Source organism: Girardinichthys multiradiatus, chromosome 19 (assembly GCF_021462225.1).
Source record: "Girardinichthys multiradiatus isolate DD_20200921_A chromosome 19, DD_fGirMul_XY1, whole genome shotgun sequence".
In the NCBI taxonomy this organism is placed as follows: Eukaryota; Metazoa; Chordata; class Actinopteri; order Cyprinodontiformes; family Goodeidae; genus Girardinichthys; species Girardinichthys multiradiatus.
The window spans coordinates 2,119,295-2,407,652 of NC_061811.1; the positions used below are offsets into that span (position 1 = coordinate 2,119,295).

General features: G+C 40.1%; 1 protein-coding gene across 3 annotated transcripts; it reads right to left on the reverse strand.

The window, feature by feature from the left end:
- Positions 1-43,761: 43,761 nt before the first annotated feature.
- Positions 43,762-230,271, reverse strand: lrfn5a (leucine rich repeat and fibronectin type III domain containing 5a). Of its 3 annotated transcripts, XM_047345796.1 has the most exons (11): positions 229,338-230,271; positions 144,916-145,029; positions 135,600-135,694; positions 83,505-83,728; positions 80,919-81,047; positions 80,644-80,824; positions 80,205-80,360; positions 79,346-79,605; positions 70,947-71,414; positions 50,397-50,670; positions 43,762-45,723 (listed from the first exon to the last, which is right to left on the reverse strand). In XM_047345796.1, exons 4-11 carry the CDS (start codon positions 83,708-83,710, stop codon positions 44,791-44,793), a joined length of 2,607 nt encoding a protein of 868 aa, XP_047201752.1. In that variant the 5' UTR covers positions 83,711-83,728; positions 135,600-135,694; positions 144,916-145,029; positions 229,338-230,271; the 3' UTR covers positions 43,762-44,790. The 3 variants fall into 3 exon arrangements, with proteins under 3 accessions (XP_047201752.1, XP_047201751.1, XP_047201753.1); XM_047345795.1 differs by lacking the exon at positions 135,600-135,694; XM_047345797.1 differs by lacking the exons at positions 135,600-135,694; positions 144,916-145,029.
- Between the last annotated feature and the right edge of the window lie 58,087 nt (positions 230,272-288,358).

Consider the following 288,358-nt stretch of genomic DNA (forward strand, 5'->3'; position numbering starts at 1 on the left):
CTGCGGAAGCAGTGGACTGAGTCTGGAGTAGAAACATCCAGAGCCACCGTGCACAGGCGTGTGCAGGAAATGGGCTACAGGTGCCGCATACCCCAGGTCAAGCCACTTTTGAACCAGAAACAGCGGAAGAATTGCCAGACCTGGGCTACAGAGAAGCAGCACTGGACTGTTGCTCAGTGGTCAAAAGTACTTTTTTCGGATGAAAGCAAATTCTGCATGTCATTCGGAAATCAAGGTGCCAGAGTCTGGAGGAAGACTGGGGAGAAGGAAATGCCAAAATGCCAGAAGTCCAGTGTCAAGTACCCACAGTCAGTGATGGTCTGGGGTGCCGTGTCAGCTGCTGGTGTTGGTCCACTGTGTTTTATCAAGGGCAGGGTCAATGCAGCTAGCTATCAGGAGATTTTGGAGCACGTCATGCTTCCATCTGCTGAAAAGCTTTATGGAGATGAAGATTTCATTTTTCAGCACGACCTGGCACCTGCTCACAGTGCCAAAACCACTGGTAAATGGTTTACTGACCATGGTATCATTGTGCTCAATTGGCCTGCCAACTCTCCTGACCTGAACCCCATAGAGAATCTGTGGGATATTGTGAAGAGAACGTTGAGAGACTCAAGACCCAACACTCTGGATGAGCTAAAGGCCGCTATCGAAGCATCCTGGGCCTCCATAAGACCTCAGCAGTGCCACAGGCTGATTGCCTCCATGCCACGCCGCATTGAAGCAGTCATTTCTGCCAAAGGATTCCCGACCAAGTATTGAGTGCATAACTGTACATGATTATTTAAAGGTTGTCGTTTTTTGTATTAAAAACACTTTTCTTCTATTGGTCGGATGAAATATGCTAATTTTGTGAGATAGGAATTTTGGATTTTCATGAGCTGTATGCCAAAATCATCCGTATTAAGACAATAAAAGACCTGAAATATTTCAATTAGTGTGCAATGAATCTAAAATATATGAATGTTAAATTTTCATCATGACATTATGGAAAATAATGAACTTTATCACAATATGCTAATATTTTGAGAAGGACCTGTATTTAGGAGAAAGTTAGAGATGTAGGTAGATAATCATTTGCAAACCTCCATGAAGAACACTTTTTGAGACTTGTCATATCCAACATTTTATTTTCACTGTTGTTTAATTGTTTTTAAAACAGTCCCACTCCACAACAAATGTGATCCCAAGGCACTTTCAAGACAAAACAGATGCATTATGTTCAATTTAGTTTTTTGTATATAGTGCCAAATCACAACAAATGTCTCAAGGGACTTTACAAAGTCAATTCAATCCAATCATACAGATTTCAAGTCAGGTATATCATTCCAATTAATCCTAACTGTCAAACAGTCAGATTCAGTTGTTTATTCAAACTGGTTAAACGTTTTTCTGTCTAAGGAAACCCAGCAGATTGCATCCAGTCAGTGACTTGCAGCATTCACTCCTCCTGGATGAACATGTAGAGACAGTGGACAGTCACTGGCGTTGACTTTGCAGCAATCCCTCATACTGAGCATGCATGTAGTGAGAGTGGAAAGGAAAAACTCCCTTTTAACAGTAAGAAACCTCCAGCAGAACCAGAACCAGGCTCAGTGTGAGCAGCCATCTGCCACAACCGACTGGAGTTTTGAGAGAACAGAGCAGAGACAGAAAAGGAACACAGAAGCACTGATCCAGCAGTACTTTCTATGGGAAAGAAAAGTGAATCATTAATGGTTGACAGCTAAGCAGATGAACTCTGAGCCAGTTTTCAAGTCTAGAGGATGAAAGAGAGCACATAGAGTTATTCACAGTAGAATCTCAGCTAGTAGCTATGTCTAGGAGAGACAGGGTTAAACACTGAAAGACAGGGTCAAGTGTATCAATTGTAGAAGGTGAGCATTAAGTTGTTGGCAGCAGCAGCTCAGTCGATGTCCCCCTCCAGGAAGGTGCGAGAGCTAAAGACAGAGCTAGGCCAGGTGTAGCTTCTAGGAAGAGAAAGAACAGAAAACATAAAGTTAAAAGCTGAAATAACAGCAAATAATGCAATAATGGAGAGTGGTATGAGAATGTAGCAGATAGGGTGAAAGTGTTCATTATGTCCTCCAGCAGCCTAAGTCTATAGCAGCATAACTACAGAGATAACTCAGGATAACCTAAGCCACTCTAACAATACGCTTTATCAGAAAGGAAAGTTTTAAGCCTAGTCTTAAAAGTAGACAGGGTGTCTGCCTCACGGACTAAAACTGGGAGCTGGTTCCACAGGAGAGGAGCCTGATAACTAAAGGATCTGCCTCCCATTCTACTTCTAGAGACTCTAGGAACCACCAGTATACCTGCAGTCCAAAGATGACAATAAATCCAGTAAAATCCAGAGAGCCAATGAAGGGAAGCTAAAATAGAAGAAATATGATCTATCTTTTTAATTTTCATCAGAACTCTTGCTGCAGCATTTTGAATCAGCTGAAGGCGTTTAACTGCATTTTGTGGACATCCTGATAGTAAAGAATTACAATAGTCCAGCCTTGAAGTAACAACGAAGTGCTCAGTTAGGAACACATGGAACAATTGGTTCTTTGATGTATGATGGAGCTAAATCATTAAGGGCTTTATATGTGAGAAGGATAATTTTAAATTCTATTCTGAACAACTTCTGTCTTGTCTGAATTTAGAAGCATAAAATTTAAAGTCATCCAAGTTTTTATGTCTTCAAGACATGCTTGTAGTCTATCTAACTGGTTGGGCCCATCAGGATTTATGGATGCATATAGCTGAGTATCATCAGCACAACAGTTGAAATTGTTGAAATAATTGAATATAGATTTATTTTATATATTTCTCCTATTCTTTAACATGACTATTTGATTTTATAACCTTTCATGATGTTTGTGTGAGTAAAGGATGTGATGAGTTTGTCTGCAGGCAAAGATCATAAATGGAGCTGAGGAGGAAGCAGTCCGCAGTTGAGGAGGTCATAAAAGATGAAGGCTGATCGTGCTGAACGGACAAAACACTGATCTTAGAATTGGAGGAGACTGTGGAAGTGTGTTGTTAAAAGATAATGGTGTTTATGACCTGTTTACGATGCAGCTGTTTTTCCCATCCTTAGAGAGCAACGTTCTTTGTAATTAGGGACCCCCGAAAGATAATAAAAAGAGAGGAACGGACAGATGTTTTTCAGAGCGGTGGAGAGATTGTAACTGAAAACACATCTTTGTCCGTCCTCCTCGCTGCGAGAGATATAACTAATTCTTTGTTTTTCTCTTCTTTTTGTGATGTTATAAGTATTTTAGGTTGTTTAAACCTGACATTAATTTGGTCCTTCGGAGCCGGATTCCAAATACGCCTGATGATTCCAGCGGGTTGGTAGATACCAGTAAAGACCGTGCGCACGTCAGTCTTTATCAGACTCACAGACCCTTTCCCGGACCGGATCTCGGCCCGCCCGCTGGGGTCTGACAGCTGACGGAACTCGGAGAGAGAGGAGAAGACAAAGTGGTGAGTTGAATTTGTATTAAAAAGTGTGAGGAATGACTGGAGGTCATTGCGTCAAATAAAACCCTGTGAATCCTAGGCCCTAACAGGTAAAAGTAGGATGGCAGAACAAACAGAGTGAGGGGATTAATCGATGGGTTTACAGTTAGATACAGACGCAGAGCTGACTACGCAGAAATAGCCAGAGTGAAACAAAAAGAGGAAGAACCTTTTGAAGAATATAGGATTAGACTGACAAAAGTGTTTAAAATACATAGTGGTCTACAAGAAGATGAAGACGAGCAAGGAGCTTATCGACAGCAGTTAAAAAATGCACTACATGCTGGTTCCAGGGATGCAATTAATACCTGGATAAGGAGACATTTTATAGGGTTCCCCACAGCAAATCTAGAAGACTATGTTAATCATGCCCTCCATGCAGAAAAAGGAATGAAGGATTAAAAACAAAAAAAGATAGTCAACACCTTTTTTCAGCAAGAAGAAGAATAGATTTATTATTAAAACAACAGAGGAAGAAGAAGATTTAGAGGCAGAGGACAAAACCGCAGGTGTCAGAGAGGAGGAGTGAGCAGAGGAAATTACAGACAATACACCTCAGGGTGTTGGTGTTGTGGAAAAGAAGGACATCTGATCAGAGACTGTCCTGAGAGGAGAAATAATGATTCAGCATGACTAGGACAGAAAATAAGTGAAATTGTTCCTAGTACCTCAGACATTGATGAAAACAAAAAACACAGGGGCAGGATATCCTCCTAAATTTCTAGGACCTTCTCTCCCTAGATAGCATAAAACCTGAAGTTACCTTACTGTTGAATGGAAAATAAATTACTTTTCTTTGTGATACTGGAGCATGCAGGACCACCTGTTGAGAAACAATCCCAAATTCCAGACTTAGTGATCAGCAAATAACAGTAAGGTCAGCTAGTGGGAAATTGACACAAGTCTGTGAGTCTGAACCAGTTTGGATAAGAGATCCCAATGGACAGTCATGTCAGCTATCTATTCTAATGTTCCCTGAGTGTCCGGTGAATCTATTGGGACGAGATGGATTATTACATCTGGGGTTAGCATTAATTCCAACCTCAGAAGGACATATTGTAGTAAAGAGAACAGCAGAACTCAGCCAAGGAGATTATTTCATGTTAAAAGGAGTGGGACCACCTTATTACCATTATTCACTGGATGTTCCAAATAAGCCACCCCTAGACATAGGGACAGCTTTACTAACAGAAGGAAGAAATGTCATTACTCGACTACAAGATCAGATGACACCAGATGATCTACATATTACCATGTGGTATAAAAATACTCCTGGACCAGATAAAACTTATGAAGAAGCATTAACTAAAGTAACCCCTACCAAAGTCATGGTAACTTATGTTTATACAGATGGGAACCGTACTTCAGTTGCTGAAGTAGTGTTAGCGGAAGACACTAGGAAGCTTTGCAAAATGTGGTCACCTCCACAAATATCTTTATTCAAGGATAAAGAACTCAAGTGGCATAATATGGGAAGAAGAGTGCAGAGGGGAAAAGATGCCACAGACTGGTTTGCAACATCAATGAATACAGAAACTAGTGCATCCACAAGATTAACTAGAAAATTATTATTCTGGACAGTGACAGTACAGGAAGTGATACATTTGCATACAAAGCAACAATGAGAAATATACCTTACTGAACAGGAGGAACAGTTCTTGAGTGAAGTCCCTGATAAGTTATGGTCAAAAGACCCTACTGACGTAGGCCTAGTAAAAGGAGCAGTACCTGTCCAAATCAGAGTAAAAACAGAATATAGGCCCAGTGTAAAACAATACCCTTTGAAACATGATGCTCGTGAAGGAATAAAACCAGTAATAAAGGATTTAATAACTGCAGGGGTGATAATAAAATGCGAGGACTCACCATTTAACACCCCCATTTTTCCAGTTAAAAAACAAGCTCCATCAACAGGATGGCGCATGGTACAAGACTTACAGGCAGTTAATAATGCAGTTGTTCAGAGAGCACCGTGTGTTTCTGATCCTTATACATTATTAAATTCCCTAAGACCAGATGCTAGAATATTTACTGTAGTTGATATAAGCAATGCATTTTTCTCTGAACCTATAGATAAAGATAGTTAGTTCTGGTTTGCATTCACCTTTGAGGGACAAAGATATACTTATACCAGACTACCTCAAGGCTACTGTGAAAGTCCAACTATATACTCTCAGGTAATGAGTGCAAGTATGGCCAAGTTTGACCCTCCAGGAGGTAGACAGGTTTTACTATATGTTGATGATGTGCTATTAGCCTTTCCTGATGAGGAGACTTGTAAAAATGATACAATAGCATTATTAAAATATTTAGCAGAAGGACACAAAGTCAGTAAAAAGAAACTTCAGTTGTGTAATAATGAGGTTAAATACCTAGGCCACAATCTTAGCGCAGGGGGACGCACAATTGTAGAAGAAAGAAAGACTGTAATATTACAAGCTCCAAAACCAGTAACAAAAAAGCAAATGATGTCCTTCCTTGGACTAACTAATTATTGTAGAAACTGGGTGCCAAATTATGCAGAAATAGTAGCTCCATTACACAAACTAATGTATGAGGAAGAGCTGAAAATGACATCTGAAGTAAGATGGAGTGTAGAAGCTGAAGATGAAATTAACATGATTGTCAAGAATTAGTAGAAAAAGAAGCAAAAACTAGAAGTGATTTGCAGGATCACGAAATAGTTTATGTGAATGATTTCCCCAAAAAAGATGAGAGAGGGAAGATACAAACAGGATATGAATTGGTGACAAAAGATACAGTGTTAAAAGAAATGCAACAACAAAGCTCACTACAGGAGAAGAAATGTGGAAAAAACATGGAGCTGCATTAAAAGATGAAATCTATATTTGACCAGATAATAAACCTGTCCTACCAAAGAACCTTTATAAATGGGTGGCAATATTGAGCCATCGTGTTTCACAATGTCTCAACAGGAAGGAATGGTAGGACAGATATATGTTAATATTATAAAACATATGGATTTAATTCTTATTCAAAAAAATTTGTAGAACATGTTTAACATGTGCAAAACATAATCCACAAGGGAATTTAAGACCACGAAGGGGACAATTTCCAAAACCAAAATACCCTTTCCAAACAATTCATATGGATTTTATTGAGTTAAATCACAGTGAAGGGAAAAAGTTCTGTTTAGTCATTATAGATGCATTTTCTAAACGGATAGAACTATTTCCAACTAAACATCCAGATGCCTTGACTGTCCCAAAAGCACTGTGTAAAGATATCATTCCCAGATATGGGATTCCAGAGAAAATATATAGTGATAATGGAGCCCATTTTGTAAATCAAATAATAAAGAAAATAGGAATTATGTTTCACATAAATCTGAGAAACGATTGCGTTTACCACACTCAAAGTGCTGGATTAGTGGAAAGGATTAATGGGACTATAAAGAACCGCCTGAAAAAGTGTATTGAAGAGACAGGAAGACCATGGACACAGTGTCTGGATCTAGTAAAACTATATATAAACATTACAAGCACCTCAGGGCTAACACCCTATGAAACGTTATTTGGAAGACCATACAGATTACCACAGTTAAAAAATCAGTGGGAGTTAGATGAAGAAGCCAACCTAGCTGATTATATGAGGAGTATGTTAGAAAAGCAACAGAAACAAAATCAAACTAATGAGGAATGTTCTATTTCCCAGCAGGAAAACCAACTAGTGAAACCAGGAGACTGGGTGTTAATAAGGAATGTAGAGAAGAAACATTGGTATTCACCTAAATGGGAAGGCCCATATCAGGTATTATTAACCACTCCTACAGCAGTAAAAATAGCTGAACGGTCAACCTGGATTCACCTTACACATTGTAAAAAGGTCATTTCGGTTGAAAGCTCCGTCAGGGGAAGTGATTTACAGACTGATAATAGGGTGGACCCAGACATTTAGAGGCTGGAGAGATCCGAAAGTTAGTGAAGAAAATTAAGACACTGGAACCATTTAGAGGAGTCAAAAGTTCAGCCAAAATGACTTTTAGATGGATGAACAATGTTTTCCGTTGCTGGGCATTTATATTTTTCCTCATATTGATTTTTTTATTTTTCTGGTATTTCTGGAAACCAGTCAAGATTAATTAGAATGTAACAACACCTGCTATGAGTCATATGAAACAAGTAGTGCTAAACCAAGGAAGGCAAGATAACCTAACTATGTGTACTAAACAAACTTCTTATACTTATGGCATTCAAGTGTGCGTGAAATCTAAAACCACAGCTATGGTGCTGATCCCACTCATTAGTTTGACCAAACGAGGAAGAAAAGGACAGGATTATAGAAGTTATAAATGGTACTTAACTAATGACAGAAGAGACACCTCATGGTCCATGATGGTAGCTGATGAAGGAAACAATTGGACACCAGAGTGGGGCACCACTGCTTATGCTAGTCATCAAAATAAGTTGTTTAAGCTCCATAAAGCTGATAATATAATCCAGGTAACAAAGCGAAGAGAGTAAAATTATGTTAGGAAAGTTAACCACAGATGACTAGTTCCAGGTTATTACTGGAGTATCAGGAACAAATAATAACTGGTTATTGATGGTAGAGCAAGCGGCTAACATGACTAAAAGAGATTGTGTTGTGTGTTTGGGTTCCAGGTTTTTGTTACAAATAATTCCAGCTGTGATACCACAACTCTGTGTGATGGAAGAAATGAATCAAACTAATTTTAATGAAATGTGTCAGCACTGGGATTCTGTTTTTCCTGTAACTACAGCAGATAAGAACAAACCAGTATTCCATAAACGGGTCACCACTGGAAACTACACATGTATAAATAAGACAGAGAGAGGCAATAAATTAGGAAATCTCACTGCAGTATGGTGTATTGCTACTGTATAAGTAAATAAGTGTTTTAAACCAGTCTCTAGAGGAGACATTAGGTGGTGGTGTCATGAAGACAGGTTGTTTGATTGATTACTTTCAAAACGTAACGGGACTCTGTGCTCTAATTACTTTATTGTTACCAGTTTCAGTATATTCTATGTAGATGAAGTAGCAGATGGACTATCTAGTGTAAACCACATGATTGGCGTAATAGAAAGTGTAGAGCAGTAGCTTGGCAGACTGAGGGAGACTCTACGTACATAGATGCTATAGATGAAGATAAATTAGCTGATCAAGTAGCTGCAAGATTTGAATCAAGTATCTGTTGGTGGTGTACGATGAACAAAAACGTAGACAGGATCAACTATATTCACTACAATGTTCAAAAACTAGGAAATTGGACAGAAAGCAGGTTTGAAACTGTCCATGACTAATTGGCTTCAACTTCCCTGATGGCATTCAAGAATAGAATTGCTTTGGAAATGTTGTTAGCTGAAAAAGGAGGAGTTTATGCCATTTTTGGAGAAAAATGTTGCACATTCATACCTAACAACACTGCTGCTGATGGTAGCCTCACTAAAGCCATAGAAGGTTTGAGATCTCTAAATGGCAAAATGAAGGAGCATTCTGGAGTAGACACCTCGATGTGGGACTCCTGGCTGGATGTGTTTGGGAAGTATAACATTTTAGTATCATCAGTAATAATTTATTTTGCAGTGTTTGCTGCAATTTTGACATTGTGTGGATGTTGTTGTATTCCCTGCCTTCGTTCTCTGCTTAACCGTCTCATCACCACAGCTATTTCTTCTATGGAAGACAGAGTTACCCAACTCTATCTGTTACTTAAACATCAGGATGATGAAGATGATGAGGATGCGACTGACCACTTTTCTGACCTGTACCCAGATCCATCTCTATATGAATCTGTGATTTAAATGTCAGTAAGTACCTCTGAGTATAATTGTCTTTGTACTCATGAAAATAATCTTACAGTTAAAAAATCTAAAAGAAGTGGCTGTTAAGTGATATGAGAATATGAGCAAATATAAGACAAACAGGGAGGAAATTCTGGAACAATTGAATATAGATTTATCTTATATATTTCTCCTATTCTTTAACTTGACTATTTGACTTTATAACCTTTCATGATGTTTGTGTGAGTAAAGGATGTGATGAGTTTGTCTGCAGGCAAAGATCATAAATGGAGCTGAGTTGAGGAGGTCATAAAAGATGAAGGCTGATTGTGTTGAACGGACAACGCACTGATCTTAAGATTGGAGGAGACTGTGGAAGTGTGTTGTTAAAAGATAATGGTGTTTATGACCTGTTTACGATGCAGCTGTTTTTCCCATCCTTAGAAAGTAACGTTCTTTGTAATTAGGGACCCCCGAATGATAATAAAAAGAGAGGAACGGACAGATGTTTTTCAGAGCGGTGGAGAGATTGTAACTGAAAACACATCTTTGTCCATCCTCCTCGCTGCGAGAGATATAACTAATTCTTTGTTTTTCTCTTCTTTTTGTGATGTTATAAGTAATTTAGGTTGTTTAAACCTTACAGAAATACATCCCATGCTGCATGATAATTTTGCTTAATGGAAGAATATATACAGTATATTGAATAGAATTGGCCCAAGTACTGAACCTTGTGGTACTCCACAATTAACCCTGGAGTTTAAAGATGATTTATCATTTACATGAACAAACTGGAGTCTGTCAGACAGATAAGATTTAAACCAGCCTAGCGCTGTTCCCCTGATCCCTACAGCATATTCCAGCCTTTCTAAGAGAATATTATGGTCGACTGGATCAAATGCAGCACTGAGATTTAACAGAACCAGAACAGACACAAGTCCATTATCTGAGGCCATAAGAATATCATTAGTGACTTTCAGCAGAGCTGTTTCAGTGCCATGATGAGCTCTAAAACATGACTGAAACTCTTCAAACAGGTCATTGCTGTATAAATGTTCACACATTTGATTAGCAACTATTTTCTCAAGAATTTTAGATAAGAATGGAAGATTGGATATAGGTCTGTAATTTATTAAATCATCTCGATCAAGCGAAGGTTTCTTTGTTAAAGATTTAATTACAGCTACCTTAAAAGCCTGTGGTTCTGATCCATCTACTAAAGATAGATTAATCATGTCTAAAATGGGGCTGGTAATCAGAGGGAACACTTCCTTAAATAATTTGGTTGGGATTGGGTCTAACATACAAGTTGAAGGTTTAGATGAAGCTAATATTTCTGATAACTCAGGAAGCTTCACAGGATCAAAACAGTCCAAACACAAATCAGGTTCTGCAGTCATTTCCAATGTTTTCTCGGTTGTTGAGGATGAAGTAATCATCTTCGGGAGTGTGTCAAAGATTTTATTTTTAATAGAATGAATTTTATTTAAGAAGAATCCCATAAAGTCATGGCTACTAAGAGCTAAGGGAATGGATGGCTCAACAGAGCTATGACTCTGTGTAAGTTTAGCAACTGTACTAAAGAGAAACATTTTCTGAAACATTGTGTCACCCTTCTGTTCTGAATAATGCATCATTAGTCAAAATGATCAGAAAGTAAGTCATGTTGCCATTTTCCATTTCAGTGTGAAGCATCCAGCATTTGAGGGGGGTAAAGCACCTGCATTGTGTGGCGTGAGAGCATATTGGGTTCTTGTTGCTACATTTGAGTTACAACTGTGCTGATGTTGTAACAGCTGCGCATGTGTCCCAAATGTAACCAGTAGCCCAGCTTAACTGGTGATTAAATCGGATGTACTACAGCATCTAATGTATTACTAAGCAGTTCTGGAGCAATGTTATCCAACTGCATTATGTCTTCCTTCCCCATTGAAACAAAAAGGCAGATACGTGGTGGGACTGAGTCTAAATGTACTGTTTCACTGCCACAGTCAAACAATGAAGTGAGTTTTGGAAAAAATTATCAAACAGCATAAATCTTGCAACACAGAAACTGTTAGCATTCCACATGAAGGACACTTCACACAAATTAACTCCCTTCTTTTGTGGATTTAATTTTTTTATTTAAAATCTCCTTTGGTGGTATTTCTGATTCTAGTAAAGTTTCTACCATCAACTTAGCATGCAGTGAAAGCATCAAAAAGCAGGCACAGTTGGATGAGAGCCACATGCTGTACACAGAGTGGAAACACTGCAGTCCCACAGTTCACAGCTACATATTCAGCACCAGTTGCTGCTGCTGGAGCTAAAGTTATAACAGTTATCAGTCATTCAGCATGCTGTCACAGGAACAGAATCAACTGCTGGGTTTTCTTTGCCACAGTGGGTTAAATGTCATTCTGCCACAGCTAATTTCACAACTGTTCCAAAAATTTGATTTGCTGCCAAATGAGGTTATGAGACTGCAACAACACACAAACAATCATTATTTTAAACATAATGAACAGTTATTGTTGTTGGCACATGTAAATTAGCTGCATTTCCTGAGCAAGAGACACAAGGCACCACAGCTGTGTGGGATATTGCTATCCCAGTAAAATCAACTAAGCAAGATTTTAGTCAGCATAAAAGAGAGCACTGCAAAACGCACTGATATACTGACTGGCTTGGTGTACCTCCTTCTAGTTTATACATCAATATTACCATGTGTCATGGGGGTGATATACAGTCACAGCAGGAATATAGTTTCCATTACTGCAAATTTGGACAATAATGCAATGCTCAAAGAAGTGACAAAAAGCAAGAGCTCCTTCTCAGATGCCTTATGGCTCAATTAGCACATAAGATGTTAAAGTTCCCAACAGGACAACAAAGGACTGGCATGTTTGGAATGACTGGGGGAGAAGTCTCTTTAAAAATCATATGGCTGCACAGCAGGCACATCAAGATGCCTGGAACAATGTCACTTGGACAGAAATGACCAAAGCTGAGCTGTTTGGTCACAATGCACAGCGTCATGTTTGCAGAAAAAACAAAAACCACATCAAAATAAACACCTGGAGTTTAGCTTGTATTTCATTTTAGAAACCTCACCTTTGGCAGTACATATTTCTGTAAATAGGTTCTAAAGTCAGTTGCAGAGATCAAAAGGGTAAACTCACGGTCAAGTAAAAGAACATTTCTAATGTAAAAAAGACTGCTTAGTGGAACACATTGTGTGCAGAAAGTAAGAACAGTGAAGCTAAGAATAGCTAAATCTAATATAGGATTTGTATGAAGTTTTTTTTTTTTTTTTTTTGCTTCATTTTCTTGTCTGGGGAGTTTTCAGGTGTTTCCAGTAAGGTTAGCAGCAACAGCAGAGACGGGCAAAAGTTATGAAGCTGCAGCTTAATGCATTCAGTCACTTTGCTCTCAGACCACCAAACAGGTAAGTAGCCAAAATAACAGAATTGATTATATATTTAATTTACTTGAGTGATGAGTTTGTTTGCTGTTGTGCTTAAACAGAACCATGGTGGAACAGCAACCTCACTTCGGTTTAAAATAATTATTGGACAAATTATTTTCAATTTCAGACTCAATTTTCTTTCTGTTACTGTTATGATTCTAGCCCGTCTGCCTGCTCTGCTCTCACTCATGCAATCAGCTGATCTGCTTCACCTTACTGCTGCTGCACAATCACCTTCATGCCACACACCTGTGGAGCCGCAGTTATATACAGGCCTCTGACAGGCAGACGGTGCCAGATTTTCGAAAACATTTGTGAGTAGTTATCCAGTGTTCATTCCTGACTGATTTCGTTCTCTGACCTTGCCTTGCCTCGCCTCACGGATTTTGCCTTCCTCCCTGCCCTTTGTCTGATGGATTGGATTTCTGGATTTCGACTCTGTTTTCTGCCTCTGGTTTCATGCCTCTGCCTGCCCCTTGTCTGATGCCTCTAGCCCTGGAACTCGACTTTGTTTCTGTCCCTGGATTTACGCCCCAGCCAAACCACTGGTTTCTTCAGCCTGAGCCCGCCTAGCTCTCAAGTCCGCCTGGAATTATTGTCAAGAGGACAATCGCAGCTCTCTGTGTTTCAGCTGATTCCCCTGAGGATTTGGATCAGTCAGCAATCCGACTTCAGTCTGTTGGATTCTTCCTCATTTACTGTTTGGATCACATCCTCTTCTGGAATCTGCTCCTCATTCCCAGACTGAGAAGGTTAGTGGCTTTATCCAACTCTTTTCAAGTCCTGAGTTTTATTCAGCCACTAACTCGTCTCTCTGTCCTCAGTGACTCGTGGAAGCTGACTGCTGCTCTCCTGCTTCCTGATCCTGAGTTACCGAATAAACCTTTTAACTGCGCACATTATTTTAACTGTTAGACTATGATAAACTAAACCTATTCACTAATTAGACCAAATCTGGCTACACTGTAGCTCTTCCCAAAAGCCTCCTTCAGCAACACATCTCATCAACTCACCCATGGAAAAATATCCATGTCAGTCATATTCACAAACTACATGTCGATGAAGGGAACCTCCAGTCGAAAAACCTACCCATCCTAAAAGGCAGAAGAAACGTCTGGAGGCCTCAGAGAAATCTCATTCTCAGCCAATCTGAACAAGAGATCTCTTTTGAATCAAATACGTATCATTATTATCCATTTTAAGGACCTTTCATGCCAAACAGGTCCTGGTTCATCATTCCTATTCACCACAATATTTGTAACAAAAAACATGTTGAAACTCTGAAGCTGAATATCACAAATATGGATGCTCCCATTCTATCAGAGTGCATAAACAGCTTGAATCATTTCAGGACATTAAAATGACATAAAGACAATCTTAAAGTTATAACAGAAATTGAAAAAACGTTAAATTCTCAGCAGCAAACCAATGTAGTTCAGTCTCTGTCCTTGGTCTTCCTGGAACATTCTGTAGTGTCTTTGATTCTTTTCAGCTTTATTGTTCTGGCATTGCATTTATCCTGGTTTAGGATCCCACAAAGTCTTTATGTGTCCATAGGTCTCTGAGTCCAATGCCCCAAAAAGGTTACTTGTACAGCCAGTCTCTGGATTGGTGTCATCCTGAGAAGACAGAGAATACTGACCAGTATCTTGCTAAGCCATGACATTAAATTACCACGTCTAATTAGACATCCTTCGTCCGTATATGATTGCATTCTTGATGTCTCCATAGTCCGATTAACTGTTCGACATATTTCCTTCTAAAGAATTAAAGAATATGAAAACAACTAGTTTAAAAAAATTTAAGAATATGAAAATAACTAGTTTATCTAGTATCAAAACTTAAGTTGTGCAAAAATGAGATTGTTGTAACTTCAGGGTTAACCCAGGCCAAAATAACAACCAAACAGATCTGCCTTTTATTGATAAAACTTACCTGCTGAAAGAAATTGAAACTAAATACATTCATCTTACCTTCCTAAGTTAACAGAAACAGGAGAAAACGTTGTTCAACAAAAATGGCAGTTAAACCCTTACTAATCTCCTCTTAGTCACTACATCATACATGTTATCTAAGCATCAGACGTCAGGGGCCTTGTTCAGATCATAGTCGTAACAGAAGTCTCACATGTAAATTGGGTGTTGTATCGGTAGCATCACCTTTTGTGTATTTTCTTAGTGTCCTTTTTCCTGTATTTCCTCAACGTCCTCCTTTATCATAGTCCATTGCGATGATGATATGAACAGGGGTGTGATGACTTTCACCACCGTGCTCAAACTCCAGCCCCGAGTACATAGGAATCTCAGAAAACAAAATAATTATGAGCAGAAATGAAACTTTGAAACCAAATTTAACAAAGTAAATCTTTTAAATTAGGATTGTGCTGCAGGAAAAAAAAAAAAAAATCGTCAAACCATTTTCTATTCAAAAAGAACATTCTTCTAAAAGATTATTTGAGGGAAAATGAAATGCATTTATTGAATATAGGGTGAAGTGGCTTGTAGTGGATTGTTTCGGCATATTTGTGCATATTTCCTGTGTGCGAGTGTCTGTCACAGACAGTTGTGTTGAATTGAGGCAGTACGAGCTGGAATGTGTTTGTGTGACTGACGCTGGATGATTATTTGTGGTAAAATAAAAGACAAAGCACTACATATAAATATATGTGGTGCGGATTATACAAGAAATGTGAATGTTAAGTGTTTTTGCTGATATTAAACGGGAATGACTGTGACAAGCGCTGACTGACTGACTGTGTGTGTGTGTGTATCTGGGTGACGCCCGCACAGAGCGGGCTTACCATGGCTGTTTATGAAATGCACTGTATTGTCCGGTAACCTGGCGTGTTGACAAGGACAAGACAGTGATAAGCAGATTTTATATGCATATTGTGAAGCGTTAATTGAACATTAATTTCACAGGATTTTAAACAACACGGAACAGGAATTTCTGGAAAAACCAATATGGTTAGATTTAAACACACAAGTAAATAATATGCAAGCACTGGTTCTCCAAACGAGAGGTAAGGACGACGGGAAAAAAATCAATAACAAGATCGAAAAAAAGGTAAGACAAGCAATGAAGGCGGATGGAATTAATTTGACGGACAAGTGCAATTTAGGTGATTGGTTTAGAAACAAACTGAACACAGCGAAGAAAAACAGACTGGATGCACAAGGTAAGTTGAATGACGCTTCTGTCTGGTCCAAAAGTAAGTACAACACAAACATGCATAAATATGAAAAAGAAGAGCACTTCTGGAGAGACATACTTTTGATTTACCAAAGAGGAATTCACACAATGCAGCGGAAAAAACCCAGGGGAGGAGACAAGAAGGAGGGGTCAAAATCAGCTCAGGGGATGGGGCTGGACACACCTCCTCCGTATGCACCCTCCTCCAAGTACAGCTCCCTCACTGGTGCGCCCACACCGCCCCCTGGTGGATTGTACCCCATATTGGAAGTAGAAAATGGAACACTTGTACTGCATGGCTTGAACATTCCAGAAGGGGAGAATGAATCTGTCAGTGGAACTTCCGGATTATCTATGTCAGCATCTGATGGATCATGTCTGGACATAGAAAAAGCAGCCTTTCAGGACAGAGAGGTAAGAAAAAGACAGGAACAACATCAAAGAAGCCTGAGCAAAACAAATCCCTTTCGCTCACCCCCACAAGAATCCTCCCAACCAGCTTCTCTAATTCCTGAGTCTGGGCACAGGGGCCAGGCTCTGGCTTACAAGGAGCAGGGACTGATCCGGAGGGATCAGTGGCTTTACTGCTAAGTGGATCCTGGAGGCCAGATAGGGTTTTGTGTCCCAATCCTTTTCTCAAAACCACACATTGTTACACCTCTACCCCAGCTGTAGAGCTGCAGGTAAGCAGGCACAGCATGCCACAGGAAAATGGAGAAGACAGAGCAGATTCACAGCAAAACCCTCCTGAGGACGGATCCCCAATACGCAGTCAGACAGTTGGACAATTAAGGGAACATTTAACCCGCAAAGCAGCAACTAAACCAGAAGGCTTTAGTTATGCCCCAAAAGCTAATTATCCCCTTTTACAGCAACAAGGCTCTGGAGCCCCCCCTAGGTATAAACCTTTCTCTCTGGGCGACATTACGTCTCTCTGTGACAAACTGCCCCCCATAACTGAAGGAGTAGCAGTGTGGCTCCAGACTTTAGACACCCTGACGGCAGGCACCACGCTAGCATTGGGAGATTATAGAGCAGTGGCAGGACGGCGCATGCCACACTACACATGTAGAGAGATCGAGACTGCTGCTTACACCTCAGGAGCCCCGGATTCTGACCTCTTCACCCAGCATGTCCACTGGCTAGGTGATGCATTGAGAACAGCATACCCTGTAACCAGGGGGCGCACCATTCCTAAGTTTGAATGGGACCCTAAAATTAACCCCAGGGAATACCTGGACCAGTGCAAATCTATGTGGCAAACTCAGACAGGAACTAACCCAGCTAATGAGGGGGCACAGCGAGACTGGTTCAGAGATGCTGTCCTTAAGGGACTGCCCCTACAGGTGAAGGCCAGTATGGACAACAATCCTGACATGCTTGGAGCAGACACTGGAACTTGGGATCGCCATCTGATTCACCACCTGTCCAAAATAAGAGAGGACCATAAGGAAGATGAGGAGGAACTTAAGACCCTGCAGACCCAATTGCTAAAAATGGAGTTAGCCGAAACAAAGCAGGAGAAAAGAAGAAAGACAACAAAACTCCCAAAACAATGTATGAAGGTGGGGTGTCTCAGGTCCCCCAGACTCCTCCCTTTCCTGGCCATCAGGACACGATTGCACCAAGGTCTGCAACCTCTGGTCCTTATCATACCCAACCAGGCCGTACCGTACAACCTTGAGGCATATGGCCGTGGGTATGGACCCAGAGGAGGCCCAGGGCGACGACCGCATCGAGGACGGGGTGGTCCACCACGTGGAGGTCAACAGCAGCAACCTTCACTTCAGCTGCCAGCCTGGGATGAACCCAGCCTTGGCCCGGACCACTACTGAGGGCCCCACAGAACCCAACGGACAGAGGGACTGAGGACCCTTTACTGTCCATGACAGTGTATGGACAAAATCTTCCTTTTTTGGTGGACACTGGGGCCACATGCTCAACTATTCAAAGAGCCCCTCCTACCACCTTCTCCACAAGGACTACCACTGTCATGGGGTTTTCTGGGGCTAAAAAAGTCCTACCTTACACCACACCCCTAAAAACCGAGATAGGGGGACAGACTTTGAACCACAGCTATTTGGTGTCAGCGGACACCCCCGTCAACTTATTGGGCAGAGACATGTTGATTAAAATGGGTGCCACCATTTTATGTGGACCTGATGGACTGTCTGTGCATCTGCCCAATGGAACTCAACTAGCCTGTGGCAACAATTCCCGCCTCTCTCACGGACAGTATCTCATACAACCCCTGGCTGACCCTATGGCTGACATATATTGGGCCCTCCTGCATCCAGAAACCACAGCGGGCGGAGGCATCCTCTCATCCTTCCTTCGGTGGAAATTCCTGGATCTCAACCCTGACGCCTTACGTCTCTCCCCCTGACCCGCCACATGTCACCCTCTTTTATGACAGGAATAACTGTGAGTGTTATCAGGAAAGCTTTGCTGAGGAGCTGGAGGGGACTTCCTGGGAGATTGCCACTGCAGACATTTATATAGCCCCTGAAGGTGTCGTAGCCTCCGTGCAGCTGTCTACAGAACAGGAGAACTGGTTTAAAATGTGGTCTGATGGTGTACCCCATGTTTCATTAGTGATGGGACATCCACTACACATTTTAACATCACATGGAGTAGTGGCATTCGTCAATTCCAAAACTTTCACACTCTCACCATTGAGACAACAGAGATTGAGTAAGGTGCTGGAGGTGCCAAACATCATCTACAGCCATGAAGGGATCAACATGGCAGACAGAATGACAGAAGGAGAGCCCCATGTATGCGCCGAAAAAGTTGAGGTAAGTGAGAAAATCAGACCAGACCTACAAGGAGAACCACTGACAGAGGCAAGAAACCTGTACACAGATGGCTGCTGTTTTAGACATGACACAGAGGGTCTGAAAGCAGCCTATGCAGTGGTGGAAGACACAAGAACGAACTTTGTGACTCTTAAGGCAGAAGGGCTGACAGACACCCAATCAGCACAGAGAGCAGAGGTGCTAGCAGTAATAGCAGCCCTAGAACTAGGGGAAGGACAAAAAGTGAACATCTACACAGACTCAGCTTACAGGTCCTTCTCAAAATATTACCATATTGTGATAAAGTTCATTATTTTCCATCATGTCATGATGAAAATTTAACATTCATATATTTTAGATTCATTGCACACTAACTGAAATATTTCAGGTCTTTTATTGTCTTAATACGGATGATTTTGGCATACGGCTGATGAAAACCCAAAATTCCTATCTCACAAAATTAGCATATTTCATCCGACCAATAAAAGAAAAGTGTTTTTAATACAAAAAACGTCAACCTTCAAATAATCATGTACAGTTATGCACTCAATACTTGGTTGAGAATCCTTTTGCAGAAATGACTGCTTCAATGTGGCGTGGCATGGAGGCAATCAGCCTGTGGCACTGCTGAGGTCTTAAGGAGGCCCAGGATGCTTCGATAGCGGCCTTTAGCTCATCCGGAGTGTTGGGTCTTGAGTCTCTCAACGTTCTCTTCACAATATCCCACAGATTCTCTATGGGGTTCAGGTCAGGAGAGTTTGGAGGCCAATTGAGCACAGTGATACCATGGTCAGTAAACCATTTACCAGTGGTTTTGGCACTGTGAGCAGGTGCCAGGTCGTGCTGAAAAATGAAATCTTCATTTCCATAAAGCTTTTCAGCAGATGGAAGCATGAAGTTCTCCAAAATCTCCTGATAGCTAGCTGCATTGACCCTGCCCTTGATAAAACACAGTGGACCAACACCAGCAGCTGACACGGCACCCGAGACCATCACTGACTGTGGGTACTTGACACTGGACTTCTGGCATTTTGGCATTTCCTTCTCCCCAGTCTTTCTCCAGACTTTGGCACCTTGATTTCCGAATGACATGCAGAATTTGCTTTCATCCAAAAAAAGTACTTTTGACCACTGAGCAACAGTCCAGTGCTGCTTCTCTGTAGCCCAGGTCAGGGGAATGCGGCACCTTTAGCCCATTTCCTGCACACGCCTGTGCACGGTGGCTCTGGATGTTTCTACTCCAGACTCAGTCCACTGCTTCCGCAGGTCCCCCAAGGTCTGGAATCGGCCCTTCTCCACAATCTTCCTCAGGGTCCAGTCACCTCTTCTCGTTGTGCAGCATTTTCTGCCACACTTTTTCCTTCCCACAGACTTCCCACTGAGTTGCCTTGATACAGCACTCTGGGAACAGCCTATTCGTTCAGAAATTTCTTTCTGTGTCTTACCCTCTTGCTTGAGGGTGTCAATAGTGGCCTTCTGGACAGCAGTCAGGTCGGCAGTCTTACCCATGATTGGGGTTTTGAGTGATGAACCAGGCTGGGAGTTTTAAAGGCCTCAGGAATCTTTTGCAGGTGTTTAGAGTTAACTCGTTGATTCAGATGATTAGGTTCATAGCTCGTTTAGAGACCCTTTTAATGATATGCTAATTTTGTGAGATAGGAATTTTGGGTTTTCATGAGCTGTATGCCAAAATCATCCGTATTAAGACAATAAAAGACCTGAAATATTTCAGTTAGTGTGCAATGAATCTAAAATATATGAATGTTAAATTTTCATCATGACATTATGGAAAATAATGAACTTTATCACAATATTCTAATTTTTTGAGAAGGACCTGTATGTCACGGGAGCAGCACACGTGGAACTAAAGCAATGGATGAGAACAGGGTTTAGAACAGCAGGACAGAAACCCATTAAACATGAGCAAGAAATGAGAAGATTAGCTGAGGCCCTACTACTTCCCCAAGAAGTAGTGGTCATAAAATGCAAAGGACATGATAACAGCTACACTAGGGTGGCTCAAGGAAATCAAGCTGCAGACCAAGCAGCGAAAACCAAAGCTGGATATCTGCCCATACACATCTTGATGAACTCTGAAGTTGAATGGACACCAGAACCGACTCTGGAGGAGGTGAGTAGACTGCAAAAGGGGGCCTCACCGGAAGATAAATCAGTCTGGAAGGCAAGAGGGGGAAGAAAAGACCAGGATGAACTATGGAGAAGTCCAGATGGACGTCCCATCCTACCCCCAGGGTTGACCACAGCAGCGCTGGAAGAAGCATATGGACCCGGACATGCAGGAACTGCACAAATGATGAAGAGTCTTGAGCACTGGTGGCATCCATACCTGAAACAGACGGTAGGTCATTGGATAAGCTTGTGTAGCACCTGCCAACAATTCAATGTGAGACCCACTCTGAAGCCTGCACCAGGTAAGTTCCCTGTGGACCCGGTAGCAGGTAAGGAAATCATCATAGACTACACAGACATGACTGAGAGAGTGAATGGGTTCAGATATCTTTTGGTGTGTGTGGATGCATTCACCGGTTGGCCAGAGGCCTGGCCAGCAAAAAAAGGAAGACAGCAAAACAGTGGTGAAGTGTCTGATTAATCACTACATCCCCAGGGACGGTTTTCCTGCGAAAATCAGGTCAGATAACGGCGCACACTTCAAAAATGAAGAACTTAAGATAGGTTGAAAAGTTCCTGGGACTGAGACATTCCTTTGGAACAGTGTACCATCCCCAATCCCAAGGGAAGGTGGAAAGGATGAACCAGACAATCAAAACCAAATTGGCTAAAATCTGTGCACAGACCAAAATGAATTGGGTCACAGCATTACCTTTAGCTTTGATGTCAGTAAGAAGCTCAGTGAGCCAGAGACATGGGTTGATGCCCCATGAACTACAGACTGGAAGACCTTTTCCAGGCCCAAAAACCAGGTTGCCATTTCTAACTGAATGTGAACAATCTATGTCTCACCGTGATTACTATAGATCTCTCCACAGCTTGGTTGCAGCATTCTCAAAACAGGTGGCCGCCCAACCATCCGAGGTTCAAGCCACCACCTCAGACGCGGAGTGGATCCTTCTGAAAGTCATCAAACGGAAGTGGTCAGAGCCCAGGTGGACCGGTCCATTCCAGGTCACAGAGAGAACCTCACATGCGGTGAGGGTCAAGGGCAAATGAGACACGTGGTATCATTGGAGCCAGTGTGCAGCAGCAGAGGCACCACAGAGATCGCTGCCAGAGGCCCAGCAGAACCTGAGGGACAACACCAGCACACCAGAAGACCCTTCTCACCCAATTCAAGGGGCAGAATAATCCCCTAGGGTGAGAAAGCCTTCATTTACACTTAAAGGGTAGTCTACACCTTAGGTGCACCGTCAGATCAGTGGTCCCACCAATAGGGGCAGAATAATCCCCTGGTGAGACCACTTAGCTCCAGGTCAGTCTACACCTGTGAGTGAAGACCAGGACATCACACAGAAGAGGCGGATGTGATTGAGCTTTCCTCTCTTTCACTGGTGGTCGTAGCTGCTCTCCCACCGAAGAACTGAACTGAACACTCTGAACTTTAAAAAAAAAAAAAAAAAGAGGTCTTTTGTGTTTCACCATATTGTTAATCCTTATCTTCCTTTACAGGTACTGTGGAAATATAAATGCCTTATCATTAGTAGCTAAAGCTAATATATATTTGGGATTTGCTGCTTATAGATTGATTATTATTAGGAGTTTTTAGTTATGCTTTTGAGAGTTAGAAAGATCCTTAAACAGTAGCTTCTAATGTGGTCACACAATGAGTGTTTATTATTCAAGGTTAAAGCTTGCAGGTGTTTTCTGTCTGTATCGTGAGAAGCTGGCAGTGGATTAGGGAGGCATGGTACTCCTCTCACTGAAGATTCCTGAAGACGTGTGGGAAACAATTCCTTAATTAAATGATGAAATATATCTCTGTTTCTTTGATACTGTTGCTGGGGAGACATCAACAGACAGAATGATTGTGTATGTGTACTGCATAGCAGCGTGGGGTATAAAATGTAATGTGGCGCACCCCCAGTGAGACAGCACACAGACGTTTTCAGGTACCAGTGTAAGTGTGTGTCTCCCTCTCTGAATTCAGACTGGTTTTAATAAACTTGTGGAAACGTACAACTGATCTCTGACTGAGGATTGTCCTTTGGGGTGCCAAATAAAAAGAGTCGGGGAGAGGTGAGGAGTAATGTAAGAATTAACTGACGGCCAGTAACGTTTTCCTACCTCAACAATACCTTTGAAAAGAATGGGAGATCAAAAGTTAGGACCCAGGCCCTTTAAGGGTTGGGTCATGGGAGGTATAGGTGCTGTATCATTTTTCACTGTTACATTGATTCTAGGATTGTTGTGTGAACTTCCTTTCCAGACATGCTCCAGTCATCCCAGGATCAATAAAAGACAATCCAAACCCTAGGGCCCAGATAAATCTCTCCAGGCATTTGGGGGAATAGAATGAAATTACACTCTTGGTGCGACCACGACTTTCCAATTTGATCTCTGCGACGTTATCAATTGTAGCTCTTACCAAATCTCAGGCAGCACATGGTTGACGAGGCTCCACTATTACCTATGCGCTAATGTTGAACTCTCCACACACTGTGAGTCCACAAGTGCAGACACACCCACCCCTTTGTGCGGTAGGGGGTGGAGAAATACTATATATTACACCAGACCATGGAATACCAATATTTTTAACCCTGACCCGACACCTAAACTTGAAGCGCTAAACATATCCCTGATACACGGTAGTTTACTGAATACCGCCTCAAACGGGGAACAGCCATTTCTTTTAACCCTTAAAGCCTTGACACACAACCTCCTAGGAACACACAACGCCCATTTCATGTTTGGTCTTCGACGAGGATGGAACACACAGAATCCGGAAGGCATCATCAAGATAAATTTCGGAAATCACTCCAATCTGGCAGAGTCAGACAAGGGGAGGATAAAGATAGAATACAACACCTTAAAACCCATAGAAATTATCCAGATGGCCACGGGATATAATGAAGATAACCTCTGGCTCCAATGGATAGCTCAGATTGCCAAAGAACAAAGTAAATCAGATTGTGTGGCATGCGCAGCTGCAAGACCACATTTAACTACTGATCCTGCTCCTCTGTATCCAGAGGACCAGTGGGGTTATAGCTGTATGCTACAGCTGACTAAAGTGGCTACTCCCACAAACTGTACCACTTTGGCCAGTCTGTTCCCACCCATTGCCAATAACACCAGAGCAGGCCCTTTCACCCCTCAACGAAGAAATGGCACATACACTTGCTTTAACTTCACTTCCACAACACCAAAGGCAAATGTAGGACAAATTCCTCACGATTGGTGTAACATCACGGTGCCAGGCTCATTGATAGGTCCCTGGGCAAGATCAGGACTCTACTATTATTGTGGAGGACATCGGCTATTAACTAGGATTCAAAATAATACTATTGGAATGTGTGCCATGGTTAGGTTGCAGGCACCTCTCCTTCTGTTAGGTAAAGACTAAGTATCTTCCCTCGAAACATGCACAAAGCATGGCTCTCACTAGGCGACGGCATAGACATGTCATGAAGCGGAGCACAACGCATTTGACCTGACCGAAGGTTCGCCCACCTACATTGACGCAATTGGAGTCCCCCGAGGCGTACCCAATGAGTATAAATTGGCGGACCAAGTCTCAGCAGGCTTCGAAAACATTCCCATTATTGCAGCCTTTTTTCCGGTAACTCCCAATAAAAATGTGGACCGCATTAATTACATACATTACAATGTTCTTCGAATGGCCAACCTCACTACAGATGCTGTGGAGGGCCTAGCTGAACAAACTGGCCCCACATCCCTTATAGCAGTACAAAATAGGATGGCCCTGGACATGGTGTTAGCTGAAAAAGGGGGCGTATGTGCTATGTTTGGAGACGTGTTGTACTTTCATACCCAATAATACCGCCCCTGATGGTTCCGTCTCAAAAGCTTTAGAAGAATCAAAAACACTTTCCGCGACCATGCATGAGCACTCAGGAATAGACAATCCGTTCGAAGACTGGATGACGGGCATGTTTGGAGACTGGAAAGGGTTGATTATGTCATGTGGATGTTGCTGTGTACCATGTATAAGATCTTTGATTGTTCGCTTTATTACTACAACCATTGAAGGGAAAACCGCACCTCCTCCTTCCCATATGATGCCCTTGCTTGCGGTGGATGCTAACGAGGAGGAGGACGAAGATTAACCCATAAGAGTAAGTTACAGGGCGTCTGATATGTATTACTGTCTAGGGAACAGAAGGATGGTAGAATATTATATTGGCATATTTGGACAGACTATGGAATAAAGCACGGATAGACACCCTCCAGTTAGAGGGGTCAATACTCCCTGTCAAGACTTAGAAGGTTGTAAGCATCCTTGGGACTACAAAGGCCCGACAGGCAATAGTCCCTGGGCACATGGCATAGCATTGGAGGCAGGGTCAAAAAGCATGATGACAAACAGTTCCTTCTGCTCCACAGGTTGTAATGATTGTTAAAATCTTTTATGAAGCATCTTCAAGTAAGTGGTGAAGTCTTAGGAGACTTCAAAAGGGGGAAATTGTGGAGATATATTATGTGTGTGCATCATTATTATTACTATGTTCATAACCAGTGTGGGAAATACAATGTGTAACATGTGTTAGTATAAAGACATTGTGTATTGTGTGGTCTGCAAAAGTATTTCTCACAGGGAGGTGAAGTGGAAAATTACTGGGAACTGCAGGAGTGTGTGAAAAGTAGAGACTGACTTACTCCCTTCTCATATCAGTAGAAAACATGGTGCAGGTGCAGGACAATGACTGTCTAAATATGGTAAAGCCGGAAAAGTGTGTATGTGACTACATGTGAGAAAAAACTGTAAACAGGGCGCTGCCCATTTTAATGTGTGTTTTAATAAAAACAATCTGCCCAGTGGGAAGTCGTCTCGGTGTGTGTCCTGATCACATGAGAGCTTCCCCTGGTCCAGGTACTTTGAATGACATACATCTGTCTCCGTGTGATTTATTCTAATGTGTTGTGAATTCCTCCAGGTTACGGTGAATAAACGTATGCACAGAAGGCCTCTTTAAAGGGGTACTTGAACACTATCTACCAGGCCATGCTGTGGAATTAGAGGCAAACCAATTTTTAAAATAGAAGCAAGCCTCATACCTGACACACCCTGGACCTCTGAATCATTATAATTTATGAATCAGGTCATGTGTGTGTGTGCAAACAGCCATCAACACCCAACATACATGATCCAAACAGTTATTAGAAATACTCAGCACATTCATGTAATGTGTAATGTGTGTAATTGTGAGCTAACCAACACCAAACATATATAAGAAAGTAACCACACTGCTGTGTCAATCATTGGATATTTTTAGAGATGGCTGGTTTGCTCTGCATCAGCATGCATTACCCGATGAGCCAAAAAGCAGCAGGATGTGAAAAATAATGAACAAATAATTTAAGTGGTGGAGAGAATGCATACAGAAACAGAGGAATGACAATTTGCTTGTTTAGGAATATGTAAAAATAATTTAAAACTGAAAATTATAAAAGAAACACAAAAGGACATTGTGAGGATGCAAAACAGTTTTCTTGGTCTTTTATACTTGTAGGAAAAAGGGAGTACTCATCCATTCCAGGTATAGGGATTTAAGGAGATATAAGAAATTATCTGGTTTTAAAGCTGGTTCTAAAATTATGTAAATCTAAACTCTAGAGCACAAAAACAAACAGATTTCAAACTATGATCAAAATTTCAGCCAAAATGGAAAGGCAAAAACTAAATACTTCCTCAGGGTCCAATGGTTTGAAGAATGTCTGGCAGTTTTCTGTCTGAGTTTAATTGTCTCTCACATCAATGTGGATAAGTTGTTGTTCCGCTCTTCTTTCTAGTGCTTTTCAGTTGAGGTTTGCAGACATTAGTTTCTGCACAGGTCTCTGAAGGTCCCACCAAACCACTGTAATCTGATGCTTGTCTGGACGTGACTTGTTTTTTGTCTTTTTCATTCTGTTGTGGATTTGTCGTTCTGAGAATTCACGCTCTGACCTTGGGCTGAATTTGCTGTGACGTCTATAGCTGGGAAGATTGGCAGCTGTCTGAAATGATTTTCACTTGTGAATAACCTGTCTGGCAAATGATGTAGTTTAGATAGTCTGGGAATGATTTTAGAACCATTCCCAGATTGATGAATCAGAATCAGCTTTATTGCCAAGTTCGTACATACAAACAAGGAATTTGACTCCGGTACACTTTGCTCTTTGGTTTTGTTTCTGCATTACAGATGCTGTTGTTCTGTACTCTATTGAATATTCAACAGAGAAACAGCCTGGGGGAAGAAACTGTCTCTGTGGCGGCTGGTTTTAGTAAACAGTGCTCTGCAGCGGCGGCCTGAAGGTAAAGCTCTGAACAGTTTATGTGCAGGATGTGTGGGGTCTGCAGATATTTTAGCAGCTCTTTTCCTGACCCTAGACCTGTATAAGTCCTGGATGGAGGGATGGTCAGCTCTGATTATTCTCTCTGCATTCCTGATTATTCGTTGCAGTCTGGACCTGTCCTGTTTTGTGGATGAACCAAACCACACTGAGATGGATGAAGACAGGACAGATTGAATGATGGCAGTGTAGAAGATGACCAGCAGCTCCTGTGGAAGGTTGAATTTCTTGAATTGCCTCAGGAAGTACAGTCTCTGCTGGGCCTTATTTCGAACAGTGTCTATGTGTGAAGACCATCCCAGGTCCTCAGAGTTGGTGGTGCCTAAGAACCTGAAGTGGTCCACGGCCGATACAGTGTTGTTGAGGATGGTGAGGGGGGTGTATGGGGGTGGTGGAGCTCTCCGAAAGTCCACCACCATTGAGTTCAAGGTAGTTCTGACCGCACCAGTGTACCAGCCGATCCACCTGGTGTCTGTATGCCGACTCATCACCGTCCTGGATCAGTCCAATGATGGTGTCATCTGCAAACTTAAGGAGTTTCACGGACGGGTCCGCTGAGGTGCAGTCATTTGTGTACAGGGAGAAGAGGAGTGGGGATAGAACACATCCCTGGGGGGCACCAGTACTTATTGATCTGGTTCGGGAGAAGAAGATGCTCCCCAGTCTCACCTGCTGCTGTCGGTCCGTCAGGAAGCTGTTGATCCACTGACAGGTGGAGGCTGGGACGTTGAGCTGGGTGAACGTCTGGTGGAGGATGTATGGTATGATGGTGTTGAAGGCCGAGCTGAAGTCTACCAACAGGATCCTGGCGTATGTCCCTGGATGGTTCAGGTGTTGCAGGATGAAGTGTAGACCTAAGTTAACAGCATCATCTGCCGACCTGTTTGCTCGGTAAGCAAACTGCAGGAGGTCCAGCAGGGGGCCTGTGATGTCTTTCAGGTGCTTCAACACCAGCCGCTCAAAGGATTTCATGACCACAGACGTCAGGGCTACAGGCCTGTAGTCATTTAATCCTAGGATGGTGGGTTTCTTGGGAACCGGGATGATGGTGGATTGTTTGAGGCAGGAGGGAACCTCACATTTCTCCAGTGATTTGTTGAAGATCCTTGTGAAGATCGGAGTGAGTTGATTTGCGCAGGCTTTCAGGCATGATGGGGAGACGTTATCAGGTCCTCCAGCTTTCTTTGTTTTCATGCGCTGAAAGAGCCTATTTACATCTTCCTCGGAGATCTTTAGTGCAGGCAGAGGATCTGAAGGTAAGGGGTTGGTTACTTTATGGGAGGAATTTGTTCCTGAATGGGATGTGGAGGAGATGGTTTGAGTTGTGAATGGCTTCTTGTCATGTCTGCAGTGGAAGCCATTCAGACGGTTCGCCAGGCGAAGACTCTGTTCAGGAAGGGTGGGGGGGGCTCCTATAGGCAGTCAGGTTTCTCAGACCGGTCCATACAGCTGAAGTGTCACCAGTAGAAAGGCTGTGAGCAGTAGAGGTTGTGTTTCCAAGGTGATCTCTTATTTCTTTCCATCTTGGTATCTTGTTATCATGACCTTCCCTCATAAATCCTTCCATAAGGAGTGTGCTTAATAATATACACATGGAAAATGTTGTAAGTTTTTGTACACCTCAGGTTAGCTTTACAAAGTTTTATTAAAATTTAGATGTTTTTGGTGTAAAGGAGGGCTCAAATGTAGAAATAAGTGACTGGGCCAATAAATAATAATACTAGGTGGTATGATTACTGAGTACTGCGTAAATGAACAGATGAGTAACAGCTGTGAGAGACAAAGTAGCAGAGGCACTGAGGAAAAAGAGTAACACCACTAAAACAAAGAAACAAAAACACAGAAATTCATTGAAATCACTGAAATGTCCCAGGGGAACTCAAAATCCTACAGATTATCACATTTAGTGTGTTAGATAGCTTCAGTCACATCTGTGGTGCCAGCTTTTGTTGCGCATTTGTAAAGTAATGTTATTTAGGCTTTGCTTTAAAAGTGTCAATCATTAATGTAAAAATGCAAAACAGATTTTTTTCTTTTTCCTCACAGGAGGGACTTGGCTGTCTCTTGTTTTCATTCTGAAGAGTTTAGAATCAACAAGCATATCTGGAAGAGAAATGATGCCCTTAAAAATGTTTGCAGACATTTCAATAGATAACCACCAACCACTAAAGATAACCATGAACCACTACTGAAGAGCAGACAACAGAGAAGACTGTGGGTCGTCAGAAGCCTCAAAAATTTTCCAGACAGCTTCAAAACTTTGCTCTCGAGAAGACACGAATGTACAAATCTGTCTGACAAACACTCACGTACACACACACACACACACGCACACACACACACACACACACAGACGTCTTCTCAGGAGCTGATTTATTATCACTTCTTCTCCAGGGTCACAGCTTCTCTTTGATTGGTTGGCACACTGTAATTTATAGGAAGTGCAATGTTGCTATGCCGTCACCAGTCAGGGCCGGAGACAGAGAGGTTGAAAAAGAGAGTGATGTGTGGCAGACATTGATTCCTTTACAGTAACTTTCAGCCAGTCAGTGCTTCCTGGTGAAATTAAAAGGTGATATAGCGCTGAGGACTGCAAACAAAATGGTCAGTTAGTGTAACCTTCTTGATAGAAAACAAACAGGGAGCAGGAGAGACCTTCTGAGCCATGTTTCGGCATGCTTGACAACTTTCCTGCTATAACCTGGGCATCTTATTTTTAATCATTCTTCTGAAAACATACGGTTAGATGCTCAAACCTGTTCTATCCATTAATATGTTGAACTGCACAGATGAAAAAAAAAAACTATTTGGAGAACATGGATCCCTGGCCCTGGTAATGGCAATCCTGGACTGTATGAGCAGTTTCAAAACACAGGTATTAACAACAACATCAGACAGGTGTGCAGTGAGTTCTTTAAACAGATCTAGCAAAGCTCATGGTCATCTTTTTTGTCTCTCTGTCTGGGTAAAAAACGTAATTTCATTTCATTTAATTCTAGCAAGGTACAGAGTCAAAACTCTATTTACTTTCATTTCTAGTCTTTGTAACTGGCAAAGGTGGGTAGGGTAGTCAAAAATTGCCTCCAGGCAAATGTAGCTCGTACTCGTACTCGTACTCGTCGTCTTCCGCTTTATCCGGAACCGGGGGCAGCAGACTCAGCAGAGTCGCCCAGACGTCCATCTCCCCAGACACCTCCTCCAGCTCCTCCAGGGGGAGCCCAAGGCATTCCCAGGCCACCCGAGAGACATAGTCCCTCCAGCGTGTCCTGGGTCGTCCCCTGGGCCTCCTCCTGGTGGGACGTGCCTGGAACACCTCCCGAGGAAGGCGTCCAGGAGGCATCCGGTATAGAGCCACCTCAACTGCCCCCTCTCGATGTGGAGGAGCAGCGGCTCTACTCCAACCCCCTTCCAGATGGCTGAGCTCCTCACCCAATCTCTAAGGGAGCGCCCAGCCACCCTATGGAGGAAGTTCATTTCAGCCGCTTGTATCCGGGATCTCGTTCTTTCGGTCATGACCCAAAGTTCATGGCCATAGGTGAGGGTAGGAACGTAGACCGACCGGTAAATCGAGAGCTCCGCTTTTTGGCTCAGCTATCTCTTCACCACAACGGACCGGCACAGCGCCCCCATTACTGCAGCTGCTGCACCAATCCGTCCGTTGATCTCCCGCTCCATTCTCCCCCCACTTGTGAACAAGACCCCAAGATACTTAAACTTCTCCACTTGAGGCAGGAATTCCCCTCCAACCTGAAGAGGACAAGCCACCCTTTTCCGGTCGAGAACCATTGGCTCGGGCTTGGAGGAGCTGATCTTCATCCCAGCCGCTTCACACTCGGCTGCGAACCACCCCAGCGCATGCTGTAGGTCTTGGCTAGAGGGGGCCAGCAGGACCAAGTCATCTGCAAAAAGAAGAGACAAAGTCCTCTGGTCCCCAGACCCCACCAGCCCTTGGCTGCATCTGGAAATCCTGTTCATAAAAGTTATGAACAGGACTGGTGACAAGGGGCAGCCCTGCTGGAGTCCAACATGCACTGGGAACAGGTCCGACTTAGTGCCGGCAATGCAGACCAAACTCTTGCTCCGCTTGTACAGGGACCAGATGGCCCCTAGTAAAGGGCCCCCGATTCCATACTCCTGGAGCACCCCCCACAGGACATCACGAGGGACACAGTCAAATGCTTTCTCCATTATCCACAGTGGTAAAAGAGCGGCTCTGTATTTCCTAAAAAAATAACATCCCTGTTGTTTCTCTTCTGCTGCTCATTATTTGAAAAGTTTGAAGCCTAGCCTTAAAAGTAGACAGGGTGTCTGCCTCACGGACTAAAACTGGGAGCTGGTTCCACAGGAGAGGAGCCTGATAACTAAAGGATCTGCCTCCCATTCTACTTCTAGAGACTCTAGGAACCACCAGTAAACCTGCAGTCTGAGAACAAAGTGCTCTGTTAGGAACATATGGACCAATCAGATCTCTGATGTATGATGGAGCTAGATCATTAAGGGCTTTATATGTGAGAAGGAGAATTTTAAATTCTATTCTGGATTTAACAGGGAGCCAATGAAGGGAAGCTAAAATAGGAGAAATATGATCTCTCTTTTTAATTTTCATCAGAACCCTTGCTGCAGCATTTTGAATCAGCTGAAGGCTTTTAACTGCATTTTGTGGACATCCTGATAGTAGAGAATTACAATAGTCCAGCCTTGAAGTAACAAATGCATGGATTAGTTTTTCAGCGTCACTCCTGGACAGGATATTTCTAATTTTGGCAATGTTCCGGAGATGAAAGAAGGAAATCCTAGAAACATGTTTAATATGGGATTTAAATGACATGTCCTGGTCAAAAATAACACCAAGGTTTTTTACTTTATTATCGGAGGTCAATTTAATGTCATCCAGGTTAAGTGATTGACTAAGCAGTTTCTTTTTTAAAGACTCCTGTCCAAAGATGACAACTTCTGTCTTGTCTGAATTTAGAAGCAAAAAATTTAACGTCAACCAAGTTTTTATATCTTCAAGACATGCTTGTAGTCTATCTAACTGGTTGGGCTCATCAGGATTTATGGATAAGTAAAGCTGAGTATCATCAGTGTAACAGTAAAAATGTATCCCATGCTTCCTGATAATTTGACCTATTGGAAGCATATATATAGTAAAGAGAATTGGCCCAAGTACTGAACCCTGTGGTACTCCACAATTAACCCTGGAGTTTAAAGATGATTTATCATTTACATGAACAAACTGGAATCTGTCAGACAGATAAGATTTAAACCAGCCTAGCGCTGTTCCCCTGATCGTTGTAGGACCAAACTTTGTCAGTTGAAGGCTAACCACCACTGATGATGTGTTCTGAGGTATGTAGACATACATTTCCACCTCTACAAAGTGAAGAGGTTTATTCTGTGATCTTCCATGTTCTTGAAATAGTTCTATCACTTTAAATTTATAGTTACAGCCATATTGATTGCAATACTAGATGTATGTGAACATTCCTTTGTCTTGTCATAAATACAACTTGATATTTTTAGAAATTGAACTGATGAAACTTTTGTTTATTTTTCACATTATTTGCATACTTTTTTCTATTTATCACTTTGTCTTAACCAGAAACCAAAACTGTAAAAAAGGACCCTTTCATTGTTTTTATATGTTGTCTTTTCCTCTTGGAATGTCATACATTGCTTTTATTCCAAACATTTCTATGTCAGTGTAGCACAGTGGGGCATATAACTATTCTCTATTCCTCAGTCAAAGCAAGTCATTGAGACGGTTAACGTGATGAAAGTAGAGAAATTGAGATGGTCTTGTTTTGACTTGAAACTCAAGGTTTCATGATCCTTTGTTTCTTTCTAATTCAGTCCACACCTTAGTTTCATCTACGTTTTCCTTTTTTTGGTTCACTGGTCTTTTATGCTAATGTGAAGGCCTTGTCATAGCTATGCTGCAGCAAAGTCCTTCATAATAAATTATCCTGTATCCTGTAAACAACCATGTTTGTATGGAGCCCAAAGTAGACTCGGCGGAGTTTGATGTATTTGGATTATTATTAAGTTTTCTCTTCTTTGTGTCTTGGAATGTTTTTTAAATAATTTAGATCTGAGTGAGAGAGAAATAAGTTTCACACTTTGTTCTTATTTAATAAGATGCTATTAAAATTTTTTATTATTTTCTCGTTTGGTGATGTGGCCTGTGTTCGCTCCTTGCACATATGCTTTCCATCAATAATACATTTCATTTATCGCATGCTGGCCTTCTTCTTTACCTGGTCAGCAAATGCTGACATGCTCATTGTACTTCTTAGAGCTCATAACCAAAAGCAAAGAGGCAAAAAGTGATCACAAATCATAATGAGTGCAGATGGGAATGTCTGCTACTATGATTGGAATGCTAAATTAAAAAACACATGACACAACCATTTTTTTTTTGTATTGACTACAGCAGTCTTCTAGGATTAGCAATAATTTACTTAAAGCTGCTAAAAAGCAGACCTCCTAATAATTAACAGGCTGAAAAGTATCAGTCGCTCAGGTTGCTTCCTGCAGCTACAGCACTGACTATAAAAATATGAAACTGGTTATCTACCCGTACTCGTACTCGTTGTCTTCCGCTTTATCCGGGACCGGGTCGCAGGGGCAGTAGACTCAGCAGAGACGCCCAGACGTCCCTCTCCCCAGACACCTCCTCCAGCTCCTCCGGGGGGAGCCCAAGGCGTTCCCAGGCCACCCGAGAGACATAGTCCCTCTAGCGTGTCCTGGGTCGTCCCCTGGGTCTCCTCCTGGTGGGACGTGCCTGGAACACCTCCCGAGGAAGGCGTCCAGGAGGCATCCGGTATAGATGCCCGAGCCACCTCAACTGGCTCCTCTCGATGTGGAGGAGCAGCAGCTCTACTCCCGGATGGCCGAGCTCCTCACCCTATCTCTAAGGGAGTGCCCGGCCACCCTACGGAGGAAGCTCATTTTAGCCACTTGTATTCGGGATCTCGTTCATTCAGTCATGACCCAAAGTTCATGGCCATAGGTGAGGGTAGGAACGTAGACCGACCGGTAAATCGAGAGCTTCGCTTTTCGGCTCAGCTCTCTCTTCGCCACAACGTAACGGCACAGCACCCCCATTACTGTGGCAGCCGCACCGATCCGTCTGTCAATCTCCCGCTCCATTCTTCCCTCACTTGTGAACAAGACCCCAAGATACTTCAACTCCTCCACTTGAGGCAGGAACTCCCCTCCAACCTGAAGAGGAAAAGCCACCCTTTTCCGGTCGAGTACCATGGCCTTGGACTTGGAGGAGCAGACATTCATCCCAGCCACTTCACATTCAGCTGCGAACCACCCCAGTGCATGCTGTAGGTCTTGGCTAGAGGGGGCCAGCAGGACCACGTCATCTGCAAAAAGAAGAGATGAAATCCTCTGGTCCCCAAACCAGACCCCCTCTGGCCCTTGGCTGCGCCTAGAAATCCTGTCCATAAAAGTTATGAACAGGACTGGTGACAAAGGGCAGCCCTGCCGGAGTCCAACATGCACTGGGAACAGGTCCGACTTAGTGCCGGCAATGCGAACCAAACTCCTGCTCCGCTTGTACAGGATGGCCCCTAGTAAAGGCCCCCCGATTCCATACTCCTGGAGCACCCCCCACAGGGCACCATGAGGGACACAGTCGAATGCTTTCTCCAGGTCCACAAAACACATGTGGACCGGTTGGGCAAACTCCCATGAACCCCCGAGTACCCTGTAGAGGGTATGAGCTGGTCCAGTCTTCCACAGCTGGGACGAAAACCACACTGCTCCCCCTGAAGCCGGGGTTTGACTATCGGCCGGACTCTCTTCTCCAATACCCTGGCGTAGGCCTTACCAGGGAGGCTGAGGAGTGTGATCCCCCTGTAGTTGGAACACACCCTCTGGTCACCCTTCATGTATGGGGACCACCACCCCAGTCTGCCAATCCAAAGGCACTGTCCCCGTCCACCACGCAATGTTGAAGAGGCGTGTCAACCATGACAGCCCCACAACATCCAAAGACTTGAGGTACTCAGGGCAGATTTCATCCAACCCCGAAGCCCTTCCTCCGCGGAGCTTTTTAACCACCTCGGTGACTTCAGCCCGGGTGATGAAAGAGTCCAATCCCGAGTCCCCAGCCTCTGTTTCCACCACGGAATGCGTGATGGCAGGATTAAGGAGATCCTCAAAGTACTCCTTCCACCGCCCGATAATGTCCCCAGTCAAGGTCAGCAGCTCCCCACCCCCACTGTAAACAGTGTTGGCGAAGCACTGCTTCCCCCTCCTGAGCCGCCGGACGGTTTGCCAGAATCGCTTCGGGGCCAACCGGTAGTCCTTCTCCATGGCCTCAACAAACTCCTCCCAGGTCCGAGTTTTTGCCTCTGCCACTGCTCAGGCCGCGGCACGCTTGGCCCCACGGTACCGTCAGCCGCCTCAGGAGTCCCACAAGCCAACCACAGCCGATAGGACTCCTTCTTCAGCTTGACAGCGTCCCTTACTGTCGGTGTCCACCAAAGGGTTCGGGGATTGCCGCCATGACAGGCACCGCAGACCTTACGGCCGCAGCTACGGGCGGCAGAATCGACAATAGATGCGGAGAACATGGTCCACTCGGACTCTATGTCTCCAACATCCCTCGGAATCTGGTCAAAGCTCTCCCGGAAGTGAGAGTTGAATACATCCCTCGCCAAGGGGTCTGCCAGACGTTCCCAGCAGACCCCCACTATGCGCTTGGGCCTGCCAAGTCTTTCCGGCTTTCTCCTCCTCCAGCAGATCCAACTCACCACCAGGTGGTGATCAGGTGACAGCTCAGCCCCTCTCTTCACCCGAGTGTCCAAAACATGCGGCCGAAGGTGATGATAAGGTCTGATGATACGACAACAAAGTTGATCATTGACCTCCTGCCTAGGGTATCCTGGTGCCAAGTGCACTGATGGACACCCTTGTGTTTGAACATGGTGTTCATTATGGACAATCCGTGACTAGCACAGAAGTCCAATAACAAAACACAGCTCGGATTCAGATCGGGGATGCCATTCCTCCTGATCACGCCTCTCCAGGTGTCACTGTCGTTTCCCACGTGGGCGTTGAAGTCCCCCAGCAGAATAATGGAGTCCCCGGGAGGGACACTAACCAGCACCCCCTACAGGGACGCCAAGAAGGCCGGGTACTCTGCACTACCACTTGGCCCGTAGGCTGAAATGATAGTCAGAGACCTCTCCCCAACCTGAAGGCGCAGGGATGTGATCCTCTCATCCACTGGGGTAAACCCCGACACTAGACGGCTGAGCTGGGTGGCGACAAGCAAACCCACCCCAGCCCGCCGCCTCTCCCCGTGGGCCACTCCAGAGTAGAAGAGAGTCCAGCCCCTCTCGAGGAGATGTGTTCCAGAGCCCACGCTGTGCGTGGAGGCGAGCCCGACTATTTCTAGTTGATATCTCTCGACCTCCCGCACAATCTCAGGCTCCTTCCCCCCCCAACGAGGTGACATTCCACGTCCCTAGAGCCAGCCTAAGCATCCAGGGATTGTGCCGCCGAGGTCTCCACCTTCGTCCGCCGCCCTATCCTCTTTGCATCAATCTACTCAGCTGAAATATTAAAGATAAATCAGTTAACTTAAAATTGTGTCTGTGCTGAGTTACTGAATAATGATTTGTCGTAAAAGTTCACCTTCAGTCGGATTCGGTCTACTTTCATGTCACACTGTTTAAATGGAAATACTTCTTAATTCATTCTAAGCTAAACTCCAACTTCATTGTTATGAGATAAAGTCTTCTACAACAAGTTATAAAATGTTTACAGGTAAGGCCATCAGCTAGCATATTAACTATGACATCCTTAGTATTTAGAATCCGAACTGGTTAAGTTTGTTTACTTTGTTGCTTTTTAAATTTTCTATGTAGATGGATCCCAAATTTAATGTTTTGCCAAAACTGCAACAAAGCTGCTCCAAGACCAGTTTTTAAAGTTGTAGTGAAAAGACATGAAAATCATAAATGTTGGATTGGATGATGCTGATGCTGTACTTTAGCAATGTTCAGATCATTTTTAATTAATCCTTGTCCTATTTAAGTTAATGACTACTTCAGCAGGATAACTGGGCTGTTAAAAAGGTTAGTCATGGCAGAATGAAGCTGGTGTATGCAGATGTCTATACAAGTGAATGGGTGCTTTGCAGGTAGAAATCAAAGTACTAGAATGTATGTATCTTTGGTCATAACAAAAAAAAAAAAAAAAGAATTTTTGCAAAAGATTAACATAGTTCTACTTAACAGAACATCCATGTAAGGAGACTATCTGCACTCTTGGTCAGGGCAGCATTTGCATGGTCCACTTAAGCTCAAGGACATACTCCATCAGGATTTTCTGTTACAGAGCAGAATAAATGGTTGCAGTAACAATGTTGGTTCTGGGGTCTCTCATCTTCCTCTTGACAACAGTATCTGTAATACAGTGTGGACCAACACTATCTTTGTATTAATAGTGCTTTAAACCTGCCAAATTATCATCTTGAACTGACCATTTATTTCTGAATGATGCTTTACAGAAATAATACCTTTATAATGGTCTGATGTAATGCTCTGGAATTTTCCGACAGACTAAAGTTTGAGTTTTTATTAGTCGCAAGTCAGAATCCTCAAAAGTAACAGAAAGAAACTGAAATAATTTATATTGGATGTAATGAATTACTGGAAGAAATGAACTTTTCTATGACATTCTTCCGATGCAGCTTTAAAGTGTGTTTAAGAGGTTTCAGTTTACAGCAGCGTTTCAGTTCAGAACCAAACTTTTCACCTCAGTTATTGAGGTAAAAACAGCATCACTAAACTCCAAATTCTCTAAAATGACTGAAAACATTCATACTTTTAATGTGGTGAAAAAATAGGATAAATGTAACCCTTATAATGAATCTGAGGAACTCCTCCATGACTGTCATGAGTAAACTCAAAGCCCTTTTTTAGATGTAGTGGGGTTTTTTTTGTGTCCATTTGGCTTGTTGACACTAAATGACAATAGCAAGGTTACCTTGAAGTTAATTCAGTGAATTACATTGGCTGTTTGGTTGTACCTGAACCACAGGATCTGGGTTTAGGCAGTCTAGCAGTTAGCTGTGTTGTTAGTGCCTTCATTTCCTCCATTGGTTGACTAAGGTAAAAACAGTGCTGTGATAAAGTAATGCCTTTTGCAGATTTATCCTACATTTGTGTTTTCTCAAGCTTAAATGTTTCAAATCATCAAGGTAACCTGAGTTCAATCAGAAATCTCACAAATAGCTAAATTTTTAAATACATCCTTATTAGCCAATATAGAATGAGTTTTGAGTTTGGCATCTAGTCGTCTGTGGCCATACTGCTCTGATGAACGCATCTCTACCCCCTGAGCATGTCTTCCCCCATATCAGGAAGTAAGGAGAGCATGGTGGGTGGGGAGGTTAAGGACAACAGAGAAAACACTGGCAGCAGCAGACATCAGGAAGGCTGATAGGTACAGGGTATGAAATGCAGGAAGCAGCAGGAGGTGTTGCAGTTTAAATAGACCGGCCAAATTGTTTTGGTATGCTTGATATGTTCTACCCATTTTAAGAAAGTCACGTGTAAGGCAGCACAACTCGAGCCAACTGCCTGAACTAGCTTTTACAACAGGCATTTTCCAAATAATGATTTTATTTATTAGGAGAAACAAGCCATCCAAACACCTCTGGCACATGTACAAAAGTAATTCCTCTGCTTGTTAAAAAATAAATTGACTCTAATTAACTACATTATTTGGAAAAATGGGTTCTGGTGGAGCTCTGCTTCTGACTCAACACTCAGCACAGTGAGCATTTGTAGATTTTACCTAAATTTGTGACCTTCAGATTGGACTTTGCCTGCAACATTATCTGGATTTTTCCAATTAGATACCTTAGAGTTTTCAGAGTTGACTCCATTTTTAGGTTTAAGGATTGCATTTTTTTCTTTCTCTCCAGAACCATCAACCCTCTCCTGCTTCCAGTCAATGATGCTCCTGGTTTGGTTTACATTTATTCTAACTCTGTCATGTTGAACTCATAACTGTGGGTCATTTTTTGTCAATGCTGTACTGACTGTTATTTTTCAGAATTGTGGCCTTTATTAGCATAAATTATGTGCAAATATACCAGATTATTATTTCTAAGCTTCTTCTATTACTGCAAAGTCTCAGTGTACTAAAGTTGCTAAATCCCCAATTGTGAAAGAAATTGAGAAATGCAGTGAGGCAGAAGGATGAAAAAAAAGGTGTAATGGGACGGGAAATGAGGAGGAAGGATATGTGGAGGGATATTGTGCCATAAAGCTTCTTACCATGAAGCATTTACAGCTTAAGAAAGGCATTTGAAGGTCGATGAGGAGGTGTCGACCATGAAGCAATAGAGGAAGGACGCTTGTGGATGTGTTTGCTCCTTCTATGGCTAAATGGGACAGCTGTGTAGTTCAGACTGGAGCCTTAACACAAATTAAACAAGGAGCATTGTGGGAGGGTGTTGTGTTTCCCCTCTAATCTTCTCGCATGCCTCCGCAGCGGCTCAGGTTCCTGTTTTCACATTCACAGAATGACTGCTAGTATCATCAGCTATTGAAATGTAAAACCCAGGTGCGATACCAATATGGCACAGGTGGCAGCAGTGGGGACATATTTGGGTGTTGGGTTTGATTCTTACTCTTTTTAAGAAACATTCTCCTTAGGGTAAAACACTTTACAGATACATTGACCCAATAAATGTTACATAAATACAGAATAAACACTTTAATTTGCTCAGAAGTCAGTTATTGTCCACCATCATTTCTGTCAATTCAATTTACTTCATTAAATCTGCACTTGGCTGATAATTAAAGTGAGGGCATCCATTTGGAATTGACTGTCAGAACTGTTTCATGTCAAACCATTTGCAGAGATTTAATTGCACAGTGAATACATTTTCTGTGCTGATGTTAAGCGATAGTGACTTCATCCATACTGGACTGTGCCCACCCGTCACCTTCTAACAGGATGTGCTGGAATAACATGATAGATTCCTATTGGCTCTGATGCCTGAACATATGAGCAACATATTGTTCTATTAACTGTAATTGTTGTTCAGAATCAACAAACAAACTCTAATCGTCTGCATTAAGACACATGTTTCTGAAGAGGAGAGATGCTAATTTTGTGAAGTCCTGATCCAGGTTCTGCAGGGTCTCTGTGTTTCTTTCTGCTGAAAAAGAGTTGTTCCTTTCCACTGTTGCAACATGCTTGCTCACTATGAGGGATTATAACCTGAACTTCACTGCAATATTTTAAAATTAGGGATTGGATTGGTTTATATATACACTGCTCAAAAAAATTAAAGGGAAAACTCAAATAACACATCCTAGATCTGAATGAATGAAATATTGTCATTAAATACTTTGTTCTGTACAAAGTTGTATGTGCTGACAACAAAATCACATAAAAATCATCAATGGAAATCAAATTTATTAACCAATGGAGGCCTGGATTTCGAGTCACACACACAATTAAAGTGGAAAAACACACTAGAGGCTGTAAGGACATTACATCAAAGTTGGATCAACTTTGATGTAATGTCCTTAAAACAAGTCAAAATGAGGCTCGGTATTGTGTGTGGCCTCCAGGTGCCTGTATGACCTCCCTACAATGCCTGGGCCATGCGGCCCTCCAAAGAAATGCCACCCCACACCATTACTGACCCACTGCCAAACCAGCCATACTGAAGGATGTTGTAGGCAGCAGATCACTCTCTACAGTGTCTCCAGACTCTGTCATGTCTGTCACGTTGTTGCCCTCCTACGGCCTCCTCCACGTCTCCTGGTGTACTGGCCTGTCTCCTGGTTGCGCCTCCAGGCTCTGGACTCTATGCTCTATGCAGCATACCTTCTTGACACAGCTCGCATTGATGTGCCATCCTGGATGAGCTGCACTACCTGAGCCACTTGTGTGGGTTGTAGAGTCCGTCTCATGCTACCACGAGTGTGAAAGCACCACCAACATTCAAAAGTGACCAAAACATCAGCCAGAAAGCATCGGTACTGAGAAGTGGTCTGTGGTCCCCACCTGCAGAACCATTCCTTTATTGAATGTGTCTTGCTAATCACCAAAGATTTCCTCCTGTTGTCTTTTCCATTTGAACAACAACTGTGAAATTGATTGTCAATCAGTGTTGCTTCCTAAGTGGACAGTTTGATTTCACAGAAGTATCTTTTACTTATACAAGTCCTGCGCAGTGGTCAGAGGGATTTTAAGCCACTCGTCTTGCAGGATAGTGGCCAGGTCACTACGTGATACTGGTGGAGGAAAACGTTTCCTGACTCGCTCCTCCAAAACATCCCAAAGTGGCTCAATAATATTTAGATCTGGTGACTGTGCAGGCCATGGGAGATGTTCAACTTCACTTTCATGTTCATCAAACCAATCTTTCACCAGCCTTGCTGTGTGTATTGGTGCATTGTCATCCTGATACACGGCACCGCCTTCAGGATACAATGTTGGATGAACCATTGGATGCATATGGTCCTCAAGAATGGTTCGATAGTCCTTGGCAGTGACGTGCCCATCTAGCACAAGTATTGGGCCAAGGGAATGCCAAGATATGGCAGCCCAAACTATCACTGATCCACCCCCATGCTTCACTCTGGGCATGCAACAGTCTGGGTGGTACGCTTCTTTGGGGCTTCTCCACACTGTAACTCTCTCGGATGTGGGGAAAACAGTAAAGGTGGACTCATCAGAGAACAATACATGTTTCACATTGTCCACAGCCCAAGATTTGCGCTCTTTGCACCATTGAAACCGACGTTTGGCATTGGCATGAGTGACCAAAGGTTTGGCTATAGCAGCCCGGCCATGTATATTGACCCTGTGGAGCTCCCGACGGACAGTTCTGGTGGAAACAGGAGAGTTGAGGTGCACATTTAATTCTGCCGTGATTTGGGAAGCCGTGGTTTTATGTTTGTTGGATACAATCCAGGTTAACACCCGAACATCCCTTTCAGACAGCTTCCTCTTGCGTCCACAGTTAATCCTGTTGGATGTGGTTGGTCCTTCTTGGTGGTATGCTGACATTACCCTGGAAACCGTGGCTCTTGATACATCACAAAGACTTGCTGTCTTGGTCACAGATGCGCCAGCAAGACGTGCACCAACAATTTGTCCTCTTTTGAACTGTGGTATACAGGGGTTGGACAATGAAACTGAAACACCTGTCATTTTAGTGTGGGAGGTTTCATGGCTAAATTGGACCAGCCTGGTAGCCAGTCTTCATTGATTACACATTGCACCAGTAAGAGCAGAGTGTGAAGGTTCAATTAGCAGGGTAAGAGCACAGTTTTGCTCAGAATATTGAAATGCACACAACATTATGGGTGACATACCAGAGTTCAAAAGAGGACAAATTGTTGGTGCACGTCTTGCTGGCACATCTGTGACCAAGACAGCAAGTCTTTGTGATGTATCAAGAGCCACAGTATCCAGGGTAATGTCAGCACACCACCAAGAAGGATGAACCACATCCAACAGGATTAACTGTGGACGCAAGAGGAAGCTGTCTGAAAGGGATGTTCAGGTGCTAACCCGGATTGTATCCAAAAAACATAAAATCAGGCTGCCCAAATCACGGCAAAATTAAATGTGCACCTCAAGTCTCCTGTTTCCACCAGAACTGTCCGTCAGGAGCTCCACAGGGTCAATATACACGGCCGGGTTGCTATAGCCAAACCTTTGGTCACTCATGCCAATGCCAGCCGTCTGTTTCAATGGTGCAAGGAGCGCAAATCTTGGGCTGTGGACAATGTGAAACATGTATTGTTCTCTGATGAGTCCACTTTTACTGTTTTCCCCACATCCGGGAGAGTTACGGTGTGGAGAAGCCCCAAAGAAGCGTACCACCCAGACTGTTGCATGCCCAGAGTGAAGCATGGGGGTGGATCAGTGATGGTTTGTGATGCCATATCATGGCATTCCCTTGGCCCAATACTTGTGCTAGATGGGCGCGTCACTGGCAAGGACTACCTAACCATTCTTGAGGACCATATGCATCCAATGGTTCATCCAACATTGTATCCTGAAGGTGGTGTATCAGGATGACAATGCACCAATACACACAGCAAGACTGGTGAAAGATTGGTTTGATGAACATGAAAGTGAAGTTGAACATCTCCCATGGCCTGCACAGTCACCAGATCTAAATATTATTGAGCCACTTTGGGGTGTTTTGGAGGAGCGAGTCAGGAAACGTTTTCCTCCACCAGTATCACGTAGTGACCTGGCCACTATCCTGCAAGAAAAATGGCTTAAAATCCCTCTGACCACTGTGTCATTCCCAAGATGAAATGATGCTGTATTGGCCGCAAAAGGAGGCCCTACACCATACCAATAATTTATTGTGGTCTAAAACCAGGTGTTTCAGTTTCATTGTCCAACCCCTGTATATAGATAGATATATATATATATATATATATATATATATATATATATATATATAAACTGGACAAATGGACTACTAGTATGATACCAAAATCTAAACAGATTAAATTAGCGCAGATGAAAAACATTACATTTAGTTTTAGCTGTTTTTATTTTACACAACATAACAACACAGTACATGTTGTCTTTTTCTGTACAGTAGCTTTCTGGGAGCTTGTGACCAACATAGGCTTAAGTATACCAATGTCAGTGAAAAGCTCAAAAGATAATCATGTTTTCTTTTTTGTCTTCCCTTTAAAAATAACAATTTAATAAGAGTTGCATTAAACTGTTTTTCTGTTTGTTGCGTCTTTTCTTTATACGTCAAGAAAATGTCTGTACTCCCCATTAGGTAAGAAAGGCTATGTGTGAAATCCGTCTCTTCTTTAGTTATATCCAATTCTTCGTAAGCCCTCGATTGTGGAGCTGTGGTAAAGTCATAAATCCAGTTAAAGTATCTGTTAGGGAGGGTCTGTTAGTGCAAAAGAAGGCACCGACTGCTGTTCTCTTGCCACAAAATGACTGCATATCATGTGCGAGTGTGTGACTGTTAAAAATGGTGTGCTTTTCTTCTTGTATGATTCTTCTTCGTCTTCATTTATATATTCCCTTTTGTGGTATTTTCAGATAAGGTGAATGTGAATTCAAAAATGACGTGGCAAGCTCATCATCTTGTTTTTTCTTTTGTGCTATAAAGTGGATCCAGTAAGACAACTCGAACGCTACGAGACAAGGCATGTTATCCATTTACCACAGGATAATGTCGAAGTGGAGAACGAAAATGTAAACTGAATGCCAAAAAAACATGTGGAGAAACATGATAATAGGAACAATAAAAAGAAAAATAGGTAAAAATCAAAGAGATTGCACAATAAAACACAAACTTTCATCCAGAAAACATTTCCAGTCACCCCAAACATACCTAAAAAGAGAATTAAAACATGAAAACTAACGACCTAAACAGTCAGAATTCACACACTGATTCAGACACCAACAGGCTCTTATCATGGCCTGTACAAGTAAAACCAAATCCAAACGCACCGCAAACACTTACACAAACAGTTAAACAATTATGAGTAAACCAAAGTTTATTTGATGGTTGCTGCCTTGTTTTAGTTCAAACTGTGCTTTCTAAGATCCAGTCAGACTCACACCGCCCTCTCTTTGAATCTCCGTCCTCTTCTTTTGAGAGCAACATCCCACTCATGGATTGGCTCCGTTTGTTCTGCATTATGCGCCCCAACTTTGGTGCCCCTCCTGCTCTCTGAAGGGGTGAGTGAGTTTTTGAGCCTTCTTCACTGAGCGAGTACCTCCTTCTCGCCCTGCTCCTGCCTCCCTCTTCGGTGGGAAGAGTCTGGTACTTTGCAGAAGAAGAGATGGCACGAGGAGCCCGGCGCAGGATGGGTGTTTCTCTGAATCGCATGGAAGAAACCGGGCTGGGAGTGGGAAGGGAGGTGGAGTACGTGGAAGGAACAAAGGGAGGCGGTGGGGTTTTGTTGAGACTGGTGGAGTTGTTGCGGTTAGTGTTGAGGTTCTCCAGTGCGGTGGAGGAGGTGGGTGTAGAAGAAGGTGGCCTAGGAGAAGAGGCAGGGGGGCCGTTTTCAGGCATTGCTGAGGCGTTAGAGCAAGCAGACCTGGGCTTCCTTGGAGCAGGCTTCCGCTTTGACTTGTGCAGGGAACCGGTGGCAGTGGTAGGTGACTCAATGCCAGTTAGAGGTTTTTGTTCACAAATTTTTTCATGGTCTTCACCCCCGGCTGTTGGACTTTGGGCACCCCAGCTCTGGCTGAGAACCGATGTGGCTGTAGAGCAATCAGGTAGGGAGCACTCAAATGACTGAGTTATGGTGTCCTTTTCCCCATGTCCTCCTCCTGCAGCTGCCACTCCACTTCTTTTGGTTGAGCCTGCAGAGAGGTCGTCCAATCCGATTGATCCATGTTTAGAAGAGCTTGGAGTCACGGCGCATCCCTGTGATTGCTGCCCATTGGTTTGTGAGTGAACATTGGTCATTGACATTGAAATGCCTTTGCCGCCTTCACCAGGGTTACAAACCTTAGGATAAAAACAAGAACAGACAAAAGTTTTTTTTTTCTATTGTTTCATAATAACATACATCTAAAATGTGTTCCAGCATCAAGATTAAACTGGTATTAAAACACAACCAAGGTATGTTTCATAACATTTCAATGCTTATTGTTGATTAGGTCTTAGTTTTTTTTTAACAGATTAAAAATATTTATATTTATTAATTTTGTTTAATCAATGCTGAGCATTGGGCAAGTGAATAGACACTTTAGAGACCATCCATAAGTCTCCAAAGCCTTGTGCCATAAGCCTTTAGGTAAACAAAATCTAAGTGAGCAATCTCTCCCAGCAAATCAGGAGTGGAGTCCCTGAGATGGTCTGAATGGAATGTCTTGCCAGCAGCTTGCATCCATGCGTATTTTAGATCAATATTGGGCCTCGCTTAAACACTGTTGGGACCCACAGCCATGAGTTACAACAGGAAATGCGGTACGGACTTTTCTGGAACTTTCAAAATAAATTGCATTAACCTACTTCCGGCACAACTTAGGAATTGGGGGTAACAGCAAACTTCCCATGGTGCCAATGGCTGTATAAAACCACCACCTTTCCAAGGAATCAATCACTTCTACACGGGTTCCTCCAAGGGGGTCCGGACAGAGAGACACAGCATGCTAATGTCTCTTTGCAGGCAAACAGACATAAACTCTTGAAACTGGATCCAAGAGTGTCATACAATCATTGATTATATGCAGTAAGTTAAGTAAAAATTAATTACTTTTTGTGTATCCAGTATTCATTCATAAAAGGGGATAATTAAGGTACAAGTGTTGCTTGAGTTTTCTCTCTGAGGTTTACAGAGATTAACTGTTTCCAGAGAGTTCCCAGCACGACGCCAAGTGAAGCAGTTTCCCAAGCAAGGACAACGGCACCGCATCACCGTGGTTACGGCAGTTAACGTACAGTGTGGTCAGCAGACAGAGCGAGCCGCCCAGCCACAGCTATGGAGGTTAGCTGTAGCTAACCTTTTGTTCACAGAGTTTCTTCAAACTTCGTCGTCGCCCGGAGATGTTTCCTCAGCATGGTTCACATACGATGTTAGGGTTTGGGCAGAGTTATAGAAGAGATTTAGAGTGAAGTAATCTACACGTTTTTCATTTCTGAAGTTTGTTTTTGTTTGTGTTGAACTCAGCTATCTTGGTCCTAGCAGGCTATCTACTCAGTACGTGCTCAGTTTTGTGTTCTGTGTTTGTGTGTTTTTAAAGTTAAGACAAACTTTATTTAAAGGGTGATTTTAAACACAGAAGATTGATCATAATGCGCCGTCCGCGCTTATGCATTTTAACCCTTTTATTGACGGTATTTTATAGGTGTGTGTTTGATTCTGGTGCTAAGCTATCAGCTTCTTTGTTAGCTTTAACTGCTAACAGCTAAGAACACTTGCTTGCCTGCAAAAGAATATTTACCCAGAAAGGTTGTTAGTTTTCAATCCAGTAAACAATATTTACCTAAACATTATTTTACTAAACTTGATAACTAAGTAAACACCATTAATATCGAAGCAAATAGTTGGCATATTTCAAATGAAAAAGCATTTTCAGAAATGCTTTTTCATTTTAAAAATGTGGCTGCATTGTTTGACTCATAAATTAAATTAATAATCAATAATCCTATTTGCATTTTAATTTTCTTCTTCAAGACTGCTCATTCTTTCACTTACTTAAAATGAAAAAGAAAAAGACATTTGAGATTTATTTTTCAAAATGTACCCCAGCAAATAGATACCAAAATTCAATTTGAAATGTAAAATTTGAAAATGAAAAAGCATGTGGCTGCATTATTTGACCCATAAATAAAATTAATAATCAATCATCCTATTTGCATTTTCTTCTTCACAACTGCACATTTTATGCCATAATCAAAAAGAAAACAAAGCAGACATTGCGTTTTTGTTTTTGTGGTCTGCCCGCAAAGTACTGCCCAGAACTCAAAAACGAAAAAGCATTCCGAGCGGAGGACGCAGCAGAGTGACGTCAGCAGCCGCTCTTCCTCAGCTCCCTGCTGACCGAGCTACCCATCTTGTCCGGTAGGGGGCACTGTGCACGTCTGCATTGCATTACATTGCCAACGTGCCAAGAAATTGATTGAATTGCAGCGGGCCCGAGCTCAATTTGTGGCAGCGGCAGGCAGAACTGGCAGTTCCGATTCTAGAACTGAGAAACTGGAGGGGCCTGTGTACAGTCACATATTAACTGTCTTATCTTTTGCAGAAGTATAACCAAGAAGTGTAACCAAGGGAATAATGTATGATGATTTTCCATTTTCAACAAGTATTAAATGAAATTAGTAATCTTTGATTTTCTAGTTAAAACACATATGACTGAAATATGATTGAGAACTGATAATTATTAAGGTTTAGAAATTCTCAATCAGCTATATATGAAAGAAATAATGTTGTGTGATGTATGAATAAAAAGGATGAAGTTTAAGTAATGGGTTTAAACTGTAAATGAAGTAAACGCTGTAACTAAAAGTTTGAGCAGCACCGTAAGAATTAAAGCCTCTGTTTAAGAGGAAGTGTAATGTTGAGTGAGACAGGAATAGAGCAGATGTTCAGGAATTGGGGAAGTGAGAGCTGTAGCTTACAGCACAAGGCTGATGACTGAGGTGGGGCGCAGGTCAAAGAAGAGGCCAGCAGACATCTCAGGACTGAGGTGATGATGGCATGTCTGATATGGACACGACTCGGGAAATGCCAGAAAAAAAGATCACCTTATGTCACGGGTGACCAATGGGACAGCCATGGCAACAACCACTGGCCAATGAGCACAAAGAGTTTGGTGGAAATGCTCTATAAAATGGCCAAGAATAGAGGAACTAGTTGGTTGTTTCCTTGCAGAAGACCAGCGAACAAGATCAGAGAGATATTACAGATGAATCAGAGAACCAGAGACACAGCCCAGCTGATTGACTGCATTAGAAAGAGGATCAACCCGTTTGCCTTAGAAGGACTGTGCCTCAAGATTAAGAATCTGATTTCATCTAAAGCCTTTTTATCCAGACAACAGAAGTGAACTTGATCGGTGAACAGCTGATTGCTCTAAGTTTCAGGCTTCTGAAAGGCTTCTTTTAATAATTTATTTGTGTGTTACTGCTGCAAATAAGTATTTGAACACCTGTGAAAATCAATGTTAACATTTGGTACAGTAGCCTTTGTTTGCAATTAAAGAGGTCAAACGTTGCCTGTAGTTTTTCACCAGGTATGCACAAACTGCAGCAGGGATTTTGGCTCATTCCTCCATACAGATCTTCTCCAGAACAGCCAGGTTTCTAGGCTGTCACTGAAACACAAGGAGTATGAGCTCCCTCCAAAGATTTTCTATAGGGTTTAGGTCTGGAGAATTGCTAGGCCACTCAAGAACCTTGATGTGCTTCTTACGGAGCCACTCCTTGGTTATCCTGGCTGTGTGCTTCGGGTCATTGTCATGTTGGAAGACCCAGCCACGACCCATCTTCAATGCTCTAACTGAGGGAAGGAGGTTGTTCCCCAAAATCTTGCAATACAGGGGCCCAGTTATCCTCTCCTTAATACAGTGCAGTCGTCCTGTCCCATGTGCAGAAAAACACCCCCAAAGCGTGATGCTTCCACCCCCATGTTTCATAGTAGGGATGGTGTTTTTGGGATGGTACTCATCATTCTTCGTCCTGCAAACACAGCGAGTGGAATTAAGACCAAAAAGTTCTATTTTGGTCTCATCTGACCACAGAACTTTCTCCCATGATGCCTCTGGATCATCCAAATGGTCATGGGCAAACTTAAGACGGGCCTGGATGTGTGCTGATTTAAGCAGGGGAACCTTCCGTGCCATGCATGACTTTAAACTATGACGTCTTAGTCTATTACCCACAGTAACCTTGGAAACAGTGGTTCCAGCTCTCTTCAGGTCATTTAGCAGCCCTCCCGTGTAGTTCTGGGCTGATTCCTCAGCTTTCTTAGGATCATTGATACGCCACGAGGTGAGATCTTGCATGGAGCCCTAGTCCGAGGGAGATTGACAGTCATGTTTAGCTTCTTCCATTTTCTAATAATTGCTCCAAAAGTTTATCTTTTTTCACCAAGCTGCTTGGCAATTGCTCCGTAGCCCTTTCCAGCCTTGTGGAGATCTACAATTTTGTCTCTGGTGTCTCTGGTGACAGCTCTTTGGTGTTAGCCATGTTAGTAGTTAAAGTCTTACCCATTGTGTGGGGTGGACAGGTGTCTTTATGCAGCTAACGACTTCAAACAGGTGCTTCTAATTTATGTTAATAAGTTGAGTGGAGGTGGACTTTTTAGCGGCAGACTAACAGGTCTTTGAGGGCCAGAATTTTTGCTGATGTTGAAGTACTTATTTGCAGCAGTAACACACAAATAAATTATTAAAAAAATTATACATTGTGATTTCTGGATTTTGTTTTTTTAGATTATGTCTCTCAGAGTGGACATGCACCTAAGATGAAAATTTCAGACCCCTCCATGATTTCTGAGTGGAGGAACTTGCAAAGTCGTAGGGTGATCAAATATAAGTGATAACTAGTGTCCAGTGTAGGCTCCATGTATATACATTTAATCATTTTCATCTTTGAATATATCATGATTTAATTTCTTGTCATGTTTCAAATGAAGTTTTTATTTTCTTAGAAAAGGAGCGAAAGACACCCACCTTGTAACGTATCATCAGGATTATGATGAAAATGAGCACCGAGGCCACTATTATCCCTCCGATGATGATGATCATTGTTCCACCGAGGAACTGGGACTGCATAAAGTGACACCTCATGTACTCTGACTCGGTGGTGAACTGCACACAGCCCACCACTCGTGTTGCTGTCAGGGACGTAATGACATCATCATAGATTGCCAGTACACAAAGGTCATACGGAGTCCCCGCTGCCAGGTTATTGACCAAAAAGTTCTTGCTTGACGGAGGAATCATTCTGTAGCAAAGAGAGTTTGGGCAGAGAAGGCGAAAAACACAGTTCATTTCAACACATCCAGAAATGCATTTTAAAATCTTTTTTTTATTAAAATCAAGAGTGACACCTATACTTCACAATGATTTTCAATGTTTACTAAGAGGGAACTAACTGTCCACCTATACAAATATCATAAATATGAGCACATCAATACATTTACAGAAGGAAGACCTTTGTTAAAAGCCAACCAAAAATTCACTTGATCATCCACGGGTGTTTGTGCTTGCTTCTGAACCACACCAGTCAGAAATATGTTTTTTCAATTTGTGCTACACTACATAAATAAACTGGAATGCCCCCTAAAGTCTAAAATCTGACTTAGAAAGTCAAATGTTTCTTATATCCCCATCACAAAGAGTATCTGGCTTTTGTTTTATTGTTTTAGGAAGACAGGAGTCCATAGGAAAATAACTGTTCCAGATCATCTTACTATGCATTTACCAATATATCGTACACAAGCTGACCACTTCATGAACCAGCAATGTTTCACTACATCAGGATCTAGGACAGGGGTCTTTCAGTCTGGGACCCACAAGAGGTGTTGCCTCATCATTGAAGACCTATGATCCAGAATGATTGAAACTAAAACTAAAAGTAAAACTTGTCATTTCACTTTCTGTCTGTTTAATTTGGCAAGTAATTTCTAACTTTTTAAGTGACACTGCATTAAAATTGTTTTAATTAATATTAAAAACAAGATGTTACATCACAAAAGGTAATACAGGTCCTTCTCAAAATATTAGCATATTGTGATAAAGTTAATTATTTTCCATAATGTCATGATGAAAATTTAACATTCATATATTTTAGATTCATTGCACACTAACTGAAATATTTCACATCTTTTATTGTCTTAATATGGATGATTTTGGCATACAGCTCATGAAAACCCAAAATTCCTATCTCACAAAATTAGCATATTTCATCCGACCAATAAAAGAAAAGTGTTTTTAATATAAAAAACGTCAACCTTCAAATAATCATGTACAGTTATGCACTCAATACTTGGTCAGGAATCCTTTTGCAGAAATGACTGCTTCAGTGCGGCGTGGCATGGAGGCAATCAGCCTGTGGCACTGCTGAGGTCTTATGGAGGCCCAGGATGCTTCGATAGCGGCCTTTAGCTCATCCAGAGTGTTGGGTCTTGAGTCTCTCAACGTTCTCTTCACAATATCCCACAGATTCTCTATGGGGTTCAGGTCAGGAGAGTTGGCAGGCCAATTGAGCACAGTGATACCATGGTCAGTAAACCATTTACCAGTGGTTTTGGCACTGTGAGCAGGTGCCAGGTCGTGCTGAAAAATGAAATATTCATCTCCATAAAGCTTTTCAGCAGATGGAAGCATGAAGTGCTCCAAAATCTCCTGATAGCTAGCTGCATTGACCCTGCCCTTGATAAAACACAGTGGACCAACACCAGCAGCTGACACGGCACCCCAGACCATCACTGACTGTGGGTACTTGACACTGGACTTCTGGCATTTTGGCATTTCCTTCTCCCCAGTCTTCCTCCAGACTCTGGCACCTTGATTTCCGAATGAAATGCAGAATTTGCTTTCATCCGAAAAAAGTACTTTGGACCACTGAGCAACAGTCCAGTGCTGCTTCTCTGTAGCCCAGGTCAGGCACTTCTGCCGCTGTTTCTAGTTCAAAAGTGGCTTGACCTGGGGAATGCGGCACATGTAGCCCATTTCCTGCACACGCCTGTGCAGTGGTGGCTCTGGATGTTTCTACTCCAGACTCAGTCCACTGCTTCCGCAGGTCCCCCAAGGACTGGAATCGGCCCTTCTCCACAATCTTCCTCAGGGTCCGGTCACCTCTTCTTGTTGTGCAGCGTTTTCTGCCACACTTTTTCCTTCCCACAGACTTCCCACTGAGGTGCCTTGATACAGCACTCTGGGAACAGCCTATTCGTTCAGAAATGTCTTTCTGTGTCTTACCCTCTTGCTTGAGGGTGTCAATAGTGGCCTTCTGGACAGCAGTCACGTCGGCAGTCTTACCCATGATTGGGGTTTTGAGTGATGAACCAGGCTGGGAGTTTTAAAGGCCTCAGGAATCTTTTGCAGGTGTTTAGAGTTAACTCGTTGATTCAGATGATTAGGTTCATAGCTCGTTTAGAGACCCTTTTAATGATATGCTAATTTTGTGAGATAGGAATTTTGGGTTTTCATGAGCTGTATGCCAAAATCATCCGTATTAAGACAATAAAAGACCTGAAATATTTCAGTTAGTGTGCAATGAATCTAAAATATATGAATGTTAAATTTTCATCATGACATTATGTAAAATAATGAACTTTATCACAATATGCTAATATTTTGAGAAGGACCTGTATACTCAGTCATGATGCAACAGAACATTGTGAATTCCACCCCATTGATCCCAGTATACAAGCACTATTTAAAGTAGCATATCAAAAGCTACATGCATACTTTGAAGATGTGACAAGACTCTGTGTTTCAGAGATTCTAATTCATTTTCTCATGTGCGTAATACTACAGATGACTGATCGAAGTTCCCCATTATATATGTATCTCTATAACGATACAGTGTGTTGCATTGTATTTGCAGTATCACAGTTAACCAGTAGGTAAAACACGATAACGGTTCATGAGACTGCAAAACAAAGCTAATTTCAAAAAACTCAAGCAAAATCAAATTTAAGCAATCTATGTTTTTTAAAGACATAATTTAGCCAGTTATTTTATTTTTTATTTTTCTTGCAAAAACTCTTTACACAACTTAAAAATCTACAAAAACAGTGCACTCACATGTGTGCTATTTTGTAAAAACTGTTATTAATTATAGCAGTCTGAGTTTAAGTTGGGTATTGTTTGTCACAATGACTTGAGGTCTCACTTTTATGTCCTTCATTCTTTCTGACCTGGCCTGTCAGCTTTCTGAAACTTCCTCATTAAATTGCTAATCAAATTCCTCATTAAATCCAAACAGGGCAGCTAGTTCACAGCTCCTGGCCTCAGTGTGTCCTGAGAGGAGCAGAGGGCTCCCACGGCCAGGGTAAAGCATCTGGTTTAGAGTTTGAGCTAAACGAAGGTTAGGAGACATGTTAGGGTTTAATGGTTAGTATTAAGAGCTCCAGGATAAATATAGCAGTAGGTCACTGTGCCCTCAACTGAACAGCATAATCCTGGAAGTATGTGTGTGTGTGTGTGTGTGTGTGTGTGTGTTTGTGTGTGTGTGTGTTCCTGTCTTGGCATCACAGTGAGAACCATTTTCCCAATTTCACCATCAAATTATAGTGAGAAGCTTAAGAACAGCCTTTCTACTGGTGACACTTCAGCTGTATGGACTGGTCTGAGAAACCTGACTGCCTACAAGAGCCCCTCCACCCATTCTGAACAGAGTTGTCTCCTGGCCAACCGTCTGAATGGCTTCTACTGCAGACATGACAAGAAGCCATTCACACCTCAAATCATCCCCTCTACATCCCATTCAGGAACAAATTCCTCCCATAAAGCAACCAACCCCCCACCATCAGATCCTCTGCCTGCACTAAAGATCTCCGAGGAAGAGGTAAACAGGCTCTTTCAGCGCATGAAAACAAAGAAAGCTGGAGGACCTGATAACATCTCCCCATCATGTCTGAAAGCCTGCACACATCAACTTGCTCCGATCTTCACAAGGATCTTCAACAAGTCACTGGAGAAATGTGAGGTCCCCTCCTGCCTCAAACGATCCACCATCATCCCGCTTCCCAAGAAACCCACCATCGTAGGATTAAATAACTACAGGCCTGTAGCCATGACGTCTGTGGTCATGAAATCCTTTGAGCGGCTGGTGTTGAAGCACCTGAAAGACTTCACAGGCCCCCTGCTGGACCTCCTGCAGTTTGCTTACCGAGCAAACAGGTCGGCAGATGATGCTGTTAACTTAGGTCTACACTTCATCCTGCAACACCTCAACCACCCAGAGACGTACACCAGGATCCTGTTTGTAGACTTCAGCTCGGCCTTCAACACCATCATACCAGACATCCTCCACCAGAAGCTCACACAGCTCAACGTCCCAGCCTCCACCTGTCAGTGGATCAACAGCTTCCTGACAGACCGACAGCAGCAAGTGAGACTGGGGAGCATCTTCTCACGATCCAGATCAATAAGTACTGGTGCCCCCCAGGGGTGTGTTCTATCCCCACTCCTCTTCTCCCTGTACACAAATAACTGCACCTCATCGGACTCGTCCGTGAAACTCCTTAAGTTTGCAGATGACACCACTGTCATTGGACTGATCCAGGACGGTGATGGGTCTGCATACAGACAGCAGGTGGATCGGCTGGTCCACTGGTGCAGTCAGAACTGCCTTGAACTGAACCCACTCAAGACTGTGGAAATGGTGGTGGACTTTCGGAGAACACCACCCCCATACACCCCCCTCACCATCCTCAACAACACTGTATCGGCTGTGGACCACTTCAGGTTCTTAGGAACCACCATCTCTGAGGACCTGAGATGGTCTTCACACATAGACACTGTTCGAAAGAAGGCCCAGCAGAGACTGTACTTCCTGAGGCAACTCAAGAAGTTCAACCTTCCACTGGAGCTGTTGGTTATCTTCTACACTGCCATCATTCAGTCTGTCCTGTCCTCACGACCTATTTTGCTAACGGTTAGGTTTAGGACTAAGGTGTGCATTGAGTTTAGGTTAAGGTTAGGGTTAGGCATGCACTGGTAATAGTTAGGTTTAGGGTTATTGTCAGGGTTAGAGCATAGAAAGGGTTGAAAATGACTGAAAATCAATGGAAGTCAATGGGAGTCAACAGATGGTCCTCACTACATGTAGCAAAACAAGATAGTGTGTGTGTGTGTGTGTGTGTGTGTGCATGTGTGTGTGTCCACACAACCACATGAATGCTAATAGGACCATGTAAATGTTAGATGACCATGAGTCTTCTGTTGTCTTCCTTACTTGATGTTTTAATCACCATAACAAGAAACCTGAGCTAAACATACACACGGATTTAACTTGGCACATTTAAAGTGACATTGAAGACTGCAGGTTAATGGCAGGAGCCTATGTTACTAACTCCTACAAGCTTATACTCAAGTGGTCACATTTGTATACAACTTGCATGTACAGACAGAGATTAATCTCGCCAATACTGCTCTGGCTCTGGGCTTCATTTGGGTGTAATTATGAGTGTGGTATTGTCACATTAGTCAGGATTAAGTAATGTGAAGCATTTTTCTCTTTGCGGATTTATACCTCTGTGAGGCCTGCACACTCCAGGTTCATCTTTTCAGGCACCAGTGTTTACTGGCTCATTAAAATGTCAAATCTCTTGGATATGCATCAAAAAGTATACAAAAAAAAATAACTTGTGAATATTATGTTGATGGATACATTGAATCTAAAATCTTTTTTTCTGCTTTGCTTCTATAGGCTTTAAAAAAAGCATAGGGAAACAGAGACATACAGGGGTTGGACAATGAAACTGAAACACCTGGTTTTAGACCACAATAATATTAATATGGTGTAGGGCCTCCTTTTGCGGCCAATACAGCCTCAATTTGTCAATTTAAGCCATTCTTCTTGCAGGATAGTGGCCAGGTCACTACGTGATAATGGTGGAGGAAAACGTTTCCTGACTCGCTCCTCCAAAACACCCCAAAGTGGCTCACTAATATTTAGATCTGGTGACTGTGCAGGCCATGGGAGATGTTCAACTTCACTTTCATGTTCATCAAACCAATCTTTCACCAGTCTTGCTGTGTGTATTGGTGCACCGCCTTCAGGATACAATGTTTGAACCATTGGATGCACATGGTCCTCAAGAATGGTTCGGTAGTCCTTGGCAGTGACACGCCCATCTAGCACAAGTATTGGGCCAAGGGAATGCCATGATATGGCAGCCCAAATCATCACTGATCCACCTCCATGCTTCACTCTGGGCATGCAACAGTCTGGGTGGTACGCTTCTTTGGGGCTTCTCCACACCGTAACTCTCCCGGATGTGGGGAAAACAGTAAAGGTGGACTCATCAGAGAACAATACATGTTTCACATTGTCCACAGCCCAAGATTTGCACTCCTTGCACCATTGAAACCGACGTTTGGCATTGGCATGAGTGACCAAAGGTTTGGCTATAGCAGCCCGGCCGTGTATATTGACCCTGTGGAGATCCCGACGGACAGTTCTGGTGGAAACAGGAGAGTTGAGGTGCACATTTAATTCTGCTGTGATTTGGGCAGCCGTGGTTTTATGTTTTTTGGATACAATCCGGGTTAGCACCCGAACATCCCTTTCAGACAGCTTCCTCTTGCATCCACAGTTAATCCTGTTGGATGTGGTTGGTCCTTCTTGGTGGTATGCTGACATTACCCTGGATACCGTGGCTCTTGATACATCACAAAGACTTGCTGTCTTGGTCACAGATGCGCCAGCAAGAGGTGCACCAACAATTTGTCCTCTTTTGAACTCTGGTATGTCACCCATAATGTTGTGTGCATTTCAATATTTTGAGCAAAACTGTGCTCTTACCCTGCTAATTGAACCTTCACACTCTGCTCTTACTGGTGCAATGTGCAATCAATGAAGACTGGCTACCAGGCTGGTCATATTTAGCCATAAAACCTCCCACACTAAAATGACAGGTGTTTCAGTTTCATTTTCCAACCCCTGTAAATATAAGTTGTTAAGCAAAGCTCTGTGCTATCATGTTGCAAAATAAAACATGTTAAAAACGAACATATTTGTCTAGTTATCAGAACAAGACAAAAACAAATATTAAGTGTTGGTTTCAATTAACTTGGGTTTAAAATTGTGCAAATAAAAGGCAGCACAGAGTTGAATAACCTCTCCTGATGTCACACTAGATGTAACTCTGTTTAAAAGTGGTGCTTGTTGGAGAACCTAGTGGCTTTTTAGTGTCTGTTGGTGCAGTTAATGGGTTTATTAAACTCTATCCGGTATTGTAGATTATGTGTATTGAATAGTGAAATTGCAGATTAACTGCAACTCCAACTACCCTCAGTTAGGCTTTCAAGATGGCTGCTCATCACATCAACAGTGAATAACATTTTCTATGACCATCAGTTCTTCATTATCTATGTAACATTTAGTCAGTAGTACACATACTACTTTTTAGTGTTTATAAGACGAGATGTTTTAACGCTGTTCCATGCCCAAAATACCATGTAGAACAGAGTTACTGTCATTGTCAGTGTTGTAATAGTGCCCATATGTCCGACTTTCAAACAGGCAGGAAACTGGAATGCTATCAACTCCAGATAAACCTGGACTGAATTATTCTACAATGATCTCTGATTGTATAAAACACAGTTTGGAATTGTGCAACCTATGGAGAAACCTAGTTTTCTCAAAAAAAAAAGGAAGATAAATAATCATATCTTAAATTTTTGGGAGCAGAAGGACGGGATTGCCATGGACATAAATCATAGCAGTGTCACCACAGCTGTGATTAGAGTAGTGAAAGGTTTTTGTTTATTGCTATGTTACAGATTCCCTGAAAGGCAAGTGAAAAATAAAATCTTTACAGACTCGTTTTCAAAGTCTGACCAAATTATGTTTTTCTCATGACTTTAGAAGTTGACTTGTTGTAATAAGTTGATTTTATGCTGAATAATGTTTCTTGTTTTTAACTTTTTAAATAAATGTCATTCTTACTCTAAAATGATTTTTTTTTTTTTGCTGTGCTGTCCATAAATGACTTAACCTGGTGACAAATAATACCAATGCTTAAAAGAGATTAGGTTTGAGTTCATAAAACATTTTTAACTTGCCTTTCAGGGCTGAACAAAATAAAAGAACCTAAGAAACATCTTATTTTTCTTCTCCACTAGCAGGTCAGGGCATCGGTCCCATCTAAACTAGCAATTACTGTAATATTTTCCAGAAATAAATCTCATACAAGTCCAGGTTGACAAATAGTTTGCATTCTCTTAGTAAATGTATCCGGGGTAAAATGTGGGCTTCTTAAAAAACAAATATTAAAAGAAGTGTTTTTAAACAGACCTTGAAAGGAATGAATCCACAATATCTGGCTCTCTGTTCTCTTAATGTGATTCAACTTCTGACTTGAACTGCTAAGCTGGAATATGCATTATTTAAAAGAAATCTCGACTAAAATTGAACATTTACAATGTTGTGGCCAACAAAGTACAAAAACTGTATTTATTTTAAAAGTTACAGGAACCTGATGCCTGTTGTAGGGGTCTTCAAGTATCAAAGGGTTAACCCTATCTATCACATCCAAGCACATTTTGAAGTCAAAGGAAACTTGTGTCTTTGAGTGTAGGAGGAAACCAGAGTACCCAGAGATTCCCCCACTGGCTTGGGGGAAATCATGAATGCCTCCTGCAATTCAAACCAAATCAGCACATGTTTAAGCTGGAGAACAAATGAGAAATTACTAAAATGTATCTCATCAAACATAAATAGCCTATTGCATGGGATTATTTTTACAACTAACAACTACAGAGAAAATGAGCAGTGATGACATAGAAACCAGACACTAGAACAGCACCTTTTCCAGCCATCGTTCATCCAGACAGATTATAAATGCTCAACAACCCTCTTAAACAACAGCATGTTGTTTCATGTAAAATGGAGACAAAAGGAGGCCAATTTCAGATGGTCACAGGAAATGTTGCTACAGTCATGGATCACAAAGGTGAAGCTGGAAATCTAGACAGGCAGCAGTTATGCACAGCTCTTCATGGTTTGCTTTAGCTGCTTTCTCCAATACATTCACATGAATAAATTCCAATATTTCAGAAATGTTTCCCTCCAAGAAACTATTAGCTGCATGAGTCTGCCTGTCGCACACAGACCAAATTAGACTGTTTCCAATCTATACAAAAGTCTGACCAGTGAAAGTCATTGCATAATGGCTGGCTTCATCAGTGTGTGACCTAAGCATCATTATTCACAACAATAAATGGAGCAAACAAGATACTGACAATAAGTCTGGACTTTGCTTCCCTGCCTGCTGAATGTTTAAAATACATTTTTATGTCAAAACATTTCCTTTTTTTATTTGTAAGTTCTTTATTTCCTTGTTTTCATTTCTTGTTGATAGTGTGAGCTGTAAGCTTTGTGAACTCATCCAAACTGACTCATTCATTGTGCCTAATTCTTTGTGTCTGAGCCGGATCTTGCTGCCAGTATTTCAAACCCTACAGTGGGCAGATGATTGCCTTGGTCGAGACTATTACACTAATCTATCTGCTGTGCTCTGCCAAGCCCTCAGCCCAAAGCAGCCATGTGTGAGTGTGTGTTTCCAATTTCTTTTCACAACAGAGAAAATGTCTGCTTGTGTGTTGCGAGGTATGCATAATGGTTTCTGTTTCCGTCTGAAGCAAACATTATATGTGAGTGTATATGCATCTAAGCATGCGTCAAATCCATTATAGCAATCATCCCCTTTCATGACAGCCCCATCTTCCAAGTGGCTGTCAATGCATCAGGCATTCTGCCAGCATTCATCATTGATGCAGCTTCATACTGTAGTAAACCAAAACCCTCACTCATCCCTGCGTGTAAGGCTTGCATTTGTGTCTTCACGGGTGCGGTAATCAACCTGCCTCACTGCAGCATGGGACAAAACCAGACTCTCAGTTTAGTCCTTCTCAGCTTTTTGTTTCAAGACAAATGAATGGCTCCATTCAGTGAACAGTGAACTATTTTGCCGGCTTCTTCTGTTTCGGGGTTTTTCACTTGATTAAACATGGGACAAAGCCTGCAGGCCACAAACACATTACTCCAGATGAGGAAAGAAAAAAACAAAAAAACATTCAAGTCAGTGATTCAACAAAACTAAGTTTTCTGGTTGAGCTGAAGCTGTGTGATAAGGCATCAGAGGTTCTAATACCTAAGCTGTGGTCTCTCACCCATAGCAGCACAGCCAAGTTAGAAGATGTCTGGCAAACCGGGTGGAAGCTCATGGAAATTCAGAGACATTTTATTAAATATTTCACCACCCTCAGGCTGGTTGCAAAGGAAAATATTTTTTAAGAAAGGAAGTTTTCACTTCTTGAACAAAATCGGGATAAAGCTGGATGTTACATGGGTTCCTTTAATGATGTATGTGGTGCACCTTTTTTATGATTATTTGATTATTTCAAACTAAACAAACCTTTCAGACTTTTAGTTTCAATGTCTAATGACCAATAGACATTTTTCCTTTTTTAAAAGTGTCTACAGTTTGCCTAAAAAAAAGGAATTATACAATCAAGCTTAAAGGAACTGAAATTCATTAGACTTTGAAAGAAAAGTTCTAAAATTACACCAAAAACAAAACAAACAAAAAAAATAAAAACTTATATGAAAGTCTATTCTATGACTCACTAGTTAAACAAAAACACCTAGCAGAAATTTCCTGACCGGAGCAAACCAGCCAGAACCTAAAGATTTAATATTTTCCCCATCAGTTAACAATACGTAATAAGTACAATAAGTAATCAACACATACAGACACATAAATGCATATACTGTATACATGCATGCGTGTTTTTAAGGTTGTTTGTTTTGTTTCTGTTTTTTCATTATCATTGTTATTCATTACTAATTGATTTATATTACTTTTTTCTTAATTTTAGTGCAATAAGGGAGTAGCACCTGAATTTCGCTGGGTATGACATGACAATGAAAGCTAATACTCTTATCTGTCTGTCCATCCGGCTGTTATTATCTATACTTCTAATATAAACAGTTAATGAGTGTGCTGGTCAGGAAGGCTGAAAGAAGTATTTTTAGTGCTGTTCTTCTGTGTTTCATATCGCTCTAAAAGTGAAATTTATTGATAGGTGTTGTTAGGTTAAAGCTTTACAGAATTCTGATCAGGTTTTATTGATAATAATTTTAATAATAAGTTTTTATTTAAACTATTCCTTTTTTAAACTTCCATAGACGTAGAAATACATGGGCTTCCTTTATCCACAGCTTGTTGAAGTTTGATCCAAAGCTGCTTATCCAGGTTGAGGTCAGGTCAATGTCAAACCTAAAGTCAATTTCAGTGACTTTATTGTGTATTTTATGACTTTACAAGATGACCTTTGAAATCACTGAGTTTTTGCCTAGGTTTAGCTGCCTGACAACTGGTCTGAGTCTGGTACTGCAGGATGCCCAGGTCCAGTGACTGTGAAGCAAGCCCAAATCCAAACGATTTCACCACTTAGCTTTACAGTTAGGATGAGATGTTTGTGCTGGTATGCAGTTTGGCTTTGTATGATGGCCAAAAATCTCAACTCTGATGTTTTCTGCTCAAAATTACCATATTTTTGAGGTCTTTTGGTTGATTTTGTAGACCTAAATGGGATAAATGAGCTGAAACTGCACACAGTCATTGACTTTAGCTGTGGAAGAGTTTATTAGAAACAGCAATACTTACAAATAGGAGCTTAAACAAAATCTGTGGCAAAACTGATCGCTAGTTGGTGTGCTGTGGAGCGGTGGGTTGCAGCCAGATGCTGAAGGTGTGAACTGCTGCGAATGAAATTATATAGTCATATATTTTTTGGTATCAGATGTCATTGGTGTGTGATACTGCCATTTTAATTTGGTGAGAAAGAGGTTGTCAAAAGGACTTCCTTCCAAATAAACCTTACTTGATGTTCTTCCTGTCGATGTGATGTAGCTTTTGTGTTATCTGGGCCAAAACACAATCTATGAATATTTTATTTTCTTACTATAGAAAGTTATTTAAAGATGCCCTATAATCCTTACTGGATGCATAAATAACAGCATTTTTAAGAATACTGCTGATGTCTTGCCTTCTTGTCATTGTGTTCACACAGATCAATTTTAGAGGAGTACATTGTTGGACTTTAATAGAGCTGCTTACAGTGATAATGAACAGTTAAATTCATTTTAGAGGAAGCTCCCAGCTCTATTTAATCTCATAATTCATATGATAGTAGTAAGACTATTCAAAGATTTACATATCAACAGTGACACAGTTTGAGTTACTGATTGTCTGACGTTTTATTTACTTAACTTTAGGATCAGTATGGACCAACTGTATTTTCTTGTAAGTTTCATGTTAAAAATTTAAAATTAAATCACAGATATAAAAAAAACTGTATTAGCAGATGAAAATCGTTTTACCTCAACATGAACTAGGAGCTTTTTTCATAACCTTATTACCTTTAATTCTTATTGTCTACTTTCTTTGACTAAATAAAAAAAAAAAGAAAACTTTCTCCAGTACTACTCCATTGGAAAAGAAACAAAAATTACACTCACATATTTTTAAAAGTAGCTTGTCCAATTTTGGGTGAAAAAACTGTATTCACTGCTTCTGCCACAGTGTAAGCTCTTCTAAATTAAATAGCCTCAAACATGAAGAAACTTTCTAGCTAATCCAAAGAAATCACTTTAACAATCTGTTATTGGTTTAAAAAACAAAAAACTCTTCCTTGCACTGTACCTTTTACATATGCTAAATTTAGCTTTATAAACACATCATAAAAACGCTTTTATAGAGAGTGAGTTTTACTATAACAATCCCATGAGCCATTTCACACAGTGACTTTTGAATCTAATTATCTTCAATTTAATTTCTCTAAACATGTAAGTAATTAAATAATTACACAAGATATTTATGCTAGAAGCAAATATAATCAGCCTAGTTTTCTAATAATTGATTTGTAAGCCCAAAGTCAGGAGGATTAATGCTTTCTCATCGCTTGCCCCATTACTGCTGACCTCATAGCTAATGCGGCTTACACAGCAGATGGCACAGTGCCACGCTAATAAGTCAGAGTTTCCCAGCTGGGCTGAAAACATCGCAGGAGATATCATCCCATCTTTGATTTAGCCTTCATAATCCCCCCTAATGGCAGAACTAATGGTTAACAAGCACCTACAGGTGAGCTCCAACTAACCCTTAACTACCCTGCTTCCCTCATTGGTCAGTTCAAACAGGTCAAACTTTTTACCTAATGCCAACACCATTAACATCAATTAATTTAGCAAAAACTAGAAAAGAAATTTAGATAATGATGTGTTTAATACAGTGACATAACAAAGTACTTTTATTGACATCCATAGCTATTAATTTAAGATGTTTGCATAATCTCAAACATTTTACCATTCCTACTATATTTATATATATATATTTTCTTGACGTATAAAGAAAAGACGCAACAAACAGAAAAACAGTTTAATGCGACTCTTATTAAATTGTTATTTTTAAAGGGAAGACAAAAAAGAAAACATGATTATCTTTTGAGCTTTTCACTGACATTGGTATACTTAAGCCTATGTTGGTCACAAGCTCCCAGAAAGCTACTGTACAGAAAAAGACAACATGTACTGTGTTGTTATGTTGTGTAAAATAAAAACAGCTAAAACTAAATGTAATGTTTTTCATCTGCGCTAATTTAATCTGTTTAGATTTTGGTATCATACTATTAGTCCATTTGTCCAGTTTATATATATATATATATATATATATATATACATATATATATATATATATATATATATATATATACACACACACACACACTTGTAAAATATTTTTGTGAAAATGTTTTTGAAACAGATCTATTGACAGAAATTAAGAGGAAAAGAGTCACTGCTTGGTAAGGAAAATTAGAAGCATTATGTTTTTATAGTTTTATCCCCAAAGGGGTATAAATCCTTTAAGCTGAATTAACATTATATCTTAGAACTAGCAATTTTTTAAATTTCCAATATTATAAAATATAAATGACAGCCGCACTTTACATTGTTTGTTAATGCATTTAAATATTTCCAAAAGGATTTTGTAACACAAAAAGCGCCTTGCGGGCCACTTCCTTTAAAACAGCAAGGCACTACCATATAAGGATGAAGCCTCTGGAAGCCTTTCATTCTGACTGTAAACAGAAATGGATTGTTTTCTTGACAAAAAGGATCTTTGTACAGGGAATATGTTTAATGGACCTGTAGCCACTTACAGGCAACACGCAAGAGGGGCAAAGTGAAAAGACAGATTTATCCTCACCCATCTCTGATAGAAAAATGTTTTACACCAGGATCATTTAACCCTTTACTGTCTGAATTTATTTAAAGCTGTAAAAAAATGAATTTGTATTGTTGTTGTCAAAGATTTAAAATAAGTTGAAATTGGTATGGCATATAGACTGTATTTGTATAGAGATTTTCCTGTCATACCAACTACTTAAAGCTCTGTAAACTAAAGCCACATTCACCCAATCACACTCACAAACGCACTCACCAATACATAGATTGGTTGGCAATTTGAGGGGAAGTGCCTGGCCTAGGGACATGTGGTAGGAGGCTTTCAATATGATCCTTGGTATGTGTGGAAATTGTTTCAACAGGCATCACTCCGCCTTGTGGTGGTTTGAAGTGAATTCAGGTAAGTATTCTGTAAGGGGTTAACATTTAGAAACTTTAATTTAGGGAAGGAACAAGCCTTGGCAACTACGGAAAGGTCAAGCAGGAGGAGAGTCAACAGCCAGACCACTGAGTGTGGGTGTTATAATAGCTGAAGTGTAACTTGTAATAAAATGTTTTCTTTCACCATGTTTTTAAGTACAAGAAAAGTCGCTCAATGGATCCTTTTAAATAAATCAAGAAACTCTCCTTTTAGAACTACCTACTTTATGTTAAGCCATTATAACTAGTTGTAGCAGCATCATTTATCTCCATATTTGAGACAAAATGAGGGAGAGAACATTTGACTGCAGATGCTATTGGAGCATTTTAAGTTCCCTTCCATCAATGGCATACATAGCATTATTTTCAAGTGGGTTTTTAAGGACAAACAACAAGTTTTGTTAGGGAAACTTATTAGATGCGAACCGGTAGAGTATGACTGTGATTGATGTCGTCCTAAGAATCATGTTTGGACGGCATTCCAACACTGTAGTGAATTACAAGCACTGGACTGGCCTCACTATAGAGAACCTTTAAATCACTCAGTAGGGTGTTGGTTTGTTGGGTCTCTAAACCACTGCTCTCTGATTACTTCATTGTCACTCTGGTTATTTTTAAACAGCTGTGAGATGGATTGAGCCAGAAGTATCAAGCTTGGTTTAACTACTGGAAAGTATGTCGGCATGTCTTGTAGTTGTTTTTTGGATGGTTCTAAAATTGTTTAAGTAAAACTTTAAATGTAAAACACGATTATTAAAAGGAGTAGAAATTGATAAATATTGATTGATTTATACATAAAAAATATTTTATGCATGGACAAGCAGGTATAGATGATGGATGGATGGATGGATGGATGGATGGATGGATGGATGGAATGTTTATGTCCAACCAAAGCTAACAATTACATTCCCATTCTTCAAAACATGGACTTAAGCAATAAATGCACATTTTTTAATATGAAGAAATGTTGTGCCTTTGGTCACATGATTAATGCACATCACTACCCACAAAGGTTGCTCACCTAGAGTGTCTTCCAAAAGCAGGTGAGATATAACTTAAATTAACTATGATGGATGTAAATTCAGAAAACATGTGGCAGCGAGGCAACTTTTAATCTATTGGTTTTCAAATCAAGAGGGAAAGTGGGTCTAAATTTAGATTGGTCTCATTAATACGGTGTGCTGCAGCACAGATGCCAGAATACCAAACTACTAAAGCTTTCCCAGATAGTGGGAGGTGTTTCTTCATCAGCTGCTGAACTCCATCTGCCGAGCTCAGCACCAACACAGTTTAGCTACCTGATCTTTCTGTGATGCAGTGGTCTTTCATTTATTACCTCTGCAAACTGTCGCACCTTTACATTTACCTAATTGCTGCACATTTTTTGGGTACTTCTTCCTGTAAATTATATTAGAAACCTTAAATAAAATATATTTCTTGTTTGCCTATAGACTTACATTGTTTGTGAACCTTTTTTTGACTGACTAAAGAAGCATATGAATTTTTCTTTCTATTCATTTCTTTGTTCTGTGATACCACAACCATTTCATCCTTGCTGTGGGATCTTTCGTTTTTGCTCCTAGTCTGCATTTAAAACCTGCAAACTAGCTGTAAAAATAATGCTGAGTTGTTAGGTCTGCTATATGCTTATTGTACAATAAAATAAAAATTAGAACATTGCAAAATAATAAATGGGGGATGATTTTTCATGCTTTAAGCATTGTTGGATTGGGTGTTATATCTGGGCCCCAGGGACCACTGGCAGGGATAAACACCATAAAACAAAACAATCACACAATTTCCCTTTTGTGTAACTTTTTCTTTCATTTTTTGTTTTACTTAGCAAATGGAAACCAGCTGCTGTGGCTTGACGGTTCTGCTTGAGTGGAAAACCGCCACACAAGGAACATTTCGGGGAAAAACAAAGACTCAACAATCACAACAGATGAAAACGAAGATAGAGGGTGGCGAAGGAAATCTGTGACATTACTCTGCAGGAAATTAGAGGAAATCAAAGTTGAGATGATTGCCTCTGGAAAAATTTGCAACCTTGGATTTGTGTATTTTTGTTTCAAATCCAAAAGAGTGTGATGGGCTATCAGCTATTGGTATAAACACAAAAAGCAAATGTTTTCAGAGAAAATATGCCATCATATTACCTTAGAACTTGTCCACATTAACAGAATATTTAACAAAAACTACATTTCTGCTGCTTGTGGATTTCCTGTTAACATGTGTTCACATCTGTTTAAAAATATGCGGACAAAAGGTGTTTACAGCCTAAAACACTCATTTAAGATTAAAAAAGGACGTCAAAAGAACATGACAAAGATCCAACTTTTAATGAGCAAGAGTTGGTTTTCTCTGTAATTTACGGTGCCTGACAAAAGTATTCATTCTGCTTGAACTTTTTCACATTTTCTAATGTTACACTAACAAACTTTACAAACATGTATTTTAATAGAATTTTATGTGATTGACCAAAACAAAGGACCACCTGACCCTGATGAAAACAGCATTCCCACAGCATGATGCTGACATCACCTTGTGGGGATGGGGATGGTGTGTTGTGTGTAGGTGGCCTCATCTAAGTAAAGCACTTTCTACCACATATTTGCTGGGTTTTCTACATGGCTTGTGGCTTTCTTAGCTCCTTAAAGTTGGTATTCTTCAACTAATTGTGTAATTCTGTCTAAATTCATCTGAATGTTCTAAATGTGGGGATAGATATATATAGGGATAAATGGTATAAACATGTGATCCTTATTTTAAGCATTATGAAAGGTTGAAACATGTCACATACATTTTTGCATTTATATAGAGCAGATTAATCCATTTCTCACCTAAATGTAATCAAACAGTTGTGAAATATCATAATGCCCCTAATTACCTAATGTCATAATTTACATGCTGATGAAATAAAGTCAGACATCTTCTATTATAGCTGTAAAGCTGAAAATTAGTTGAAAGGTATTATCTCAAACAAAAGGGCAAAGTGTCATGAGAACAGCTGGGACATCATCCTTTCGTTTTTCATTGGAACAGCCATTGGTACCACTGGTCCTGGTAGCACTGATCGGACTTGCCACACCGGTTTAAGGACACTGCTAGTTTATTAGTGCTGTAAAGATGGACATGCTATAGGCTATTACCCTGAGCTTCTGAGCAGATTAACTCTCCTTTTAATGGCAATTTAATGAGCAAAACTTTAATGAGGAAAACTCTTTGAGCAAAACCCTGCTTCCCAGTGAGTTCATGGAGCACTGTTCTGAAGCCGACCCTGACTCTTCTGAGGACGGAGGGCTGGATGATGTCGTCATGTTTCAATGAACAATTAACTATTACAAACAATGTATCAAAGCTATTTTGCAGATCAGAGGTCCAGAGGGTTTGCATAACCAGGACAGTATTCTTGTAAGACTTTGAGCAAACGTATTGAATTCATAGTTAGATGAGAACATATTGAACTCCTCCTCCCACTCATAGCAGAATTATGGTGAGGAGGTAGAGAGCGGAGAGGAAAAATGTCAATGTGTAGCAAATCAATAAACTCTCACTGAACCTGAAAAATAAATGCCTTGTTGGCAACAACAGGGCCATATTTCCTTCATCTATCAGTCTCTTTCCCTCTGTGTTTCAGCACTTGCCCTCTTATATTCCAATTTACTGTTTTTCCTCTGTGGCAGTTTTCCTGTTCTGTCCCTCTTCTCTGTGTTTGTGTAGTGAAATAGAGAGTAATCAATACGATGATTGTTTGTGGTTTACCCTTGTTCTTCAACCTCAAAAATGGGTGGTTTAATTTTAATATTGTAGAGATATGAGAATTTATATTAGGTTATATTTATGTATAAAAACATCCATCACAGGTCAACACACAAACAACCAAGCACACACTCATACACCTAAGGGCAATTTAGAGTTACCAATTAACCTAACAGGCATGTCTTTGGACTGTGGGAGGAAGCCAGAGTACCCGGTGAGAACCCACACATGCACGGGGAGAACATGCAAACTCCATGCAGAAAGACCCCAGGTCGGGAATTGAACCCAGGACCTTCTTGCTGCAAGGCAACAGTGCTACCAACTGCGCCACCATGCAGCCTCTAAATAAAACAATGAACCAATAAATTATAAATATATATTTATTCTCAAATTCAGTTGAAACAGCATTCTTATATTTGTTCCTAGTTACTTATAGCATAAATAATTAGCCTGGTAGTAATCACAGCTATACCAATGAACATTTACTTAACTACAGACAAGTTCTGTCCAAACAGCAGGAGAATGAAAGCACAAGCAACCAAGCTTGCTAGAACTTTACAGATTAGCTGGTGAACTGAAGCAGTTCTGCAGCTAAATCATAAAGCACCCCTCTTGGTGCTCGTTCTGTATTTTTTTAAATCTCACTCGGCATGGAGCGCTAAACAACCTCATCTCATTAGATAGTTGTAGAAAATCAGATTCCACTGTCCTTTCAAAGCGTAATGTGTACATTGTCAGAGGAGAGGCTGTTCCAACACAAATGATAATACCACCAGCTGCAGGAAAAAAAACAGAAAAAACAAAATCTATCCTAAGGTTAAAAACACATGCATTAAAAAATAAAGGTTTCATTCAGTCAAATGTATTAAAGGTTATCAATTAACCGCAGTTCATCTTAAAAGCTTTCTAAACTTGCAGAATAACATCAATCACATCAAAAAGGTACTTACACATGCATACACAAGCATTCTTTTTTGTTTATCAAGACAACATAATAAGGCCAAAAAGCTTTCGATCCTACAGGTTTCCAGAGCCAAAGCCAAAATCTAAATTCCCAAAACAAATTGCCAACTCATTTGAGGTCCAAGACAATAACAGAGAAAGAGACAGGAGGAGGCGGCTCTCCTAATATAAGAGACAATATCTTTACCAACAGACAGCTATAAATCCCATTGGCACCATCTCCATAAAGCATTCTCTAAAAAGGGGCTAGGAGCTGATGAATTATGAGCACAGATTAAAAATAACATGCATGGCAGATAATAGCTGTCGATTCATCAGTAAATGATTTCTGCTTGTTAACTGGATGGTGCTCAGCATTATCAGCTTGCAGTATCGGATTTGGTCTTTGGTTAATATCTCCCTTACGTCACATCATTATTTTGACCCAGACAGTCAAACATTTGCTTCTTCTTGCTGATGATGCATACAGAAAACACGTGTGCCCATGGTTCAGCCTTGAGATGGAAAGCAGATCATTTCTGGACCATTTCTGGCTCTTTGTGCTTGGTAATCTCCACTCCCCATTTTACCCGAGTAAATATTTAACTCAAGTAATCATTTTCCTATGAGACTGATTCAGTCTCTTTTCATTTCTTTGCATTCTTCCGAAACTTTGAATTCTAAAATTTGTCTCTTTGTATTAGATGTTATAGTGTGCTTTTATTGACTCTTAGTAGATTTTGGAACAAAAAAGGAAATTTGTTTTGGTTGATTGTTTCTTTGTTATAACGTTTCTTCTTTATAATGTAATTGATTTTTGGAAAGCCTGTTTATTTCCCTTTAAATGGTGGCACATCTGTAAGGACAATATGTTTGTGTGGTGGAACAGCAGTGTTGAGTATCTGGGTTGTGCACCTAACGGATCATGTTTTAGCACATTTAAAACTCATCCTTTCTATTTTCTGTTTTTCAGGGTCTTTATTTCTTGTGATCACACTTTCCAGCAAGTGCACTGAAATCACATCTAATCTAATGTAATCTAATCCACATTGCTCAGACATTGGTAATTCTCTACCACTGCTCGGCCATATCATGGGTCAGTTTCCACTGTGTAAAGCTTCTTGCTCTCCTTCTCCCAGAATGAGAGAACATCACACCAGTCCTACCTGTAAACCAATGAGTCATCCTGGCTTCCGTTGTACTGTATCTGGAACATCCTGATGCCGGGTATATTCCTCTGGAAGTTGAACTTGATCAGGGCGGTCGACGATGTGGCCTCAGCTGTCACCACCCTCTTATCAACCCCGCCCTTCACGTCACCCGTCACATTGCTGCCATTTGCGCCACCTCGAGTTGACGTGGAAATGTCTGATGAACCCGGATCTGGTTCTTGGATGTTGTTTGTGTTGTTGGAGATGTGAGGCAGTTTTATTATAAGCAGGTCCACAGTTTGGTGGGCTTCACCGGCAGGGTTGGACGAGATGCAGGTGAAGGTGCCCATGTCTTTCACAGTGCTGATGAGGATGTCCAGAGTCCCATTGCTGTACACCAAGGTTCTGGAGGAGTTAGACATCAATTTACCTTCAGGAGACATCCAATGAATGGCTGGCTCTGGATCACCTCTTGCCTTACACCTTTAATGACAGAAAACCAGAGCAAATGACCTTATAAGAAAAGAAGCAGAATGAGGTTGAAAAGAAAAGCGGTGTGGGATATTTTCTGGAACGCATCACATTTTCCCTGAAACTTTCCCTGATTGAGAAAACAGTAATAATCTTCTACTCTGTCAGAAGAGAAATATAGTTTTGAAACACTTTAGAAATAACTTGTTTTTCAGAGGTTACTTGGATGAAGGTAATCCATATTGTCGGATGAGCAATTAAACAAGCAGGTATTTACATGCTCTAAACCTACGTATCAAATTTTAAATGTTAGCATCCTTTTTGACATGAAAACAAAAAGCTAGTTCAAGATATCAAGTCTTAATCAGGTAATAACCACAGTTAGGCCTAAAATTATTCATACCCTTTGGGCCACTCACCAACTTCAATATGCTATATATCGATTCTGTACTTTAAGCCTCACACCATGGGAATGTTCCCATGATTACAGCTCAATAAACAAAATGTGGAAAACCTGAATGCCTGTTGAGAAAAACAAAGTTTCAGGCTTATTATCACATTAATAAAGAGAGTCCTTATACCTATAATTAGAAATAAAAAACAGTGAGACAGTTATATTTTTCTGATATTATCTGAGTTAACTCTAATAGGCCACAACTTTATATAGTGCTGCCAGGCCGACAAACGTCTCACCACCTGTACTTCATGAACTCTAATAGAGCAAACATCTGTTAACCTGTTTATGTCTCCCCCATAAATATCACAGCATCTAAAAGTGTTTAACCACTGAAATTATGTATCTTTCACAGACAAAGTTCATAACCTGGAATCCACAACTTGCTTTCTTGATTTATTGGCCTGCAGGTTTTTAAAAAACAGTATACTTACAAATACTTACAATCAGGTAATTTTCCACAGGCCCATAAAATTGCAGTGACCAAGCCACTTTAAAAGAAAACAAATATAGATGCAACAGTTTATCCAAAACAGATATCCAATCCAACATTTTTGGCAAAAATCATTGAAAGGCAGTTTATGAACAAATTAACCCCTTTATGATGAAAACTAATCTTTTCTGTGGTTTCTAGTTATGCTTTAGACCAGTTGTTCCTAACCCTGGTCCTCAGGGCCCAGTGTCCTCCATCTTTTAGGTGTTTCCCTGCTGCCACACACCTGACTTAAATGCATGGGTGATTAACAGACTTCTGCAGCACTTGATGTCATGCAGGAGGTAGTGCTATTATTTGAATCAGGTGTGCTGGAGCAGAGGCACATCTAATACATTTAGGACAGTGGGCCCTGAGAACCAGGGTTTAGAAACCCTGCTTTAGACCAGACCACAGCACTAAGACATTATTTAAATTCAATTCAGTTTTATTTATATAGCGCCAATTCACAACACATGTCGTCTCAAGGCACTTCACAGCAGTCAGGTTCATACATTCCAATTAATACTAACCATTGAACAGTTCAGTCAGATTCAGTTATTTATTCAAATTGGATAAAACGTTTTTCTATCTAAGGAAACCCAGCAGATTGCACCCAGTCAGTGACTTGCAGCATTCACTCCTCCTGGATGAACATGTAGAGACAGTGGACAGTCACTGGCATTGACTTTGCAGCAATCCCTCATACTGAGCATGCATGTAGCGACAGTGGAGAGGAAAAACTCCCTTTTAACAGGAAGAAACCTCCAGCAGAACCAGAACCAGGCTCAGTGTGAGCGGCCATCTGCCACGACCGACTGGGGGTTTGAGAAAACAGAGCAGAGACACAAAGAGAACAAAGAAGCACTGATCCAGGAGTACTTTCTATGGGAAAGAAAAGTAAATGTTAATGGATGTAGTTCCTTTAGTTGTTTCACCTAGAAAGAAAGAACAGATAAACTCTGAGCCAGTTTTCAAGGTTAGAGTCTGAAAGAGAGCACATAGAGTTAGTCACAGTAGAAGCTCAGTCAATTTCCATGTCTAGGAGAGAGAAAGGGTTAAACACTAAAAGACAGGCCCAAGTGGATCATCTGTAGAAGGTGAGCATTAAGTTGTTGCCAGCAGAAGCTCGGACGATTCCCCTCTCCAGGAAGGTGTCACAGGTAGACACAGAGCCAGGCCAGGTGTAGCTTCTAGGAAGAGAATAGAGAGAGAACATAAAGTTAAAAGCCGAAATAACAGCAAATAATGCAAAATTGGAGGGTAGTGTGAGAATGTAGTGAAGAGGGTGAAAGTGGTTGTTATGTCCTCCAGCAGCCTAAGCCTATAGCAGCATAACTACAGAGATAGTTTCAGTTCAGATTATTTAGTTAAATGGCGCTTATTTACAACAATGTCGTCTCAAGGAACCCCACAAAGGGTCCCACTGATGGTCATTGTTATACTAAAAACCACAAGGATTCGGATTCCTCTCTCTGTCAGACTGATTATAACCATTGGAAAAGAGAAGGGGCCATACAGGTACTTTACTGGTACATCTTAGCACTGATGGGTCTCCAACTTCTTTCTTTGTATTACTCAAACTCAGTGCTACTGAGTGACTTATGTTTGACTGGGGAATAGGTGGGATAGTCTATACAATGTTCACATCTTATTAAGTAGACAGGAAAGACTATGTGTCATTTGGTAAATGTACGTCTAGGCAAGAAAAGTCAGTTATAGGTTTTTTAAGCTCCATTCTTGGTCCACTTTTAAGTAACATCTAAATAATCCCCATAGCTCAGATTTTAAATTACTACAGCGTTCCCTACCATATGTATGCTAACAACACATAACTGTTTAACACTGTCTCACCACAGGACCACAGCCTAGTACATTCAGTGTGTCCATAATATTAATTAGCACATGGGACAGAATTATTACCAGCTTAACACAGATAGGACAAAAATCATAGTTTCTTCAAGGAGAGAGATCAGCATTCATCCAGACTGAATGAGGCTAAAGACCATTGCAAAAACCCCTGGAGTTGTTTTGAAATCTGACCTACATCTCAGCAATCATACAAAGTCTCCTAAAATTAGTTTAGTACCATCTTAAAAAATTGCCAGGGTAAAGGGTTTCCTCTCAAACCAAGACACAGAAAAACGTGTCTGTTAAGTTATGCAACAGTGTCTTGACTAGTCTCTGTAAAAAATATAAAAAATAAAAAATCAGGCAGCGGCAGCTCCTTCAAAAATGCTGTTGCAACACAAGGAAAATGCATCATACCACACCAGTTGAAATATCAATACACTGGCTCCTGTTTGTGAGATGGATTTTAAAATTTTGCTTTTGGCCAATAAAGCATAAATCGGTCTTTAGCAGAAATATATTTCAAGGTAACGCGTCAAGTACGAACTATGGAGACCAAGTCTTCAGAGATCTGATAACTCAGCTTTCCAAGGACCAGAAGTAAATAAGATGAGGTAGTATTTTTAAAGTTTATGTTTATTGCAGTTTTCAGTCAAAGAGCTTCACTAATGAGCTGTTTGTCTGATCATTGATGAAGCATTAAAGCATGAGATTGAAATAAAAAAAAAAAAACTGAGCTTTGTTTCAAAGTAAAGCTGAAAGGTTTTTGTTATTTTAATATATTTCCTTTGAGTCTCGGTCAAATTTACAGCTTGGCATGAGCACACAGATATGGACAAGCTTGGCAAATAGTACTCTCCAGCAAGGAGTAGACAGAAGAGTATATATGGAGCACAGGTGAAAGCAGTGAGACCGATGAAGCAGGTGGACCAAATAAAGCTGATTAAGCTGGCTGAGAGTGGAAGTAAAACATGATAAGAACTAAACACAAAGACACAATAAAATCAAAAGGAAAAGTCTTACAGAAGTAACAGAACTAAAATGTCCCATAAACAGAAAGAATAAGAAACTAAACCAAAAAGAAAACTGGAAAATGAAATCAATCACGAGCAAGATCCAAAACAAAACTCAAATACCTACAAATCACGACTAAAACACTGAATTTCTTTTATATGAATGGTGCTATACATTTGTCTTGCCAGAGGTGTGAACAATTTTGTGGCTAACTGTACCTATAATGTAGAATCATATTACATGTGTACACCTGACTGAGAAAACGTTTCTTTTCAATATGTGTAAAAGCACCAGTAAGGCTTACCGAATCTTAGTTTGTCTTCTTCTCCTCAAATACTTTAAAAATATAACTGAAGCAGTTGTTGTCAGAAGTTGTCACTTCATAATTTGCTGTTTCCCTGGGACATAAATATGATGTGACACATGGGCCCACTTAATTTAGCCACACAAAATGGAAAGACATTTAACTAAGACATATGTGTGTTGCTCTTTACAACACAGGACATGGCTACAGAACAGTGTGACAGTGTGGTATAAGAGCTGCATGACACAGGAGAGAAAGAACGTAGCATGGGTGGTGAGGACAGCATAGGGGGGATTGTGACATGTTGTCTACCGGATCTGGACTATGCTGCACAAGTCTAGAAAAGGGTCAGATACATTGCTACTGACCAAACAAATCCGGGCAATGCACTGTTTGTCCCACTTCCATCAGGAAAACGATTCAGGAACATCACATCGAAAACAAATAGACTCAGAAATAGTTTATTTCCCACAGCTGTGAAGGCAATTGTCCCCCTGCAGGCAGACACTAAACATCCCTGCTGACAATCAAACAGACAACTAGCCCGTCTCAGACTGTTTCAGCACAAGCTGCACTTTATGTAAATACTAAATACACATTCCATGTTGTCTTTTTCTAGAAGTGTTTTAACATTTTGTAAGTGCCTATAACCTACATGTGTGTCTTTTGAACCAGGTCTCAGCTAAATTTCATTATGGTGACATAATGACAATAAAGAATATTGAATCTTGAACAAATACTTGCCAAGGTTTGTCTATACCTACAGTCGCAGTATTATTTTAAAGGACCAAAACAACTGAAACTGGGACAAACAAGGCTGGTATGGGAGATAAATAAATCTCTAAGCTCACTTTTAGAAATCTGCAGCAAAGAGTGGTAACTTGGAGCCACCATGTATTAATAGCAACGATTGGATGCTATCTAAATGTTAGCTAGCTTTTTAGGAGGCATTCCAGCAAAACCCCTTTCACCGCCAGAAGTGATAGCAGTGAAATAGCAGTGGAAGCCAACACTTGGTGCTATTCCAGCATGAACTGCTGTCGGTCAGCAACATCTGCAGAAGTAAGTGTTCGCAGGCGGGTTGCGTTTTTCCTCCACACTGACCATTCCTGCAAGAGCTTGAAGAAGCTGGAAATCTGTCTGATATAAGAAGATCAATAAGAAGATACATATTCCGATCGAAATCACTATCTAGGTGAAGGTGAAAACCCACAGAGGTTTTCCAAGGAGATGAGTTTCCTCCTTGTTTGTTCATTGCAACGGTTCATCCCATTTGGACAAGTTGACCCCAACCCAGTTTTTCTACAGGCCTACAATCCACCCTCCGATTCCGCTGAAGAGAAAGAAGCCGACATCAAAGTAATTTTGTTCTTTTTTGTATTAATCAGATAGGTTCATAAGGTTCTGGGCAGGGTGACATGTAGGTCAAAAGGTGACTTAGGATCACCATTAGTTAATCCAATGTATTAATTTGCTAAATGCAATGTTGATTGTTGTTTGAATACTTCTGAACTCTGAAGCGCGGCTGCACAGCAAAGTTTGGATATGTGTTCACTGTGTTTTATTCAACTGAGTGTTGACTCAGTTGAAGTTAAAGATGTACTACTGAAGTTTTAATTCGAAGCAGACTAAAGTTGCGGTCTGAGCCTCGTGGAGATATCTGTCCACTTCAGTGTCCCACCATTTATGGCCCTCTGTGTTTTTCCGCTGGGTTCCCGCTTTTCCTGTTTTATTAATCTATGTCTGAAGGCTATCAGCTGTTAGTGGCTAAGGGGCCGGCTGCTAGGTGATTTACTGCGTCTGAGCTGACCTGGTCCTACCATTCTAACAGTTGACCACCGTTATCGAGATGCATCAACGGATCATAGAAGGCATAACTGTTTAATAATTTTGTTATGCAATAGCATTCATTAACAAAGTGGATGGACATGGAGTACTGTAAGCTAACTTGGCAAACAGAAGAAGACTTAGCTAATGTTTCCATCGTGGGAGCTTGCAGAGTTGAGCTTAATGCAAAGAGATGAGCTTACACTTATAGTCTATAGGACTGTGCTGGAAAACTTCACTGGACTTCTTCACTGGGCTTTCCTGCTGCCTGCTGATTCCTGTGGACCAAGAGGCTGGTAAAGGAGCGGACAACATCCCGCACCATGATCTTCTTTCTGACTGGGACTAAGGACAGGTGAAATTCCAAGAGGGTTCAAGATTTTCTTTTTCGAGCAAGGTATCACATTTCACGATTCAGCATCATATCAGGCCTGCAACGTGGGGTTTATTTTGTTGGACTATATTTTAGTTAATTATTTGCTGGCTTAGGTGGACATTGAAGTGTGGGCCCACTTTAGTTTACATAGGTTTTGGGAAACCGCAAGACTGAAACATTGTTACAATTCTGTGAAATTATTATTGTGTTTAATATATGTTCCAGAAGTTTAAACTCTATTCCTGTGGGTGTTTGATTATTTCTGATAGAATAGTATTTGAATAAGGAATAGAGTTTGGATATTTCATTGCATGTATTTTGCTTTACAGTATATTCAGTTATTATTCTTTCTCAGAGCCATATTATTAGGAGAAAGGAACATAAAGGGCTAGTGTCTTGTTACTCTAAGGTGAGTGAAACTCAACATAGGTCTAAAACACGAGAGTGTATAAAGAAGTTGTAGGATATGTTTATTAGAGTTCTGAGTTGTAAGTCAAGTTAATTGGTTTAACGAACTCAGGGGCCCTTACCTATGGTTATAGGTGGGCTACATCCATAAACTGCTGGTTTGATTTTCATACACTCTCACATATTTTGTTTTTGGTTAGTCATTTACCCACTTTTGTAGAATAGTCATGCTTAATCAGGTGAAAGTTGTTGGATCAGGAAAGTGGATTATAATAGTGGACTATCGGTTTAAAAAGTACTCACATAGATAAAGAGACAGCGTTTGTGTTTATTTTGTGCAAGAGTGATTATCGGTCAAAATAAGGTTAGTATCCCCACCATTCAGTAAAACGGTTAATAACACTGACATTTAGCATTGTTTTGGTTAATAATTACTAATTAAATGACAATTAACTCATTGTAATTATTCAGTACTGTGAGCCCAATAATCACACCACCAGAGTGTGTCTGATCACTATTTGCAAGAAACAATTTTTGATTTGAATGTATTCCTTCTGAATTATGATTTTTAATTATAATTTTGCTAAATATTTATAATCAATAATCATAAATCCTTACACCTCGTCATGATGAGACCGTTTATGTAATTTATTTGAGTTTCAATGCAGGGTTGTAGATGCTGGGAAGCTAAAACTGCAGCCCTCCCACTCAGTTCTGTGTTGGTTTCTCTCTGTTGACAAAAATGGGTTCCTTCACCCGTCTGAAATCTGAACATCATATTTGATCAGGATGATGATCCAAAACGCATGTCCACGTCAACACACAAATGGCTCAGTGGACTCAAAATCATGGTCAACTCAGTCCTCAGACCAAAATCTTTGTCCTGGTGGCCAAGCTGAAGAGAAGACATCTTTAGAGACCCAGGACTGTGGACCATCTGGAGAGATTGGTCAAAGATTCCTTAATGCTCCAACTTGCTGAAATGGTATAGAAGAACACGAGGTGCTGTTCAATCAGCAGTTCCTTCCTAGCATAGCATTGCTTTTCGCTAATGAATAAATCTGCCCAAATTAAAGACTTGGTCTTTCTAAATTTTTCAGCATGAGAATATCCCAATTTTTCTGCAATAAAAGGATGTTTTATCTTAAGGTTCTTTTGACTTTTTTTTTTAACTAGGATTACGAAAGGTCTTGGGGTACTGTACTTATTTCTAATGGTTTCAGACAGAAGCTCATACCTGAGTGCAACTCTTTGTCCTTCAAGGACCCTCATCTCGTGGGAGAATCTGGTGATCAGGGGAGGCTCACAGAGAAACTCCTCCTCAGAGATGGACCAGAAGTATCGTCCAGACAGGTGCTCAGGTGTGGCACATGTCTCCAGGTCGTCCTCTCTCTTCAGCCTCCTCAGCCAGAGTAACTCACAGTTACAGTGGAGAGGATTTCCACCAAACGACAGCGCAAAGGATGACGGAGTCATTTCCCCAGATGTAGCTAGGACCTGGAAGATGTACAGATGGTCAGACACAACTTTTGTTCAGTGGCATGACCTTACACAGGTCATTGGTCCCACCAAATCCTGAAGTGCTGCTAAATCAAACAATTCTGCAAAGCAGAGTGGGCCAAAATTCCTCCACAGAAATGTAAAAGGCACATTGCCAGTTATTGTCATCTTGCTGCCATTATTTGGGCTTACTTTGTCTGATATTAAAATTACTTTGATAATCCACAACATTTAAATGACATAAAAGCAAAAACAAAAGAACATTTTAAGGAGGAAAACATTTTTAACAGCACTTCAAATTTTTCAAATAAAGCATTGCGAAATGAGCGATGTTCTTCTGACAGCATTAGGTTTGCTACCCTGCTTCTGCAAAGAGAAGACCTGTGGATAAAACAAGTCTCTTATACATGAGAACTCATGTCTCAATGTAAACCGTATAAATAAGGTATAAATAAGGTTTAATACTGATAAAAAATTAAGCTGTTCAGAAATTTAAGAACACTCATTTGCAATGTATAACCTATGCTTTCTGGCTCTTGGCAGGTTTTGGATTTGAACCTGTTGTCTTTGATATCAGAAATAATGCAAGACAGTACCTGCGCCCGCTGAAAAAGTGGGTCTGGTGGGAGCTTTTGAAGTTTATTGGAGGTGACATCCAGGCGGTTGAGTTTCTGCAGAAGGGAAAAGGTTCCCTCTGGAATGTAATCCAGCATGTTATGGTCTAAGCTCAGTGTGTGGAGGCTTGTCATTTTCTGTACAAATAGGAGAGTAACACACCTTTTTAAAATTCCTTTGTCTGTACAAAGAATGTTTTCTTGCTGCTTGAAACTATAAGGATGAAAAGGTTAGAGATATAGGGAGATGAAGAAATAAAACAGTTTCTTTTGTTTATTGCAGGCATACATAAAAACCCAAGTTTTCACAGTAAAACTAAATATCTTTATTTCAATACAAGATAAAAGTACTTTTATTATTGTTGTAGTTGAATTTTATTTCTTAGCCTGAAAATGAGGTAGCACTTTAAAAATAGCTGACCTGAATGGCTTCCCACGGAATAGAGTCCAAGTTATTGTAACTAAGGTCCAGTTCCTCCAGCGCCAGCAGGTCGTTGAACGCTCCCTGATGGATCAGCACTAGCTGGTTGTTGTTGAGTATCAGGTGGTGAAGCTTTGACATCCCACTGAATGTGTCATTGCCTATTCTCGTCAGCCGGTTACTACAGCATGATGCAAAAAATACAAAAGCTAAATAATCCAGAACAGCAAAACTTTTCATTGCAAATGCTCCACCTGCCCCTTGGGAATTTGTACCTGTTGAGGTGTAGTGCACGGAGATTTTCCAAATCTGCAAAGGCATGGGGTGTGATGTAGGAGATGGTATTTCTGGATAATGTCAGGTCCACCAGCCGCGTCATGTTTGAAAAGTCTTTCCTTTTAATACTGTTTACACACATCAGTTCGGTGTAATTAAACATGAGACACATATACAGTTCATCAGATAATATCCACCTCAGCAGAGAAGCTTAACAAATATTTTGTCAGTCCAAAACAATTCTACTGTTGCATAGTTGTAATTTGTCAATAAGGTTGAAATGCACAGAAGATTTTAAAGAGGAAAAGATGGAAATCTGTTAAAAAGTGATGTCACATATGTCACATGTCCTTCACAGCTCATTGAAATGTTTGTAAGCCGAAGAGCTCTGAGGTTCTGTCATCAGAAGACAGCATTGAGCTGCTCCAGTGACCCATCATGAGTTACACTAGGGCCTGGAGGAACATTTTTTTCCTCAAATTAGTTTTTTCCATCCTGAGGCAGCAAGGTTTTCACCTATAATAAACCCTTCGCTCTGATTACAATCTGTCTTATATTCCATTATTGATTTATCTCCACCAGAAGATTCTGATATTCATGATATTACAGATTAAAGTCTCTGTGCCCAGTTTTGTTCATCCTCACACAATAGGACTCCATCTATCAGGGATTTTTTTTGTGTTTTGGGAATTATTCATACAAATGTCAAATGAATATATCTTTAAGAGGACAAAAAATCTACCGTATTTTTCGCACTATAAGGCGCACTTAAAAACCTTTAATTTTTTCAAAAAATGACAGTGCGCCTTGTAATCCGGAGCGCCTTATATATGGATCAATTGGTTAATTGGTTGATCCATACTGGTTGTACACGGCGCTCTGTCAAAATGTTTCAGTACGACTGGTAAACTACAAAGCCGCACCGCTTGCAGCATTACGGCTACCGTAGTCAGGGGTGTCGCCGAAGTAATAGCGGTAAACACCTGTACTGTGCTTACTCCTAGTCCAACACCACTTGTGTGTGTATAACGTTTGAATGTACTGTTGCAGGAATTGCCTGAACTATATGTGATTAGAAGCTCAGTGTGTGGGGTGTATGTTTTGTGTGTGTGTATGGAAGATGTTGACATTACTCCTCCGGACAGAGGTGGCGCTGTGTGCTGCCGTAGCTGAGAATCAAGAGTGAAGGAGTGACGTCGGTATTATTGTGTGTGTGGGGTGGGTAGAGACGGCGACCGGAGCAGCGGTGTATGAGTCTGTAAGCCCTGTGTTTTTACGTGCTGCAAAGTCATTAAAAAGAACCCCGAATCTCGTCAACAACTCAGTGTTTTGATGCTGTTTCTTCATGCTCAACTCAGCAACGTATGAGTGAGGGAGTTAACCCCGAGGAAACTAGTAACTTCGGCCCTGGAGAAAGCGTCTCCCCTGTGTCATCAGACTACGATCAGGGGACAGAAACAGGAAAGGTTAACAGTACTAACGTTTGATTTAATGCATCAAACTGTTTCTTTTACGTGTTTACTGAATCAGGGAAAAGTTCCCTTTCACGTTTTAACTAACGTTTGATTTCAACTTCAACTTCATAGACTCCAATGCATTCCTAACGTGCGGTTGGCTCTATTCAATAGAATTCTATGTAGAGGAGACCTTACCATGAGAGTGAATGGAGTTATCAGAACGCTGGTTTGTAGTGTATTAATAAAGTTTGACTGACTGACTTATCTGTTTTGTTGACATTCTCTTTAGCACAGCTCCATCTAGTGGATGCATAACGCAACCCCAGTCAAACGTTTGACTGCAGTAGCTTCTATTCTATGCGCCTTATAATCTGGTGCGCCCTATATATGAAAACAGTTCTAAAATAGGCCATTCATTGAAGGTGCGCCTTATAATCCGGTGCGTCTTATAGTGCGGAAAATACGGTAAGTGGTCTAATTGACAGACATGCAGTGGGCAAAGTAAATGAGCCACTATTCTGGAAATATGAAGCCACATTTCTTGAATATGCATTGATCTAAGCCATTCCATTGCAAACCTGATGTTCACAGTCTCCAACCAATCAGACTGAGCTTGAGTCATGTTGCAAATAAAAATGGGAAAGATTTTCAGTCTAAATGTGCAAAGCTAGTAGAATTATACACCAAAAGAGCTGCAGCTGTAACTGCAGTGAAAGTTTTGACATAGGAGGCTGAATACAAATGCATGCAATACCTTTGCACATTATTGAAATAAGTATACAGTATAATCGACCTCCCAATTCATAAGAAAAATGGAAAGAGTTATAGAAATACTTTTGCAAGAACACACATGTTATACTCATGGGTCATCACCAGACTCCTGCAGAATTTGAATTTTTATTTCATTACTTTCAATCAGGTGTGTTGGGACAGGTACAAATCTAAAACTTGCACAACACCATGCTTCGAATCCCAAAGGGCCCTCTTCTGATCCATTTTTAATTTGACTTTACCAAATAAATATACACCAATTTGAATAACTTCTTCGAGTGTCTTGCAGTTTGACAGAACCATCATAAGTCTAGACAGTCTCATTGTAGTGGACTGATCTTATTATGCATTCATCACCTTGTTACAAAGTTGTCTGCCAGCCGCAGCTCCACTGTGTGTCTGTCGATGTTCGGCGGCACAAACAGCAGACCCTTCTTAGCACAGAGAGTCGCCAGGTTCGGTGACAGGATTTGGCAAACGCAGCGCTTTGGACAGATCTGTGCCCGCACTGCCATGGAAATCGCCAGCATCACACAGAGAAACAGCCTCTCCATGGTTAGCATCCTCACCTGGTCAAACACCTGTCCAATCAGATACACAGAGAAAAAAGAAGACATTAATAAAGTTAATTTAATTTTCCTTGTGCAGTAATAGAATATCACCAACATGCATAAAAAGCAATTCCAAAGAACAAAAAAGTATAATAGAGCAGGATGGCTTCAGAGAGGTGTCCACCACACTAAATATCAGGTTTTTATTTAACAAAATATTTACATATATTTTTCTTATCTAATTTTCTCGAATAGAAAGTGATTTAATTACAGATAAAAACCAAAAATGTTCCTCCTTTTACTCATTAAAGAAAACATATCAACAAATATACTTTTTCTAACTGGGAAAAAGGTGACACACCTTAACTGCCCTTTCAGCTAAAATAACCCTCTGATACACAGTAGAATCCAATGTAGATATTCAGAAGGTGAGCTGGACAGGTCCTGCTTAGCATCTCAAACCACCACACTTCCACCTCCATGCTTCACAGTTGGCATAAGGGGATTTTTCTGGAACACTGAATTTCGAGTGCTGCATAGTTCCAGAAGTCCTGGTCTTTGTTCTCTCTGGCAAACTTCAGTCTGGAGTTCACGTATTTCTTAGAGAGTACACCTCCCATGAAAGTTAAACTTGTTCATTCTCTTCCTGATTGGACAAACATTTATTTCAACCACAGCAAGAACCTGCTGTAGGTCCCATGATGACATGTGAGGGATTTTGGAGACTTCTTTTAGTCTCTTGCAGTCTGCTTTCAGGGGGATTTAGCTTGGACAGTGTCTCGCCCACGGCCAAAATTGAATAGGTTAAAAAATAATCTAAAAGGAGGAAATCAGGAAAATCTCATAAAAATAAACACAACTCAGACCGAAAAGAAAAATAAAACAATTAAATGTGGCCTACTGAACATAAGATCTCTCTCTTCAAAGACATTGCTAGTTAGTGACCTGATTTGTGACAATCAGATTGATTTATTTTGCCTCACAGAAACCTGGCTGCAGCAAGAGGATTATGTTATTATAAATGAGTCAACTCCTACTAATTATTTAAATTTTCACATTCCTCGAAATACTGGGTGAGGAGGAGTAGCAACCATCTTTCAGTCGGATTTATTGATTAGCCCCACACCAATCAATAGCTACAACTCTTTTGAATATTTAATCCTTAGTTTTCCTCATCCAAATTGCAAAGCACTAAAACCTCTTCTGTTTGTTGTTTTGTACCATCCACCAGGCCCTTACTCTCAATTTTTAGATCAGTTTTCAGACCTTTTATCTGATTTAGTGTTAAATACAGATAAAGTTATTATAGTGGGGGATTTCAACATTCATGTAGACGCTGAAATTGATAGCCTAAATATAGCATTTAATGCTATCTTAGACTCAATTGGCTTTGCTCAAAACATTAACAAACCTACCCACCTTTGTCTTCATTCTCTGGACCTTGTGCTGACGGCATTGAGTGTAAAGACATAACAATATTCTCCCATAACCCTGTCCTGTCTGACCATTTCTTAATAACCTTTGAGTTTAATTTAACCGAGTACTCCACACCTGAAAGAAAATTTCATTATAGTAGATCATTATCAGGCGATGCTGTAACAAACTTTAAAGAATCTGTTCCACTTTTAATTTCCTCATTATCACTGAAAAGCACAATGGAGGGCAATAATTTTGTTTCCGCCCCTTCACAAATTGATTATTTTGTTCATAGTGTTTCTTCATCATTGCGTGATGCATTAGAATATGCAGCCCCCTTGAAAAAGAAGGTAATCATTAATAAGAGGCTAGCTCCTTGGTTTAATTCAGAGCTGCGTACTTTAAAGCACAATGTTAGAAAATTGGAGAGAAAATGGCGCTCTACACACCTAGAGGATTCCTACTTAATCTGGAAAAATAGCATACTGTTATATAAAAATACACTTTGCCAAGCCAGAACAGCTTATTTCTCATCATTAATAGAAGAAAACAAGAATAATCCTAGGTTTAACTTTAGTACAGTTGCTAAACTTACACAGAGTCATAGCTCTGTTGAGCCATCCATTCCCTTAGCTCTCAGCAGACATGACTTTATGGGATTCTTCCAAAATAAAATTGATTCTATTAAAAATAAAATCTTTGACATATTCCCAAAGATGATTACTTCATCCTCAGCAAGTGAGACAACATTGGAAATAGCTGCAGAACCTGATTTGTGTTTGGACTGTTTTGATCCTGTGGAGCTTCCTGATTTATCAGAAATATTAGCTTCATCTAAACCTTCAACTTGTATGTTAGACCCAATCCCAACCAAATTATTTAAGGACGTGTTCCCTCTGATTACCAGCCCCATTTTAGATATGATTAATCTATCTTTAGTAAATGGATATGTACCACAGGCTTTTAAGTTAGCTGTAATTAAACCTTTACTTAAGAAACCTTCGCTTGATCGAGATGATTTAATAAATTACAGACCTATATCCAATCTTCCATTCTTATCTAAAATTCTTGAGAAAATAGTTGCTAATCAAATGTGTGAACATTTACACAGCAATGACTTGTTTGAAGAGTTTCAGTCAGGCTTCAGAGCTCATCATAGCACTGAAACAGCTCTGCTAAAAGTCACTAATGATATTCTTATGGCCTCAGATAATGGACTTGTGTCTGTTCTGGTTCTGTTAGATCTCAGTGCTGCATTTGATATAGTTGACCATAATGATTCTCTTAAAAAGGCTGGAATATGCTGTAAGGATCAGGGGAACAGCGCTAGGCTGGTTTAAATCATATCTGTCTGACAGATTCCAGTTTGTTCATGTAAATGATAAATCATCTTTAAACTCCAGGGTTAATTGTGGAGTACCACAGGGTTCAGTACTTGGGCCAATTCTCTTTACTATATATATGCTTCCAATAGGTCAAATTATCAGGCAGCATGGGATACATTTTCACTGATGTACTGATTTCACTGTATTTACGCTGATGATGCTCCGCTTTACTTATCCATAAATCCGGATGAGCCCAACCAGTTAGATAGACTACAAGCATGTCTTGAAGGTATAAAAACTTGGATGATTTTAAATGTTTTGCTTCTAAATTCAGACAAGACAGAAGTTGTCGTCTTTGGACCGGAGTCTTTAAAAAATAAACTGCTTAGTCAATCACTTAACCTGGATGGCATTAAATTGACCTCCAGTAATAAAGTAAAAAAACTTGGTGTTATTTTTGACCAGGACATGTCATTTAAATCCTATATTAAACAGTTTTCTAGGATTTCCTTCTTTCACCTCCGGAACATTGTCAAAATTAGAAATATCCTATCCAGGAGTGACGCTGAAAAACTAGTCCATGCATTTATTACTTCAAGGCTGGACTATTGTAATTCTTTACTATCAGGATGTCCACAAAATGCAGTTAAAAGCCTTCAGCTGATTCAAAAGGCTGCAGAGTTCTGATGAAAATTAAAAAGAGAGATCATATTTCTGCTATTTTAGCTTCCCTTCATTGGCTCCCTGTTAAATCCAGAATATAATAAACAATTCTCCTCCTCACATATAAAGCTCTTAATGATCTAGCTCCATCATACATCAGAGATCTGATTGGTCCATATGTTCCTAACAGAGCACTTCGTTCTCAGACTGCAGGTTTACTGGTGGTTCCTAGAGTCTCTAGAAGTAGAATGGGAGGCAGATCCTTTAGTTATCAGGCTCCTCTCCTGTGGAACCAGCTCCCAGCTTTAGTCCGTGAGGCAGACACCCTGTCTACTTTTAAGGCTAGGCTTAAAACTTTCCTTTTTGATAAAGCTTATAGTTAGAGTGGCTGGGTTTATCAGGGAGGGAGCCTTCCTCCCTCCCTGTTGGTTGGAGTAAGGGGGAGTCAGGTTTAGCCTAAACCGGCTCAGTTATGGTTGAGGTGCAAACACACCCTCCATTTCTGCTACCTGTATGACCCCTTCTGTTTTCCAATGGTTATAATCAGTCTGACAGAGAGAGGTATCTCAATCCTTGTGGTTTTTAGTATAACAATGACCATCAGTGGGAACCTTTGTGGGGTTCCTTGAGACGACATTGTTGTAAATAAGCGCCGTTTAACTAAATAATCTGAACCGAAACTATCTGTGTAGTTATGCTGCTATAGGCTTAGGCTGCTGGAAGACATAACGACCACTTTCACCCTCTTCGCTACATTCTCACACTACTCTCCAATTTTGCATTATTTGCTGTTATTTCAGCTTTTAACCTTTTTCTCTCTTTTCTCTTCCTAGAAGCTACACCTGGACTGGCTCTGTGTCTGCCTGTGACATCTTTCTGGAGAGGGGAATCATCCGAGCTTCTACTGGCAACAACTCTTTAAAAAAAAAAAAAAAAAAACACATAGGGGGAAAGAAATAGACTCAGCGGCAAAATCACACCACAGAAAACAGGATTAAAATAATCTAATGAAAGAATCAAAATGAAAAAAGGGATCATTCATGCATCTCCCTCAGGCAGGGTCTTTCATTTTTTTTTTCATCATTATGCGAATCATGTCCTTTCGATTCAGCCACTCATGCTCATGTCAAAGGCTTTCACTCATACTCCAGTCTTTCTCAGGGTGTTTCCTTATTTCCAACATCTACCGATGATCCACATAGCCCTGTCGTTTAGTGTTTAACCCTTTCTCTCTCCTAGACATAGCGACTGACTGAGCTTTTACTGTAACTAATTATATGTGCTCTCTTTCAGACTCTAACCTTGAAAACTGGATCAGAGTTTATCTGTTCTTTCTTTCTAGGTGAAACGACTAAAGGAGCTACATCCATTAACATTTACTTTTCCTTCCCATAGAAAGTACTTCTGGATCAGTGCTTCTGTGTTCTTTTTGTGTCTCTGCTCTGTTCTCTCAAACCCCCAGTCGGTTGTGGCAGATGGCCGCTCACACTGAGCCTGGTTCTGGTTCTGGTGGAGGTTTCTTCATGTTAAAAGGGAGTTGTTCCTCTCCGCTGTCACTACTTGCATGCTCAGTATGAGGGATTGCTGCAAAGTCAACGCCAGTGACTGTCCACTGTCTCTACATGCTCATCTGGGAGGAGGGAATGCTGCAAGTCACTGACTGGATGCAATCTGCTGGGTTTCCTTAGATAGAAAAAACGTTATATCCTATTTGAAAAAAAAGCTAACTCTGACTGCACTGTTCAATTGTTAGAATTAATTGGAATGTATGAACCTGACTTTTGTGAAGTGCCTTGAGACAACATGTGTTGTGAATTGGCACTATATAAATAAACTGAATTGAATTGAATTGGATAGCCAGACCGAGGTATGTTGACACCTGTTTTAAATGTCTGCCACTTGTAGACTATTTTCCCTAAGCTGGATTTTTAAATTCTTTGGAGACCTCTTTAAATCCCGTTATAGACTCATAAGTTGCTACAATATTCTGTCTGGAGGCCTCAGACATCTGTTTGAATCTCACCATGGTGTTCACTCTTACTTCAACCATATTATAGATATCATGGGTCAGCATGGAGGGATAAAAGTTGCTTCCTTTAATTACGTATTTCCACATCAAGAAAATGTCTGAACATTTATACATAGCATAAAGTTTAATATAATCAAAAGAAAAGACAGCAGCAATCAGGATAAAATAATAATGTTCAGTCAATGAAGGAAATGCTTGTAGGGAATTAAAAAGAACAGGATTGGTTTGTGAATGAAAACTTTGAAGAACATGAAGAAATAAAGATACAACAAATGCAGGAGCCCGCACACATGCAGTTGATAACACCTAAAAGCAAACTGAGTTAGAGCAATTTCTGATTGAACTTCACTTCAACTTCATTCTATTAAAAATGAAGCAGAATAATAAACAGTTGGTGAGGAGAGAAGCCATAGTTTAGTCAAATTTAAAAGTTAAAGTTCAGAAAACACTGCCCTGTTAATGTTTCTTACTGTTCAGCCTTATATATTAGAGGCCACTGAGGTTAACTCTTCTCACCAACTGCATTTATTGAAAGTGGAACTGATGATGATGAAATAAAGGTAAATTACATAAATTAGGATTAAAAATATATATAAAAAACAGAAAATAGTTTCTAACAAACTTAAAATGTGAGCTGTGTAACATAATGAGCAGCATTAGTTAGGGCTGCCATGTCTCAAGTGTCATTAGACTGGTAGTAATTTGCTCCAAAATTTCACAGTGGATTGAAAGCAATGATGATAGAAGCAGAAAATGGTCCTTTGGTGAAACAGAAATGAGTCAAACTATGAAATTGCAATAGTATTTAGAGACAAGAGTTAAAGTGCACCAAGCAGAATCAATTAAGGCTGGGCATTTTTATAATCGTGTACCTGTTGTTCAAATTAACAATTAATTCAAGATCTAAGCAATTATAAAAGCTGAAGAGAAAAAGAACAACTCTATCTGTCCTTACTAATAAACACAATTACAGCGTTAACAGCAGATTTCTGCTTATTCTTCCCTGTTATTACTGTGGTATCAGTCAGTCAAACAGCACAAACATAGCTTTTACAAATATTATTCATCATAAAATGAATCAATCATGCCTGACAGCAGGGAGACTGGGTTTAACAGAACCACATCACTTTCAGTTTTTCTGTTACAGTTTTTCTTCTGGTACGTTTTTTGATTAAGGTAAATTTTGGCTGTTTTGACTTCATATCAGTTCCCTTTGTTCTATATGTTTCTGGTTGTTATGGTTACAGCTGTAATTGACTTGTGGTTTCAGACATTATCTGGATGTGCTTTTTAACATTAGATCAAATCATGAATATTATGGAAACTAAAAGTAAGAAGAAATTATTTATCTGTTTCAACACTTAGTTATTTCCACTTTTCTTTTTAACTTTCGTCAAGGTCAGGAGTTTCCATACATCTGACCTTACACCTGTTCTAATGTGGGGCAGATATTTTGGTTATTCTACCAGAAGCTTCTGGTTATTTTACATTTGGATGAACTGTTTGTGCCCAAGCTTTAACATCATGACTGATGTCTTGAGATGTTGCTTCAGTATTTTCCACCAATATTCTTTTCATCTGTTCTGTGAAATGCACGTGTCCCTCACCACCACAGCATAATCCTGCCACCCCCAATACTTCACAGTTAAGATAGTGTTCTCAGTCTTGCAAAACCCCAAACACTTCCATTTTAGCAGGTTGCCAGCTTCCGTCAGCATTTGTATTAGGTTTTTTCCTTTTTGTTTTGGATTGATACACACATTTCACCAAAACACATTAATCTTTGGGACACAGAACCTGCCTGCTTTCTGATCGATATAATAAACTACACTGTGCCTTCAGGATAGGCTGGAAAATACTGTCAGTCCAACTCTTCTATTATCAAGATCACAGCTTAGCAAATTAAACGACACTAGTGTGTTAAAATATATGTTTTTAAGTTAAATGAGTGATTCAAATGTTGCCTTGGTGACTGCATGCTTTACTTAAACCTGAATTCACTTCAAATATAGTTTTTCGTTTGTCAAGATGATGAATAATATCCCATTACTACATGATTGTTGTAAGGAAGCTATTCATCCCTCTTGCTCCACTATCTATCCATGCTTTTCATTTCTATGTGTAATTACTGGACTAAAACTTGCTGCCTTGTCGGAGGTCATGCCACCCCCATTTCTTTCTTCCCCTTTGTGTTTGAGTGCAGAGAGACAGAAGGACCACAAAGACTATGAAGCAGTTGAACAGAGTTCTTAATGACTCATTTGGACCGGTGCCATACACACATAAAGACAGAAAGCTTGTGACCCCTGTGACTTGAAAGCAGATATCGTCTCAATAATTACTCTGAGAAATGAGTGTGATGAGAGTGAATGAGAGTGGGACAGAAATGGGAGGAAATGAGAGAGAGTTATCAGAGAGAGGGAGAAAAAAGAGAGATCAGACAGAGGCTAATTAAAATGAGTGCTGAGGTGTGAAAAGAAAACGGGAGGGTGAATTTAATTTAGAAAGAGGAGTTTAGGTGGTTCCTGTCACGCTTCCTCGTCAAAAGATCCAGAAAATGCAGGATGCATCATGATTTGTAGTATTTTAGGGTATGTTCTAAAGGGTTTTGCCATATCAGTTTATTTTTCTACACATTTATTTTTGTTTGGTGTTTTTTATGCTTTTCTTTGCATTTAGCGTTCTAGTTTATCCTCATGTTCTTTATATTCTGAATTATTCTTGACAGTATCTGTGTTTACTTTTAGGAATGTTTGTGCTTTTAGTCTCTGCCACCGTCTCTGTAATTACATTCATTCAGTCCACCTGCGCTGTACCAGTCGGTCTCCTTGTTTTCAACTGTGCCATCCACTTTATATACTGTGCTGTTCTATTTACTCCTCACGGATACATACAGTTTGCCATGCCAAGCCTGTCCATGTTCCCAAACGGTTCATGACATGTTCATGCATGTTTTCTCTGCCTTTGCTCCATGCTTCTTCCACCTCATGCCTGCCTGTAAGTTAATGCCTTTTATTTATTCAATTCTTCAAATTACCTAACTGCTCCGGCCTACCTGTTTGAATTTGTGTCCCACTCCAAGAGCAACCTGACAGGATGGTGTTAAACAAAGTTAACATTCCAGAAGAACTGACCTTAGTTTCAGGAACTTAGACCAAACTTAGGTCACTGACTCCAGTGATGCATGATATTCAGTACTGCTGTGTTTAAATGTGGTTAGGAATTAACCAAAGGGATTATGGTTAAGGCAGACAAATTAAGCTCTGTTTGTAGTGGTGTGAAAAATGTGATTCTGATTCTGCAGCCTGCTTTATCCGTTTCTTTGAAAGCTGTCCATTGAATTCCCCAGAAAGCCCCCCCCCCCCCCGGAGAAAACACACACACACACACACACACACACACACACACACACGCACACACACACACACACACACACAGATTAAGCCAGTTTCACCCCTGGCTTGCACACTGAATGACTGGCTTCCCTGGACAGCTCAAATGGATTTGCCACACAGCCATAATGTTGAAACTGATCTGAGACCGCATTCAGATCTCTTGGGGACAACCAGTGGGGCAGGCTGACAGTTAGAAACAACAGCTTGGAACAAGTTACACAGTCCCTCTTTTGAAGCTGCACCCACAACTGAAACTCTTTGTTGACGTTTTACTGCACCTGATGAGACTTAATATTACGGCGACCTGCAGAGTTGTTTGTGATTTCAGGTTAGAAGCTTGTTGTATAATTAATTAAATTACAAAGTTTAAGATTTTCCTGCTGCGGCAATGAATTCAATCCCCAGGAGAGCTCAGACATCTTTATTGGTCATGGTCTGTCAGACTTTGACTATAGTTTTGTCACCTTTGGTCTAAATCATGCATTCTTGATCACATACTGAGTTCTTCCTGTGATTTTATGTTGTTTTTGTTATGAATTGGGGTTGTTTGGTTTTTGGTTGCAGGTTTTTCCTCATATGTTTCTCACAGTTAAGGTTTTGAATCATGCTTCTGTTTATTATTTTCCTGGTCATGCATTAGTTTTTGTCTTCTAGGTCATGTTTTGTCAAGTTAGTTTTTTGGATCTGGTTATGCTTTAGTTTCATGCTTTTCTAGTTATGTTTCTATAAGTTTGTACCCTTGAATTTCTGTTTTGCTCCAGTCATGTCGTGTTCTGTCTTGTCTGTCAATTAACTTTATTCGGTTCACCTGCACTAAGCAAATCAGTCTCCTCTTCTCATACATCCACAAACAAGTAAATGAAAGTTAATGAGAACACAGAGTCTACACTGTCACGTGTATGCACTGCAGACAAATATACACAAGCAAAAAGTTCCAGGATATTTTCATTTAAAATTATAAATTTAACCAAAAATCTTTATATTTAAACGTTTAACTGAATGCATCTTATGGTCTAAGACGTAAGGGATTCATACATCTCTACAGCAAGACCTCCTCTAGGCAAATCAGATCACAATCTTGTTTTTCTTTGCTCGAAATATAAGCCCCTTGTTCAGAGGCAACCTGTAATAAAGAAGACTGTGAGAACATGGTCACAGGAAGTTGAAGAAGCTCTGTAAGGTTGCTTTGAGGCTACAGACTGGGACGCACTGTGCCAGCCACATGGAGAGGACATCAATGCCATGACTGAGTGTGTAACCGACTATATAAACATCTGTGTGGATAACATCATCCCCACCAGAACCGTGAGATGCTTCCCCAATAACAAACCTTGGATCACCAGTAACCTGAAGGACCTGCTTAACAAGAAAAAAAGAGCCTTCAGAGAGGGAGAGAGAGAATTATTGAGGAGTTTACAGAAGCAACTTAAAGTCAAGATAAGAGACAGCAAGGAGGTGTACAAAAAGAAGCTGGAGAGCAAGCTCCAGCAAAACAATATCAGAGATGTGTGGACAGGGATGAAAAAAATCATGGGCTTCAGGCAGAGGGATGATCGGGCCGATAAAGGTCTGGACAGAACCAATGAACTGAACACATTCTTCAATAGGTTCAGTTCAGAAACAAGCTTCACACCTTCTTCTCCTGCTCACAGACAAACAGACATTCCACACTTCTTTGACCCACAGGACCCACAGCTGTCCAGTAACATCTCAAATGTTGTATCTTCCACCTCAGCCCTAGACCCTTCTGCTTCTACAGGTTTACCTTCAACCATATCAGAAGATGCTGACGCTCCCTGTGCCCCCTTCCACCTGTGGGTCTCAAGAAGTCAAGTGAAGATGCAACTGGAGAGACTGAATCGTAATAAGGCTGCAGGTCCAGATCTTGTCAGCCCTAGAGTCCTGAAGGGCTGTGCAGAGCAGCTCTGTGGGATTCTGAAGCACCTCTTCAACCTTAGCCTGGCCGAGAAGAAGGTTCCGGTGTTGTGGAAGATCTCCTGTCTTGTTCCGGTACCAAAGAAAACTCACCCATCAGTCCTCAATGACTATAAACCTGTTGCCCTGACATCTCACATCATGAAGGTCCTAGAGAGACTCCTGTTGGCCCACCTGAGTAAGCAAACAATAAACCATCAGGACCCCCTTCAGTTTGCTTATCGCTGTGGAGTTGGAGTTGAAGATGCCATCATACACCTGCTTCAACAAACCCACTGTCATCTGGACAAAGCCAGCAGAACTGTGAGGATCATGTCCTTTGATTTCTCCAGTGCATTTAATACAATCCAACCTGATTTGCTTTGTCAGAAACTCCAGAAGATTCAGGTGGAGGCCTCAACAATCTCCTGGATCAAAGACTACCTGACAAACAGACCACAGTTTGTGAGACTGAAGGGTTGTGAGTCTAACCAGGTAGTCAGCAGCACAGGAGCACCACAGGGGACGGTACTCTCACCATTCCTTTTCACTCTGTACACCTCAGACTTCCAGGACAAGACAGACTCCTGTCATCTGCAGAAATACTCGGATGATTCTGCAGTTGGTGGTGGATCAGAGATGGACAAGAAGCTGAGTACAGGAAGGTGGTGGACCGCTTTGTGGCATGGTGTGGAAACAATCATCTCATCCTGAACGTGACTAAAACAAAGGAGATGATTGTAGATTTTAAGAGAAACAGGAATAAGTCAAAAACTATTTCTATCATGGGAGAAGAAGTGGACGTGGTGGAGGAGTATAAATACCTCGGTGTTCACCTGGACAACAGACTAGAGTGGAGATGCAACTGTGAAGCCATCTACAAGAAGGGACAGAGCAGACTGTACTTCTTGAGGAAGTTTAGGACATTTAGTGTTTGCAGCAAGATGCTGCATATCTTCTATAAGTCTGTTGTGGAGAGTGTGATCTCTTCTGCCATCATCTGCTGGGAAAGCAGCATCAGAGCCAGGGACTTAAAAAAGCTCAACAAGCTGATAAAAAAGGCTGGTTCTGTTCTGGGGACTCCTCTGGAACCTCTGGAGATCATTGTGGAAAGAAGGATTCTTCATAAAATGAAGAACATTATGAAGAACCCTGAGCATCCTCTTCATGAGACTGTCCTACAACAACAGAGTGTCTTCAGTCAGAGGCTTCTTCAGATCTGCTGTAAGAGGGAGCGCTACAGGAGATCCTTCCTGCCCACAGCCATCAGCATCTACAACGGCTCTTTGAAGAAACCTTCATAATGAGCTACAACAACATTTAATTTCCCTTTGGGATTAATAAAGTATTTTTGAATTGAATTGAATTTGAATTGAAGATGTTTTATAGCTTTGTAGAAGCCATATTTTAATGGAGGGAGTGGTCTGGTGGCACTATTTTGGCACCTTTGTTTTTCCCCTTCCTGGAGCCCTGGGCTATATTCTTAAAGATCTAGCTGCATGGGAGAGGTGGGCGTGATAGGAGTCTATGAAGCTAGCTCTCTCTCTCTTTCTGGGGGGCTACTTGCCAAGTCTGACATGTTTTTTACAACATATTGCCATACCTTTACAGCCAGCCATGCAGGACATCTGCTGATATGTAACATTACTCATATCAGCTACTTCTTTGTTAAATAAACTAATTGACAAAGAAAGGTTTTGTCTGTTGAGTCTCTTATCAAATTCACTTCTGCTGTATTTGATCAAATTGGATTTAACGCCATTCTCAGCCACATGATTTACAGGAGAACATGACTTGCTTGAACCTGAGATGAATGCTTTCAATGTCAGTCTGACAGGACCAGAACACTAATGGCGTAAAGCTTTCCTCTGCACAGAATTTAAAAGACATATGTACACCACTGGAGTACTGATTTCGGAGGTGGTTATGAACACACTCATCAGGATTACGAGTGTGACTGCAAAGGGAAGAGAAACAGTGAAGGAAACAGGAGAAGGTGAGAGGAGGATGTGTAATAGGATATGTTAGCGGTGTGGTAAGTGCCTGATTCCTGGTGCTGCTGAACAATATGTGGTCCACAACACTATTTTTACAGCATTACATCAAAGAACAATTTTTCAAATAACAGAGTGCATCCATCAGCGGCTATCAGAAAATATAATGTTCAACAAACAATTTCTATGCCATAATGTTACTATCACTCTCCCTCAGAGCCTGTTTGAGTGTTTACACGAGTGATGCTGAAGATTCTTGACCAAAGTGGTTTCTGTGCTTCTGTTTTAAAAGGCATCAAGGAGATCTGTGGTGCAGACTGGAGAGCAGCGGGGACTTTAGGCCGTGTATGTTACCTTGTACCCCACAAATGAGAGTTTTCAGAGATAATACATTTAAGAAAAACACCGCAACAAAAAACAATCTATTACTTTCATTTTCTCCGTATAATCTCCTGGTTTTAATAAGGGTCTGCATCCAGTTACATTTACTTGTAACAGTTTTTACCAAAAATAAATCAATCTTTCTTTCTTGTGATTTAATTTCATAGTATTTTATAGCCTGAAAACTTGAACAACACTCTGTTTTGATTCTTTTTGGTTCTGATCCCCATTTGGACCTGTTAACTCTTCTAAAATATAACATATTCTGAGCACTACTCAAGCTAAATGATCTCTCTGTGACTTCCTGCTGGTATGTACTAACTGGTTTCATAAAAATAAAAAAAAACTAATTTACAGCAGATGAAGAGTGTAATATGGAATATGACCTTATTCAGGTGTCAGAGTAGGTATAAAATGTCCTCCTGGTAGGTATGGATTGACGCATGGTTGGTATTAAAATTCCTACAGCAGACATCACAGTTTTTTACCCATTACCTGTAATCCAACCTGGCATATCTCAGTGCCACAACAAAATAAGAGAAAGAGTCTATGTGTTCTATTTAATCCAAACCTCAAAAAACAAAACTATTGTAAAGCTATTGTATTACATAGTATTCTATCTTAAATAATTCATTACTAATATTGCTGTTATTACTACTGCTATTATCTGTACTACTGTCATTATTGAAATAAACACCACAAATATTATTATTATTACTTGATAATTAACTTGTGTTTGTGTTGCTGTAACACCGGATGTCTCCCATGGATGACATGTAATCCTAAACATTCTGCATTAGGAGCCTGTTTGACATCTAAGGACAGACGAATATGAGCATAAAATGCTTAGACTGAAGTTGTCTGAGGTTATGTCAGCCTAAACAACACAAACGTGTAAAAAAGCTAATCAAGCTAATCAAGCTAATCCAACAGAGTAAAGTAAACTATAAAATGTGACATAAACAAGTAAATATCTTTGGTCAAACTGGTACAGAAAACAATAAAAAACAAAGCACATTTTAAAGAGTTGCAGATGAAATGACAGAAAATCTTTTTTTTTTTTTTTTTCTAATGAGCTCTCTTGGGTTTCACAAAGCTTTTAATTAAGCACCACAAAGAGACAATAATAATTTATTTAAACATCCTAAACTGGGTCAGGCTCTTTTAACTCAACAAGTTCTGAACTTAAGCACAATAGATGTGAAAATGAATTTAGATATGAACATAAAAAGAATAAAGAAAACATGTTTGTCCCTTGGTGAGGCATACTTGGTGAGCCTTCCTGAAGACCTGAGAGCAGCTCAGAGTGATGGGTTTTCTTTAAATGCAAACTAAAAACACGTGACCTTTAGTTAAACGGTCTTTTTATTCATGTTTTACTTTATTATATGTTTATTAATATTTAAGTCAGTTTTATTTGGTGCTATTGGCATTATAAATAATTACCTTTTATTTTTTGGAACTAGGGACAATTTGAGTTATTCTTTATTTACTTATTTTTTTCTTATTATTTATTTGTCTGATGGTACAGCAATGTTTTAGAAACATTCATCTATCCAGTGTCTATACCCGTTGTCCTTCCTGGGTCCACCAGCTAGTCCTTAACAGGACAACCATGCATGCACACACTCATACCTAAGGTCAATTTAGAGATACCAATGACACTAACAGTCATGTCTTGGGACTGTGGGATGAAGCTGGAGTACCCAGAGAAAACCCATGCATGCACAGGCAGAACATGCAAACTCCATGCAGAAAGACCCGAGGCCAGGATTTGAACCCAGGACCCTTTGTGCTGCAAGGCAACAGTGCTACCAACAGCTCCACCATGCAGCTCATTTTAGGGGCGGGCTTTAGAGAAAACACAAACTATTTCAAAAGTTCTTCCTGAAAATATATATCTTTTCAAAAACTGTACAGATAAAAAAAAGTTATTTATTTTCCCTAATTTTAACTAACAATATATATATATATATAAAGGAAACCATGTCTATGCTGAACAACAATGTGTGTTCTTGACATAATTCACATAAAGCATCCAGTCTTTAAAGCACTAAAACTGGAACAAAATGTAGACCACTAGGAAGTTTCACCAGTGAATTTATTATAAAAATGCAAAAATTGGATAATTTTAGGGATTTTCCACCGATTAATTTATCTTAGAGAAACTGCACTGAAAATATATACATTTTTTTGTATTATTTTTACATACTATTCAAAATGGAACAATCAAAATTTTACTTTGAGAAGCTTGATGAGTTACTGACACAAACAACTGACTGAATAAGACGCCTTGGCCATCAGTCACATTACACCCATATTGGTTGCATGTTGGTGTTTATATTTTTTGTATTAAAATCATTCAAGTATCAAGTAATCCTAATTAATGATTGAAATCTTTAGAAAATAACTAAGAACATCTAAGTTCCAGGTTTCTGTATCTAAAGCTTCAGGTAAACGAGCTGCGTGTTGGGTTTTTTGACCTGAACTGGAGCTTATTTAGAGCTAATATAAATTCATGTACAGGTGCATCTCAATAAATAAATAAATATTATTGAAAAGAAATGAATTTCTGATTTTCATTTAAAAAGTAAAACCCACATGTAAACATCATTGAGAGGAATAAATGTGCAGGCTAAACCTAGACAGGTTTGATCTAGGTCCGATACTAAAGCTTAATTTTGGTCAATAGTGATCAAAATTAACACATTAAATATATCACTAGATATCTAATTAATATAATTTCGGTTCCATTTTCTCTATTTAACTACTGAAAGAAATAAACTTTTCCATGTTATAAGTGTTGAGCTGTATCTGTTATAAATAGTTTTGAACGTTTATCTTATGTGAAACCAATAAAACAAAAAGCTTCTTTCTTAAGCTGCATAAAGTGTAACAGGCCAATTTCATAAGTAAAAATATATTGCTAGGCTGTATTCATCAATCAACTCACTCACTCTCAGCTTTCTTCCTTTCTCCTGCATTGTTGTTATGCTTTTCTAATTCATAATTAATTACCTCTTTGCGTGTGTCAGCAGCATTGTTTCCCAGAAAATGTCTCGGTTATGCCACAGAAGTGCATTTGATCTGAATGGATGAAGCCAGCGAGCAGAACAACCATAAAAAGGAAGGAGAAAGAACACAAAACTGTTTCCATCATCACCCTTGATGCCAGAGGAGGCAGGATGCTTATATAAGGGAACACAGACAGAATGGCACACATATGCATCTCCACAAACACAAACACTCTGTTTTTGTTTGTTTATATGCAGATCAGCAAAATAGGATTGGCCTACAGAGTGAAGCATTGTGGGAGGGCATTGCAAACACATTATGACATCAGCTTGTAATGACACATTGTTAGCCTGCATGTGTGGGAAATGTGGAATCATGACCTCAGTCTCTTGTCACATGTCCCAATACATTGCATTCCTTTTGTACTAATGAGAGATAACAGGAAGTGAGCCGGTCAGGACATCTGAATTGTAGTTGAAATAGTTGGCTGCAGAGTGACACATTTTATTTTCTGAATCATTAAAAAATGCTCCCTGGAAAACCAAATGTACTGAACAGAGGGAGAAGCAACTTCTCCCAAATGTTTTTCTGTTGCACTGGGAAATCACATGTGCCTGTATTATCTTTTGCTGTGTTGCTGCAGAAGCAATCAAACAACTACAGCTTCCAACAATCTCTAACAGCTTTTGCAGCTCTTGCTGTGGAAGTGTTTATTTCTCTTTAATTTAATTCAGACGGAATTATCTGATAAACAATTTACAATTGATTATGTAACTGAAAAGATTTGAACTCAGTGAGCTTATTCAATGGTATTAAATATGAAGAGTGGTCTAATTATTACATTACCAGGCCTCTGCAGAGCCGAATGAATGAATGCTGATGAGGGAATTCAGCCATTTGTCAGGAATATCAAAGACAAACAAACACAAACATCAAGTTCCAGATCATATTTACGGAAAATGTCAAGATTGTTTACACACAACTGATCCAGCCTGGCTAAACATTGTGTGACTATAAAAAAAGACATTGGTTGTTTTTTCACTACCTGGTTAGGTCCAAATAAAATAGGCTGCAGGATTAATCTGCAGGTACAGGTGCTGAGGTACGTAGTGTAGATGTCAAACATAGTGTACACACAATCCAAAAACTGGGATCTCTTGTAAATGCAGGATTCTCTCTACAGTACATTCTGTGGAAAATTTTACCTACCCTGCTAAAATACACATTATTTGCATGGACCCTCAACAACCCCTTTTATGAACTGACTAGTAGTACATATTAATTGTACATAGATCTTTACGAAATTTCAGATCAAACTTGAATCAATAATCAGCTTAACACTGACAGCCATCATTACAACTTCTAATACTAATTAATTTCACTGACTTTGCTGTAACTTCATGTTTTCCTCTGACTGCTTCAGTCAAATTTGATCAAAGATATGCTACCTTTCAGTTCTCTGCACGTCTAAATAAAGATTCAAAGCTACTACCCACACTTTTAAATTAATTGATTGTAATCCTCCTGATGTAAGGACTTTATCTTTTATCTCTGGCAAAATTCAACATAATTTTGAATAAAATTATTAAATAATGTTAAATTAGGCTAAATTAATCTTACTGCCATTGTTTTAAAGACTGATGAAAGGATTATGTTCTCAGCTACTAATGACTTGTATCTATCTCATTTCTGAACAGCTTATTCAGATCTGTGTCGTCCCTAAGATTACACAAAGCAAGAATAGTTTCTCTGATCTCAGAAGGTGTACTAACAGTTTAATGAGGAGGAATACATGTATTCAGGAAAATATCTGCAGATATTTATTCATATCTTTGTAAATAAAAGTGTCTGATTCTCAAAGACCAGTGCTGTTGGCAGCAGACAGCTTGCATTACATATTTACTGTCTCCTGAATTCTAGTCGCATTTATGATGCAGAAGTATAAAAAATAGGAAATAAAGGCAACCTGCTGTGATGCTGACATGTCATATTTCTGTAATATTCCTTTTTTTTACCAGAAGTGTCTGAAATGATTTCTCTAATTTACACATGTATTTTTCAATTGCGACCCTGAACGCAGTGAGACTGTAAGATGCTGTTTTCCGTGACTTAGGTTGTCTCTTAGGATTTCTGTTTCAAGCAGAATGACTAAACTTGCTGTGAGGAAACATTTGGGGATGAAAAGGTGGGCTTGATTGAGCTAAGACTACTGCTTAGTGGATTGAGAACGTAATGTGTACAACAGAAATGAAACTATTCCTCAATGGGAACAACTTCTAATATCTTCTGTGTTATCAATGATAAAGATGTTTAGCGTCTTTGTTGTCCTCTGTGAGTCTAGCTGGAGGACACATTTAAGGGATATTTGTAACAGACTACATCAGCTGGAGGTTTCAAGACTGACTACTGATGTTTATCTCTGGAGGAAAATAAAAGTTGTCTTGACATCGTAATTTTCCACTGAGGTGCTTAATAAGAAATGAGATACAAAGCAAGAGCAGAGACAGATGGACACTAAGAAATAGGATTGTGGCATGCAAGCAGGCTGCCACTTTGTGTCTGTGCGTGTATGAGGCAAAGGGTTGAATAATTTACACGCATCCAAACATGAGCACACTCTTTCATTATTTACAGGTAGAGCTTTTACCCAACAATCACAGAAAATGTAAAAAAGGTTTTTAAGTTTTAAAGGCAACCATTTTTTTTAAAACTGTGACAATATATAGAACAAAAAGAAGGAATTAAGAAAAGGTTAATCACAGCATGAGACCAGTCAGCATGAACACCACTATGGAGCCAACATTAAACTTGCATAAACCATTCTTTCCATGTTTACTTTCCTTCTTTGGTGTCTTATCATGTCCTAGCAATACAAATAGTTAAAGGCACGCTTCAAAGTGAAGCGCTGTGGTCAAGCCGAGTGTTCTTTTCCATCCGTTTGTGCCTAAGCTGACAGAACCAGTGTTAAAGTCGTTTAAACATCAACTCTACCTCCAAGGTGCCCTTGAGCAAAGATTGTAGAGCTCCCACCCTGTCTGCTCCAATGAAGCAGCAGAAGGAGGCTGAACCAAACAGCTCCCAGGTGTTGCTGTGTGTTGAACTGTATGAATGACTTCTAATGGAGAAATAAATAGTAATACATTCATATAGACTGTGATCCTCTATGAGGAGCTTTCTCCAATGTTTAAAGCTGTCACATTGAGCACCTGATGCTGTGTACATGGGTTGGACAATGAAACTGAAACACCTGTCATTTTAGTGTGGGAGGTTTCATGGCTAAATTGGACCAGCCTGGTAGCCAGTCTTCATTGATTGCACATTGCACCAGTAAGAGCAGAGTGTGAAGGTTCAATTAGCAGGGTAAGAGCACAGTTTTGCTCAAAATATTGAAATGCACACAACATTATGGGTGACATACCAGAGTTCAAAAGAGGACAAATTGTTGGTGCACGTCTTGCTGGCACATCTGTGACCAAGACAGCAAGTCTTTGTGATGTATCAAGAGTCACTGTATCCAGGGTAATGTCAGCATACCACCAAGAAGGACGAACCACATCCAACAGGATTAACTGTGGACGTAAGAGGAAGCTGTCTGAAAGGGATGTTCGGGTGCTAACCTGGATTGTATCCAAAAGACATAAAACCACGGCTGCCCAAATCACGGCAGAATTAAATGTGCACCTCAACTCTCCTGTTTCCACCAGAACTGTCCGTCAGGAGCTCCACAGGGTCAATATACACCGCCAGGCTGCTATAGCCAAACCTTTGGTCACTCATGCCAATGCCAAACGTCGGTTTCAATGGTGCAAGGAGCGCAAATCTTGGGCTGTGGACAATGTGAAACATGTATTGTTCTGTGATGAGTCCACCTTTACTGTTTTCCCCACATCCGGGAGAGTTACGGTGTGGAGAAGCCCCAAAGAAGCGTACCACCCAGACTGTTGCATGCCCAGAGTGAAGCATGGGGGTGGATCAGTGATGGTTTGGGCTGCCATATCATGGCATTCCCTTGGCCCAATACTTGTGCTAGATGGGCGCATCACTGCCAAGGACTACCGAACCATTCTTGAGGACCATGTGCATCCAATGGTTCAAACATTGTATCCTGAAGGCGGTGCCGTGTATCAGGATGACAATGCACCAATACACACAGCAAGACTGGTGAAAGATTGGTTTGATGAACATGAAAGTGAAGTTGAACATCTCCCATGGCCTGCACAGTCACCAGATCTAAATATTATTGAGCCACTTTGGGGTGTTTTGGAGGAGCGAGTCAGGAAACGTTTTCCTCCACCAGTATCACGTAGTGACCTGGCCACTATCCTGCAAGAAGAATGGCTTAAAATCCCTCTGACCACTGTGCAGGACTTGTATATGTCATTCTCAAGACGAATTGACGCTGTATTGGCCGCAAAAGGAGGCCCTACACCATACTAATAAATTACAGGTCCTTCTCAAAATATTAGCATATTGTGATAAAGTTCATTATTTTCCATAATGTCATGATGAAAATTTAACATTCATATATTTTAGATTCATTGCACACTAACTGAAATATTTCAGGTCTTTTATTGTCTTAATACGGAGGATTGTGGCATACAGCTCATGAAAACCCAAAATTCCTATCTCACAAAATTAGCATATCATTAAAAGGGTCTCTAAACGAGCTATGAACCTAATCATCTGAATCAACGAGTTAACTCTAAACACCTGCAAAAGATTCCTGAGGCCTTTAAAACTCCCAGCCTGGTTCATCACTCAAAACCCCAATCATGGGTAAGACTGCCGACATGACTGCTGTCCAGAAGGCCACTATTGACACCCTCAAGCAAGAGGGTAAGACACAGAAATAAATTTCTGAACGAATAGGCTGTTCCCAGAGTGCTGTATCAAGGCACCTCAGTGGGAAGTCTGTGGGAAGGAAAAAGTGTGGCAGAAAACGCTGCACAACGAGAAGAGGTGACCGGACCCTGAGGAAGATTGTGGAGAAGGGCCGATTCCAGACCTTGGGGGACCTGTGGAAGCAGTGGACTGAGTCTGGAGTAGAAACATCCAGAGCCACCGTGCACAGGCATGTGCAGGAAACGGGCTACAGGTGCCGCATTCTCCAGGTCAAGCCACTTTTGAACCAGAAACAGCGGCAGAAGCGCTTGACCTGGGCTACAGAGAAGCAGCACTGGACTGTTGCTCAGTGGTCCAAAGTACTTTTTTCGGATGAAAGCAAATTCTGCATGTCATTCGGAAATCAAGGTGCCAGAGTCTGGAGGAAGACTGGGGAGAAGAAAATGCCAAAATGCCAGAAGTCCAGTGTCAAGTACCCACAGTCAGTGATGGTCTGGGGTGCCGTGTCAGCTGCTGGTGTTGGTCCACTGTGTTTTATCAAGGGCAGGGTCAATGTAGCGAGCTATCAGGAGATTTTGGAGCACTTCATGCTTCCATCTGCTGAAAAGCTTTATGGAGATGAAGATTTCATTTTTCAGCACGACCTGGCACCTGCTCACAGTGCCAAAACCACTGGTAAATGGTTTACTGACCATGGTATCACTGTGCTCAATTGGCCTGCCAACTCTCCTGACCTGAACCCCATAGAGAATCTGTGGGATATTGTGAAGAGAACGTTGAGAGACTCAAGACCCAACACTCTGGAAGAGCTAAAGACCGCTATCGAAGCATCCTGGGCCTCCATAAGACCTCAGCAGTGCCACAGGCTGATTGCCTCCATGCCACGCCGCATTGAAGCAGTCATTTCTGCCAAAGGATTCCTGACCAAGTATTGAGTGCATAACTGTACATGATTTTTTGAAGGTTGACGTTTTTTGTATTAAAAACACTTTTCTTTTATTGGTTGGATGAAATATGCTAATTTTGTGAGATAGGAATTTTGGGTTTTCATGAGCTGTATGCCACAATCATCCGTATTAAGACAATAAAAGACCTGAAATATTTCAGTTAGTGTGCAATGAATCTAAAATATATGAATGTTAAATTTTCATCATTACATTATGGAAAATAATGAACTTCATCACAATATGCTAATATTTTGAGAAGGACCTGTATTGTGGTCTAAAACCAGGTGTTTCAGTTTCATTGTCCAACCCCTGTAGGTGTCAACAAAAGGCCTCAGAAACAATCAGTTGAGATGAGTGACTCTATTTCAAGTGAGAGGAAAAAAATGCTTAGGTTTAGCCAAAAAAAAAAAACTAAAAACAACCATTACAAAGCACCCACTTAGCTGGCTTGATTTCACTTCATCTGGAACATTTTATGTATTACCATTAACCTTGGTTTGCACATACAAACATTCATGTGGGCTGAGTAATGCCATATTTTTTTAGATTTCTTTAGAATATTTTATTTCTTATCTGACAGCTTTAACTTGTTGCGCGATCAAATTGTGTTTATAGTCATTTCTTCTTCTTGAGGTGTATACAGCCTCATATCTAAAGTAATGTCTAGTTTCATTGCCCTAAATTGTAAACCTGCTGAAGGATTGATTTGGGAACACCCTTTGACTGTAGTGGACTTGTGCATTTCCATTTTAGTTTGACATAAATTAGACTAAACATGCCAGTAAATCTTGGCCCCACACTCATTATTCTCGCTGGACATTTTTCACTTGCAGCAAGGGAAAATATGTATCAAACAGCTTCATGTTTCTCTCACTAAATATATTCTAAGGAGGTTATTGACATAAAATTCACAGCAGATGTCGGTATCAACGTAAGAGAGTTCAAAGCAATTTAGAATTTAAATTAGGTTATAAGTGAAAAAGAGGAATGAAAGGGGGGATTAGTATTGAATGAGCTTATTGACATTAATTTAATACTTAGCAGAAAAGTGTCTGTTGTTACTGAAAGCTTTTAAATGTCCTGTATGTGGGAAACTAGTTACAACCATTAGAAAGGAGTGATTTAGACCCATTCTTCCACACATACTGTATTTAAATCTTGAAAATTCTTGACAGCTCTTCTCTGGACTCTGATCTTCAGTTCGTTCCATAGATTTTGAATTGTATTCCAATCAGGTGATTGACCGGGCAAGCAAAGCAGCTTTATTTTCTTGTTTTTGACCATTATCTTGCTGACAAAATATCTTTTGTCTTAACGTATCTCACTGTAGCTCAGTGGCTAGTAGGTACACCTACCAACTGGTGTATAAGTGTGTGTGTGTTTAAAAGGGTGAATGTGACTCTAGTGTGTAGAGCTTAGAGTGGTCAGTATGACTAGAACAGTGCTATATACACTCACCGGCCACTTTATTAGGTACACCTTGCTAGTACCGGGTTGGACCCCTTTTTGCCTTCAGAACTGCCTTAATCCTTTTGCTAACTGGCTTGCTAAGTTAGCCTGGCTGTGGGTTGCTAACTAGCTGAGTATTACTGGAGAAAGACCTGCACACACATTTATCCATTAATGTTTATTGTTGCTTCTTATATTCTCAAAACTTTAAATATTTTAAAAAAATCCATAGATTTCTGGTATTGACTGACTGATTTTTTTCATGCAAAGCTGTCATTTTTGGTACTGATGTTCATCATAGTTCCTGACATTCTCATTTAATCTAAAGCTTTGAATTTTTTCTCATTTTCCAGTTTCATTTTACTCAAATCTTTATATATTTACAGTATTTTCCAATGTTCATTAGTTTAGTGAGTGTAATTAGTTTTAGGTGGAGAATTTCATTACCTGGCATATTTGACTGTAAAGTTGAAATATTTTTGTTAATAAATAGATACATATTTAGAGAGAAGTGTGTTGGCTCATGCTCGTATCTTCCGTTTCCAATTAACTGTCAGATTATACTGTTATGTTTTGATGATTGTGGTTAATAATTATTAATTAATAGCTCCAGTTATTAATTATAACTATTAATACTAGTAGCCCAACAATCACAATTGAATAGAATATTTAGAATATCTAAACGTTGTGGATGATTTTGGTTAGAAGTTTTAGATTATTAATTATGATGGTAAATTATAATTTTTAATAAATATCCATAATCAAATAATCCTAATTGTGCGACAGGAGTGTGATACTAACATGTTTGATCCTCGCATTATGTCATATGTCTAAGAATATTTGCATATGCATGTGATGACATCATGTTGTCTTCGATGTGGGATTTATCAACAGCTGATGGCTAATCTCCACAGAATCTGGGTTAAATACGGATCAAAGCTCTATACCTGAGTTAGTGCACTTCTGCACGTGTCCACACATACAATTGTTTACAGACTGAATTTATATAGTGAGTTTCTAGTCATACTGATCACTCAAAGCTCTTTGCACTATAGCCACATTCACCCAATTACACTCACACATTCATACAGCGATACGTGAGCAACTTCAGTGGACATCGACATTTACATGTGGCAGGAGAAGGCAAGAATCAAACCTATAACTTCTGGATTGCAAGACAACCACCCTTCCTACTGAGCTACAGTTGCTACAAATGTAGATACAAATAAGAGGCATAATAGGTAAACTCAAGTCAGTTTCTTTCAGTTATAAATATTGCACAATAACTGTTGGTGACTACTTTATATTTATTATCAAAAGCTAATTGTCACTTTGTACTTACAGAATCATGCAGGGATTTCATGATAGAGGCTGCAGCTGATAATGGTGGCAGCACAAAATCAGAAGGAATAACAATACTTTTAAGATTCGTAATTTTAAAAAACTGCAGTTTTTTGGTTTTTATAATATAAAGATGTTATAATGCTGATTTTTTTCTTCTCTCATTCTGAATTTGAAAACTGGAAAAAAAAATTATTTTCAGTGCATCAAGATATGGATATAGATGATTCGGACTTGATTGAAAAACATCAACACTCCATTATCTTAATTATATTTTATGAGGAACACAGATGGTGGAACTGCTTTGGTGCTGCACCCACACAAATTATAGATATGAGGTCACATGCAATGAGAAAACACAAGAAAACAAAATAACTATATTAGATGTTTTGATGCAGAGGTGGAAGTAAAACTGCTGATATTTTCTGCCACTGTAAACCTGTAGCCTATTAAACTAGCGATGCTAAAGATTCCTCCTAACTCAAAAAAGACAAAACTTACACAGTTCATGGCAACTATTAGCAAGCGGATTTGTGACCATTGAGTTGTTGAGAATCTGTGGTTTGGTTCTTTGTAGGGCCTTTAGATATAACGTCCCTCCTCAAAGATACGGTACTTAAATACTGCTCCATACCTACTTCAGCTAGACCAAACCAAATTAAAGGGACCATAAGCTGGTAAAAATATCACTAAAATGATGTATGGCAAGCAATTCCAACAAAATCTTATGTCTGTGTAAGTGCGTGTTGTGGGCTACGAACAAGAGTATTGAAAGAATCAGAGCAGAGAAACAATCGAATGCTAAAACGGATACAGTTTGTTACAGATGAAGTATAATCGTAATTGTAACCAAATCAGTTCTCCAAGAAAAAATATTGATATTCAGTGTAAAAGCTTTCCCTGCTCGATATAACCCTCAGATTGCTGCACAAATATTGCTGGTCCATTATAGATGTTGAAATTCTTTTAAATTTAAAGGAATACTACTAAGTTTGAAGAGGGACTCAGTTAAATGTGTCAGCTTCAGGAACTGTGTAACATGGATTTATACTAAACAAAGACACTGTGAAATGTGTGTTCTTCAATGAAGATATTAATTGCTTAGAAACATTTAATAAAACACCACTAAAACAATCTGATCTAGCAGTATCCAAAGTATCCAAAGTATCCAAAACGAAGCTCAAATGCACTGCTGAGAGCTGTCCATGGTGCTGAAAGTGGTTCTGAAAGTGTAGTGACTTTCATAATTATTAAAAAGTAATATGACAAATGTTTTCATGCCACTGTTCATTAAAACAGAAGCAAGTGAATGGCAAAAATAAACCTCATGTGCTTTGACTGGTTGAGTCTGTAAGTGCAAAAACAATAAGACAAGATGCAGAAGAAGAGGAGAACCTGATCTGAAACAATGAGCTGATTTTTAAAGCTTCACTGTGGCCATTCTTTTTTCACAGGAACTCCAAAATAATAAGTAAAAAAACTTCAGCAGATCCAAAAAGCACCAACAGGAGGTCTGACGAAAATTTAAATAACAGATCATATTTCATTTATTTTAGCTCCCTATTAAATCTAGAATCCTAATTTTTCTTTCTCACATATAACCCATGATCTAAAGCTCCATCATTCATCAGAGATCTGATTGTTCCATATGTTCCTAAAAGTGCCCTTCATTCTCAGACTGCAGGTTTACTGCTGGTTCCTAAAGGTTCTAGAAGTAGAATGGGAGGCAGATCTATTAGTTATCAGGCTCCTGAGGCGGACTGACATATGGGGCTACCAGGAATTTTTTCCGTGGGCCGGTGGTTTAGCCTGTGGAGGTGTTGTTATGCTCAGCCCCTCAAAAGCCTTTTCTACAACTCCTCCCTCCAGTCAGGCAGATTTGCTCAATGCATGGCTGCAGAGCTGTACATACATTAACAAGCACTACTCTACTGTAATTAAATACAATTTGTCTGTACTTTGCACTTTTTTAGGTATTTTACAGAAGCTGAACTATTAATTTCACTTGAGTGTGTTCTTTATTCTGTTACATTTAAAATCCCACCTGTTACTGAGTAAAAATAAATATTGGAAAAAACAACACCGGAAGCAATGGTGATCCATGGTTGGGTTAGGAATTAGACCCTAACATGGAGGCACATCAATCGGATGCTAGTGGTGCTATAAAATCCCATCTAGTACAGTTGAAGTAAAAAGAAGAGAAGCCATAGCCCGACTTCACTGACCCGTTTAAATATAAGTACAATAAAGGCAACAGCTTTAATAACAATGTTAACTAAGTTTGCCTAAAGAGATCAAACTGTCTGCATTTTAAAAAATCAACATGGAAGCAATGCAGCGCCTAAAGGTCAATAAAAGGGTTTTAAATTTTAGTAAGAAACTATGTTCATTGTTCTTGGACAGTGGTGCATGACATGCTAATGTATATAATAAATAACAACGTTGTTACCTGATGTAATCTAATGTAAGCTAAAAAAAGCCTTATTAGCACTAACCAGGTGCACATCTATTTACTGCACGTAGGAGTCAATCAGTGGACAGTATGTGGTTTATGTTCAAGAAAATGACAATGTAAACATATCTATTTATCTGGTACTTTATAATAGATTATAATTCATTTAGGCTAAAACAGAGGGTCAGGCGCTTAGTTTGGAGTCAGGTATTTAAAACGACAAGAGGGATAGTGAAATAACTGGACAGAGGATAGGATGAAGATCAGAACTGCCAGGTTCTGGTGACACAGAAAACCACTGAGAAGCTTCATAGATGTAGTGAAGGATGCAGAGGATTTGGTATGACAAAGAAGGATGGATGAGATAATCAGCTGCAGAGAACCATAAAGACAGCAACTGACATACATTTATTTAAACATAATACCTCCTAAATATTCTTTCTTCATTAAAAGTTACTATTTAACTATTACTTACAGTAAAATTTTATAAGGTATTTATTACTTTTATTTGAGTAACATTTTACACTGGTAACTTTACATATATGTTAGTAGAATTTTATCACAGTAACTGTACTATTACTAAAGTACAGGTGTTGGACAATGAAACTGAAACACCTGTCATTTTAGTGTGGGAGGTTTCATGGCTAAATTGGACCAGCCTGGTAGCCAGTCTTCATTGATTGCACATTGCACCAGTAAGAGCAGAGTGTGAAGGTTCAATTAGCAGGGTAAGAGCACAGTTTTGCTCAAAATATTGAAATGCACACAACATTATGGGTGACATACCAGAGTTCAAAAGAGAACAAATTGTTGGTGCACGTCTTGCTGGCGCATCTGTGACCAAGACAGCAAGTCTTTGTGATGTATCAAGAGCCACGGTATCCAGGGTAATGTCAGCATACCACCAAGAAGGACGAACCACATCCAACAGGATTAACTGTGGACGTAAGAGGAAGCTGTCTGAAAGGGATGTTCAGGTGCTAACCCGGATTGTATCCAAAATACATAAAACCACGGCTGCCCAAATCACGGCAGAATTAAATGTGCACCTCAACTCTCCTGTTTCCACCAGAACTGTCCATCAGGAGCTCCACAGGGTCAATATACACGGCCGGGCTGCTATAGCCAAACCTTTGGTCACTCATGCCAATGCCAAACGTCGGTTTCAATGATGCAAGGAGTGCAAATCTTGGGCTGTGGACAATGTGAAACATGTATTGTTCTCTGATGAGTCCACCTTTACTGTTTTCCCCACATCCAGGAGAGTTACGGTGTGGAGAAGCCCCAAAGAAGCGTACCATCCAGACTGTTGCATGCCAAGAGTGAAGCATGGGGGTGGATCAGTGATGGTTTGGGATGCCATATCATGGCATTCCCTTGGCCCAATACTTGTGCTAGTTGGGCGCGTCACTGCCAAGGACTACCGAACCATTCTTGAGGACCATGTGCATCCAATGGTTCAAACATTGTATCCTGAAGGCGGTGCCGTGTATCAGGATGACAATGCACCAATACACACAGTAAGACTGGTGAAAGATTGGTTTGATGAACATGAAAGTGAAGTTGAACATCTCCCATGGCCTGCACAGTCACCAGATCTAAATATTATTGAGCCACTTTGAGGTGTTTTGGAGGAGCGAGTCAGGAAACGTTTTCCTCCACCAGTATCACGTAGTGACCTGGCCACTATCCTGCAAGAAGAATGGCTTAAAATCCCTCCGACCACTGTGCAGGACGTGTAGATGTCATTCCCAAGACGAATTGATGCTGTATTGGCCACAAAAGGAGGCCCTACACCATACTAATAAATTATTGTGGTCTAAAACCAGGTGTTTCAGTTTCATTGTCCAACCCTTGTACATCATTTCTGTACTCTTTCCACCTTCAAAAGCCAGATTTCTTCTCCTCTATTTTGTCAGGTTCAAGTTAAGTTTAAGGAAGTTATTTTGTTGAAAAGCAAGAAACAATGTGACTGTGTTATAGTTGATCGTAAAAGCTAAATATGTATACATACATATTGTTGGTGTAAATTATTTTGTTTATCTGAGAACATAACTCATATCACATTAGCACAATAACTATGTGTACATATATATGTATAGGCCTATATATTTCATGAAAATTTCAACCCAGCAGTTGAAAGTGGGCCAGTCTGTCAGAAACTTTTCAGAATTTTTCATCCCTGTCCACCCCTGTCAGGCTCCTGTCCTGTGGAACCAGAATCAAAAAAGGCGGACCCAAGATTCAGCCAGACACAGTACTGAAAGTTTAAAAGGTTTATTCAGCCACAGGAAAACGTCACACAACACTCCTCACAGCTTCCAGGAATCACTGAGGCAGAAAGAGGGATTAGTGACTTGTAGTCTCTCCAGATTTTGCAGGGATCAGAAAAGCCACTAACCTGCTTTTGTCTTGAGTGGAACTTGAAACCCAGAGGGGAAACCTCAGTGGGCGGCAGGCGGTGATCTCCACAGCACATGTAAGAAGTGACTCCAGGCTGAATAATCCGAGGGCTAGGCTGGCTCAATAATCCAAGGACAGAAACAGGGTCAACGATCAGAACAAGAGGCGTCAGGCAAGGGGCAGGCAGAGAAATAAACCAGATGCAGGAAACAAGGTCGACAACCAAAATCCAAATAGTCCGACAGGGAGCAGGCAGAGGCATACCTCCAAAAGGCAAGGCAAGGTCAAGAACAATGATCAGACACGAAGGAACGCTGGATATCTACTCACACAATGGCTTTCAAAAATCTGGCACCGTCTGCTTGTCAGAGTCAGTATATATCAGGGAAGACACAGGTGTATGGCATTCAACAGATTGCACTACACTGCAGCAGCCATCAGGTGCATCTAATCTGCTGATTGCAGCCAGGGAGACAGGGTAGAGCAGACGTACCAGAATGATAACACTAACAGGAGTCTCTCTAGGACCTTCATGATGTGGGATGTCAGGGCAACATCAACAAACCTGCAGATTACTTTCTATTGTGGAACTTTAGATTACTTAGATTTCAGGTCTTGGTTTCCTGGACCTTCAAGGTCACTTTTCTGAATGTTCTTGTACCCTATTGAGACAGTGTCTTTTCACAAATTGATTCTTTTGTTCATAGTGTTTCTTCATCATTGCGTGATGCATTAGACAATGCAGCCCCCTTGAAAAAGAAGGTAATCATTCATAGGAGGCTAGCTCCCTGGTTTAATTCAGAGCTGTATACTTTAAAGCACAATGTTAGAAAATTGGAGAGAAAATGGCGCTCTACATACCTAGAGGATTCCTACTTAATCTGGAAAAATAGCCTATTGTTGTACAAAAAGACACTTCGCCAAGCTAGAAAAGCTTATTTCTCATCATTAATAGAAGAGAACAAGAATAATCCTAGGTTTCTCTTTAGTACAGTTGCTAAACTTACACAGAGTCATAGCTCTGTTGAGCCATCCATTCCCTTAGCTCTTAGCAGCCATGACTTTATGGGATTCTTCATAAAACAATTTGATTCTATTAAAAATAAAATCTTTGACATACTCCCGAAGATGATTACTTCATCCTCAGCAAGTGAGACAACATTGGAAATAACTGCAGAACCTGATCTGTGTTTGGACTGTTTTGATCCTGTGGAGCTTCCTGAGTTATCAAAAATATTAGCTTCATCTAAACCTTCAACTTGTATGTTAGACCCAATCCCAACCAAATTATTTAAGGAAGTGTTCCTTCTGATTACCAGCCCCATTTTAGGTATGATTAACCTATCCTTAGTAAATGGATCAGAACCACAGGCTTTTAAGGTAGCTGTAATTAAACCTTTGCTTAAGAAACCTTCGCTTAATCGAGATGATTTAATAAATTACAGACCTATATTCAATCTTCCATTCTTATCTAAAATTCTTGAGAAAATTGTTGCTAATCAAATGTGTGAGCATTTACACAGCAATGATCTGTTTGAAGAGTTTCAGTCAGGCTTCAGAGCTCATCATAGCACTGAAACAGCTCTGCTGAAAGTCACTAATGATATTCTTATGGCCTCAGATAATGAACTTGTGTCTGTACTGGTTCTGTTAGATCTCAGTGCTGCATTTGATCCAGTCGATCACAATATTCTCTTAGAAAGGCTGGAATATGTTGTAGGGATCAGGGGAACAGCGCTAGGCTGGTTTAAATCTTATTTGTCTGACAGATTCCAGTTTGTTCATGTACATGATAAATCATCTTTAGTTATGGAATACCACAGGGTTCAGTACTTGGGCCAATTCTCTTTACTATATATATGCTTCCAATAGGTCAAATTATCAGGCAGCAAAGGATACATTTTCACTGTTACACTGATGATACTCAGCTTTACTTATCCATAAATCCTGACCCTAACCCTATAAATCCTGACCCTAACCCTAACCCAACCAGTTAGATTGACTACAAGCATGTCTTGAAGACATAAAAACTTGGATGACTTGGATGACAAAGCAGAAACTGCTTAGTCAATCACTTAACCTGGATGGCATTAAATTGACCTCCGGTAATAAAATAAAAAACCTTGGTGTTATTTTTGACCAGGACATGTCATTTAAATCCCATATTAAACAGGTTTCTAGTATTTCCTTCTTTCACCTCCAGAACATTGCCAAAATTAGAAATATCCTGTCCAGGAGTGACGCTGAAAAACTAGTCCATGCATTTGTTACTTCAAGGCTGGACTATTGTAATTCTCTACTATCAGGATGTCCACAAAATGCAGTTAAAAGCCTTCAGCTGATTCAAAATGCTGCAGCAAGAGTTCTGATGAAAATTAAAAAGAGAGATCATATTTATCCTATTTTAGCTTCCCTTCATTGGCTCCCTGTTAAATCCAGAATAGAATTTAAAATTCTCCTCCTCACATATAAAGCCCTTAATGATCTAGCTCCATCATACATCAGAGATCTTATTGGTCCATATGTTCCTAACAGAGCACTTTGTTCTCAGACTGCAGGTTTACTGGTGGTTCCTAGAGTCTCTAGAAGTAGAATGGGAGGCAGATCCTTTAGTTATCAGGCTCCTCTCCTGTGGAACCAGCTCCCAGTTTTAGTCCGTGAGGCAGACACCCTGTCTACTTTTAAGGCTAGGCTTAAAACTTTCCTTTTTGATAAAGCTTATAGTTAGAGTGGCTTAGTTTGTCCTGAGCTATCTCTGTAGTTATGCTGCTATAGGCTTAGACTGCTGGAGGACATAATGACCACTTTCACCCTCTTCGCTACATTCTCATACTACTCTCAAATTTTGCATTGTTTGCTGCTATTTCAGCTTCTAACTTCATGTTCTTGTCAGGGTTTGGACTTTTTGGACTTTGCTTTTGGGTTTTTGTTTACCTTTAGCTGGATGTTTCTTATTTGTGCTTTGTATTCATGTTAGTTGTGGTTTTCTGTTTTGGTTATCTTCTTCCCCCCCAGTGTGTTCTCCTCGCTCCTAGTTCCCTTGGCGTTGCTTTCCTGTTTATTTTCTTAGAATGGTTTCCTTATGATTATAATTATTATTTATCATAGTTCTCTGGTTCCCTTGCACTCTATTATTTATTAGTTGCTTTTCTGTTGCTCCTCTCGTCATTTGTTTTCCCCTTTTAGTTATTACTCAGTTTAAGTTCCCTTTATTCTCCAGTTCTTCTTAGCTTTGTTCCTCTAGTTCATCTTTGTTCTCCACCCTCTCCTTTATAGGTTAGCTTTAGTTATTGTTTACTTTTATTCTAGGCCTCGTTTCTTCTGCTTCATTCTTAGTTTCGTTCTATCAGTATTGGTTTAGGTTTGTTTACTTTTGTGGTCAGGGTTTCCTTATGGTTTCTGTTTTGCTAAGTGCTTAGGTTGTTGTGTTCCCTCCAATTTCTCAGTTTCCTTCAGTTCATGTTTATCCTTGATTCTTATGCTTTATTTTTATTTTGGTTTATAGATTCATTTAGGTCTGCTTACTGTCTTGTCTTTAGTCCCTTTCCTCATGCTTTGGTTTTTTTAGGTTCACCTGCTCCCTCTGCCTCCCTGCCTCCTTGTCTCACCTGTTCTTAGTTCCTTTGATTACCTGCCTTTGTTCTCCCTCTGTTTATTAGTTGGTTTTGTTTCATTATCCTTTGCTGGTTCCTCTCGTCTCACAACTCGTTCACTACCATTGTCCATGCCTTGAGTTCCGCATGTTCCTGCAGTGTCTCTGTAACTTGTGGATCGCTACTCTGGTCAGTACCTGTGGTGTTTTTTGTTACGCTTTGAATCCTTTTTTGAATAAAGCTGAAGACTGCTCAGAATGCTGCTGCCTAGCTCTTGTCTGCGCTTCGGTCCACCCCAAAACCACACCGTGACAGTTCTCTCTTTTCTCTTCCTAGAAGCTACACCTGGCCTGACTGTGTGTCTACTTGTGACACCTTTCTGAAGAGGGGAATCGTCCGAGCTTCTGCTGGCAACAACTTAATGCTCACCCTCTACCGATGATCCACATGGCCTTGTCTTTTAGTGTTTAACCCTTTCTCTCTCCTAGACATGGCTACTGACTGAGCTTCTACTGTGACTAACTCTATGTTCTCTCTTTCAGACTCTAACCTTGAAAACTGGCTCAGAGTTTATCTGTTCTCTCTTTCTAGATGAAACGACTGAAGGAGCTACATCCATTAACATTTACTTTTCCTTCCCATAGAAAGTACTCCTGGATCAGTGCTTCTTTGTTCTGAGTTTTTCCTCTCCGCTGTCGCTACATGCATGCTCAGTATGAGAGATTGCTGCAAAGTCAACGCCAGTGACTGTCAGAGACTAAATGTACATCCTTCAATCAAACGAGGTGTGAACATTTTGACAGGTGGCTGGGCCTTTCTGTGACGTAACCGGATATCATCATTAATTGGATGTTGTCATTAGCCGGATGTTGTCATTAATCGGATGTTGTCATTAACCGGATGTTGTGATTAACCGGATGTTGTCATTAACCGGATGTTGTGATTAATCGGATGTTGTCATTAACCGGATGTTGTGATTAACCGGATGTTGTCATTACAAGGAAGTGAATCTTTCTAATTGTATGTTTTTAGATCTTTTTTACATCTAAAAACAAAACATGTAGTTTATCCACTTTAAAAGGTCACTCAGGTTATTGCAGGCACATCACACGAAATTCTGATAAAAAGAGAGAACCTGACAGAATTGTAAATTTATTTTGTTTTAACACGGGGGGTTATTTAGATGGATGTTTTTACATCTAAAAAACAAGGAGACAAAAAGTAGATACAGAACTTTTCTTCCTCTGCTCAAATGTTTGAGTAATCTAATCTGCACCAGCAACTTGTAGAGATGATCTAAAAAAACAGAGAAATAAATGAACTGAAAAAATTAAAAATATTACGATGGTGACAAAACTGGGTAAAGACCTTCATCACGTTTTCATCATCTGAGGCTTGAGCGATTACGTCGTCTAGAATGATCAGATGATTCTGATCAGGAAGAAACAGGTTTTCATCTTGAAAAGAATGAGGCAATCCTTCCACAAATTTAATATTTTTATTCATCTTCTGCAATTCAGCATACATGGGCTGAAAAGAAGTGTAAATCCACACAATATTTTCTGGAATAACATCCATGACATGGTTACAGTTCTGCAAAACACTTTTTACAAAAAAGGTTTTTCCACAACCACTGGGTCCTATTATTATACATGAGAAAGGCGCTCTAAATCTAGGATCAAAATCAACCTCCTGTAAATCCATGGAACTTTTTTTATTTTTTTATTTTATCTTTCTTCTTCTTCTTCTTCTTATGCTCTAATAACCAAAAGGCAGAGTTGTCCCATCAGAAAAAAGGCATCTCTTGTCATACACCAACCGAAACCTTTTAACAAATGCAGCATTTCTTAAGAAGTATCTCTTTTTATCCCTCCTGATCGTGTGCTGAGGGATTTCAATGACACTCTCACCTGACCCCTGTAAGTAGCCCTGGACCAGCCTTTTGATGCTGTCCAAATTGACCCTCTCACTGCATTCATGCGTCTGAGTGATACCTTTAGCACGTATCACTAGCTTTTTCTGGTTTTTGGTTTGATATGCATAACTCTTGGGTCCTGTTGATGCAAACTCCAAATGCTGTCTCCCGCGAGCTCGTCAGTAAGATCACCCAGATAATTCCCCAACTCCAGAGGAGTTTCACCACTTTTTGTCACATAAATCAAACTGTCCATGTCAATATAAATCAATCTGTCCTGCAATTGCTCCATGCTGCTGAGAAGTTTTAAACATGCATAAGCGGTGGTGAATGCAGCAATAAACACATTGTCTACCTTGCTTGGGGGAGAGATGACACGTTTGCTGTAGTTCCACTGCACTACACACATTTCAGGGTTGAAGAAATGGAAATAGTTAACCCTGTATTTACTCGAGAACATGAAGCTGAGAAACTCATCAGGGTTAGTTATGACTGTGGTCTGAGACAGATCACTTCGCTGCGCAAACTTTCCCCAAAAGCTGTTTAAGCACAGTTTTGCTACCTGTCTTTTGACAGGGCTCACCTCGATTTTGCCTGCTTCTAATTGGATACCCTGGTGGAGTTTGTATTCTGCGACATACTTTGACCTGCTCTCCTCATCCACCGCTTCAGAAGGGTAGCCTGAAGCCTCCTGCTTACCCTTTAAAAAGCAGTGAATGTAACCTTTAAAGATTGTGTCACTGGTCTTCTCAAAATGCCAAACTTCAGTGATTTTAGCTAGGCGATAACCACACTGCAATGCTTTACAAAACTCTACACTCACCCACACACCTGTCAGAGCTCTGTCCTCATCATTATGCCTGCAAGGACCTGACTGGTTATTTATTTCAGCGCATGTGCAGCAGAGAGTAAACACCTGTTTACCTTGGGATGTTCTGTAAGGGAAAACAGGGAAAAAGAGACCTCGTGGGGGGTAGACCACAGCTCTGACGAGGCCAAAGTAGCTGCTGGGGTCATCAAAATTTTTGTAAATGATGGTGGGGTGCCCGAGGGGAAAGACGCAGCTAGCATTTACATAAGGGTACAGAGATGGGTAATCCACATAGTGTACAGTTTCACCTGGCCCCGCTGTGTACCTCAACCTCATAGGGCAGGTGCGTCCACCATATAGAGCATCTCGGGGTGATAGCGGTTCGGGTGCATTAACTTTCTCGAGAAAGCTGATCACCCCTGGGTCTGATTTTTTTCATTTCAGTCCACTCATGCTCCCAGATGACCTCGAGACGAAGGCCGTACACAGTTTGGAGTACCTTGCTTCTCTCAACAGTGGCTTCATAAAACTGTTCAAATGCGACCCTTCTCAAAGGACACTTGTCATGAGGCATGTAACACTTTTTACAGCCGTGGAAAAAACAGCCGTAAAATTCAAACGCAACTTTGACACCGTTAATCTCTGCATACCCATCCACAGAATATGGACCGATTTTCTTTTCCCCAATGTTTAATGCATGTTCGATGTCAATTTTTCTGCTGTCTGAAATCCAGCCAAGCCATTGAATGGACGTGCTAGAAAACATCTTACTACTACGCCTGTAGTCCATAGATGAGGGGATGGCCAAGGTTTTAGGAGGAAGGAAATTGGTTACAAAAACCTTCATGCAGGCTGAGGCTATCGTGACGCATTTAAACGGATCCACACTTGTCTCCTTAAAGAACTCATCCCTGAATTTAACACAACCTTGATAAAGAATGTCCACATCATTTTTACAATAACGAAGAGCTTCCTTCTCAAAGTCAAAGACCCCTTTGTTCACTTCTCTGTACCAGCTGTTAAACACCTGTTGTTCTTGAAGGCTCATGCGTTCTACAGCGTAGGAGGATGAAGAAGGAAAAGACCCCACATACTGGAGATGTTGTTCAGAGGAGAATAGGTGGGGGAAAAAACCTTTGGTCTTATCACTAAAACCTAATACTTTTGGCATCGCACTAAGCTTCATACACATGAAGGACAGGCTATCAATGTATTTTAACCTGTAATCAGGGTCGGTTAAACAGAGAACTTTACTTCCCTGCATGATGAGATGAGGTTTAATGCCTAACTGCAGCATAGCTGTGAGAATCAGGTAGCTGTCATATCCACGTGCGTTATGAGCAATTAAGGTAAAGCCTCTGTACATCGGTCTCCTGAAATGGAGAAGTAATTTTTGGGTGCAATTGAATCCATAAGCATGCCATTCCTCACCTTTCAGCGTTTTAACACAGACCAGATAGGGGATGTGGACACCGTTCTCGTCGATGAAGCATTCAAAATCATAAAAAACCAGTTTATCATCTAACTGATTACAGGCTTGGGCGGTTTGAATGTAACACAGATGACCATCGCACGTCACATCTAAATCAGGAGGTATATTCCCACCGCAAATATGGCATTTTACATACGTGTGGTTTATCCTGCTTGCTGATTGGAATAACGTATATCCTTTTGCACACCTTGCACAGTTTTACCAACTCACAGTCACTCATGGGCCTGTCAGCACTAGGTCTTTTACGGGGTTCCTTGTGTCTACTGAAACAAGAAGAGTTACGACAGATTCTGTGACAACCTGCACAGGCGACAGGTTCGTTAATTTCACGCATACACTGGTATGAGTGACACACTGGACAATAGCCTTCACAATGGTGTGTGTCTGGCTTTTCATAGCTCCCGTAACAATATGCACAGATGTATCTCGATCCTATAAAACCCTTGAGATTTTTTATCCCATAGTAGTGACCTTGAAATAACAGCAGAAAGAGAGGGTTTGATCAATCAGGGAAACTGGTCTCAAATTTACACAGAGCTGCAGAGTCTGTAACGGTTCTGTGAAACACTACAATTTTTCTCTTTAGAATGTTTTCAAATTTACCAATGTCGCTGAAAGTTACTGCTGTCTGATCATTTAAACCAGCCCTGTGTTGCCACTCCCTCTCCAGCTCTAAAGCCTGATTATCAGTAAGGTTAGAGTCAGAGACGTGTGCAAGACTTATGGCAAAGCATAACTGATTACCGGTATTATCTACAATATACAGGTGACGCTTTTTCTTATTAATCAGTTCACAGTCTAACGTTCCTTTAACCTTACGTTTGGACCCTCCTGCAGGGTCATTAACTACCTGTAGAACAAATTCCAGGTTATAATCTGCAGGCATTTCAGCGTTGGACTGTACTAACTCATCTAGAAAATCCTCAAAAGCAGGCAGAATCATATTGCCATCATCGTTAATGGTAAACGTGACGTTATGGTTCAGATTTTTCCCGACTAATTCTAGCTGCACAACATCGTTACGTCTGGCTAAAGATCTTGCAGTATCGGCTAATTCAGTGAGAATATGCATGATGTTTATATAGATTGTAGCATGATCAGGAACATTCCCAGGGCAGGGAGGTGGGATGGTAAAACGTTCACGTTCAACAGTCGCAGGAGGATCTCCCTCAATCTGATCAGGGTTGACTGCCACCTCTGGATTGAAATTACCGCCATGCTGCCCAGTATGATCAGCGGCGTCTGACGTTGAAGGAATTTGTAAGTCAGCTGATTCATTTTGCTGAATGCTGGGTGGAGACAGTGTTCTATTTAAATCTTCAACAGCCTGTTCTAATGAGCGTAAAAAGTCACCGTGCAGATTTTGATTTATTACATTTTCACTGTTAGCAGGAGATGCATTTAACCCGATGTTATCAGCTACTTCTGCATTAAGGGGGATTTCTCTGAGCTGAGAACATTCCTTATCTTATTCAGCACATGTGTGATCTGGCTATCCATATTAACATGAGTATCAGAAGAAGAAGAAGACCCAGGGATCAGTTTAAATTACCTTGATATCAGCGCAATGTTTCAGTAACAATGTCTGACATGCAGCCAGAAGCGTTAAACTTGATGCTTTATTACAACGGTCACGTAAGGATAGAGAAACTCTCTGTCTGCGCTGTTGCTGTCCAGGTCTCGATGAAATCTGGTCCACCACCAATGTTGCCTCTGGAAAGATAAAGAAAAAAATAAATTAATGAAATATGCAAATTAATTCAGTAGGTAAAAAAAGGAAATGAAACTTACCATTCATTAAACTTCTAACAAGCTTCGCCCTGGTATAAAGAGCACAGAGTCGCCGTCTTTTCCTCAATTTAAGATATTCTGTGAAACAAAATAAAGTTACCTTACAATCCAGGTCTTTTGAAAAAAAAAAAAAAAAAACAATCTGGTTTCTGTGAAGATTTGGATGGAACAGAATTTGAAATACTATAACTTACTCCGTACACGGGGTATTTGAACGGTTCCGGGCGGTTCCAACTCTTCCTGCACTGAACTGGTACAGTTCTGCTGAATGTTATCAAGGCTTGGGTTCTGGATTAAATCATTCAATATATCTGTAAAATATATTATCAGGGGTTAAAACAAGTCTGCAATATCGCATAGACCTGTGAAAACATATGCTTAGAAATATATATATATATATATATATATATATTTCTTTTTTTTTTTTTTTTTTTTTGACGTACTCTCCTCTTCCGGAGCTGTTAATTTTTCCGGTGCACGGTCAGGGGACTGTGGCGCATGAATGGCTTCGCCCTCTATTTCATCTTTCGCTGGGATCGGATTGTCTTTTTTAAAGACAGGTTTCTGTCTCAATTTTGATTTTTTTCAGAGGCAGACGATTACAAACGCTGACCTCTCCAATGTTCAGGAATACGCCTTTTGTTACATCTGTAAGTAGAATTTATTTCATTTATTTTTTAAATCTCAAAATAGCATTCACCAGTTGACTAAACCAGATGTTGTTGCAGTTAATAATTACCATAGCTGGACTGTGTAAAAACGATACCATCCAGCTCGTCATCCGTGGGTTCTAAAGAATATAAGTTAAACATTATTATTATCCAACGAGCATTCACAAGCACTTAAAGAATTCTTAAAGATGATTACTTACTACTGAAGATTGCGTTGTATCTTTCAATAGAAGCAGAATGTTCACCTTCTTCGTTTCCTGAAATATTTTCCGACATTTTTTTTTTTGCTTCTCCTTACAAGTGTTCTAAAAATATTTCAGGGGGGGTGTGGCCCCTTGGCCACACCCCCCCGAGACACCTCAGCAACAGCACAGACGTGTTAATTCAATAAACAGGAGATGGGAATTGTATTTTATAACCTTTATTTTTTATTTTTTCAGTTCATTTATTTCTCTGTTTTTTTAGATCATTTCTACAAGTTGCTGGTGCAGATTAGATTACTCAAACATTTGAGCAGAGGAAGAAAAGTTCTGTATCTACTTTTTGTCTCCTTGTTTTTTAGACGTAAAAACATCCATCTAAATAACCCCTGCGTTAAAACAAAATAAATTTATAATTCTGTCAGGTTCTCTCTTTTTATCAGAATTGTGTGTGATGTGCCTGCATCAACCTGAGTGACCTTTTAAAGTGGATAAACTACATGTTTTGTTTTTAGATGTAAAAAACATCTAAAAACATACAATTAGAAAGATTTGCTTCCTTGTAATGACAACATCCGATTAATGACAACATCCGGTCAATGATGATATCCGGTTACGTCACAGGATGTCCCAGCCACCGGAAGTCCCGCCCACCTGTCAAAATTTTCACACCTCGTTTGATTGAAGGATGTACATTTAGTCTCTACTGTCCACTGTCTCTACATGCTCATCCAGGAGGAGTGAATGCTGCAAGTCACTGACTGGATGCAATCTGCTGGGTTTCCTTAGATAGAAAAACGTTTTATCCAATTTGAATAAATAACTGAATCTGACTGCACTGTTCAATGGTTAGGATTAATTGGAATGTATGAACCTGACTTTTGTGAAGTGCCTTGAGACAACATGTGTTGTGAATTGGTGCTATATAAATAAACTGAATTGAATTGTGGCTAATACCTTCATGGAACTTACTTGCTGTAACTTACAGGCTATATCTAACTCATTGTTTTCTAAAGCCAATATGTTATTTTCAAGGAACTTTCTGGATTCTTATTCAAAACACACAAGTTACTTTCTGCCTTCACATTCCTAAAAATTACTTTTTTATGAAATTAGGTACTGACATTACTTTTTTTTTTCTGGAACTTTCTGGGTATTTTTATTAACTTCAGAACAGGTTACCTTTAGAACGAACCAATATAATTAGAAACTGTTCTGTAAATTGAAACTATTCCTTATGTGAAGCCAGCTGCAGACACATGCAGGTCTGCTGTGCGCACAGCTGCTAGAAAATGACAACTGTGGCTGCTTGGGGGAGAAATGTTGGTGAACTCTCTTTTCTCTGTTTCTTTTATCACTTACGGTTTCTGGGGATGATTAAATATACATCAACACTCTCCTTCGTCTGTTGTTTTATCTTATTCTTGGGAGGCTGTGGGATGATGTGGGAATGGCCTCTGGACTCTGACTTACAAATACCATCAGGCTTTGGCATAACATTTTCAAATTAACAAATTTTCATGAAAGATCTGAAAAAAAAAACACTGCAGCAGTTCATGTGAAATACATTTTACCACTGCAAAGACAAAGAAGGGAGAGATTTTACAGAGCCACATACAAAGATGTAATCCCAACAAATACCATGAGCAAAGCAATCACCAGAAACTGAAGGTAATAAAAGACAATCTGAATAAAATAGTTTTTGTTAAGCCAAGGTAATAGAAAGCAGGAGAATATAAATTGACCAGAGGATTAGTGACCGTGAAAGGAGATCAGATCTGCACAGCAGGAAGAGGAGTTAGAAGGAATCTGAGAGGAGTTAGAAACATGTGCACATCAGAGACCGTCACTATGAGAGAATGCCAGCCATGCTGGAAAAGGCAAATGTAGCTCAAGGCAAAGTAGGAAAGCATCTGCAAGCTGCCTAAACAAACACACTGGTTTGGAAATGAAGCAACTGAAACACAACAGGGAATATTTTAAACATCATATACAACAAACTGTTGTTTGTATGATGGCACATCCTCTGATGTGCAGATTCTTGTGCATCATTCAATCAAAAAGACAATCAATGTTGTACATGGATTGCATCACCCTATACATTATTAAAAATTAAGCTACATTAAAGCTTGTTGTTTACTTGGCACAAGTAAAAAAAAAAAGTGTATCTGTTGTGCTCTGTTTGACTGCAACATTTATAATAAAGGAAGATTACTGGTGTGTTTTTAACAACACACTCTTCTAGATAATTTAGGTAAAAGCTCAATATTTCAGATGGCTGCAGAGAAATAAAAAGAAGAAAAAAACACATTTGTCCCAACATGTGAAGTCCATGAGCAGTGTTGTGCAGCACATTTCTCTTCAACCTTGCTGTAGACTTGCAGAAAGCACAGTTAGGGTAAAGCATACAACAACAATGACTGTCAATTACAAATATGCTACGCATGCATAATGTAATAGATTATAACAGTGCATGCTGCGCCCCATCAATGTGAGTTAACAAAACACACAGTTATCAACACTGATACAGATACTATGGAGAGCCGTTTCATTCAAAATTAAATAAATAAATAAATACTGCTATTGATAAATTATTAATAAATATCCCCATGAAATAAAACAAAACAATGTTTATCGTATTTTATTTAATTGTTAATTTATTTATTTCATAATGCAGTTTTATTTTGTGACACTTTTATTTTGTAAAGCTGCTTAGTATATTGACTTTTATTTTTTAACCCCATTTTTCATTTTAAGCTCTTTTTAATTCATGTTCTTATATTCATATGAGGGGGCAGAGTTTTATCTGTGGGGCGGCGCTTGGACAGCAGGGCCGAGGTCAATTCGTGGCTGTGGCAGACAGAATTGGCTGGAGCTGTCACCAGAACTGCCACAGCATGCCGGACGCTGCCAGGGGATTCCGCGAGGATGTCAGAAGGTGCCAGACCGGCCGTAAAAGCCTGCCACGGCGGTTGCCGCTGTTTTTGTGGAAGCTAATGTTGATTATCGGCAAATGGGATGTCATTATAGTTACTATTGTCTGTAGAGCTGCCACCGGAAGTGATGCCAAGGCAGCTGGTTTTGTGGTAACCACTGCTGATTATCGGCAAACGGGATGTCATTATTGTTATAGCCTGTTACTTTTAAATGATTATGTCTTTATTGGTTTTTATTTAATAAACAGTGTTAGACCCATAACATAAGGTGGCTGTATTTACTTGAGACGGAAAATAAGCAGCACTATGTGTGTGTATGACGTGCTGAAAGAATGACGAAGACTTATTGGACAGTCGGTTTATTATAGAGCACGATCGGCTATTCTGAATTGTCACACACAGAAAATTATAAATAAATGCTTAAAAACACGCTTGCACTCTGTGGAAGTCCCTGGCCACAAGGCTGCCACAGGGTGCCAGACTAGCTGTAAAAGCCTTTAACACGCTGCCACGGCGGCTGCCGCTGTTTTTGTGAAAGCCAATGCTGATTATCGGCAAAGGGGATGTGGTTATTGTTACTATTGTCTGTTTGTCAGTAATTACTGTCATATGATGATGTCATTATTGGTTATTATTTAATAAACAACGCTAGACCCATGCGGTATTTTCCGGCCGGCCTGGCACCATCTGGCATCCTCGCGGAATCCCCTGGCACCGTCCGGCATGCCGTGGCAGCTCCAGTGGCAGCTCCAGCCAATTCTGCCTTCCGCTGCCACGAATACAACTCCGGCCCCTCATTTGAATATAAGAAAATGAAATGAAAAGATGAGCTTAAAATTAAACAAATAAAAGTCATTGAAATACGTAAAGTAGCTTTACAAAATAAAAGTGTCACAAAATAAAACTGCATTATGAAATAAATAAATAAATAAAACTTGAAATGAAATAAACAAAATAAGAAAAAATATATATTTTAACATAATTGTTTTATTTCACGGGGATATTTATTTATTTCATGGAATATTTATTAATAATTTATCAATATTTATTTATTCAATTTTGAATGAAACGGCTCTCCATAAGATACAGCTCACTCACATCAACAGACTAAAACAAATGCTGGATATAATAATGACAGAGACATAAAGACATAGTGAAAAAACGGTGGAGCAGAGGAGAGGAAGCGGAAACTTTATGCATCGGAGCTCTCAAAGTCAGTATTCCTGCACCACGTACCTGTTTCTAGTAAAATCATTCAAATCTAGTAATTTCATCATACACCTTGGTCTAAAATTACTCATATCAAGGTTTGGTTCAGAAGTTATGTCTTTATTTTACCAATACATTTATTTTGACTGGAAGTAATATTAACATTAGAAGTGGCCCAATTCAAAGTCCCAACTTTAACCTTGTAAAGAATCTGTGGAGAGAACTAGAGACATGGATCTCCTTGGAAAAGATGGATTCTTAACATAACAGAGGTGAAATGCAAAAGGCTGATCAGCAATTACAGTTTACACAGCATTTGATTGCCACAGTATATCTATTGATTATTGAGAAGCATAGAAACTATTTTTAACATGCCAATTAAAAAAAAAAAAAAAATTCTATAAAAACAGAGAAATGATTTTCTCCTAACATCATGCCGCTTGTCATTGTCTTCCAGTCTCGTTTCCTATCAAACAAACATTCTTGTAGAAAGAAAATATTTTAATATCTTAATCCAGAAGTAAGAACAATTATGGTCTTAACTGTGTATTTTATTTTTATCTGGGAAAAGTGCTACATAAATATATGTTAAAAAGCAGTCTGTTTTATTGTAACTTACTGGTTACTTTATGGAACTTAAAGGTTACCTTGAATTCCTATTTATATAAAAATAACAGATTACTTTCCTAGAAATGAGAAAGTTCTTTTCCTGAATGTTCTACAGATTACTTCCTTGGTAGTGACATTTTGCCATCTGACTGTTAGAAGTTACTTTCAGTCCAAATGTTCCCGAAAAGCTTATTTTCCACTTGAACTTTCCCAAATCATAATTATTTTGTTTGTTTTCTTTTTGTTACAGGTTTTATTTAGGTACAGCTTAGTTTCAGATTATACTTTCCAGCATTTACAGGTTATTGCAAATTCTGAAAAAAATTAACCTGTTTTTTTTATTCTTTTCTTCAATGTCAATCAATTTATGATTTTTATCTGGGTCCTATAAATTCAATGTTCTTCCTCAAATAGGTACATTCTATTTTAATGAATCTGCAGGTTTGCATTGAAACTTACAGGTTAATTTGAGCCTTTAGATGTTGGGCCTAGCCATCAACAAAACGTAGCAAAGAATCATTTCACGTGCAGTTATTTACCTCTGAAGCACACTAAACTTGAAAAATGATAAATGCAAAAGCAAGAAAGACATGAGAAATGATCCCATGTTCAGCCTGGTACATCTGTCCTGATTCAACGATGATTTAATCTGTGTGTTAATCTAAAATAATATGGAGAAATTCTGAAGACTTTGAGGATTTTTGGTTTTGATAAGCTCCTCCTAATGAATTGTCCTCAGGAAAAAACATATGGCTTAGTTTCTTCTGTAAAGTCAGACCTTGATGTTTTTAGGTGTTTCCATCAACAAATACATGTGAAAACAGCACAAAAATAAGTCCTATTCTTGCATCACTTGCATTTCATTCATTATACTTTATTTGTTTTCTAGTTTTAATCCTACTTCAAATCTGTATTCTGGTAATTTCCCTCTATGAAAAGTAAAACACAGTTATCTTGTGTGGAAGTAAATGTGTAAAAGTACTTCTGGCAAATGTTTCAGTGAAAGTACCTTTCTAGATTTTTCTGTAGAATATTCTTGATAATTGTCATGTTTGGTGATGGAGTTTAAACGAAAATTCAACATGGAAGACTCACCACCCCGTCTCGTCCAATCACTCCTCACTGGCTGCTCCAATCAACAGCAGGTCCGCACTCCTCCTCAGCCAATCATCTCCCAGGGCATCACTTTTAAAGACCCTCTGCTGAGGTTCGACCCTCCTCCACCCCTTCTCCACCATGGGCTCCCAACTCCTTCCATACCAAGGCCTACACCACCACCAGGATCGGATCCCAGGGGGGGAAGACGTACCTACTCATAATCCTAAAATGTTTATTCAAACCTATTTCATCCACAGCGTGTATGTCTCCCTCAGGGGTCTGAACGCCAAAGAAATAATCTTTAATTAATAAATTATTTAACTGTCTTCTTGTTTCTCCTTTATGTGAGTCTTTCCAGATTGAATTGTAATTATAATAAACAAAAATTTGCATAAAAGAAGTATATTTGTTCATGCCAATGCTTAAAAAAAAGTATAATACAGACAAAAAAATCTGTAAAGGTAAATGAGAGTATATTATGATTAATTGTGAGTTTAATTCAATCCTGTAGAGACTCACAATAAGAAACACAAAATGCGATTAGAGAAGTTACACGATGAAGGTTTATTTGTTTGGCACTCAGACCCCAGAGGAGGACATGAATGCTGATAATGCATGAACTGATGAACGTCTTAGAATTAGAATTAGAATTGTCTTCCCCCGGATCTGGTACTGGTGATGGAGAGGAAGCCTGATGGTAATGGAAATGAGAATCCAATGGAGGCGATGTGGTGGAGGAGGGTCGAAGCTCGGCTGACAGCTGGGAGATCCATGAATGAGACACTTTAAATGCAGAGCCTTGAAGGATCATTGGCTGAGGATTGCAGACTTGAAGCTGGAGAAATGTGAGGTCCCCTCCTGCCTCCAACGATCTACCATCATCCCGGTTCCCAAGAAACCCACCATCCTAGGATTAAATGACTACAGGCCTGTAGTCCTGACGTCTGTGATCATGAAGTCCTTTGAGCGGCTGGTGTTGAAGCACCTGAAAGACATCACAGGCCCCCTGCTGGACCCCCTGCAATTTGCTTACCGAGCAAACAGGTCAGCAGATGATGCTGTTAACTTAGGTCAACACTTCATCCTGCAACACATCGACCACCCAGGGACGTACGCCAGGATCCTGTTTGTAGACTTCAGCTCGGCCTTCAACACCATCATACCAGACATCCTCCACCAGAAGCTCACACAGCTCAACGTCCCAGCCTCCACCTGTCAGTGGATCAACAGCTTCCTGACGGACCGACAGCAGCAGGTGAGACTGAGGAGCATCTTCCCCCGATTCAGATCAATAAGTACTGGTGCCCCCCAGGGGTGTGTTCTATCCCCACTCCTCTTCTCTCTGTACACAAATGACTGCACCTCATCGGACTCGTCCGTGAAACTCCTTAAGTTTGCAGATGACACCACTATCATTGGACTGATCCAGGACGGTGATGAGTCTGCATACAGACAGCAGGTGGATCGGCTGGTACACTGGTGCGGTCAGAACTACCTTGAACTAAACCCACTCAAGACTGTGGAAATGGTGGTGGACTTTCGGAGAACACCACCCCCATACACCCCCCTCACCATCCTCAACAACACTGTATCGGCCGTGGACCACTTCAGGTTCTTAGGAACCACCATCTCTGAGGACCTGAGATGGTCTTCACACATAGACAATGTTTGAAAGAAGCCCCAGCAGAGACTGTACTTCCTGAGGCAACTCAAGAAGTTCAACCTTCTACAGGAGCTGCTGGTCATCTTCTACACTGCCATCATTCAATCTGTCCTGTCTTCATCCATCTCATTGTGGTTTGGCTCATCCACAAAACAGGACAGGTCCAGACTGTAACGAATAATCAGGACTGCAGAGAGAATCATCAAGGCTGACCTTCCCTCCATCCAAGACTTATACAGGTCTAGGGTCAAGAAAAGAGCTGCCAAAATCTCTGCCGACCCCACACACCCTGCACATAAACTGTTCAGAGTTTTACCTTCAGGCCGCCGCTACAGAGCACTGTTTACTAAAACCAGCCGCCACAGAGACAGTTTCTTCCCCCAGGCTGTTTCTCTGATGAACATTCAATAGAGTACAGAACAACAGCATACAGATGTTGCAAATGCACCTTTTCTATTAGATATGTGTATATTGTACATTGTAAATTTGTATATTCTGTAATGCAAAAACAGAACAAAAGAGCAAAGTGTACCGGAGGCAAATTCCTTGTTTGTAAGTATGAACTTGGCAATAAAGCTGATTCTGAATGTGATTCTGATTGGTTGGCACGGAGACGCACGGAGAAGCCTTTGGATGAAGCTGGAGGAGGGGTGAGTCTCCCAGATTGAATTTTCGTCATTACTCCATCATACATTCATGTGAATAAACAAAATAAAATATTAGAATTATTTGACAGCCCTTAACATGGAGAAGCGTTTTTGGAAATATAGAGAGAGGCACTGACAGAGACTAGTTATTGTTCATTTTCTGGGGCATTACCACAAAGCATGTGATAACGTGCTTGTGCTTAGGCCACCCAAATGGATTATTAGGATTAGGATTATTTTTGCACAACAAATGTTTCATCAGCTCATCCCCTTTCCTAAACATAGTTTTTTTTTCTGAACTTATAGGTAATTTCTAGAATTTGTTGTTTATTTTTGGGTCATGACTTTCTAAAAGTTAGACGTAACTTTCCGCAAATTTTGACGGTTTTTTTAAGAAGTTACAAATTATTTTGGCTTGCTTTTTTCCCAGAACTTTATGGTTACTTTCAGGCATACTGACCCAGTCTATATTTGTTGATTGTGTCTGCAGGTTACATTTGGAGACTGAGTTATAATATGAGGTAACCCCTATAACATTCATGTGGGTCAGCTGCATTCAATTATCAATAGGAATATAGATATAGAGTATTTCCCATCAGCAGACACTGCAGCAGATGAAAACAGTGCTCGATTTAAAATTGATAGAAGATGGGGTGTGTGTGTGTGTGTGTGTGTGTGTGTGTGTGTGTGTGTTGGGGGGGTGCAAAGAATAAATGCATACATCAAAAGACAGGAAGGTGGTGGACTGGAAGTTCAGTCAGCTCTTTGGCTGACTCTCTGCAGAAACTAAGTCAGAACATCTACAGATTGTGACTTTCAGTTTCAGTAGACAACATAACTGTGAGATCAGGAGAACAGGTGTATGTCTGCAACAGGGAGATGCAAAGAAAAACCAAAATAAAGGCTTTAGCACCTAAATAGCTTTCTGAGGCTTTGGCTGTACAGTTTACCATAGACCTTAATGCATGTGGTACTGAACCAACCTCCCTTGCTGCCATGTTAAAAACTCCTACATTGCTTTAGGACATATTATGGTATTTTGGAAGTTATTTTATTCATTTATTCATCTTCTATACCGCTTATTCTATAGTGGGTCGAGGGGGAGCTGGTGCCTATCTCGGGAACAATAATCAATGAGTTTGACAAGGGGAACGGTCTATAATATCACAAATATAAAAAGTCATCATCAGGTTAGATACAAAAATCTTTACCAGAAATTCAGGATCAAATTCAACATAAAATATCTGATTTGGTGATACAAAATGTGTATGGGGATGTTTATACAGTACTTTTTACTTAAGAATCACAATCAGCTTTAGATTTAGATTTGAATTCATCTAATATTTTATATTCAGTAAAATCCTTTGGTAAGTCCTTCAACAAACCACATGTGGGTTCAACCCTTCCCAATAGCTATGTACTGATCTCTAAATTACCGTTTCTCTCAAAAATCACTGAAAACACAGACTTAAATGATTTTATGGTGGCTAATCCTGTCATGAATGTATTTCAATCCAGTTTTCATAAACTTCACTCCAAAGAAATGGTCCCACTGAAAATTTCTTGTAATCTCTTGCTGGCAGCTGACGCCGTAGAGTACACCATTTGATTTTACTGGAACTAACCTCCATATTTGACACTGTGGACCATCACTTATCATGATATTTTGATACATATACTGAAGGACTTCTTTGGATTTTCTGATGTTGTAAAATATTTTAAATCATATCTTGCTGAGAGATCTTTTTCAGACCCAGCAGGTCTGTTTTCATGTGTACCATAGGGATCTATTTTGGGTCCAATCCTCTTTTTATAGTATATTTAACCATTAGGTAAAATTATTTAAACATGTGTCTTATCACATGTATGCTGGGGACATTTAATTGTATTGCTCCTTTAAAATGTCTGAATTGTATAAACTGCATGAACTTAGCATATATTTGTCAGAAATCAAACTGTGAACTATCTGCACATTAACAACAAAATGACAGAAACCCTGATCATTGCTCTCAACAACGGTTATCAGGCAGCATGTGACCTTTTTATCTGCTTCTGTGAAAGATAGTCTAAAATACACTGCCTGGGCAAAAAACAAGTCTCCACCTGGATTTAACTAAGCAAATAGGTACCAGCCTCCCATTGGATAATTACTGCAGGGACGATTATTTTTCAGCTGGCAACAAGTTATTTAACCCCAACTGGTGCAATGAGTTGCTTCTCATTTCTTAAACAACCATGTTGAAAGACACATCCCGCGGTCGTGGAAAAGATGTCAGTCTGTTCCAGAAGTCAAATCATTGGCATGCATCAAGCAGAGAAAACATCTCAGGAGATTGAAGAAACTACCAACATTGGGTTAAGAACTGTCCAACGCATTATTAAAAACTGGAAGGATAGTCGGGACCCATCATCTTCGAGGAAGAAATGTGACCGGAAAAAAAATCCTAAATGATCGTGTTCGGCGATCACTTAAAAGTTCGGCGAAATCAAATCAAAGAAAAACAAGAGTAGAACTCCAGGCTGTTTAATAGTGAAAGTAAGAGCATTTCCTCAGGCACAATGTGAAGGGAACTCAAGGGATTGGGACTGAACAGCTGTGTAGCCTTAAGAAAACCAGTAATTAGTGAGGCTAACCGGAAGAAAAAGGGTTCAATTTGCTAAGGAGCATAAAGATTGGACTCTGGAGCAATGGAAGAAGGTCATATGGTCTGATGAGTCCAGATTTACCGTGTTCCAGAGTGATGGACTCATCAGGGTAAGAAGAGAGGCAGGTGAAGTGATGCCCCCATCATGCCTGGTGCCTATTGTACAAGCCTGTAGGGGCTGTGCTATGATCTGAGGTTGCTGCAGGTGGTCAGGTCTGGGTTCAGGAACAGTATGTGTTCAAAGAATGAGGTCAGCTCAATCACCCAGACCTCTCAGGTCTTCTGGCTCAAATCTACTCTGCATACCCAGAACCAGAACCAAACATGGAGAAGCAGCTTTTAGTTCTTATGCTCCATTAATCTGGAATAAACTCCCAGAAAACTGTAAAAGCGCTGAAACCCTAAATTGCTTTAAATCAAGATTAAAAACCTATTTGTTTAGAAGGGCCTTCGTCTGGGCCATCTAAACATTATTAGTTACGTTTTCAGTCCAATTTTCCTTTCATTTTCTTATCCATCATTCTATTCTCTTTATTTTTATTTTTTTTATTTTATTTTTAAATTACTTCTGTTGTTTGATTTTCTGTATGATTGTAACGTTTTTCCGTATGTACAGCACCTTGAGTGCCTTCTTGCTGAATAGCGCTATATAAATAAACTTGACTTGACTTGACAGCACATTTTGATGTAAGTTGTATGGTGGCAGGGAGGTGCAAACCAACACTACAAAGTCTGAAACACTTTTACAAACCCTAAACAAATTTACATTTGACAAAATCAACCGGAAAGGGAATTAACCAACTCCGTGGCTAACTCGGAAGTGATTACAGGAGCACTCATAGTGATCCAAGATCGAGTAGTGTTTTCACCATTTTTGCAACTATTCCTTCAGTTGTCTAGATACTGGACTGCAATAGGTGTGGTAGTTGCAGATAGCACTTAAAATATGCTTTAAGGATGACTGAGGGATCAAAAATGAGCGGACAACAAAATATGATACTATGAATATATTCGGTAACTTAGTAAAAGATAGATGGGAAATATCTAACACTGACAGGCTTTAATTTTGAAGTTCCACATCAGATCTTGATGAAATTCGATGAGCGGAATCTGGAAGTGTTCTTCTATCAACCTGAAGTGAGACCGGTCACTGGAAGAAAAAAAAATAATAATAAGCATGGAAGCTTAGAATATATAAATGGACATTCTCAAATAATAAACACACAAATTACCACATAAAACTGTGACAAAAATAAAAATGATATGTCTATATATATTTGGCTTTTAAATATCTAATAAAAATAACAGAAAGAATGACCTCAACCACCACGAGTCCGTTCATTTAAAACCTATTGATTTCACTAAGATCTCAGCGAGTCCACTGTCGTAATTCATGTTTTTTCGAACAACAAAAGCGTGTGAGGGCTGATTTGACCGTCATTTCTTTTTCCTGCTCTCAATGGAGGTGGACGCTTTTTCTCTGTCTCCCGCACCCCTCCCATATCTGCCCTGCTTCAGCTCTGTGTCTTGTGTTTTTTTGGAGCCTCTTTTTTGCATATCTTCCAAATTCTTCCAAAATATGGATTTGGTCAGCTGGTCTCTCAATGCAATTGATCAAATTTTCTCGACGAGAAGACAGGGGTTGGGAGAGCCCACTTGCCCGGACGGGACATTTTTCTCCGGAAACACGATGGACTCCTGGCAGAAGTGGAGGATTGTGTGTCTGTCGATAATGTCAGTCGAGGATGTGGAAGATGTGTATATAATTGGATGTTTGATATCAGGATTTCTGCTTTTTGGAGTCAGCGGTTACCTGGCATATCGAGAAATTAGGAGAATGTCAGCAGCTGTTCTGGTCACTGTAAGGCTGCCTGGCATGTGTGATGGGATCTTCAGAGCGATCAACACTCAGACTGAGATGTTACGTGAGCTGAATCGCAGACTGGATGTGATCCTTACACAGTATTGCAGGCAGGTTGCAGTTCCTGGACTCAGGGGTGAAATGGATTAAATCTTGGAGAAAGTTGTTCTCTCGGATCTGGCAGAAAGACCAGGAATTTGGCAGTTTGGATTCGCCTTTGAGAAGCACCAGCAAGACTCTCAAGGCTGACGGAAAATTAAAAGTCAGCCTAACCCAAATAATTATTGTTTTTCTGAATCTGGCTCCCCTGCACGGCCTTGATGGCTGGCTATCTTCAACTTCTCCTGGAAGTTATGTAAACATGACGCTCTGCTCCCTCTGCCCCCTCCCTTCCCTGAGGACATCTGTGGACCTGCTCAGAACTTTGTGGCCGGTTGATGAACATTCCAACATACCATCAAGGACAATGGCCTCTGTGACAGTGCTTCATGGACTTACTTGCACACACACACTCGCACACACACATGCTCAAGATAAACATATGCACCCCTCACACCACCCTCACCGTTCCCAGCATGATGTTGTTTTGTCAACTTGTTGCTTCTTTGTTCTGAGGTTTTTTGCAATCTCAAACTGTATCCTGCTAAGGATAAAGTGTGAAATATGATTTTTTCTCTCTACTTTCCTAATGTGGCCTCTTTTCCCATCTAGCAAGGGCAGCACCTGTGAGTGGGCAGCAAAGCCTCGATGACCCGTGCCCCCCTTGGCTTGTGTCATGATGTATGTTTGGATGGGTTGTATCTTTGAATTGAATTGAATTGAATTTCGAAGTGGAGGCAGCTGGCTTGACCACAGTAAAACAGAAGCAGCCGCCGTGGCAGAATCCTGGAGGCTTTTACAGTTAGTCCACCACATTCCGGCAACCTGTGACATGCTGTGAGAAACATCACGATAACCATTCATGATCCATAATAAACTGTTTTGTGGAATGTCTCTTTATCATCCTTTTAGCACGTTATACATACACATAATGCTATTTAGGACGTAGTTTCAATCTCAAGTAAATACAGCCACCCGATATTATGGGTCTGACACTGTTTATTAAATAAAAACCAATAATGACATCATCATTTGAAAGTAATTACTGGCTAACAGTCAATATCTAATGACTATAATGACAACCCATTTGTCAATAATGAGCATTAGCTTCCACAAAAACAGTGGCAGCCGAGGGGCAGCATATTCTACAGCTGGCCTGGCGCCCTGTTGCACCCTCCGGTGGCAGAAGTACCATTTCTAGTTGTTATTGCCATGAATTTAGCTTGCTGTCTCTCAGATTCTAAGAACCAACCAGACGATAAACAAAACCGTGTAATCTACTCATATTTGTGCCACAAAACAGGTAAAATGACACTCGATTGCGGTCCGTCTTGGATCACCATGAGTGATCCCGTTATCACTTCTGGGTCAACCTCGGAGTTGGTACATTCCCTCTCCACTAGATTTTGTCATTTTTAAATGAGTTTCAGGACGTGTAAAAGTGTTCGACGTGTTGCTAAAGTGTTTTCTGAAATGTTAATTTGTTTTTGCAAATGCTAAATTGTTTGGGGACTTGTAAAAGTGTTTCACAACTAGTTAAATTGATTTGTGAAATGTGAATTTGTCTCAAGATTTGTAAAAGTGTTTCAGATTTGTAATGTTAGTTTGCACCCCCCGGCCACCGTACAGTGGTTTAATGCAGTTTAGAAATCAAGGCTTTATCATGTGCAAATATACCAACATATAACACAGTCCTAATACTGTCTAACATACTGTAAACATTTAACACAGGCACTTTCATTTTGTATTACAATCTGTGAAAACTAGTATGAATTACTATCTGCCTACTTAATAAGGTGAAATTAGAAATTTGTATCATGATTTTAACTATTTTAAAATCTCCCTTTAATTACTATATAGAAAATTTTTTATTGTAACTCCTTCTCTTCATGTTTTGTTCAATCTATCGCAGAGTACAGTAAAAAATAAAGTTAACTCGATGTAAACTAATGTACATCTCTAATCTGCATCAGCTACACACATTGCATAAAAATACATGAAAAATTTGTTAATTTGCATCCATAACTGTCTTGGTCCATTTTATGACATCCATCCATGTTTCCAGCCAGGCCATGTAAATATGGAACAAACAAGTATGGCTGTGCTCACATCCTGCTACACACACTCCATTTCCTCCTTCTGCCTACACTGAGAAAGAAACAGTGAGACGCAGAAGAACACCAAGAACTGCTGCGAGTGTCAGAGATGATGAGTGTGCAGAACGTGATGAGCAGCCATTTAGGCAGGAATTCGCTTCTTTACAAGAAGAAGCCTCTGAATCTCTGTTAGCATTCTTAGTGGAATACTGCTGCATCTGAAAACAGGATAGCAACAAACTGTTCTACTGCGAAGGAGACAAGAGGAAAATAAGACGCTTTGTCCTTTTGGTTAATAGAAACCAACATGTGTAAATATTTGGCCTTTTAAGCTTGTGCTACATTTCTGGACATTAAATTTCAATTTCTAGTTAACACAAATAGCAAATCAGCCAATCACATGGCAATGACGTGAGGCATTTAGGCATCTAAATGTGATGAAGATGACTTGCTGATTTTTGCACTGAGCATCAGAATGAGGAATAATGGGAAATTAAAAGAATTTGGTAAAGTTGTGGCTACCAGAAGAACCACTGACCTACAGGTTATGTTTCCCCCCTCTAGACCTTTGCATTCAACTCTGGAAGTGAAGCTGTCAGTCAAATGACTCTCGCACACCTTAATGATGCAGAAATTGTAATGTTGTTACAATAACAATGATTGAGGAGAAAACTCTAAAGCTTTACAGAAGAACAACAAGGAGCTTCAGTGGACAACTGTAGGAAGAACTTTTTACCATGTAGAAATTACTATGAGAAATCACTGATTAGATTTTTGACCCTAACAGCACTAATCATGATTACCACTATTAAAAGTAGTTAAAAACAGCTTAAAAATCTCAACATCAGTTTCTCATGACTTCTTAAAAAACAGGACACTAATATTTTATTGATTGTATGACTGTATTAATTGTATGACTTCTCTTAATATTTTATGTACACACATGGCTACAACATGGTTACAGAGCATTAACAATAATGCCAGAAAAGCTTGTTAGGGAGGAATTTTTTCAGCTTTCTGAAGCAGACCTGGACCCCGCAACATAACAATGACCCAAAACATACCAGTAAATGTACCAAGAACTGGCTGAGAATTAAGAATTGGACATTTGTGGACCTAGTCAAAGCCCAGATCATAATCTCATTGAGACAGAATATACTCCTAAAACATTTCAGAGCTGCAAATGGGGCAAACATTCCTGAGATCAATGTCAGAGATGGTATATGGTTAGGAGAAGAACCTCACTGAGGTATTTTCAGCCCAATGGGGCAGCTAGCTATCAGAGGATAGGGTGTCCTAACCTTTCCTCAGGTAGAAAACATATTTTGAATATCTTTTGTCAAAAAACAAGGTTGATTTTTGTGGTTTACATGTAATTTAATATATGTATTTAACAGAGATTAAAAAGTGAGATTAGACATTTTCATGTGAACATTTAATGCATTTAATGTATGTTGATATAATTTTAATCTATTTCACACAGAAAAAATGTTATGTTTATTTCTGTCTTCTTCCAGATGAAATTAAAACAAAAGGGGTTCAGAAAGTTGAACAGCTACATGAAAAAGTGAAAGGAGTTTGGGAGATTTGTTAGCATATCTAATTGAACTCCTCAGGGCTTGTGTCCTGTTTAGTTTATTTTCCACTCATAAATGAATGATCCCCTTCTCCTCGCCTTCTACCCATTTTTGCCTCTCTTTCTCAAATCTGTTATCCAATGAGATCAGAGTAAAGGCATGGGGGGAATACCTTACTTTGCTGGACCAGGCCTGTGGTGAGTTTCAGCTGCCAAAACCTCCCTCAAGGATTTAGGTATCTCTCTGCTCACACACACCACACACAGAGATGAGCAAAGTGGCAAGATTATCGCACACTGAAAAGGACAAGGGGCATCGGTGTGAAAGGGAATGACAGAAAATAGATAAGATATGATGAAGAAGAAGAAAAAAAAATGAATTAATGATAAATTCTAGAATTGAAAAAGGACCAGAACTGATGAAAAAAGAAAAACAAAAGACAAATCTAATTTATACACCTTCTTATCACCTTCATCTATCAGTTTATTTGGAGTTTCTTATTCTTTAACACATTCATTTATCTTTACTTCTTTCTCCGCCCTTCTATCATCCATCCTTGCTGGCCTCCATTCATCAACTGAGGAGGACACGGAGACACTTGACTTTGACTCCGACATCCAGTTTGCTCAGCAGTTCAAACTTCACTCCTAACACACACACTGAAATTTGATCCAGAAATCTAGATTGGGGTCATTAGCATTCAGTTTAATTCTACTGAATCAGTCTGCAGGCCTCTGCGTGAACTCAGAAGTGCTTGAGATGTTCGGCACTTTGTTCATCACCAAACAAACAATCACTTGTGTATGATGTCTCTGCATCTATTATGCTCCCTCTCTCCCTGAAGCCATGAAAAAATAAGCTCTCTGCATGTCTCAGAGTGCCTGCACTGATAGACTGACAGGATCAAAAAGGAAACCAGGCTAACTAAGATAAACCTGCATGTCAGCACCACATATGCTGGAATATAACTGATTCTGTCTGTTGTGGGATCTTTGATGTTTAGTGAGAAAATTCATTTGAAGGTTATTTTTTTAATCACACATTTGATTGTTTACTTGGTTGCTTCAGAGTAAACAGCAAAATGGAAATGAGCATGAAAAATAAAACAAATAAATCTTTGGTGCACAGTAGTTGTGTGTCACCCTGCAGACATTGTTTAGCACTTCTACCTTAAACTGCACTTTCCCCTTCTCCTTCCTCTACTCACTTTCCTCTTAGCTGAGTTCAGCAGTCAGCCATATCCCATAGGGGTGAGATGAGGTTAGAGCAATAGATTTAAGAGCTAGCTGAACAGAGGAAAAGGGAGAGCAGGTGAGATAAAACTGAGCTAGAGAGAAGGGGTTCACAAAGACAAAGGATCAGCTGGTGAGTCTGAAGGAATGAGGAGTTTAGAGGTGATTTATTATAACAGATAACCCCTATAGGAAGTTGAAATAAGCCATAAGCCAGCCTGAAAACATTAGCTGAGAGATACATGTCAAAGACAAAAAAAAAAAAAAACAGGTTGGGAAAAATAAACATAAACCTTTGAATAATTAAAATGTAAATAAATGAAAGATATTTAAATCCACTCACCATCAGCATGAATATCATTTTATGATATTAACTTTATTTCTAGTGTGGAATGATTATGCAACTACAATAACCCAAAAATAATCCTAAACTAAAGCACCCAGTCACCTAAATCCTAAAATGTGTTACCTCAACAAAACCAGGTCTTATACAGAAACCTCTCCATTTTGATCATGGCTCATTTTATCACCTTCTTGTCTGGGAGCATAACATGATTTGTTCAACAACACTCATTAGATTGACCAGTGATCCAAACAATGGGAAAGTCCAAAGAATTTAATGAAGATCTAATAAAGAGAAAAGCAGATTTATAGGACATCTACACACGATTTCCAAGATCATCAGCTAAAAAACTGTACATAAGTACAAGTTTTGTGTATAGCTAAGGTCTGGAAGTAGATCCAAACTGGCCAGGTTAAGAGGTTTAGGAACAGCTGACGGCTGTCTCGTGTTGGGTAAACCCCAACCCCAGTGGATGAAAGGGTCGCATCCCTGTGACTTCGGGTTAGGGACAGGTCTTTCACTGTCGTTTCGGCCTACGGGCCGAGTGGTATTGCGGATTGCCCTGCCTTCTTGGCGTCCCTGTCAGGGTGCTGGATAGTGCCCCTCCTGGGGAATCCATTATTCTGCTGGGGGACTGATGTCGTTTCCCACGTGGGACATCACCTGGAGAGGCATGATCAGGAGGAATGGCCTCCCCGATCTAAATCTGAGTGGTGTTTCGTTATTGGACTTCTATGCGCATCACGGATTGTCCATAATGAACACCATGTTCAAGCATAAGGGTGTCCATCAGTGCACTTGGCACCAGAACACTCTAGGCAGGAGGTCAATGATCGACTTTATTTTTGTATCATCAGACCTTCGGCCGCATGTTTTGGACATTCGGGTGAAGAGAGGGGCTGAGCTGTCCACCGATCACCACCTGGTGGTGAGTTGGATCTGCTGGAGGAGGAGAAAGCCAGACAGACTTGGCAGGCCCAAGCGCATAGTCAGGGTCTGTTGGGAATGTCTGGCAGGGCCCTCGGCCAGGGATGTATTCAACTCCCACCTCTGGGAGAGCTTTGACCAGATTCCGGGGGATGTTGGAGACATAGAGTTCGAGTGGACCATGTTCTCTGCATCTATTGTCGATGCTGCTGCCTTTAGCTGCGGCCGTAAAGTCTGTGGTGCCTGTCGCGGCGGCAATCCCCGAACCCGGTGGTGGACACGGGCAGTAAGGGATGCTGTCAAGCTGAAGAAGGAATCCTTGGCTTGTGGGACTCATTAGGTGGCTGACAGGTACCCCGCGGCCCGGGCTGTGACAGAGGCAAAAACCCGGGCCTGGGAGGAGTTCGGTGAGGCCATGGAGAAGGACTACCGGTTGGCCTCCAAGCGATTCTGGCAAATCGTTCGTCGCCTCAGGAGGGGGAAGCAGTGCAGGACACTATCGGGCGGTGGAAGGAGTACTTCGAGGATCTCCTCAATCCTGCCATCACGCATTCCCTGGTGAAAACAGAGGCTGGGGACTCAGGGTTGGACTCTTTCATCACCCAGGCTGAAGTCAGGCTGAGGTGGTTAAAAAGCTCCGTGGTGGCAAGGCTTCGGGAGTGGATGAGATCCGCCCTGAGTACCTCAAGTCTCTGGATGTTGTAGGGCTGTCATGGTTGACACGACTGTTCAACATTGCGTGGCGGTCGGGAACAGTGCCTCTGGACTGGCAGACTGGGGTGGTGGACCGGAGGGTGTGTTCCAACTACAGGGGGATCAAACTCCTCAGCCTCTCTGGTAAGGCCTACGCCAGGTTATTGGAGAGGAGAGTCCGGCCAATAGTCGAACCTCGGCTTCAGGAGGAGCAGTGTGGTTTTCGTCCCGGCCGTGGAACAGTAGACCAGCTCTATACCCTCTACAGGGTACTCAAGGGTTCATGGGAGTTTGCCCAACCGGTTCACATGTGTTTTGTGGACCTGGAGAAGGCATTCGTCTGTGTCCCTCGTGATGCCCTGTGGGGAGTGCTCCAGGAGTATGGAATCGGGGGCCCTTTATTAGGGGGCATCCGGTCTTTGTACAAGCGGAGCAGGAGTTTGGCCCGCATTGCCGGCACTAAGTCGGACCTGTTCCCGGTGCACGTTGGACTCCGGCAGGGCTGCCCTTTGTCACCGGTCCTGTTCATAACTTTTATGGACACGATTTCTAGGCGCAGCCAAGGGCCGGAGGGGTCTGGGTTTGGGGACCGGAGGATTTTGTCTCTTCTTTTTGCAGATGACGTGGTCCCGCTGGCCCCCTTTAGCCAAGACCTACAGCATTCGCTGTGGCGGTTTGCAGCCAAGTGTGAAGCGGCTGGGATGAGGATCAGCTCCTCCAAGTCCGAGGCCATGGTACTCGACCGGAAAAGGGTGGCTTGTCCTCTTCAGGTTGGAGGGGAGTTCCTGCCTCAAGTGGAGGAGTTTAAGTATATTGGGGTCTTGTTCACGAGTGAGGGAAGAATGGAGCAGAAGATCGACAGACGGATCGGTGTGGCTGCCGCTGTAATGGGGGCGCTGTGCCGGTCCGTTGTGGTGAAGAGAGAGCTGAGCCGAAAAGCGAAGCTCTCGATTTACCACTCGGTCTACGTTCCTACTCTCACCTATGGCCATGTTCCTCCGTAGGGTGGCCGGGCACTCCCTTAGAGATAGGGTGAGGAGCTCAGCCATCCAGGAGGGGCTCGGAGTAGAGCCGCTGCTCCTCCACATCGAGAGGAACCAGTTGTTCAAATAAAATCTTAAAACCCCCAAATTTATAATATTCATATTCATAATAGGTGAAAGTGAACGTCTGACCACAATAGTCCGCAGGATGTGACAGGGTTATTTAAGCTCACTAGACTAGAAGTAGAGGAGTGTGTTTAGTTCATTTGCAGAAAAACAAATATTTTTGGAGCATCTTCTATGTATAGATCAATATATATGTATAGATCTACAGGCTTGAAATATTTCTCTGTAGCTTCCAACAAATTTGCAAAACATCATTTTCTGTAGTTTCAGTTGTGGTTTCCATGCTGGGTGTTTTTAAAAGTTGTCAGGAGAAATAATTGTTTATTATTCTTTCCTTGAGACACACACAGACATACACCACATTTCTCATTGCTCAGAATCACTGTTAAGTTAATGTCAAAATATTTAAAGAATAGTTTTCCTGAATTTTTTACCTTCAAAGATGTAAGAACATACTCCACACTGTTTCAGGATTGACATGTTACAAAGGAGATGCAACATCATGGATCAGGATCCAGGTCAGAAATCCTCCTGGCAGCTTTTCCTCACTACAAAAAAAACAAAAAAAAAAAACAATTACATTTAACTACAAAACAAAGAAAAGCTATTATATTTAGTATTATTGGGAAACTTAATTTCAGCCACTGTTACCTGCTATGTTAGTGTGTGGTCTGAAGTACACAGCACTGATGGTGAACAAAAGCAGCCTAATTATGAATTAACTGGTTGGCTTAAACTGAGTGTGTTTAGCTGAGAACAGTTGCTTCATAGACTGATCCTCCCACACAGAAAATCTGCCCTCAGATGCTGTTGCTACTGGATATCAATGACCTGAACAACCCCATGTATTGATCCAAAGATATCTCTGTTTCCTCCTCCCTTCTTTCCACTTGGCCTCTCAACACTTTTCTGTCCTCCTTTACATTTAAGCCCAGTTTCCCTCTTTTCCCACATTTAATCTTTTCTTTACCCACACCCAAGCCTCAGTCCTTCCCTCTATCTTTTCCCCTGACTCGCTTTTCAGCTCTTCTCCTTCAAAGGATAGAGGACATGGCTGAAACAAAGGCCGCTTCTATACCAGCTGAGCCAGCAGGATGAAGAGAAGGAGGGAGGGAGAGGATGGATCAAAATGAGGTGAGGAGGAAAAGAATGAGGGCAAAGAGTAAGGTGGATGGGAGGGCGAGAATAGGATGAGCCTGTAGAGAAAATGAAGGCGACTTTGGGAAAGGGGTGGAGGCCTGAAGTCAGAGAGCGAAGGATGAATCAGGATAAGGATGGGTGGATATGAAAGTATGAAGGATGGGAGAGGCTAACAACGGATGGAGAGGAGATTACAGGGATTGCTCTCACGTTAATAGTGTGATGGTCTCTGGTATCAGCTTGATTGCATGCACAGATGCAAAGACTTAGTCCATTATGAAATATTTCCCAGAAAAACACAAACCCTTGCACTCAAATTTCATCAGACAAAAACTAAATTTTCTAAATCTATGTGGTGACTTACAGGTACAACTTAATGCATTTTCATTTGTATTACCTTTCTGATCTCAGATTATATAAATTATCGGTAAAAGTATTTCTGCTGGCTAGAAATGCAGAATTATGCTTTATGTCCTTTCAAAAAAAAGAATTAAAACTATATGTTTGTTTGAAGGAAGGACTTAGTCAGCTAATCTGCCCAATATGATGGACTGGACTTAAAATGCACAGCCGCACCCTGATCTGCGCACAAGGACACGGTTCTGTGAGAATAGGGGTGGGAGTGGTGTGGGTGGTGGTGGGGGCGTTGTACACACTGCTGCAAAATCATGCAGATTACCTAATGACAGTTAAGTGAATTAATCATTGTCTGTTGCTTCTTCTAAGTATTTATTATTGATGAACTTTTAAATGTCATTCCACCCTGAAAATGTCCCTGAAAGAAAAACAACTGTGACTACAGAGCGGGAAGAGTTGTCCTTCTTTGCATGCACAGCAGAATCTTGTCTGAGGAAATCTTGTAAAATCTTCCCAAATTTTGATGAAGCAGCAATTCACTGTCAAAAAACCTTAGAATAGACTTGTACCAGGACAGGACAAGATCTACAACTAAAAAGCAACTGGCTGCCATTTTTCAGAGATGACAAACAAGCGTGAAGTCAGAGGCTGGGTAGTACTATGACTAAAATGGATTAGCCAAGCTGTGGGATGGTTGTTGGTTGCCTGCGTGAAGAGACAACTAGTGCAGCCTAATGAGACAGCACCCCCAGGCATTTACTCTGATTTAATCTGAAATTTGCAAAAGTGCCTACATCCTTTAATGAGGTCTGGATAACTGAAGTGAAATGCCTCAGCAGCTTTCTTCAACATGGGATGGGTTCCACATGACAAAGAAAGCTTGAATGTCCGGGCATGAAAAAAAAAAAAAAAAGCTTGCAAAGGGTTGAACAAAGATTGTTTATCGAGGGCAAACTTTGGATATTTTACACAGATACCCTATAAAATTCACAATAATGCCTTCAACTTCACATATGATTATAAACTGAAGGATCAGGCTCTCATTTTTAGAACAAACAGATTACACTCTTAAATTTACATTATGAAAGATTGTGTTAGTAACTATGCTTAGAGTTAGGATTGAATAAAAGAGGAACTCCAAAAGCAAAACGCCATGATTTACAAGAACACCACTGATAATCTCGTAGAGAAGAAGAAGAAACGCATTTAAAGCATCATTATTTATTTTATGTTTTATGAAATATTAAGAGAGCAGAATCGCAAGCTGGACACGATTCTTGAACAGAATCGCAGCCTGGCAGCGGTTGGACTCAAGAGTTTAAAGGATATAATCTTGGAAAAGTTGTACGCTCGAGATCTGCAGAAAGTACCAGAAATTTGGCGATTCGCAATTGAGACATACCAGTAAAACTCTTAAGGTAGTTGGAACTTCACAACTACCTGAACCACAACATTAATTGTTTTTCTAAATCTGGCCCCCCAATGTGACCTTGGCAACTTCTGCTAACTGGCTATCGACAAAATATCTCCTGGATGTTATATAAACACGACGCTCTTCCCCAGCACTCCCCTACCAGCTGTGTGCTGATAGGACTATGCGCTTCTATCAGTGTTGACAGTCTAATTCTTGCAAACACACCCAGACTTATATATATTCGCACCCTTTACTTATGTGTGTGTTGCTTACCCCTGCTGAGGTTTTTTGTACTTCAGTCTCTATTCTGCTAAGAATAGACACTGAAATATGATTTTTTTTTCTCCTATCTTACTTTACCTAAATGTGTGATTTCATTACTTTTCATAGATTTTCAGATTTCTCAGAAGGATTATCAGCAAAAGCCAAATATTATTAGTATATGAAAATTTGGACTAAAGCTGTTTTTACACCAATGACTTAAAATTTTTAGATTTTTTAGAAGGATTATACTACAACTTTTTCATACCAGTGAAAGCCAAACATTATTAGTATGTAAAAAGTTTGGACCTAAACGGTTTTCTACCAGTGACCTAGCTACTCTACTTAGTTTAATGTTTAATGTTTTTCCTCATGTACAGCGGTTTGAGTGCCTTTTTGCTGAAAAGCGCTATATAAATAAACTTGACTTGACTTTTATGTCCTGTTCTAGCGCATATCAAATTATCTTTTTGGAAATGTTCCCTGGCCCAGTCACAGGCCTTTACAGAGTCAGGCTATTTTGAATATTCAAATTACCCGGTGTGCCATTTGAAAAGCCATTCTAATGAATGTTTTGCCTGAAGACAAAGCAAGAGCATATTATTCTATTGCTGCATCCAAGTTGAAAAAAGCTTAACTTAACCCCAACATAGGTTTAAGTTGAGAAGAGGGCTCTGTGAGGATATCATGGTGTGTCCAATTGAAATAAATCAAGCAGAAAAACTCCAAAATATCTAAGTCTGTGCATCAATCACTGATTACACTGTGGCTTTGAAGCCTGAAGTAGATTGTTGTTTTTATGATTTGCATCAAGGCTTTTCTACCTGGCTCTCACATTACACTCCACACAAACTGATGTAAACACGAAAGCATCAAATTCAAAATAAGGGAATATTTGTAAAAACCAATAAAGTTTATCAGTATAAACATTAAATATATTGTCTTTAAAAAGGTTTTCCATACAACAAAAATAAAGACCTCAAAAAATTTAAAACATGTCCGCTCACACTGTTTGTTTTTTTGGGTAGCTGCAAGATTTATTCTCCTAATGATCTTGTTTAAAAGAGTAAGTTCTTAAATTTACTATTGGTTCACTAAATTGTGAGGTAGCTGGCAGCTCTATGCAATATTATTTTGTATGTATTTCCTGTTTTAAAAACACTAAACTAAATGTCATTAAAGGTCTTTATCTCACAGGTGTGTCAGTGAAGAAAGCAGATTTCTGCTTATAAAGTAGTTTAAAGGCACTGCCATGTCTTTACACTACAGAGATGCTGGTGAACTTAAAATAAACTGACACCTTTGACTCTTTCAAAGGCAAGAGGCAAAGTGGAAAAAAAAATTCAATGATTCAGTGATTATTCCATATATATATACATATATACATGTATGTTTGTGTGTGTGTTTGTATGTATGTATTGCTTGACCGAACCCATAGACTGAGCTTAATATCAGCCAGCCAGCAAGTTGCTTTTATCAATAATTGAAGCAGGTCAGTGAGCAGGAGGAAAGCAGAAGCTGAATTTGTGTTTTCAACCACCTCTCTATGCTGACAGCACTGAACTGGCTGCTTCACAGCTTCAACCTTCTGTTATGGCCTAACACTGCAGAGAAGCACTTCATAATGTATACATTTCAAACTTTTCAATTTCAGTCAAAATCTTTTGTGAAGGTTGAAAATGCTCAAACTGCATATGTTTTCCTTTTGAAATGTGGACTTTAGCCAGACTGAAGAAAGCAAACATCTACTTAGCATACAGAAAAATAATCTGCAATTCTTACAATTTAATATGGTACCAAGCTCCTACTATGCACTTTTTCTGTTGTTGCAAAGAAAATAGTGTTGGATGGTAGACAGAGGTAGCTAATGTTGCAAAAATACTGCTGAGTTTCTGATCTGTGCTATAATCCTTAATGAAGCAGAAACAGAAATGCATTGTTCGTGAACTTTTATGTATTACAAATGTTGAACTGAATAAAACTGGTTCCCCTCAGATTATTACATAAATCCACTGGTCAAAACAAAAAAGAGGCCCAGTAAGATGGTGCCTGGCAGGCTTTTATGAAATGAATGTTTCTGTGTGAAAAATAAAAGTTGATATGTGAAGCTCCCCAGCTGCAACCACAAACAAACTAATAAAACAGTAATTAGGACATCTGCTGCATATGAAATGGTATCAGAGATGCAAATGAAAAACAGATGTGAAACATTGGGGTCATTCTCCATTATAGCTTGTGACACAGAGGGTGGCTTAAATACAAGTTAGACAGAAAAATGTGTAACAAAATCATCCGGAAACCAATATCCATGTAAGTTTAAGGGACAGCAATCTGTGTGTAACAGCCACTCTGTTCTACCTCCACAAGAGTGGAGGTAGAACAGAAATGGATAATGGATAGTTCACTGCAGCACAGGTCTGTAAAAAAAATAAAAATCACCTCAACTCATTTTTAATTTGCTGATTGATCTATGTTTCAACCCTCATCTGCACTCATTAGCTGTTGGTAATAACCAAAACATGTACAGCACAAATATTAGAGACTATTAGAGTGAAATGAGCATCCTCAGCAGAGTAGCTGGAGGTGATCAGAGAAGACTTGTGATTAAAAGGAGACACTTGTGGTGGTTTGGTCATCTGGTATGGATGCCTTCTGGACACATTGCAAGAGAGTTGTTTATGGATTTCTCACGAATAGCAGACCAGGGATTGGATGGAGAAACTGTATCTCACAACAGGGTTACAAACAACTCGGAGGCAGAAGCTGGGGAGAGGAAGGCCAGATAACCTCTGCTTAGACGGTTGCCCATGAGATCCACATACCTGGGGTGGATGGATGTATGGATGATATTTATTTCAATAGTTGCCATTCTCTGGGTTTTTCTACCACAGATATTTTCATCCATAAAGCTCCAAGCTCAAGAAATGTGAAGTGTATAACAGACAAGCTGTATAATTGGAATGGTGTATATTTTTCAACAAGCATTTGCCTTCTCATTTAAGATGCAACATTATTTTCTTTCTGCTGTTTTTATTTTCTCCATGTTTCTCTCTGATTGGTTTTATTGTCATTGAACCATTCACAGCTGCGTTGTATTGACTGCTGTTACTTCCAAATCTCTACTCCTAACTGCCATGTAATCAACTGTAAGAGATACTTGGTTTGCAGACCAAAATATTTTGTAAGTGGGCAGCAGACATATTAATGCTGAACACCTAATTTTATATTTTTGGACAATGAAAGGAAAGTGGAGCTAAAAGTAAAAAGCACATATTTAAAGGGAGATGTCCTGAACTCCTTGATGTGAGGCAATATTACAAAACCCCACACCATTGTACCATTCTTTAAAATATTTTAGATTTAGTCTTTGGTTACTAAATAAGTCATAATTTAGGCTAGGTTGTTGTTTTAGCTGTTCATAACCAGGATGGGTTAAAGCTTAGAACTGAGAAAAGAGTGCAGGTCCTGCAAGTCATATATTCTTTGTCAAACTGTCAAAAATAAAATTGAAATTTGTCCATAGTTGCTGACACAGTTTATTAAAACCTTAATAATCAGGCCAGGCCTATGTTGAAAAGCTGAGATGTTCAAAAACTTTTGGTCCCTTTAATTCAGAACTAAAAACTATTTTTGTTTTAATCCAAGAATCTGATTAATGAACTCTTTGGTCAGCTTGAAGCTAGAGACTAGACTTGGATGTGATATAAACTGAAAATTATACTTCAATATAAAGTTAAATTTAAATTTGCTTCCAATTTCTGTATTTTAACCTTTGCTTATTTTATTTCTTTAATATATCTATCTTACTACCTTTGTCTTTTAAGCGATGCTTTTTTTTTTACTTTCGTTCAGTCTTTCCATTGATGTCCTTTAAAGGACTTTATATTGCCTTGTGTGTGAACGATGCTGTATAACTTAATTTGCCTTCCCTTACTATCCTGTACTGAACAATTCACAGAGAGTTCCAGTGCTGGGAGGACTGGCATTACTCTTTAAAGTTTTCCACTTCTAAATTATCTCTTTCCTTAGAAAGATGTACATCAAATTGTTTAAACATTGCTTAATAACACCTTCAAAGATTGATTTGCAGCAACAGTTGGACATTGTGATAAAACATTAGTATGTTTTGCTCCAGAGCAACAAACTGCCAGAATACCTGCTATTACAGAGGTGACTACATTTCCTGATTATTAGTTTATTGAGTGCTCAGCAGCACATGGCTGCTAAATGTCCTGTTAAATCTTTTGGAAGCAGCAGAGGTGTACTTATTTTTCCCTATGACCAGGCAATACATCAGAGAGGGAATACATCTGCTAGCACCTTCAAGTAAAATCTGCTAAAGGAAAAAAAACCTGTCAGAGATCCTGTCAGAAAGCAAGACTCCTGAGGCTCACTCTAAAAAGAGACAAGGACATCTGTGAATGATCAAACTTATTTCTGATTCTTCTCAGTCTCTTTTTGTCTATACCTCATGACTCAGTGTAAAAGCTAAACACCAGATGACACCAGAGTGTGTGTTGACTGGAACGGGAGGTGGTTCCTTCCAGATGGACCATCTTTCATCTCTGCAATTGTCATTCTTTACCATCTTTGCCCTCCATCTATGCTACCAACTTCACATTCTGTCATTCTCACCAGCTACCCATACATCTATCCATCTCTGCCACCCAACACCTTCACCCTACTCATCATCCTCCATTGAATCTGCTTCGCTCCACCCCCACTGTGCTGCTGTTCTGGACACTTAAGGATGGATCAGATATTTTTTGTTAGTGTGCATCAAGATTTAAAATGAACTGATAGGAAAACCAAAGGAATCTTTAAAACATAATCCCCTTATCCTTTTTAACTGCTTTATGTCTTATAAGCATAATGTGTTAATGTAAGGTAGTAAGATGAGGTGGGAGGGTATTTTACACCCCTGCAAAAAAGTAAAAGTGTTTTGTGCAGGTTTACTATGACAAGAGATGCTGACACTGGAAATTAAGGGTTGGATGTAATAAGAAAGTGATGTTACATTTCTCAAATGTTCAAAAGAGGTTCTGGGCAGAACTGCCAAGTGGAAGAAGTGATTAACGGTGGAAACATTTTTGGCCATGAGTCAGAGGATCCGATGACATGTCCACTAAGACGGTCCAGATGGCTTCCAGTGTTACTGGTATGACAGGTCAATCTCACTGGAGATGGTTTCTACATGGCACAGGTTGCTTCATGATCTGGGAGCAGGGGCATTAAAATATATGAAAATGTTACAGTGGGTTGTCCTCTTAACTGGGAGTCTTTGTCTTGCAGGAATGATTGAGTCTGTCAGCAGGACACCACTGCCAACCATTCTGCACATTGCGCTGATCTAAATGTAAATTGACACATTTATGGATGTATGGTAAGGGGTCTACAAAAACAGATGTTAATTCCACACCTTGGATAAAGCCGTCATCACAACTTGGAGAAGACGCAGCTCAGCTTACAACTGCTTTACAATGTAGCGGGGTAAAATGCGAATACTTGTCATTTATTCTCCAGCCAAGATTTTGCATGGGAGTCCACTAGGAAAACATACAAACATAAAACCATAAACAATACTTTGCATTGTCCAAATCAAATATAATGACTAAGACAAAACAACCCATATTCTGTAGATGTTGTTGGTTTTTTCTAACAAGACAAACTCATAATAGTGATGTCTTTGACTTTGCATATATAATTCTACCATTTATTAGTGTAGAAGTAGGGCAGGGCAACAACTTGGCCAATCAGTCTTCCAAACATCACCATCCCTTCCTACTGAGATGCATGTTTAGCACTGACCCACATGTTGTAATTATGCTCAGAGTGCATGCAATGTTTCCTTTCAAATCCCATTGTTGAGCTCTTTTCACATGAACATGTCCATGGAAAGAGGCCAGAAGACACCTTGTTGGAGGCCACTTTCCTGATTTTAATGATCTCACAGTGTTTCTGAAGACAAACCAAACCTTTGATTCATAAGGATAAGTAAATGTTGCCATACATTTTAGCAAGAATGCTGAAATATTGTTGTGTAACTTTCCAAGTGCCAAATAAGATCTCTAAAGCCTTAATTGTGATTAAATTTAATTATCTCTGACTAAATAATAAATAAATGTAGATACGTATATCATGCATCTTCAACAAGAGGTGCAAATATACTCTAAATAACATGCCGCTGTCAATTTCAGGGAGAGAATTAATCCAGGTTTTTGTCACCAGTGAGATTCATCATATCTGCCATGAGTATTTTAATGCATCCAATAATATTTATGTGGCTGAAAGAGAAGCAAAGCACTTTCAAAGTGGAACCACAGTGCACAATATCAAATACATGTGGAGAGGTTCATGGTGAATTGTTGATCAGTACTAATGATTTGCAGTCAAGGGAAGAAGAATGTCAGGACAGCAATGTGGACAAGTAATACACTCTTGCTTCCTCCATGGGATTTAGGAGGGGAAGCATCAGTCTGGTGCTGCTAATCAGATCTATTGATTAACTGATCCAATGTAATTGCCCGTAACCTAAATTAACTTGAAATGAATTGAAGGTATGAAATACTGAACATGGTAAAATTGGTTAAAAACCAACTTGCAATTAATATTGCTTCTGTGAAAATTAGCATCTGTGAATCTGGAGGTTATTAAAATGGTAACATGGTAAATATTAATGTTATAAATGTTAAGGTTATCAAATTTAACTTTACTGTTTTCATTCACTGCCTTGATTTTAGCGCCCCTGTTTTTACTTGAGTTTTATCATTCATCGCGTTCCCAATGTAATTTTTGTTACTTCTGGTAGATCGGAATACGGCAGCAGCACCGGTGCGACCGTGGAGTTTTATATTCCATGACTTACAATTTCCCATGATTCATTGCGGGTCACTGATGCATGTGTGGGTTGACGCCTGGCCCCTGGGGTCTAAAGCAACTGAAGAGCTCCTGTAGCTCAAACTACGGACGTTAATAGGGGTTCTGATGGAGAGGTGTCAGAATAGACATACTACGGTGGCTGGGGGGTGCAAACCAACATTGCAAAATTTAAAACACTTTTACAAACCTAAAGACAAAATGAACATTTCAAAAAACTATTTAACAAGATGCAAAACACTTTTACAAGTACCGAAACAAATTTACATTTCAGAAAACAAATTTACATTTCAGAAAACACTTTTACATGTACTGAAACAAATTTACATTTGACAAAATCAACCGGAAAGGGAATGTACCAACGCCTACATCCTTCGAAGGACCCGGTCTACGTGAGCTGTGTCCTTCGTCGACCGCTAAAACCAGCGCCATAGAAAGAGAAAGGGTCCTTCCCTATGGCTAAAACCACTGAGGCCGGAAGTGAGCAGCTGCGGATTGGGACGGTCCAGCCTTTACCAGCTGTTCCCACCCTCTCCTCAGCGTAACAGCTGTCGCCTGGCAACCGTAGCTTCGAGGAGAAAAAAACAGTTAAAGCAGAATGGAGCCGAACTTCTGGTAGTTTTATTTAAAAGTTTTGAGGAACTTCAGCAGTTTTATCGTCGTCGCAGACATCTCCTTTATTTTATCTCCGGCTGAGAGACAATCATGTTCAGGTAAAAAAGATGTTTGATTTAAGTTAAAACTTCTAGCCAATAAACAAAGAGATAGCAACTTTATGGCTAATGTATGTCGACATATTTTATATATATATATATATATATATATATATATATATATATATATATAAACAACAACTTTCAATTTTAAGATATATGGGAATTATAAAGTATTTGATCCCCTCTGGCTGTTCTTAGATAATTATATAATAATGCAGTGTTTTTGGTGTATTAGTATCTACTTGCTTTGATCACTTAAAATATCCAGAAGCATGCCTTAAAAATAATGCGTTTTTCCATCTCCATTCTTCCCTTTTCTAGACCAGACCTCTTTACTGCAGGATCAACCTGAGTGTCCCAGTCCTGAAACGCTTCGTCAACCAGGAGGACACCAGGCCTGATTTTCAGCTGAGCAGGGAGTCTCTGGCAGTGCTGCTTAATCTTTTGCACCAGGATAGGCAACATGGATGGTTGCTACTATTGAGACCTTGGTTTTTCTTTTCTGGCTGGCAAGTGGCACATCCTACAGAGTGGTCTGCAGAGTGTTTGGGATGCCTCGCTCTACTGTCCATCGCATCGTCCACAGAGTTACAGAGGAGATTGTGGCTATTCGTCACCAGGTCATCTACCTTCTAAAGACCCCTGAGGACTTAAGGCAGTGTCCCGTGAGTTTGCAGGGCTGGACGCCACAGAGCTTTTCTTAAAGCTGTGGGTGCAATTGACGGCTGCCATATCCACTTCAGGTGTCCAAGCAGCCCTGATGGTCAGTGCTACAGGAACAGGAAACTCTTCCCTTCCATAATCCTGCAAGCAGTTTCTGAGAGCCATTTTATTGACACGTATGTGGGCTGGCCTGGGTCAGTGCATGACTCTAGGGTGCTCCGCCACAGCCCACTGTACAGTTTATCCTCCTCCAGGGCATTTTATCCTTGCTGATGGAGGGTACCCATGCCTCCAATATCCACTCCCCCTCATCACTCCCTACAAGAGGACAAGATAAGGTGTGGGAGCCCAGCGCTTTAACAGCCATCATTCCAAAAACAGCTCTATAATAGAGCGTGTTTTTGGAATGATGAAAACCAGATTCAGGGCCATCTTCCTGCAAGTGCTGGAGGTGCACCACACCTTTGTACCTCACGTAAGTTTTGACGTAGATCCATTTTATATATACATTATACATAATATATACACATATATGCACCCTCTTTTAAATTGTTTTCAGGTCATAACAGCATGAGCCATCCTCCACAACATCTGCCTTGGTGGTGGAGGAGTTATGGCCCCAGAGGAGGACCCAGAAGAGGCTGTAGAAGAGGATGAGGGTGAGGTCGGGACTGAGGCAGTCAGCGTTGCTCTCTGGCGGGACCAGCTTTCAGCTGAGGTGTCTGCCCTGGAGGAGGTACCACCAGAACATGACTACTGTGTGCAGCCAAGTATAATATTATAGATGTGATTAATGTTTGAGGGGAATAACTAATTGTCATATTTTGTGAGCACCATCTTCTAATTCTGCATATTCCTGATTACATCTTAGTGATGTGGTCCAGCCAGCCCTTTAAACCCATTTGATGGACGATGACGTGGACAGCGGAGAGAGGCATCACAAACATCTGCAGACCACCTGTGTGATGCTTCGCTCACCATCCAGAAAGACAAACCACAGATCTCAGTTGCAGCATCCAATTCAAGTCTCTGACCTTGTGAAAGATTTAGCCACACCACCAGAGACTTTCTGTTCAGAAAGACATTTGCCTCTTTGTTCTGTTGAAGAGGTTTTTCCAGGAACCGGTCACTCAGGTTGATCCTGCTGTCTCCATTGTAAATACTTGTACATAGTTTTATTTTATGCATTTTGTCTTGTAATCTTGATCTGTTTGAATGTTTTCTTCCCCCATTCTGTTTAAAATGCTATTTGTATTTTTCATAATAAATTCTGTTTAGAACTTTAAATGAAGTTGATGTATTGTTAGATCAAATGTAAATAACATTAGTGAAAACATTTTTTTTGAAATTTATTAGAACACCTTAAAACTTTAAGAAACAATCTGAACAAAACTTAATATTATTTCTTATATAGCACTTTATTTCAGTACCATTTTTTCTAAGATGGAAAACAGTCTGTCCATTCTCTGTAGCCTCATGTCCTCCCTGATTAAATGCATCATCTCTGTTCCTCTTTCTTTTCTGACCTCTTCCTGCTGGCTCACTGTCTTCCTTCTCCATCTGGTTGTCCACCGCTCCGCTTGGCCCTGGAGTGTCCTCAGGGATGGAGGCAATTAGGACAGGAGGTGTTGTGGAAGACCTCTGACCCAACACCTCATCCATAAGGACAAACCAGGGCCAAGTAGCAGCAGTGGGCTTTTCACTGACTCCTGACCCTGAACCTGGATACTTAAAAACCTAAAGTTAGATGGAATAAAAAAAAAAAAAAATGACTAAACAGAGAAACCAACAAGACTTTTAGAAATATTTTTATTTTATTTGTGTGTGACATGAGAACTTCTGAACAAACTCTAAATTCTTTTCTTTTTTTTCAAATTGTCCCACATTGTTTTGGCCTGGAAAGGGGGTGACCTTCCCCTGTTGGACCATCTTCTCCAGAATTGTCCTAAACCAAAAGAAGTATGTTAATCACTGGATGGATATTTATGAAAGTTAGAAAGATAGGAGTTATTGAAACTGGACAGAAACTGACTGTAAAGAATGTAGTTATTGTACCTCCAAGCCATGGTGGCTGAGTTTTTAACTCCAGTAAAAAGGTGGTGGTTCTCACCCCTGAGCTTAATAAACTGACCCGTCTGCTCCTTTGTACCTAAAACAAATATGAAAATACCAACAAAAAAAACATCTTGCTTAATATCAGAGCAAAAATAAAGCCTTTTTTAATTTTACATTTGTCTTAATTTGAAGAACATATTAAAATATTTCTATGCAAATGTCTAAAAGAAGCTCTTTCAAACTTGTCACTTCTTTACTGAGATTTACTTGCATTTGGAGGTGTATTCCTCGTCAAGTTTACCTGGAATCAGAAATTATAATACTAACTGAATTATAAATAAACTTTTAAAACATATAGCACATTTCTTCATTAAAAATTAATATTGAAAACCTTATTTATTCTCAATCACACTCTCCAGCGATACAGTTGGATAACATAAAACTGTCCATTTATTCTGGTTAACCTTAATATCACCTGAAATGTTAAATCGATTTTCAGTAACACTTAAAATAATAACATAAACTGTTAGAAATCACTTGTGTTAAACGTTCACTGTGATGACTGCCAGCGGGAGCTTAGTGCCGATAGTCCGGTCAGATCTCTACCGGGCTAGCTCACCTCACAGCCGGTAGGGCTGGTGAGGTGAGCCAGTTACTACGCCGGGAACGGAAAACTCCAAACACGTCGGAGCACGTTTGACATTAAGCGATGTCTAGATAAATCAAGGAGATATTTAACGTCTACATAGTTATATTCCCGCACTAAAAACATTGTAGAAGTTAATTTGTGTCACAGAAAGTGTAATTTTCCACAATTTACTCACAGCTTTTGTTGCTATGGTCCGCCATGGCTTCCCCTGCTTGACCAATCCGCTTCGACCTGCAATGAATGATGGGAAATGATGGGCCTTGAAGGATACTCATGACCCATCCTTCAAATCGGGCAAAAGAAGGACTCATTTGTCGGCCGCATTTGAGGGAGTCTCGGAATGTTTCATGAATTGGGCTGGATAGCTGCAGATTAGTCTGGGTGCTCAGGCTGACCCCGGTGCACCACTGAAAACACCTACAGTGGAAATGCTGTGCAGCTCCAAACTGGTAATCTGGTAAAAAAAAGCTGCACTGTCAAGTGTCAGCAGTTCATTGAGCAGCATATTATTACTGCTAGCTTTCAGTTTAGCTACATCATAAGGTGACCTCATGAGTCAAGGTTTCTGGACCAATGAAGTAACCAGAAACTGTTTGTTCATGATTGGTCTGGGACAGGAAATGCTGACATGCATAAACAGCCAGTATGGGATATTTATCTCGGTTAAATACTGCTCTTATTTTACATCATTGGTTAGTAATGATTAGCAGGAATACAAGAATTTCAAAAATTGTCATTTGATGATTATATGATTGCATGTTTTTAATCAACCTATATAAATTGAAGGAAGCTGAAAATTAATCATACTTTGATAATTCTGCTGTTTTAAAAAGATATTTGGAAAAAGAAAAATATGTCTGACATATGCTTTCATAACATCACCACGTAGTTCCTGGTAGTTAAAGTTATAATTGAGCTCTTACATTAAAAATTAAAATAGCAAAACATTTTAATTCACAGTTAAATGTTCATGTTTTACAAAGTTCCTGCACAGGTCACCAAAATGATTTATTTTGCAGCTAAACAATTTACTGATAAAACAGGCCTCAGAAACTCAATTTCAACTGATTAAATAAAAATATAAATTAAGTATCAAACCTAATTATTACTGACTCCAAACATAATATTTAAAACAAACTTTACTGTCAGACCTAAGGAAAGCTGGTAAAGTCACACTTAAACCCATCAAGGCTTCCATAGCTGCATTGGAAAAGGAATACCAGACCGCTGGTGTGCCAATGATGCACATACAACAAGATACTCATCTCACTCTCAAGTTTGAAAGGTTTAAACTATGTTAGGGAAACTGGTTAATTTATTTGTTTCATTTAGGCTTGCAGCATTTTGATACAGGAGGTGGTCCAGGCATGTGTAAATGTAATCAACCTAGAATAATGTTATTTGTTCCAGGTTGTTAAATCTATGGAGCTGTGTTTCAGCATGTCAGGCAGAATACATGCACGCCAGCCGCCCAAACAGATGGCTTGCTCACTGAAACAGAGAGATGAGAAGAAGAGTAGCTAAAACATGCAGTGGTACTCTCCATCCATACCTTTTTGGTGGGAGTAACCCTATTAGTCAGGCTGTCTGAGGAAATAACAGTCTTTGCAACAATACAATGTCAGTCTGCTTGTGGTGCTCTACAAATAACACTCCTGAAAATCTACCAACAATAGTATCTGTTGCTGCCATCTCCTGATCATAACAATTGGATGGGACTTGGCTACAGGGCTTAAAGCCAGGAAATCCACAAAGTAATACAGGTCCTTCTCAAAATATTAGCATATTGTGATAAAGTTCATTATTTTCCATAATGTCATGATGAAAATTTAACATTCATATATTTTAGATTCATTGCACACTAACTGAAATATTTCAGGTCTTTTATTGTCTTAATACGGATGATTTTGGCATACAGCTCATGAAAACCCAAAATTCCTATCTCACAAAATTAGCATATTTCATCCGACCAATAAAAGAAAAGTGTTTTTAATACAAAAAACGTCAACCTTCAAATAATCATGTACAGTTATGCACTCAATACTTGGTCTGGAATCCTTTGGCAGAAATGACTGCTTCAATGCGGCGTGGCATGGAGGCAATCAGCCTGTGGCACTGCTGAGGTCTTATGGAGGCCCAGGATGCTTCGATAGCGGCCTTTAGCTCATCCAGAGTGTTGGGTCTTGAGTCTCTCAACGTTCTCTTCACAATATCCCACAGATTCTCTATGGGGTTCAGGTCAGGAGAGTTGGCAGGCCAATTGAGCACAGTGATACCATGGTCAGTAAACCATTTACCAGTGGTTTAGGCACTGTGAGCAGGTGCCAGGTGGTGCTGAAAAATGAAATCTTCATCTCCATAAAGCTTTTCAGCAGATGGAAGCATGAAGTGCTCCAAAATCTCCTGATAGCTAGCTGCATTGACCCTGCCCTTGATAAAACAAAGTGGACCAACACCAGCAGCTGACACGGCACCCCAGACCATCACTGACTGTGGGTACTTGACACTGGACTTCTGGCATTTTGGCATTTCCTTCTCCCCAGTCTTCCTCCAGACTCTGGCACCTTGATTTCTGAATGACATGCAGAATTTGCTTTCATCCGAAAAAAGTACTTTGGACCACTGAGCAACAGTCCAGTGCTGCTTCTCTGTAGCCCAGGTCAGGCGCTTCTGCCGCTGTCTCTGGTTCAAAAGTGGCTTGACCTGGGGAATGCGGAACCTGTAGCCCATTTCCTGCACACGCCTGTGCACGGTGGCTCTGGATGTTTCTACTCCAGACCCAGTCCACTGCTTCCGCAGGTCCCCCAAGGTCTGGAATCGGCCCTTCTCCACAATCTTCCTCAGGGTCCGGTCACCTCTTCTCGTTGTGCAGCGTTTTCTGCCACACCTTTTCCTTCCCACAGACTTCCTTCCCACTGAGGTGCCTTGATACAGTACTCTGGGAACAGCCTATTTGTTCAGAAATTTCTTTCTGTGTCTTACCCTCTTGCTTGAGGGTGTCAATAGTGGCCTTCTGGACAGCAGTCAGGTCGGCAGTCTTACCCATGATTGGGGTTTTGAGTGATGAACCAGGCTGGGAGTTTTAAAGGCCTCAGGAATATTTTGCAGGTGTTTAGAGTTAACTCGTTGATTCAGATGATTAGGTTCACAGCTCGTTTAGAGACCCTTTTAATGATATGCTAATTTTGTGAGATAGGAATTTTGGGTTTTCATGAGCTGTATGCCAAAATCATCCGTATTAAGACAATAAAAGACCTGAAATATTTCAGTTAGTGTGCAATGAATCTAAAATATATGAATGTTAAATTTTCATCATGACATTATGGAAAATAATGAACTTTATCACAATATGCTAATTTTTTGAGAAGGACCTGTAGTACTAAACATTGGAAGAAACTACTAAAGAATAAACTAATAAGGAAAACACCTAATGATAAGAGCACAAGGAAATGAACTAAACGATCTAAAAAGAAAAAAAAAGCAGCAAAGAAATTATCAAAATGAACAAACAAAAGTAAAACAAACCCGAAACACCTAAAGATTTTGACAAAATGGGCCAAATTAGAAACAGCTGAACTGAATTAAACATCCGAACAGATAAAAAACCTATAAAAAACATCACAATACAGAATATCCCTAAAACACACGCTGATTTCCTGACTGACTAGTAGACCTTTACAAAATGACTAAATATAAATCATCTTTGGTAACTAACAGATTTTTGCTTGCATAGCTGACCCATGACCTCCTGGGTCAGACAAAAAAGAACTGATCAGTTTTCATATGTTTGTAGCTGTTATTACATTTTAATAGGGTGTGTTCTCCTAACTTTTATCAAAATAGATTTTCCTTGCTTTATGTGTGTTGGGATAATGATTATTGATTAATTACTATTTATCAAGAATTATAATTAAAAATCATAATTTGAGAAAATAATTTCTTAACCAAAAATCCTCATTTATGAATCGAAACCAGAGATGTCCTCTGGTGTTGTAATTGTGGCCCAAAGCCCTTGATAATTACAATTATTAAATTCTCAGTAATAGTTGATAACTATTATTAGATGTCACTGTTTAATCAACTGTTTCTGTCGAAACGTGGGGAAATTTGACCTTATTTTGACTGACAAATCACTCTTGCACAAAATAAACACAAATGTCTTCTCTTTATCTACGTGAATATTTATTAAATCAACAGCCCTGATACAACTCGCTCTTCCGATTCAATAATCTTCACCTAATCAAACATGCAAAGTCCTACTAAAAAGGGTAAAATATCTAACTAAACAAAATAAAAAACAGCATTAAGTGTGTATGAGATCAAACCGGCAAGATACAAAAGAAATATGGTTGAACGAAGCTCTGGGAGGCCACTCCCAAAGTGTAGCTTAGTTACTGTAAGCCATAAAACATCTTCCACCGCTGGGGAGTCCGCGCAAACAAAGGGTTGTAAAACCTTTGGCGCAACTAATAAACATGAAGTTGAAGACAAAGAAAATGATTGATTTTCACCATGAAGTTATTATAACAGTCCAACTTTAAAATGTGCCCTGAGCTTGCTCTCAGGTGTTAAACAACACAGCAAAACATGCAAAGCTTGAAAAGCACAGCGGCTTTCAGATATCCACAGCAATCAAAGTTTCAATAAAATGTTGCTTGCACATACAATTTGGACTATAAGTGGCGATTCTAAATCGCCTAAAACCCTACTCTATCCTGCCCAAGCTATTTCTAATAAAGAAACAAAATAAAAAAAAAGAACTAAATTACTTGGTGGTGTCTCCTCTGGATCAGAGGAGAGGAGAGAGAAAGGGGGAAAGAGTTTCCACGCCTCCGTGGATAACTCAGAGTAGAACGGTCCGTTTTACTTCTGGCTTCCTTGGTAGAAAAGCAGTATCATTGACCGTCAACAGTCGACTGGAACAAAAACAAGGGTGGCGATTCAGTCTCCTTGAAACCTTTGCGGTTTTTTTGGTTACGTGTTAAATACATGTCTTCGATCGGCAAAGTGACATTTCTGGTCTTCTTATCCCAGAAACTTCTTTCATGAATTTCTTCTCGTTGGCCAACTGGGAGAATTAATGAAAGTCCACGTGGGATTTTCTATTTTCTTCTCCAGTTGCGAGGTAACCGCATCTCGGTTCCAAGCTGAAAAGCACCTCATTAAAGGGTTCACCTTACTATATAGCCCACTGTGACGTTAGAACTGGGACACCCCGTCCTATCAGCCGCGGTTCCTGCTGGGATTTGTAGTAGTGGACTATCCTGGGGTACAAAATGGCCGATAACGCCGGAAGGCCTGGTGGCATCCAGCAACGTGCAAATGGTCCAATATTCAGCAAAACATGGTCCAACACGTGGCTTGTCATGTCATGTTATCATCATGGTAATCTATGATGGCTTTGGGTAGAAATTTAGATGACATTTTGATTACAATCAGAGGCAAATAAAATCCAGACACATATTGGCCATGAAGTCAGGCTTGATTACATCTGACAACCCAATGAATGGGAGCTAAACCAATTTGTTTTCCCTATGATGAAAAAGGTGTCCTGTCTGTTACATTTATAAAACTTTTACCAATTTACCCACCCACTACCACATCCACTTTCAGGGAACCAAAGGGGCTGCGCACTGGTTCATAACACCCTAAAAAACTCACCCTAGTTCTTTGTACTGCAATATATATATAATTCTGCAATACTGCACACCTTGATTTAATCGCATATAAATAATCTTCAAAAAACATTAAATATCTAGAGGAAAAAACTGTGAAATCAGTTCACCACAGAGGCCTAAATGTTTCTGATCTGGAGCCGCATGAAACTGGCCAGACCAGACGTCCATGTGTGTCTATGTTTGTCTGTGTGTTTGTGTTATGCATAATTATGTATCTTTCTACAAAATGTCAGTGGACTTCAAAGAATATCAGACAAGTATACAGACACACACTGCACAACCCATTATTCAGAGCAATGGGCCAGAATAACTGTGTCTGCTGTGTGTTTTTGTGGTGTTTCAAAGCATGTGTGTGTGTGTGTGTGTGTGTGTGTGTGTTTCTGGAGAAGAGACTGTATTATCTAGAGACACACTGCATGGCCCCAGGAGTAGATGTTGGTTTTAAAGTAAAACCGAAATGTTTACAGATAAGAAATGCTTTTCTGCGTGTAGGTCATGAAAGTAGGGTTTGACTGAACCTACATTTTCTGAAGTGTTTACATATTATTTTTGAGCAGTAAACAGGGATGAAAGCCAAATTTTTACTTAACCCCTTTAAATCTCACAAGAATGGTTTGAACTTGTTTGTTTAAGAGACAAGGGGTGAAACGGTTTGATACAGTGAGCAAACACAGGGAGAATCCAACTGGGTTGGTGGGGGGGGGGGGGCAATAAAGCTGTCAACTGAAGATGAAGAACCGTGTCAGACTGGTGAGGTTAACATTGGATAAAATGGTATCTGCTAAATCCCTCATTGCTGTAAAACACTTTTTAAGTAAACAGGCATCTCATACATCTTAGTGCATTGATGTGTTGCTCAAACACACAATTGTGTGGTCGTTATCCTTTTCTTCTTTTAATTGTTAATTTAAGGTCACTAAACTGAGAAATTGATGGGCAGTGGATCATATTCATTCAATGCAAAAATCTGCAGATCAGTTTTGTAATAATGTTGCATGTTTCTGACGGTCTTCCTGTTTATGGTGTAACTGTTTTAAGTCATAGAACAGACTGAACTAAACATTTAGAAGATTTTTGCAAATCTCTTAAAATTTCACAGAACTTATTGATATGGTTCATGACTTGGCCAGACTACAACTTGACAACATATTCCAGACATTCTGTGTTGGGGTTATATTCATTGTTCTCCTTTCTTCATTTTCTGTCATTTCTGTCTTTTAATTTAATCATCAGACTGAAGCATTTAACCCTTTTTGTCTTTATAGAGACTCTTTAAAACTGCATTATATCATTGCTTAAAAACAGTCTTTAACTATAAAGGAAAAGAAGAACCTGAAAGACAGACAGTATTGCTACATGTTGTACTACTTATGAAGTGACTCAAAGTGAACACATTCAGTTTGACTTCACTGATTCCCCATTTTCAGAGGAATGGAAAACTAGGATTTTAAAAACTCTTAATTCCATCCCTGAAGTTTTTGCCAGTGGAGAGCTTGATTTTGGACACACAACAGCAGTGAAACATAAGATTTGACTTTCTGATCCAACACCTTTTAAGCACAGACCACAACCTATTCATCCGTCTGATTATGAAGCTGTGCATCTTCATTTAAAGCAACTATATGACAGCAACATTATCAGGGAGTCTGAAAGCCCATTTGCTTCACCAATTGTGGTGGTGAAGAAAAAAAATGGACAGATCTGCCTTTGTGTGGACTATAGAAAGTTGAACAGCCAGACTATTAAGGATACCAATGCCCTGCCAAACATAGAAGAGGCATTTGCTACACTTACAGGATCCAAGTGGTTCTCCGTAATGGATTTAAAGTCAGGCTACTACCAAGTGGACGTTGATGAGGATGATAAGCATAAGACTGTCTTTGTCACACCCATGGGTTTTTGGGAGTTCAACAGGATGCCACAGGGAGTGACTAATGCTCCGATTACATTTCAACACCTTATGGAGAAATGTATGGGCTACATGAACCTCAAAGAGGTCTTAGTTTTTTTGGATGATCTCATAGTCTTCTCTGACAGCCTTGAAGAACATGAGCAAAGACTTTTGAAAGTCTTGAGCAGGCTGAAGGAGTTTGGACTGAAACTATCTCCAGAGAAATGCCATTTTTTTCAAAAGTCAGTGAGATATTTAGGGCACATAGTGTCAGAGGAGGGAGTACAAACAGACCCTGATAAGATCTCAGCACTCACCACATTGCCCAAGCCCCTCAACATATCTGAACTGAAGTCCTTTCTGGGATTTACAGGGTACTACTGTAGATTCATTAAAGATTATGCACAGATTGCAAAACCTCTAAATGATTTAACAGCTGGTGTAGGTTCTGTTAAAAAACCAAAACACCACAGACTAAAGTCAGACTGTGAGTGGAACCGACCCTTTAAGGAAAAGTGGGCCCCCCTATGTGATGAGCCATTTAATACCCTAATACAAAAGCTAACAACTGCACCAATACTTGGATTTGCTAACCCTTGTAAACCATATATTCTACACACGGTTGCCAGTTTACATGGCCTTGGTGCTGCTTTGTATCAAGAAGATGGAGGTCGGTTGAGGGTCATCGCATATGCCAGCAGGGGTCTGTCAAACTGTGAAAGAAGGTACCCCACCCACAAACTAGAATTTCTAGCATTGAAGTGGGCAATTACAGACAAGTTTGCTGATTATCTATACGGTGCTGACTTCACCGTCATGACAGACAACAATTCGTTGACTTATGTTTTGACATCTGCCAAACTTGATGCAACAAGGCATCGGTGGCTTGCTGCCTTATCCAACTTCACTTTCAACATTCAATATTGTGCTGGTAGAAGAAATCAGGATGCTGATGGATTATCAAGACGCCCACATGTCCTTGCAGAAGTTGATGACAGTGCAACAGCTGAAGATGAAAGGATTAAGAAGTTCATTGACAAGTTCAGAAGGGATGAAGGCATTATGTCCTTTCCTGTAGAGGCTGTGCAGGCTGTATGTGACAAACATCAAGTGAACAGTAATTTACCTGTTACAGTGGAGTGCTTAGCAATTGATGCACAAGCAATACCAGCTGAATTTATTGAGGCAGAGGTCATCAGAGGATCTAGTACTCTTCCAAGGATGTCACAGCAAGACTGGACAGCAGAGCAGAGAGAGGATTTTGCTATTAGCAGAGTCATAGATCTTCTCAGTACAGGAAAACGTCTCTCTTACAGATTGAGACAGAAAGAAGAAAGGCAAGTCCAGCTAATGCTGAAAGTTCAAGATCAGTTGTCCTTAATTGACAATGTTCTATACAGGAAGCCCATCTATCAGGGTCAACCCAGTTTCCAGCTGGTTCTCCCTGAGGGATACCGACAGATTGCATTTGAAAGTCTCCATAATGATGTTGGTCATCTGGGAATTGAAAGGACTATGGATCTCATGCAAGCCTGGTTTTATTGGCCAAGGATGTGGTTAGATGTTGAACAGAAGGTCAGACAATGTGACAGATGTGTGCGCCGCAAAGCCAGAGCTGAGATAACAGCACAACTTGTTAACATCAAAACAAGCAGGCCACTTGAGCTAATGTGTATGGACTACCTGTCTCTTGAACCAGATAGTCGAGGGACAAAGAGCATACTAGTAATCACAGATCATTTCACAAAGTTCTCTGTTGCAGTGCCTACTCCTGACCAAAAAGAGAAAATTATAGTAAAAGCCTTGTGGGAAAAGTTCATTGTATTTTATGGTCTACCAGAACGACTGCATAGTGACCAAGGTCGCAATTTTGAATCAGCGGTCATTAAAGGTCTATGCCAGATGTTGGGCATAAAGAAGATGAGAACAATCCCATACGACCCACGTGGAAACCCAGTAGAGAGGTTCAACCATACTCTACTAGGGATGCTGGGAACTCTTCAAGAAGATGAAATGGCGTGATCATGTGCAGCCATTAGTCCATGCTTACAATTGCACTAAAAACGACACAACTGGGTATTCTCCTTATCAGCTTATGTTCGGGAGGCAACCCAACCTACCGATTGATGTTGCATTTGGACTAATTCATCAAGGAAAGCACACAGTGACTCACAGTGAATATGTGAAGAGGCTTAAAGAAACTCTCCAAGAGAGTTACAAACTAGCTGTGGAGCACAGTCAAAAAACTGCTCAGCGCAATAAGGCTAGATATGACCTCAAGGTTAGAGAGTCCATTTTGGAAGAAGGGTATCATGTGCTTATACGAAATGTAGGGATCCAGGGAAAGCACAAACTTGCTGATAAGTGGAGCCAAACTATATACAAGGTTGTGAAGCATGTCAATGACTCACCTTGTGTATGTTGTTGCTCCCCTCAGCTCTGATGGTCCGGAGAAAACTCTCCATCGAGACATGCTTTTGCCTTGTGGATTTCTGTCGTCCTCTGCACTGGAAGATTCTTCATTTCAAGATAATGTGGACAAGCCTAAGTTAGCTCCAATTCAGGATCCATCATTGTCAGAAAATGGAGAAATGCACCTGGCAGACTGTGATGATGGTTCATGTCGTGATTTTTGGCCAGTGATTCATGAGGAAGTCACGTACCCGCCTTTCACTACTGTACATTAAATTCCCATCTCAAATTGTCCTGGCTCAGCAGACCACAACACCAACCTTGGCTCCTCGAGTTTGAATCCCTACGCAGATGGTTTTGCACCAGTACGGGCTGAATCAAGGAAAGAGCAAACTCCAGCTGAATCTGTTGGGTTACAACCTACGGAACTTCCCTTAACTGCAACGGATCAAACGAATAACTCTCCTGAGGCTGAAATTCTACCGCTTGAGGAAGAGCAGGAGTTGGAAGCTAACATCCCGGCTGTAAATGACAATCCACATTTTGAGGTTGAAATTCAGAGTAGGGATACAGCCTTGGATGTGCAAATCAATACTGAAAATATGAATGTGGAGGAAAATGACAATGTTAATGTTGACGATAAAGAAAGAATGCATAAATTAAACCTTGAAGAGAAAGAGGTGGAGAATGTTTTGTCCGAAATAAGGCGATCAGAGAGAAATAGGTCAGAACCAAACCGATTAAAGTACAAGACCCTAGGAAATCCACTATCCCCAGTGATGCATTCTATTCTAAACAGTCTTGATATGGTTGTCGCTCAAACCTCGGATTCAGTTACTCCCCCAGTTTTTGGAAATGTGATTGCCATTTGAATAGATTCCTGTCATGCGAGGATGCATGCCATTTCAGGGGGGGGGGGGGGGGGGGGGGGGGTGTAACCCATGTTATTTTAGCAAATATGAATTAGAGCTTGTAATACACCATATTGCCGATAGGTGTAAGTAAATGGCTTCAAAGTAGTCTAAAGCTACAGTGATATGCTACAGGATGTGAGCTAGAATAACCAGAAGAAGTAAAAAAACCATTTGGTGGTCACTTTATTGACAAAACTCAGTTTTCTTTTCAATATGTTTCAAGAATTAGTTTTCATCTATGTTTAATTTTTGATTCCTGTGTATCTGGATCTGGAAGAAGTTGTTTTATGGAGATTTAATTTATTTTTCTTGCTGCGAATCTCCGGTGAGTTCTGTGCTATAATTAGCTTCGTAACTATCAATTAGCCACAAGTTAATATTTTGCTGTTATGTATTAAAAGTTATATTGTAATTTAATTTTATAGTTTCAATGTTAAAAAGGGAAAAACAAATAATCGGAGATACTTGTGTATGGGTAAGAATGCATGTTCTTTACATGATGTTTTGAATGTGAATTAGCAATGCTTATTATGGCTAACTCACGAAGGCTATTTGGCTAATATTGTGCTTTTTCTTTTTGAAATGCTGATACTGATGAAGTCTTTAGTGACAGTGAGTTATTTATGTCACTGTATGGAATTTAAGAGTGCTGAAACAAAAGATATTGACGTCAATTCAGTGAATATTATTTTGTGATGTTTTGTTGAGCTAAAAGATAAAAGTTATGTATCATAGCTGTAAATAATGTTATCTACACGGAGTAAGGAGATAAAATTTCACTGAAGTGACTTAGAATTTTATATGACACTATAGTGAAAGATGTTTCCGCTACATGCAGGTTGCTTTTTTTTGTGTTGAGAGACAACGCATGAAGAACGGCGAGCCCGGATTCACAAGAGCGTATTCACATTTTGTTCACTACGACGCCAAAGAAGAACCTTCTTCTGTTCCACTAGATCGGTGGGGTTTCACATATTAACACTACCCGGGTAGCTACAACATAACCATTCAGATCTGAAAACTAAACTGAACTGAAAACAAATCATAGGAAAAGGAATTTGTTAACTTGACTAACTTGACTTAGGACTACTAAAAGAAAACATTGACTATTTTGTTCTGTTCGGTTTATTGTCAAAATATGTAATAAATATGTGTTTTGTTCAACACATTGTTTCCCTTGCTCGTCCTGAGTTGAACCTAGTTCTGATAGGCAGGTAACTTACCAGGCTAATAGAACTTACATATAAAATATTTCAAAGTAAGAGCACCTGCTTCTGACTTATAACAGTATTTATATACTTTGGGATGGCACCTTTACTAACAGATGAACTGTTTTACCACAGTTACTGCTTGATGAGAGTTATTTCTCCACATAATGTGTTTTTAATCACTGATGTGATGCAGCTGCTTAGGAGCCCATTTCTCTTTTACTGACTAATTTCCTTAATTTAAACTAAGTTTAATAATCCACAGGCAGCCAACTGGATCTTTTTATTGGTGGGCATCTGCTAGAAAATGTATATCTTCACGGTAGAATGGAAAAAATGGTTAACTGCAGGGCCAAACATCCATTTCAACAAGTCTAATTAGCAGTGAAAGTGCCTCTCCCTAATTTTTCACATGAATTTGCACCCTCCCTAATAAACCACCATATTTTGTACTGGGGAGGGGTGGGGTGCTTGTTTAATCATAATCATTCTGCTACAACTGGAGTGAAATTTGTGAACATTTGTTTAATGGCATAATAAGTTTGTTTATGCTCACAAACTAGAGGAACAGCTGGTGGCAGCAGCGCTTTGAGGTAGAAATTCCTCACTTGTTTCTGATCCTATATGGTGTGAAACCAGTGTGTCGTTCAGCCTGAGCAGGCACCTTCTGAACTATTTAACATCCATATGTGACTTAAACAGTTGTTGAGGCTTCACAACAAGGGAGGGAACAAAAGAGAGTCAAGTCAGTTCTGGGTGATTGCAACTCCAGAAAATCAAACATAATGAACATAAAAGAAACTCATTATATGAAGGGAACTGCTTACATTAATGTGTATTTTCCTCATATTAATGGTAACGTGCCCTAAAATGGTTGATTTAGTACCAAACCCAGTGGACCTGAACCAGCCGTTAAACTGGTCTGAGCTCCTTTTTAGGTCAGTTTTATTCCTGAAACACAATGTACATTTATATTGCTGTCAGTCACCTTAAAGTTCAGTCACTCCTTTAACTTTATGCTCCATTCTAATTTATTTTATGTGCTGTTTCATGTAGCTACTGATGATTCGGCTACATATGCAACTCACTGGTTTGGGATTTATTCTGTTTACAGCACAGGCAGATTTTAGCAACAGTACCACTTGCACACCTGTGCTAAATTGTATGTTGTAATGACTTTATATGCATTAGAGGTAATGGTGTGTAAGTAAAAAAATGAATAAATTACAGATTTTTACTAGAGATAACTGCAATAAGATGATTGAAACACAGAAGCACTTCTGTAATAGCTTGTTATAAAACAGCAGGTTAGAATTGAATTTGGTGTTGCTGTGATTTCCTTTTCTTCTTGTCTGCTCCATTTTTCTCTTGTAAAATGATACTTTGACCGAATTCGTCTTGTTATATTGGGTGAGCAGAGCTGAGCGGCCTGCTAGACGGTGATGTAATTACATTGTTAACAGTCAGACAGTGTGAGCTGTATGCAGGTCTTAGCCTTTAACTTTCTCACTTTCAGAGAAGACATTACACATACTTCACATCCTCCACTCTTAGTCCTGCTGTGTCATCAAGGTGAATAGTGAAGGCTTGCAAGGGGTCAGACATCTTTAAAAATAATTTTGCTTGTGATTTCATTCGCTGTCTGACTAGCGAGTGAAACCAGCGATTTTGTCTTTATTTTGCCTGAAACTTTAACAAACCTTCTCTCTTGCAAATATAATCTGAATTAGTTCCTGGCTTTCTATTTCAAAGTTGTGGTTTACATTTGTTTTATCATTTATAGTGATACACACATCTTAATTTTGACATTTATCTCCAAAGACTCTTTGCACACCTTCTCATATTAGGTGGTCTTGATGGATTTTGTGATTTAGCTGAAACTAATTCTTAGTTTAGCTGCAAGAACCTCTCTCTTAACCCCTTACAACGTAATGTAATTTATAATTTTATAAAAATGTAAATTTTGTTTTGCTTTCAACTGGATGCCAAAATAAGTAAAAATGTTTTATTTGAAGATAGCCAAAATGTATTCATACCCCTGGAAGATTTAGCTTTAAATTAATCTTTTAATTTGACAAACATCTGTCTTCTGACTGGACAGACCAGCAAGAGCCCTGACTTAAATCCAACAGAAAATCTGTGGATGGAATTAAAATAAGGGTAATGACAAACAGGCCTTCCAACCTCAAGGACTTGGAGCTCATCTCCAAAGATAAATAATCAAAACACCAGTAGAAACAGAAAAAGCTGCATAGTATTTATAAGAAGCTGTAATGACAATAGAAATGATTCCACTGATTATTGAGAAGAGGATTTATGTGTCTTTAATAACATTCACATAAAATGTGTCAAAGTATTTGGATTTTTTATTTAGATTTATTTATTATGCCTGTCTCATTTCATATCAGAAACAAACTTCTTGTTTGAATAGGGTATGTCTAAGAGGTATGAATAATTTTGTGCCTCACTGTAGATATAGATAAACTGTTTTTTATTGGCAAAATTAGGCATAATTACATATAACTCTGTCCACTAGATGGTGGCAAATTGCGTTAAATTTGATTCTTGGTATGTGTTGAGTAAGTATCATCCGGCTTTAGTGGGATTGACACTACCTTGGCTGTGTCTAAAGATCAGAAGCAGTTTGAAGCAAGTTTGTACAATAGTCTCCAAGGGGTTAAAGTAAGAAGCTGGTTCCTCAAAATACCAAATGTTCTTCTGATCTTCCAAACTGCTGTCTTGTATTGCTCTCATAAAAACCAACATTATGTATGTATTCTGTTTGATAAAAGATTTCCTTGTGTTACGATTGTGATCGTAAGGGGTGTTATTTTCCTTTTTTTTTTTACTAATTATGTAAATCTGAGTTTGCAGGTGCCTCTCCGTAATTGGTGGATCCAGAAAAAGGATGAACACAGATTAGTTACCTTGGCGGAGATGACGCATAAGATGACGATGCTGTGGGCTGCTCATCATTCATTCTTCTGCTCATCCCAACCAGCCACGCCTTTGTCTGAGATGTCCATTGTCTTCCGCTTATCCGGGGTCAGGTTGCGGGGGCAACAGCCTAAGCAGAGAGACCCAGACGTCCTTCTCCCCAGTTACTTGGGCCAGCTCATCTGGGGGAATCCCAAGGCGTTCCCAGGCCAGCCGAGAACCACAGTCCCTCCAGTGTGTCCTGGGTCTTCCTCTGGGTCTCCTCCTGGTGGGACGTGCCCGGAACACCTCACCGGGGAGGCGTCCAGGAGGTATCCTAACCAGATGCCTGAGCCACCTCAACTGGCTCCTCTTGACTTGGAGAAGCAGTGGATCTACTCAGAGTCCCTCCTGGATGACCAAGCTTCTCACCCTATCTCTAAGGGAGAGCCCACACACCCTGCAAAAGAAACTCATTTCAGCCGCTTGTATCCATAATCTCGTTCTTTCGGTCACGACCCAAAGCTCATGACCATAGAGCAGCGTAGGAACGTAGATTGACCAATAAATCGAGAGTTTCGCTTTTTGACTCAGCTCTCTCTTCAACACAACAGTCCGGTACAGCACCCGCATCACTGCTGATGCAGAACAAATCCGTCTGTCGATCTCCCGCTCCATTTTTCCCTCATTCGTGAACAAGACCCTCATTTGTGAACTGCTCCAGTGAGAGCTGGAGATCACAAGCTGATGAAGCCAACAGGACCACATCATCCGCAAAAAGCAGAGACGAAATCCTACGGCCACCAAAACGGATCCCCTCAACACCTTGGCTGCGCCTAGAAATTCTGTCCATAAAAGTTATGTACAGAATCAGTGACAAAGGGCAACCTTGGCAGGGTCCAACCCTCAAGGAAACGAGTCCGACTTACTGCTGGCAATGCGGACCAAGCTCTGACACCGGTCATACAGGGACCTAACAGCCCGTATCAAAGGGCCTGGTACGCAATATTCCCGGAGTACCCTCCACAGGATTCCCCGAAAGACAGTCGAACACCTTCTCCAAGTCCACAAAGAATGTTGTAGACTGGTCGGGTGAACTCACATGAACCCTCTAGGACCCTGCTGAAGGTGTAGAGCAGGTCCAGTGTTCCACAGCCGGGACAAAAACCACACTGCTCTTCCTGAATCTGAGGTTCAACTGTCCGACGGACCCTCCTCTCCAGAACCCCTTAATAGACCTCACCAGGGAGGCTTAAGAGTGTGACTCCCCTGTAATTGGAACACACTCTACGGTCCCCCTTTTTGAATAGAGGGACCACCACCCCGGTCTGCCAATCCAGTGGAACTGCCCCCGATGTCCACGCGATGCTGCAATGTCGTGTTAGCCAACACAACCCTACAACATCCAGAGCCTTAAGGAACTCCAGGTGAATCTCATCCACCCCCGGGCCTTACCACCGAGGAGCTTTTTAATGACCTCAGTGACCTCGCCACCAGAGATTGGAGAGCCCGCCCCAAGGTCCCCAGGCTCCGCTTCCTCAGTGGAAGATGTGCCGGTGGGATTGAGGAGGTCTTCGAAGTACTCTGCCCACCGACCTGCAACATCTAGAGCTGAGGTCAGCAGTACCCCCTCCCCACAGTGTTGGTGGTGTACCTCCCCCACCCCGAGACACCGGATGTTGGACCAGAATTGCCTCAAATCCTGAAGTTGTTTTCCATGGCCTCTCTGGACTCCTCCCACACCTGAGTTTTTGCTCAGTGAGGTAAAATGTTAAATTATGTCACAAATTCACTTTGTTTATGGTTATTGAGAGTGCCATTGGGTAACTTCTAGGTCCTTAATTTGTTTTTTATTACTACATCTTAAGTGCACCTTTAATCATTATTAGCACTGCTCTAACAGTCTGTAGATTATTTTGTTTGTTTTAGATAATCAGAAGAAATCATCTAAAGAACTAACCTTACATGCAATTAACGTTTTCACACATCCAGCTGTGTTGTTGTCCTTGAAACTGGAAAGTGTTTGGACAAAAATCCAAGTAAATATATAATAGAAGATATAATAAAGGTGATGAAACCCTCAGTTATTGTTTTATGTGAATGCCTCTGCTCCTTCCTAATTCTACATTAGACGTGTTCATTCACAAACTGCTGCAAGTAATTTCTCTCAGGTCACCTGGGCTGACCATGTGTGCACAAGCACCCCTTCTAAGCCCAAAAACATAGACTCTCTCATGACCTTGATGTTGTGGTACCTGAACAAATCCAGCTGTCTTCGAAGGTAGCAACTAATGTCTAAAGCAGCAATAACTGAACAGATGTGAGGCTGGGAAATCACACAATCACAAACTGTAAAATCATTTTTAAAAGGGTCAGCAACAATAGACATAACATTTCTGACTAGGTATAAACTTGACTACATACTATATGATGTCCATGATAATGGAAGCTGAGGGGCTTTGTAATTTCTTTTAAACCGGCCACCGTGACATTGTCTACCCTCTTGAAAATTTAACACTGCAACAGTAAAACCTGAAGACCTAAACAAGAGGAAAGACAGGTCACATGAGCCCTGAGCTGATACGTGTAATTAAGTCGAAGGCAGAGTTCTGAAGTTACATTAAATCTCGTTATCCTATGGACGATGTGGTTAATTATAAACAAGGTGTGCCTGCTCAGTTTACCACAGTTAATGAGCTTTACAATTAATTTACTTTTGAGCTCTAGAAACATATGGAGGGTGCATTATGATAATATGGCTACTGTAACCACACGTGTCCTCACTCTTAAGCAGGCATCGAGAACCTAGAATCACATTTAACGTTCAGTAACTTTGAGTCCAGTTCATAATTCCTCTAGCTCTGTAGCAAAAGAAATATATTGGCTCTAAAAATGCTAAAAATTGCTCAGTGTTCAGCAGATAATCTGTAATTAGCCTGATGGTTATCTCAGGCTATGAGTGGATGCTTAATTCAAAAAATGTTTTACTAGGAAAGAAGGTCAACCTCAATTTATTAAAGCAGCACTTTAAAAACAAAACCAAGGTTGCAAAAAAGTGCAGAAAAACAAATGTACAAAAGCAATAAAACAATTATTTGACAAGTAACGACCTATCTTTTCATGCCTTATATGTATAAATGTAAATACTGACCCTTGACCATTGTAACACATGGTGACATAAGGAATACATCCAGCTTCTGTAAACATTGGAACAAGTGTGTGAATATTTTGACAGTTTTATCTGCTTAGGAATTGATGTTTGCATGTGTTTCCTGTTTTTTAATGATTTTGACTAATTTCTCTGAAATCAAGGTAAAAAGAATATTTTGGAAAACAATAAATCACAGATGGAACAAAAGCTAATTAATAATAAAAGCAATAAAAAATTTAAATAACTTAAAATATAATTGTTGACCTCTACTTTAGCCAAATGCCAGTGAGTCAAAGTACTGATTTCACATAGAAGGAGCAGCAGCACTCACTTATAGACCCTGGAATATTAAATGGTTGTTTGAGCTCAGTGATCGGGATCAAGTCTGACGATGTAAAAATACCCTGCAGCGAAGATGAGAAGGGGAGGGCAACAATAAAAAAAATAAGAAAGAAAGTACTAAATGAATCCAGTAATGGACGGGAAGTTAGAAGAGTGGGGCTGTTAAAAGATGAGCAGCACTTTGTAGGAGCTGCAGATGATTGAGAGATAACTGACTGGTGCCCTCATACAAGAAAACACAATGATCTTTACACAGTACAAACGTAAGAATCACTTTTTATGTCACTCTTGGTTAAAAGGTGAAATCTGAAGAAAGATTGAAAAGCTTGGAATAAAATACAATTTTGTACCAGGTGATAAAAGTACCCAAGCATGTCTACAGCATCTGATTTCCTAAACCAAATGGAGCTTTGATTGACAAGAGGAAATTCATTTCACCCATACGTTAATGTTGCTATGACAGTTTGACAAGTTTTTCAAAAGTTATTTTTTGCAAATCAGTAAGACACTGGATTTGTTATATTTAGATAGAGGCCAAAGAAACATGCATAAAACAAGAAAGTGCCTGAAACATATTCATGCGGTCTGAGAGTTTTGAATGAATTTCTGTGGAACCTTTTAATTCTCCATGGCTGCTTCTTGTGGGTGTTTCCACTGTTTGGTCCAAATCTGAGCCATTCCTGCTAATTATGTCTTTAGATTCTGAGTAATAACTCCTACTGCAGAAGTGTTGCCTGACATCTTTCAAGCAGAAACGCTCCAGTCAGGATTACAACCTATAACTTCACTACACTCTGAAACAGAATACTTCAAAGCTGGAGAAGTTGTATAAAAGTCCCAGATTTGTTATAATTAAATTCTGGGAGAGATGTCCCAAACAAGAATAAATAACAAACACAGCAGTAGCAGCATGCCTCATGTTAACAAACCATAGGGTTGTGTTTGTTTTCATTTGTGCCTCAGAACATAAAGGGCTTAGAACCCTAAAATATTACTTTGACTGGGGGCTCATTCCCTCTTTCAGACAGCTTAAGCCAGACATCAATGATTTCAAATGCGTTACAGTTAACAGAAAATATTAGCTAAGACCTATTTTAAACCAACAGGACCAAATTGCAATGCAGAAAAAATAAGCAAATTTGCATCATGAGCGCTGTAGCTTTCACACTTCATGTAAACCGCACATGTGCAATATTGCTACAGAAACAATGCAACTGCAACTTAAATACTGCAGCCATCATCCAATAATAGCATCACCAAAGGACTCTGGATGCTTGGAACTAAACTTGAAAATTCTGTTATCATTGCTGTCTGATTAATTAGGCTAATATTTATTTGATTTAGCAGCATTCATAGAGCATTTAAAAAAGTAACATACCCAGTGATGATGCAACAGAACATTGGGAATTCTAACCTAGTCTTCTAAGTATCCACAACCTTTTTACAATGGTAGCGAATCAAAGCATTAGCCCTTTATCTCCAACACACTCCATCTACAAGTTCCTGGCAGTCAAAATGTGTTTTGAGAAGCTCCTGGCCGTTAAATATGGCTCAAACCATGGCCATGCCATCCCTCCATGTACATTTTGTATTGCTATTATGATTCAGACCAGAAAATTAGACTTTCTAACCCACATGTTGATTTTTAAAATTAACCTAAATAAAGACACTAAATTCCAGCCTTGGTTAGCCAAAATCACCAACAATAGTGATATATATGTCATGGCTGGTATGGCGGAGGACCCCGGAATGCAAACAAGCAGGTAGCATGACGGTAAGTGAAATGATTTAATTAACAAAGCTTATCACAGACGGTGAAGGCAAAAACAGATATGCGCAGGCTGGCAAGACAGGCTTGGCATGATCAAATGACAAGACTTGAACAGAGGCAGTGATCCAAATTGTTTCCGTGAGGAATGAACAGAACAGTTCTGTATATATGGAGCAAGAACCAGGTGAATGAGGAGACTGAAAGCAAGGTGCAGCTGAACTCAATGAAGATGATTGAAAACAGACAGGAGAGAACAAAACGTGGCTGGAGCAGAACAGAGACTCTCAAATACAAACTAGTAGAAACACAACTAGTAAACTATGAAATTAAAGCATAACCAGATCCAAAAACCTAACTTGACAAAACATGAACTAGAAGACAAAAACTAAAGCATGACCAGGAAAATAATAAAAAGAAGCATGATTCAAAACCTATCGAGAATAATAATAAGAACCCAAAAACACCCACAAATCATGATAATATATTCTCTCAATGGGTCTGCCCCAGAGTCTTCCTCCAGTAGGACCTACCAACAAAATCTCAGAAATAAGAAAAATAGGACACATCCTGATTAGATGCGTGAATCACCTCAATTGACACCTATTAGTGTAGAGGAGGAGTGACTATTTCAAGATCTCCCCAAATGACGATACTCCTCACCCTATTTCTAAGGATTGTCCAGGATCGTATTCTTAAGGTCATGATCCATCTCATGAACATAGGTGAGGATAGACAGACCAGGAAATTGAGAGATTTGAATTTTAGCTCCACAATTTCTTTGTCAAAAGAGACCGGAGCAGCACCCCATTTACTGCAGAGGAGATGATGATCCATCTATACATCTCCCGCTCCAAGACATCAAGATACTTTAACTTTTGTGCTTTTTACAGGTTCTTTATTTCATTATATTGGACACTTTGGATTTATTTGTGTGTGTGTGTGTGTGTGTGTGTGTGTGTGTGTGTGTGTTTGTTTGTGTGTGTGTGTGTGTTGGGGTTGGGGGTCAGACGGGTTGGAGCAACATGGCTTAGCAGAAACATGGTGAAGATGATGAGCTTTATTTAATATGAGGAGGAAAATATTGACCCAATTAAAAAGTCTAACTAAATTTGTTCTGGGGTATGACTTAGTTTGTTGGTCAGCACTCTGTAAAGACAAATGCTATAATTAGGTGTAACAAGGGGATTAGTGATAAATTCGGTCTGTCCCTTTCAGGTACTTAGGTAAAATGTTTAAATTGTTATGCTGATGATACTCTGCTATAATTACCCATAAAGCCTGATTAAATAAATCTGTTAACTAGACTACAAACATTTCATAAAGAATAAAAGCCTCAAGGATTTTCAACTTTATGGCTGTAGACAGAAGTTATTGTTGGACCAGAGTAAGTGAATGGTGGACAGGTGTTTTCATTATCAGGCTCCTGAAAACCACCGGCCAGTTTTTATCCCTGAGGCAGACACCATGTCTAATTTTAAAACTAGGCTTAAAACTTCCCTCTTGTCTCTCTTCCTCTGCTTTTCATACAGGCTTCTCTGTCTATTATTATTTCCCTAGTAGGTGCCTCTATGGCTAGAGCCTCTGAATTGGCATCATATAAAATACTGAAAATATTAGAATTTAACAAAAATAAATTAGTACAGTGACACACAACCTTTTAAAGGAAAACAATTCTGACCCCAAAGAAAAACCAGTAGATAACAATCAGTGCTATTCATGAAAAAAGAATACAATGCTTCAGACATTTAAGAAACAATTTGTGTGTGATCTCTGCAACATACAGTGCTGCCCCAGAAGTACACCAAACATCTCCCAACTATCTTCCTTCTGACTCACTGTGCTTGAATTTAAATGTGCGATTTTAAAATTAACAATAGGCAATCAGGGAGAAGTCAGGCGTGCGGTCTGATTGCTGCAGAGTCAGATGGAGAGCCAAAAGAGAGGTACAGAGACAAAGAGAGAAATAATTAGCTGACTGGTTTGTTCTCCTGTCGGCCACTGTGTCGTTAGCTGGTGATTACAGTGGTAAAGACCCTTTAACTAACACCTGTCAACTTTACATTCACTGCTTTTCATTATGCTTCTTTTTCTCCTTTATCTCGACCCAACCACTGAAGAATAGTGACTTAAATCGGAGTGATGGTGGACCCTGAGGATCCTTAAGGAGGGTCTTGAAGATATTTTGTGATCCCTGGGCTAAATGATATTGAGCTGCATGGCTTTCAAGATCAACACTGGTCATAGACACTTACCCGTTGTCAGCCTTATCTGTTTTTTTTAGTATAGAACCTCCTTTGACCAAACAATCTAATAAATCTGCAATACCATGAAATCAAATAAGAAATAACACATACCAAACTGAATTCCTGTCCATGGTGACCTAGGCCATTCACCTGCCAATTGCTGAATATGCAGATGCTGAGGAATGCCCTAAAATCCCTAAAATAAATTAATCTGTTATTGCAGCTGCAATAACAGCTGCATAAAGTTTAGAAAAATCCAGACTTTTACCTTGAGTACGGTTTTTTTTCAGTGTGGAGAAAATCCCATGTTTAGTAAAACATTTTTTTAACATGATGGACACAGTTGTTGCTTGTTCAAACAATTCTTTAAAGATAAATTATATATTTGCGATATATCGTGCTGCAATATTTCCAACAATGCAAACAAGCAAGAAAGCAAAAAGATTTTGTGTAGTTGGTAAGACAAAAACCACATCGATGCCAAACATCTCACTTTGCAACACAGATTTAGTCCTTCTACATTTTCCTTTTATGCTGAGGAGGAGCATTTTGGTAACCTAATGTGGTTAAAAATGTGTTTTTGAACCAAACTTATCCTTGTTCAAACTTTTTAGCTACATGTGTTCATTTGATTTGCTCCTGATCATTTAAATTTATTTTGTGGTGAAAAAATTAGCTGGGAGAAAACATTTAAAGTCTTGGCAAAATACTGACATTATTTAGTCTAAGACATGTCCTTGAATTGTTACTTTTAAACAAAGGTAAACAAGAGAAGCGACTTTAAAGAGTCAACCCAAAATTATTAATGCTGATGTTGATCAACTTGTTTTTTGACCATGATAGCATCTTTTGCTTACATAAGAAAATCAATACAGGACAGTGTATATCAATTTTTTGCAAATGAAACCCCCAACACTATTAAAGGGCTACTTCACCAAGTATATACTAGTTATCATTTAGGATTATGGAAACTGTAGGTAATGATGTTTTAAGCTTCAATAAAGACATGAAGAGCAAAATAAAGATTTACATATCTGTTCCTTGTTTGGAAAGCAAACAATCAGCCATTTAGTTTAAGTTCACCTTCCAACAAACATCTGCACAGTCCACAAAATGTTTCCCCTGGTTTATCATCATGAAAAGCTTCTGTAAATGAAGCTCCCATCTTTTGATCTAATGTGCCTCTGTTTCATGTGTCTGACTGTGCAGGAAAGAAATGTTCAAGTGATTTGTTTGCTTGTTTTCAATTTGCATACCTGCACTAATTTTCTGTGTCATTTTAAAACATCTCAATTATGTCTCCAGACACCTGCGTTCCACCCTCATCTTTGCATATGCCCGCTTAATGTTATGTTGGATCCATTATCCTCCCAGTGTCTCGAGGAACACAGAGGCAAGGCTTAGTGCTAACATCTCACAATTATCAGTTGCACGTCTGTGTGGGAAGCTCATGTATGAATGCTCAGTGGAAAATACATGCACACCTAGGAACCAGAATATTTAAAACGTTATTGTAGATTTTTTTTTCCCACAATTTACTCTCAATTCAAAATGTAATGAAAGCAACCTAACTGGACAGAGCAACTTCACAAGCTAACCCTTCAACCTTGTGGAAAGGCATGACAGAAACACCACACTGACGTTATGACAAAGGAAAGGAAACGTCTCGCTGGCAAAGGCAGTTCACAGCAATATTCCCATTAGCAAACAGTCACACACATTGGGAACGTTAAGTAAATTGGCTGCAAGGCTGTTCACAGCTTGCCCACTGTGATCTGAAATGAGTTCTACTAACAGCATTAAGAGATTCAAGCCAATGCATGTGTGTTCAAGAATGTGCTTCATGCCTTTGGTATGGTGACACTTATGGTGTTACTGAGTCCTCATGACCACATATAGGGAGGGAGGGCCCAAAATCAGGTTTTAGAGAAAGCCAAAGACAGTTAAGAAGAATAAGGAGAGAAGAAACAATGTAAAGAGATAAGTGATGTGCTAGTGTTTTTGTTTTTCTAGTTTTATTAAAACCAATTCCTTTTCTATTTATCTTAATTATTGAGAGCAAAGTATACCAGAGTTAAATTCCTTTTGTATCTATACAAAATTGTCAATAAAGCTAATTGTGATTCTGATTCTGATATGCTTGAATTAAAAAAAGACTTTATGTTCTTGAACTTTTATGTTCAAGAACATAATTTCATCTACCTAAAAATAAACATGGTGCTATAAATAAAGGGTTATCCAGGTCAAGCAAATTCCTAGAAATGTCTTGTAATAGAAATTTTGAAAAAAATAAAGAAATATGAATAAATTACTGCTGCTTTAAATTTAATTCAGTTCCCATTAAACACAAGCTGAACTTTTGTATTTATAGTTTGCAACTTGACAGAAATGGATTAAAAACTAAAAGATTTATTTAGCAAAAGTATGACATTTTAAATAAAAAAAGGGCAGAAACCTGATCTTAAGTTCCTCTCATCCCAAAAAGACATTCACTGATATAAGTCTCAATGCGTGAAGTTATTTCTGTATGGTTTTATTTCTTATCTTTGATTTGAATTTTCTGCAAATTAGTTTCATGAGACATTTTCCTTGTGCTTTTAATTTAGTTTACTTCCTTCTTCTTCATTGTCATTCCAGCATCCATTCAGTTCTATTCTCTCTCAGTTTGAATAGTTTTCCTTTGTCCAGTGCCCGAACCGTGTCCTCTCCATCAGCACCATGTCCTGTTGCTATATGTCTTTATTCATTTGAAACAGAGGGGTGGGGTCAAGTGTTTCACAATGTCTCTTAAATCAGCTACAAAGAAAATAGCCTCAAACAGGATGAGAATGAGAAAATGTTTTTAGCTAATGTTTTAATTGGGCTTGAGATAAAAATATGTGAACTTCTGAAAAGGAAAACTGGCGAGGCAAAATAATAAAAAAGAGACAGAAGAAAATGCAGCTTGTTTGTGTTTAATATCAAACAGGAAACTACAGAAGGTGAGCTATTTAAGTTGCCAGTAACAAGACATCATACCTGCTGACAATGAGTAACAATAATACTTTATGTTTTTAGATTTGCCTGTTACTCCAGTTATGAAAATACTCCCTGTTTCTGTCAGGGAGCTAACCGTTGTCTTTAACAATAACAAAGTTATATTTTCTTGTATGGTAAGATGATTTTGCAGATTAAACGTGTTGTATTGTGGTTAAAACTACTTTATGGAAGTGTATTATTGGTCAATATAGCAACAAACATTTCATTTGCTGCTCTTTGCTTCTTCTCAACCTCTCTGTCGTTCATGCTTTCACCCTCTATTTCCTCCTCATCTCTATTTGTCCTTTCCTTCAAAATGTTGTGACTGTGATGCACACCGTTACACTTCCCTGACCTCAGCTGTGAAACCCATCCTCTTAAATCCCTTTCTCCAAGTCTTTTCCTCTATTTTCTCTCTTTGCCTCGTCATTACATCCTTTCCTTCATCCTTCCAATATGACTTTGAGTTTGCTGTTACATTTCCTCCACATTCTCACACCTCCCTCCCCTCCTCCCTTGAGGCATAACAACCACATCTCTCCCTCTCTTTCACACCTCTTTTTCTCTTATTTCCCCCAGTTGTTCCCTGCCTTTGTTCATCCTTTTCCTCTTTCAATTACTTTGTCTGCATAGCATCTGCCAGCCTGACCAATGTTGTGGGTAGGTATGTGGCTCTGCTTGTGGTTGTGCTTGTTCTGAACCATGTGTCAAGGCTGCGTTCTACCTGGTTTTTGTCATTCTGAATCAAAAAGCTACTAATTGATAATGCAAATTGAGCTGGCTTCACTGAAGATTCAAAGGACAAATGAGAAACAGTCTGATTATGAAATCATAGCAGTTGATAAGCCACCCTGGGACCCTGTAGAAGAAAATGATCACTTGTTAAAATTCTTAAAACTTTTTATTTTGAAACATCAGAACAACTTTAGACACTTTGATTTAAAAAAAAGCAACTTATGTATCTGTAAGTTTTTACAGACCAGCAATTCCATCTTCATTACAGCAAATATATCAAGCAGCTGATTTTCATATACAGTCAGCATTCATTTTAATAGATACACCTATTGCTCGTTCAATTCAATTCAGTTTATTTATATAGCGCCAATTCACAACACGTCGTCTCAAGGCACTTCACAACAGTCAGATACATACATTCCAATTAATCGTAACCATTGAACAGTTCAGTCAGATTCAGTTATTTATTCAAATTGGATAAAAAGTTTTTCTATCTAAGGAAACCCAGCAGATTGCATCCAGTCAGTGACTTGCAGCATTCACTCCTCCTGGATGAGCATGTAGAGACAGTGGACAGTCACTGGTGTTGACTTTGCAGCAATCCCTCATACTGAGCATGCATGTAGCGACAGTGGAGAGGAAAAACTCCCTTTTAACAGGAAGAAACCTCCAACAGAACCAGAACCAGGCTCAGTGTGAGCGGCCATCTGCCACGACCGACTGGGGGTTTGAGAGAACAGAGCAGAGACACAAAGAGAACAAAGAAGCACTGATCCAGGAGTACTTTCTATGGGAAGGAAAAGTAAATGTTAATGGATGTAGCTCCTTTAGTCGTTTCACCTAGAAAGAAAGAACAGATAAACTCTGAGCCAGTTTTCAAGGTTAGAGTCTGAAAGAGAGCACATAGAGTTAACAGCAATAGTGAACAAGCCAATCACATAGCAGCAATTTGCAGCTAGGCATTTATATGTGGTCAACATGACTGAAATTCAAACTGGGTATCAGAATGAGGAAGAAAAAAGATTTTGAACATAACTGGGTTGCTGGTGCCAAACAGGCTGGTCTGAGTATCTCAGAACATGTTGATCTGCTGGGATTTTAACCAACAACCATCTCTCTGGTTTACGAAGAATGGTCTGAAGAAGAGAAAGTATCCAGTGAGCAGCAATTGTGGGGATGAAAATGCCTTGTTGATGTCAGAGATCAGAGAAGAATGTGCAGACTGGTTCCAGTTAATAGAAAGGCAACAGCAGCTCAGATGACCACTGGTAACAACCAGTGACTCTCTGAGTCTATCATGTAAACATGGACCACAATCTCTGATAAATCTTTCTGACACCTTTCAGTATTTATGCCACAAAGAGTTGCAGTGGTCATGCCTGTATGTCTGTAAGTAAGAAAGCTTTATCAGTTCAAATTAAAGATGGAAAGCTGATTAGTTGACTAATACCAAGAAGACACAGTTAAGAATATTCAAAAAACATATTCATAAGGACTCAGAAAGTTCAGCAAAAACACTTAAATTCCAAAGCAGCAGATGGCAATCAGGTCAGCTTCAGTAACACTGTATTAAGCAGAAGAACACCCCAAGCATAGCTAATGTTGTTTGATGTCAGAACTCTGACATCACTAAACACTTGTGGAGTGACCAGGCTAACTAACCTTAGCAATACAAGCTGACAGTAAAACATTTCTCTAAATTCTCTGCAAACATTAAATGAACATTATTTCCAGCAGAGAATTTGAAGTACTATGTGTGTGCATGTTTAAAGGTAATAAAGCTTAATTCCTGCAGCTTTTATTATGTTTTACATACAGCCGAAACTCTCACAACTATGTTTGTAGGTGGACAAGAGGAGCAAACACAGACCATTTGCAAATTATTTGTATTTTCATTATTGATAAGATTCTGCATATGACAAGGGTGGAATATGTTTCCTAGGATGTGCAATCTGAGACAAAATGATTTTTTTAGTTTTGCTTAACCTACCAATCAGCTAACTTAAACATTTTATTTAACTCTTCCGGTCTTTCATTATTGTTTATAGAGTGTTTTTTTTTATTGTGTTTTGTATGGGGGAAATTTACTGCCAAAAATCAAGAGCGCATATTTTCAATTTGAGAGCAGTATTTCATTCTGCTTGTACTCAAACTTAGTAATGCTTGCACTCAAAACTTCTGCTTTCTTTCAAATATACTCTGTTCTCTCTCAAATCTTTGTTTCTGCGCTCTGATCTAAAGCTTCTTGCATAGATAATTTCACCTCCGGCTTGCTTCATCCTCCATGCGCGCAAACTTGCTCTCTGCTTGGATCAAAACTGCGCTCTCAAGTTTCTTCCCTGCTCACAAATTATTTTTGCTCTCTCTCAGATTAAAGTTGTATCATCTCCTAGCAACCATATCAGCCAACAGAATGACAGTGTGCAAATGCTAGGTCACAGGCTTAGTTGGGGTGCGCTTGTTTCCTTCTAATAAGGCAAAAGACACAAAGACAATTTTAACATATTCACAGATACAACAAATCAAGAGACAACATAAATGTGTTGATACCATATGTGTCTCTTGGTTCATTCATCCTTCCTAATGTTATAATATTTTTATTGAGTCAGTAATGTAAGTAAGTAAGTAAGGAAATTGGACTAAGAGGATTTGGGATCAAAACTATTTTAATGAGAAGATTTCAGATGATGTCTGTGTGAGGAGAGAGAGTTTCTGCTCAATTTGAACTCATAGCCTCTGTGGATTCATTTACTAACAGATTTTAAATTATTTCTAACTGGCTAAGTGACTAAGTGTCTCTCCAACATAAATATCATCATTGTTGTGATGTGGGGCCCACCCTCCTCCCTGACAGTGCCATCTGTAGAGCTCATGGCTGACAGATTAAGTGTTTTTCATTTCAGAACCAAAAAGAAACCTGATAGAAAGTCCTTCCAGCTCCTCCGAACATCTCTCAGGCTCTTTGCTCTCCTCCTCAATCTCAGGTTACCTCACTGCTTTTCTCTCTTATTCTACTGGACTATTGAATAAATGATGAAACTGGATATGACTGCATTCACTCCAGTATTTTGGCACTCGGGAAAGAGATGCTATAGCTTTATTCATTAGATAAGCAAGTAATCAAAAACAGGGGTAATTATTTTCTCCTATACATTGTAAAATTTTTATTTTATTAATTAATTTAAAAAAATATCAACTGGTCAAATAAAGTATGGTTTAACATATTCTTGGGTTGTAATAACTTTAAAGATATTTTGTGAATGGATATTATAATCCAAGTAAGAAATCATGTATTTATAAATGAATTATGTTCATGTTTTACTCGTTTTTTAATGAGTAAAACAGCGAACAGTAAGTGTAGGAATGTTTCTGTGATTTCTTTTTAAGCAGCCACTTGGGGTAGGATAGCGTTATGAGTTAGGGTTTGGGTTAACCTTAACTCTAAGCCTAGCCCTTTTAAGGCTAGGCTTAAAACTTTCCTTTTTGATAAAGCTTATAGTTAGAGTGGCTTAGTTTATCCTGAGCTATCTCTGTAGTTATGCTGCTATAGGCTTAGGCTGCTGGAGGACATAATGACCACTTTCACCCTCTTCGCTACATTCTCACTCTACTCTCCAATTTTGCATTATTTGCTGTTATTTCAGCTTTTAACTTTATGTTCTCTCTATTCTCTTCCTAGAAGCTACACCTGGCCTGACTCTGTGTCTGCCTGTGACACCTTTCTGGAGAGGGGAATCGTCCAAGCTTCTGCTGGCAACAACTTAATGCTCACCTTCTACAGATGATCCACATGGCCCTGTCTTTTAGTGTTCAACCCTTTCTCTCTCATAGACATAGCAACTGACTGAGCTTCTACTGTGACTAACTCTATGTGCTCTCTTTCAGACTCTAACCTTGAAAACTGTCTCAGAGTTTATCTGTTCTTTCTTTCTAGATGAAACGACTGAAGGAGCTACATCCATTAACATTTACTTTTCCTTCCCATAGAAAGTACTCCTGGATCAGTGCTTCTTTGTTCTCTTTGTGTCTCTGCTCTGTTCTCTCAAACCCCCAGTCGGTCGTGGCAGATGGCCGCTCACACTGATCCTGGTTCTGGTTCTGCTGGAGGTTTCTTCCTGTTAAAAGGGAGTTTTTCCTCTCCACTGTCGCTACATGCATGCTCAGTATGAGGGATTGCTGCAAAGTCAACGCCAGTGACTGTCCACTGTCTCTACATGCTCATCCAGGAGGAGGGAATGCTGCAAGTCACTGACTGGATGCAATCTGCTGGGTTTCCTTAGATATAAAAACTTTTTATCCAAATTTAATAAATAACTGAATCTGACTGAACTGTTCAATGGTTAGGATTAATAGGAATGTATGAACCTGACTGTTGTGAAGAACCTTGAGACAACATGTGTTGTGAATTGGCGCCATATAAATAAACTTGTCACGGAGTGACATTTTTGGACTTTGTTTGTGGCTTTGTGTTTGTTTACCTTTTGCTTAGATTTTTCTATTTTGGTTTTTGTATCATGTTTTCTTTTCTCCCTCTTCCGCCTCCTCTTGTTTACTTAAGTTCTTTTATGGTTGTTTTCTTATTACTTTGTATGGATTATTATTATTATTATTATTGTAATTATTATAGTTCTTGATCTTCCCTGGATTCTCTCGTTTTATTTCTCTTTAGTATCTTTGTGTTTTATTTGTTCCTTTGCACTCTTCTTGTTTACTAGTTTATTTTCTGTTTCCTTTCCAGTTAATTCAGTCAGTGTGGTTAGGTTTGTTGACTTTTGTATTCAGGTTTTCTTTATGAGTTCTTTGTTCTCAGGTTATTATTGTTGTTCCTATGTTTCCTTTAGTTTCTCTGTTTACTTTAGTCATGATTACCGTATTTTCCGCACTATAAGGTGCACCGGATTATAAGGCGCATAGAATAGAAGCTACTGCAGTCAAACGTTTGACTGGGGTTGCGTTATGCATCCACTATAAATAAATAAATAAATTTATTTATTTATTTATTTATTTATATTATATTGTAGATATGTTTGTACTGTTTAATTTGTATTGTATTGCACCGACTACGCCAAAACAAATTCCTTGTATGTCCAAAAACGTACTTGGCAATAAAGCTTTTCTGATTCTGATTCTGATTCTGATTCTAGATGGAGCTAAAGAGAATGTCAACAAAACAGTCAGATAAGTCAGTCAGTCAAACTTTATTAATACACTACAAACCAGCGTTCTGATATCTCCATTCACTCTCATGGTAAGGTCTCCTCTACATAGAATTCTATTGAATAGAACCAACCACACGTTAGGAATGCATTGGAGTCTATGAAGTTGAAGTTGAAATCAAACATTAGTTAAAACGTGAAAGGGAAATAAACTGTTTAACTGCATTAAATCAAACATTAGTACTGTTAACCTTTCCTGTTTCTGTCCCCTGACCGTAGTCTGATGACACAGAGGCCGAAGTTACTAGTTTCCTCGGGGTTAACTCCCTCACTCATACGTTGCTGAGTTGAGTATGAAGAAACAGCATCAAAACACTGAGTTGTTGACCAGATTCGGGGTTCTTTTTAATGACTTTGCAGCACGTAAAAACACAGGGCTTACAGACTCATACACCGCTGCTCCGGTCGCCGTCTCTACCCACCCCACACACACAATAATACCGACGTCACTCCTTCACTCTTGATTCTCAGCTATGGCAGCACACAGCGCCACCTCTGTCCGGAGGAGTAATGTCAACATCTTCCATACACACACACGAAACATACACCCCACACATTGAGCTTCTAATCACATATAGTTCAGGCAATTCCTGCAACAGTACATTCAAACGTTATACACACACAAGTGGTGTTGGACTAGGAGTAAGCACAGTACAGGTGTTTACCGCTATTACTTCGGCGACACCCCTGACTACGGTAGCCGTAATGCTGCAAGCGGTGCGGCTTTGTAGTTTACCAGTCGTACTGAAACATTTTGACAGAGCGCCGTGTACAACCAGTATGGATCAACCAATTAACCAATTGATCCATATATAAGGCGCTCCGGATTACAAGGTGCACTGTCATTTTTTGAAAACATTTAAGGTTTTTAAGTGCGCCTTATAGTGCGGAAAATACGGTATTCTAGTTTTCTTATTCTCCATTTGATTATTTATCTTTGTCTATAGGTTTGCTTGGTCTGTGTTTCTGTTTATTGTGTATTAGTTACTTTGCCCATCCTCAGTCTTTGTATTTGTTTCACCTGTTCCTTCTGCTTCCTTGCCTCTTTTTCACACCTGTTCCCTGTTCTGTTGATTATCTGCCTTTGTTATCTCACAGTATATAAGTTGGTTTTGTGTCTTTGTTCATGGCTGGTTCCTTGTGTTCGTCACACCTCATTCTCGTCCATGGTTATGTTTTGTTTTTTGTCACGCCTTGCCTTGGGAAACCTGCAGTGATTTTGCTACGTTTTTTGACCTTATAAATAAATCTTTGAATTACAAAGATGATCCTGCTGAGCTCTTGTCTGCACTTTGGTCCAATCCAAAACCGCATTGTGACAAAACTGAATTGAATTGAATTAACCCTAACCCTTCATGTCAGCAGGGTACCTGAATTAGGACAATCGATGAAATACATTTACTGTGCTAAGTCTGGCATATTTTCCTTGAGTCCCTTTGCAGATGTGTAGATTAACATGGATTGTCCTATTCAAATAAATAAACTTAAATCCATTCTGCTCTGTTGCAGACAAAGGACTGTATCAGCCCAGTGATTGGTTGGCCCTCTGAAGTTTTATACCATGCCTTGTAAAGAATACTCTTTAAGAGATTTGTGGTTGGGCTTTGTAACCATTAGGTTTATGAGATGTTCTGTCCGTTGTAGGGACCACCAATCAGAGCCATGATTGGTTGCATGCTCTGTGAGGAATAGCAGTGACCCTGCTGGGCGAATAGGAGGCTAGGGGTAAAGGTCGTCAGACAACTGAAGGGACAGGATTTGTTTCAGTGAACAAAAATCAAATCAACTGCTGTTTCACTTCCTGAGTTTTTCTGCCATCAGTGGACTTTTATTTTACTCCCTGCATCATTGTTTATATGACTGCAGTCCATATCACTGTTTCTCTCTCAGTAAAGCATATGCTTTCACAACGCATGATAGGTCTGGTTAATTGATGTGCAACACTTGTATTTGCCGGTTTTTATACCAGAATGGGGTTTGGATTTGATAGTCGGTTGTTTTAAGTACAGTTTATTTTGTGTCAAGCTGCAGCTTTGGTTGTGCGCTTTTGTGTAGTTGGTTTTGTCAATTTGGTTATTGTCATTTCTGTAGCCTTAAACTAAATGGTACTTCAGTTTCATATTTTGATCAATGCTCAGAGGATTTGTCATAAAATTTACACATTTCTCTTTAACCTCTTGGAGCGGTTGATTTTCTCGTACTTATACTCGTCGTCTTATGCTTTATCCGGGACCGGGTTGCGGGGAGCAGCAGACTCAGCAGAGACACCCAGACATCCCTCTCCCCAGACACCTCCTCCAGCTCCCACGGGGGGCGTCCAAGGCATTCCCAGGCCAGCTGAGAGTCATAGTCCCTCCAGCGTGTCCTGGGCCGTGTCCTGGGCCTCCTTCCGGTGGGACGTGCCTGGAACACCTCCTGAGGAAGGCATCCAGGAGGTATCCAATATAGGTGCCCGAGCCACCTCAACTGGCTCCTCTCGATGTGTTAATTTTCTTTTCCATTTATTGTTTTAGACTATATAAATAAGGACAGGGTCAGAGGGCTTTGATCACTTGGTCACGGTTCACTACGGTTTTCCTTACCACCACCCTGATGGTGACTTCAAATGGAAATTAGCTTTGATGGCTACATTTGGGTGGACTAAATGCTCATGTTCATTTATAGGCATTGTTAGTTTGTGATATTTTTATCAGTGATGCTTTACTGTATGTGCTGAACACCAGTGATAGCTGAGGTGCTAAAACTATATTAAGGGGGCCTGCCATAGCAATAAATTCTCTATTATTATCCACTTCTAAACTGGACTATATTTATTAGAGTAGTGGGAGTGGATCAAGTCACAAGTACGTTAGATGGACTTGTGACCTTCCTGCTCCCACAGAAATGCCTCCTCACCGGAAATCCCAGAAAACACACGTTTAGACACCGATTCAGGTGGAGAAAGAAGCGTCTATCTTCATATTAAGTACACCAGGCATATTGACATGTGGCCGGGGAAAAATCTGGAATTGAATAAACAACCTTCAGATTGCAAAATGACTACTAATCTCCCTACCAAAATTAAATAGATTAAAAAATAATCTAAAAAGAGGAAATCAGGAAAATCTCATAAAAATAAACACAACACAGACTAAAAAGAAAAATAAAACAATTAAATGTGGCTTACTGAACATAAGATCTCTCTCTTCAAAGACTTCGCTAGTTAGTGACCTGATTTGTGACAATCAGATTGATTTATTTTGCCTCACAGAAACCTGGCTGCAGCAAGAGGATTATGTTACTATAAATGAGTCAACTCCTACTGATTATTTAAATTTTCACATTTCTCGAAATACCGGGCGAGGAGGAGGAGTAGCAACCATCTTTCAGTCTGATTTATTGATTAGTCCCAGACCAATCAATAGCTACAACTCTTTTGAATATTTAATCCTTAGTTTTCCTCATCCAAATTTCAAAGCACTAAAACCACTTCTGTTTGTTGTTTTGTACCGTCCACCAGGCCCTTACTCTCAATTTTTAGAACAGTTTTCAGACCTTTTATCTGATTTAGTGTTAAATACAGATAAGGTTATTATAGTGGGGGATTTTAACATTCATGTTGACACTGAAAGTGATAGCTTAAATATAGCCTTTAATGCTATCTTAGACTCAATTGGCTTTGCTCAAAACATTAACAAACGTACCCACCTTTGTCTTCATTCTCTGGACCTTGTGCTGACATATGGCATTGAGTGTAAAGACATAACAATATTTTCTCATAACCCTGTCCTGTCTGACCATTTTTTAATAACCTTTCAGTTTGATTTAACCGAGTACTCCACACCTGAAAGAAAATTACATTATAGTAGATCATTATCAGACAATACTGTAACAACCTTTAAAGAATCTGTTACACTTTTATTTTCCTCATTATCACAGAAAAACAGTTTCTTCCCCTTCACAAATTGATTCTCTTGTTACTTAATCATTGTGCGTGGTGCATTAGACAATGCAGCCCCCTTGAAAAAGAAGATAATTATTCACAGGAGGCTAGCTCCCTGGTTTAATTCAGAGCTGCATACTTTAAAGCACAATGTTATAAAATTGGAGAGAAAATGGCGCTCTACACACCTAGAGGATTCCTACTTAATCTGGAAAAATAGCCTATTGTTGTATAAAAAGACACTTCACCGAGACAGAACAGCTTATTTCTCAATATTAATAGAAGTGAACAAGAATAATCCTAGGTTTCTCTTTAGTACAGTTGCTAAACTTACACAGAGTCATAGCTCATTTGAGCCATCCATTCCCTTGGCTCTCAACAGTCATGACTTAAATGACTTAATAACAAAATAATTGGCATAATCCTGAAGATGATTACTTCATCCTCAGCAAGTGAGACGACATTGGAAGTAACTGTATCTGATCTGTTTGGACTGTTTTGATCCTGTGGAGCTTCCTGAGTTATCAGAAATATTAGCTTCATCTTCAGGAGTGACGCTGAAAAACTAGTCTATGCATTTGTTACTTCAAGGCTGGACTACTTTAATTCTTTATGATCAGGATGCCCAAAAAATGCAGCTAAAAGCCTTCAGCTGATTCAAAATGCTGCAGCAAGAGTTCTGATGAAAATTAAAAAGAGAGATCATATTTCTCCTATTTTAGCTTCCCTTCATTGGCTCCCTGTTAAATTTAGAATAGAATTTAAAATTCTCCTCCTCACATATAAAGCCCTTAATGATCTAGCTCCATCATACATCAGAGATCTGATTGGTCCATATGTTCCTAACTTCGTTTGCAGACTGCAGGTTTACTGGTGGTTCCTAGACTTTATGTCCCCTCTCTGTTTTTTTCTCTTTCTAGAATCTACACCTGACTCTGCATTTAGCTGTGGCACCTTCCTGGAGGGGGAAATCGGCTGAGCTGCTGCTGCCAACAACTTAATGCTCTCCTTCTACAGATAAGACACTTGGCCCTGTCTTTCAGTGTTTAACCTCTATATCTATCCTAGACATAGCTACTGGTTGAGCTTCTACTGTGATTAACTGTGCTCTCTTTCATAATCTAGACTTGAAAACTAGATCAGAGTTCATCTGCTTAGCTGTCTGTCTCTCCTAGATGAAACCAACCATTAATGTTTTATTTTTCTTTCCCATACCAAGTACTCCTGGAGCAGTGCTTCTGTGCTCTTTTTGTGTCTCTGCTCTATTCTTTCGAAACCCAAGTGGCAGATGGCCGCTCACACTGAGCCTGGTTCTGGTTGTGCTGGAAGTTTCTTCTTGTGAAAAGGGAGTTTTCCTCTCCACTGCCGCCACATGGATGCTAAATATGAGGGATTGCTGCAAAGTCATTGCAAGCAAAATCAAAAATCTAAAACAAGTTGTTGGAAAGCAGAACGCAACATTTAAAACCCACCGACTATCCTGTAAATAGTGAGCAAAGTAACAAAGAACAGAGGAAAGTGACATTAAAGTCACAATGTATTAAATACATTTCTGTTTTTATATGGAACAAAAAAACATCACATTCCTGGTAAATCAGATAACCATGTGATCAGATGGATAGTAATTCATTATAAAACCAGAAACCTTTCTAACAGATTTTTTGCACAAATTGATCACCTAACCATATTTCAGCACATGTGAAGCTGTAAATAAGTCCAACTGAAATCACTCAATCCAATCAGCAGACCAATTGCTATATAAAATGAACAAATGTTAGCTACAACATAATCACTTTAAATCGAAACCACCCTACATCCAAGAAAGAGCTGCTGGGAATGCTGAAGATGAAAGAACGGTTCACTGGATCATCAAGAACGATAAGCTGGTTGCAACGTGCAAGAGTTTGGACAAAAATGGCAGTTATTTTCTATTACCACCCTCTCTGATATTTGGAACATCTGAAAAATTGTCATTAAAAGAAAAGCTGAATGTCACAAAGGATCTGTGAAGTGTCAATATGGAAGTGTCCTAATCCAAATTACTGGTGGGGTTCTGATCCAGGGGAATGGGCTTCCTTCTAATTCTGGTAAAGACACTGCCAAGGATAAAAGGGAGATCACTACCTCCTCCGAGAGCAACCCTTTCCAATAATTTTGGAACAATTTCCAACAATCTGGTGATGATCTGTGGATTTTCCAGCATGATGGAGCATCGTCTTTCAAGGCAAACCGCCCCAGATCTTCAACCCACTGAGAACCTGTGTTCATTTCTCAAAAGCAGATTGATAACAATATACCAACAAACTGTGATCAACTCAATAGAATAATAAAACTAAAATAGGCTAAAATCAGTCAGAATTAGGTCCAGATGATGTTATTCAGCATGTCAAATTACAGAAGTTATGAAGATGTAGGATCAACACTGAAATGATATCAGTGTCTCATGGATTTGATGTATTTGGTGGGTGCAGCTGTGTCTCTGCTACTGTGGGTTTGCCTTTCTTTAGCTCTCGCAAAAAAGAAGTGTTGCAGTTGACATAAATCATATACCTACCTGGGCAATGCACCAAAATGTTCCTGCATGCAGTGGGTCTAGAAGCTGGCTCACCATCTGCACAGCAAGCTTACTTCGTGGTGGGCAATATGTCAGCTAGTTAGTGTGTGGGGCCATGTAGGCATCAGCAGCAGAGCCCCAGTTTGGTGGAGCATTTGCTGCATCCAGCATTCAGTTCCTTCCTCCATGTTTCCTGTATATTCCCTCCCTGTCTGTATTTTAGTAAACATGCAAGAACTCCACAATCCAAATCACTCTGACTACAAAAGAACTGCCACCCAGTAAAACAGATTACAGCAACTGTGTGTGGCTGATAAAGCGCCTGCACCGAGTAGTTACAAGTTTCATTACGCTGAATGGAGCATCCGGATTGTCTGCCTTCACTGAAGTTAATACAGCAGTGCCGCATTAGTAGCTGAATAAAAATGAGGGCCCACATTTGGATCTGATAAGGCGTATCTTGGTGGAAAGCAGCTGGAATCCTGCAGCTCAGCAGCCACTGGCTGTGGATTTTCAGCTGATAAACCCTTTCAGTTTGGCAACAAAAAAAAGCTCTTAAGACAGAAACACACACTGATTTAAAGGTGTATGGTTCATTACTGATAAGTAATACCATAAACTCTCATAGTAAGTATTTTACCTGTTTTATTTTTATCTATAAAATTGTTTTCACCTTAGATATTCTTTAGTTCCTGAAATTGGCTATCTGAAATCTCTAGAGGATCTTCTTTCAAAGTAGCTTCGTCATTCTCAGTGCTAATGCAGCATAAAGCTTCACAGCCCTTGTCAATCCATCTGTCTGTCTCTTTCTTTCCTCACTTCCATATCTATTTCTCCCTCAGTCTCTCTTTCATTCCCTCTTTGTGTTCTTATCTGATGAAGTGAATAATTCATGTCTATTCTTCAAGGAGGCTCTCAGTTCTACCTCCTGGTGTTTTCTTTTAAAGCACTCTGGGTACAGGTGTGTGAATGCAGCATTCGTGTGTTCCGAAAAGGTTAACTTTCAAATTGCACTGCTTTCATTTGACTCGTCTACACATACACGCTCACTCTCATGGACACATATGCAGAAAATAAAACATGGCAAAAGCTACAGTCTCAAAATAATCCTGAAGGAAGTCAGCATCTCTTTGTTCTTTGTGTATCGACGTCTTTGTGAGATAGAAGCAAACCTAGGATTTTAACATCCAAGTCCTCATCAACAATACTGGGCCAGTAAAACCACTCTGCCAGAAGAAATATTGTAGATTTATGCCTCCTTTTCACAGAGGTGTCCCTGATATTTTTGCAAAGAATTATTCAAATAAATAGTTTGAATAGTGTTTTAAAAGGATCCTAAAGAATCTTTGCTCCGCTTGGGTGTTGCACTTAAAGGAAGATGAGGGCCATTTTGACATATCCAGATTCATCCAGGCAGATTTTTAAAGTCTCATCTGGTCATGACATGGATTTCACTAATAATTAACATAATAATAAATTTAAAAAATAAAATCTCTATCTCTTTGATAGTTTCACTGTAGTTGAACCCAAAAATTATCCATACCTTTGAGAAATTAAGATTGAAAAGGATTTCAATCCAACTAAAAAATTGTTTCTGATGTAAAATGATGTTTTCCAAAGATAAAACAATGTAAGAAGATTATGAATGTTAAATAAATAAATAATTTTCATTTAATGTTTATAAAAAATATATGTTTTCAATCAATTAAATAAATCTTTATAGGCATAACAGTGATCAAACCCTTCTTATAATTGCTGTGCAGCTTTTTACATATTTCCTCTGGTATTTTGACAATTTATCTTTGGTGCTGAGATCCAAGTCTATGAGGTTGGAAGGTATTCTTGCCATCACTCTAATTGTTAGCTCCCTCCACAGATTCTCTAACAGATTCATGTTGAGACTTTTGTTCCATACCGTTTTGTCAGGAGAAACATGTTAGCACGTTGATAGATTACATCATACCTAATATATGCCAGTAATGTCCTTGCTGGACTTAGTTGTGTTGAAGGGAGGTCAACTGCAACCTGAATAAAAAAATAGGTGTGATTGTCTCCCATCTGCTGGACTTGGTGGCCATCTTTGTGCCTGCATGACATTAGTGCAACCAGAGTTGTGACTTCAGTGCATAAATGAGGCACATAGTAGGTGCAAAGTAGTTTATATAAGGGAGGAATTGCACTGCTTTGTGAATTCTCTGCGGAACGTCCAAGTTACTGTTAGCCAGTGGATAAGAACTGCCTCCAAGGGGAGACTTCCTGCACTTTCAGAGTGATGGTTGGTGCTCTCTTATTTTTCACATTATGGACGCTATCACAGCCACTAATTCCAGACAAATGTATCTTTCATGGAACGGTATGATGTAACATTCAAATGTTTTTAAAACCTTTATACCAGCCCATGCTTACACCACTTAAAGATCTAGAATGAAAATGTTCTAATCTTGGATGTTTTTTGTGCCACATTTTGTCATATCTTATCTTCTCATTATCTCTCCTGAACTTCAAAACTTTCCAAAGTATCTCACCCATGAAACAGTAACAAATAGCTTGAAAACTCTTCTTCTGGTATTGACTGTCAGCTGCACAAAGGTACACAGATCAAATATAAATCCTACATGCTCCTAAATGTGTGGGCGAGCCATAGCCACTCAGCTTTTTTATGTTATTTGCTCACGGATGTGGGTGCATTCTGGAAGCATGAAAGCATATAAAACTGATGCACCATGTGTTCTGTACAACGTGCCAATAAAATGATTTGGTTTATATGGGTATATGTTTTCTCAGGAATAATCTCAACAGTATTTGTTTTATTATTATTCACTACATTGCATGAAATAAGGATTGTCTATACTGGTAAATTGCTACATTTAAGAGATAATTTTAATGTAATACTTTATTAATCTTATCCCTGCATACAGAGGCCTACATCAGAACACAAACCTAAATCTCAGTAATGAAATCCAGAGTGGTTAAAAAAGCTCTGTTACTGCTATGATATTTACAAATAAGTTTCATGGGAAGCTCATTATCTAGTAGGGTTTTGTCTGATGTTCTTGTTGTGGAGGAAATGTGGAGACTCATTGGGCCTGGAGGTGCTCTTTACATTTGGGTTCTGATTCTACGAGCTCACTTCAAATTGTAGTATATGGATTTTTCTTCAACTGCCAATAATCAAGTATATGTGTGGAAAGAATATCTACCAAAGCAACATTACATAATATTTTACATCTATTCATCATTTCCATGCTTGCCAGTTTCTCCCTAAACACAAGATCAACAATGAGAAAGTTACAAAACTGATAACTTAATAGATAACTAAACATTACACAAGCTAACATACATAAACTGGAAAAATCTGATGACAGACATTAATAAGACATTAATTCACATTTTTTCTTTGCGCCATACTGGTGCCCATACGGCATGTGCCGTTTAAACTTTTAATCCACCAAGTTGGATTGCAGTTTGCAGCGGCATTGAAGAGCATACTTTGTGCAGTTAATAGTGTTCTCTGGTAAAAATAAAACAATATGACGCTAGCAGATACTTCTCCATTTAGTTGACACTGTCGGCAATTGATTCATCAAAACCCATTTGTTCTTTAAAGAGAAATAACACAATTTATCTTTGAAGTTCTGTAAAGAGAATCAACAGAGCACCTAAGAAGTCTCTCCAGGCAGAATATCTACTCAGGTATGCCTGCTCAGATCCTGTGAAATATACAATTTATATAAAACTATTACATTTTATAGGAAACTTAAAATATTTGTCACTTAAAGACCAAAAAGCTGATGCAAGGATGGTTGCAGGACAAAACGCTGCATCTAGACAGAAACAAAGCAAGCCGCCATTCACGCTCAAGCAAACTGTTCCATATGTAAACACATCAGAATCAGAATCAGAATCAGAATCAGAAAAGCTTTATTGCCAAGTACGTTTTTGGACATACAAGGAATTTGTTTTGGCGTAGTCGGTGCAATACAGTACAAATTAAACAGTATAAACATATCTACAATATAATATAAATATATGTGCACAGTTTTAAGTGAGTGAGAGTAAATATAGAGCACTATAAGATGCAAGAGCAATACAACAGTGCAGGTGATCATTGTGCAAGTAAAGCAGGAGTCCAAGCTGAGCGTTAATGTAACGCATAGAGTTACAAGTTACAAGTGTCCTGTCAGACAAAAAAAGGGGGGGTGTGGGGGAAAGGGAGAGTGTCAGGGTGGTTTCCGGGCTTTGTTAACCAGGCTGGTGGCAGATGGGAAAAAACTGTTCTTGTGGCGTGAGGTTTTGGTCCGGATGGACCGCAGCCTCCTGCCAGAGGGGAGAGTCTCAAAGAGTCTGTGACCGGGGTGGGAGGGATCAGCCAGAATCTTCCCTGCCCGCTTCAGGGTCCTGGAGGTGTACAGTTCCTGGAGCGACAGTAGACTGCAGCCAATCACCTTCTCAGCAGACCGAATGACACGCTGCAGCCTGCCCTTATCCTTGGCTGTAGCAGCGGCGTACCAGATGGTGATGGAGGAGGTGAGGATGGACTCAATGATGGCTGTGTAGAAGTGCACCATCATAGTCTTTGGCAGGTTGAATTTCTTCAGCTGCCGCAGGAAGAACATCCTCTGCTGGGCTTTCTTGATGAGGGAGCTGATGTTTGGCTCCCACTTGAGATCCTGGGAGATGATGGTTCCCAGGAAGCGGAAAGATTCCACAGTGTCAATTGTGGAGTCACAGAGGGTGATGGGGGCAGGTGGGGCTGGGTTCTGCCTGAAGTCCACAACCATCTCCACTGTCTTTAGAGCGTTGAGCTCAAGGTTGTTCTGGCTGCACCAGTCCAACAGATGGTCCACCTCCCATCTGTACGCAGACTCATCACCATCAGAGATGAGTCCGATCAGGGTGGTGTCGTCCGCAAACTTCAGAAGCTTGACAGACTGGTGACTGGAGGTGCAGCTGTTGGTGTACAGGGAGAAGAGCAGAGGAGAGAGAACACAGCCTTGGGGGGAACCGGTGCTGATGGTCAGGGAGTCAGAGACGTGCTTCCCCAGCCTCACGCGCTGCTTCCTGTCAGACAGGAAGTCAGTGATCCACCTGCAGGTGGAGTCGGGCACACTCAGCTGGGAGAGCTTCTCCTGTAGCAGAACTGGGACGATGGTGTTGAAGGCAGAGCTGAAATCCACAAACAGGATCCTGGCGTAGGTTCCTGTGGAGTCCAGGTGCCGGAGGATGAAGTGAAGGGCTAGGTTGACTGCATCATCTACAGACCTGTTGGCTCTGTAGGCAAACTGCAGGGGGTCCAGGAGGGGGTCGGTGATGTCTTTTAGGTGTGAGAGCACAAGGCGCTCAAAGGACTTCATCACCACAGAGGTCAGGGCGACGGGTCTGAAGTCATTAAGCCCTGTGGTCCTTGGCTTCTTGGGAACAGGGACGATGGTGGAGGACTTGAAGCAGGCTGGCACATGACATGTCTCCAGTGAGGTGTTAAAAATGTCTGTGAAGACTGGAGACAGCTGATCAGCGCAGTGCTTCAGGCTGGCTGGTGAGACAGAATCCGGACCAGCAGCTTTCCGGGGGTTCTGTCTCCTGAAGAGTTTGTTGACGTCCCTCTCCTGGATGGAAAGAGCCGTCCTCGGCGTGGGTAGGGGGCTGGTGGGGGGGAACTTCAGGGTGGGGGTTGGAGGTGCCAAGGCCCCTCTTGAGGTTGGAGAGATGGGGGTGGTGGATTGTGGCTGCAGCTGTTGGGGGGCGTCGTGGGAGATGGTTGCAGGACTGTCCCTTTGTCTTTCAAAGCGGCAGTAGAACTCGTTCAGGTCGTTGGCGAGGCGTCGGTCGTTGATGGAGTGGGGGGCTTTCGGCTTGTAGTTGGTGATTTGCTTGAGCCCTTTCCAGACAGACGCAGAGTCGTTGGCTGAGAACTGGTTTTGGAGCTTCTCAGAGTACAGTCGTTTGGCCTCTTTCACTGCCTTGCCAAACTTGTACTTTGCCTCTCTGTATATGTCTTTGTCCCCACTCCTGAAGGCCTTTTCCTTATCCAGTCTTAACCTTCTGAGTTTAGCTGTGAACCAGGGTTTGTCGTTGTTGTAACTCACCCTGGTGTATGATGGTACACAGCTGTCCTCACAGAAGCTGATGTAGGAAGTCACAGCCTCTGTGTACTCGTCCAGACTGTTGGTAGTAGTCCTGAACACATCCCAGTCTGTACAGCCTAAACACGCCTGGAGATTCTCCACAGCCTCACTGCTCCACTTCCTTGTCGTCCTCACAACAGGTTTGCAGAGCTTTAGTTTCTGCCTGTATGCAGGAATCAGGTGGACCATGATGTGGTCGGATTGGCCCAGTGCAGCACGTGGGACGGCGTGATAAGCGTCTCTGATGGTGGTGTAACAGTGATCCAGAATGTTGTCCTCTCTGGTCGGACATTTAATAAACTGTCTATATTTGGGGAGTTCGTGGGTGAGATTACCTTTGTTAAAGTCGCCAACGACGATTACTAAGGAGTCCGGGTTGGTCCGCTCCTCACTCAGTATCTGGTCGGCGAGCATGCGCTGTGCGACCTGCACGTTAGCTTGCGGCGGGATGTAAACACCGACCAGGATGAACGAAGCGAACTCACGGGGGGAATAGAAAGGCTTACAGTTTAAGATGAAGGCTTCCAGGTCTGGAGAACAGTGCTGCTGAATCACTGTCACGTCGTTGCACCAACCACTGTTGAGGTAAAAACAGATTCCTCCACCTTTCGCTTTGCCGGAGAGTTCCGTGTCTCTGTCCGCTCTGTAGAGCTGGAATCCTGCCAGCTGCAGCGCAGAGTCCGGTATTAATCCACACAGCCACGTCTCCGTGAAGCACAAAACTGCCGATGAATAAAAGTCCCTGTTTTTCCCCAACAACAGTTGTAGTTCCTCCATTTTGTTGGGAAGTGAGCGCACGTTAGAGAGAAATATTCCAGGTAACGGTGTTCGTAGTCCACGCTGGCGAAGACGTACCAGCACCCCAGCCCGTTTCCCTCTCTTCCGGCGTTTCACCGCGTGAGCAAAGGTGAGCACACCTTTGACCAGAATGTCCAAAAATTCCAGAGCAGTAGGCAGAAAAGTGGGAAATAACTCCTCTGGTGTAGTAGCCCTGATGTTCATGAGTTCTTCTCTGGTGAGAGAGCTCCGGGTACCATCACAGAAGACCGTTTTAAAGCAAAAAACAAAACAAAACAATGCGCACCAACACGCCGAGGCGACCATCTGCGGCGCCATCTGCATATAATGATACCTGAGTTTATTAACCTATTAATAGAAGCCTTGGTCAAAGTAATATTTTTTTTTATAGCTGCAAAATGTCAGGAAAAATGACTAAATATTGCAAGGAAAATATTCAGTGTGACTAAGCCACATTTTCCTCAGTTATCACTTTCTGTACCATTATCACACATTACTATCACTCTGTTAGCTTAGCATCTTGGCACTATCATCTATATCAGATGTGAGTCTATCTGACTTGCCAAATATGTTGTTGCCATGGAATGTGTGAAAGCCTGCCACTGGAAAATAAAAGCTTACTAAATACTGCATCCAAACAGCCCTATGATGTCTTGATATTGTATAAACGGATACTGTGATGATTGTGATTTGACTTTCTGTGCTGCTCATCAAATATCAAAACAAGATCCACTCACAGCTGATGGAAAAGGCAATAATTACAAAAAAAATATTATGAATCAAAGAACCTTTTGTCACCCAATAATGCATGGAGAACATTAATTAGAGGTTCTAATAAACCTCATAAGTAGCTAGGATTAGTATCCTCTGGTATAAAGTAACCAAACAAGCTTATTAGGTTTGGATCCTAAAGTTGAAGCAATCAGCAAACAGACCATCTGAATATTTTCCGGATATCGATTTTGGTGCAGACAGGTGTAACACATAAAGGTCCTTCTCAAAATATTAGCATATTGTGATAAAGTTCATTATTTTCCATAATGTCTTGATGAAAATTAAACCTTCATATATTTTAGATTCATTGCACACCAACTTAAATATTTCAGGTCTTTTATTGTCTTAATACGGATGATTTTGGCATACAGCTCATGAAAACCCAAAATTCCTATCTCACAAAATTAGCATATTTCATCCGACCAATAAAAGAAAAGTGTTTTTAATACAAAAAACGTCAACCTTCAAATAATCATGTACAGTTATGCACTCAATACTTGGTCAGGAATCCTTTGGCAGAAATGACTGCTTCAATGCGGCGTGGCATGGAGTCAATCAGCCTGTGGCACTGCTGAGGTCTTATGGAGGCCCAGGATGCTTCGATAGCGGCCTTTAGCTCATCCAGAGTGTTGGGTCTTGAGTCTCTCAACGTTCTCTTCACAATATCCCACAGATTCTCTATGGGGTTCAGGTCAGGAGAGTTGGCAGGCCAATTGAGCACAGTGATACCATGGTCAGTAAACCATTTACCAGTGGTTTTGACACTGTGAGCAGGTGCCAGGTCGTGCTGAAAAATGAAATCTTCATCTCCATAAAGCTTTTCAGCAGATGGAAGCATGAAGTGCTCCAAAATCTCCTGATAGCTAGCTGCATTGACCCTGCCCTTGATAAAACACAGTGGACCAACACCAGCAGCTGACACGGCACCCCAGACCATCACTGACTGTGGGTACTTGACACTGGACTGTGCTCAATTGGCCCGCCAACTCTCCTGACCTGAACCCCATAGAGAATCTGTGGGATATTGTGAAGAGAACGTTGAGAGACTCAAGACCCAACACTCTGGATAAGCTAAAGGCCGCTATCAAAGAATCCTGGGCCTCCATAAGACCTCAGCAGTGCCACAGGCTGATTGCCTCCATGCCACGCCGCATTGAAGCAGTCATTTCTGCAAAAGGATTCCCGACCAAGTATTGAGTGTATAACTGTACATGATTATTTGAAGGTTGACGTTTTTTGTATTAAAAACACTTTTCTTTTATTGGTCGGATGAAATGTGCTAATTTTGTGAGATAGGAATTTTGGGTTTTCATGAGCTGTATGCCAAAATCATCCGTATTAAGACAATAAAAGACCTGAAATATTTCAGTTAGTGTGCAAGGAATCTAAAATATATGAATGTTAAATTTTCATCATGACATTATGGAAAATAATGAACTTTATCACAATATGCTAATATTTTGAGAATGACCTGTAAGTATTTGAACACCTGTGAAAATCAATGTTAATATTTGGTACAGTAGCCTTTGTTTGCAATTAAAGAGGTCAAACGTTGCCTGTAGTTTTTCACCAGGTATGCACAAACTGCAGCAGGGATTTTAGCTCATTCCTCCATACATATCTTCTCCAGATCAGCCAGGTTTCTAGGCTGTAACTGAAACACAAGGAGTATGAGCTCCCTCCAAAGATTTTCTATAGGGTTTAGGTCTGGAGAATGGCTAGACTACTCCAGAACCTTGATATGCTTCTTACGGAGCCACTCCTTGGTTATCCTGGCTGTGTGCTTCGGGTCATTGTCATGTTGGAAGACCCAGCCACGACCCATCTTCAATGCTCTAACTGAGGGAAGGAGGTTGTTCCCCAAAATCTTGCAATACAGGGGCCCAGTTATCCTCTCCTTAATACAGTGCAGTCGTCCTGTCCCATGTGCAGAAAAACACCCCCAAAGCATGATGCTTCCACCCCCATGTTTCACAGTAGGGATGGTGTTTTTGGGATGGTACTCATCATTGTTCATCCTGCAAAGTGGAATTAAGACCAAAAAGTTCTATTTTGGTCTCATCTGACCACAGAACGTTCTCCCATAATGCCTCTGGATCATCCAAAGGGTCATGGGCAACTTAAGTCATGTTTAGCTTCTTCCATTTTCTAATAATTGCTCCAATAGTTGATCTTTTTACTCCAAGCTGCTTGGCAATTGCTCCGTAGCCCTTTCCAGCCTTGTGGAGATCTACAATTTTTTTCTCTGGTGTCTTTGAACAGGTCTTTGGTGTTAGCTATGTTAGTAGTTAGAGTCTTACCCATTGTGTGGGGTGGACAGGTGTCTTTATGCAGCTAACGACTTCAAACAGGTGCTTCTAATTTATGTTAATAAGTGGAATGGAGGTGGACTTTTAGAGGCGGACTTACAGGTTTTGAGGGGCAGAATTTTTGCTGATTGGCAGGTGTTGAAATACTTATTTGCAGCAGTAACACACAAATAAATTATTAAAAAATTATACATTGTGATTTCCGGATTTTGTTTTTTTAGATTATGTCTCTCAGAGTGGACGTGCACCTAAGATGAAAATTTCAGACCCCTCCATGATTTCTGAGTGGAGGAACTTGCAAAGTCACAGGGTGTTCAAATACTTATTTTCCTCACCGTAGTGATTTACATTCAAACCATTAGAACAAGTTACAGCCACAAGTTTCAATACCTTTAAATAGTTTTTTTTTATGTGACAGATTAAAACAAAGCAGAGAATACAGTAATTGTAGAGTAGAATGGAAATGATACATAATACAAACTTAAATAAAAAACTTAAAAGTGTGGCATGCATTTATTTTCAGCCCTCGTTCCTTTAAGCTTAAAATGTTCAACATAACCATTTGCATCAGAAGGCACCTAATCAGTAAATAGAGACCACTTCTGTTTAATTTAATCTCAGTACAAATGCATCTGTTCTTTGAAGGTTTTAGAGGTTCTCTAGAGAAGATTAAAGAACAAAGAGCATCATGAAGACCAAGGAACACAGCAGACAGGCCAGGGAGAAAGTTTAAAGGAGTGTTAGGTTCTACAACAACAAGCTGTGAACACCTCCCAGAGCTCAGTCCAATCCATCATCTGTACATGGAGAGAGAATGGACCAACTGCAGACCTACCAGGGCATGGACGTCCATCTACCATGACAGGATGGACACGGGGAGCAATAATCAGAGCAGCACCCAAGAGGACCTTGGTAACTCTGGAGGAGCCCCATAGATCTAGAGCTGGAAAAGCTCTATTTGTGTACAAATCTGCCATTTCTGGAATATTTGTGAGAAGAAAGCCATTGTTGAAAGTCATAAGAAATATGTCACAGTTTGCCACAGTCAGTGCAGGGCCCACAGGAAAAATAAAGGAAATGGTTGGCCTGCAATTACTGTTTAACAGATGTTTTTAGTGCCAACAAAGGATTTATGGAATTTTAGCCTTGGTTGTTTGAAAATTCTGTAAATGCCATTGCTGTGTTTTTTAAGCTTCACTACATCTTGTGGCTAATTACCCCTGCAGTTCCTTGCTCACTTGAAAAGAGTCGTTTCAGCATCCTTAAATGTTTCTCTCCCAAGACCGGGGGAGTTTGTTTCTGCTTCCATCTGCCTCTCTGTCTCGCAGGCACACTTTCACAAATACAGCCACTGTGTGACTTAAGCAAATGTAATAATCTGCATACATATAGTGCATCACTAGGAATACTAAGTGGCCCAGGGCAATCATGAAGTATCCTCGTCCACCATGAAAAGAGTGAAGTTGAGCTCTGCTCTACAGATTTGAATCTCAGCCACTCCACACCATCTACAGCCTCCAGTAAAAATGAATATTTATCCCAGTTTAGACCCTGGTCATGAATATTTATAGTGGTTAACACCAAATATGCAGATGAGCTAGTCAACCCAGATGGCTTCAGATCTCAACATAAAGATCACACAGACACACAGAGCCACACAAACAGGAAACAAAAGCTCAAACTATGATGTCTTTCATCCTAAAGGGAAGAATGTCAACATTAGGAGAGACGATAAATTCAAACTATCGCAGCAAATTGCTTTGATTCTAATCCATATGTATCCAGGAGTCAACAGTGGCTGATGTCAAGATCTTCCATGGGAGCAGTGTGGTGTCACTAAAAGCTGCCCCATGATCATTAGGAACAGGGTGAGGCAGAAAAACAAACAGATTAATGGAGATTTCAGTCACATTAATAGGGCAAACCAAAGATGCAGCGCTTTGAACCATTTATTGATCTTCAAAATGAGAACCAAACACAAGTTTAATGGACAAGAAGATATTTTCAATGCTAAATCATCAATCACGTTAAAGATGGAACATAAACACTGAAAAAGTCATTTGCAATAAAATCAAAATAGGTGAAATTAATAAAAAGCAACTGCAAACATATTAATAGCTCTGCAAAGATTCATTGCCCCGGAAGGCTTCACTATTCTATATGACGTTACATGCAAAAACATAAACTCCTAAAAATGTGTAAACATGTATAAAGTTATTCAACCACTTTTATTTAAAACTGCACACAAAAGGACATAAGAAAGTTAACCCTGACTGTTTTAAATCAGTCTGCTGTTTGATGATAGCTGATTGTTTCAGGAGGTGGGGGGGGGGAGCCGAAAACTGATCCCTTCTCTAGATTCTGATCACAAGAACTTTAAAAGGTAGGAATGGAATTAGGTCAAAGTTTGGAAAGTGTTACTTTTTAAACCTTGAAACCAAAAACAGATAAATGCATAATGCAAACCACTGAGTTAAGTTTGGCCATCTTAATGAGGATGATCACCTCTAATAATATTGTTAAGGTCAAATTGTTTTTAACTTTACAGTACCAGAGGATTTTGCCCTCTTCTTTCTGCATTTGTTGTTTCCCTGACTTGCTCACAAAACTAACCAACTGTATTCAGAACAACTGGCATGTCCTCTGAGACAAAGCCTCCCTAACAAGCTTATCTCATTGTGCAGTTTGTGAGTGTGCATGGTGCTGTGAGTACTGGTTCAGGTTAAACATATGACACATGTAATACAACTGCACAAACAAACACACATGCAGGAAAGGATTAAGGCCAACTAGCTCGTTGTTCATAAATTCAACATCGCCTGAAGTCAGCCGCACACACAGGCCTGTTTGTGTACCTCTGTGGAGACAGATTGTTGCCATCATGCAGCCCAAATCCTTCACTCTTTAAGGTTCAGAGCTAAAGGTCTAATGATGAAATATGTTTTAACTCTGATACAAGGAAGATGTGAATTCTAGCAAAACAATCCAGAAAAAACAAATAATTACATTTACTCTTTAATTTTCTTAGTGACACCATCATGTTCTGCTCTTTTCTCTAAGGAAAGGAAAGTCTTGATGTTAATTACAAAAGCTGAAACAGTCTGCATCAATGAAAACCTTCGTCTGACAGCAGGAGTGACACAGATTCAGAGCTTAGGGAAGGTTACTGAAATCAAGCTCAATCAATTAAGTTTTTAGCTTTTGCCACCTAGTACAGCAACAGATGGAAACAGCTGCAGCGGCATCTAATTTGTTTTATTGTGCAGTCAGAATGAGGTCATGCTGAGCGACAAAGCTCAACTAGGTCACAGGCTGTGACTCATAGATGCAGTGAGATACCTGCATGTAGTATGACTCCGACATAACACTGGGGAATGTGTACCAGACCCGCACTTTTACTCATAAGTGCATTTATTATTGACACACAGCATTCTGGATGGAAACATGTTTGTTTGTTTTTTTTTTTTTTTGTTTACAGCATCACATGACTTTTGTTTTACTATGTTCTCCTTTATTTTTGTTTGAATTCATTTTAAATTGGATTTATGCTTCAGAGGCTTTCAAATAATAGAAACAGGATCAATCAAAATAGGTTTGTAAATTATCAAATGAAGAAATGAGGGAAAAAAGAGGTGTGGTTGAAGACTATCGTCAACCGTAAAATTAATGACATGATACAATATAGAATTTATCAGAAAGAAAATGCAGCAGCCATATTTATGTAATAAACAGCAGTTGCAAAGGCTATTAAATGCTTTCAGGGAACTAGAGACCAGGTAAGGAAGAGTTCAAATAAAAACATCTGACCACTGCAGTTTTCTTCTCTAAGTATAGGGCTTGTGTGAAAGGAGATTCAGACTGAGAACAGTGGTTCATTTTGTTTTGGAAAACTCATTTTCACACCAACAGACTCCAAGACTTGTGCTTAATTTATTCTTTTTTTATCAGCAACATTTACCAGGGTTTGTTTAATAATACAGATGATTTGACTTTCTATGCTTCAGCCCAGAAGCTCAGACATGAAATCTCCGGCTTTGCTCCGATAATTTCATCAATCAGTTGCTTTAGCAACAACATACCAACATTCAGTTGAACATATATGGGGGGTGGGGGGGTTCCTGTGAGATACATTCTCCACACTGGGATAACAGTAGAGTTCTGCTCACTGTGTTTTCAATTGTCAATGTTCTGACCTGCTAATTTAAACCATTAAATGAAATACAACCATGTGACTGGCTTCTTTAAGGTTTACCAGCTTTAGTATTGGTCGTGCAGTGTAAAATAGCAAAAAGTTATTTAAGACAAAGTAAAAGATAAGCTATTTTGTTGCCCATCCTCGGAGGGATCCGTATTATGGTATAAATTACCATGGACTACATCTCTGAGAAGTTAAGGGAAGAAGCTGCTGGTATGTAAAAACTGTTTTCAAGTCCATTCATACAAAAACATTTGACTGGCTCTGCCAGGAAACCACAGACACGCCAAGTTGTTTTAAACCTGAGTTTGTTGTGCTACACCTGATCCCACACAGCTGCTATCAAAGCTACAAGCATCACTTAAAGTCTTTTATCTTCATGATATATTAAGACTTTAGTGTTGAGTCTGTGTCCTGGATGTCCATATGTTTGTCCAAGTGTTGCAAACACATTGTTTGCATGTTGATTCCATGCTTTTTTGAATATGCTGACTCATTGTGAGGTGCTGGTAAATGCGAGTCATGTCTTTGCTTTAAGGTCCCAGAGGGCAGCCGCTGCAATGTTGTAATCCATTTACCACCCCACTTGCTACTAAGTGTGGAGACATTTGCCTACATTAAAGAGTGCTTACAGAGAGAAATCTGTTTATTTCATATTACATATTCCAACACAGTGTGTGTAATCCATTCCTTCTTAACAGCCATGACTGAGTATACTAGATTTTGGAGACTAACAGTCATAATGACTAAAATTGATGGCATCAGAGTTAAAAGTGTTAACTCTAAAAATGAAATATGTGCTTGGATATGATGGTTACACAAAAAGATCTGTAACATTTGAGCCATTTAATCCTAAAATGTTTCTGTTTCATGTCAGTAGGACTGAAGTTTTCCTTCTGAAGTGACAACAACTCCCCTTTAAAGCTGTCAAAGCACAAAAACAACAACATTAAAATCTGGCAAATCTTTCAATACATCTTTAAAGATCAAAACAACAGACCTATGTTTCCCTGTGTGTAATTTGCAAGGATTGTTTCCGTCAAATACCAAAAGTGTAGAAAAGACTTAAAAAAAAAGCTTGCAAAAAAAAAGACACTCTTTTCATTGTTTGTTTCACTTTTGCTGGCAATTTTACTTGATTGTAACTGCATTGTAATCACACTTTCTGCAGCTCAGTGGGTGGCAGAAACATGAAGCCATCCTGACTGACAAAATGACAGCTCATTATCAGCAACAGGCAAATCCCCAGGGTTTTAATGCAGCATAGAAACGCATAAGTGTGCACTGTTAAATTAGCTTATCCCAACAAATTACAGCCGATAACTGAGTGAAACGTATTCAGGGTAACATAAATGGAAAAGCAAACTTTTGAAGCATCCTTAAAACTGCCACACTGACACAGCAATGGGCTGTTAATTGATAAATCGTTTTGCACAGTATCTTCTAAGTCTGTGGCAACTGCCTCTGTCCATATCAGTCCCTCTGCCATATGTATCAACTCATTTGTTGCAGGCTAGCAGCTTGCAGAGTTCAAGTTAATGTCAAATGGAAAGGCTTTAAAAAATAAATTTAAAAAAAAGCAAATAAATAGAGGAAAATACAGCCAATAGCTAGGATTAACTGGCTGATATGTACAATGTTTGCTGTAAAAGCTGGCTAAGTGGTAGAAGTTATCTGGAAGGCATTACTGTTTGCAAAGCAGATGGAGAAAGTTTAAAAGCAAATCAAACAAAATGTCAAGTGATCTAATGTACAAATAAACAGGATCCATCGTGGTTTGTTAGAGAGCATTAAAGAACAACCAGCATTATAAAGAACAAAGAACACAGCGAACAGGTCAGGGACAAAATTGTGGAGAGGTTTTAGGAAGAGTTAGGTTCTAAAACAGTTTCCCAAGCTTTGAACGTCACGCGGAGTTCTGTTCAACTTATTTTCTTCATGTATTAGAATGGTCCAGTCAAAGTCCAGACCTAAATTCAACTAAGAACCTGTGGAAGGACTTGAAATTTGATAGTCACATAACCTCTTTTCTCAAACCTACAGTCGGTCGTGGCAGGTGGCCGCTCACACTGAGCCTGGTTCTGGTCCTGCTGGAGGTTTCTTCCTATTAAAAGGGAGTTTTTCCTCTCCATTGTCGCTACATGCATGCTCAGTATGAGGGATTGCTGCAAAGTCAACGCCAGTGACTGTCCACTGTCTCTACATGCTCATCCAGGTGGAGTGAATGCTGCAAGTCACTGACTGGATGCAATCTGCTGGGTTTCCTTAGATAGAAAAACTTTTCATCCAATTTGAATAAATAACTGAATCTGACTGCACTGTTCAATGGTTAGGATTAATTGGAATGTATGTACCTGACTTGAAATCTGTATGATTCAACTGAATTGACTTAGCCCATTTTAAACCATTTACACAATGCAACAGAAAACAACATTCTCCAATTATTTTGACCTCCGTCTACCTCCCTCCCTGTTGGATGGAGTAAGGGGGAGTCAGGTTTAGCCTAAACCGGCTCAGTTATGGTTGAGGTGCAAACACACCCTCCATTTCTGGTACCTGTATGACCCCTTCTCCTTTCAAAAGGTTATAATCAGTCTGACAGAGAGAGGTCCTTGTGGTTTTTAGTATAACAATGGCCAACAGTGGGCTCTAGATGGACAAACTTGATCAGTTTATTATTTTACTCAGTACTCCTACACAAAGCCTATTCTAAAATGGCCAAACTCTTAAGCTCAGTAGTTTAATCTAACCTCCCCACACCATTCCAAACCTTTTGTAAAGTGCCTTGAGACAACATGTGTTGTGAATTGGCGCGATATAAATAAAACTGAATTGAACTGAATTAATTCCATTTTTTTTCTTTTGTAAAGAAGAATGAATATGCAAGACACAAAATTATTTTTCACCATGTACAGTACAGACCAAAGGTTTGGACGCACCTTCTCATTCAAAGAGTTTTCTTTATTTTCATGACTATGAATATTGTAGCTTCACACTGAAGGCATCAAAACTATGAATTAACACATGTGGAATTATATACTGAACAAAAAAGTGTGAAACAACTGAAAATATGTCTTATATTCTAGGTTCTTCAAAGTAGCCACCTTTTGCTTTGATTACTGCTCCACACACTCTTGGTATTCTGTTGATGAGCTTCAAGAGGTCGTCACCTGAAATGGTTTTTCAACAGTCTTGAAGGAGTTCCCAGAGATGCTTAGCACTTGTTGGCCCTTTTGCATTCACTCTGTGGTCCAGCTCAACCCAAACCATCTCGATTGGGTTCAGGTCTGGTGACTGTGGAGGCCAGGTCATCTGGCACAGCACCCCATCACTCTCCTTCTTGGTCAAATAGACCATGCCTGGTTCCCATCGTGAAGCATGGAGAAGGAGGTGTGATGGTGTGGGGGTGCTTTGCTGGTGACACTGTTGGGGATTTATTCAAAATTGAAGGCATACTGAACCAGCATGGCTACCACAGCATCTTGCAGCAGCATGCTATTCCATCCGGTTTGTGTTTAGTTGGACCATCATTTATTTTTCAACAGGACAATGACCCCAAACACACCTCCAGGCTGTGTAAGGTAGAGTCCATCCATTCACCTCTTCTGTGTCACACAAAGACACGGTGGTTGGAACCAAAGATCTCAAACTTGGACTCATCAGACCAAAGCACAGATTTCCACTGGTCTAATGTCCATTCCTTGTGTTCTTTAGCCCAAACAAGTCTCTTCTGCTTGTTGCTTGTCCTCAGCAGTGGTTTCCTAGCAGCTATTTTACCATGAAGGCCTGATTCACACAGTCTCCTCTTAACAGTTGTTCTAGAGATGTGTCTGCTGCTAGAACTCTGTGTGGCATTGACCTGTTCTCTAATCTGAGCTGCTGTTAACCTGCGATTTCTGAGGCTGGTGACTCTGATTAACTTATCGTCCGCAGCAGAGGTGACTCTTGGTCTTCCTTTCCTGGGGCGGTCCTCATGTGAGCCAGTTTCTTTGTAGCACTTGATGGTTTTTGCAACTGCACTTGGGGACACTTTCAAAGTTTTCCCAAATGTTCGGACTGACTGACCTTCATTTCTTAAAGTAATGATGGCCACTCGTTTTTCTTTACTTAGCTGCTTTTTTCTTCCCATAATACAAATTCTAACAGTCTATTCAGTAGGACTATCAGCTGTGTACTGTATCCACCTCCTGCACAACACAACTGATGGTCCCAACCCCATTTATAAGGCTTGAAATCCCACTTATTAAACCTGACAGGGCACACCTGTGAAGTGAAAACCATTTCAGGTGACTACCTCTTGAAGCTCATCAACAGAATGCCAAGAGTGTGCAGAGCAGTAATCAAAGCAAAAGGTGGCTACTTTGAAGAACCTAGAATATAAGACATATTTTCAGTTGTTTCCCACTTTTTTGTTCAGTATATAATTCCAAATGTGTTAATTCATAGTTTTGATGCCTTCAGTGTGAAGCTACAATATTCATAGTCATGAAAATAAAGAAACCTTTGAATGTGAAGGTGTGGCCAAACTTTTGGTCTGTACTGTATGCTTTTCTCCACTTAACAATACTATTATGCACTACTTGGTGTTGAAATCTTACATAACATCCAAAAAATAACTTAAGGTTAGTGGCTATAATATGATAACATATGAAAAAGGTCAAGAGACATAGACACTTTTGAAAGCACAGTAGTTTTTTTCTACCTCCTGAACTTAAAAGAAAACATATGGAGTACTACAGGTCCTTCTCAAAATATTAGCATATTGTGATAAAGTTCATTATTTTGCATAATGTCATGATGAAAATTTAACATTCATATATTTTAGATTCATTGCACACTAACTGAAATATTTCAAGTCTTTTATTGTCTTAATACGGATTATTTTGGCATACAGCTCATGAAAACCCAAAATTCCTATTTCACAAAATTAGCATATTTCATCCGACCAATAAAAGAAAAGTGTTTTTAATACAAAAAACATCAACCTTCAAATAATCATGTACAGTTATGCACTCAATACTTGGTCGGGAATCCTTTTGCAGAAATGACTGCTTCAGTGCGGCGTGGCATGGAGGCAATCAGCCTGTGGCACTGCTGAGGTCTTATGGAGGCCCAGGATGCTTCGATAGCGGCCTTTAGCTCATCCAGAGTGTTGGGTCTTGAGTCTCTCAACGTTCTCTTCACAATATCCCACAGATTCTCTATGGGGTACAGGTCAGGAGAGTTGGCAGGCCAATTGAGCACAGTGATACCATGGTCAGTAAACCATTTACCAGTGGGTTTGGCACTGTGAGCAGGTGCCAAGTCGTGCTGAAAAATGAAATCTTCATCTCCATAAAGCTTTTCAGCAGATGGAAGCATGAAGTGCTCCAAAATCTCCTGATAGCTAGCTGCATTGACCCTGCCCTTGATAAAACACAGTGGAACAACACCAGCAGCTGACACGGCACCCCAGACCATCACTGACTGTGGATACTTGACACTGGACTTCTGGCATTTTGGCATTTCCTTCTCCCCAGTCTTCCTCCAGACTCTGGCACCTTGATTTCCGAATGACATGCAGAATTTGCTTTCATCCGAAAAAAGTACTTTGGACCACTGAGCAACAGTCCAGTGCTGCTTCTCTGTAGCCCAGGTCAGGCGCTTCTGCCGCTGTTTCTGGTTCAAAAGTGGCTTGACCTGGGGAATGCGGCACCTGTAGCCCATCTCCTGCGCACGCCTGTGCACGGTGGCTCTGGATGTTTCTACTCCAGACTCAGTCCACTGCTTCCGCAGGTCCCCCAAGGTCTGGAATCGGCCCTTCTCCACAATCTTCCTCAGGGTCCGGTCACCTCTTCTCGTTGTGCAGCGTTTTCTGCCACACTTTTTCCTTCCCACAGACTTCCCACTGAGGTGCCTTGATACAGCACTCTGGGAACAGCCTATTCGTTCAGAAATGTCTTTCTGTGTCTTACCCTCTTGCTTGAGGGTGTCAATAGTGGCCTTCTGGACAGCAGTCAGGTCGGCAGTCTTACACATGATTGGGGTTTTGAGTGATGAACCAGGCTGAGAGTTTTAAAGGCCTCAGGAATCTTTTGCAGGTGTTTAGAGTTAACTCGTTGATTCAGATGATTAGGTTCATAGCTCGTTTAGAGACCCTTTTAATGATATGCTAATTTTGTGAGATAGGAATTTTGGGTTTTCATGAGCTGTATGCCAAAATCATCCGTATTAAGACAATAAAAGACCTGAAATATTTCAGTTAGTGTGCAATGAATCTAAAATATATGAATGTTAAATTTTCATCATGACATTATGGAAAATAATGAACTTTATCACAATATGCTAATATTTTGAGAAGGACCTGTATATGGGTAAATGTACCTAACATTTTGATGTTTCACTACACATCGAAATGTTGGGTACAAAATTGTGATGTGTAGTGCTAATCTGTGTGGGAACAGATGGGATGCAGTAACCAGCTTGGCTAAATGCAGGTATTATTGGCATGGACCTATTTTGATCTCTTGCTTCCTGATCCCAGCCCTCATAATTAAATGCAACATTTAATCTACTTAGAAGTTGCTAAAAAAGTAGAAAAAAAACACCACACACTTCTTTCCTGGCCGTATAACTGAAATGTTGCACTGTTAAAGCTGTTAAAATGCCAAGTTTGTACAGACAAACAAGGAATTTGACTCTGGGACACTTTACTCTTAATAATAAACAATATATTTTCAAATGTACATACATAAACAATTGATTTTATAATAGAATATAATTTGAAATTAGTCCAAGTATGCACAAAGCTTTTACAATATTATAATAATGACCTGTCAAAGTGTTGATGCAAAGTACTTCCATATTACTTTTAGTTCTTAGGGTGCTTTGTTTTAGTTATCGTCATGACTCAGTTATAAAAGCAGGTCTTAACTCTTGCAAGAGAAGACTCCGTCTGCTCTAAAAAAGGAAAAAAAAACAACACATCTGCTGTAAAGAAGAAAACAGACTGAAGGGACCATGTCAAGAAAATTTGGAGTTATATTTATTTTTGATACTTCTGAATTATCTACAAGTTGCAGCTGTGTACGTCTCAGCTGTATGCGATTCTAAAATACTTCCAGCGGCAGCCGCCTACTGAGCTATCGGTGGTACTGAAATGAGTGCTTGAAGCTAGCCTCATACCAGGCTGCATATTTTTGACTTCAAACTCTAGTAGCGTGATAAAGAGGTCCATTGTCATGAATTGTTTACATCAAGCTGTGGCCACAAACTGAGCTGCCTACCTCTCAGCAGTTATAATCTAGCAAGAGTTCTGATAGGTCTTGGTGGATATTGTGCAATCCATATTATCTTACTGAAAGGGTTACATTGGAACTAAAGGATCTAAAATCGGACAGTATTATGATACATTTTTTGGCTGCATATTTCACTTTCTTCTTAATTCCAATTGTAATGTGCACTTGACCACAGCTTTGGATGACAGTATCAAATTCAGGGGGCTTACATTTAACACTTTAAAGACAAACTAAAGGTTTCTCTAAATATACACAAAACTAGAAACTACCACATGAAAGTTTCAAGTCTTCACTTTTCTCATCACAACTGCTGTAACTCAGGGGAAGAAATGCTCCTCCACCACAGTCACTGCTTTAACATATGAGCTTAGCTATTAAACTGACCCAGAGTGCTGAATTCATATTCACTGTGCTTAAAAGTGAAGTACGTCTGAATTTTTAAATACCTACATGAATGAATGTTTTTTTTACTCAACAGATGATGAATGCTGCACCAGTTAAAATTAAACAGGGAAGGAAAGTGTGTATAGGAACAACGAATTATGCCCTTGCTGCTACGAATTATGGCCTGACTGATACTTTCACTAATTTAAGAGTGAAAGTATCAGCCAGCTGCTCCTGATCAAATACCGTTGGTTAACTGATCATCTTCATCATCACTGTGACCTACCCTATAAAAGCAGGAGTGCTGGCAGTTGCTGTTCTGGAGATACAGTGTGTTATTCCAAATGCCAAGGTGAGTAGACAGCTGTGAGAATGGTATGCACAGCTCTTTTTGCAAAGCTGCTTCTGAATCAACCACAATCTTCTTGAACAATGTTCTTTAGACAGATGAGACCAAAGTTGGGCCATAATGCACTTCACTCTGCTTGGAGAATATCTGACACAGCATATTTGAATGATAAAACTTATACCACCTCTCACAAACATGCGGTTGGACTGCTGATGGGGCTGGTTCAACAGCCACAGGACGTGGGCACCTTGCAGCCACTGAGTCAACCATGAACTCCTCTGTATTATAGCTGCACACTTACGGGTGGCTAATTTGGCGATCTTAGACCATGAAGAATTTGAAAATTTCAGCGAGCTGCCAAAGCAACGAGATCATAAGATCATCTACAGGTCCTTCTCAAAATATTAGCATATTGTGATAAAGTTCATTATTTTGCATAATGTCATGATGAAAATTTAACATTCATATATTTTAGATTCATTGCACACTAACTGAAATATTTCAAGTCTTTTATTGTCTTAATACGGATTATTTTGGCATACAGCTCATGAAAACCCAAAATTCCTATTTCACAAAATTAGCATATTTCATCCGACCAATAAAAGAAAAGTGTTTTTAATACAAAAAACATCAACCTTCAAATAATCATGTACAGTTATGCACTCAATACTTGGTCGGGAATCCTTTGGCAGAAATGACTGCTTCAGTGCGGCGTGGCATGGAGGCAATCAGCCTGTGGCACTGCTGAGGTCTTATGGAGGCCCAGGATGCTTCGATAGTGGCCTTTAGCTCATCCAGAGTGTTGGGTCTTGAGTCTCTCAACGTTCTCTTCACAATATCCCACAGATTCTCTATGGGGTACAGGTCAGGAGAGTTGGCAGGCCAATTGAGCACAGTGATACCATGGTCAGTAAACCATTTACCAGTGGGTTTGGCACTGTGAGCAGGTGCCAAGTCGTGCTGAAAAATGAAATCTTCATCTCCATAAAGCTTTTCAGCAGATGGAAGCATGAAGTGCTCCAAAATCTCCTGATAGCTAGCTGCATTGACCCTGCCCTTGATAAAACACAGTGGACCAACACCAGCAGCTGACACGGCACCCCAGACCATCACTGACTGTGGATACTTGACACTGGACCTCTGGCATTTTGGCATTTCCTTCTCCCCAGTCTTCCTCCAGACTCTGGCACCTTGATTTCCGAATGACATGCAGAATTTGCTTTCATCCGAAAAAAGTACTTTGGACCACTGAGCAACAGTCCAGTGCTGCTTCTCTGTAGCCCAGGTCAGGCGCTTCTGCCGCTGTTTCTGGTTCAAAAGTGGCTTGACCTGGGGAATGCGGCACCTGTAGCCCATCTCCTGCGCACGCCTGTGCACGGTGGCTCTGGATGTTTCTACTCCAGACTCAGTCCACTGCTTCCGCAGGTCCCCCAAGGTCTGGAATCGGCCCTTCTCCACAATCTTCCTCAGGGTCCGGTCACCTCTTCTCGTGCAGCGTTTTCTGCCACACTTTTTCCTTCCCACAGACTTCCCACTGAGGTGCCTTGATACAGCACTCTGGGAACAGCCTATTCGTTCAGAAATGTCTTTCTGTGTCTTACCCTCTTGCTTGAGGGTGTCAATAGTGGCCTTCTGGACAGCAGTCAGGTCGGCAGTCTTACCAATGATTGGGGTTTTGAGTGATGAACCAGGCTGAGAGTTTTAAAGGCCTCAGGAATCTTTTGCAGGTGTTTAGAGTTAACTCGTTGATTCAGATGATTAGGTTCATAGCTTGTTTAGAGACCCTTTTAATGATATGCTAATTTTGTGAGATAGGAATTTTGGGTTTTCATGAGCTGTATGCCAAAATCATCCGTATTAAGACAATAAAAGACCTGAAATATTTCAGTTAGTGTGCAATGAATCTAAAATATATGAATGTTAAATTTTCATCATGACATTATGGAAAATAATGAACTTTATCACAATATGCTAATATTTTGAGAAGGACCTGTATAAGGTACGTTCTATGATCCTGCTCCTCCTTTTCCTTTAACCTATAAGAACTTAGACAGCTAGGTTTAAATAATTACTGGTTTTAATGATCGGCAACAGTCTGTCGAGAAACTGTTTGCAAACCTAGAAGAAACTCAATGAACCTCAAGGCTGGAAAGAAATGACAGACATAAATTCTGATGAAGACTGATGAAGTCAGAGAGAAAACCACTGAGATCTGTTGTTCTTAAAGGTGAATTTAAACATTAATTATGGGATGGACTTAGTTTACCACATGAATGCACATCTAAATAGTTAGCTTTTCCATAAGATATTGCTCACAAAGAAAGACAAGATTTAATAACTCATTTTATCCTTTCACATTCTGTCAAACAAAGTATGAGTGAGCAATCTCTTACACTGTTGTAAGAGAGCTCAAGGATCTATTTTATGCAACAAGTACTTCTTGCTATTTGTTCATCCACTTGCTAATTATTGTTAAATGTTTAGCACAGAGTTTATTCAGAACAATATGTTGCTTTTCTGTAACTGAAAAAGAAAGGAAACACTAACCCTGATGTCTTGTGCTAAGAAATTATGTTACACCACATGTTTTGGACACTTGGGTGAAGAGAGGGGCTGAGTTGTCCACTGATCACCACCTGGTGGTGAGTTGGATCCGCTAGAGGAGGAGAAAGCCGGACAGACTTGGCAGGCCCAAGCGCATAGTGAGGGTCTGCTGGGAATCTCTGGCGGAGTCCTCGGCCAGGGATGTATTCAACTCCCACCTCCGGGAGAGCTTTGACCAGATTCCGGGGGATGTTGGAGACATAGAGTCCGAGTGGACCATGCTCCTCGCATCTGTTGTTGATGCTGCTGCCCGTAGCTGCAGCTGTAAGGTCTGCGGTGCCTGTCGCGGCGGCAATCCCAGAACCCAGTGGTGGACAATGACAGTAAGGGACGCTGTCAGGGCGCCTCAGGAGGGGGAAACCGTGCTTCACAAACATTGTTTACAGTGGGGGTGGGGAGCTGCTGACCTCGACTGAGGACATTATCGGGCAGTGGAAGGAGTACTTCGAAGATCTCCTCAATCCTGCCATCACGCATTCCCTGGTGGAAACAGAGGCTGGGGACTCAGGGTTGGACTCTTTCATCACCCAGGCTGAAGTCACCGAGGTGGTTAAAAAGCTCTGCGGTGGCAGGGCTTAGGAGGTGGATGAGATCCGCCCTGAGTACCTCAAGTCTCTGGATGTTGTGAGGCTGTCATGGTTGACACGCCTCTTCAAAATTGCGTGGCGGTCGGGGACAGTGCCTCTGCACTGGCAGACTGGGGTGGTGGTCCCCTTTCATAAGGAGGGTGACCGGACGGTGTGTTCCAACTACAGGGGGATCACACTCCTTAGCCTCCTTGTCATGGTCTAGGCCAGAGTATTGGAGAGGAGAGTCCGGCCGATAGTCGAACCTCGGCTTCAGGAGGAGCAGTGTGGTTTTTGTCCCGGCCGTGGAACACTAGACCAGCTCTATACCCTCTACAGGGTACTTGAGGGTTTATGGGAGTTTGCCCAACCGGTCCACATGTGTTTTGTGGACCTGGAGAAAGCATTTGACTGTGTCCCTCGTGATGCCCTGTGGGGGGTGCTCCAGGAGTATGGAATCGGGGGCCCTTTATTAGGGGCCATCCGGTCCCTGCACAAGCGGAGCAGGAGTTTGGTCCGTATTGCTGGCACTAAGTTGAACTTGTTCCCGGTGTGTGTTGGACTCCGCCAGGGCTGCCCTTTGTCACCGATCCTGTTCATAACTTTTATGGACAGGATTTCTAGGCGCAGCCGAGGGCCGGAGGGGGTCTGGTTTGGGGACCAGTGGATTTTGTCTCTTCTTTTTGCGGATGACATGGTCCTGCACCCGACTTGGCAGATAAGATAGTCTGGGTTTGGGTGCCACATTAGAAAATATCATTTGGTGAAAAATATGTTGCAGTGTTTAAAATGAGTCGAATAGGGGTTGTAGCTAAAAAGCTTGTGCTGCTGATAAAATAAATAAACTGAAATTACTCACAGTGTTTGTTCATCCTAAATCTGGCCATCAGGTCATGACCTTAAGCTCAGATACAATAAAATCGTGGAGTAGGACTAGGACCTAAAGCACACCAGGATTTTAATGTCTTCCTATGAGATATGTGAAATGAAAATGATGTTGACATCAGTGTGAAGAATATAATTTATGAATCTACCTACACATTAGTTACTACGACTTATAGTTTGAAGGATCTACAGACAGGGAAGTTGTGTTGCTGACACTGAGCCAAATGTCTTTCTTCATTGTGTCACATTCACACATCTTATCTGCAGTGCACACAGCTCATTATCACCCAACTTGTCTCATATCTGTCATGTCACCCACTCCTCACCCTCGCGGTGCAGTGCACACTGAGACGCACATGTGCACACAAACATCCTCAATGCATCATTCCCCAAGCTGGATTTTGTCAACAGAATAAAAGAGGAAGGCTTGTTTCATCTCCAATTAAATTGAACTTGCGTCAAACTTCCAAAACAATTCTGCACCAACTTTAAAACCAACAATATGGAAGTCAGTTCCTATTTAATCACAGTCTCTCCAATGGATTAAATCATGATCTTAACTAGTTAACTCAGCCAAAGATTAATCCTGCCTTTGCAAGCATAAGCTACTTATTTAGAGTAACTTGATGGCACTGACACAATACTCTAGTGGCGGGCATTGGCATGGCAACACGTTGATGGTAATCCATCACAAACACAAATCTGTGTATAAACATTAATGTTTACTTTTAAAACATTAATGTATAGCTGTGTTTCAGCTAATGTTTTAAAAACTGTGAGGTGTGCCTGCAAGTGGATTCAATAATTAATCAGTGGAGCTGTGTGAGGTTCCCTCCTGCTTCAAATGCTCTACCATTATCCCAGTACCCAAGAAAGCCACCATTACAGGATAAAATGACTACAGGCCTGTCGCCCTGACGTCTGTGTTCATGAAATCCTTTGAGCGAATGGTGTTGAAGCATTTGAAGGACATCACAGGCTCCCTGCTGGACCCCCCGCAGTTTGGATATAGGGCAACAGGTCGGCAGATGATGCATTCAACTTGGGACTACACTTCATCCTGCAACACCATAACCACCCGGGGATGTACATCAGGATCCTGTTTATGGACTTCAGCTCAACCTTCAACACTCAGCAGGTGAAGCTAGAGAACACACGGATCTCCCATTGTATTCTATTGTAAAGTCAATTGTGTATATATGTACATTTAAAAAGATATTATTTATTATTGAGAGCAAAGTGTACTGGAGTCAAATTCCTTGTTTGTCTGTATAACCTTGCCAATAAAACTGATTCTGAATAATTCATTAAAAAGCATTCTACACGAGATCACTTTTCACAGTTTTTATGTTGTTATTATTTTTCTCATTTATTTTGCTATTTCTTAGAATTATGCTATAAAGCCAGATCCACACAATCTTTGTGCTAGTGATTTCCACAGGAGGAACCTTTTTTCAGGAACAAGAGTGTTTTTCTGAGGACATGAGGAAACATTGGATTACTAAAGTAGAGATAGACTGTAACACTTTCTGTGTTGTTAAAATTTTACAGCATTTCTTTTTTTTAAACTAGCGAACTTTACAAACAAAACCTACTCCTTTGAGACAAACTCCACTGGCTTTAATTATAAAAAAGACGTAATAGTTACAGGCTTGCTTTGATGTAGAAGTGATCTTAATACTGTTTTAGAGTGTAACTGCTGTAGAACAATCACATGACATTATTTACATGACGTAATTGTATGTACAGCGCTTTGAGTGTCTCGTTACTGAAAAGCGCTATATAAATAAACTTACCTTACCTTACCTTACATGTAATGGCTGCAAACAAACTGGGCTTTATTCAAGGTTATAACACTTCCATGAAGTTTTGAGTGAGAAGTTATAAAGTGTAATCGTTGTGACACAGTTATCAGTTATAGATTTTTGTTGAAAATTATACCTTTTTACCTCTTCCTGAGACTGTTGTACAGTAACAGAGTGCTGTAAGAAAGACTGCTACAGGAGATCTTTCCTGCCCACAGCCATCAGCATCTACAACGGCTCTTTGAAGAAAACTGCAGAATATGAGCTATAACAACATTTCATTTACCTTTGGGATTAAAAAAAAGTATTTTTTAATTGAATAGAACTGAATTGTAATTGTTTTCCAAGCCAGTTTAAATAAACAAAGTGGAAATGCAAATCCCAACACATTTATTCACCCTGCGTAACCCTAAAGGGTTGAGGGGGCTGTGGAGTTGAACCAAAAGACAAAACCAGGGTAAAAAACAATGAATGAATTCAAACTGGCTGTTTAGGTTGGGAAGACCTATGAACAAATAGAAAACAATTAAACAAATGTACTGCACAGCACTGCTATTTCCTGCTAATAGGGCTCTGCTTAAACTCGCTACTTGCCATTACTTTCCTACTTAGGGTCCAGTCTGAGGATAACAAGACGATTGTTCATGTAGGTATGCTCGCTGCATGTTTGTTTGCTTAACATGGAGTTAAGAAGCACATCTGAACTGAAGAATCAACCCTTGAAGCGGAGGGGAGCAGGAGATATATTATATATTCACACTTTTCTTTAACGCTACTGCAGCAAAATATTTTGGCATATTTCCGACATAGCCAACAAGCAAGCAAAGAAAAAAGAATAAATGGATTTTCACTGTCCTCCTGCAACATCATCTTCCATACATGATAGAGATATTTGGCTAAACATGTAATAGGCTTTTTTTTACATATTAATCCTTGTTCAAAAACATCAAAATAAAAATATGTTCATTCTATTCGTTCCTGTTCATTAATATTTGTGTTGTGGTGAAAAGAATAGCAGAGAGATACTTTCAAGTTTGTCTGACTGCTCTGTTGTCGGGTAGCCTGTTTATTTTCCTCCCCCAGACTCTCTGCTGGCATTCTCAGGAAATGTTGCTGCACTCGATAATGACCCCACACCCTCACACTCATGCATAATGCTTCAGTCAACATTCCAGATGCCCCTACAGCAGGACAGCTTCCTACAACCAGGCTCTTCTCTGCTGATGGGAAAGTACTCCCCAACATCTGTGGTCTCCATCCCTCTCCACATCTATTCAGCTCTCTGTCTGTGTCTGAGCACAATAATAAATTGAATTAGAAGTCCAGCATCTACTCTGCAGGACGCTGTGATCCACTGTCAGATAGTTAAACAGTCAGAGGAAACAGAGAAAGGGTAAAAAAGTTGGAGAGGTAAACAGAGCACAAGAAGAACGCTTCCTAACTTTTGTTGAGTTGTAGAACACTGTGATATGGCTCAGGACAGGGTGTCTTTATTTGTGGAATTGGCAGTTTTTGGTGAAGAAAACTGCCAAATAAGAGAAAAAAGCATGCAGTGCCTTATAAAAGAAGTTGAATCCCATAAACGTTTTTCATATTTTGTACACACTGACATTTACAACCACAAACTTTAATTGATTTTATTGGGAGTTGATGTAACAAACAAACACAATGTAGTATATTCTTGGTATAGTGGAAATTAAATGATACATGGTTTTAACCTCTTAAAGTGTGGCGGCCCACATACAGGCTGGAAACACACAGGTTTGCTTTCAGAATGTCACCATTTAAATAATCTATATATTTCTTAACACCAATGAGCCAAAACAGGAACAAGCTTTTCACTAATGGCTGACATCTATTTAGATCATTGCTCTCTCAAGAAATATGCAAAACTGGACTTTTGAGGCTTTCCTTTCAACAATACCTGTTTTCATGCACTCTTCCTTCAAGTTCAGCTTCATGGGGCAAGACTAATAGTTGTCCTGTCAACAGCTTTGGTGGATTTCTGCAGCTCCTCCAGAGTAAGGATAAGCCTCTTGGCTGCTTCTCTGATTAATGCTCTCTTTGCCCAGCCATAGATCTTCAAAGCTTCGGATATTGTTGTAGAACCTAACTCTGCTTTAATCTTCTCCACTAGTTTCTCCTCGACCTGTCTGCTATGTTCCTTGGTCTTCATTATCCTGGTGGTTCTCTAATGTTCTCTAACAAACCTCTAAAGCCAGAAACAGAACAGTTGCAGTTAGACTGAGATTACATTACACACAGGGGGAGCATGTTTACTAATTAGAAGACCTCTGAAGGCTATTGGTTGTGCTGGATTTTATTTAGGGTTATCAGAGTCAAGCGGACATAAAACAAATGCATGTCACACAAGATTTCTATTTGTGAATACTTTTGAAAACCATTTATCATTTCCTTCCGACTTCACAGATATTGACTATTTTGTGTTACTCTATCACACGAAGTCTTCCAAAAATACATTGATGTTTATGTTTGGAATGAAACCAATCGTGGAGAAGGTCAAGCCACATTTTTCTGTAAATAGAGAGAAGAATAATGTGAAGAGATGTGAATTTTAGCATGAATTTTGTTTAAAGGTCCAGCATGAATTAAAGTAAATCAAACAGAAGCAGTAGCTTTTTTGCTAGTCTTACATTCATGAGCACGGATTCTAACTAAAAGCTGTAGCTCAAATACAATGCCATTCATCCTGAAGCCAATGACACAGCAAAGCAACCCTCATAGACTAAGTATGGAGGATGGACACAACTACAACGACTGAAGATCACTGGCTTCTCTCCCTCGCTCGTTTACCCACACTCCATCTTTAGAGCAGAGGACAGGATGTATTTGCATAATGCCATCATAACCAAGGGCCATTAACGCCGGCATGAGTGGCTCATGTGGACAAATGTATTGCCTTGATCAATCAGTGTAAAGTATCAATGAGAACTACAAACTGGTTAAATTCCAATTTGACAGAGGAAATAGACATGGAAAGGAGAGGCAAACGTTTTCCAGGTTTAAACTTTGTAGCAGCCCCAGATTAAGAGTTTGCAGGCCACAAACCCTAAGTGGGAGAGACTGGGTAAAAATGATTTCATTTTTTATTGATGAGCTGCACATTATAATCAAATTACTGAGCAGCCAGTACAATCCTTTGTGGGAATGCGTCTAAAGGAATATTTTCTTACCATGATCAGTGGCCGCATTTCAAGTTTCCAAAACAAAGTTAATTTAAGTATATCTATAATACATAATTTTCCATCAACAGTTCATTAGATATGTTCTGATTCTATACGTGTTATGGCCAACAACAAAATAAAAGACAAAGAACAGAATGAATCCAATATGTGAGCTGCTTTCACCCAGAAAAATCCCATTTCTTTCTCTAGGCTGGAGGGAAAATGAAACCTTCCAGCAACAAATGTCTAAATTAAGACAAAAATGACATGATCCTTCTTCAAAAGCCACATAATCTGTGGCAGCCAGGGACCATTTGCAGTTGCAGCAGGAGAGGGCTCTGTCCAAGATATAACCCTGTATGTGGAAAATGCATGGCTTCTGCAGCTTTCGCTCTCATGTTCCTTAATGCCAAATCCATTATATGTCCTGCTCCAACTGAGCGTTTTACAACAACTAAGTTTCTCCTGAGCCAATTCTAACAGTGCCTCACAAAACCCTCACGGGATAAAAATACCAGAAAAAACATGAGGTAAATAATTTAGTGGTTGTGTGGTAAAGGGCTTTATTAATTAGTTTTATTGCATCTTATTATATAGTTTTAAAAGGTATGGGTCCAAATAAAAGTAAATGTCAGTGTGTCCACTAATATAAGCTTTGTCATATCACACGCACAGTCCTTATGAAGTCGGAAACACCAGCACAGACGGTCTAATTTTGTGCAGCCAACAAGGTTTGTAGCTTCACCACCCACACCAACAGTTTCATCAGACATTTCTACACAATGTCTGTCCCATCCCATGCTTGCTGCACCTTTATGCAGCTATTTGTAGTTTTGTGGGTGTGCACTTTGAAAACCGAAGCACATACTGTTCTGCAGGACAGCTGGAGCAGCACCGAACGAGCTTTGCTCCTCCGTGGTGCGCGCACGCGCACACTGAAGCAAACGTTAAGGTGAGCGGCTGGAGCTGAGGAGCCTGCAAGCATAGACCCTTTAAATTAAACCAAACAGGTTTGACCTTGCTTAGATAGATAGATAGATAGATAGATAGATAGATAGATAGATAGATAGATAGATAGATAGATAGATAGATAGATAGATAGATAGATAGATAGATAGATAGATAGATAGATAGATAGATAGATAGATAGATAGATAGATAGATAGATAGAGCATCCATCTACCCCCTTATCCCCACTAAACACAGCCGCCCCGCTTTAGCATCCAGACTCAATGTAGAAGCAATGAAATTTGGAGAAAACTCGTAATACTCTTGGACCACCATCCATCTACTCAGATAGACACAGCCAATATAGATAGATAGATAGATAGATAGATAGATAGATAGATAGATAGATAGATAGATAGATAGATAGATAGATAGATAGATAGATAGATAGATAGATAGATAGATAGATAGATAGATAGATAGATAGATAGATAGATAGATAGATCAGAGCATTTTGTGCGTAAAAGAGGAGTACATCAGCTTGATTTACCTCTTCCCTAATGTGTGTCCTTCCCACTGTTTCAGCGCGTAGTCATGTCTCGATATCCCATCCTTATGCTGACAATAATGATTGTAAGTGTAACTCCACACACACAGGTTCCACACGAAAGAATATCCTCCTCATATGTTACGTGTCGAGCCGAGGTAAATGCGTGTAAAATCCTTTTAGGTGTGAGTAAATTCCGCTCTGGAATAGAGTTCAAACCGTTTCTTTCAGAGAGGTGCGTCCGTTTTCCATTCTCACAGCGCCCAGCGACTACATTCTTCTCCGTTTCTGCCTCCTCTCTTTTTTTCGCTCTCCTCCGTCTTTTTCTCTCCTGGCTTCATCCCTTCATCTCCGGGGCGAGAGAAATATCATCCGGCAGAAAAAGTGGAGTGATTCTCCGAACCTAAACTCACCACACCTGATATATTTTCTCTGTATTTAAATTTCTTGTTTTCCTCGAATGTTCTTCCCCCACTTCTTATTTATACAACCTCGTCCAGGTGAAATTGGAAGATTTTAACCAGAAGACAGAAATTATTCCAAGTAAATGGTAACAAGTCAGATTATTCCAGTTATTATCATTTCCATTGGACCAGGCAGAGTTAGTTGGTTATTAAACACTCAGAAATCCATGAGAGGCTATCCTGCTTTCATTATTAAAATAGATCTGTTCAGAGACGCGTTTTTGGATCTTCACTCCCTCTCTGTCCCTCTCCGAGTCTGATCCTGCCCCAGCCTCTGTTAACTCCGTGCGCCTTTTCTTCAGTTAGGAATAGAATAGAATAGAATAGAATAGAATAGAATAGAATAGAATAGAAAACCAAGCAACGTCCCAGTGAAGCTGTCCTGCTGTCCCCGTCGCGCAAAGCGCAAAGGTCCGGTCCCGATCCTTGGTGCTCCTCGCAGGGCGCTTCTCCCGCACGGTTAATCCTCACCACGCAGCGTGTAACACCGGAGTAAACTTGAACACAACAGAGACCTACTTCCTGCTGCAGATTTCAAAATAAAACATACAAAAGCGTGGACTTTAGTCTTTTAATAGCATTTTAACACAATAAAAACAAAAAGATCAAAGCTAAGTCTTTTAAGGTAAATTTATTTATATAGCGCTTTTCAGCAACAAGACACTCAAAGCGCTGCACATACAATTACAATACAGTCACAAAGCAAATAAACACAGATACAGACACAGAAAAACAAATCAAATGATAAAATCAAACAGAGGTCATTTAAAAAAGTAAAATAAAATAGAATAAAGAGAATAGAATGATGGACAAGAAAAGAGACTAACTATATTCCAGTCATTTAAAGTTGTGGTATCTAAGAAACTTTAATGATTCAGATGTATTTTATCAGCTTTTAAAGCAAGGTAGGCGGTTGTTAACTAAAACACCAAGAAAGCACCTTGCCGAGTTTAGTCAGTAGAATACCATTCATTGCAACAATAATGTAAATGTGCCAAAATGTCCCTCTGTTGCCTCAGTTGCACACACTTCATTTCTACCAGGTTTTAACTGGGAATATGCTCACAGGGACCTGTTCCTCTCCACAGCATCAACAACAGTGCATATAAAATACTATGGAATGCTACCTGAATTGGACTGATTTTAACGGTATGAGAATGAGAAGATTTAGGTCCTTTGGACCTATTGCTGCATATCTTCTCTATTGTCTGTTGTGGAGAGTGTGATCTCTGCATCATCTGCTGGGGAAGCAGCATCAGAGCAGTGACTTAAAAAAACTCAACAAGATAATAAAGAAGGCTTGCTCTGTTCTGGAGAATCATCTGGAACCTCTGGATATCATTGTGCAAAGAAGATGAAGAACATTATGGAGAACCCTGAGCATCCTCTTCATCAGACTGTCATAACAGAGTGTCTTCAGTCAGAAGCTTCATCAGATCTCTACAGGACATCCTTCCTGCCCACAGCCAGTAGCATCTACAACGGCTCTTTGAAGAAACCTGTATAATATGAGCTACAACAACATTTAATTTTCCCTTGGGGTTTATAAAATATTTTTGAATTAAATTGAACGGCATGTGAAACAAACAGGATTCTGAATATTAATATGTGAACTGGATTTGTTTGTCTTGATAGCATTTGATTTTTAACATTTGTCAGGGATTGGTGCTTTATTAATAAACTGAATTGATGAACAGAATTAAATTGAAGTTTGAATGAAAAACACCCCACATGCTGCTAGGGTTGTTCCTGAGTTGGTTCCAGTATTTTTCATCTTCTCCAATCTGCTCTTACTCTCCACAGATGGAAGAGGATGCTCTGCTGTGCTGCCTACACACCTGGACCTAATCTCATCAACAAGGCTACAGCTTAAAAGGAACTTCTCTTTTCCACTGGATGGTCTATTCTGGTAAACTAAACTAGACCAGACTTATGAAATGATTCCCCTGCCATTCTACTCATTTTGTATTTTATATTACTCAGAATTATCAAAAAGGATCCAGGAGATAAAATCTTCACACCTGGATTATCTGCCTTGTTCTACAGACACCTCTGATGTCCACTACTATGATCATTCAACTCATTACTCCTGCCTGCCTGCCATTATCTCAGAATCTAGGATCCTGTTCTTCCTCACTCTGCTCCTCACTCACCACAGCCTTTCTAGCCAGAAACTGTACTCAAGTAAATGTAACTGGTTACTACCCACCTAAGTTGAGGAGGAAACTGGTAAGCCATTCATTTAATTGGGACACTGATTATTTAGGATTAAGGAAATATAAAATAATAAAATTATCCCCAAAATATGGCTCAGCTTACAACTAAACCCAATCACATTTCAATGCAGATACACTTCAGATGAATCAATCTGGCTCCAAGAAAGGAAAGGTGAAACTGCTTAATTATGCAGTGTAGCTGCATTTGCCCCAATAGACCTTATATAAACAATCGTTTCAACAGTCGATTTGGCAAAATAATGAGCTCACAGAACCCAGCATTAAACGATGACTGCACGTGTTGTACTGGAAATGAAAACATTTTTAATGTTCAGCAAGAAGCTTTCTGGCAAAAATGACCATCATGCATCACTCGACTCTGCTGGATAACTCCAACAATCATTGTTGTAATCAGTAATAAATAATTTCATTTTTGACATGATAACAAAAGCACATACTTTCCCAACTCTGTAGAACATACAAAAGATGAATATTAAAATTTTATTTTTAACTTATAACTCAAAAGAGTAAACGATTGGTTGGTTTGGAAAAATTAATTTTCTCTTAATAAGTGCAATCCTTATATAAAAACAACTTTTGGTATTCACTCAGGTTATCTTTATCCAATATTAAAATTTGTTTGATCTGAAACATTTAAGTGAGACAAAAAAGAAGAAATTATGTTAACATCAGCATTTCTATACTTTCAGTTTCAAACTTCCTGTTGCACGTCTGTCTCTGCAAACAAAAAAAATAAATAAACAGGAACCACAAACAGAACCTGCAGCAGGTTTTTATCGCTGATGCCATGTAGTTCATTCAGCATGTTTTACTTTGCCAGCCTCCTAATAAACCTAGAAGACTTAAGCAGGTGTAAAGAAGATGGATGGATGTTTTGTAACTGGACATGCTGGATAGTGTTAGATGTTCAGGGCTCAAACTAATTATACTATTCAAATGTTTGTATGAAAATGTTTTATTTAAATTTTGTAATTTACTTTTAGGTTATTTTACTCAAACCTAATTTTAGAGAATTTTTAGTTATTTTTTCTAGCACTTGCAGAAAATTTACTTATAATAATTTAACTTTTACTTGAGTATATTATTGCATTCCCATTCCACTTCTCTGCTCCTCTGCATCGTACACAGGCATTGCTATATTGTCACGCCCTACTTTCATTTCATGCCAGCACACCTGCTGTTACATGCATTCAAATAACAAACTTACAAGCCAGAGCCAGGTCTACCTGCTTTCTGTTGCACTGAGGTGGTGTGGACTGCAGGCCTTCTACCGTTCTCGCCACATTTACACATGTACACCTTTCAGGTGACAACCCTGTGCTCACCCACACCGATTCAACCCAAACACACCTTTCTATTTCTACACACACATACACACACACACACAAAATTGCTCAAATGAAGGTCATACAAACACAGGTCACTATAGCATCAGTTTGGCCTGCCTACTGTGATGATGGATTAAATCTGGAATTAATCAAGTTTGTCATTTAATTAGGATACTGTCTTCAGATATAAGTTTTGTAGAGCAAAACTGCCCTGGCACATGTAGGCAACAAGTTTCTCCATATGGTATGCCCGAAACACCATGACAGGACAAAAGAAAAAAAGAGAACAACCAAACATACAAGCACTTACACTTTTCACACCCATGAGTGTGAATGGACTAGCAAATCTCCCTTGCCTCTGTCAGCGTGTTCAGTTGGTTGTGGGTTATCTAGATAAAAAAATCATGGATGTTGTTAATTCGTTGGGGAAGATAATAAAACTTCTGCTCCTCTTTCAATTTACCAATTTTCATTATAGTTTGGTGTTTGAGTGAGATATACACATAGCATGTACCACTGTAGATGAGGCAAGTATCACAAAAAAATTTATTATATCACAAAAATATTTTATACCCCTCCTTACGATACCAATCATTTGCAATTGTTAAATCTCTATTTTTTGTTGACTTATTTTCAGTCAGTCAGTCATTTTCTACCACTTATTCCATAGTGGGTTGCAGGGGAGCTGGTGCCTATCTCCAGCAGTCTATGGGCGAGAGGCAGGGTTCACCCTGGACAGGTCGCCAGTCCATCACAGGTCAACACACAAACAACCAAGCACACACTCATTCATACACCTAAGGGCAATTTAGAATGACCAATTAATGCCTAGCAGGCATGTCTTTGGGAGGAAGCCGGAGTACCCAGTGAGAACCCACGCATGCATGGAGAGAACATGCAAACTCCATGCAGAAATAACCCTGGCTGGGAATTGAACCCAGGACCTTCTTGCTGCAAGGCAACAGTGCTACCAACTGCGCCACCGTGCAGCCCGTTTATTTTCATTGACATACAAATATGCTTATTTCTGCTTTATTTTTCTGCAAACCAGTTCAAAGTGCATGCAGCTATTTTCGGATTTCTCTTCAGATGGTGTTTAACAACAGTGTTCTTAAAAATTCCAGGAAAATAATAATCTTTTAAAAGTAATACGGGTATCGGATCCAAAGGCAAGTTCTCTAGTTTAATTGTTTAATTTTGAGCATTAATCAGGACAAAACTCTATGAAAATTCAAAGTCTCCATTTTCATGCTGAGCTATAACCTGTTGTGGAGATGTTAAACCTGTTTTGAGCTTTACCACTATATATGTTATTTTTCTGAGAGTCATAGAATGATTGGTGGTGAATGAACAAAGTGAATCCAACCTAGAGGGTACTGTTGCTGCCAATTGGTTTATTGATTGGCAATTAATAGCTGTTAGAGTCATAGAGAAATCGCTATATGGCCGATGGGATCGCTTCACGCTAAAACTGCTCTTTATTCAAAGCAGGTAACTCATAAATGTGGTAAATCTATAATCAGTTTATGACTTCAACCCTAATCAGATTCATTTACTTTTATCTTTCTAATATAAATGTCTCATTCTGGTAATATAATCATTTCTGGGATGACACTTAGCTGTACTTAAAGGAATTTGAAACATACATATCCCTAAAAGCGCATGACTTTCAGTAAACTAAATAATACAGTAAAAGGACAGCTAGATAATAAATAACATAAAGTCTGTTTAATACTCTTTAGCATATTATTAAGCAAAGCATCACATACAACTCAGGATGATAATACTGGTCTCTTGTATAGAATAGTTCATAACGTTCATATTATGTAATTAAGAAGCTGCAAGCTGCAAGTGATTCTCTCCTCAGTCTCTGGAGTGCTGTCTTATCAGCAGTGGAGTGAACACACTCAAATGCAGTGAATTGAGATGCTCTCAGACTTTCAGAAGTCGAATGCCAGCAGAAGGCATCTCACAGAGCCCCTTCTGAGGACTGAACGCAGGAATAAGTCTAGTCCTTCCTGTGCATGTGTTAGAGGTGGTGTTCCTGACTGAAGGGTTTGCAAAGAAGAGTGTGGGTTTGAAATGGGGGAACAAACTGGCAAAGGATCAATTCGGCATCAATATATAAAATTGCACATTCTTTTTGCAGAATTAAAATAGAAAACCATATGAATTTTCAAAAAAACACATTTACTTATTGATTTATTTCATTTGAATGGTTTGTTGGTTTTCTAACCCGTGTCAAATAATTCACAAAACTGTGTTTGAAACAAATAGTGGCATAACATTTTCCTTTGCCTGGTATACGTTTTCATTTCCAACCTGGCTTCCTGTAATACGTCCTGGTGTTGTAAGGGAATCATTACAGAGAGTAAAGCTATCCCTGAGTATAATTGGTCTGAGTCATTATGCTCCATTCACAGCTTAAAAGAACATGAAGTGAAAGTGTTTCACTGTGGCGAGAGGAATGCTGAAGGTCTTTGCAAACGCTTCTGTCTAGTGCGGCTGGCTTTATTTGGATTAACTGATCTGACCTTTTTTTTCTTTCGTCTTGTTCTTCTAGCACCAGATCTATTTTGATAGGTTTTTTTTCTGTGTCTGGTGATGGGAAAGATGGCAGTATGTCTGTAACTCACATACCATAAAGGGCAAATGAATGGGCAAAGAAACTGTATGACCCCCTCTCTTTTCCAATGGTTATGGTCAGTCTGACAGAGGGCGGCATCCCAATCATTGTGGTTTTTAGTATAACAATGACCATCAGTGGGCTCTAGATGGATAAACTGTCTACTTTTAAGGCTAGGCTTAAAATTTTCCTTTTTGATAAAGCTTATAGTTAGAGTGGCTTAGGTTATCCTGAGATATCTCTGTAGTTATGCTGCTATAGACTTAGGCTGCTGGATGACATAATGACCACTTTCACCTTCTCCGCTACAATCTCACACTACTCTCCAATTTTGCATTGTTTGCTGTTATTTCAGGTTTTAACTTTATGTTCTCCCTTTTCTCTTCCTAGAAGTTACACCTGGCCTGACTCTGTGTCTACTTGTGACACCTTTCTGGAGAGGGGCATCGTCCAAGCTTCTGCTGGCAACAACTTAATGCTCACCCTCTACAGATGATCCACATAGCCCTGTCTTTTAGTGTTTAACCCTTTCTCTCTCCTAGACATGGCGATTGACTGAGCTTTTACTGTGACTAACTATGTGCTCTCTTTCAGACTCTAACTTTGAAAACTGGCTCAGAGTTTATCTGTTCTTTCTTTCTAGGTGAAACGACTAAAGGAGCTACATCCATTAACATTTACCTTTCCTTCCCATAGAAAGTACTCCTATGTCAGTGCTTCTTTGTTCTCTTTGTGTCTCTGCTCTGTTCTCTCAAACCTCCAGTCGGTCGTGGCAGATGGCCGCTCACACTGAGCCTGGTTCTGCTGGAGGTTTCTTCCTGTTAAAAGGGAGTTTTTCCTCTCCACTGTCGCTACATGCATGCTCAGTATGAGGGATTGCTGCAAAGTCAACACCAGTGACTGTCCACTGTCTCTACATGCTCATCCAGGAGGAGTGAATGCTGCAAGTCCCTGACTGGATGCAATCTGCTGGGTTTCCTTACATAGAAAAACTTTTTATCTAATTTGAATAAATAACTGAATCTGACTGCACTGTTCAATGGTTAGGATTAATTGGAATGTATGTACCTGACTTTTGTGAAGTGCCTTGAGATGACTTGTGCTGTGAATTGGCGCTACATAAATAAACTGAATTGAATTGAAACAATTTAGACTCCCTACCTGAGTCTTTATAGTGCAGCTGGTCCTGCTTTTTTAGTTGTGTGCTGTAACTCTTGAGTCATTTTCTGTCAGGTGGTATTCAGCTCTTGTCCTGCAGGCTTTCTTAAATTTTCCATATCTCTGTTTTGCCAGCTCTCGCAGTGCTTTGATCATTAGGTTGTTCATGGTGTTTGAAGTTGGGATTTCTTAATTGGATTTTCTTTTTGCTTTTGACCTGCAAGGTGAGCATTTACATATTATCACATCTGAAGTTACATCTCCTCCCTTTGTGGAAAAGGTATACGGGGTCCAATTTTCTGGAGTTCTTTGCTCTAACTTTGGCTGTACTTTGGGTCTGTTTTCCTGTTGGTCAGTATTTCTTTGAATGTACGTTAATGTCACCCCATTGGATAAAAATTTAATCATTTCCTTTTAACTGACTGCTGTTCAGCATATTAACATTAAATATCTTAGAAATATTCTGACAACATACCTCTTCAAAACTGTGGTCTGTTTGCTTTGTACATTACAAGGTAAAGTCATTCTTGCCCAGATTTTCTAGAGTTTTTTTGAGGGGTTCAATGTTCTTAACAAGCACAATGTCAAACATGGTCAATGACTGATACTCTTGACACTGTAAGCAACTAAAAAAGTAGAGGCTTCCAGTAGTGCTGATCATTGCTTTGATTGTCTGATCATTTGAGGAGCATGTTTGGAACGATGTTCAGTCTGAAATAATTGGATGGTGAGATAAAATCCGCTCTGTGATACCAGGATCAGTGATCATAGAGGTAGATGTACAAGTCCTGAGTTTCGTAATATATGTATCTTCAATCCAGCCCTTTAAAAGAAAATCTTTTTAGAGATTATCTGAACATAACTGAAATATAGCTCCTCCACCGCTGTTTGATGTGAAATTTTGCGTTTCTTTTAAAGATATTTTTTTCCACTTTCTCAAAACCTGTCAAAACCATTTTACAAGATTTGTTTTTGGTCCATTTTGACATGATATCATGTCAAAATGGACCAAAAGCTCTTAGGAATAGTTGCAAAACTCTGCATCTATGCAATAGAAAAGTAAGGCAGCTCTGAAGGCTAAAAAGGGTCCGACCCAGTATTAGCAAGGGGCACTTAAGGGCCCCTTGAGTAACATTCATTAATATATTACTGTACATTAAAAAAATCTGTTTTAACAGTGTTGCAATAATCCTGAGAGCTTAATTAAAAGCCAACTGGACTTTTCTTAGATCTTGAAGGCTTTCCACCTCTCATTCAAACTGAAGAAGCCTTTTTTAGCATATACTATTGTCATGTCTTGATGACTGAATATCTTTTTCCTCACAAACACATTCAGTCGCACTGAGAAGAACAAAACTTACACCCTAAATTTACTTTGAATATTGCAAAAAAGTATACATTAATTCCACAGTCAAAACACATAAATCACAACCAGGTAATGTGTAATTGTTTTTCACCTCCCTCAGCAGGATAATTGAAGTCAGTCGATAGCTTTCAGTTTGTTAGCTTTTATAATCTGTTTAACTGTGTGGAAATCAGCAGCAAACTTTGATTAGTTTACTTGTTTTAAAGCAGTAATTTCTCTTCTGCACAAATCAAGCCTAAAATCAGACAGACGTGTAGCATGCAGTTCATTAGAAACCAAACTATAATCTTGGAATGTTATTTTCTGGAACCGAAACAAGAAAATAGCAGACAAGGAAATTAAATATTCAGAGAACAAGAACCCTGCGTCTCTAAATCTGTGATTATTCAGAAAAAATACCTAAAAAACTTGAAATTTATTTACTACATTGAAGCTTTGCGTTGGAAATACTATACTATAGAATAAAGTTGTTGTGCAGCAAAACCTGCACATTGAATTTGTAGACTTTTTTAATTTAAGATATTTTATTAACATTTTAAACACATGGAAAATATTCACAGCCCTTTTTCTTTAATTCATTATATCCACAATGCAACCGTTATTTTACACCCACCTCAGTCTTCCAACCATTTTGCAGAAACAAGACATTTAACAATACTTCATTTCGTAATATGGATTAATACTGTTGCAAGGAATATCATGCTATTATTACAAATGGCCCTAAAACACAGAAGACCCACTCTCAAACCAGACTAATGATTCTGATTCTGCTTTGTAACATAGACTAATGAAGGTTCAGCTCATTAAATTTAGAAAAGCTGCAAAAACCAGCAGCAATTTTACAAACCTTGGACAATATTCAAGCATGGAAATGTTGCTGTCAATGTTACTCTCAGTGCAGCAAACTTACTCCAAAAGTTCAGTGAGGATCTCTGAATGATCCAATGTTGTCCTAAATGACTGATGATGATAAATAGAATCCACCTGTGTGTAATCAAGTCTCCGCATAAATGCACCTGCTCTGTAATAGTCTCAGGGTTCTGTTCAAAGTACAGAGAGCATCATGAAGACCAAGGAACACACCAGGCAGGTCTGAGATACTGTGGTGGAGAAGTTTAAAGGCGGATTTGGGTACAAAAAGATTTCCCAAGCTTTAAACATCCCAAGGAGAACTGTGCAAGCAATCATATTGAAATGGAAGGAGTATCAGACCACTGCAAATCTACCAAGACCCGGCCGTCCCTCTAAACTTTCATCTCAAACGAGGAGAAGACTGATCAGAGATGCAGCCAAGAGGCCCATGATCACTCTGGATGAACTGCAGAGATCTACAGCTGAGGTGGGAGAGTCTGTCCATAGGACAACAATTAGTCGTACACTGCACAAATCTGGCCTTTATGGAAGAGTGGCAAGAAGAAAGCCATTTCTCAAAGATATCCATAAAAAGTCTAATTTAAAGTTTGCCACAAGCCACCTGGGAGACACACCAAACATGTGGAAGAAGGTGCTCTGGTCAGATGAAACCAAAATTAAACTGTTTGGCCACAATGCAAAATGATATGTTTGGTGTAAAAGCAACACAGCTCATCACCCTGAACACACCATCCCCACTGTCAAACATGGTGGTGGCAGTATCATGGTTTGGGCCTGCTTTTCATCAGCAGGGACAGGGAAGATGGTCAAAATTGATGGGAAGATGGATGGGGCCAAATACAGAACCATTCTGGAAGAAAACCTGTTGGAGTCTGCAAGAGACCTGAGACTGGGACGGAGATTTATCTTCCAACAAGACAATGATCCAAAACATAAAGCCATATCTACAATGGAATGGTTCACAAATAAACGTATCCAGGTGTTGGAATGGCCAAGTCAAAGTCCAGACCTAAATCCAATCGAGAATCTGTGGAAAGAGCTGAAGACTGCTGTTCACGAACGCTCTCCATCCAACCTCACTGAGCTCCAGCTGCTTTGCAAGAATGGGCAAGAATTTCAGTCTCTCGATGGGAAAACTGATAGAGACAAACCCCAAGAGACTTGCAGCTGTAATTGCTGCAAAGGGTGGCGCTACAAAGTATTAAGGCAAGGGGGCCGAATAATATTGCACGCCCCACTTTTCAGTTTTTTATTTGTTAAACAAGTTTGACACATCCAATAAATTTTATTCCACTTCACGATTATGTCCAACTTGTTGTTTATTCTTCACACAAAATTAGAATTTTATATTTTTATGTTTGAAGCCTGAAATGTGGCAAGAGGTTGACCAGTTAAAGGGGGCCGAGTACTTTCACAAGGCACTGTAGATAATAAATTAAATACATAAAGAAAGAATTTAGTGTGGTTATGTTTCTAGAAGTGTGTACCAGACATGATTGAAACGAATTTATGAATACACTGAGCATCTGACTAAAAGAAGCTCTGGAAAATCTACATTAGAACAGACATCAGGACCAACAGTAAGGGAACAATTAACAAGAACAGGAAATTCTACATCAGACACTGGAAATCTGGAAGCGGAAGAACAAAGGAGTTCATAGCTGAAGTACTTAAACACAGAAGTTGGCCTTTTGTACAGTTGAATCATCTTTAGTGCATGAAGCATTTATAGATGCAGCATGAGGTTCATTAGCAGCTAAAGTTTGACAGCTCTGACACAGTCTGCTTTGTTCTGGAATAATAAGGCTGGGAAAAACACACACACACACACACACATACACACACACACACACACACACACTGCACCAATACAATGTAGCAAAAGCCAACATAATCTGAATTCAGGACAAGAATATGTTTCTACTAAAAATAAGATTAATAAATACAATAAAGAACATTAGTTTTTAAAATCATGTGACATTCGTGGACATTGTTGTTGTATCACATTTCTGTTTCCTTTGACACTAAAGAGAAGGACCTAATCCTAATAAAGATAGTTAGCCCGGTTTTCTAATACAGGGGATCTCAAACTTTTTTATGCCACAGCCCCCCAAAGAGCATTAGCTGTTTGCAAACTCACAGACGATGCAAAAAATCATGTAAAGAAACATCAACTTTTGAAAATGTCTTTTAGTAACTATTCAATAATCAACACATTTATCGCCACAGAAAAACCCGGTCACAATTCATTTTCAGTTTATTGGCAGAGCCCTTCTAAAATGTCTTGCTTATTTCAAAGAGTCCATGATGTCATGCACTCCTAAGAGGTTCCCCGGGACTTTGGAGGAGAAATAGGCTTACAGCATCACAGATCTTACAGCATACATAACAGTTTCCACAAGTTTACATTTGTAATGGTAGGACTATTATGTATTCCGGGCACACATCATTGTTATTATTGTTGAGACATACCCTTGATTTGTCCTTTTGTATTTCTGACCTATTTTTTACTGTTTTTGTTTTCTGAAGGTTTCCTTATTACACCGTTTGTTTCCAGCAGCCTATAAATAGGCTGGACTTTAGATGCTTTGTCTGTCCCTTTCTCGAACTCTTGCTCGCGTTCTCTCTCTTTCACTGCTGGAGTGCGCCTCGAGTGCATGCATCTAGCTGGTTGTCAATGCTGCAGGCAGCAGCAGCGGCCTGCCATGGGTTAGCTGTTTTTTGTAGTCTTAGACTTTTGGTCTTTTGCGCGTTAGAAGGACAGAAAAGACATGCCAGGCTCCAGGGGCCAGTGTCTGGCAACCTTTAGATGCATCCCTGGTCCAATGCATTTCAATCAAACTGATGATTTATCTCCTTAGTTTGCAATCAAGTTCTACAGGGTTCTGATAATCACCTGACTATTTGATTCAGGTGTGGTAAAGCAAGGACACATTTAAAAGTCACTGGACAATTGTCCACAAAAACTTAAGTTTTAGACCCCTTGTCTTATGGGTGATGTGATTTCATTATCTTCAAAAAATACCTTCTGCTAAAATCCAACTTGGCCTGTTTAATCTGTGTTAATGGCAATAACTAATGTGGGTTGTGCTCAAATCGGTCATGGTTCCAGTATGTCCCCATGCCTTCTCAGTACATTCAGAACATAACCTGAGATGAGAAAAATAAATCTACATCCTGGCTGTGAAATAGGCTCAAAATGTGACTTCTGTGCATTTTTTTGACTGTGAACAGTGTCCTACTCTTCCCTCCTTTCTGTCAATTTTAAAAGAAGTAAGACGTCTATAAAAGTTCACGTCTGCAAGTGTTGTTTTTCAATGGAAGCATCTACAGGTGACACAAAGGTGATGGCGAAGAGCTGAAAGAACGAAGCAGAAGAAAATCATACAATAGAGCTGGTCATTATAGGGTGACATTGTTTCAGGAATCCTACGGGAATCCCGTGGGACAGGAGACGGCATTAGTAGATATCACGTGATTGGGACGTTACAGGATAAAACATGAACTGGAGCAGACGGGAGCGGGAGCTAAGCAATAGGAGGGAAAATAAACTAGGATCAATTGTTTTTGGAAATGTAAAACTGAGACTTTGTTATAAACTTTAAGGAAAAAAAACTTGGATCGACACCGCCATTGTGTAGTTTTTTCCAAGAAGCCTATACTATAATGCGAGTCAAACGAACTACACAACCCACAAGCCAACAGTGCTTCTGATCGACTTTTTTCCACCTGCGTTCATAATGGAGGGAGCAAACGCAGGTGGAGAACTGAACATGGTAAAATCGGATTTGCAACGTGCAGTCAGAAGTAAGGACTTATCTATTAAACTCGTAGAACTGATAGGAAAGTCGCAAATATTACCGAACTTCAGGAGAGTTGAATGTAGCCGTTTTAATACACACTATGTTGCTTGTAAAATGTGTTTAGTCGTAATCAAGTTCAACAGCGATTAAGGCACACTTGTTAGGATAATTCTGGATTAAATCAGCCCTGCATCTCTTCATTCGTCAAACCAAATGTACCATCATGTGTCAAGTCTCATCTGACCAACAAAACTGCTGCATTAACAGATTACGTGACAAACTGAAATTTGGGTTTTTATTAGCTGTGAGACATACATTTATTTTGGAGAGAACAAAGTGATTGGGGAAGTACTGACAAAAATAACGTGGGCTTTTAAAGCAGCTGCAGGGAATGTGTGAACTGTGAAATCTAGTTCTTCTAATTCATGTTGGTTGCTCACAGACATCCACTGTTGGCCCATTCCTGGGCTCCAAACTGCCCTCAACACCCAGTGGCTGCAGAACTGCTCCTCATAATTTTTACTTATGGTCTGGCGTCATCTTGGCGTTTTGCTTTAGTGCCACAACAAAAGTCAGTAATTAGATCAGTAAAAAACACACTTTTAGGATTTGTAGTTTACTTTAATAAACTTTACCTTAATAAAGTTGAAAAAAAAAAGACTTAAGGATTCTTGATTGTGACTGTCGGTTTTCCACCTAAAGAAGTGAAAACAGGCACCTGTTTCTGTTGCAACAAAGTTTGGTGACAATTGGTTGCTGCTGTATTGCAGTTTTGTAGATATATTACAGTTGCAATGGGAAAATCTGCACACCATTTAGGATTACACTGGGCCTTCACTTGTGATAAGTAAAGAAGAAACAGTCTGCATCTATAATTGGAAAGAACTTGCACTAAATTCAGTTTAGCTGTGCATGATCTGCTTTAAACTCCAAGTACAAACATGATAGCATCATGGAAGCATGATAAAGATTCCACAGAAATATTGGCATAGGCTTAGTGTGTCTCCACTACACTTCAGAGAAGAAGAAAGTTGGAGCTATAGAGTGGAGGCAGTGTGTGGGAGAAGAAGAACAGCATGAAGTGAGTCAGCTGAGGATTGTTGTGTTGTAACAGAGCCAAGGCATACTGAATCAAATTATAAAACCCTCTTTTGGACTATGTTCACAGATTCATGTGCCTTTATTTGATTGTATTTCATCCATGATTCCAATGTTTATATTTAATCTTCCTGGCCTTAATCAAAGCTGGTCATCATACTCTACTGTATGATTTTCTTTTCAAAGTTTAGTGTTCTAAAGCTAAAAAAAACAAAACAAACAAACACTATCTGGAATTACTATTAAGACAGATGGAAAATGTGGAGCTGTTGTATTTGTAACCCTTGTTATAACACTACACTTGGTCTCTCAACAAAGTAGAGCTGTCTTTGTACCACTGCTACTGGTATTATGCATTAAATCAGCTGACATAACCTTGCTAAACTCACACAGCCTTGTTGTCTTACAGTACCTGACCTAAGGTCATGACTCTTTGCTTTAAGGCTACTATTACTACTACAAAACAGGACAGGTCCAGACTGCTCCAGTGAGATGCCTTGGCTTTTTGCGCAACCTGAGATTTTTGGTTTTTTTAATGCTGTCGTATTATTTTATTGATTTTAATGTTGTTTTTAACTTTGTTCTTATTGTCCTGTATGTTTTAAGTAGTTCTTAATTTTACATGTGCTACACATTGTTGCACCTGTGGTTGTTTTAAAGTGCTTTGAAAAAATAAAGTAAGTAAATAAACATAAACTTATACATTAGTTTTCTAAGTACAGCCTGCATAGTGCTCCTCCTATTCCTGCTGTCACAAACATTTACCTCCACTGACCCATCTCAGTCTATTCAGCAGTACTCTTGATGCATCATTAAAGGCAACCTGAATCAGATAATATTTAAGTAAAGTGTAATCACCTCTCAGATGACTACTGAAAGGTGCAATTAAGTATCTTCCTATTTACATATCCTGTAAGAACAACCTGAATCTGCTGTTGGTTCTTCCTCAACACTTTCCACACCATCTAAAATGATTTCAATTCGGCAGCTGCAGCTACAGTAATTTCAACAGCAACTCACTGTATATGTGTCAATAAAAATGCTTTTAAGTGGGTTTTTTTCCCACCTACTGTTTCCTTATACTTGTCATCTTATCCATCTCTGCCTCTGTCTGAACTACTACTTACAAAAATAATGTATTCCTCTCAGAGTGCCAGCCTGAGAGCAATCGTACTAAAAGGATATTTTCCACAATGAGAGTTATAGTGACTTTATGTCATGTTGGTTTGGTTTGAGACCCTCGTGCAGGCAACAATAACATACACTAAGGAGAAGTTAAGACAGTTTATTGATGCAAGTTAATGAACGAATTGTTCTTCTGGACACAACCTGTCATGCCAGCTTGTGTCTGACTTCTTGAGTTTGTGTTTTTGTTTATTTACCTGATCCAGTCCTTTGTTTTCTGTTTCCCTGCACCCCAAGCCCACACCTGTTCTGTGTTTTCCCCTGATTGTCTGGTCTCGTGTGTCATTGATTCCCCTGCTTTTCAGTTCTGTATTTAAGCCCGTTTGTTTACTTTGTTCCCACTGGTTTGTTGTGTATGCTTGCTACCATGTCTGTGTCCTGGCATGAGCATTAAAGACTCTGCTTACCTGCAAACCTCGTGCTTCAGGAGTTCTTCTCTGCACAATGGTCCGACCACAAAACCTCATCATGACAGAAGGAACCAGCCAACAGGACCAAGCGAGAAGAATTGAGAGGGAGTTCAAAAGGCGTGAAATTCTCGTAAAACTATTTTCACACCTTGTGATCTCTCCCAGCTCTCCATGGAGGAGGTTGGAGGTTGCAGGCAACCTACAAGACTGGCTGGAGGCATGGCACTTCCTGCTCCTATTTCTGGTCCTGTTCTGGGAAGGTCCGAAGACGAGCTGCCTCCACCACCTGGTCTGGTTCCTGAGCGGTTGCTGATTGCACTATTCAATGGTTAGGACTAACTGGAATGTATGTACCTGACTGTTGTGAAGTGCCTTGAGACAACATGTGTTGTGAATTGGCGCTACATAAAGAAAACTGAATTGAATTGAATTAGGACAAAATAGAAAGGTGTGAGACGAGCTCTGACATTATTGAACAGCAAAACTCTGCACATATATGGAATGAATTCACACAATTTCTTAAAATACAAAAATTTCTTAACAAAAATTTGTCAACTCAAAGTCAAACATATTTCAATCAACATACTCTTTATTATGCTAAAACAATCCAACTAAACTACCAAGCAGAATTTAAGAATAGGGAAGACTAATGGGCTATGTACAATATAAACAAGCTGATTAAATATGATTGAAAACCATGACTGAAGGAGTGATACAACATTACCATGTAATGTTATTTATGTTTGAGAACCAAGGATTATCTTGAAGAACCTGGGAGTTAAGTTAATTTAGTCTTGGAACTTACTCAGGCAATAATCAGCATACCTTTAGACAACCATTCACAATGCAAGATCATAAAATATTATTTTAATAAAATAATATTTTAAATAATAATCCACTGAATAAAACCAACCTTCTGGATGACTAATTCTCAACAGGGTCTCATTGGCTGCCTTTATTATTAAAATAATATTTAAAGAAATATTATTAAAGGAAATGGTAAACTATTTAAGGGAATATTTTGGAAAAGAGCCAAATCTTTCTGGAGAAAGGGGTTTAATGGTGTTTACTTATCAAATGAAGTTATCAAATTTAGTAAAATGATGTTAGGGACACATTATTTACTGGATTGAAAACTAAACCTTTCTGGGTAAATATTATTTGGCAGCTAGCACGTGTCCTTAGCTGTTAGCAGTTGAAGCTAACAAAGGAGGCTGATAGCTTAGCACCAGAATCCAACACACCTTTAAAAATACCGTCAATAAAAGGGTTAAATGCATAAGTGCGGACGCCGCGTTATGATCAATCGTCTGTTTAAAATCACCCTTCAAGTAAAGTTTGTCATAACTTTAAAAACATACAAACAGAGACAATCTGAGCACGTGTGCTGCAGATATTCCAGCATCAAGATAGCTGAGGTCAACACAAACAAAACTTCATAAAATGAAAAACGTTTAGATCAATCTAAATCACTTTTATATTATTCTGCCCAAACACTTAACCTCATGAACTGTGGTGAGGAACGTTGTCCAAGGCGGCAAAGTTTGAAGAAACGTCCACAGGCTTTAAACGGTTAGCTACAGCTAACCTCCTTAGCTGTGGGGAGTGGCGGCTGTTCTGTCGGCCGGCCAAACTGCACGTTACCGTAACCACGGTGATGCAGCTACTGTTGTCGTTCTCTCAGGCAGGGAAAACCGCTTCACTCTGTTTGTACAGACAGCGTCTCTACTGGGGACGTCTCTGGGACAGTTTGCTTCTGCAGGCCTCAGAGAGAAAGTAAGCAATGCTTATAACTTAATTTACCCCTTTTATGAATGAATACCAGATTCTTTCAACAGTAATTCATCAGTACTTAACTTAGCGCATATGATCGATGATCGTATGACACTGTAGTGGAATTTTCTTATCAAAGTGGGAGAGAAATTAACTAATTAAAAGAGAAAATCTGAACTTTGTCTTTATAAGTTTTATTCAAAGGCATTCAGCGTTTGAAGACCCCGTCACTGAGCTTGATCAGTGAAGCAGAGCCCCGATCAACATTTACACACAGTATTTAAACAGTATGTGGGTGTTACCTCAACTTAAAAGAGTGTGCTCTATGGCCCTAGACCCTCCTCGGGTCAGAGGTAACAAAGTTATCTACGAGCAGACCATCTGCTCTTCCTGAGACCCAACCCTCCAGGATGTGTTTTAACCATTAAACTTCTGATAATGGTTTTACAGACCAACTCCTCTAGGGTAACAAAACACAGAGGTCCGAGGGGAGAGAGGTAAGGGAAGTTCAGAGCATTAAAAATAATTTTCCACAACAACACCCTTGGATCCAGTTGAAGAGTTTATGTCAGAAGAGATCAGACCATTGGAAAGGTGGTGCTTTTATGCAGCCAGTGGCATTATGGGAAGTCTGCTGCTACAGTTTGCTTGGCTGTGCCGGAAGAAGGTTAATGTAATTTATTTTGAAAGTTCCAGAAAAGTTTGTACCGGAGTTTAATGTTTAAATCCATGGCTGTGGGTCCCAACAAACAGGTCCAAAAACTAGAATATAGTGAAAAAGTTTAGTTTTTTTCCAAATGAAATGCAAACTTTACTTTCATCTAAAAAAAAGACTCTGGACCACTGAGCAACAGTCCAGGCTGTTTCAGGAGTAGCTTGACATGAGGAATGCAACATTTGTACTTTATGTGGAGTATTCGTCTGTGCATAGTGGCTTTGATGTGGTGACTCCAGCCTCAGTCCTCTCCTTGTGAAGCTCTAGTATCTCTTCATTCTTGACCAATATTTCCACCTGACAAGTTTACTAATATCTCTTCAACTGCAAACATTATTTTACTTAAAATGAAAACACAGCATGTATTCATTTGGTAAAAACTGACAAGTTAATGCTTAAGTTTGTTTCAGATGATGTTACATTACCAGTGGACCATGAATTGCATGCTTACCTCTGCTTCCCATGTATTTTTCCTTTGCTAAAGCAAATCAATGAGAAGGACTTTACTGAGATTAATGACACCACCTGACTATGCATTTTGGACTGGGTAAACTTAAAGTGGCCACCTCCATCATTGTGTATGAGGGTATTTTGGCAAGGACACCAGCACAGACACCAGGGGACTTTAAGAATAATTATCTTTCCACCAGCTGTGGAACTGAGGCACACATGAAAAAGTAGACACCCTCCATAGATATACCTGAAATAATCACTCAGTTCTTAACATCTTATAATTCCTACAACTCCTCATCACACAAAATCCCCGCAAGAGAACTTTACTTATGCACATTTATATTTAAACGTCCCTGAGAGGCTCTTTGTGCAGCAGAGGCACGGAATCAGAGTGCAGACATGACTTTAGGGATGACTCTTTAACGGAGAGATTCAACCCAGGGAGGTAATAAGAACCATTTATCCTCATTGCCAGCACATTATAAAATCGCTTGCCCTAAGCATTTGAATGATTTGATGCATCTGCACTCTGGCTTACAGATCCTGACCTTCTGTGAATGTCTTGTGACAGAAATGCAGCTCAGAGACGATTCCCTGCATCGCTTTCAGAGTAGACAAGTAAAAACAGAGGAATTTGTATTTGTAACATTATTGAATTCAAGTCAGTTTGCCAGTTACATAACTGTGCATTGACTATCATGGATTTGATTAGTAATTTGAAGGTTAGCAATTTACGTGACCATATAGTGTATACCATTAGCCTATTTGAGACACCAGGATTATGTGGATTAAAAGACTACTGAATATAATAAATCCATAAACAATAATAAAAGAAAAAAAATAAAAGCAGAAAAAAGCAGCTGATTGTCCAATTGAGTAACCAGCTAATATCACCTTGTTAAGACCACCACTTAAAACGTTCCTGCACATGAAAAATAAATATAGTGGTTGTTTATGCTGCATTTTTCCTTAAGTCTAAGTATACAAAAACAAGAACCCAATCTTATAAATATAATTCCTGCAACAGACAATATCTTGTAAGAGAATTTAAGTACACCCTTTCATCAAACTTTTTGACAGGTCGGTGGGACTTCCGGTGAGGGTGGGATTTCCGGTTGGCGCCATGTGGGTGCCATGTGGGCAGGAGGTCACGTGGTCAAGCAGGTGGTGTGTCCAAGGGGGCGTAACCGTGGATGCTGATTGCTTGTCGTCATTAGGGGCGATACCTTAAATGAGTCAATTAAAACACAGGGGTGTGTTTAAGGGTGTTACGGGGAAGGCCTTAAATGAACCAATTAAAACACACAAGGGTGTGTTTAAGGGTGTTATTAATAATCTGTATGTTTTTTCAGGCGTTAATACATCTAAAAACAAACAAAAAAAAGACATGCATCCTTTTATATTTCAATGTTGACCTATCACATGAAATCCTAATAAAATGAACTGTGTAACCTGACAGAAATTGTAAGTTCATTTTGCTTTTACAGCAGGACCTATTTTGTTGAATATATGAGCCAGTCTAAATCAGTTCAAAATAGAAAAGACCTAAAAAGTAAATTAAAAGATTGTGCTTCACTACATCGATGGAATGAGAAAAAACCTTCAGCTTCTGCGTCAACATACTGGAAAAGCAGCTGAAAGAGGTAAGACGAATATGAGCTTAACAGAAAAAAAAAAAAAGAACTTCAGTATACTGTTTCCAAGTTACAAATTGACTCTAGCAATAATGTGTTGAGAGACTCCATTGTAGGAAAAAGGAATGATAATTTTAGTTACCTGTAGCTTTTCTAAAACATTTACTTTTTCATCTTATAGTAAAAGGTTATTCAGGGGGGGTTACAGTTATACTATATCCATCTGTTAGGGGCGATGTCAGGAAGGGCAGTTAGGTCTGTTCCTCAGATAACCATATCACCTTTGAACTCAAGAAAGGGTTTTGGTCTTAAAAACATAGTCTTTGCAGTTGAGATAACACTGTCATGTTCTGGAATAAATACTGTGAGTAAATGTTGTCCGGGGGCTCTGTTTCATTGGCTAACCTCAGTGTCAGGGTCTTCAAATGCTGAATGTCTTTGAACCATAACACTTGTTACATTGAAAATACCAGTACTGACAAGAAAAAATGTCGGTAAATATTTCAGGAAACCCGGAAATTGTGGAATCTACTTCTGATAATTCACAAAAGCACAATGACATCTTTAAACGTAAGTAAGTAAGTAAGTATTCATCTTTAAGAAATCATTAAATGCATGTGAATGTTCTCTAATTTTGTTTATATATATTGTTTATATATATATATATATATATATATATATATTTGTTTCTTTGTCATAGAACCCACCGCTGATGACCTTGATGATTTCATCTTGACACAATCAGATTATGGTAAGTAAATGTTAAATGCAATAAAATATATATATACATATATATATTATAGTTAACCCTTGACAATGTTTCAATTTATAGATTTGATGAGAGAGGTAAACCCGAATGATCAAGTTGGAGGATTCAGCGGCTGGAATCGACAGTCAAAATTGAGAAGGCAAATTATTTCCAAACAAGAAAAAACACCAACAACATCTGAACTTTCTTTTAACACAGAAATTAAAACTGATTCTTTGAATACTCCTCCGTCAATTATCATCATTTCCCCTGAAGACACACCGGATAAGTTACCGGCACCACCAGAAAGTAAGTCCTAAGAACTAACTATTTTTCTTTGAGAGTGAATGTATTTTAAACCTCAGATAAAAACTGTTTACAGATTCGACTGAGAGCTCTGTGGAAGACACAGCTGTCGAGCAGAAGCAGCAGCAGCAGGGTAGAAAAAAAAAAAAAATGAAATAAAAACAATATATATATATATATATATATGTATTTTAAGCATAGTTCAATAAAATGTCATATAAACCTGTTTACAGATACATCCAAAGATGCCACATTGAATCCGCCCACCAGAAGGTCGCTTTTCAAAGATCAAGACAGCTTTCAGCAGAGAGGCACCGTTTCAGTTCAACAAGAAGTAAAATCTGGAGGTTTTACCGCTAAGAATCGGAGTAAGATAAAAAAAAAAAACTTGTGTATTTTAAAAACTATTTTTCATTTTATTTATGAACGTTGTGCTGCGCAGCGTAAGATAACTTTTATTGTCTTCTGTTTTTACAGAATATTTAACCCCGGCCAAAAGACAGCGACTCTCTACGCTACAAAGTAGAGCAACGCTAGTGAGTGGATTAATGAACGGTACGTTTTAATTCATACATACATACTGAATTAATTTGAATTCCCCCTTTTTTTTCAGCTTTAATGTGATTATTTCAATATATATATACATATTTGTATTTATTTATTTTTTGTTCATTCTCCTTACAGAGGTAACGTTGATAGTAGGACAGATTGGCTACAGAAACGGACAACGCAGGAAGACAGTCTCTACAGTCTCACGGGATCTTCGTAATAAGGCCTCATCGTTAACGCTTCTGGCAGCATGTCAGATTCTCTTAAAGAAGCATTTTGGTGACATCAAGGTGATTTTAAACTGAACTGATCACTGTGTTTTTTTTTTGTTTTTTTTCTGTAGGTTAGTTTTATTTTATTTTTTTTCTTATGTTCATAGAAATGGATAACCGAATCAGACTTGCCCTGGATGAAATAAGAAATTTAGTTAATGAACTTAAAGAAATTCCCGTTAATGCAGAACTAGCAGATAACATCGTTTTAAATGCATCTCCTGCTAACAGTGAAAATGTAATAAATGAACATCAGCACGGTGACTTTTTAAACGTAATCAATCAGGCTCTTGAAGATTTAAATAGAGCATTGTTTCCACTCAGCATTGAGCAAAATGATCCACCTGACACTCATCAGAATCCTTCTACGTCACACGCCGCAGATCGGCACGGTGACTTTTTAAACGTAATCAATCAGGCTCTTGAAGATTTAAATAGAGCATTGTTTCCACTCAGCATTGAGCAAAATGATCCACCTGACACTCATCAGAATCTTTCTACGTCACACGCCGCAGATCGGCACGGTGACGTTTTAAACGTAATCAATCAGGCTCTTGAAGATTTAAATAGAGCACCATCTCCACACAGCAGCATTGAGGAAAATGATTCACCTGACAGTCATCAGAATCCTTCTAGGTCACACGCCGCAGATCAGCACGGGGGTCATTTCCATACGGACGTAGCAGTTAGTTCTGATCAAATAGGACGAAACCCTCCAGCCGTGGTTGAACGTGAACATTTTAATAACCATGAAATAAGGAGGCCTTTTACCATACCGCCGCCCTGTCCAAGTAACGTTCCAGATTTAGCAGCATTCTATACAGACATCATGCGTATTATCATTGAATTAGCTGACGCTGCGAGATCGTTAACCAGACGTAACGACGTTGTGCAGCTGGAATTAGTGGGTGAAAATCTCAATCGTCACATCACATTTACTGTTACAGATGATGGAAATATGATCCTGCCTGCTTTCGAAAACTTCCTCGACGATTTAGTACAATCGAATGCAAATATACCTGTAGATAATAACATGGAATTTGTTCTTCAGGTTGTTAATGACCCAGCAGGAGGTTCTAAGCGTAAAGCTGCAGGAACGTTAGACTGTGAACTGTTTAATAAGAAAATGCATCATTTGTATATTATAAACAATACCGGTAATCAGTTATGTTTTGCAATCAGCCTCGCACACGTCTCTGATCCTGAGCTCACGGATCACCGTGCTGTAGAACTGGGGAGGAGATGGCAGCATCAGGCAGGCCTCGACGAGCAAACAGCAGTTACTTTTAGTGATATTGGTAAATTTGAAACCATTCTGAAGAGAAAAATTGTAGTGTTTCACAGAACCACGGACTCTACTGCTCTGTGTAAATTTGAGACCAGTTTCCCTGATCGTTCAAACCCTCTGTTTTTGCTGTTATTTCAAGGTCATTACTATGGGATAAAAAATCTCAAAGGTTTTATGGGGTGCAGATATATTTGTAATTACTGTTACGCAAACTATGAGAATGCAAACACACACCATTGTGAAGGTTATTGTCCAGTGTGTCGAACATATAAATGTATGCAAGAAATTAGCAATCCTATAAGCTGTGCAGGCTGTCAAAGAATCTGTCGTAATTCCTCATGTTTCAGCAGACACAGGGAATCGCGCATCAGAAATAGTGCTGACAGACCTATGAGTGACTGTGAGTTGGTAAAACTGTGTAAAGTATGCAAACGGATATACGTTATTCCAATCAGTAAACCGAATAAACCACACGTGTAAGTAATGTAAAATGCAGTATTTGCGGTGAAAATGTACCCCCCAGCCTAGACATTACATGCGATGATCATAAGTGTTACATTCTGCCTTGCAGTGCAATTAATCAGCTTGATGATAAACTGATTTTTTATGATTTCGAATGCCTCGTCAATGAGAGCGGCGAGCATACCCCCTTTCTGGTCTGTGATAAAACGTTGAAAGGTGATGAATGGTACGCTTATGGACTGAATTGCACCCAAAAATTTCTCCTGCATTTCAGGAGGCCGAAGTACAGAGGCTTCACCTTAATAGCGCACAATGCGCGGGGGTATGATGATTACCTGATTCTCACAGCAATGCTGCAGTTAGGGATTAAACCTCATCTCGTCATGGTAGGAAGTAAACTTCTCTGTTCAACCGACCCTGATTACAGGTTAAAATACATTGATAGCCTGTCCTTCATGTGCATAAAGCTTAGCGCCATGCCGAAAGCGTTAGGCTTTACCGATCAAAGCAAGGGTTTTTTTCCCCACCTATTTTCCTCTGAACAACATCTCCAGTATGTGGGGGCTTTTCCTCCTCCATCCTGCTACGCTGTAGAACGCATGAGTCTTCAAGAACAACAGGTGTTTAACAGCTGGTACAGAGAAGCGAGCAAAGAGGTCTTTGACTTTAAGAAAGAAGCTATTCGTTATTGTAAAAATGACGTTGAAATTCTTTTTCAAGGATGCTTAAAATTCAGAGACGAGTTCTTTAAGGAGACAAGTGTGGATCCGTTTAAAAGTATCACAATAGCATCAGCCTGCATGAAGGTTTTTGTAACCAATTTCCTTCCTCTTCAAACCTTAGCCATTCCATCACCTCTGGACTACAGACATAGCAGTAAAACGTTCTCCAGCGCGTCCATTCAATGGCTCAGCTGGATTGCAGACAGCAGAGCCATATTTATCGAGCATGCATTAAATAGGGGTGAAAAGAAAATCGGGCCATATTCAGAGGATGAGTATGCAGAGATTAACGGTGTCAAAGTTGCGTTTGAATTTTACGGCTGTTTTTTCCACGGCTGTAAAAAGTGTTACATGCCTCATGACAAGTGTCCTTTGAGAAGGGTCGCATTTGAACAGTTTTACGCAGCCACTGTTGAGAGAAGCAAGGTGTTACAAACTGTGTACGGCCTTCGTCTCAAAGTCATATGGGAGCATGAGTGTATTGAAATGAAAAAATCAGACCCAGGGGTGATCAACTTTCTTGAGAAAGTTAATGCACCCGGACCGCTATCCCCCCGGGATGCTCTGTATGGTGGACGCACCTGTCCTATGAAGTTGAGGTACACAGCGGAACCGGATGAAACTGTACACTATGTGGATTACACATCTCTGTACCCTTATGTAAACGCCAACTGCGTTTTTCCCCTCGGACACCCCACCATCATTTACAAAGATTTTGATGACCCCAGCAGCTACTTCGGTATAATCAAAGCTGTGGTCTACCCACCACGTAACCTGTTGTTCCCTATTTTACCTTACAGAAAATCCCAAGGTAAACTTGTGTTCACTCTCTGCCGCACATGCGCTGAAATAAATAACCAGTCAGGTCCCTGCATGCATAATGATCAGGACAGAGCTCTGACGGGTGTTTGGGTGAGTGTAGAACTCTGTAAAGCGTTACAATGTGGGTATCGTCTTGCTAAAATCACAGAGGTGTGGCATTTTGAAAAGAGAAGTGATACAATCTTTAAAGGTTACATTCATTGCTTTTTAAAGGGTAAGCAGGAGGCTTCACGCTATCCGTCTGAAGCAGTGGATCAGGAGAGTAAGTCAAAGTATATAAGCGACTACAAACTGCATCAGGGCATCCAATTAGACCCTGAGAAAATTGAGGTGAATCTTGCCAAAAGGCAGGTTGCAAAATTGTGTTTAAACAGTTTTTGGGGGAAATTTGCGCAAAGAAGTGATCTGTCTCAGACCACAGTCATCACTAACCCTGAAGACTTTTTCAGCTTCATGTTCTCGAGTAAATACAGGATTAACTATTTTCATTTTTTCAACCCTGAAATGTGTGTAGTGCAGTGGAATTTTAGTAAACGTGTCATATATCCACCAAGTAAGACAAATAATGTGTTTATAGCAGCATTCACCACTGCTTATGCACGTTTAAAACTTCTCAGCAGCATGGAGAAGTTACAGGACAGATTGATTTATATTGACACGGACAGTTTGATTTATGTGACAAAAAGTGGTGAAACTCCTCTGGAATTGGGGAATTATCTGGGTGATCTTACTGACGAGTTAGATGGTGACAGCATTTCGGAGTTTGCATCGACAGGACCCAAGAGTTATGCATACTAAACTAAAAACCGTAAAAAAGTAGTGACACGTGCTAAAGGCATCACTCAGACGCATGAATGCAGCGAGAGGGTCAATTTTGACAGCATCAAAGGGCTGGTCCAGGGCTACTTACAGAGGTCAAGTGAGGGTGTCATTGAAATCCCTCAACACACGATCAGGAGGGATAAAAAGAGATTCCGTTTGACAAACGCGACATTTCTTAAAAAGTTTCGACTGGTGTATGATAAGAGACGTCTTTTTTCTGACGGGACAACTCTGCCTTTCGGTTATTAGAGTTGAAGAAGATTGATTTTGATCCTAGATTTAGAGCACCTTTCTCATGTATGATAGTTGGACCCAGCGGCTGCGGGAAAACTTTCTTTGTAAAAAGTATTTTACAAAACTGTAATCATGTCATGGATATTGTTCCAGAAAATATTGTATGGATTTACACATCTTTTCAACCCATGTATGCTGAATTGCAGAAGATGAATAAAAATATAAAATTTGTGGAAGGATTGCCTCATTCTTTTGAAGATGAAAACCTGTTTCCTCCTGATCAGAATCATCTGATTATTCTAGACGATGTTATCGCTCAAGCCTCAGATGATGAAAACGTGATGAAGGTCTTTACCCAGTTTCGTCACCATCGTAATATGAGTGTTATGATGTTGACTCAGAATGTTTTTCATCAGGGAAAGTTCAGTCGCACTATTAGTTTGAACTGTAATTATATGGTGTTGTTTAAGAACCCGAGAGATAAACTCCAGCTGAATATACTGGCCCGCCAAATGTTTCCATCTCAAAAGGGTCTCTTCTTGGAGAGTTTTGAAGACACAACGAGAGAAGCTCATGGATATTTAATCATCGATTTTATGCCTACCTGCCCAGAACATTTCAGACTGAGAACGGGGATACTTCCTCAGCAGTGGCCTGCTGTGTACGTACCCAGAACAAAGTAAGTCATCATGTCTGCGCGTATAAAAAGGAATTTACCATTATTCAGAGCTTTGTACCAGGCCTGTCCACAGAAACGTAAAGATATTCTCGCACACTGCTCTCCTGACTTTATTCAGGCTCTGTGTGAGATTGCACTGAATATCCTAAAAGGTAACATTAAACTATCACCCTCTCAACACCGACAATTGAAGAAACAAAGAAATATCATCAGATTGTTGGGTGATAAAAGAACCGGGATAAAAACTAAACAGCTAGCTCTCAAAAAGCAACGAGGTGGTTTTATTCTCACCATCTTAACGGCTCTTGCACCCTTCATCGGTGATCTAGTGGGTGGAATCATCAGGAGATAATGTCTCTCAGAACATCGCAGAAGATGTTTCTCATTTCACCTCATCAATTCAAGCGTCTGACCCAGTCAGACACGTCCATCAGACAGACGGCGGAGGAGAATTTGGATGCTGAAATGAGAGCGATATTAAACGAGCCGGGTTTGACTTCTTATGAAAAAATCAAGAGATACGATGCTCTTCTCCAGAGGTATCTGACTTTACTTAAGCAAGGTGTCAAAGAAGAAAAACAGCGGGTCAGTTTAACGCTGCAGCATGACACAGAGGTTCCTGAACATGAGCGGTCCCAAGAAAAACAAGGCCCAGGGCAGGACGAGGCCCCTAAGGATCAGGTTCTTACGGAAGTACTGAAAAGCCTTCCTAAACACAACCGTAAAAATGCCGAGTACATTTTGAAGAAATTATCCGAAAGAATTTGTATTTAAAGGAAATGTTATAAAAGGGTCCCACATGATTGATTTGTTGAAAAATCTCATGCTTCCGTTTAAAAAATCTGGAGCATCACAAACCCGATGATGGTCTGACTTTCTACACACCTTGTCAGAGGTAAACATCCCTATATCTTCAGTCATTAACCCTTATGCTCGTGAAGAATATAGACGTTTCAAAACAGAGGGTACATCAATTGAAAATGGGGGTACACCCCCCAGCGTTAAGCAGAGAAGAAAAAGAAGAAGAAGGCAGATAACTCATTCTCCCTACTGGTCGAGATCTGAGCTGGAAGATCCAAAAAATGCTGATGGGAAGTCAAAAAGGTCTCTTCGTAAGACGACACTACCACCCCGATGGATTACATTTTCACCATAAACCGTTATAAGAAAATGAAACATGTAGCCTATTTCTTTTATTCAATAAAATATTTATTGATTATATTTTTCAAGTCTAACTTCGTTCTCTACTTCACACACTAACATATGATATCATTACACAAATATTAAATCATAAGAAGAAAAAAAAAAAAAAACAAACAATGAAAAAAAAAATAAGACAATTTAAATTCCATAACAATCCAGAAACATCTCCAAAGAGCATGTTCCGTGAGTATAAAATGTACAACTTTGATTAATGACACATTTCTGATATTTTTTCACAAAGTTAGATACCATTAAATCATTCTTAATCACATCTCCGGTGTATTTCGACAACACTTGCTGCATTGATAATCCGCACGCTCTATGACATAGATAAAACTTGCAATGGTGACCGCACACAGTGGACAGAGTGTTTTGAAGCTGATTATTATGATACAATATTTTTGAGGATCTGTCTTCTAAAAATGTTACGATGCTTGACGGGTAGAACTCGAAATCCGGAGGAACCCATAAGAGTCAAAAAAGCTGGATTGACCATTCTCATCCAATGTCAGAGCTAGCCAGTGTTCCCCCAGCATGTGTGAAGGATGTGTGTTCACAATAAAGTAGGCCGGCCCTGGGAATTTGTCAGCTAGCAGCGGCAGCTGGTCACACGGCCACACACCACAAAACAAATCTCCCAGCAGATGATGCATCGGGCTCTCAATTTCATGATTATTCATGCCTGATTAGATTAATAATAATCCACCAATCTCTAAAATAGAGTCATAACAAGCGTAGATGATGAGCGTGGTGGTATGAGGCAACGGGTTTCTGAAGCACATTTCCAATCTTAAATTCCCACTGGAAACTGGAGATAGAGCATCTGTGTCCTCACCCGGGTTAAGATTAAATGTGAATAGAGAGTATCCTTGATTAAATTCCTGACGTGTTATACTCAGTGGAAGATCTTTTAGATGTCGTCCTGTAGCCGTAAACAAGTTGTAATACTCTCTCACTGAATGACCTTGGTTAAAATTGGGCTGGAAGGCTTTAGCAGGAATTTGTCTGCCATCCTTACACAAAGCTAAATATTCCATATCAAAATGATTAAAGTCAAACGGATTGAGATTGCGTGTTCCTGTAAAAGCATCATGATCCAGTAACGCAATCACCACATACCTGGGAAAGATACCTAAGAAAAGATTCTCTTGGTTGCATACCCTTGAATTTTCAGGGATGGAATATGTTTTTACATTCACACGTGAAAGTGGATACAGAGCATTTGCCTTCATTAAAGCTGAAGCGTGCCCCAGTCGTACAGCTGGAGAAACAGTAACTTTTTTGATAAAAAGAGATGCTCCTAATATCCTGAGTTTGTAAGTGGAGTCTCTTGCTGCCATGAGACAAAAGGCATCATTGGCTCTTGTAAGTTTAATTTTAAGGTCAACAGAGTTTAAAAGAAGTCTCTCGCAGAAAAATATGTCTGCATGCAGGGGGCCTAGGAGATGTACCTCCCTGGAATTTGCCGTAAAGCCTGCTCTGCTGTTAAGACCTTGGTTAGGGCCGTTAGTTGTAACAATAGAGTTCAGAGCCCCGGCTGTGTCTTTATAAAAAAGACCAGAGCTAAACTGGCTTTTTAAAGAATCCTCAGAAAAGTTTAACAATGTCTCAATCATGGCGCTATATGGATGTGTAGCGATGGATTGTGAAATCATTCGATCTCCGAGAGTGACGTCACACTGACTGAAGATGGTGTTTAACGGGTAGTTGATGAGCCCTACAGGTGCATCATCCGGCAGGTTTGTTCCATCCTCGTTAGTAATTTTCACTCTGAGATGCAACAGCGTATCGTTGAGATCCAGATACTTTTCTCCGTCTTCCGGAATGAAAAACTCGATCGGCCCTCTATCAGTGATTGCTGATAAAGCCTGGATCTCGGTGTAAATTTTATCTTCGATCGATAGCTGCGTCATCGGGGCAGAAAATAAGTCCAACTCTGCCAGCGTGCACTCTGATGATTTGTTATGTAAAAGAGCCATTATTTAAATATATCAAAACTTGCAGATGACTTCCTTCCTCTTCGTTTGTCAGCTGCGACTGATCTCCTTTTTCGCGTTTGTCGTTGTTTTTTAACCGTCCTTAAACGATCACCAGGGGGTCTTGTTCTGGGTCTTTTGGATAAAACCATAATTCCTGAACCTTCTTGACCGTCGGTGTGTGTAGAACCACTCATTTTACTCACGGCTCTACCGATGACATCCGAAGCGATATTTGATGCAGCCGTTTTAAGATGGGGTTTTGCAATTGCAAATCCTTTTTTAACCAGAGGGGATACGAAGCAGAATAATTTTGAAAATGATGATCCAATTCCGCGTCCGTACATCACCGGGGCCCCATAAAACCCTGGCAGATTACCGCCTGATTGACTTACATAGTGATTTACAAAGCGATTTGGATCACGTCTCAGACTTAGCTGTGCCATGTTCTCTCTTGCCTGCTTGATGCAGTGTTGAATGACCAGGGTAATATGACTGATAATCAATCAGTCTTAGAGGTTATATACATATCTCTGGAATAGTTTATACAAATAAAATTTATCTCAGGCTACGTTGTGATATCACCGGTCTGAAGTGTAGTCTTATGACGGTCTTTCCATAGACGAAATTTACAGGAACATTTTGGTCCGATTTAATTTCTATATGGATATTTTCAATATGTCTTCTGGAGACTGGAAGGTAGTGGGCGGGGTTAAACGTCTGAGTAATCATATCACTGAATTTGCTTTGTACTTTGACGGTCCGCAGTAAAGGTGCAAAAGTGTCGCCTACTATTTGTGGGCTGACCACGTCGCTGTAACAGTATAGGTGATAGAAACCAGCCTTTATAGCCGCCGGAAAAGGAGCCAGTTTTGGTTCAGAAACATGAATCCATTCCCCTGGTTTCACGCCCATCATATAAGCTAGAGTGTTGAAGAAGCGTATTTCATACGGACTGTTTGCTTGAAATGCAAATCTCTTTTGAACTTTGCTGAATTTAATGCGTAAACCCGATTTCAATTTTTTGAAAAACATTTCCATCTCTGTCTCGAGTTGAATAACGCTGTTATAGTAGCCACTTCTGATCCTTTGCGTATTGATCTCCACATCACCAACCTTCCTCCATTCAAAGTAGGCATCATAATCCGGTAAATTATGCCATGTATGAGGATATGAAATCTCGGCTAATGCAACCATCCATTGGCCTTCTAAATCAATATGTTGAGCTAAATTTACACGGAAACTTGAACTGGTATTATTTTTAAACACTTCCATGCTAGCATTAGATGGAAGAGTAATTTAAAAGCCATCATCCTCTACCTGACGGTTCATGATGCTGTGTCAACTGTGAGGTTTAGTGCAAACCTTTTTTATACGTTTCGAAGTTCATCAAACTTGATCCAACTGTTGAATTTCTCAGGCCAGTTTTTCCAGCTTACAAAAACCTGTTTGACTCCCTTGACCATACGTTGTTTTAATATTTTTTCCACTTGATACAACTTGTCGTTAAATATTTTTACTTTTTGAAGTTCCTCAGCGTAAAAGGAACCCTCGATAGGTTCTCCATCCAAATCTTTGAGTTTGTATACAGGAGGAGAACGGGGTATCCGCTCATACACTGTAAACACTTCATCCATAAAACTCTGTTTGTATTTTTTGTCAAACACTCCACGGACCTTGGATATTCTGACAAGATCCCCTTGTTTAAACGTTGTCACTGACTCCTTGCAATATCTGTTCAAATGCCTTCACCACCTCAGCGGCTGTTTTCCTCTTCAAAACTCGTACATACGCCCTTTTTGAAAAGATGTCAATGACTGTTAATAAATAATTATAACCATAATTTTCCATGGCCAGAGCTTGCATGTCACAGAGATCGGCTTGGAACTGTCTCAATGGTCTGGTGACAAAAACTCTGTTTCTCGGGAACTTTATTCTTGCAGGTTTCTGTAGAGTATAGGTATCTTCTCCTGATAAAAAATCTTTAACTTTTTCAACCGCAACCTTCTTTCCTGTTTCATCTTGCATAACCCTCCTCAGCCTATCTACACCCCCAAAACTTCCCGGATTTGAAGGGCTATAATATACTTTCTTCATCAGCCGTCTTCCTGCCATCTCTGCCTTATGCTCACTCTGCCGATTACTTGTTAAATAATGAGAAAAAACACACAGGAGGGTAAATTTATCCTTATTTTTTTATTTATTTTTGTATTTAATATAAAAAAAAAAAACAACCAAAAAACAAAATCAGATAAAATGCAGATTAATGCAGATGAATTCCAACACTACTAGCTTTTAAACAACACTTTTTGGGAAAGGTTACTATGTTCCTACTTTAATTGTATTTAATAGTAAAAAGAAAAAAGAAGAAAAATCATATAATGCAGAATAATTAAAGTACTGGAATACTAAAAAAAAACAAAAAAAAAAATGATACAACAAGTCATCAAACATGTGAGATCAGTTTGTCAGTCCATAGCTCTCTGAAACAGAGTTAAGTTGTTTGAGATGTTTCTCATCGACCATGCGATCATAAACGTGCGCTATTGCACTGTGGATGCCTTGTACCGATTTCAGTTCATATAAAACCGTCTTGGCAATCGTCTTCACTCTGAAGTCATCCGCTTGTATGCGTCGAAGTACCAGAAGATTCTGAATAGCAGGAACGAGTTTGGGGGTTACGAGTCGTCGTACGATGCGTTGAAAGTTGACTTGGTAATAATCCTCCCCCAATACCTCCAGGCAATGGTGTTGACGCTGGCTCGGGTGGTTCGTTATACATCCATAGCAGGTTTCTCTGAGATAGTTCAAAGAGGTTATGTTGAATAAATGAAGTATCGCTGTTTTCACCGTATTGATGAGGGTGGTTGAGAACCAACCGTCAATTTCATCCTCCTGGTTACTCTCATCCTCTGCTGAAGGCTGAGGGTCCTCCATCGGTTCCAGGGTTTGTGTAGGGGCTTCGGTAGAGGGTGAGTAGCCGGTGGCTACCTCCTCCTCCACGACCACCTTCATGTCTTCAGGCAGGACATTCGCGTCTACAGACTCAGCCATGAATAGCGGTGATGGTGAGCAGAGGTCTGGAGAAAGCGGTAGATATTTCATGTTGTATCCTGTAGGTGATGCAGGACTGAAGTGGTTCTCTGAGAATGAGGATGTTGAGGTGGATGGTGAGAAGAGGTCAGGGGAAGGCGGATGATATGGTCCAATGTTGAAGCTTTCATCGTGCTCAGGAGAGAAGTGGATCTCTGCTCGGTGGTTGTAGAGATCCCTGTATGGTGTCGGTCCACTCATTCTCATGATACGATTCTCAGTGTCTGTGAGCTTGCAGTTATCCCCCCGTATATATATCATAGGAAGGGGCGTGTCCTCAGAAGAGGGTTCGTTCTAAACGTAAAACAGGAAACGTCAGCGTTTTTTTCACTGACATGACATTGATCCAACTTCGTGACTTGTGGAAAAGGTCGGAAAGACGATGTCCAATTTCACTCATCTTCTCTGCCCAAGCTTCAAACGGCAGAGCCAGCATTGTCTTGAATACGCCGGAGTCCTGATTGAAAGCCTCCAACACAAACAGATCTGAGGGACTCGTCCGGTTGTTCCTGCGTCTGCTTGCCCGAAAAGACCAGCGGCCATTTGCTGTGGTTTTTGACCCCCACACTGCGCTAAAGAGAGGTTCTCTCTCAGCTATTTCAACATCGGATGGTATATGAAACATTCTCGCCCGTTTTACAGGTCGAGGAGACAGTTCATTTTCTTCTTCTTCTTCTTCCCTCTCCTGCCTTGAGACTGTTTCAGGGCTATCATTAAGGTGCGGGATTGCAAGCCTTAACACAGCCCAGTCGCTGTGGGTGAGTGTACACAGAGCCAGTGATCCATTAAATACCTCATCTTGATCCAATTGATACAGGCAAAGCTCTCCTATTTCATACATGAAAATATAACCCCAGCTGCCAACCAGGCCATATGGCTCCAAAGACCATTCTTCCTGCAGAGTGTTGAACGGGGGTCTTTGTACCCTGCATATGTAGTATGTTGATTTCTTAGGAGCATTCAATTCACAGGATGAATACTGGTAGACGGTCACTGGGGTTTCGCACAGAACTGACATACCTCTTGGCCGACCCGAGGTCTGATTTTCAACCATGGTTGTTGAAGTTGATGTTGGATCCTCATCATTGGTAGAGTATGTCATGACGGGAATTCCGATAGGTATCTCCGTTGAGGAAGTATATGATGCAGTTGCTTGTTCATCATCATCATCTTGGCACGCGTTGCGTTTCTCCTCCGCTTGACGATAAACTCTCTTAACTCTAGCCATTGTTGAACGGGTGTTCTTTTTTCCAACGAATGCTGCATGTAAAGTGCAGAGTTTTATCTCTGTATTTAAAGTAAACACTAAAGCACGCCCTATTGTTTTCATTGGGTTATTCAAGGTTTAACGATGCTTACAAACACACCCCCTCTATTTTTAATTGGTGCTGATGCCAAACAGTTTCCGATAATACCATATTTGTCTTGTTCTATTTATAACAAACACACCCCTGTGTTTTAATTGACTCATTTAAGGTATCGCCCCTAATGACGACAAGCAATCAGCATCCACGGTTACGCCCCCTGGGACACACCACCTGCTTGACCACGTGACCTCCTGCCCACATGGCACCAACCGGAAATCCCACCCTCACCGGAAGTCCCACCCACCTGTCAAAAAGTTTGATGAAAGGGTGTACTTAAATTCTCTCTCTTGTATTATAAGAGCTGCACTTTGATGATTTATCTTTTTTATTTTTACTGTACTTTGTTAAAACTGGACTTACAACAGGAAATCTTAACTTGTGATGCTCTAACTTTTTATAACACCAGTGAAGCGACACATTTGGAAAGTTACCATTTTGGTTAGTGTCTTCTACCCCTAATCTTCTTGGTTATTGACTTTTGTTTTAAAGGTCAAAGACGCAAAGGTTTTGGAAGGACATGCTTTGTTATATTGGAACATTATACAAGGTGACTCATGCATTTAGACTTTGCTGTAAACTATAAGAACATTTGAGTTTAATGAGGTGTTTTATGAAAATATAATGAAAATATGAAGCTTTTTGGCTGGGAATCCAGGATCCACCCCCGCCTCCACTCTGTCTGTCTCTGACAGCAACTGGATTCAGAGCAACAATTAACATCAATCTGCCATACAGCTCAAAAAGTGACTCTTAATAGGAGAAGAGAAAGATGCTGCAACAGACTGCAAAATGAGGTTTGCTGATAGAGCCTGCAATCCCCCATGCAGATCATCAACTCTGAATTTTAATCTTCGTGTACCTAAACTGCATTTTTAACTTGTCATCAAGTTACAACATGTGAAGCAATAGTTTAAATATGATAAAATGCAATAAAAATTGGAATATGGTTAAATGGCTAAGAACTGTGAACCCAGACATGCACTGATTCTTGTCTCTATTATAGTTTTAGTGTCAACAAAAAACTAAGGTCCATGACATGTATCACAAGACTGTGTCTCTACATGCTCATCCAGGAGGAGTGAATGCTGCAAGTCACTGACTGGATGCAATCTGCTGGGTTTCCTTAGATAGAAAAACTTTTTATCCAATTTGAATAAATAACTGAATCTGATTGCACTGTTCAATGATTAGGATTCATTGGAATGTATGTACCTGACTGTTGTGAAGTACCTTGCGACATGTGTTGTGAATTGGCACTATATAAATAAAATTGAATTGAATTGAATCAAATTAATTTCCCCTTTTTATGAATGAATACCGGGTACACAAACAGTCATTCATCCGTACTTAACTTAGTGCATATGATTGATGATCGTATGACACCCTTGGATCCAGTTGGAAGAGTTTATGTCTGTTTAATAATGTCAGAGCTTGGCTCACACCTTTCCATTTTGTCCTAATACCATCGCCTTACTGGGCTGGTATTCACAGGACAACCCTTAACAGACCGAAATATTATTTTATAAAATATTAATATTAAATATTAAATAATATTTTCAGATTCACAATCACAACATTGCCATCCCTGGGTGGGCATTATCATGAACAGCTTGCACTGTACATAAATGCGAATGAATAAACCACAACTGCACATTATTGATGTACCAAGTGATTAGCTTAAAACCAGCTGTCACTGGTCACAATAGGACTCAAAACATCAGAGTTCTAACGTCAGATGCCACTGATTGTATTTAAGAGAACATTTTAACTCGTGACATTCCAGGAGTTCGCAATTTTAGAATTTCGTCAAAATTAATAACTCAAATATCTCCGTGCTAGTAACAATCAACTCTGCTACATAAGCAAAATTTTAGATGTTCTGACTCAGTCTGGTTTCTTCTGTGTAAGCAATAACTTGAGACTTCGTTTAACTTCAGTTAACCTCACTGTCCAGACAGTTGCTCCACATTTGTATCCAGAGGCTGTGTTTTGTGTACGACCACAATTTGAAACTGAATTAACTTTGCAGTTAATTTTAGTATCTGACCTAATTTTGATGCATGTATCCATTCAGAAACTTTATAGGTTGTTTTATATTTTGAAAGAACAGGATTTTTGCCAGATTAAATCCCAAATTTTATCTAATCCACCCTGCCATAAAGGGGTGTGTGTCAAAAGCCAAATTGCGATTATTATATTTAGGAGGTGTAGCAATTTTCTTTTTCCTTTACATTTTTAAAAAAATTCCATAAAGGATAAGAGTAGTGTCTAATCACTAGTTCCTCTCAAAGAAAGGTGAAAAATTAACACTAAAATCGCAAATATCCTTAGAGAAAGGAATAGCATTGTAACACTTAAAGCATAGTGTTGTCACAAGTCACAGGTTGAATGATCAACTTCTGTGCCCGTTTTACACTCATACAAATGTTTTCAATATATGTATAGTCAAAAATACATATATAGCTGGACATACATTTGTTGTTGCTCTTAGCAACATTCTGATAACTTTGTTGTTGTTTTGTAGTGTCTGCCAAAATGATGGAATCAAACTCCATTATGAATTCAGCAGACGTGGAGATGCAGAAGACTGTTGTTGCTGATCTCATCCATTTGTCTCCAGATGAGCGGGATGCTTTAAATCAGTTTGACCTTGCTGCATGTGATAAAAAGATTAAAGACTTACTTGACATAATTGAAAATCCAACTAGAGACATTCTGATTTCAGATGTTTTTGGTAGGCTTACATTATTGTCTCAGCAGAAATCACAACTGGAAGCTAAAATATATTTTCAGTTACAGACTGCCCATCAGATGACCCTTCAAAGAGAGAATGCTGCAAAGCTTGAGTTCTCAAAATCTGAGCAGAGAGCTGAGAGAGTTGAAGCAAAGTTAGTGGACCTGAAGGCAGATGAGCTCAAGAAAGCTTCATCCCAAAAGCAGGAACAGACCCCCACCTCTCAGGTACCTGATTTGCATTTTCACTCACAGTAGCCACAGCAGGGGGCAGACTCAGACAGCATACATCCAGCACCTAGGTCAGAGTCTTCCCTTTCTAAACTTGGTCCAAGTGTTCAACTTACTTCCACAGACCTTAACAGAAATGTTGGAAGTCAGATGGTCTCCAGCCAAATCCCATTGCAGTGAACAACCGCCAAGATGACCGCGTGCCGGACTCAGCGTGCACAAGTGGTCCAATTGGGTGGGAGGAGCACCCCTCCAGCCTGATCGGCACCCCTCTCCCTTCTGACTCTGTGTCGACCCCTAGGGGCCAGGAGAGATGCACATGGCTCTCAGGTGACTCAATCCAACCTGACCCACCACCACTTGCATGAGTCCATTCATTAGAAAGCTCTCATTTAAATCATGAGAAAACTTGTTTTCTTTCCCGGAGGTTAGATCATGATCTTCCACCATTTCATGAACTTAACCAGCGTGACTTCTCAGATGGACATGGTCCACCTTGAGAACTTGAGAAATTATTAAGGTTTTAAAAGCAGTATTATTATGGTCTGACAATTATTACATGATTTTTGTTTTTTTTCTTTTCTTTAAAACATGTTATTCGTGTTAGTGTCTGCCCAAACCTGCCTCACTCATGTCCAAACACTAACCTCTGAACCAAAAATGAACTGTTGAACTCTGCCTACCTGCAAGAACCCAGTGACTCTATTCACATGGCTGAGGAAGGGTGGTGTTGAGAATTAAAATCATGTACTTTCATGCTATTAGTTTAGTTTGCATGTGGGAACATTAAACTGAGATTTAACATGAGTGAGCCTTGAGGAGAGATCACAGATCACAGCAGGGGTCAGGATGGAACAAGGATGAAACAGAGGTTAGGAGGTTCTCGGCAGCTGCAAGCAGTAAAAGTTGGCTGTAGGGACAATAAAGCAATAAATGTCAACTTTTGGGCATGGTATAGATACCATAAGGGAACTTAGCTGATTTACAACACCAGACTGCATAAGGGAAGGCACAGTCAGTAATCTTTGAACTAGATGGTATAAAAATGTTCTTGCAGCTGTGATGAGAGAAACATCTGGGTAAAGACAGCCATGCTTTGCTGAAACCTGCGATCTCTCCGTAAGGCCTTATGTAATTTTCTTTCTTTGTGTTATTTTGTATATTCATTTTGCATTAGAAATCATTGGACTTATTATCTTCCAAATTAAACTTGTGTTAATCTTCATTTCCTGCTCTTCATCTGTTCTTTCTCACGACATCCGGATTGGGAGAGGTTGAGGCTGCAAGGATATCAGTGATAGCATTATTTGGCCTCAACAATTTGGTGCCGTGACCCGGATGTCGTGAGCATAACCGAAGGAGATCGCATCATCAGCGGGGACGAAGGTAAGTGGTTTTTACTTGGCGGTTTTCCCGCTATATGATGTGATGAACCTGAGGTGTATTTAAAGGGGTTTAGAAAAGCGTTTAGGATAAAAAACTCTGTGCTCCAGAGCTGGTCGCTGGCCTAGCCCCCCTTCTCTAGTTGCGGATCGTGTTGAAACTTCCACTCTCGGGATTTGGCTTGCCCAAAATGTGGATTTAGTTTAGTCGGGGACGTTTGGACTTAGGAACGGGTTGGCTCACCCAGAGGTTTGCGCTCACCTCGAACAGGATGCAGTTATAGGACGGTTTGCCCCGCTGTGTCGAAAGTGACCAAACGTGTGGCCGTTGAGGTACGGGGTAACTCCCTTGGTCAGGACCTAAATGTTACACTCAGTTAACTGAGAATCTTTCTCTTTGTTGCCGGTAACTGTAGGGTTTCAACTGTCTGCTTTGCTTTCTTTTTATTTCCCTTTTCTCTCCTTGCTGTGCACAGTGTGTGTATGCGTGTATGTGTGTGACTGTGTGTGTGTGTGTTTGGCTGCGAGTGAGAGGTGACATCATCACATGAGCTGTGTGTGAACTTTTGAGGAAACAATTATTGTGATTTGAACACTGGTTGGTTTTGTGCTGCAGTTATCAAATAGTAACATGGTGGAGTATTATAGGGTGTTTGAGGAAATTGACAGAGAAAATGGTTGGAAACCTCTTGCAAAACAAAATAGATGAATTGTAGCATATTTGGATTGTGCATATAGATTCACATGACGTTGATAAAGTAAAAGAATGTCTGGAAAATGCTGTCAAAGTGAAGGGAAAAACGTATAACCAGGCGCATAGTTAAACCTGCGGGCTTCTTGATAAATTACATTTAGAAATATTAAAAAGATGCAGACACAAAATGGTATTGGACTTCACATTTTTATTTAAAAACAATCAGATTTTTAACTTGTGTTCCATATACACCCCACCTGGGAAGGAGATCATCATTGCCTACACAGACATGGTATCCACAGCGAGAGCATATTAGATACCGGTTGATCTGTGTGGATGGATATTCAGGATGGCCTGAGGCATGGCTCACAAGAGAGGAAGACAGTAAGTCTGTGGTAAAATGTTTAATTAATCATTACATTCCCAGACATGGCTTCCCGGAAAAAATAAGATCTGATAATGGAACTCATTTCAGGAGATCTGCAACAGGTGGAGCAAATGTTGGGACTGAAACATGCTTTTGGTACAGTATATCATCCTCAGTCACAGGGCAAGGTTGAAAGAATGAACCAAACATTGAAAACAAAATTGGCTAAAATCTGTGCACAGACTAAATTAAATTGGGTGGATGCTTTGCCAGTTGCTTTAATGTCTGTCAGGATGTCTGTTAATCAGTCCACAGGGTACACCACACATGAACTCCAGACTGGGAGAGTCTTCCCGGGACCAGCACAGCAGATATCAGGACAAACAGGTGAATCGGCACAATTAGCTTCTAACACTTTCTTTAATGAGTTCCAGACCCTAGCGGCATAATTCTCCAGAGAACCTGAGGAAACAAGAGGCCCCCCTGTGGTACCAGGAGTCAACTGGGTGTAGCTCAAAGTCATCATCAAGCCAGGAACCCAGATTCACAGGCCCGTTCCAAGTCCTGGAAAGAACATCTCATGCGGTTCGTCTGAGAGGAAAATGAGAAATCTGGTATCATTGTAGCCAATGTGCACCAGCTGAGGAGCCTACAAAGTCACAGGCACCAGAGGTGTCATAAAGGGGCATAATAAATCCCCTGGAGGCTCACCGGTGTGGTCGCACAGAGACTTTTTCTTTTACTTTTTAAGTTTGAAAGAAGAGGATTTATCCACTCCAGAGACTTTTTCTTTTGGTTTTCAAGAGGATTTATCCACTACAAGGAGTCTTTACATTCAACTAATCAACAGATAAATTCAGGACTGGAAATCGGAACATATGTGACTCTTGATTTTGATTATGTGATTGTTGTTTTATGTACTTGATGTATGACTTTGAATCAACATTCTTGAGTAAATCCCACAGTGTGTGAAGGTTATAAGCTACTGGGCTAAGTGGGATTGATAAAAAGATAAAAAGATTCTGATAAATAAAATGAAAATGGTGACGCATGGTTGGGATGGTAGTAGTAAATGGAAATGTGGGGGAGGAGGTTTAATAATGACACTGATGGGAATAATTGTATTCTTGACGTGTGATGTTTTCCAGAGTGGTGAGCACCCCTCCAGTCCCAATTTCCACAGTTGTCTTCATCTACTCCGGAAAATGACTGAAATATCGGATACATGCATTAAACGACATGGAGGTATTGAATTAGATTATGTACTTGGCTCAGACACCACGTTTCAGTTTGATCTCTGTTCTGTGTTTACATGTGAGGGTAGCGAGCTAGCCTGGACTAAATATAATGTGTATCTGAGTATCTATCAGATAGGTGCGGTGGATGGTATGGAGAACAACTGCATGCCGGCCCAGGGTTTTGTTATTTGGGACACTAAACAGGGACGAATACTGTCAGATGATCCATATGCAGAAACATTTCAGCATTTGGTGACCTTGGCTAGAGGACAAGCGAAGGGTAAATTGACAACTGGGGGTATTAATCCAATAGTACTCAGCAATGGAAGAATACAGAGCAACCCCTACCACAACCCTAATATTACAATAAGGCCACCTACTCTTAGATGTGGAAATATGAGTTCCGGATTTTATATGTATTTAGGAGTAGATTTGCCAGGATGGATCACACGAGATCAGGGTAGAATTGTTAGAATTAATCTTGTTTCTGTTATGGCCAAAGGTGGTGAAGTGAAAACCCCTGTGGTTCGGATAGAGTATAACACCTTAACCCCGGAAGATGTTATCCAAGGGGCTCTGGGATTTACAGAGTCCAATTTGTGGTTAACATGTATGGCTCAGACAGCACGTGAGTCGGCCATGAGCAATTGTATTGCATGTGCTAGACTCACTCTGGTCACTGTACCTGCCCCCATATATGAGAGTCACTAGGAGATCCACTAGGATTTAAATGGATGATTCTGTTAACTCATGGTAAAGAAAACCCTGCATGTCATACCTTAGCAAAGGTCAGTCAGTCAGTCATTTTCAACCGCTTATTCCATAGTGGGTCGCAGGGGAGCTGGTGCCTATCTCCAGCAGTCTATGGGCGAGAGGCAGGGTACACCCTGGACAGATCGCCAGTCCATCGCAGGGCAACACACAAACAACCATGCACACACTCATTCAATACACCTAAGGTCAATTTAGAGTGACCAATTAACCTAACAGGCATGTCTTTGGACTGTGGGAGGAAGCCGGAGTACCCGGTGAGAACCCACGCATGCACGGGAAGAACATGCAAACTCCATGCAGAAAGACCCCAGGCTGGGAATCAAACCCAGGACCTTCTTGCTGCAAGGCAACAGTGCTACCAACTGCGCCACCGTGCAGCCCCTTAGCAAAGGTATTTCCGGTTATTAGCAATAGCTCACTGGTAGGCCCTTTTTCTCCTCAGAGTGAGAAGTATTTTTGGTATTCTAGTAATATGTGGATGTTTTTGTGTGCCATGTATTCGCTCCCTTACAGTACGACTTATACCGTCAACTATTGAAAAAGGGGCACGCACTCATGCAACTCCATATAATATGATGAAAAATTTTGTTACTGAAGGTTGGGAATTAATGGTTTTCCTTTGTAATTTCGCAGAGTACTAATCTTTTGGTGTGCATTTGTTACTATAATTCCTACATTTTTTAATATTGACCTCTTTTGCAGAGGTCAAAAGGGGGAATTGTTGAGAATTAAAATCATGTACTTTCAGGCTATTGGTTTAGTTTGCATGTGGGAACATTAAACTGAGATTTAACATGAGTGAGCCTTGAGGAGAGATCACAGCAGGGGTCAGGATGGAACAAGGATGAAACAAAGGTTAGGAGGTTCTCGGCAGCTGCAAGCAGTAAAAGCTGGCTGTAGGGACAATAAAGCAATAAATGTCAACTTTTGGGCATGGTATAGATACCATAAGGGAACTTAGCTGATTTACAACACCAGTCTGCATAAGGGAAGGCACAGTCAGTAATCTTTGAACTAGATGGTATAAAAATGTTCTTGCAGCTGTGATGAGAGAGACATCTGGGTAAAGACAGCCATGCTTTGCTGAAACCTGCGATCTCTCCGTAAGGCCTTACGTAATTTTCTTTCTTTGTGTTATTTTGTATATTAATTTTGCATTAGAAATCATTGGACTTATTATCTTCCAAATTAAACTTGTGTTAATCTTAATTTCCTGCTCTCCATCTGTTCTTTCTCATGACATCCAGACTGGGTGAGGTTGAGGCCCCAAGGATATCAGTGATAGCATTATTTTACCTCAACAGTGGTAAGCCCGAAAGACTGTGAACTTCATCTCATTCTTTGGAATTAAAGGGGGATGTTGGGACCCAGCCATGGTTACAATGTGAAAGGCCAGTACAGACTGTCCTGGAACTTTCAAAATAAATTGCATTAACCTACTTCCGGCACAGCCAAGAAACGGGGTAACTGTGGACTTACTGTGACGTCACTGTCCAAATAAAAGCACCGCTCTTGCTACATGTTGTCTCTTCCACTGCTCCTCTGCAGGACCAAGATTTGGGATGCAGTGCACTAATGTCTCTTTGCTGGCAAAAAGACATAAACTCTTCAGCCTCTGGAAACTACTGTCTTCAGAGACATATAACAACAGAGATCCTGTTTAACCATCAAAGCCTGGAGCATCAGTGCCTGCCACTTAAAGGAAGAAAACTGAAGATTAAGTCGTATTCCCTTCAAGAAACCACTCGTTGTTACCAGAAGAATCTTCTCCATCAGGTGCATGGATGAGCCTCCGTCTTCAAAGCTTCTCCAAACTCACTAGTTTCAGCATCAGGGAAAGACGGGTTGAGTTGATTGATTCATTTCTATTATTGAAATTATTTTGTGTTGCTGAATTTAAGCTGTTACTGACCCCTGCAAAAGCGTTACTAATTAAAGAAAGCACATAAAATTCTAGTTAAATCGTGGACATTCAATTATTTGAGTCACCATATTTTTTTGTTTTTCATTGGTGGTAAAAAGTCTTGTTGCCTAGTTCCAAGATATTTTAGGAGGTTTTTATAGGTTGCCTTAGCCGAGCCACTAAAATTAACCTAGCCCATATACCAAGAGCCAGTTGTAAAATTTGGGAATGAGCAGCCGTGAACAAAAGTGACTGTTGAGGATGTGGATGACTGCGATAGGCTACTCAGTCATCCGGACCTCCAGTTGAAGAAGGGCGTGACTTTTCGATGAACGCTGTCAGAGGCTAGGCGAGTCATTTTCCGACACCAGCTTAAACAGAACTTTCAGTAAACCTGCTTATTAAGATCTTTCAGGTTTAGGGAAGTCTGGACCCGTTGGATGGAGAGCTGGATTGAGCAATCCTTTTAGACATGGGGAAGTAGGAGTTAGGGGTTAGCTCATCGGACATCGAAAAACTGGATCTGAGAATGTCATACGATCATCGATCATATGCACTACGATAAGTACAAATGAATCACTTGTGTATACGGTAGATTCATTCATGAACGGGAATTAAGGTACAAGCCTGGCTTGACTTTTTCTCTCTGCAGAAGCAAACTGTGTTCCAGAGAAGTCCCCAGTAGAGACACTGTCTCTACAAGCTGAGTCTGAAGGAAGGACAACGGCACCCCATCACCGTGGTTACGGTAATGTGTAGTTGGTTGGCGGACAGAAATTGCTGTCTTTCATCCATAGCTACGGAGGTTAGCTGGAAGCTAACCCTTTGTTCACAGGGCTTTCTTGAAACGTCGTCGTTGCCCGGAAAACTCCTCCTCAACACAATTCAAACGAGGTTAGGGTTTGGGCCGAGAGATATTTAGGATGAAATGATCTAAACGTATTTCATTTTATGAAGTTTGGTTTTGTTGTGTTGAACTCAGCTATCTTGGTGCTAGCAGACAATCTGCAGCACACGTGCTCAGGTTTGTGGTCTGTGTTTGTGTGTTTTTAAAGTTAAGACAAACTTTATTTAAAGGGTGATTTTAAACACAGAAGATCGGCCATAATGCACCGTCCGCGCTTATGTATTTTAACCCTTTTATTGAAGGTATTTTTAAAGGTGTGTGTTTGATTTTGGTGCCAAGCTATCAGCTTCTTTGTTAGCCTTAACTGCCAAAAGGGTAGGAACATGTGCTTGCTGCTAAAGAATATTTGCCCAGAAACATTGTTAGTTTTCAAGCTAGTAAAAAATAGTCCCTGAACATTATTTTACAAAATCTGATAACTAAGTCAATACCATTAATCCCCATTTCTCCAGAAAGATTTGGCTCTTTTCCAAAATATTTCCTTAAATATTTGACCATCCCCTTAATAATTTCTTTAAATATTATTTTAATAAACAAAGGCAGCTAATGAGACACCATTGAGATGGTTGGTTTTATTCGGCAAATAATTCTTTAAAACATTATTTAATTAAAATAATATTTTATCTGATCTTGCATTGTGATTGGTTGTGTAAACGTTTGCTGATTATTGCCTAAGTTAGTTCCAAGACCAACTTAACTTCACTTCCAGATTCTTCAAGATAATCCTTGGTTCTCAAACATAAACACTACATAGTAATGTTGCATCACTCATTTGGTCATGATTTTCAATCATCTTTAATCATAATTTGTTTATATGGTACATAACTCATTATTCTTCATTATTCTTCAATTCTGCTTGGTAGTTTAGTTGGGTTGTTTTAGCATAGTAAAGAGTTTATTGATTGAAATATGTTTGACTTTGAGTAGACTTATTTTTATTAATAACTTCTTGTATTTTAAGAAATTGTGTGAATTCATTCCGTGTGTGTGCAGAGTTTATGCTGTTCAATAATGTCAGAGCTCATCTCACACCTTTCTATTTTGTTGTAATACCATCGCCTTACTGTGCTGGTATTCACAGGACAACCCTTAACAGACCGAAATATTATTTGATAAAATATTAAAATATTAATATTAAATATTAAATAATATTCTCAGATTCATAATCACAACAAGATTAACCACAAAAGCAGAACAACACGAAACAACACTTAGAGCCGTGTTTTAAAAAATAAGTAGAACAAAATGAGGTCAAGGCATCCAGTTTGTTTGAGATTTCGCCCTCCAAATGGCTTTTACTCTGTTTACTACCAACATTTCAATAAGAGGATGTACTTCACAGGCCTCCTGTCTTTCAGACACAGATGCTGCTACACTGGCCCTGTGCAGTTAATGGTTATTAAAACAAATTATACAGCAGTAGCAACATTTAAGTGTCCCATGGATGAATATACGAAAACTGCATGTTGTTCATTTGTGTTCATGTTTTGACATGAGGTGGGCACATCTCCACTCCAAGCGAATTTTGCCCTCAGGTCATGTCTCTTTATAGATCCTTACAAATATATGATTTAAGAGAATTAATGAAACGCAACATCAGAAGCGCTGCTGTGCAGTTGATAAATTAGCATCTAAACCAGAAAACATGTTTTCCTATTCCCGGTTTATTTCAAATACTACCTCTTACATTACTGTGCAAAAGTCTAAACTCAGGGTTTTGTTATTTTAATTTACTTTACTAAGACACACAGTTAAAGGGAAGTTTCTCTTTATCTTGATGATTTTTTCTTTGGAATTTGTGTTAAATTTAAATAGTTTTAAGTCCAGTCACAGATGATGGGTACACTGTTGTCATAAAGGGATTGAGATAGTCAGCAACTCAGCAAAACTCTTGTAGGGTGTTGGCTTTAAATCATGATCAGATGCTTCTAAGGGAACCAATGTGAGTCAAGAAAATATTCCCACAGCATGATACTACTACCAGCAACTTGAAATTGTGAAATTAACTGATACAAGGCAGGATGTCGTTTGTACCAACTTCTGATTCAACCATCTGAAGATTGCAGCTGGAATCGGGACTTTCCACTTTGTTGTCAAATTTTGGTGACCCTGTGTGAATTGTATCCTTTTTCCTGTTCTTAACTGGTATAAGTGGAACCCAGTGTGGCCTTCTGCTGCTGTAGCCCATCTGCTTCAAGTTTCCACATGTTTTGGGTTCAGAGATTATATTCTGCATACTATGGATTTGACCAGTGATAGTTGGAGATACTAAAGCCTTTTTACCACCTGGAACCAGCCTAACAATTCTCTGACCTCTGACATAAACAAAGTATTTTCATCCACACAGCTGCTTCTCGCTTCATGTTTTGTCTTTTTCAGACTGTTTTTTGTAAACCCGAGAGAAGGTTGTTGGTGAAAATCCCAGTAGATCAGCAGGTTCTGAAATAATCAGTAGAAGCTCAGTTTGAGCTTCAGAAAGTTTTCTTCACCACCTCTAAATGCCTATATCTATTGAGTTACTGTCATTTGATTGGTTGAATTGATGTTTTTGTAACAAGTAATACCTATTAAACTGGCCAGTGAGTGTACCTATAGAGATGTCTCATTGTGTGTGTTGGGAGTAACATAAAATGATAAAATAACAATTAATGACTTGTGGTTTAGGGGCTCAAAAAACTCGTTTTTTTTTTGGCTTTTAGCTCAAAAAACCTTTGATGCCTGAATCCTCTCAGTGATCCCTCCAAGGCTGAACAGTTTTAGCTTTTGGGAACCTAAAACGATTCATTTCCTGTGGGCTGGATGAGCTTTTCTTTGAAATCTAGTGATGAGAAGATACCAGGCTTTCAGAAACAGATCCGCTTACTAACCTGAGAACCCCTGAGGACATTTGGTTGGCATTCCATATTTCTCTTTCACTTCCAGTTACTCATTACACGTTTTAGTTTCTCTGCTTTTTACCTTTTCCACATAATTCTTAATCTTTTTTTGTCAACTACGTCTTTTTTCTCTAAGGGTTGCAAGCTAAAAATGTCCAAAACGTGCATTGTGAAGGCAACTGTGGGTTCTGTTACCCCCACATACACACATAAATATTGTAATGCACCTGAAAGGATTTTAATAAGTTCTAAAGACAATGGAAACAACACATTGAACATCGTTATATGACGCTTTATTCCACAGCTGCAAATAACCTGGCGACTCTGTGGATGTGAGATTGTTGTGAGACAGGGAACGTTCTCAGTGTAGGAGCCTAAACTATGTGTTATGCAGGGTGTTTGTTAGTTATGAGGCTGGTAAGATGCTTATTTTGGTCAGATGATGTGAGTGGAGCCTAGGGGAAAGAAGGAAGGTCGAGGTGGAAGACGGAAAAGATGGGGAGTGAAGCCTAACAGTTTTTTGACCTCCCTCCCTCCTTTTTGTTTAACTAACAACATGTGGATAAGTCGCTTTTCCTTATTTTTCTCTTTTGTTGTACATATTCGGTTCATTAAGTAAACATTTTGAAGCAAGATATCTCTGAGAATTTATTTTTTATATTTTCTGTTGGGATGAGAGACATGCGGGAGGTAACGGGAGCGTCAGGCTCAGGTTTTGTTTAATGAGGATCTACACTCAGTTTCCTAATTGTTCAGCCCTGACTTCTTAAACTTACTGAATAATCTACGGGCCGAAAAATTACAACAACATGTAGTTTAGAAATAAATAAAAATGGGTGATGACTGTCAAAATTCAAGTCAAAGCAGGACAAGCAGATCATTATAGACATCTAACATTGTTATAACGACACCTTAACAAGTCTTAACCGTAAATGACTTCATCAGAGCTTAAAGTTTAGGCATGATGCTATACTGCAAAAAAAAAAGACAAATCTAGAAACAGATACAGTGCTGTGAAAATATTTGCCTGCTTTCACATTTCTTCTGTTTTTACTTTTTGTTTCTCAATTTAATGTTCCAGACCTTTAAACAAATAAGACAGATACAAAGATTCAAATTATTTCAATTATTAAGTGAACAAAGCTAGCCAAACCAACCTACGCCAACCTATGTGAAAAAGTAATTACACCTGAACCCTAATAAATTGCTGGTCCAACCCTGTCTTTTAAATCACTGGGGAGGAATTTGTTCCCACTCCGCTTTGCAGAAGTGTATTAATTTAGCTACATTGGGGGGTTTTCTAGCGTTAACAACCTGTTTAAGGTCATGCTACAGCATCTTATGGCTGGACATCCTCCGGAGAAATCTAAATTAGAGCTTCAGATGTTCTGAGTTCTTCTGTGACCTCCTGGAGGAGACACTGACACACTCTCAAAGTAATTTTGGTAAGCAGGCCACTCCTGTTCACCCCTGTTTCATGTTTTCTCAATTTGTAGTGTGTAGACAGGTTCTTTTTAAATAATATGTTGATTTTTTAGGATCTGATATTAATGGGGTCAGGGTGTGGCTAGACTAATTTGAACTCAGTTTTCCAAAAACGTAATCTGTAATAATAGTTAAATCATGTTTCAACAAGAGGAGGGAAGTATTTTTTACATAGGGTCAGGATGCTTTGGATCATTCTTTTGCTTTAATAAATGAAGCCATCATTGAAACAGCTTTCTTTGTTCAGTTTATTTCTTCTTTGATATTTTTTATTGATCAGAACCATTAAGGTTTGGCAGCTCAGATATCTTGAGAATCAATTTTCTTTCTCATGTAGCTCCTGTTTACATGCAAATAAGGTTTGGGTGATATTTGTTTTTTTAATTTGTGACCAAAGTGGTGCAAAACTCAGTTTGTGGTTTATACATATGGATTAGAAATCTCTGGAAATCCAGATATTTAAAATATCCATGATGTAGAAGCTCGTATTTCACATTCACCCTCTCACTTGCTCAGCCTTGTTTCCATGAAAATTCAATTTTAAGCCAAAGATGTTAAGGGACAAAAGGAAAATAGTGTTAGAGGACAACTTTTGCTACAGCCATGTTGCAACAACCTTTAGCCTCAGCTTAACAAATAAGTGATTTCGAAGTGAAATTCCTTGTTTGTGTGCAGAAACTTTGCAAACTAACCCTCCAACTGTTTCTTCTCCTACAAAGACCCCTAGCATTACAGCCCTGGCAGTACAACTTCACTCTACCCCTCGTGACGTCACCATACCCACTCCTGAGCTTTTCTGTGGTGATATCAGACAATGCGGTGGTTCCTTTTACAATGTACCCTGGTTTTTAACCGCTCACCTCAATCCTTCCCCAGTGATGATGCTAAGATCTCCTACATGATAGGGTTGTTTCAGGGAAAGGCTTTAAGGTGGGCTGAAGCCCGCTTTCAACAATATCCTCATTTTGAATGCTCTTTCCAAGAATTCATTTATGAATTAAAGCTCACTTTTGATCACAAACCCAGTGACACAGAAGTTTCCAGAAAGATGTAGAGACCCACACAGGGTAATCAATCCGTTTCTGAATTTTCCATTGAGTTCCGCACCCTCGCTGCGGCTTCAGGCTGGAATCCCAGCGCTCTTAAGAAAACCTTTTTTCACTCCCTAAATGACTTTTTAAAGGATGAACTTGTACTCAGAGATGAACCCAGTTCTGTGGATGAACTGATCAAGTTGGTCATTAAGTTGGATAATCGTCTGAGGGAAAGGGACAAAGACAGGACAAAGAAAGTTAACCCTGCTATGGTGCCCCCAGGAAAAACTAACCTGTCTCCCCACAGTTCCTCCAACAGGCCATCTCCTGAGCCACCTGAACACTGAACCGATGCAGGTGGGACACACCCGACTATCACCTGTGGAGTGTCAACAATGGCTTATAAAAGGTAATGTCTCTACTGAGGGTCGAAGGGACATTTTAAGGCTGCCTGTCTGCTGCGGCCTAAAGACAGGGTCCACCAGTAGTTTCGGGAGCACTGTTGGACCAAAATGAAATATCAGGTGAGAAATCCCAACCCACTCTGTATGGCACTATCATGTTAAATCAAAAGGCTGTTTCTTTCCCTGCACTAATTGATTCTGGGTGCAAGCAGAGCATCATGAACACTTCATTTGTTTCACTCCACAACATTAAGACTGTCCCTCTCCATATCCCCATAAAGGTTTGGACAAACATTACCCCGGATTACACACCAAACCATCCCGTTGGAAGTCATCATCTCTAGAAATCATCGAGAGGTTATTGAATTTTATGTCTTCTCAACCCAATCCACCCCTGTAGTCCTAGGGTTCAATTGGCTTCAGAAACATAATCCCCACATTAATTGGAACAAACTCACTATTGACTACTGGTCTATACCCTGCCTCTCCTCCTGCCTCCAGTCTGCTGTTCCACCTTGTCCTTTGCCAGTTAACAGTGTAGAGGATGACCCCATTGATCTCATCCAAATTCCTCAATAGTACCATGACCTCAAGGAGGTGTTAAGCAAACATCAGGGTCTCTCTCTGCCTCCCCATCGTCCATATGACTGTGCCATAGATTTGCTCCCTGGGGCTCCCTTACCTTCCTGTCGTCTTTACAATCTGTCCAAACCAGAAAGAGAAACCATGACGAAATACATAAATGAATCCCTAGCTACAGCCATCATTCATCCTTCCTCATCACCAGTGGGCACAGGATTTTTCTTTGTCTACAAGAAGGATGGTTCACTCCATCCCTGCATTGATTATCGAGGTCTAAACAACATAACAACAAAGAACAAATTCCCACTCCCTTATGATATCTTCCGCTTTTGAACCGGTCCAAGGCTCCACCATTTTCACCAAACTTGACTTCCGTAATGCCTATCACCTTGTCCGCATTCGACAAGGTGATGAGTGGAAAATTGCCTTCAGAACACCACTCGGGCATTTCGAATATTTGGTAATGCCTTTCGGCCTTACCAACGCTCGTGCTGTTTTCCAGGCGTTAGTTAATGACGTCCTCCAGGATTTTCTAGACATCTTTGTTTTTGTTCACCTGGACATCCTAATCTTCTCAAAAAACCTCCAAGAACATAAGACACATGTCCGCCTTGTCCTTCAACGTCTCTTAGAAAACTGACTTTATGTTAAAGCCGAAAAATGTGGCTTTCACTTCTCTTGAGTGACTTTTCTGGGCTACATTTTTGAGGGACACGTCAGAACTGAACCAGAGAGGATCAAGGCTGTACATGACTGGCCCGTTCCTGAGACTCGTAAGCAGCTACAGCGCTTCCTGGGGTTCGAACATTTTTATAGGAGGTTCATTAAAAATTACAGTCAGGTTGTCGCTCCTTTGACCTCGCTCACTTCTACCAAGACTACCTACTCCTGGTCTCCTTAAGCTCAGTCAGCCTTCACACCTACGTCCCTTCAGCAGTCCGTTCCAAGCTTATTCACTGGTTCCACACAGCAAAATTCACCTGTCACCCTGGAATAAGCCGCACCATTGCCCGAAGGTTCTGGTGGCCATCTTTACATCGGGACGTCTGAAGTTATGTCTTTTCTTGTCCCACTTGTTGAAGAAACAAATCCAGCAACCAACTTCCAGCTGGCCTCCTTCAGCCTCTCTCCATCCCCAAGAGGCCTTGGTCCCACATATCACTAGACTTTGTGACGGGTTTACCCAGGTCAAAAGTTATGACCACCATCCTTACAATTGTTGACAGGTTTTCTAAAGCATGCCATCTCATCCCCCTCAGGAAACTGCCCACGGCTCTCCAGACCGCCCAGCTTCTGGTGACGCATGTTTTCCGGCTCCATGGCATTCACTCGGACATTGTCTCGGACTGTGGGCCTCAATTGACCACTCAGGTGTGGAAACAATTCTGCTCCTGCCTTAACGCTATTGTTAGTTTTTCCTTAGAACCAAGAACTTGAGGGCCGCCCTGAGATGTGTAACTTTCTCTGCTCCAGTAGATTGGAATGCGTACCTGCCGTGGATGGCATACGCCCATAACTCCCATGTATCCGCTGCCACCGGGCGTTCACCATTTGAAGCCTCTCTGGGTTACCAGACTCCTTTGTTCCCTGCTGACGAGAGAGACATTTCTCTGAACTCCGTCCAACACTACATGTCAGGTTTCAGGCTGTACAGTCTTGTTTTGCAGCTCTCTCTCTTAGCAGGTTCATTTGGAGGGTGGACTGTGCAGCTGTGTTCTCTCACACCTGGTGTGCAATAAGGCTCATCTCGAAGCTTAAAAGGAGGAGGCTGCAGATCAGTCGACAGCCGAGTGTCAACCTTAATGGTACCTCCAGTCCTCCGTGCCTTGTTGTTTCCTGTTTTTTTGAAAAAGACCTCTAATTTGAATTTTGTTCCTGTTCTCTTTTCCTGCTCTCGGTGGAGGTGGACACTTTTTCTCTGTCTCCCGCACCCCTCCCATATCTGCCCTGCTTCAGCTCTGTGTCTTGTCTTTTTTGGAGCCTCTTTTTGCACATCTTCCAAATTTTTCCAAAATATGGATTTGGTCAGCTGGTCTCTCAATGCAATTGATCAAATTATCTCGACGAGAAGACAGGGGTCGGGAGAGCCCACTAGCCCAGATGGGACATTTTTCTCCGGATACACGATGGACTCCTGGCAGAAGTGGAGGATTGTGTGTCTGTCAATAATGTCAGTCGAGGATGTGGAAGATGTGTATATAATTGGATGTTTGATATCAGGATTTCTGCTTTTTGGAGTCAGTGGTTACCTGGCATATTGAGAAATTCAGAGAATGTCAGCAGCTGTTCTGGCCATTGTAAGGCTGCCTGGCATGTGTGATGGGATCTTCAGAGCGATCAACACTCAGACTGAGATGTGACGTGAGCTGAATCGCAGACTGGATGCGATCCTTACACAGGATCGCAGGCAGGTTGCGGTTCCTGGACTCAGGGGTGAAATGGGATAAATCTTGGAGAAAGTCGTTTGCTCGGATATGGCTGAAAGACCAAGAATTTGGCTGTTTGGATTCGCCTTTGAGAAGCACCAGCGAGACTCTCAAGGCTGATGGAAAATTAAGTCAGCCTAACCCAAATAATTATTGTTTTTCTGAATCTGGCTCCCCTGCACGGCCTTGATGGCTGGCTATCTTCAACTTCTCCTGGAAGTTATGTAAACATGACGCTCTGCTCCCTCTGCCCCCTCCCTTCCCTGAGGACATCTGTGGACCTGCTCGGAACTTGGCCGGTTGATGAATATTCCAACGAACCATCAAAGACAATGGCCTCTGTGACAGTGCTTCATGGACTTACTTGCACACACTCACTTGCACATACACACATGCTCAAGATAAACATATGCACCCCTAACACCACCTTCACCGTTCCCAGCATGATGTTGTTTTGTCAACTTGTTGCTTCTTTGTTCTGAGGTTTTTTGCAATCTCAAACTGTATCCTGCTAAGGATAAAGTGTGAAATATGTTTTTTTTTTTTCTCTACTTACCTAATGTGGCCTCTTTTCTCATCTAGCAAGGGCAGCGCCTGTGAGTGGGCAGCAAAGCCTCGGTGACCCGTCCCCCCCTTGTCTTGTGTCATGATGTATGTTTGGATGGGTTGTACTGGAATTCTAATTTCCCCTTGGGGATCAATAAAGTATCTTTGAATTGAATTTAATTGAAGGTGCCTCGGTTACCTGAATGCTGTTCTCGGGCCGTCTACCTTCAGGTTGAAACCTTCCTGGATTTCATGTCTCCGGATCTGAGTCACACTCCGAGCTTCCGAGCCGAACCCTGTCCGCCCTCCAATGTACCAAACCTCCGCCGACAAGCAAAACAAGCCACCTCCTGGACCTGACACCTCCACGGACCTAAACTCCATTCTCACCATACGCAGCAGTTCACTCTTTCAGTTCCTTTCTGCTTCTGGCCAACTATTTCACAGCTACTTCTCTTCCCTAGAAGGCGAGGCCGACCCAGTCCCTGAGACTTCCTGCCATAACCGAATATCATTGCTGCACAAAAATAAAAACCTTTAAACGATCAGCTGTCTCACGTTTCTGCATGTGGGTCAAAATAATTGAAAAAACTATGACACTTATGTGATAGAAACAAATTTGTGTCATCTGCAAAGAGTATTTTATGTACGTCATGGGAAGAATATGCAAAGTCATTTACATATGGTAAATTGAATGAACTTATATAGTGCTTTTCCAGTCATACAGACAACTGAAACGCTTTACACTAGAGCCACATTCACCCAGTTGCACTCACTAATGCTCACACATTCATACACCAATACGCAGATCAGTAGGCAACTTGAGGTTACGTGTGTTGCCCAGGTGTACATCGACATATGGTAGGAGAAAGCTGGAATCAAACCCACAACCTTCTGATTGCAAGACGATTACTCTTCCTACTGAGCCACAGTCACCTACATAGATAATGAACAGAAGAGGCCATGTAGCTGCTATGAAATGGATCCTTAAAAATATCTTGTGTGGGTGTGTGGAGTAAGAAGCAACTTGAGGCACACTTTATATGTAAATAACTTGTTAAAAGATTAAACAGATTAATCCCAAGAGTAATTATCCAATGAGACTCTTCTCTGCTCGTTCATTGAATCCAGGCGCTGAATGTTGAGATGTTAGGATGCTGCTATAGAGACATACTCTCCTACTGAATACTTTTTTCTATTCTAATGTCACTTTTCATTTAGTTACTGTTGGGACCCAGCCATGGATTTCAACATTAAGCTCTGGTACAAACTCTTCTGGAACTTTTCAAAATAAAGTGCATTAACCTTCTTCCGGCACAGCCAGGAAACGGGATAACTGCAGACTTCCTGTGATGCCACTACCCAAATAAAAGCACGGCTGTTGCTACATCCGCCCTCTTCCACACGGCCTTCGACAGGGACCGGATGGGGAGACCCAGTGCGCTGATGTCTCTTTGCTGGTAAACAGACATAAACTCTTCAAACTGGATCCAAGGATTTCATACGATCATCGATCATATGCAAAGATAAGTACGAATGAAATACTGTCTGTGTATCCGGTATTTTCATTCATGAACGGGGAAATTAAGGTGTAAGAGTTGCTTACTTTCTCTCTGAGGCCTGCAGAAGCAAACTGTCCCAGAGAAGTTCCCTACAGAGAAGCGGTCTCTATGAAGCCGAGCGGAGCATCTCCCAGTCTGGAAGGAAGACAGCAGTGACCGCATCACCGTGTTAAAGTGCAGTTTGGTTGGCGGACACAACGAGCCGTTCTTCATCCACAGCTGGAGGTTAGCGGGAAGCTAACCCTTTTTTCACAGAGCACCTTCAACCCCCATTGCTAAGGAGGTTAGCTGTAGCTAACCATTGTTCACTGTGGATACCTTCTTCAAACTTCATAATCGCTTGGACAACATTCCTCACCACAGTTCATGAGGTTAAGTGATTTGGGCAGATAGTAATAGAGAGATATTTAGGTTGAAATGATCTAAACGTTTTTCATTTTATGAAGTTTGGTTTTGTTTGTGTTGAACTCAGCTATCTTGGTGCTAGCAGGCTATCTGCAGCACATGTGCCTGGGTTGTGTTCTTTGTATGTTTTTAAAGTTAAGACAAACTTTACTTGAAGGGTGATTTTAAACAGAAGATTGATCATAACGCGCCGTCCGCACTTATGCATTTTAACCCTTTTATTGACCATGGTATTTTAAAGGTGTGTGTTTGATTCTGGTGCTTAAATAATATTTAACAGAAAGGTTGTTAGTTTAAATCCAGTAAATAATAGTCCCTAAACATTATTTCACTAAATTGGATAACTAAGTAAACATCATTAAGCCCCATTTCTCCAGGAAGATTTGGCTCTTTCCAAAATATTCCCTTAATAATATTTCTTCAAATATTATTTCAATAAATAAAGGCAGCTAATGAGACACCGTTGAGAATTAGTCATCCAGAAGGTTGGTTTTATTCAGCAAATCATTATTTAAAACATTATTTTATTAAAATAATATTTTATCTGATCTTGCATTGTGAATGGTTGTCTAAATGTTTGCTGATTATTGCTTTAGTTGGTTCCAAGACTAACTTAACTTCCTTTCCAGATTCTTCAAGATAATCCTTGGTTCTCAAACATAAACATTGCATGGTAATGTTGCATCACTCTTTTTGGTCATGATTTTCAATCATCTTTAATCAACTTGTTTATATTGTACATAGCCCATTAGTCTTCATTATTCTTTAATTCTGCTTGGTAGTTTAGTTGGATTGTTTTAGCATAGTAAAGAGTTTGTTGATTGAAATATGTTTGACTTTGAGTTGACTTATTTTTGTTAATAAATTCTTGTATTTTAGGAAATTGTGTCTCACACCTTTCTATTTTGTCCTAATACCATCGCCTTACTGGGCTGGTATTCACAGGACAACCCTTAACAGACTGAAATATTATTTGATAAAATATTAAAATATTAATATTAAATAATATTCTCAGATTAATAATCACAACAGTTACATAACGTCCAGCTGATGCAACTGTGTATGTTTACATATTTCCTAAACTGTGGCGAAATCATACTGGCCTAATGATCTTTAATCAGTATTAAATAGTCATCACTCCTTTAAAGTGCTCAATGAATATAGATTTAGATCAAGAATGAAAAACAGCTACTGAATGTTAGAGTTTGTTATAACTTCAGTACAGGCTGAAATATTTCATCAGCTACTGAATATGACCAAGCAATTGTTTGGGTTGTTTCTCTCAATCATTTTCTGAGGCTGCTGTGAACTAATTTCATCACAGTTGCTCATGAAATCTTAAACTAATTCAATTTACCCAGATTAGATATTAATGTGACTCATGCAGAGCTCTATCAAATCATGGTGTTAAGTTATAAGTGCATGTTCTATAATGGCTTCCTCAACATTTTCTAAAGGAAGCCAAATTTGACTTCTCTCCTGAGCTATGGAGCATCACCTCATACACAGTAAAATCCTCACACAACTAAATTGCATCCAGCTTCAGCTGCGACTAAGGTCGAATCGGGTCTTTTTCCATTACCCACTGATTGATAGATGTTTGTGACCAACCAGCCATGTTGACCGCCCTTAACTAGTGCAGACTCTAACTGGAACAAACTGGGGTAAATTATACAAACATGTTGTAATGTGTCCTCAGCTTAATCCTCCCAGGTTCTATGGTGTGGTATGCAGACATGTGTCAGAGGAAGCAAGCATGGGATCGATAAAGAAACTCAACATGTCAGAATAATTAAAGAATAATTTCAA

What these genes read in the sequence shown, in the direction of transcription:
- lrfn5a (XM_047345797.1), bottom strand. Translation starts at nt 83,710, where the DNA reads ATGCTAACCATGGAGAGGCTGTTTCTCTGTGTGATGCTGGCGATTTCC. An exon ending in CACTTTTTCAGCGGGCGCAG is followed by an intron (nt 79,606 to 80,204) that starts GTACTGTCTTGC and finishes TACATCTTCCAG; the next exon opens with GTCCTAGCTACATCTGGGGA. An exon ending in GGACAAAGAGTTGCACTCAG is followed by an intron (nt 71,415 to 79,345) that starts GTATGAGCTTCT and finishes CTGTCATTAAAG; the next exon opens with GTGTAAGGCAAGAGGTGATC.